The sequence below is a fragment of the Blennius ocellaris genome, assembly GCF_963422515.1.
Source record: "Blennius ocellaris genome assembly, chromosome: 23".
Classification (NCBI taxonomy): Eukaryota; Metazoa; Chordata; class Actinopteri; order Blenniiformes; family Blenniidae; genus Blennius; species Blennius ocellaris.
In genome coordinates this window covers 11,118,895-11,407,252 of record NC_137672.1, presented here as the reverse complement: position 1 = coordinate 11,407,252, position 288,358 = coordinate 11,118,895, and the positions used below count along the sequence as shown (strand labels likewise).

Genomic DNA, 288,358 nt, shown 5'->3' with positions numbered 1-288,358 from the left:
TTTGTGAGAAGTAGGGGATCAGTCTTGTCTGTGGGCACAGTTGTCTTCTAACACAAATATCAATGTGGAGTAACCTCTCTGCAATTACCTTAGTCATTTTCAGGGAAACTTAACTTTAATCATGGAAGTGGTTTTTGTCCAGTGTACCGACATTGGCCCTCGGGCTGCACGTAGGCGCAAGACAATATTAAAAGCCTAGAAGTTGTATTTATGTGGCATGGTGGAGTGGTAGTTTGTGCTGCCTTTGCACACAAAGAAAGATGCAGGTTTGAATTCAGATGGGTCCTTTGTCTGTGTAGACTTTTGTCTGGGTACTCCAGCTTCCTCTGACGTATGTTTGATTAATTGGGGACTTAAAATTGGCCGTAGGTGTGAATGTGTGCACTGATGGTTGTCTGTCTCTCAGTGTTAGCTCTGTGATGGACTGGCTGTCAAACACCCAAGAATAGGAGTCCGCTGCAGGACACAAACGGACGCTTCCAAAAGTTGCTTAATAATCAGACATGTGAAGTACAAACACAGGCAAAAAGCAGAACCTGTGATGGAAAAACAAGTGAAACTGGAAGACAGAGTGCATGGTCGTTGTTCCCAAATGTACACCAAACTAATAATCCTGATCAGATCATGCCTAAACTGAGGTGAAATCATTACACTGCACACTGCTAGCTGTTGGCCTTTGTCTTCTGGCTTTTAAATTTAGGGGAGATTTTGTACTTGAGTGGGAGGTTTTTCTATTTGTTTTATTAGTGTTGTTGGTTTTTGAAGAAATTCTGTTACAGTTTCCATTTGTGTTCTGTCTTGTTTATCAGTCTTGCTGGCTTTCATTATTGCTTCATGGCTTTCGTATTTGTATTTTGACTTTTACATTATTGGTGTTAGCTTTTGTATTTGCTCTGTTGGCTTCTGTATATTGTATTTATTTTTCATTTGTACTTGTGTTGTGGGCTTTTCTTATATTAGTGCTGTTTTGTGTTCAGCCTGGGTTGCACGGTGACACAGTGGGTCACACTCTTGCCTTTCAGTAAGAAAGCGTTTATGTGGAGTTTGCAAGTTCTCCCCATGTTTGCGTGAGTTTCCTGCCACAGTCACAATTCATACATGTGAGGTTAATTTATGACCCTAAATTGCCCAGAGGTGTGTTTGCCTCTCTGTGTGTGTGTTTGCCCTGTGACGGACTGGCGACCTGTTCAACACGTATCCTGCCCTCACCCATAGTTCGTTGGGATTGGCTCCAGCACCCCACAACCCTGAACAGGGTATAAGTGGTATAGAAGATTAAAGGATAGATGTGTTCAGCCTTTGACCCACGGTACTTTTACTTGACAAATGTAAGATCTTAATGTTTTATTATGCTCAAGCTCATCATAGTGGTTTCAGTTTAACTATATGGTTTTTGGGTTTTTTTGAGGTAATAATGAAATCAAGCGGCACTGCATGAGGCTGAGAGTGGTTTCTAGTGTTTTACACAAGCGTGTAATAGGGGCACACAAAAAAACTTGCATCTGATTATTTTTCATGTTAAGTACATTGATTGAGTGTCTCACTTTCAGCAGTTTGCCAGACTGCCAAAGGTACAGTACATTTAAAGCCTGACTAAAATTCCTCAATTTACAGCACATTTTTCTGTCGTGCATGAGCAGTAATAACACAAACTAACGGAGACAAATAGTGTCGAACTTCCTTAAACATGACCTAAAAATTGCATGATATCATCTACTTTACTTTAGTGTTCACCAAGCTGAACTAATTATGTAAATACTTAAGTGCTGTGGCTTCATCCAGTGGAGCGTCAGTAATACAATGTTGTGTCTAGACACAGCATTTAGGTTTTTTTCCCTTTATTTTTTTAGAGGGGGGTTTGGTGGGTTAGACGTTCAATAATTTATAGTTGTTTTTTTTATTCTGCCTATCTTGGTCTTGCTGGCAAACACGCTGTGCCAAAAGTCCTCTTTGCACATCTGTTTTCTCCAGGTTTTATTGTGCTACAAGGACTGTGTGAAAACACCTTGCAAATTAAAAGAAATCAAACAACACCAAAAAAAAAGACACATACACAGAAGCATGACTCACTGCCATGTTGTCCACACTGCTGAATTCAGGCTGTGAATCGATGCCTATGTCTGCCATAATGCTAATGGTGGAAATGCCCCACATGTACTCGGATTACTCATCTACTACTTTCTCTGTTTTTGACTTGGTAAAAGGTGTGCAGGGGGGGGGGGCAATTTTCTGGGAGGATAAGTGGGATGTACCGTGTTTCTAGTCTATGTATTCCTCCTTCTGCTCAGTTGTTGTGAAATTGGTCTCCCCTGCATAGTGATTGAAGCTATTCCACCAGCAGGGCAGATAAAACTTGTCAAATAAATATAGAGTAAAATCTAAGTGATGCAGAGCTGTGTACTCACATTGAAAGTGAGACTCACTCGATTACCTCTAAACTGAAAATAAAATATTGAATTCTCAACAACAATTCCACCAAAAGCTCTTCCATCCCCCTTCCAGGAGACAATCCACCACACTTTCAAAGCCACTGTCATAAAGTGATCAAGCCATGATGCGATTGTCATTCTTCTCTTTACACTTTCCCGGGTTCACTTTTTTCTTCTTCTTGTAAAACAGACTGTGTATCGATCATAAAGGAATCCTGCTTTTACATCATGGAACTCTGGATGTTTGTAGCCTTTAACCTTTAGAAAATGAAAACTTATTGTGTCAAACTTTAACTTACAAGTTTAGGATGGGAGAACTCCCATCCAGTGACTAGGATGGGTTACATACAAAATCAAGTATGTTTACTTGTAATACTTAATTTTTCACATTTACATTACGTCCAGTGCTAACGTTGCAAAATACATTTCACTTTTAAACTACTCTTACAAATCTCACTTAACATATGCATCCGAAGCATCCCCTCCCTGTCTGAATGGCAGCCTGAAGGTATAGCAGAAGAAATGCTTGTGGCCAACTTCTTCCTGCTGACCCGTCTTGACAGGAGGCCATTTTGTTTCTCTGGGTATGTGTCAAGTTCTTTTTTCGCACTTCACCGTTTCTCCGTGTGTTTGCGGTGACATGGCGGTCCTTGCATGTTCACTGGAGCATAGCACACTGTCGTTAGAGGCAGCAGGTCTTTGCTCCGGTACCCGGTGTTTGACAGCCTCTCACACTGTCTCTGCACTTGATGTCAGTGCTTTTCACGCCAGACGTTGATTTTTTTGGTCTTACACCCCGCATACAGATTCTGACTGTGCGCTTTTTGTGCCGGGACACCCCCACCCTTCCACCCACCTCTCCCAGGCAAACTGTCAAACATGGAGTTTTCTGAGGTGAGACTTACAAACTCCCACCATCACCAGGACTGTGTATATGTTGGTGTTGGCTCCATAGACACTCAGAGGAGGATTTGTGTTTGTGTGTGTGTCTCTCTCTCTCTCTCTCTCTCTCTCTCACTCTCTGTCTCTCTCTCTCTCTCTCTCGCTCTCACTCTCTTTCCACATCCACAGAAGCTTTTCTTTCCAACGTGAGGTAGCGATGCCTCCCTGAGCTTCAGCTGCACTTCCAATCCCCTCTTGATGCAACCTTGCTGGTGCGTCAGTGGGTCGGGGTTGGAGGAGGGTGGGATTCACCCACCAGCCTGTCATGCCACAGCTTCCAATTACGCGTTTTTCACCAGCCCAACCCTCCACTGCAGCTTTGTTTTACCTGCACCATGGCCTGAAACATAGCTGAGCTACACCAAATCTGTCAGTGGAAGGCTTTTATGAGAACCGCTTCACCCTTCTTCCCTCTCCTGTAACCCCCACCCCCCTCCACCTCACTCCCAGAATCCTCCCCTCTACCTGCACTGGCTGTGTGTCATCCTTCTGTTCTAATGAGAGGCAGGGATCGGCGAGGCAGACCCCTGGAGTTTGACAGAGCTACCTGTTGTGCCTCCATATTTCTTCCACCATAGATCGGCTTTCTCACTCGCTCTCCCCTCTCCCTTCACACTCTCCCCATCTCTCTCTCCCTAAACACCAGAGCTGTCGACTCCTGGCAGTTTGATTCTAAACTGTTCCCCCATGTCGGCAGTAGCTGCCATGACAGAGAATAAAACAAGTGAAATGTAGAGTTTGTAGTGAACAATGTGAGTATCGGCTGCCTCTCTGCTTGGTTTGAGAGGAAGGCCAGAGGATTCTGCTTTTTACGAAGTCTCGGAGGGATTCTGTGCGACTTTCTGCAAAATGTATTTTTTCAGTTGCCGAGGCAAACTCATGTATGTAGATTACTGCAAGAAAGAGTTCAGCATTCATCAGAAAAGTGACCCCACCCCACCCCACTCTTTTTGTTTCTGAAGGAAATATAAGTATGTACTTAATAAAGTGTATATGTTGTGCTCATTATGAGGAAATAAATAGTTGTGTTAATAGTAATGTTAACCCCTTTATTGGACAAGTGGCTATTTATTAACTTCTGAATTTTTTGTTGCGTGCTGATGATAATCAATGTTTTTATTCTTTTTGTGCCTATCAGTTCCCCTGACAGATCTCATTTGACTTCAAAATATAATAAACTATGAAAAAAGGATGCCTGAGCAAAGTCTACATATGCAAAATTGGTGCAAGTTTTCAAACACAATATCTAACGTGAAAGTCTTGCTCGATAACTGATCTTTTACTGGAATCCAGTAAAACATTTATTCAATTAACTGACTTTAAAAGCGAAGACCTGTGATTATGTGTGCTTTTGGTCCCTATCTTCCTTTTCATCATGTGCAAATGCCACATAAAATTATTTCACTCTGCCTTTAAAGTGATGAAATATCATTAGATAGCACTTGACATGTGGTATTTCAATTAGTGTCTTATCATGTTAAGATATAGTTAACATTCCACAGAAATGTAAATTTCTGCCTCTAAAAAATGTTTAAAAGCTTGACATTGAGTTATTCCAAAAACCCATGTTAAACTATGACAAACACATATTGCTACATCTCCAAATCTTTTTGTTTTGTTTCTCACATTCATACAAATTTGGGATTTTTAACTATTAGATTCTGATCTAATATAATAAACTGGACCTGCCATGACTCAGGACTTAAATAAGCTACTGAAAATGGATAAACAGACACATTTAAACAAGTCTTACATGTGTGATTGCATCTATTTCTCTTCATTTAAATAAAACACAACGTCGGAAATACAGGATTGCTAAACATTTCAATCATTTAAAATCTGGATTTTGTTGCCAATCTTCTGGTTCACACAAAACAAGCTTGAATACTCTAACAGTAAGAGCACATGGATTCTGAGGCATCGAAATATTTAACATTTACTCATTTTAAGTGATCATTGCTTCTTTTGCTCTTGAACCAATTGAATATCTCCATTATTTATTGTTGCTCATTCTCATTGCTAATATGTATGTAGGATTTACTTTCATTATATTGTGAACAGAGCATTTATTCTTCTTGTTGTTATTTTCAGTATATCCCGCCATTTCATGACTTTCCAGGTTTTGTTTTTCAAAATGCCCACAAACGTTGCACCTCACTGTCACAAAAATACTTGAGGATGCAGTGTGGCCTTACTGTGCGCAGCTCTCAGCAAAAAGTCACTGCTGTACAAAGGTCAGCCGCTGTTAAGCAAGAAATATCTCTTACGTACTTAGAAATTGTCACAATTTCAAATCTGTTTGTGTGCAGCTAGACCCACCAGGATTCAAGGGCAGCTAGTATTTCCATTGTCAACCTTCTCATTACTCTTACTGTAAAATCAGCTAAGCTGCCCCTTTCGTATGCAATATTGTGCTGTAGTTACGAAGTTGCATGAAGCTGCAGATAAAAATTCATAGATGCCACCACAGCAGGAAAAAATTACAAATTAGATGTAGGAGTTAATGAGTGCCTTTATTTCACTTATTTATTCACACATTACAGAGTCAGAGAAATTCCACTGCAAACTATTGTCATACTTGCACCATCAGGCTTTAAGTCCAAGAAAATCCCCCAACTTTGACCAATTTCTTCACATGTTCAGCTGAAATGTTTTTTAATAGGGCCTTTAGCCCAACCAGCAGTTACCATGGCAGCAACATAATGAGTGACAGCGAGAGCTTTTGAGCGGCTACCAGTGAGCGGCACTATTTCAGGCTGGATATTTCCACTATTAATGCAGGTCTTTTTGAGCTCAAGTTAGAGTTTCTTCATTCCTTGAACTGTAACTGAACGATGCCACAACACTCATCACAATATGAAACCTTTTATAGCAGAGATTGTCAGAAAGTAAGCAAAGGATTAATGGCAGCATAAGTACATTACATAATGTGATTTTGTTTCGCTTAGTTTGCTTTTAACTGATGTGTGAGTGATTCACTTCAATCATATTTACTCAGACACATCAAATTGATTCTAGAGAATTGTGAGAATTTGCCATACAGTCCAATTTGAGCTTCAATGAGCCAGTCCAGTAAAGAGATGCCATGATAACCTAAAAAATACACCTTTGAAATGTTTCTGTTGCGCAAAGAAGAATATTCACATTAAATGCACTTATTAGTAAAGCTATGAGGAGGTAAGTTTCTATTCAGCTGCTATTTTTCAGGAGTCACAACAGCAACTTACACAGTAGACTTGGTTAGTTTTCTTCGTGGATGATTTTCCTACTGCAACTGGTTTTCAAACTCAAAGTTAAACATCACCCCTTGTGCCACAAAAGTTGGACGTTTTCACCAATTCACCTTCACTGTATGTTGATGCTCATCTAGCAATATGGTGGATAACTTTCGATGCCGCAATCAAACAGAGCTGGCTTATTGCAAGTCTTATTTTTGCAGAAAATGCAGCCTTTGTTGTAATCTCTAAACTTATCTTACAGAGGGAAGTATGATTGAGTTTTGTTTTGTTTGGGAGACCTGGCCAAACGTCGCAGCATGTTCAAAGTTTCAATCATAAAACAAAGTCAGACCAAAAAACAGCTAAGCAAAACATAATACGACACAACAAGATATGGTTGAGATAAACACGTGAAACTCAAAAAAGTAACAATAGTCCGTCAGCAGACATCTAATGATAAGCTTGAATTTACAGACATGAGTCTTTCCAGTGATTTAAAATAGGCTGACACATCTAAGGCACCACGATACTAGTTTATTGGTAGTAAGTCAGGAGAAATGCACCCAAAACAAATATCTTATCTTATCGTCATCAGCATGCTTATTCTATGTTTTCGCTTCTGCTTCAGTGCAGCTGCATTCACACAAAGCATTTACATACTAAAGAGGAGAAATGCAGGAGAGACAGTGGGAAAGCCAAAGACCGACACTGACTTCTCAAGCTCTCACAGTTCAGCTCACCGCTGTCAAGTAGGTCAATACGACAGGCTTGACTGATTCCTCCTCTGTCCTGCTTTTGTTCCGGCTCTTGCTGAGTAGGTGCCACGGTGGATTCACCTGTTTGATAAAGGTTGCACAAATGCAAAGTGAACTGCACGTCTGATCATGCATGGAAATGAACTCTGCTGCTTTCCTTTGGTCAGAGCCATGGATTATGCATTGACCTAAACATGCATAGGAATCAAATCATACACACACAAAAAATAAACTTTAAAGTAATGAAGTTCATCTAAAGTTCATCAAATGCCACTGGACATGTGATGCTCTTTAAGCTTGGGTGCTTTTTTAGGGGTAGATAATCTCCATGGGGACCAGCTGAGCCATTCTCACTGAAGTCATCTTCCCTCACAATTGTACATTTAGCAAAATGTTGAGCATAATGACTTGCACCCTCCACTTCACGGGCGCTCTTCCTGCACACTCAGCTGCTTCAAAAGGACCACATCTGACTCATAATAGACCTCATTAGACTTGTATTGAATAAGCTCTGAGCCGGCGTAACTTCAACTCACTGTTAGATGCATTTTTTTTGCCTCTTCTGTGTGTATTCTCCATTAGAGAATTAAAGATTAATTGCTAAAATTCTCCTGTTTAAAACATTGATTAATTACAGCGAGAATTACTGGTGGATCCAAAAGATTAATGTCATGAGATTCGTCCCCCTTTTAGATAGCTATTGATTTTGATTTGCTCAAAAAAAAAAAAGTCTGTCACCTCCTCCCAGGAGGGCAGAGGCAGCGTGAAGCACAAGTAATGTGCCAGGCAGCTCTAAATTACATTTTGTGAGGCACAGCTTCAAATATGATCGTTGTGAATTAACATTCCCTTAATTGGGCAGCAAGTGGTTGTGGTGAAGAGGTTACCAATGGCAACAAAGAATTGAATACAGAAATACATAGAAATTGCCTATTCGAGTCAATTATGAGCAAGTTACAGAGAGATTGAAAGTAACTGCAGTTGTGGCGTTGCTGTCGAGGGACTCTTCCTGTTTTTTAAAAGAAATTGAGTGGATTTAGATGGTGCAAAACGTCTATTATAAGATCGCACTCCACTGTCCACTGTCTGGTTTACGTTTTGCTGTTTCCAGCATTACACAACATACACTTGCAAAGAGGAAGACAATTCAATTTTTTCTGGTTGTCACATTTGTACCATTCAATCTCCACCTCATTTGCAGCAAATCACAGTGACTGAAGCTCCTCCGTCTGTCAAAGGTTTCCTTATTATTTGTGTGCCACTGGGAGGTAGTCTCCCAAACACAGGATTATGCCCATTGTGATCTGCCTAAGCACACCATATTAGCGATATTCTCATGAAATCACATGAAAGCACTTTGAATTGCCGGATGCCTCTGATACGCCTGTGTCAGGGGAGCCACGCACCATATCGGGGAGCGCATGATCTCTGATTCAATTATGGCTCCATTTTAAATGAGATATCGTCGCTGTAAAAATCCCAGATTGGGATGCTTTGAAATGGAAAGGGAGTAATTCACAAGACCTATGTGTGATCTGCGAAAAAAAAAAAATGTATCAAAAGGATTTGAGATGCCTACTCTCTGTAGAGACTTCATTCTCTCTTTTTTTTTTATATGCAGTACAATCGCAGGTATATTTAACATTGCATGAGAATGGGGAATAGCTATGAGAGCATGCATGCCACTGTGTTCATAGAAAATTGCTAATAGACAGCTGCTCGGAGTGTAAAATGAGAGGAATAACTTGTATTTGGAGGCCTTGCCATTGGGATCAACATGAGTCAGCCTGCCTGGGTGGTGAAGATTCTCTCTTCTTTCATTCTTCCCTTTTTTTCATCACTTGAATAAAATTTGGCCATGGCAACAACTCTTGTCAAAGTCTTTTCACCATCTAACTCACCTGTATATTTCAAGTGGATATCTGCAAGGCTCACCTTCCCAAACCTGTTGAACTCAATCAATGGAGTTAAGATGGACCATTGGTTGCAGGTCACGTAAGCTATGTTGGGGGAATGTTTGTCTCCGTGATTGAACCGTCTCCCGGGTCTCCATTAATTGAGCTCCCTGTAATCACACGCAGGCCCCGTATGATCAGTGTCTGCAGGCTTGGAAAGGGGCGTTTGAGATTATCCTCTCACCTGGCTGTTCCATTTTGAGACTGTAATCGAAATAGATTTTTTTTCTCACACATTCTGACTGACATCCTGAATATCTCAGACCGACCACAGCTATTCTCAAACTTTACGATCAATCCCTGAAACTTTCTATTAATGTACAAATGCTTGCAGCAGCGGCTCTTAGAATACCTATTCTAGTTTATCCTACTGATGATCATGGAAACTGGAGCTGATCCCAGCTGACATAAGCAGGCTACACAAGCAACATTTAACTTCAAATGCACATTTTTGGACAGTTGGAGGAAACTGTAACACCCATACACATGGAGATTTGCAAGGTTCTGTCCATCATTCACCCTATCCAATGCTGAGAAACGTCTATATATTCCACTAGTCCTGCATTACTGGCGCTGGCGCCCTTGTTAGGATACAGCACACAATTCGGCCTCATCATCCATGGAAATGCTGCTCCATATCTCAATGAGCTGCTCACCCCACATTCCACAACAGATTCCCTCCATTCCAACAAGTCCTCTTATCTTCACATCCCAGGATCAAACTCAGCATCATGGGAAATGTTCAGGACGTTCGTGACAACTGGCTTCCATGGGGTTGTTTTTGTCATTTAAATTACTATTTATATAAACATAGTATTTTGAGATTGCATATAAAAAGTGAACTATATAAAATGTATTTTTTTAGTGTTGTTATCAATCAATCAATTTGCGTGAAAAGTATTGTTAAAGACTTTGTTTCCTTTTACCATCCAAAGACATGCATATTAGATTTATGTGCGCTTTTTATAATTGATGGATGGATCAATCGATCCATCAATAGTCATTTGTGGTTCTAAGTAGAAGAATCCACACAAAAGCTGGGGGTTTCTGTATTTTTTTTTCACCCTCATTGACTAAAGAATCAAAAGAACATTTTGCACTCAGGTTTCAATAAAACAGAAGTTTTAAGACTACTTCACTTTTTGAGAATCATATTTTTCACATCCTTCCATTTCTCTTCTCCAGAAGATGCTTCATAACAAGTGGATTGCATTCACCCTGCATGAGCACATCAGGAAAAAGAAAGTGATTCCCCGATGTTCCTGTATCCTTAAGCCACCTTTCACTCCAGTCAGGACATCCAGGGTTAATTTTTATAACTGCGTCCTCAGCAAATGCTTTGTTTTGATATTGTGCCCATTGCCAAACAATACCTTGGAATAGAAAAAGACAAAGAGTGTCAGTGTAATGAGTTGTTTACATCAAGTTCAAACTTTCCTGTCCAAACATGGAAACATTTGCAAATGATCTGGTTGTATTTTATTTTAATTTCCCTGCTTAAATGTCTTGTTTTAATTGGTTTTTCTTAAGTCATGGGGCTGGAGGGGTAAAAAGAAACAAAAAAGTTTTGTGATCAGTCTGCTTTATGAATCGTGGAAATCAGTTCAACATGAACATCTGGCTTGATTTTAATTTGTTTTGAACACAATCAAACATACACATCATCAGATTGGAACAGAAATAACATAAATAACAGTATCAATCTACAAGTGGTGAAAAGATAATCCAGTCTGGTCGTGTTTACAACATCAACAGTTTTCACTGGAAAAAAAAAAAAAAAAAAGAAAGAAAGGAAAGAAAAGAAAAGAAAAGAAAAGAATCCTTCAAAAGTAGCTAACCTTTCCGTATAAGTATCTCCTGTATGATGAACATGGTATTCCCTTTGAGGGTGGCTACAGCCGATTGTGATCCGCCTGCTTGACTTGGCACAAGTTTTATGTGAGCTATACGAACGGATCCCTCTGAACCCTCAGAGAGACTTTATACCCGACTTTCTTCTTTCTTTTTTTTTTATACCTGACTTTCCAGTCACAACCTCTCTGCTCTAACCATTAAGCCAAGCAGAGGCAACTTTGATCTCCACCACAAAGTTATCCTCAGTACCAGAGCACTAAACTTTGAGCAGGCATATCTAGGATTTATTAGAATTGAAGCAGCTAATTTATGAAAAAAAAAAAAAACTAATTGTATGTCTATAATTTGAATCATCATACATGCATAAATACAGCATTGTGGTAATTTGCAGTTAGTGCTTAAAATAACCATCAAACTACCATCACAAATACAATCTTATTAACTTTTGGAAATATTCTGTTGACATGCTCTTCATTTCTGTGAAAACAAAAAAATCCCAAAATATTTTCCTCTTGAGACAAAGTTAACTTTTTTGTTTGTTTTCAAAGAAAACAAAAAGATTGTATCTCAATGTCTTCTGTTGCTCTTTCATTTTCTTCAAGTTTAATGTCTATTACCTGCAATTCTCTACTCATTCTGAATGAATGGATGTACATATTGGTTCCTCTTAATAGGGCCCGGAATTAAAGTGGCACTGAATGAGTGAGCAAGTCCTCTTTGTCCTCTACGGATGTGTTTCCAATCACACCCCGATAAATCCCTTTGCAATAATGAATGAGATACATGCTCAATTCATCTTCCCTGTAAAGCTGGGCTGTCTAATTTGTACAAATATTTCTTTGGGCGGAAGCAATTAACTACAGTGATGCACTAAGGTGACACTGCAGCGCTGAATCATACCTCAGATGGTGAACCAAAATAGGATCCAACGTGTTTCTCTTCAGTTAAATTCATTAGGGCGGAGAAGCCATTATCTCAGCAAACTGCCATGGCTGAATAATTAATCATTCCATCACTTGTTTGTTTGACCTGAATGTATAACATTTATCCCTCTCTTTCCCCCATAATGAAATCTTCCTTTTAATTTAAGAAAAAAAAGTTGGCTATTCATGTTTCACCCTGCAAAATCCGGATGGTCTCTTGACTTGGCTAATGTAGAATATACTGCAATTACGTGGCACTTTTGAAACAGAAGGTCAGGAACTCCTTGAGGTTCATCTCAAGGCTATTTGGAATTCAAAAGTCATATTTAAGCACATATAAGACACTGTGGCTTTACTATTCAATAGTAAAGTCACCACTTGAGTAGTTGCATTCCTTAAGCTGACTGTCATTAGACTCAGTCAGCTAATGTGTTTGATTCAAAACCATTAAATACATTTCGTGCAAGATGGAGCAAAAAAGATAACTATTTGGAATTTCTGTGAGGTGATATAAAATGATTGACGCTTCAGCTACATTTTGAGTCAAACCATTGATACCCCGTTACCAGGGCAAGTTAGTTGAAATGTTTGCAAAGAAAGGTTTATTCAAGAAAAATGTTTTTATATGCGAGAAACCGTTGGTCCTGTCTCCACTGTCCCAATTCCCATTATGGAAAAAGCATCCATGCAGTGTAAGTGGGCTCGTCGTAAGAGGGCACTGGTTTGATGGAAGACATTTATCACATTTGAACCCAACATCAATTTCAGTTATTATATAAATAATGTAAATCTAGATGGATTTTAAGGTAGAAATGATCAAAGCCTGCAATTTGATTCAATAGGCTTAATTTACATCCATCTGTGTTAAATTACGACCTCCAATTCTCATCCATTGTTAAATAATGCAATACAATTTGTCTCTCTGGTGGAGAAAAGCACATCCATGCTATAAAGTTTAACAACAATTTTTATTTTTGCACATCCCAGGCATCATTTCATTTCCCTCATGGGGGACTGCGGTGGTAAAACAGCGCTGCTGGAGGCGGTGATAGTTTGTTATGGGGACACTTTAAACTGGGAAATGTGCCCTTTCTAACTGGTAATTATCCCACTTCCCAGTTATATGGACCCAACATCTTTCCCATATGTATACTATATAAGTGAGCTGCAGTTTAAAGCTGTGAGAAATGTGACAAATCTAATGCCATAATTTACTTAAGATAACTGCCAGAACGTTATTTGTATGCAGAATGGTTGGATTAAACATGCAGGATTATATATATATATATATATATATATATATATATATATATATATAGCCAACACTCAACCTATCATTTTTGTTCAATGTTCACAAATTGCTTCAAAGATCATGTAAGAAAATGTAACATTTTGAACTCTGTTCAGATTAGTGCATCTCTTTTAAGAGTCATGAAAAGAAGGGCATAAATCTAAACGTAGCTGAACATTCTACCTAAGTACAGTGCAAGAGAAAATGTACTGAGTTACTTGCCTCCACCATTTTTTTTTTCATTTATTTGTGACTTTTTACAGCATTAGAAAGACATTTTTGTTTGTTTGTTTGTTTCTGAAAAGCTGACATTTTGAAGCAGCCGTTCAAGGCTTTCATGTGGCAATGGTCAAAACAGCACAACAATAGCAGGCGAAGGTTAAAATAGATTTTGGCTGACAACAAGCACAGCTAATCATGTATGTGCCTGGAGTACAATGGGTTTATTTCATGCTTTTAAGTGCTAATAAAGTCAAAGTAAAACACCCTCTGTGCTCCGATGTGTGCCTCATATTCCCGGATTGATTTTTCTTATTGTCATTGATTAGTGGGTGAAATGATACAAGGACCAGCTGGGCGATATGCGGTGGGAGAAAACATGAGTTTCACGAACGCCGGCTGTAAATGGACCTGTGTTTTGTTCGCCAGGGTTGGCAGCTGCAAATAGATGGCCTTTTAAAGGATTGTGCTATTCATTAGGGTATTGACAAAGAATTGTCTAATGAGCTTAAAGAAAGGCACTAATCGCAAATGAATTAGTTCATGATTAACTTTGCATTTGTTAGAGTTTGACCCCCGTGACTTAAGTGTTGACTGCTCTATGATGCTCCTGATGAAGCTACACAACAAAGTGTCATCAATTAAGGCACAATGTGTTAAAGCGCTGCTGTTTTAATGAGAAAGCACGATGGAAAACCAAATAAATACAGGACACACCGAGACCAAAGCACTGCTAATCACAGACCCTATTTTCCGAGACGTCACTGTATTTCTTGTGTAAAGACTCGTACCAGCAGCTGAAGGCACAGACAATTGGCTTTCAATCAGACGAGAACTGAGAAACTCCATCTCCTCTTCAGACTTTTGGATTTTTTTTTTTTTTTTTTAAAGGGAGGCAAAGATCAAGTTGCACTTACGAGACAGTGTGAGCAGTCTGGAGTCACTGTTTAATGATGCCCTTTGTTTGTTGGGAAATTCACTTTCTAAGCTCCTGGACTCTGTGAATGCTTGCCAGAGAGCGGTGCCACATAAAACCCTCTTGATTTCTTATTTTATCTGCCGACAACCAAATCGATCCCCCCACCCCCTCCCGGTGCCTCCACAAAGAGATAGGCCCTGCACTGTCCATCCTACTCTCCAATCAGACTGTTTAGACCAGGCTATTTCAGGGGGAGAATGAGGCACCTGGTGGTCAAGCGCTCCTCAGTGTCTCCCTGAGACAAGTGCCTGTAAAAAAGCATTGAAATTTCCCAGGATCTTGACACATCTAATTGAGATTTCATGGCCTATTTTCTCCAAGATCCAAAGCCTTGCTCTTTTCTACCGCAAGCAGTATTTCCCCAAGGATCAAGATGAAAGAAATTGTTTTCAGGTTTTATTTGGTTTATGTTGCTTTAAGGGCACTTTTTTTTATCACTCCAGAGCAGCTTTTTCAATAAAAGTGTTGTTTTTTTGATGTTTTTTTTCTCCAGTAGACAAAGTGACTGCGGTTGATTTGGTTTGTATGAATGGTCTTGAGAAAAAAAATTAATTCCAATGTATTTTTTTTTCTATCAGAACAATTCATATAGCTGTGTGCATACATTTGTCATGATCAATACCCAAACGAAAAAAGTGTAATACTTTTCACAGCTGGATTTTTATTCATCTGACCACCACAGAGTGCCTTGACCTCTCAAATGCTTTTATTGTCAAATAAAAACATTTTTTCACATATAATCCACTGAAAATAGTCATCCTATGACTTCATCTGGTACATTGTCAAAATAGAGCTGGACTGAAACACTTAACCTTTAACAGGGCACTCATCGATATCCTTCACCTGAGAGATATTTTGATATTCAGTTGGTGAGTGTTTAAAAGTGATTCGTTGGGTTAATGTTGATGTGAGACACATTTCTCATTGGATTTCTGAAAAATTTTAAATTGTTCACAACCAAATATCTTAAAAAGATAAAGATACATACTATAAAAACAAACCACAATCAAGTACATCAAAATATGAATATAGTCTAATTGGATCGAAGTTTTGAATGACTATAACTGTTTTTATAACTTTTTTATTAATATTTTGACAGCGTGATAGTTAATGGTTCCAATATGTTATTGTTTTGCTTTTTTAATAATTGTTATTGATTTAAAGTACCTTTTGTTATCATTTGAAAACATTAAATTAATTCAGGCAATTCGTATTGGTAGACTACTAATTGTCAGTACTCCTCTATGTACTCTCTTCAGTTTTACAGCCAATACTTTATTTTGTGGCTGTTTTCCATTCAACATTGTTTGTTGGAGGAATAAAATGTGGATGTTGCCATATAAAGGGTTAAAGACTAAATAATTAAAAAAAAAATCCATATGCAATAAAGCTCATTTTTCCGACATCCAGCTCATATTATGTGTAATATATGCTATGAAGTCACTCTGCTGCTTTGGTCTCTGCGCTCTGGCAATGAGATCACCCAGTCTTACATTACAGCCCCCTAACAGTCGCCTTGGGAGGACCCACCCAAACAGGAAGGTCTACGATGGCTGACATCATGCACAGGCATCAACCCCCGGCACCTCTGAGAGCTAGATCAAAACTGGAAGTGATCTCAGACCCCCAAAGGCTTCTTGTTCCCATCATCATTTTTAAAAGCTTACATGATAGCAAGATATTAGCATCACACGCACAAAAGACATTAAGTGTTCTTCAGGCAGTGAATTTGCTCTTTCTATTATTATTTTTTTAATTCATATCAAATAGAAGGAAGTCACCTTGAGTAAAACACTATTGATATTCAAGAAAGATGAAGTACAGTGAGGTCAAATCAGAGAAGGAAACACATGAATACCGTAACACTTTGTGCTTCTACAGTTTGTGTTCTTTGATGATCCCAGATGGTTTATTCACGAGTGGACAGATGTGTTTTTTGGAGTGACTGCTCTCACTTTGAAACGTTGAAAATGTGCGTTTTTGAGAAATTGTAACGTTTTTCCTCAAGATTGCCCAAGCACTCAAAACATCAAAACAGGCAAGAAATTGGTACATGGTTCCTGTCTGCACAAAGATTTAATTGGTGGATCTTTTTACCTTGACCCAGATTGATGAGTGGGACTTTTGTTTCAGCTTCAGTTAAAGTAGGTCAAGGTCAGTAGAAAGTTTTTAAATATTTCCTGTCCGTGGTGTGAAAGTACAGGAGAAACGGAACATCTGGCAATAATAGCAACACTGTTAAAATGTTGAAAAGGCCTGATCCTGTGACTAATTACACATTAAATTGGAAGATTGTTTTCTTGGAAAGAATTCATATATCAGCCTGAAGCTGTGGGGTGTTTTAAGTTCTCCTTGAGTGTCTGTTTTGTACTGCTAGGATGCCTCCCCGAACTGTTGGTGCTCACAACTGTGAAACTTAAAATAAAATGCTGGATCCTTCAAATATGCGTGGAATATGACCTCGTTTGTCTGCTTTTTGTTTTGATTGCTTTTTATTAAACTGTCTTTGTTTTGGAGAATGATATCGGCAGCAGTATTTGTGTTAAGCCTTTTTATTAATTTTTTTTATTCAGTCATTGCACTTTTGAGTATATGTCCTTCCGGCCCTCGGGTTTTGGTCTGATTTCATGTGATGGCTACTAGTGCTGCAGATTTATGCACAACGGAACTTCCAACTTTGAAACCTACTCTTTAAAACCTTTTAAAAAAAACATTATTTTAACAAAAGACTGCTCTGATAAATGGGAATTTATCAGACCTTGTGCATGCTTTTTCTCTGGTACTGCTCCCACAGTGCAAAAACATGCACTTGAGGTTAGTTGGTGACTCTAAATTATATTGCTAATATGCATGAGAGTGTGTGGTTGTATCACTCTGTTTGCCCTGTGATTGACGGGTGACCCATTGAGGGTCACTCAGTTTTCCCCCATAGCCACCTGGGGATCTAGCCTAATTTGGATGATGGATGGATAACGTGCCATTAACAGATATTCAGCCACATGTATCTTGGATACTTCTCTCAGGGTGCAGGCCAGCATCAACGCATAACACATCTTGTCTAATCTCAGATTTTAAACTGCGGATTCTTGAATTCGTTGTGGTAATCCTGTTGTTACAGACTGAAGAGACGACAGTTTAGATGCAGTCAAATACACTCTGATGTTTAACAGTGTCTTTGGAATTTCAGCTCCATCCAGGTGTTCAGAAATGTTGATTTCAAAACAAATCCCATGATTATTTTCAGAAACTGAAAAATTAAAGAGCTGTTTGTGTAAAAACAAACAACACGTGAGTCGGAAATGGTGTCTGGCTTTTAATTAGCATACAAATAAACTGAGCAGTATTCAAAAGGCATGCGTTATCTTATGTGGAAAAATAACTGAGCAATGCTGAAGTTCCTCTCCCAGGAGAGCCCTTGCCAGTTCATAAAAATGTGTTCTATCTCATTTAACATTCTGCCTCTACATTTCCTTCTGATCACTGCAATCTTTGGGCTAAAAATGGAGTGGGGGGGGGACAAAGAGATCTTTTACAGCAGTTTTGCTTAATACCCTCTTTTGCAGCCTTTCAAGAAAGCTCATCTCCACGCATTTTTGTCCACTCCCAGCAGGGAGCATTAATAATCACCCCATGCAACACTGGGACCATTGTCGCACAAGAGGCTGCGACACAAGGACCGTTAATGTCTCAGAGGAACCACTATTGACATCTTGGTCCTATTGCAAGAAATAGTGGAGCGACAGAAAGCCTGCGCATGATAAAATGCTGGCCTGTCATCCTCCACAGGTTTGCCTGAGCGTGTGCAGGGAGCGCGCAGAGGTCAAGAGCATTCACCCTTGACATTTAATAGCAAGAGGTGGGGCCCACTGGATCAGTCATACAGATTATCAACGTACAGCCGGGAGATGAAATGATCCACATGGGATGAGGGCGGAAGGAGGAATGCTTTATGAGGAAGATACTTTGCCCATGAACATGTTTAATTTCTTTTCTAAAGGGTTGATAAATAATAGGATTCATCATTGTATTTCACTGTTGAATGAGGTGTAAAAACATTGGCTTAGTGTGCAAAAGGCTGCAAATAGTTATGCTTTGTATATTTTTTTAAGTTGTTATATGATCAAATTCTCATTATATTTGTATATATTATGGCATGTTTTGTTTGAAAAACTATGAGTGTGTTTTCTCAGAAAATAATTTCAACTATGTGAATCTATGTGAAGTGATTTTTGGTGCTGTGCCTCAACGTGTCTTTCCAAAATGGAGCAGAACAGTTTTCCACTCATATAAACACGTAGCTTCAGCTGTCAACAATGCTGCGCATGTTTGCGAGCGACACCCACCAAAACACAGATGAAACACATTGTTTTTGCACCGAAGGGAAGAAAAATATTTATTTGTGCTTCACGATCGTATTCAAATCAGATTCGGAAGATATAGTTTAGCTGACTGCAAGTGTATGTAAATTCTATGTTTTTAAGTTTTCATTTATAATTAAATGTAGTGTTTTTAGTTGCTTTATATCTGAATGGCATGCAGGTTGTTTGAACAGTCAGAAAATTCAAACTGACAGCGGACTTCTTTAAGCAATGTACCTTGTCTCTCAGACTCAAGCAGTAAGCTTCGACTTTGTTATTTACTAAAAAGAAAACATCCTTCTGCTATAGCCTACTGTTACATGTGAATGAAAGTATCTTTATTAAATGGTTGAAAATGTCTCACATATTTACATATTACTACATGTTTTCTTTTCCCCAACTTGTATATGAATAGACATGTGGTATTTGGAGGAGAAAATATAGGATATTTGCAAATTATTCTAATAAATGCTGTTAATTAATTTGAGTTCTCATGCATAACTTTACCTGCTGCTGGCTAATCGAGCCAGAAGCCACAAGGGTCACACGTGACAGATATCTATGAGTCACCCAGGTAGAAATGAGTGCCACCAACTGTAAGAAGTCTCTGCCTACTTATCAAAACACAATATGTGAGAAATAAAACGCTTCTCATTGCGTCAGTGCTGTCCAAATGCTTTTAGACATCACCACTCTTTATTAAAGATGAATTAGGATCGAGAACCAAACTCTTGAGAATTACTTCAAATATTAGTCTCTACCTTAAAATCAATTGGTTTCCCGCCCACTGTTGTCTACATTAAACCGTTAGTTTGCCTCTTTAGCAGAGGTTATATTCAGTACTGCACCTTTAAGGCCTCACCACACCCCCTGCATTCAGGAAATTGCTTTCCACACCAGCAGGGTTTTTTCTTTTCTTTTTTGGGGAACCAGGAAGTTCAACTGATGCAAATAACAGAGATGGCTTCAAGCATGCAAAACAAACAACCGCTGCTGCTGCAGGTAAGACAAGTGTGGAAAAATCTAGTACAAGCAGCACTTTTGCATTGAAGTTGATAGCTGAACTATCAGTTCAACAGGAAAATGAAGATGTTTGCTGGTTCAACACCTTGCTTTTCTTTCTTGAATCAAGAGGTACAACCACAGCTTTAATTCATTTTCCTTCTGATCACCTAGAGGGTGTTTGTAACTGGCCAACTCCAGTATGTCCACTCTCCCACACTGTGTTATATGACATTGTCTCCTTGCTGGAATGAAGATGACTGATTTCCTGCTGCTCCCTGGTTGTGAGGTGGTTGGTGGTTCGCTAGGGGCATGCTGCGAGGGCCTGACAGGAAGACAGTGCCGGACTAAAGCTGCAAGAGTGTGGTAAGATCTGCTAATAATTGTTGCCTTGGCTGCCATGCAGGGAATTCTCCCTGTATCATTCAATACACCAGTGTCCTGCAAGTATTTGGAATTGGTCAATCTGAAATCCCAAATTATTGACAGCAAGACTGTAAGGGTGTCTCTGGATATTTAATGAAGTTGCTCCGCCGCACCCAAAGTGAAAGACTTGATTTGTCCATCTGATCAAATGTCATGAAAAAAAATACTTCAGCAGCTTTTAAACAAGGTGTTAATTTGCTGCCTCAATATTTGAACCATCTGACTCTATTACTGGAAACAAGTCCCAGAAATAGTGACGGCCCCCAACTTTGCTGATTTATCCTCATCTATTGACCCCGCCTTGTATCTGATCTTTTTAATATAATCTACCTACAGCGTGAGTCGGCCTGACATTCTTTTGAGACACACTTTTGCAAATCACCATTAAAAATAAGGGCAATAGGTCCATGTTCTCTTTCATTTTAAGAATTCTTATATGCAATCTAAATGCTAATGATCTAATTGATATTTGTGAGCATGAATAACTTCCCCAAAGCCAGAAACCAAAAAAAAGGAAGACTTCAACATGTGCTGTCATCTAGATGTAAAATCAAGGAATACCTTTAAAGAAGATTGATTTTAATGATTTTCTTTTAAGCCTCAAAGTGTTTTAGCACAAAAAGATCTTCAAAATCAAAGTTTTTAATTGTACAACCAAACGTCACATATTAAGATTCTGAAAATTTGCGCAAGGTCAAACTATCTTAAGTTATTTTCAGCGACGACTCCTGACATCACGTCTCAGTCTCACACATCAAACTTGTATTTTGTTTTCCCTTCCATACATGGTTTCAGCTGTCATTAACATTGCACACACATGAAACACATTGTTTCGGCACAAACAGAACAGGAAATGATGTGTGGCATGCGCAGGTGGACCTCATTCATGTCGTGACTCCCTACACCTTTTCTCAAATGCGGCATAATCTGCTTTCCAAAACATTTATTTGTGTTCCTTCTTTTTCTTTTTTTTTCAGCTCAGTGCAGTCGCCAGAGCTGTCGAATCTTTAATCTATTCTCCAGCTGTGAGAAGCTCTTCCCAGGATGCTCCGCCAAAGGCAATTTCACTCGTTATTCACTGACTCTTTCACATACAGTATCATCCGGATTACTTGGATCCTTCCTCAATGATATTGATGAAATGGAAGTACCGTTTCAGAACCTTCGACTTTGTTTCTTGAATGGAACATGGGAGGGATAGGTTAGCACTTTTGTCTCACAGCAAGAAGGTGGTTTTGTTTTGAGTTTGCATGTTCTCCCTGTGTGAGTATTGGTTATCTCTGGGTGCTCACACAATTCATAAACATGAATTTGAGGTGAATGGATGAATTTATTATTCCCATTGGTGTGAGTGTGGGTGTGGGTGTGTCTCTCTGCATGTTTGCCCTGTGATTTGCTGACAGTCTCTGCACCCTGCCTTGCCTTCACCAGTGGTCAGCTGGGATTGATTCCAGAGCCCTGTGAGTTGGACAAAGCTGTATAGAAGCTGGATGAATCGATGGCTTACCGCCATTTGCATACATGTAATTTAAGCTGGTTTTCATTCACTTGTCAAGTTGACAGATTAAGAAAGGGAAATAAATAATTTGAAACCAGTTAATATGTCAAATCAAACTGAAGAGTTTTGTCTTTCTACCAACTTGCTTTAGTATCTTGTAACCCTAAGTTGGATAAGTCAAATGGAAGAATGAAAGTTTTCATGGTGGTGCTCAAGGGTATTTCAGGACTTATGTACAATTTAAAATTATTTCACAAATTATAGCTTTAAAATGATCACAATATGACAAAATAGTCTTTCACTTCTTCACTTTTGTTTGCCACAATGGTTTTATAACAATTTAAGACGCATTCTTGAATATGAACTACTGAATGCGTACAGTTTAATAATGACATAATGTTGCTTGTACTATTTTGTTTGGCCCATATGATCAAATATGGTATTACTGTATATTCATAGTGAGTGCACTGACAGGCAGTTTGACTGTTTGAAATTGTGAAGGAATGTTGTGCTTTGTCATCATTTCACTGATTCTACACTCGTACACAAACAACTTTTATCACCAATATTCTCCAACCTATTCACTCGTGTGCCGTGTAATTGCCATTAATTTAACGAGCTCTGAGAAAATGGGAAGGAATGTGGGAGTTAATGTAGTCGCTTGCTTAGTGAAGAGTTAAATTGCATGTTTTTGTATTCAGGGATTATCATTTGAATACAGATTATGTTTTAGTATCCTGATATTGTGTGTTCCATCAGCCACAGAAAGTAAGATCTGTTTTCCGTTACTTGTCAAGTTGTGCTGAATTGTTTTATTGAATTTGCAACTGAAAAACTTTGAAATTTGATTTTTAATTAAAGATGCTTGCTAGAAATACATTTGTACATGAGTTTTTTTTTTTTCTCGGATTACTGTTGCAGTACACGGAACACAAAGCACTTTTAGAATAACATTTAGAGGAAATCAAGTTGATTTAATATAGTCTCGACCATATCTACAAACATTTAGTTGTATAAAAGCATAAATTGACAACTCAAACCAATACACTTTTTCTTTCCGATGTTATGCAAATGGTATAGAGAGAGCTGACTTGTAGCTTTTCAAAAAGTTACTTCCATAAGGAAGAATTTTTTTTTGTTGAGCTGACTTGTAAAAATGATTGGGAGCTGCTAAAAGCCCAAATGGTGGGCTCTATTGGCTCACAAAGGTTTATGTTTGCTTTTTTGCTCATTTATTTTGGTTGGTGGAAAGGCTAACATTGCAAGTTTCCTCCATTATTCGTTATTTTATGATTTAACACAGTAATGTGGAACACTTGAATTATAGAAACCCAGAAGGGTATTTTATATGGAACATGGATTTATATTTTAGCCTCTAAGAATTCCTTTATCTGTAAATTGAGAGTACTCCAAGAGCAGACTATAGCACAATGTGTTTTTGTACCATTAAATGAAGTGTTGTTTTAACTATTGTCTGGAATTAGAAGGTGATTTAGAAGCTTTGACAAAAGTGTGCATCTGAATCTGCATGTGCATTGATTTATTAGGCATTAAATAAGACCTGCAGCCCTGACTGTTGGATTTTTAGGGGCAGTAAATGATCATATAGTGTGCTGTTGCTGCATAGCCTGGTATGTTTGAAACGCTCTCTCCAGCTGAGAGCATCGATCTCCCCTTCACTCGTATCGATGCAAGCCTAACTGTTGCTCCACCCTCTGCAAGTCGACAAAAAGATATGCATGGGATAACTCCTGAAGCTACAGCGTGCATGTGCTTTGCAGGCGTGCATCTTATTGTTCTGACTTGAATATGACAAGAAAAAAATAAAGAGTAAATGCAGTTTTCCTCGGTTATGTCGGGTTATCCGGATTCACGCCCACCTTTTGTTCGGCTGTGCGAGGCTGCAGGGTGGCTGCACGGCTGCGTTCACTGCCGCTGCTTCCCCGGAGAGGCACGCTGTCCGCGGTGCTGAAATCCCCGCAGCGTTCCGCAGCTTTCAGCACCGCGGACAGCGCCTCTCATCCTCATGCTGATGTGAGAGTGCGCAAATGTCGCACGTCGTGTATGATGTGGCAAAAAAAAAAAAAAGAAAAGTGGATTAAGTGACTCACAGGAGTGGTTTAATTGCCTTTGTTAAGCTTTCAAGCACAAAAAAAAAACACCGACCAAACCCAAACGAGGTGGACGAGGCTCATGACTACAATCCTAAAGTTTGATGATGCTGACAGTGTTTTTTGGATAAAACACGGGTTATACTACGCTGGCCCATGCCTGAGCAATGCGATGTTTGACTTGAAATGCCATATTTAGCCGAGGGAAAAAAGGCTCGGTCGTTTTGAGTGACTGGGGCGAGGACGAATGGCATCTTGTGATGTTGGAGGAGACGTGCGAGCCTGACGAGGAGCGCGTGAGAACCAATAGTATTGAAGAGCCTGCGTGTGCACGAGCGCAGGATGGGAGCTACTCGTGGTATACTTCCGCGTCCAATGCAACGCTAGTGTGTAGGTTGAATGGATGAAACGAGGAGTGCGGAGAGGTATAGGAGCGCTGTGATACGGCCGTATATAATCGCCGGCAGGACTATCTTCCTTTTAAAGACCACCTCCTCCTCGCGTTGGTTTTCACTCAGTGATGTCGCGTATTTGTGTGGCGCACCTGTAAAGAGCGAGACAGGCAGAAGCCGGCTTTTTTAATTATTTGATTCCTTTTGTTTCTTCTGTTCTTTTTTCCCTTTTGTTTCATGCATTTGCTGAAAGGAAATCATTTCTGTGTTTTGATTTAATAAATATTTCATTTCCTCATTTTATCTTGTTTGTGTTGGCTTTTTATGTTTCCAAGTTTGAACTAAGAGAGCGGAATTCATCATTTTACGAGCTATTGGCCAGGTGTTTCATTCAGAGATTGTTTGCCTAAGGACGTCCCTAACTTTCATTTGTAGAAACGGTAAGATCTTTTTTTCCACATTTGCTCCTTCACCTGAAACCTTTTTTGAATCGATATTTTCTGTTTGAGGACAGTGTGCAGATCATGCATCCATCTGTTATAGTCTCAGGCTGTCTTATTGCATGTAGACGGCGAGATGGAAAGTCGCCGTGATGCATTTCTATTTCCACTGACGGATGATTTTCGAAACCAGGGACCTGCAATAGGCTTTCTCCGCACATGTGCTCAATTTTTCCAGACGTGGACGGATTAATATTGCTCCGGTGTGTAGAAATATAGGCCTTGGTACAGTATTGAAACGTGGGATCCGCATAGTAGTGAGCGATATCCCTGCTTGTCAAGGGAATACATTGCAAATTAAAAAACAAAATGCATGGGTGATAAGTAGTTGTGAACTAATAGATGTATTACTCCTATTCTAAATCTCTGCTTTATTTACATTTTTTGAAACACTGCATTTTATGTAAAATTTTGAAAAATCGATTAAAGACCTGCAATTGAAAGGATAGTTTGTTTAAAGGTAATCTCTTGGAAAATAGCCCATGGGGCTGTGGATTCAGTGTAACACTAAAAGTAGTGCTATATAGGTTAAGTGCAGCCTGCATGTTGTGCTACTTGGAGTTGCTGGATGAAGTTCTGATATCACAGGCATATTTTTGGGGCATTTCAATGCAGATCTAACTTGTAAAATGTACTGAAGCTTTCTATTCTGACAAAAGACAATACAAAAAAGGAGTCTTGATTTAGATTTCAAGCTGTCTAACACCACAGGCATTTCTTCCAGTTTAGGTTTGGTCTTTTAAAGCCCACCTACAGATCCTTATGTCTGTCCTGTAGGCGTTATTAAAAAAAAGAAAAAAGAAAAAGAGCGGAGGTGGATTTTCAAATAGAATTTTCTTTTCATTTAATCCAATTAAAGTACTCCTGATTTGGTTTGGTTTCCCCTCTTTGGCAAACTGATTGCTGTGTGTTTCTGGGCGCAGCCCTCAAGTTGGTTACCTCCACGTGTGTCAAGTTAATTAGTCTAATTGTGTACTTCCGGTGTGGGGGGCGCGAGCCCTCCTCTGATTGGCTAAGACGCCGAGGATTTTATTTAGGGTGGCCGCAATTCCCGCCACCGCCCCTAAATCTTGTGGAAAGACCCGACCCAAAGTCCGACACCAGCAGCCTTAACACAACTTCATAACCGCGACACCTTAAGGTAAGACGCCAAAAAGGTGCAAAAAGCGTAAATGCAAGTTCCAAAAAATGTCCTCTGTCAGGAAAAGATGTTTTATTAAAAATTGCTAGTATTAGCTAGTTAGCAAAGCACAAATAGCCGAGGCGTGTTTAAATCACAAGTTAAACTAATGTTACTTGACTTAGTTTACTCATAGAGGTGTTCGTTTAGTTATAAGCTAAATTCAGGTGTTTAATATAAATCTGACTTCAGACTAGCTTCTTAAACCCACATTTCAGCGGTTTAGCTAAGCTCCATATTTGGGAGTTGCCCAAACCAAGGTCAAAGGAAACCTCCGCTCTGTAACCTGGTATACTTTAAAAAAAAAAATTATAATAAAAAAGTGTAAACACAAAATGCACAGTGTTTAAGTGCGACACAAACGTGCAGTTTAATTAAGCCTCTGCGCAGTTTGGCTGCAGTCCCAGGTGCGGCTGGTTAGCTAATTAAACATGGAGGCTCCTCCATCCGTTCCCATGTTGGAAATCTGAAGACAAATTATTCTCTGAACGTGTTTCAGGACCTAACTTTAGCTTCTTCTTTTTTTAAAACTCAGTCGAAGCAGTTTTAAACCATGTTTCTACAATAACCTCAAGGTTTTTACTATTACATTTGCTGTTCAGGCTATAAATCCGTCATATATGTGTTAACAGAACAGTACATTGTGATGATGGATTTGTTTCTTTTATTTAGTACAGTACAAAATAGATTGACATTTCAACATCAGCAAGGATATTTCTTTGTGATGGTAAGATTCAGTGCATATAAGCCAGATTTATTTCATGCTTAAAAGCTGTTAAAGTGCAATAAATCTTAAGATTTCATATCTTTTTGTGGTGGTTGTTGTTGAAGCATCTGGCTTTGAATATTTATTCAGTGATGGTCATCCCGGGTAATAGTTTGTAGTGGGTGATATACCTCTGTTGGGTTATGAAAAGGTTACAAATGATGGAAGGTTACAAATGATGGAAGAGGCAGCTGTGCACTAACCAGTTCATTTCTCTGGGGGTTGCCAAAATACATGAGGCTTCGATGGCTGCATGGGGTCAGGAAAGGTGGCTTGTATGTAGCTCTAAGTTCAAACAGGTCTTCCTGTACTACTATTAAAATAATTTCAGTGTTTTAGCATATAATGTGAAATAATATTTAAATATTGTGTTGCCATATATATGTCTGTATATATGTGCACTACAGTAGTGCTTTCTCTAATTCGTTTTAAAAGCTAATTTGGTTTTGCAGTTATAGTGCATGATTCACATATTTGAATTGAGTGATATTAGAAGCTCAGGAGCTATAAATTCAACGGAAGTGTCACTGTGGATCTAATCAAAAATATATTGTGGAGATCTGCTGCTTTTAGGCATTTTTTGCCTCCTCTGTTCATGCAGCGTCCACAATTTCAGCAACCTCGGTGCTGCTGAGTAGGACAAGAGATAAGAGCGGTTGTCTTGATATATTATTGAGCCTGCACGTTTGCCTTTCTAAATAAAGCCTGCTGACAGAGTGACTAAAATACAGGACAGTGAGTGAACTTCCAAAGGCCACACATCACTGTGCTCTGTACAGCAATGTGTGCCGCTGTCAGAACTGGGTTAGTGTACAGCGAGAGGCTTTAGCAAAAAGCAATTTTGCCTCCTTTGTCCTTCTTAAATGTCCATCCCATCCCCCTTTCTGGCTCTCACCACGCCATCCTCCACTACCCATACATCTCCACCCATGCAGCCGAGCTTGTTGAGGCTCTGTGGTTGTTCAACAGGACTGTTTTCATCCAGCTGCTGTTGCCTGTTGGCCACATGGTGGCCCTGCTTCTGCATCCCTTGGTCATTACGAGAGGCCTGCAATCCAATGCCCTTGAACCCCGTCACTGGATTACAACAGCTTTTATACACAGCCATATCTTTTATTCACTGAGGTTGTTTGTGTAGTTTGTGTATATCAAGGTGTGTAGGCCTGTGCTGATAGTAAACAGACTATAAATATGTCTTATGGTGTGTAAACATCAAATTGCTTTCTTATTTATAGATTAGACAACTTTTATGCGTCTGTTGGGTGGGGTCAAGTGTTTTAGTATTGAAGTAGTCAAATGGAGCAAAAGTTGGAGCCATGCAGACAAAATTTAAACCACCTAAATACATTTGAATAACTCTTCTTACTTTATTCTAACTTTGTCATTTGCAATGTTTTTATTTGCCATGTTGTTTTTTCCTGCCTATATCAGTTTTTTGTCACACTAATTTATTTGTAAACTAGTCCAGTCTATTTCTCCTTGTTTTTTAATCTTACTCTCTGAATTTAGGCGTGTTATTACTGCATGCATATTACAGTTTAACTCAATTCACTGTATAGTTTCAGCACTTGTCCCATTGAGCTTACTTATTTGTAACCAATATTGGATAAACGAAGAAACTTTCTCAACATGTATGTTTAAAAAAAAAAAAAAAAAAAAAAAAAAAAAATGAATTCAGTATATCTGGAGCAGTGACATGTGGGATTTTGTACATAGGCTCTGTTACAGCAGCGAGGCAGCAAGACTCAAAAGGCCTCTGGTCAACATTTCAGAATAAGTCAATATTGATGAACATGTGTTACAGCCTCTTGAGTATTATAAACTTCCCAACTGAATTTTGTTCAGGCAAACTCAAGTTTTTTTTTTTTTTTTTTGTTCACGCTAAGATTTTTTTCTCACAAGCATTGCTGGGATTTTTTTTTGGGGGGGGGAAATGTTGGTGAAAAATTGTGCACATCTACTTTGGAGGCAGTCTGCCAATTATAACTGTGAATTGCATCACTTTTCAGTATTCTGACGTGCTCTGGCTGGCATGGGAAAATTGCTGCATAACTACCTGTTCTCAACTCGATCTGCTCATCCATGAACATGGACTTATTTTTACTCATCCTTTTGAATGTCAATGTGCAGAAAAGCTGGTTAGGAACAGTAAATCTACAGTTGGGTTAGCTTGAGATATGGACTCATAAGAGATGGGTGTTTAAAGGCACAATGAGCATTTTGCATAAAGTTTTACGTTACTTTGAAAGATGTCAGTGGATCAGGTGCAATGTAACTGCAGTGAAAGTTTCCATGATTAAATACATGCATATCTCTGTAAAACAATCCCAACTACATGTTCGAGCTCAATCCCAGATGGATACCCAATAGTTGTTAGTTTGGAACTTTATTTACCAGTAGGCTGCTTTTAATGTAATTCATTTTATTCACCCAGGTACAAGCAGTTTTAACCTTTTTTTTTTTTTTTGGACCATTGTATGTTCTTTGCCTTTAACACTGTTGCTGTGTGGGTAGACTAGTCGCATCTGTTTTCAGCTGGGGTATTTTGAACCGTTACTTGTGGGCTTTTAGTTTTCAAGGACAGGTTGTGCATGTCAGTGTGTGCGCTCTGAAGTTCTTTACTCTGCAGCTTGTCACGCATACTTGGTCAATTTAATCCTCTGAGGAGCTCGTAGCAGAGATTCGTGCCTCCTCACTTAAAGTGCTCAGTGTCACATCAGTACATGCTGATCTCACTGCGGGTTTCAGGTTCAAGTTGAAGAAGTTTCATATTCAGTCAAATCTGAATATTGGGTAACATCAAAAATCTTTAATTCTGCTGCATTTCTTTCCTCCACACTAATGCGCAGTTTCTCACAGCAGATCCCATGACAAGTCTAGGATCTTGTTTTGCAAATGTTTTGGAAATGACTCATTAATTGGTGTTCTCCTCCAGCAAAGAGAGGACTTGTTAAATGTTAATGCTGGCACATGTGAAATTCATTGGTTTGCAATGTGGCAGTCATGTGGTGTCTTTCACGAGTGAGAATAGATTGCTTGATTAATGCAGGTGCTGTTTAAGTTCTGACACAGTTTTTATTTCAGACCTGGGAGACTGTCAACATTCTGGGTGTTGGTTACGTTTCTTATTAGCCATTTTCAGCAGTACTCCTTAAAAGGTGTATTTACGAAATAAATTGGTTGATTTCACCAGAACATGTTGTCAAAACTATAGTTTTTTTTTTGTTTTCTCCGTACAAAAGAAATGGCAATGGAAGAAGAAAAAGTTGTCGTAGAATAAGATGGGGGGTTTTTTTCAGACTTTTTCACTTGGTTATAACTTTTATCTTTTTAATTATAGAGAAAATGTGATCAGAAATGCTGCTGTCTGGCCAAAGGAAAGTACCAATTTATTTTAAGATATTTCAGGAATGTAGAAACTGGTTTTATATAATTTTACCATATTTGAAACAAAAGGATACATTTTAGAAATGCTTGTGATCTTACTTGGTCGGCTCCAACACTGAACTGGCCCTCCACAGCTGACATTGCCAACATTGTAAAAATACAGTAAATTCTGAAAATGTAACCTTTGCATTTCCTTTTTTAGGTCTAATCTATTGTACTGTTATTTAATTTGGCTTTGAATGGCTCCAGCACTGACTTGTACAGAATGCAGGTCTGCTACCTGGTTGCTACTGACTTCGTATAAGCTTTTGTTTTTGGCTGTACCTCCTTTCAGTTTGATCAGCTGTGAAATCTTGTTTCCAAACACCCACATAGTCACTTTTCCTTGTAATTAATTTGCACAATCGGTGAGTTGCTCCAACACAGCCAGCGCCACAAGCTTCAGAGGTTAAATGGTAATGCACGGGCACAGAACCGACATCAGAGGTGATCGCTTGCATATAAAACAAAGCTCTTAAGACTGTTACATGCTGTCACAATGACAGTATTAAAGTTAGAAGTGTTGACTGCGTTTGAATCGGGAATTGCTGTATTTTCCTCTGTGAAGCCTTTTCTCCCCCCTGAGAGAAGACAATGGGATGTGAAAGTACCAATAACTAAACACGCAGCACTTTAATGAGTCCTAAAAGGCAGCCTGCTCACTGGGGTAATATTGAGGAGGTGGATGGGTTTTTCTTAGCAGTGATAGGGAAACAAAAAAAGATCTTTGTGGTCTTTATCTGGGCCTGGTTTCTGATGCAAACTCTGAGGCAAAGCCTCTAGGGGAACAAGACGCTCTGCACTCAAATGCCTGCACTAAGAGGAGGCTGCTGGCTCGTTGCACACAGTGAAAGCCTTGACTGAAAATTTTTTGGGGAGAGGCGTCTTGCCAAGCCTCCTGTTCCAAGTGTTTATCTAATGAAATATTTCTTCCTTGTGGCACTATATCAAGTGGGACAAAAGCCAGGTTTGTGCTTTGTACGCATCATGAAAGGTGAAACGTATAAAATAGGAGTTGAAACAAGTCAATTGCACCAACAACAATATGTTCTCTGGTGACCTGCTTTTCTTCTCTTCACTTTTTAAAAAAATGTTTTTACTGCGCACATGGTTGAGGCTGTGTGTAAAAGAAGTAAGTGCTGACAATTGCAGTTTTTGAACAAATGAAAAACTTTGGCTGAATATCATTCATGTTTTTTAAATGTCTTTTTGCCTCGCCTGTGAACGCAATTGAGAGAAAGTTTTGCCATCTCCAACTGGGTTCACTTGGAGACAAATAACAGATGGAAATGGCAGTCGGAGGATGACGTTAGACCCATTAAGTTCATAGGCACAAATGGGAAGCTTCTGGTTGATGTGATGGCAATGCCGATTGTACTTGTCTCAACTATTAGTGCTATTTTTGTTTAATTTGGAAACAGGTGGCACATTTAACATCTACTGATGGCAATCTGCTTTCCTTGTCATGGTGTGTTGCAAAAATCAAATATTAACACTCATAGCATTTATAAAATTAGAATGATGAAACAATCTGTCACAATTATCACGTTCATCTGTTAAATATTGATGTCAACTTCAGTAAAGCTCTCTTTTAAAATAGCTTTATGGATCAAAATCAGTTTAGAGATGTGATGCATAGATAATCCAAACTTGAGCATAATAATTCATGTACAGAATGAGTTGAAACCTGCAAATCACACTGAGCTGAGACACAATTCTGAGGTTTCATACAACTCTGATGCTCTGACTATTCTGTGCTAAGCTAGTTATTTTAATAAATCAAAAGTTGGAGCTTGATTTGCTGCTGTGATTCACAGTCAGTTTCTTGTCAAAGGAGATGTTTTTGGACAAAATGCATTTGTCTGTGGTACATTTATCTGATGAAGTAAATATTAGAAATCAATTGAGAGCCTTCATCAAATAACGGGCTTGAATTTCTGTTTCTGTAACATCAGCAAATGATATCCTTAACAAATAAACATTAAATCATAATAGGGCTTAAAGTAATGAAATGCATTAGTCACACAATTCTTCTGCCTATGGATTTTCAACACTATCCATTATGTTTAATACACGCATAGCATGTTTATGTGCAAGTGTCATGATTGTTTATTGCCGTACTGCACCATAAGCTCTCCACTGCAGAGTTCATGGCTAAGACTGCAGCTCATTTTAGGATTAGAACCTTTGCATATAAAAAAATGAGGATAAGGTGCCAAAATTCAAATTTTAGTGAGTTCGTGAAAATTGATAAATGGCATTTTCTTTGCAGTTATAATGCTAATAATTACACTGGACTGGCTGACCTCCAAACGTTGCCATTGTCTCACTCATCTCCCATGTCAGTCAGGCACACTGTGCCGAGCTCTTTTTGTTTTTTTCCCCTCCACTGGGTGAAATGTATCTGTGGTAATAGGTCATGTGGGCAAGAGCCCCGTTTTGCTGGATGACTGTTTTCTATTTTTGCTTAGGTTATGTAGTCACTGGGCTTTGACCTTGATTTAGGGACATGCCAGGGAATCAAATGAGTCATGTCTTTGCACTTGTGCAATGCTGGAACTGCAGATTATGTGGACAACGCTTACCAGTGTGGTGAAATTAAGAAACTGGTGTTATTTCATAAAGTAAAGAAACTAAATATGACTGTACTCATTCTGTTTCTACCAAAACATTTAAATCAGATGCTGTTCAGATTCACAGCTCATGCGGTTGTCCAAAAATAGCTTTTTTTTTGTCAAGCCATCAGAAAATTAGCAGATTAAATTAACCATATGAAACATGAGAGAGCACGACAAAGTCTGTTATCTTTTGGCCTCCAGGCAGAGCGCGTCAGTCAGTAAGCTGTGAAGCGAGGCAGCTTCTCTGTGCTGCATTTTCATATGTGTAATCTGTGCATCACGCCATTTTACACATGGATTCTGATCTGCCAAATATCTGCAAACGGTGAGATGAGCATATTGTCTCTGACATGAGATGAATATGGATTCGGCTAAGAGCACTCTTGCACTGATTTTACAACTCAAACACTGATGACTCAACCAGAGTATTGGCTAAAATCCACTGTGATCCCGTCCCAGTTGACTCAAAAAACAAAAAGTGGTGTTTTCCTTTTCTTTATAGCTGGTTTTCTGCTGCAGGTGAGGACTGACATAAACTAATAATATGTTTGTCTTGGATGGATGGGGGATGGGGATGGTACCTTTTGCATATTTAGGATGCAAGGATCAGTGCTTTTTGCTTTTTTCTTCCACTGCGCACAATAGGTTGAGGTTCAGTCAACCACTTGATTACATGATGCATCTCAGTTTAGAGGCATATTGTAACTAAATTTATTCACTTGATTTACAGATGACTGTTCTGCCTGTTTCGTATTTGCAGATATCAAGTTGGCAACTGCATGTAGAAAAATCTCTATTCCGTGTGGTCAAACATCAGCTTGAAAGGAGGGGAAAAGGCCTTTTCTTTTGTGTTGCAATGACACATTGTGGTTGTACCGATGTGTCAAATTCATAATTTATCTCGTCTGCATTATGATGCTTATTGACACAGTAGTGTCCTCACTTCTAACAAATGAGCTTCGTTTTGTGCATGGGGATGTTTCTTGTTAACGGAATAAATTTCATTATTGTGAGAGGCAGTTATGTATACAGTCATTTTTAGTAAAGCAATCCCTCTAATCACCAGCAGTACACCTCCAGTTTTTCACACTTGCATAAGCTGAGGTCGTAATTATTTTCTAATTGAGTCCAGAGCCGTTGTACAGCTGTTTGATCTGACTGACATCGAGCTGTTTGCTGCAATTTGTCACTTAATGTGTATTTATGTATGCCTACATTATACTTTTTGCTGCAAAGAGGGATTTAATTGATGAATTTTGCCATATTCCAAAACTACAAAATAGATTTTTTAAAATTTGTGACAGATTTGAATGGATTTGAACATTGTTTTTACTGGATTGCATTTTCTGTGCAGCAGCTCAGTGAGTGAGTTGGGGCTGTAAATTCACGTCAATGACGAGCCGTTAACCTTCATATGGTTTGGTCACAATGCCTGTGTTTGCTCGAAATTATATAACGGCTGTCAAAATGAATGCGTTAATACAGATTAATTCATCCCCATGATTAATCTGATCTGAAGTTTTTACACAGTCAGCCCATCTGCAGCACTGAATGATTCACAATCCCTGAGAAGTCTCTGACAACTCCTTTCGGGGAGTTTCTCCAAATAGACATTGGTCCTCTCTCTGGCAAAATTTGAGTACAAAAATCCCCAAGACTGACAAAGTATTACACACACTCTGCAGGAAGGAGTTTTCTTTTAACCGAGGCACTTCCAGCTGCAAATCATATTTTAGTCTGGGATTCTGCTTACTGCTCTCGGTTGCAGCAACATTGTAAATATGAAGCGGTCAGCTCTTCTCTCGGACATTATCAACAAGTTACTCTTGTAACAGTAGCTGATTGAAAAAGGAATAACCGAGCCATATGAAGCTGAATTCATTCTTGTTTTGAAAGTGTTTAACGTGATCTTTTAAAGTTGTTTAATCTACTGTTTTTATATATATATATATATATATATATATATATCAAATCTCCTTTCTTGAGTGTTTGCTCATGCAAAATGAAATGTGATTAATATGGGTTAAAAATAATGGTATTTAATTGTGATTAATTGAAATTGATCAACAGAAACTATTAATCTGATTAAAAATAAATAAATCGTTTGATCCCACTAAATTATATTTAACTTGTATGTATTTTTTGAAAATGCTGCCCTTTTGTTAGTGATTCTGCTGGATCAAATCTCTTTACTTGTACAACTCTTGTTCAATAGCCTACACATTTTTGTGAGAATTTTGCTGCCTTTTGCTGCATAGAAAAACAATCGTGCATAATAAGACCAGTGAAATCAGCCCTAGAACTTTGGTTTCATTTGCATTTCATCAGATTCTTAAACGTGAGATATAGTGGTTTGAATTCTTTACCAGTTTGATCTCCAGCTGGACCAGAACAGTGAAATGAGGGTGTAATAATATACAGGACCCCAGCGCTATGTTGTTGCAGAAGTACATTGCATTCAATATCTATTCACAAAATGAAGCATATTTCAACATAATCCAGAAAGCCTTTGGTAAAATGAAATGTTTAGGATCATGTCCTCAATTCACACGTGTTCACTTTTGTTTTGCAACTATAAACACAGCAAATGAATCAATTGTCCTTAATTGGCTGTCCAAATCTGGAAACGCGTTCTGAATATGTTATGTAACCATTTCTCTCCACCTGAATGTTTTTAAGTCACTCTCTGCGTGCTGATGCAACTTGGACTGCTCAGCCAGCCATCCTGAGTAATTAAACCAGAAACCATGACTTTCAGTTAAACAATTAAGTTTTTCTTTGTTCTTTGGGTCGGTCATGAATTTTGGCCCACGGGCCATATATTTGACATAATCATTTAGCTTATATTAAACACTCCTGTGTCACAGCCTCGCATATCCAGAAGAAACCCGTCTTAACATTCATGTCAGTGTAGTGATTTGGTGCATATGATGCCCACATACGTGATGAGTGATTGAAACATGTTACACTGCATATGTGACTGCAATACTATATTTTGACACAGTGGAGGGACTGCATGCAGCCCGTTTCATTGTGTTGTGCACAAACTCTATGCATTCAAGGTTTTCACCTGGCTCTAATAATGGGATGTCAAAAACCAAATATTGTTTGTAGTTTGTTAAATGCCTTTGTCTTCATTCAACTGTTCTTTTAACAGGATGTGGACCTGCTCTGGCTCAACAAATCTTGGTTTAGTGTATTTTTTTGTGATTTTCTTTTAAATCAGTTGTCAATATTTGGTGTTTTTGCAGTTGTGCTTGTTTTTCCTACTTTTGCTCCACATCTCACCCTGATAAACTAGTTCTGAGCTGTTCAAAAGTTATTTCTTTGAGAAACTTGTAGATTAGCTCAATATGGATGTTTGGACCTTGAGTACTTTGTAAGTCTGTGGATAAGAAATGCTGGAACATGTTGAACTGAAGCTGCAGCTCTATTTGTTGTGCGATGCCTTTCCAGACTAATAGACTGGTAGTTTCCTGTTTCTGTGACAATATTTGTGCAGCTCTCCCATCCATTTCACTAATTTGCCATCCCTCATGCTTGTTCCTGTGGCCAGCTTCTTTCACGACTGAGCTGTTTTTTTCTGTCCTTACTCTTGATGACTAAATGAAACATTATCAATATGCATGGACAGCCAGTAAAAAAAAAAAGCCTCTTTTCTCCCCCTCCCACCAATGACATGTGATTGTCTGTTTTTGTTGTTAATCTAACATGAAGTACTTTTTGTGTCCACATTTTCAGACGGCAACTCCAAACTAACATGGCAGTCAGACTGTGCGATGTGGCTTCTCTGCTTAGAAGTGGTTCGTGGGCACCTGAGCCTTGGACTGGGGTCTGTGGCGCTTTTATTTAGTTTCATTAAAAAAAAAAATACATTTATTAAAATAAACAAAAGGGCCGGAAGGCCTATTTTTTGGCTCAGTGCTCAGGCCATACCAATGAAGCTCATTCTCAGTCATATGCATCACGTGTTCAACCTGGACTTGGGACTTTTTAATGGTTTGCTGAATGAAAAGCTCTTAAGTGATTTGACTGTATTGGTATGGTCTAGACCTGTCTGCCACTGTCGACTCAATGTTTATCTCAAACTGTGATCTGGTTATGGGTAGTTGTGTGATGACACCGATCTGCCTACTGCACATGATTAATTAAGGATGACTCTTCATACATTGACTTGTTGCTGGCTGCCTCCACTGATTATACTGTTCAGATCCCGCTGTTCGATGCTAGTGCACAGAAGGTTGATTTGGTGTTAATACAGGCTTGACATATCTGTTTTATCTTTCTGAATGTTTTATGCTGGTTGCCACATTGAAACTGGAAAATTTTAAACATTGCAATTTCCAACTTTAATATAAATTCTTGAGCCTGTGTTTAAGTAGACTGCTTCATTTATCCCAAAGATAAATACAGCAATCCCGAATACAAGAAAAGGATTTAATTTAGCCGGGTTTTTTTCTGCTCCATAAACCAGTTTCATGCTGCTTGCAGAAATGAAGCAAACTCTTTTCTTGTTTAACATCTATGCAAATGTCACACATTTTCATAATTTAAAACCTTCACACCAAGCTGTATTGACTGTTTTGAAGCTTCCTTTCATTTATTCTTTAAACTACATCTGTTGTAAGACATGTTGGCTTTACTCCACTGATGATGTGTTGTTGCAATAGTAACCCTAATGTTCTGCAATCAATAATGAAAGTGCCCTATCAAAATGAAAAGTAACCGCAAGACTCTCTTTGGCAGTGAACTACTTTTCTGTTCTCTTAAACTCTTGGACCATTTTGATGATTTATGTTGAGGAGATAAAACATTTGTGTTTAGTTTAGTGGAAAAAAAGTCACTATTGGCATTCTAAGAAAACAATGTTTCAAAGTATGAAGAGCATCCTTTTTCTCTTTGACTCTGTGTTGGTGTGTTTGTTTGATTTGTATGTGGTTTTGACTTTGTTTTTTCTTCTGTCTCTTTAGCAGGTAATTGCTGCCATGGAAACACAGTTGTCCAATGGGCCAACTTGCAACAACACGAGCAACGGTCCCTCGACAATCTCAAACAACTGCTCCTCACCAATAGAGTCAGGGAGCATAGAGGACAGTAAAACTAACTTGATAGTCAACTATTTGCCTCAGAACATGACCCAGGAAGAGCTCAAGAGTTTGTTTGGGAGCATCGGCGAAATTGAGTCCTGTAAACTAGTTCGAGACAAAATCACAGGTAAAGGGATTTTATTTGTTACGACTGGTTCTTGACGTGCTTTGTGCTGCAAGTCATTACATACGTCTGTATGTCATTGGTTTTCAAGTTGCACTTCAAATAGACTTGATAGATTCATGTCAACCAAATGTGATTCCTGGAATATTTGTGTAAATATTGAATTCAGGTGAGGCGTCAGTGCTCCTTGCAGCAGTATTTTTCATAACCTTTCCAGTTGTATGCACAGTAGCATTTACGTGATTTTCATTTTGGTTTGCGTTTGAAATCCATCATCAAATGGAGTTTTTATGGGCAGCGGATGCAGAGACCTTCATATTGGAAGCCAGCCAGAATCTCTACATCTCATTTAGGAGAGTAGCTGGCACTGAATTCAGTTTTCATTATGAGGCCGACCAAAACGCTGTATGCAGTCTGCTGTATAAAGCACTGAGATGCAAAATGCAGCTAGTGTGATTAGAGAAATTGGTTTTCCTGGAAAATGTCTCTGCATGTTATGTTTGGGTAGACAGATGACTTGCAGATGAATTCATTTTATGTTAATGGCAGAGAAGACCTGGTCTGTGAGACAGGAGCCAGGTCAGTGATGTAGTGCTGATGTATACTTCTGTGTTGACTGGACACATATGGCAGTCCATGGCCTTTTCCAGTCGCTGTGAGCAATGGCTACTGATTTTGTAGGAAGATTGGCAGTGACACAAACTTTAGCTTTGTGTGCAAACCAGCAGACTGTTTCGGCGAACTACAAGCGAGCTTCCTGCAGAGTGTCGTCCATGTTGTTTGAGATGTGGCACTGCTTCGATGCAGTACTGTAAATTAGGTTTCAGGCTGGTCTGTTCTTGCGAGTTGGGGTTTTGGTCAAGGTTACTGAAACCTTCCATCTGTTTCCTATAACACAGTTCAGTGGTGGAACATATGAGCACTTGAAACAATGCACATCCGTTTCTTTTGCATTTCCAGCTCTGAAACTCAGTGGTCCATGTTCGGTTAGCAGATCTGTTCGTTGTAATGAGCCTGAAGGACAGCTAGGTGTTACTTTGATTATGAATTGTCCTTTATTTTTCTGGTTCTTTTGTGTCACCTTCATCAAATTAATATGGAAAGATGTGCTCCGAGCCACATCATTGTTGTGAAATATTCATAATGTTAAATATTTCACAGTGCTCGCATATAACTGGCTATTTTTCACAACTCTCCTTGTGTTGCTACAATGCCCTTTGGTTCCCACTAACAACCTCAACTCAAAACATGCTGTAAAGTCCTCTAAGTGTGCCAGACTTAACTGTTTCTCTCCTTGCCTCTAACAACACAGTGCCTTTCTTTTTCTCAAATGTATACATACATTTTGAATTTAAATGTATTTTACCCGTGCCTTTTTAAAGATAGAATAAACTCATGGCCCAATTAAAGCAGCACAAAAAGTGTGCTATATACAGAATCAAAGCTTTCATTTTTAATATGGCTGGAAATAAATGGTTGTGCAGGGCAGACCACAAGCAAAGAGTGGTGTGCTTGTGGGGAAGGAAGGCTTGGGGGACTCATTATGTATTTACTGAATTTAGACGTTTTGCATGCAGTGATGATGAAAATTGTCAAGTGTTTAGTCTTGCATGGAATACGTGCCCTTGTGTTGCCATACATGCAAGAAATCCATCTGATTGTGAAATGGGTTGAGCCGAGTTGACAAGTGATCCTTGTTTAAAATCAGTGCAGCGCAAAGCCTGCCTGGGTGATTGAACATAAACAAGGCTTGATAGGTTGCATATTTAGTCAAGCAAGTGTGAATGTAGCTCTCAAAGTAATTTTGGAGCAAAGAATGGAATGAAATGAGTTGTTAAAAATCGGGCTGTCCTTGAATGAAAAATCATATGAGGGACTTGCGTCTTGATGCGGCTTCTTTCAAAGATAACAATTAAAAGCAGCTCCATTTTTATTTACCGGAATCAGATACTTGTTTCCAGGGCTGTAAAATTAAGTGCACTGAATCATCTGCATATATTACTTCTGTTTACTTCTTTTATGCTCAACTCAAACAAAGTTTAATTTCAATTGCAGCCTTCATTTTGGTCTTGAACTAAAAAAAACAATATGCCCTTTTTATACTGTCTGTGTACACAGTCAATTCTGAAATCCAGTTTTAAATGATTCAATTTATCACTGAGGTTTCAGCTCTTTATAGTTTGCATGTAAAAACATCTGACACAACAATGACTGTTTTAGGGCTGCTATCTGCTGTACAACATAAGTGAAATGGTAATTGTGTTGTGAGGTCGTGTACACCAACAAAAACTGGTATGCATCATGTAAGTAATAGAACAATGTTACACAGGTCCATTCTGGAGGTTGGATTGGTGGTTAATGGCAATAAGTTTAATTACAAAGTCTTGTGACAACTGAAGCTATTTAACTTGAACAATATTGTTGAAGTATAAATGAGTTCTTTGCTCTCGACTCTGCTGAAGATACTTGTGTAATAGGACATTTATGTGAGGTGAAGTTCTTCTTTGGAAAATGTTAAAATATGTATGAACAGCCCTGCCTTGAAAACCTTATCGATTCCCGCTGCTGTGCAGTAGTTCCTGTCAGTGAAAATATTCATAAGCTATCGATTTGATTATAGGCGCTGCAGAATGGATTGATAATAGATTTATGGCCAGTTTTGCCCACCAGCCGTCCCTAACCACCATGCGATTATAAATTTAGCCATTAAAGTTGTTTTTTTTTTCCTTTTTTTCCCCTATCCTTTGTAACAGAAAGTCTGGAGCTGGAGTGGGAAGAATTAGGTCCTTAATGTGATTCAAAGCCTCCAAGTCATTTCTCAGGGATGGTGCTCTGATTTCAGCTCAACATAAAATCATATCCCCTCAGCCTATGTTGCTTTTGTCTCTCCCTCGGCCCCGTGGCAATGGATTTAAGCCAGCCTACATCTGTGTACTGGTGCTACATCAGATGTTAAGTAATCACCAGAGACATGCGTGCTTCCTCTTTGCTTTAAATGTTGTCACAATGGCTGCTGCAGGAGCAGCTAAAGTCTTTGTGTCATTCTCCTCCCACTATGGGCAGCGCCAGTGTTGTACTGGAGGCTGGGTGGGTGCAACTCACCTGTTTCTTTTTCTAAAAAGACCCCCTGCAAGCGAGAGATATTTGTTACAAGACTCCTTAACAGTCAATGTGTTAGATCTTCCATAGGAAGGTGTATGTGGCTTGATGCGCTCATGAGTCGTAGAACATAGTACATCAGGCGTTTTGCCCTCCAGGCTTAAGAGCATTTCAGTAGCAGGATTCAAAGGCGCTCAATATTTCTCCTGGCTATAACAGTCCATACCATACGAGGTGAAATTAAGTTTATGAACTTTACTTGATCACATTAGAATAGCCCATGAGAGCTGTGACTCATGTTGTAATATAGATAAAGCCAGCATGGCTGTTTATGGGGCTTTTAGCTGCATCGTAAAGATAACTTGGTAGCAATGCTGCAAGCAACATTTGGTTATTGGGTGTCTTTTAATTTTTTAACTTTATGTACTTGGAGTACTAATGGTGCCCAAGATTCATGCTTAGCAAGGAAACTGAAAAAGATTTAGTACAGCGTATGATGCATTGGACTCTCACTGTGTTGCCTTTCCTGGACTCGACCCCACCCGGGGCTGCACAGACCTTCAGATCACTGTAGCCTTGAAGTACTGATGCCACTTGGGTCAATTTGAGGAACAAATGTAGTAAATGTCAGCCAAACCCCCCCCCCCCCAAATGTGGGATTTCACATCCTGCCTCAGAGGGAAAATACAAAGTCCTGTCTAGTGATGTGACCAAAATGCCACTTCAACATTTTTTCACAAGCTTACTGCTTGCGTCAAGGTTTCCACGTGCCTATCACAGTGTGTGGAGAGTTCTTCATGTCCACATTCAGGATTGGCATTGTCCAAGGTTTCCTAATTTATGTACAAGACGACTCAAGTGTTTCAGTTCTTACTGAAGGGGATTCATGCTCTTTAATAATCTCTTTTTGATCTGAGTTTTGCTACCGAAAAAATGCTTCAAGTCCAATCCCTGCTTCTCTTGTGGATATTCAGGCTGTCTGCTCCAAACACTCTGGATCTGCATTGGCATGCATTTTTAGCTCCATCACACCTCTGTTGGCTAGAAATGTATATAGTCTAAATGGTGATTTATTTTGGTTGTATATTTAATTATGCAGTAGAGCCTTTTTTCCCTTGTATTTTGTTAGAGAGATGAAACCTTGGACGAGAATCCCCTTTCAGAAAAACAAGTAATGTTGTTATACTGACGTAGTCGTGAAACAAATCAAAATACACATTAATGATGTTACTCAGCTTTGTCAGTGTTATGCTTGAACAGCATCACTGCCAGTTTATTAATTTTATTTAATCTGAAACGTTAAAATTGTGGTTGCTTATGTCTGTAATGTATTAATATGATGAAGCTGCTTGAGCTGGTGAACTTGACCGGCTGTGGAATTGCGGAGAAACCCAGCTGTGTGGGTGGAGGAAATTGAATTGCCTCTGTGCACATGAAGAGTGGGTGTCAATCTATTGTACATTTTAGAGATAAAATGCAGAGGGAGGGGAGCACATGGAGTCTCGGCTACTTCACTGTATCCCAGATGAGTTGGTGTGAAAGGAGAGCAATTGCTTGTCATTTTTGATTTAGAACATGTTTGTCAGAAAGCTTGCTGGAGAATTTACCATAGGTTGTAAGCCAAATGGTCAATTTCTTAAATGACAGAGCATGCAGGAAATCACAAATCCAATCTCAGAAACTATCTACCCCTAATCTGTACGTATTGGTTGTTAAACAGTGATACGTCTGTTTATACGAGAGCTTCTTAATTTTCTGCTCACCCAGTTTGGTAAATGTATTTTTTTTTTTTTTCATCTTCTGTTTGCAGGTCAGAGCCTAGGCTATGGATTTGTGAATTACGTGGACCCAAAAGATGCAGAAAAAGCCATTAACACCCTAAATGGCTTGAGACTTCAGACCAAAACCATCAAGGTAAGATGTGGTGGTTGCAAAAATTCTACGTATGCTGTTCATGTCTGGCTGTCGAGCTTGGAGTTGGAGCATAATGAGGATGGAGCAATGTGGGGTGGAAAGGGAGCCTATTGTTAATCTGGGCACAGGCAGCTTTGCTTGGGCCTCAACTAGAGCAGAACTGTTTCTATGGTTGCATGTGCTGTAGCACTGCTGTTATGCCTTTACAGGGAGGTGGCTGCCATTAGCATTCATCAGGCAATGTAGCACTCAATGTGCTGCTAGAAAAACTCATTTGCTTCATATAGTGCTGCAGGATTTATGGATGGTGGAGGCAGATTATTAGAGGTGATATTTTTTTCCACAGTGGTCTTACATGGAGCAACCCCTCTCGTATCGAGCAGGCGGGTATTATAGGAAATGTCTGCGGGCAAAAACACGATTTTTGATGGGAAGTTGTGAGCTGCACACTTGATTATTTCTCTATTAAACATTAAAATGTTTTGCAGATGTGGCATGTTAGGACAGTGATGGATATGGCGTGTTGTGAGTCATACCGCTTCATTCCAACAATCAAATTCAGCACATCTTTCAGTTACCTCAGAAAATGGAGCATGTTAACATTTCTTTATGTATCACACATCCAAAAGTCTGTAGCTGCTCTGTCAGAAGTGCAAAAAGGAAAAAAAAAATCCTACGCAGGTAGAGGAATACACTTTGCAAATATTAGCATCAAATGAAGTGTGAAGGTGAGATGAGTGAGGGGATGAAGATGAGCAGTGGTTGTTTCTTTGTGGGCAGATTTAACATTAATGGCCAGCTTTCAGGCTAAGTGCGACGTGCTTAGAGGTGTGGTTACTTTAGACGATGAGTTGCAATTAGATTTTTAACACAAAAGAGGGAGCCTTAAACCATTTCCTGCCGTTTCAAGTCACAAGCACTGGAAGCATCGCATGGAGGGACCGGCTAAAAACGGCAGACTCTGGATTCTCGTTTCTTTGTCTTTCTGAGATTCACCAACTTGTTCCTCTTCAAACAACTCTTGCATCAGCTCCGAACTTGAGGCTGTTCTGGTTCATGCATCTTATTGAATAAATGTCGACATGACTGAAAATGGGATGAGAGAAATGAATTTATGACTACTCAGGGGTGTAATGATGTATCGATCCACATGACCTGGTAGATGCATCTTTGGTCCCCTTCTGTTTTCTATTAGCCGCCTGCCCTTATGGATACATGTTTATTTATGCTGTGTGTTTGCCGAGCCTCACGCTGGAGCTTCTCCAAATAAATCTGGACATTAAAGAGGGCAATGGATGAGATTAGATTTAAGAGGCAGCCACTTTCAGTTGTTGTTTTTTCAGCCAAGAAGTTTATTTTTAAATTATGTCTAGACGAGCCTGATGCAGCAACTGTTTGTCTGGAGTCGAACGCAATTGAGTGGAAGTATTCCAGTTTATGCTCATATTAAAATTTACCCAAACCATTGTAGACCTCAAATGATTTAATTTCTACTATTTGATGGGTGAGGTTGGTTTCTATTTTTAAGATTCAGAAGAAGTGCATTTGAACTTTTCATTTCATTGAATTTAACGGCTGCAGTGTATTTTAGTAGTCTGTTTATTAGCAGCAAACAGCAGAGGCCTTTGCTGGGCGGGCACACTGTGTAACGTCTGCAACAACACTGACTGATCCAGATGCTTCCTGGGAAATCCAGTACCAGAGTTTTTTCAAAGCTCGGGCAAGAACTTGAACCAATATGACCAGTCGGGCTTTGTTTGTGTGTGTCGCATGGAGCAAATCGGCTTTTCAATCTTTATTCTTTACTGCAGAATGCATACACCCTTAGATGTGAATGTCTGTGTCCTTTATTTGAGACAAGCCCATAGAGGTATTATGCTAATGCTTTGAGTTGTAGAGAAATTATTTCTTTTCATGAGGGATGAAATGAGCGTAAAAATGAATGTCTCGCACATATGAGATAGTATGTATTTTGTATTTTACACAAATTGGCTTGTCCTCTTTGCAATGGCATAATCACAGTGTTCCCTCTGTAATAACATCCATGAGCAAGAAAAATGATTGAATGTAGGTTTTACAATGACTTTTAATTATAATGTCCTAATGGTCATGTGAATTTTTCCACCTGTAGGTTTCTTATGCCCGTCCAAGCTCCGCCTCCATCAGAGATGCAAATTTGTACGTCAGTGGCTTACCAAAAACCATGACTCAGAAGGAACTGGAGCAGCTCTTCTCACAGTACGGACGCATCATTACCTCACGTATCCTGGTGGACCAAGTGACTGGTGAGTGCAACATGACAGCTTTCTCACCTTGTCATGTTCCTCTTTGCTTTACCCTCCCTCCTCTTCTCTTTCCTTGTGGGTGCCTCACAAAATGACACAGCTGAGCCTGAGAAATGTATCAGAGGTGATGGTATGAGGTCCCCAAAAATGCAATTTTCCAGTAGTGGTGTTCATAAATATGCATAGATGGAATATGAAAATGGGTGTAAAGTAGCAGGACTCAATGCTTCGTAATTTCTTTCCCCTCCAATCTCCCGTCTGCCTGCACTTGCCTGCTCCTGCCCTCCTCCCCTTCCCACTTCTATCCCCAAGGTATGCATGCAATGCCTGTTTTATGGCGAGAAATGAAATGCATTTAGGGCAGTTATATTCTCGATTTCTCAACTGTCATGTCGACGCCAAACCCTTATGAAACACTAATAAACAGAATCGTTCACAGAGACATTTCCCAATGGTTCGGTCCCTGTGTGAGACTGAAACCCAATATTCCTTCAGGCATGCAGTGTGGGAATGGCTGTCTTTTATTTTTCCGCTTGCTCCTGATGAATTTGCTAGTTTTACTTTAGTATTAACAAAACCATTTGCAATCCATTTGTATTGATCCCAATCACCGAAGATAAAACGGGATTACTTTCCGCTATCGCTCACAAGCAGACAGTAAAATTTTTCAAGTTAGTCATGCTTTAAAGGGGCTTTTCTTAGTCCAGTGGTTCTCGAGGATGATATGCATGTGAGAATTGAAGCTCGAACATTGGATGAGCTCCAAATCAAACATATTGAGCTGCATAGAGAACGCACAAGCATGAGGAATAGGAGGAACTCTCACTTAATCCAACTTTTTGACCTCTATAAAAAGTGTCTGGAGGTGCACACAGTAAATCCTGAACCAAGTGTTTTTATGTCTGTCGGGGGATTCTCAGCATCTGGCTAATTGCAAGTTAATGTATTTTCCTCAGGCGTCTCAAGAGGAGTTGGCTTCATCCGTTTTGACCGGCGAGTTGAGGCCGAGGAAGCCATCAAGGGTCTGAACTGTCAGAAACCGCCTGGTGCCACTGAACCAATCACAGTCAAATTTGCGAATAACCCGAGTCAGAAGACCAGCCAGGCCCTGCTGTCCCAGCTGTACCAGTCACCCAATCGAAGGTACCCAGGACCCCTCGCACAGCAGGCACAACGCTTCAGGTAAAAGGGGCACATTAAAACCGAACACAAATCACAGCCAACTCTAGTTGATACTGCAAGTGAAGTTGATGTTGTTGACCCTCTGAGGCTTTTTTGAAATTAGCATTTAAATGGCTTCACAGCGGCATTGTTGAAAATATTCTGTGTTGAAAGTCATCAATACTCGGAGTGGAATAATTCATCTCCATATTGGATGGTGGAAAATGCATGTCAATAGAGACATAGTCTTAAAATCCACATGAGAAAAAGCACAGATTTGATCAGGATTATTACACGTCACGTCATCCTGTCAAAATGCTTCAGCCTCCTGAAATGGCTTTTTTTCTTTAAAAGTGTGTGTTGGTCTTTTCTTTTATTTCTCAAGGTTGGACAATCTGCTGAACATGGCCTATGGAGTGAAAAGGTAAATTAATTTTCCTTTTTAGATTTCATCGTCTGGTTTAATTGAGCCTGGGGGAAATTCAGATCTTCACCTAAGGGAGCTGATGGGATACTTTTTTAATTTTAATTTTTCCCTCTAAGAGCACTTGGCAGTGATGCGTAGGTAGTTAACGCTGCATAAGCTATTAATGATTCAAATTAATCTATGATAATAAGGGATTGAAGGAAATGTTTTTATCTACATGCACAATTACGTGTGAGTGGATCATGCAGTTTGTCCTGCTACAGTTTACATTCAGGGAATCTTGTAATTGGAAGAGGAAGAAGGTTCCACTTCCCCGAGGTCTCGCTCGATTATCAAATGCCTTAAATTTTCCCCCATAGCAAATATTCCCAAATATTTTCCAGCGATGGAACGAAAACGGTGCTCCACTTGATGTAGCATAGTGGAGGAAGACAACTTGGAGTCCTCTTTCGAAGTGGACTTTTTGCGGGCTCTACAGAGGACCACAGATTTCAGAAATTGTTTTAGGAGTCGGTTGTTTTGGATGTTGGACTGCTAAAAACCCGTTGAGAATGTCATTTAAAAGTTTAAAATCTTCCAATAAATATGTGCAGACACTGGCACATGTTGTGTTCTAATAGAATTAAATTAAAATTTTGAAACTTTCTAACTTTATAGCTCATTTATATCCAGCTCTTCTTAAACCTTTGACCATCCAACTAATAATAGACTATCAGAAAAATGTCTGTCTTTTTTTTGAGTGCTGGAGCTCGCTGTGCATTAGTGTTACTTAAATCGCAAATGCATGTGATGAGACTTGCCAGGGTTACTGCATTCTGTGTGTGCATGTTTCTGCACGTTAGATCAGTTCTTTAAACTTTATTTTGATTAATTATTGAATGTTCTGCTGTAAAATGACAAGTACCTTGATAAAATAGTGACTGAAACAGTGAAGGGCTTTAATCTAGACATGTTGTGACATTATGTCTAGATTAAAGCTCTGTCTGCGCTGCTTGTCTACATAACAAAGGACAGAATTTTACAATCTTACTCGCTATTGCACAAAATTGCACACTTGTATTTTGAGCTCCATGCTCTTACCTTGATCTATTATGGACAGCCCTGTCCTGTTTTAAACTTTGTTGCGTCAGAAGTCTTTCAGGATTCACTAGGATACCAGTTTGTCTAAGTAGGGTTTTATAAGAATGTCTTCCTCCAGGATGATTGAAGTCCAGTTCCCTGAGAGCTCAAAGGCCCATCGCCGGCTACAATAGACGAGTGATTTCTCTCCTGCCTTGCTCATTGGCTGACGTCTCTCTCTCTGGGTCCTTGATGCTGGCAGCACACCTGTCATAGTGGATGTTCCCTGAGAGGCCAACTGGAGCAGCTAATCTTATGTGACACCTGCTGCAATAATTCATAGGATTTCCATGCACTTTGAATTTTGTTTCTTAAAACTGCAAAACCACATTTACCAAAAGCCGGGGCTTTCTTCCGCCTTGCCGTTCTAATCTTGGCGCAAACTCTTAACGTTAATGTGGTATTTATTTCCCATTGTGATTCGTCACTTTTCGGGTTTGAGGTAAAGTGTTTTTGTGCCGCTATCTTTGGCGTGTAATAACCTTCTAAAAGCAGCTGCAGTTTCTTAGACACCTGAAAAGGTTGTTTTTTTATCTCCAGATGACTTGTATGAGATAACCGAATGCGTGTGTGCTGCTCTTGCTCTCACTGCATTGACAACACAAGGTTGCCTTTAACTTATTGTCCTCCTCAGAAAAACATATTGACTAATGGAAAGTGTGAATCTTGATCATGTGAACAAATAGTGTTAATGGTGTGGCTCAGTGAGTGCAGATCCCTGCAGATTGTCGGCGTGTTTCAGAGTGTTAGTCCTGTTGGCGTCGTGCCCCGTCTTCTAAAAAGGCCCATTCTGTGCTCACGCTGGCTCTCACCCTGAACCATGTTACTCTGTGTGTTTTACAGCAGGTTCTCGCCCATGGCCATTGACGGGGTGACCAGCTTGGCTGGCATCAACATCCCGGGGCACGCGGGCACTGGCTGGTGCATCTTCGTGTACAACCTGGCTCCTGATGCAGACGAGAGCATCCTCTGGCAGATGTTTGGGCCGTTTGGTGCCGTCACAAACGTCAAGGTTATTCGCGACTTCAACACAAACAAGTGCAAAGGATTTGGTTTTGTCACTATGACCAATTACGACGAGGCAGCGGTTGCCATCGCCAGCTTGAATGGATATCGCCTCGGGGACAGAGTTCTTCAAGTGTCATTCAAAACCAACAAAACACACAAAGCCTAATACCCACCGAGATTGTTTCTAGAAAACTCACCAGAAAACGGAAGCAGAAAATGGAAGCGTATTGACCGTAACTTTCTACATTAGTAAAAACAGCTTTGTAAGTCAGTGTTGCGAAGAAAAACAATATTTAGCGTCCAACAATGTGATTTTGTTTTTTTTGTTTTTTTGTTTTTTGTTGTTTTCATTGCTACGCTTTGAATCTTCTCGATATACTTTAAAAAACTAAAAAAAAGTTCAGGTTTTACACCTGTGAAGTTGAATTCTCTTGCTGTCTTTACAGATGGACCATCTAAAAATGTTACTATAGGTTTTTGTCATTTTGTTGCACATCTGCTTTGAAACAGTAAGTCTTGTAAGGTTATGTGTAGTGACTTTCTTTACATTTTTCTGTGTCCTGATTTGCCATAGGTGCGTTATGCCTTCAGTGGTTAGCAAGTACTTACTTTGACCTATTTGCGGTTTTTGTTGGATTTTGTAAGTATTCTGTTTATTGTAATATAAGTTGGTTCTTGGTTGGCTGCAAAATGTTGCTTATTGTAAACTTAAAGGAGAAAAAACAGAAAAAAGACAAAAAAAAAATTCTTAAAGCAGTACCTTGCCAAAGAGTGAATGACCTCTTTGATGTGGGTTTAAAAAGCATCTATTTTTATAAAAAGAAAAATTTGGAGAAACTTTTTACTGGACCTGGAACAAAATATTTTGACTTGGATACTTTGAGAAATATCTTCATATGACACCTTGTGAGCTTTTGAACTTTACAAGAAAGTTTGCAGTGGTTGAAATTTCTGGAGAGATTTATGATGTAAAAGATACCTTTTGAGATCTTTGTATTATCTTTAGATTCTAGAATCAGCCGCAGCGCTGGTTTCATTTGTAAAATCATCTGTGGGTCCCCCCGTCATCCTGGTCGTCACGACAAGCAACTTGCTTTCCGATTTGATTTGAGAACAAAACAAAAACTCTACAAAGGTTTATTTGCAAAAAAGTGCATGCAAAATTCTAACATGGTGATATCTTAAAAGGTAAACGGGGGATAAAAATCAGTTCTTCCTCTACGATTCCCTTCAGATGGAGCTCATGGTGTTTTGTGGTGTACCTACGATATCTCATTAGACTGATTTTTGTCTTGATATCCACCAGTCTGAGGAACGGAGCAGATTGCTGGAGCTTTGAGCTGTGTAAATAAGTCCTTTTTTATGTTTTGAGTATTTGGCAGACTTTTTGGTTCTCGTTTGGACTTCATTGAAAAGTGTGATATTATATATAGATATATATTGTTTTGGGTTTTTCCTTTCATGGAGTATGTAAGGTATTTTCTTTTTGAATATTTTCCTTTGAGGTTTTCTTGCGTTGAAATACTTGATTTGTTGTCCTTGGGACTAGCATTACAGTGCATCAGATTTGTTGGTTGTTTGGTCTGTAGATAGTCTTGCTTCGTAAAAAAAAAAAGAAAAGGTATTAAACTATAGACATTTGTTTTGTTTTTTATATATAAACATTATAGATATATATTTATGTGGTAAAGAATGGCTATAAACCACAGTTTTGAACTATTTGATTACCTTTTTCTTTTCCATACTCATATATATACGTAATGCATATAACCTGTCTTTAAAATCGTAAAAAAGGTGTATATTGCTTTGTCACTTTGGGGGAAGGACAGTGAAGCAGTTACATTTAGCGAAAACCAAAATTGGTTGCAAAAATTTGCGGAAGAACAAAACGGGGCCGCTGAGGCCTTTAGATGCACTGAATACTGCACCTGCATCCTGCTTGGTACTTCAACCAATTACTAGTCATGCTTCCCCTCAAATGAGCAGTGTGCTATGCATTCTAGAACTCTCTCTCTGCAACTGCTTTTTCTTGTTTATTCCTTCTTTGTGTTACATGTAAAAGTTAAACTTTAAGTCTAGATGAGTTGTGATATGCTGCCGTGTGGTAGAGATGACATTTTTCATGCCTGGCCTGTTGACGTCCAAAACAAACGTTCTTTTTTTTTTTTTCATTTTGTAATCTCATGATGATTTGGTCTGAGCAAGTTGTGCCGACGGTCCGGCATGAACAAATGTTCCCTCCCACCCCTCTTATCTCAATTCTTAATATAAGAATGATTATTTGAAGTTGTATAGTCTGACTTGGTTCACAGCATTTTTGGAATAGAATATCTTTTTTGTTAAGTATTTAAAAGGATGTACATGTTATTTACTTTGTGTTTGGATACTTTGGATTTTTTCCATGTTCAGTACATCAATAAATAAGTTGAAGGGCAATGCAGCTTTGTGAATGGATCCCATCATTCCTGTTTCCAGGTCTCAAATGAAGAAATGCCCCGGTGAACTGAAATGGATTTAATGTTCACACTGAAGTGCTGAACAAGTGTAATTGGTGATTATAGTGAGCTATTTACACACACTCACGAAAACTGCAAGTCATGTAGAAGTTTTCACTTCAGACACATTGAAATGAATCCCTATGAAGTCATGTTGAACACACCTGCTCATGAGGAAGTCTGAGGTCTGCAACATTTAGTTATTTTAACACTTTCTAATAAATAATAGTTTAATATAGGACTGTATGTCATCTCATGGGCTAAATCCCTTCAGTTGGAGCTTCAAACCTTCCCAGTTCTCCCATGAATACTGAATACTGTACTAGAACTGAATACTGTACTTTCACATGAAGATGTTGCCCTCGCCTGGGGGAGTGTTCCATGGTCGCACTTGTTGAATTTTAACACTTCGTCTACTTTTTCACGGCACAGGCATGTCGAGGTTAAATGTAAAAAGTATATACGTCTGAAACCGCCGAACATTAAATGTCTGAATGTGTTTTCAAGCTGCTCCGCAGATAATTGGGCAACAATCGAGGTGCTGACTTGAATGTACCGTCACAAAGAGCAACGGAAGGGTTGGAGGAAGAAGCCTGATATAGGCTATTGATTTTTCTCTCTTCCTTTTTTATTTTATTTTTTTTCTTTTTTTTTTTATCTCATGCTGCACTTGAAGCTGACGGAGTCACTGAAGATGAAATGGCCCGCTTTGAAGTGCGCCTCCCCGCTGCGCAGCCACCTCACGCTGCCCGACTGTCGTTTTAGGGGCATTGCAAGGACGCAGATGGAAGAAGCCACAATGGCTTTTTTTTTTTTTTTTGGTCGAGAAAGCCTTTCTAAAATATTTCTTGTTTGGTGGCAGCAGTGAAGGAGGGGGAAAAAAAAGTTCCAGCTTTTAATGAAAACAATATTTATGGTGTATTCAATCACGTAGTCGTTCGAGCTCGCCGTTTGGCTGCAGCAGATAAGGAGGCTACTCTGTGAGCTGCTTAAAAAGCTTTCAGTCGCTCTCCGATATTTACTGTTCCATTAGCCTGCGTGTTAGAACACAAGTAATCTTTCCTGAAAGCAGCGTCCACCCCCCCCCCCCCCCCCACCCCTCAATGAAAGGAGTAATTTTTGCGGTTTAAAAGCATCTGCGCGTCAATATTAAGATTGCTCAGCTCCAGTTTGTGGCGCTTTACTGGAAGCAGATAATGATGTGAGGAGCTTTGGCTGAGTGACAACATATGGGGCTCTTATCTGACATGTTAGAGGCTCTTCTCCCAGCTGAAACTGGTCTTATCATGGCTGACAAATTAGATGGCTGTGCTGTTTCCTCCCCCCCCCCCCTTTTCTCAGTCATATGGTGTGATTACATGCTGCTTTGAAAAATGGGATTAGGCCTCAGCGGTTAATGGCCATCGGAGATGAGTTGTGGGGAGTTGATGTCGCGTCCTTCGTTGTTTGACATGGAGAAAGACTTCCAGTGTGTTTGCTCCAGCTGTGCTTGGCTTTCAGACTGCAGATATGAAGATCATAGGATGACGTACAAGCTAGCAAACATTTCACATTAAGGAGGACATACTACACTGAGAGACGTCTTAAGGTCAAATAATATAAACTGAAGTCATTTCTTTGCTGCACATGTCTGTAATGTTTCAAAGAAGCTAAGAATATTGTTGGTAATTCGTACGAGTGAAATCCTCAAGTTTCACATTACTTTTGTGATCCGTTGCAGAGCTGCTGTGTGTTCTGCTCACTCAAATGCTTAAAATGTAGTTTTCAGGTTGAGCTATTGCAGTGAATCAAATATGTACCAAGTTCCAGGAGAATATGGACCGGGAGGCTATAAGACACTATAGGCAGCCATTGTTGGTGTTGTCCAGTTACTCGGGACATGTGCAGAACGATTTACTACAGTTGGAGTTGCACGTGTGCAGCAGCAGCTAATGTCAAAGCAATACAACTGTTCCCATTCCTTTCACCCAGTGGACACCGCCTCACTGTCGTCTGACGTCACTGTCCTGATGGCGCCGCATCTATGGCTCCCAACCCAGGGTCACATCTTGACATGAAACGTGCCAGTTCATGAATCCAGATCGTTTGCCGAGACTCTTTGGAAACCATAAAGCGGAGCGTCACTGCAATAAATAGGTTGATGTATTTAGAAAGAAGGTAAATCCCATTTGAATTGTAACCTTTAAATAAAATAAACAACGGGTCTGGACAAGCAATTTTTTTTCTTGTAGCAGGAGTTGAAGTGTTGACGTAAAATCTACAAAGATGTTAAGAGTTTACCCCTCGGCCTCTGAAGCTCTGCCCTGTTTAGCAGAAATAACTTCCAGCGGTCTCTTTGCATAATCGCCCAACAGTCTCTTTCCAGTCGGCATGCAGACATTTTTTTTTTAACCATTATTTCATGCAGAATTCCTCAGTTGTAAGATGTCGGAGGGTTTTTCCTGCATGTGCTGCCTGTTTCCAATCCCCTTACAACATTTCAATGGGATTCAAATCGGGGCATTGACGAGGCTGTTCCTGCCTTTTCACTCCCGTCTCGGTGGATTTGCCCGGGCCGCTGCGGACCATGATCCTGCTGAAGAGTCTGCTGCAGGTTTTACTCCACCACAGACGTCCTCGCATTATCTCCACAAGTTCTCATTTGACACCCTGCAGGATTTGCGGATGATTCGCTGACCGCAAACTGCCCCCTTGTGTACGAGGCACCTCTCCAGCACCGAGGCCTCAGCTTGAACTTTAACCTGCGTTCATCCTGACTCTCCTCCACGGAAACGTTTAGATTATTTGATTTCTTCGAGCCATTTTTTTTATGAATGGGAAGAATCTGCAAGTGGGTAAACTTGAAAGTAAACCCTCTTGTAGATACATTCCTGTTTTATTAAAAATAACATAGAAATTGGACATGTTTTTACATTTCTTGCCAGACTTTATTCCTGAGGCCTTGAAGAACTCTTCAGATCTTGGCGCTGTAACGTGACACACTCCAATAGCAAAAAAGAACATCAGTCTTTGATGGCGCTTTATCCAACTGAGGGTCACGGGAGGCCGGCGCTGACTCTGGGTGAAGGCAGGACACTCGGCCTTCACACATTCACATCTACATCCCAACTCGGGCGTCAAACCCCGCACTGGGAATAATTGGTCAAGAGAGGAATGTGCTTGATGCCGTCTGTGCTATTTTTTGATACAGCTTATTGGTTGAGGTATTAAAAAAAAAAAAAGAAGAAAAAAGTCCTTTACCCAGTTTGCCCTTGATGCAGAGCGGTAAAAGTGTTGCAGCTTTGACCTGCAGTTCCCACATGGCCGACGCATGAAGCTCCAGCAGCCTGTCCTCTGCACGTTCTTATTCCCCTCGGCTGCATTTCAGTGTGTAATGAAGAAAAGGGTCACGCTGATGTTCTGCGTTCCATCATGACACCCATTTGCCGCTCTCGCCCTTCTAACTACCCCCTCTTGCACTGGTGATGCGCGAACGTACTGTAGCACGCCATGTGATGGGACACACGATAAATAAAATATGCCCGTACACGTCGTCTTGGGCTGCTGATGTCAGCAAGGCGCGCCTAAACACATTTGCATGCGGACTGTCTGCCGATGTGATTTATGGCCCACCAGGTTTTCCGTTGCGCTCATTTATAATTTGCACCTCCCCTCCTGTTCATGTTCTCCAGCGTCACAGACACAAAAGCCTTTTCTCGCCGTCACGGATTCCTCATGTTGTGTTTGCGGAGAGGAGTTCATGTGGAGATAAGTGAGATAATACGAGCGTGTTAATGACAAAACATCCTGTATAACTACAGATCTCTTACAACACCGTAAACATTTCGATAATTCTGCAGTAATTGGAGGCACATTGGTTTTCAAACCATTTTATCGGCCAATCTCTTTGCTGATTGCAAATATACTTTATTTAGAAATGAATTATGGACAATCGAGACTCACTAATCAACCTGGAGTTTTTTGGTCTTTCGGAGAAATTCTGATTACTCAGAGGAAATGACAGTCCTGCGACTTTTCAACGTCTTCCTCCACCAACACACCTCGTTCTAATGATTGTCATTATGAAGCAGTGCGGAAAGACAACCAGTCATCCATTGCAATGAGGTGTGCTTACATATCCGATAATTATGATGAAGTACATCATAAGTTATCGTTCGGTCATTAACAGCTCATCTCCCTCTGTGACACTTGTCAAAAATCTGAGCACGTTTGAAAGTATCGTCATAAAAACAGAAGTCACTGGACAGAAAAAAAAGAGCCTGATGAGAACAATGGCAACATTTCTTCCATTGTTGCAGACAATTCATCTGTAAATTAAGTCTCATCACGATCCAACCTGAATAAAAATATACAAAGACTGCTGCTTTTCCTCCTGGAGTTTTTTTTGTCTGTGATCCAAATCTGTATAAAATATGAAATAAGTGTTGAATCAGTTTTATCAAAAAAAAAATGTTGATTATGCTCTATTGTTGCCTCCGATGACAAGTCGGTTCTCCCTGTGATTATTCGTGCTAGCCATTACACCAATAACACGGCACCATCAGCTGGAACAGGACTTTATGAATGCTCGTTTAAACCTCACACAGACCTTTTTTTTCCCCTCAATTGAGCCATTTTCCTTTTTCCGTCATGCATAAACAAGGACAAAAATGTAGGATTTGGGGTGGTTGACTGAGCTTACCGTCAAAATTGAGCCACTTTGTTGCCGTCCTTGACTTTACAAGCCGGCCATCTTTTTTTTGCGGCGGTTCGCTGGGTGTTTGTCATTGCCTTTGATCTGCGGATGAATCGCTCTTGAACATGTTAAATGAAAAGGCCTTTAAGCTGATTGGGGTGGAGTGGATGAACAGCAGTGCTTTATGTGGCCCGTATATGATCCCTTTAATGGAACGGTGTCACACATAATTACAAGTGCCTCTCCTGTGTGTGAGCTTCTTCCATTAACCACATCCCGAAATGTTCTTTTTAACGGGTGGTTAGAAAGGGCCAGACATGTTGCACCTGCCTATTTAAGAGGATAAGTGGTGATCACTGGTCCTTGTTGGTTGTACACGTTGCAATTGATGAATGGAGTTAAAGTACTATTTTTGACTTGCTGGAAATTAATTAAATGTCCAAGGTCAAAAGAAATCAGACCCTATTTTTTTCTTTTTTTCCCACTGCTCCACTCAGAAATGCCCCACTCGGCTGTCAGTGATAGAAGGGTTACACGGAATAATGCACGATGTTCGATGCTCAATACTTCTCGTTTGCATCATCTTTCCATTCGCCAGACATCAAAGACATGCAGCTCCGTATAGAAGCTTCCTCTGCTGTCTTCCTATTTCCTGCAGTCCACGCTCGAACATGTTCAGTGATTGGATTTAAGTTCTTACATCACAAATGGTTTGGAGCTCGGCTTTCTCGAGCTCTGTCAGATCAGCGCGGACTTCCATCAACACGGCATCTTCTATCTTCTCTAACGACTCTTAACAAGGCTCCACGTTCTTCTCCCTATGAGGCCTTGGCACCTCCGTTCCATAATGAGGCGGCAAAGAAAAGGGGTTGCAGATTAGAATAACAGCCTTAACTAATCCATAACAGGCCGATGAGGCGCCACGTTCGGGGAAACCGTGTCATTTCTCATTTTTTTTGCAGCACCGTGGAAAAATCTTCTCTCTCTCACTCTCTCTCTCTCTCTCTCTCCCTCTCATCCCCCACGCAAAAACAAGCCCCAAGAATAGCGGCTGTGGCAAGCCGCCGGCACGAGGACAGCAATCAACAAACCAGGGCTTCTTCTCTGGTATCTTTTTCCTCCTCCTCTCTCGTTCCGCTCCTCAGCCCTCGCCAGCAGTCTGAGGAGAACGGAGAAGAAATCCATGCCCCTGATTGTTGACTTTGTAAATCAGAGATACGATGCTGCTTGGTGGGAAACTGCTGAGGACACTCGGGGACAGAGACTCCTCTGCCAGTGATTACCATCGACGACTCCTTGCTCTGTAATGACCGACAAACCTGGGTTTATCAATTTTTTTTTTTTTTTTTTTACATTAGGCTTGTATTGTGAGGCCCCTGCTGGTCAAACAGATTTACAGCAGCGATGTTTATTACTGACTTTTTATGAGCCCATTACATTGGGTAGAGCTGCTGAAGTAACAGACCAGGCTGAGAATACTGTTGTGATCGGGTTAAAAAAAAATCAAGTTGAATTCAAAATCGGGAAGAGATGCTACAGATGCAGTTTAACATTGATGCTAAAATGACTATAATGTCTACAAGCATCTTGAGCAGACGATTTTGCTTTTTAGACTCATTAAATGACTCTTTACACCATCTTGTGGTAGTAAGTAGTATTACAAGACTAGCTAAAGATCTCAAGTGTTCATCATTGGATTGAATAGAAAGTCCTCTATATGTATTCAAAACTGTCAACTATTATGTCTACTATATGCCGAGGATAAAATATTTTTCCTGAGATGCAATTTCTATGTAAATGACAGGAAAAGCTTGCAGTATGGATTCAGTATAAAAATGAATTATCCAAAGAAAGAATCAGTCCAGCCAAGTTAAAGAAAATAAGTTTTTGATCAGAGACACATTGACTGCGAGATACAGACATGACAAATAGCTTCTGTTCCACGCGTCGGGTTCACAGTAGAAATGAAAGCTCACAGAGGCTGAATGGAAACTGTAGGCAGCCTGTGTCAGTCTGCAGCGTGAGGTGATGTATGCATGAGGCACTGATGAAAGCCGAGCGTCTGTCACGTTGCGCATCTGGATCCACTTTTGCGTGTTCGTGTCGCATCCATACGTCGACGCGCCGCTTTGTTTACATGCGTGTTGGGTGAAGGCTGAAGCGTCTCCCGCGTGTGCTCAGCCGTAATAAGTCCTGATTCGGGGTTGGCCAGAGCACACCAGGAATAGAGCCTCGTCCCTCATTTCCTCTGCAGCCAGTGGAGATGAGATCTCTTCACAATATTTACTCGGGGAATAATGATGTTTGATTTCACTCGCTTCTGGGTGTGTCTCTCTGTGAGGGCTATTTCCCCCCGCTGCTGCCACCGAGAGAGAAAACAGACAGAAGCTATGTCCTCAGAAAGAAAAGGGGGAAAAAAAAAGCGTCTCAGATCATTGTTTATGGATGATGCGAGGTCGGTGTATTTCTGTGCTTGGCCTTCAGAATGAGGAGCTGCAGTGATGCTCTGCTGGTAGCGTGACTCACTCGGAGCTTATTGCATTTCACTCAGATGCTTCTGACCAACTTGTGCCGGCTTCAGAGGATGCAAGTGAAAGAGGCGTACACAGAGAAACTCCATACCAACAACTCCTGTGGTAAACAAGAACCCAACATATAAAATGACCACTTGGATTGCAGCAAAGATCAGATTTAGTTTATGTAAAGCTTGTCTTATAGTTTGCGGTCCCATTGCACTTTTGTGGTTGTTTTGGGATGAGACACTCTGGATTTCTGTCTCATCATCAGAGCTGAAGTGTTTGTTGAGGTTTTTTCCTGCAGCAGGTTTCAGAAAATCCCAAATAAAGAGTCGTGTCTGGAGCCAGTTACAAATATGGGACAGTACACTGAGCTGGTACACTGAACCAGAAGCACACACAGGATCGGCCTCATGTCTTGCCCCCATTCCTACATTTTGCTGAATTCTGCAATTCTTGCGAAACATATCTGGCCACATATGTTTTTTGTTGTTGTTTTTTTCATTTACTTTTCATCCAAAGTTGTGTGGACATTGTGGGGTATTTTGTTTAGTCTGTGCAGTAACATCTGCTACTCTTTCTGTGGTCCTTCTGCACCATCTGCGGAGTAAACGAAGGGCTAAAGTGCAACACGGGAGTGTTTTCAAGGCTTTATTGAAACATTAATTTTGATCATGAAGTGTGGAACTTGTTTACATCTAGTTGAAGATGACCTGTGCATTTAAAAGTCAAAGGTAAAAATCCGATAGTTTTGAGTTTTGTTGTACAGTTGAAAAGTTGCCGACTTCCCGGCTACAGTGATGCGCCGCAGTATTTACCTCATTACAGTCTCTGAGGAGGCCCCCGTCATTTGCATGGCTGCTTGTCAAAGCATGTTAATATTGACAAAGATTTGCACCCATTTTAATCGCGCCACATAAAAGGTATACAAAGTTGTTTATGGGCGCGCCACTGCTGAGCAATAGGCACATTCCAGGCCGCTGTGCACATTAAAAGAGATTGCACTTTGTTCCGAGCAGCCATCGCAAATCACAGACATCAGAGAGGTAGCGGGGAAAAATAGATGACTGCGACGGCAGTCTGCGTCGAACCCAAACGCATTTGCATATTAAACCGCGTGGCAGCGCGCGGAGCCGGGCTCTGTTTGAATTGCACGCTCCAGCCTGCGAGGAGAAGCGGCGCCCTCGTCGCCGCGACTGCAGCACCGTAAATTTCAAGTTGTTTACGGATGCTGCCATCTTGGTGCGCTCCGGGAGGGGAAACTTGGAGCGGGGCCTATTACCGGCAGCTTGATGAGAGTGCAGTGAGGCGAGTTAATTAATACAACATCCCTGGGCCCACAGGCTGGGCTGCGAAGCTAACCCAGGAGGGAGGAAGAGCTGGAGAGAGGAAGACGGCGGGAAAGGGACAGAAGAAAGGACATTATACGGAGGATTTATCACTTCATATAAGATGGGGATAAAACTGTGCTGACAAAACACGACTGCAAGAAAGGAGACAGAGGCTGGAGTCCACCCCCGGGCTAAGATCAGACCGCGTGCTGGTTTGGTCTGTTCAAAGTGGACTCGGTGAGTGTTTCTTTCAGATGCTTCCCAGGTAAAGTACAATCGGAGGAAAACGCATCATTACATCCCTCAAAAGACAGTTTCAGTCACAAAGACTCTTCCAATAACAGATAAACACTCCAGGGACATTTTAAGACCACAAAATACACACAATCATTCGCACACAAGCACTGTTGCCTCTCAGCGCTGTGTGGTGAGATGTGATACTTTTCAATTGCCCCCCCACCCCCTGCACAGACATCAGAAACGGCGAAAGTTCGATTTGTGTTTTATTCTCACAAACAGCCGCCCTTCGTGTCGTCGTCTTCTGCACACACAATTCGAACACAGCCATTCAGATGGTGCCTTCAATGAGGGAACGTATGCGTTTGTCCTGCGCTACACAAGGACAACGACTGAAAGGGAAGTAGAAGACGTGCAACTCTGTGTGCTCGGGCACTGCCCCCTACAGTGAGCCAGAAACACTGGCCCGCCTCACTTCCTGCTTTTTCTTTGCGAATTTATGTCACTGAATGACTGACATGTCATTTTCTCTAGAAAGTAAGAATGTATATTGAAGTTGTCTACAAACTTGAGTGACGAGCACAAGAATCAACAAACGACTTTTTTTAGTCTTGCAATATAAGATGTGTGTACACCGCAGACACTCAACTGATTAAACGCAAGTCAAGTAATGGATGAGGTTTCAGCACTGACACCATTTGATTCATCCGACCTCAAGAGAAGATGGGGCAAATGTCGAATTTCACCTCAACAAAGCCAAAAGTGGAGAAACTGTCATCCTTTATCCATTTGTTTCAGCTGGAAAAACAAGTTTGAGACCCATTGTGTCAAACAAAACCTCTTTTTTTATTTTTTTATTTGTTCCCAGTCTGAAAAAGCATATAGAAATCTGCAGACTCAGCTTTCTAAAGAGTAATCTTCATTGTGAAAGTGTTTATGCGCAGTGGAATGAGTCTTAAAGAAGGTCTCGGGCTGGTTGTTGTTGTCCCGAGCCGCACGCTCAGATCATTTTTTAATGATGAAGCTTCCTCATTCATCTGGGAAGTTTATCACGATTGAAAATCAGCGTGATGACGGCAGCAAAAATACTGTAAATAGCTCGGCTGCCAGAAGACACAAAAGAGCCGGGCCGCTATAAATACCCTGAATGAATCCTCACTAATCAGGAGGCGAGAGAAGCCGTGAGTCGTGTTGATATGGGGAAACCGTGTGGCTCCGTCCCATTTTTAAATGCTTTCGCCAGCTTTTACTTTTGGTTAGTATTTAGAATTCACTCGATAATTACCATATTAAAATGCATGTAGGAGTCTGTGCAGTCGTGGTGGGGAAAGATAAGGCGGCGAGAGACGGGAGAAAAGGGAGAAGAGGGAAAAAAAAAAAAAAAAAGCCAACCGGAGGCCTATCAGTCAGCTCTGAATTGCTTTATAATTACTGAGATGCACAGACATAATTTCCTTCTAAAAATAATGCAAAGTTTCATTTCCTTCCCTTTCCTTAATACTGTTAAGCGTGTGCGTGTGTCTCTGCATTAAGTTAACCTCTTCCTGTCCCGGCGCCTGTGCTGCCATGTTAAGCGCAGCGTAGCCTAGTTTCTGCACAGCGTGAATGTTGCTGCTTCCTGTTTTGGGAACGGAGAGGAATCCAAATCCTGACACATTGGGGTTGTATTCATGAATATGACACACTGTCTCGCTAAAGTTCCCTTTTAACTCCATGTACTTTTATTTGCATACATTTCTCATAAGGTTTAATCTTTTGTGTGCACAGACACAGAGATTTAATTATTCATTCCCTGCACAGACGCTGCACATCCCCCCCCCCCCCCCCCACACACACACACACACACACAGACACACACAGTGGTCGGATGTGAACGTCTCAGTTAATGTTTGGCCTAAATCAGAGCGAACCTGCTGACAATATCACAATAAGCAGCCTTTTTATTTAGGCCAGACGGAGGCTGGGTGTCAGGTAAAGGTGTGTTCGCCGTGTTTATGGTTTAGAAGACGAATTCTGCCGCACAGAAAATGAGATTTGGTGGAAATGTTTCCAATGAAACTTTAACTATAGTATAGAATTACAAACTGAAATCACTACGATGCCACACAAAGTTTCTCAAGCGGTCCATAGTTTTCATAATTGAGTTTATTAGTTTATCTGGAAGCTTTTCAAATGCACGAACAAAGCTATTTTATGATTTTGGATCGGACTTTTGGATTGTTGACATCCAAAAATGGAGACAGAAAAATGCACAGTATTTAATTTAATAGTTTTTTTTGGACAGTGAATGAAACAAAAATTTTACATTTAATTGTAATTATTGGATGATCATCTTAATTGTGTTCAAGCTTGTGGCATCATTTTATGCAGAAAATCTTCTTTTTAGCATTTTATTTTCCTACTCTTAATGCATGCTATGTGTTCAATTTCAGTGAAGTGACTTGTGAAAGGGAAAAGTTGACAAAATGTGATGTATCATTATAATTTGTTAGTCTTCTTTTTGGTGCGGCTACATATTTTGCCGCAAAACGGATGAGACGGAGACTCTGTTGTTGGATATAAAATCAATTGTGGGCTAATGTTTGACATATGCAAGACTAATCACCATCAAGCCTGTCCTCCTGTTATACGAGAAGTTCCTTGAAATGATTTATAAGAAGAAAATGCTGAGGGACAAATATGTATGAAGACTTATTCGCAGTTTTGTTTGTTGTTGCACGACATGCTTACATTTTGCCTTTGGTCATGTCCACCCTGGTCAGAAACTTCCACTGGAAAACTTCACGGTTGATGCTATATTAGCATCCTGCGGCCTGATAAACACAGTGTGGAGATGTGGCTACTTCGAGAGAGGGTTGGGGGGAAAAAAAAAAAAAAAAAAATCATTGCTCACATGAGTGACAAACTGAGTCTCTGGTACGAGTATTGACACGGCGGCGATAACAGCTGTTCCGTTTGGTTTGTGCAGCTCGTGAAAAATTGCCTGCCGGAGTCTGTTAGGGCTCTTTAGTGGAAGAACAAAAAGTCACTGCAAGATTAACATGACTGCCAGTAATTACAGTGTATTGTCACAATAAACACTGCAATCTGAGAAAAATACGAGGCGCCGCGCAGCCAGCAGAAATAGCAGCGCGGAGGAGAATTGGAAGGGGGAAGGCTGCAGGAGAGGGGTGGATGTGCTGCGACCGGCAGGTTCTCCTATGATGAAATATTGATGGCACCGACTTTGATTCTGCAATAGGTACTTTTGATCCAGATCTGTCGTGGCAGAGGAGACACCCTCCCCCCCCTCCATTCTTCCTCAGGTGTACCGTTGGTCTCCACGCTTTCGAAAAATGCCATCCGCCCTCCACCACCTTTGATCAGATGTGTAGACTTTGAAGAAGAACTTATAGAGATCAATGATGTGTGTATACAGGCAGGCAGACACTGTCGGTCTAAAACTCAATATGTTGCAGCGGGTGCTGGATGAGCGCCAGCGACGGGGCTTTGCAGTTAGTCAGTTGTTGACTTTTATTTATCACGACTGCTGCTGCTGTAATTGATGACTGAATCAACACAGTCTGGAACAGCAACCGCTGACTTCTTTGCTTTTTCAGCTTGAACAGCAATTGTGTCTCTTTTCCCTCTCAGCACTCATCTGAAATTCAAATCCAATACCTCTAAAAGGGGCAGGAAAAAGGAAGACAAAAAAAAAGAAAGCTCCATTATTTAAAGGAACCAATTTCATTAACAAAAACGCAGATAAGTGTTCAGTGTAGAAATCCTTAGGCTGCACAGTGAAATTTAAGTGCTTTTTTTTTTTTCTTCTTCCCTTTTCCTGCTTTTATTGTGTGAAGTGGTGTTTTCGTCAGTGTGTGTGGAGAGGAGAAGGTGGTGTCCGGTGTGCAGTGCGTAATGGAGCGGAGAGCCATCTGTCCGTCTTGGCCAGCCATCCGTCTGCAGCCACAGATCCTATCGGTGCGTCTCACCTGCTAATGAGACGCGAGCGGCTTCTCTTCAAATGGGCGACTTCTGTGCTCGCTGGCCGCCGCCACGCTCGCGTGCTCCCTCTCGTCTTCATCCCCCCGCCGCTAAATCTTTCATTTTGTAAATGGAACGCCTCAAACTCACCATGTGGGCAAGTTTAAGATTCTTTTTTTTTCTTCCTTACTTATTTAATTTAAACTGTCTGCTCCTTGTTTTTACCCGCGACTCAGAAGAATGAACCCACGATACTCGGCCCGGCCCGGACACGCTATGCGATCCAAACAGCGAGCGGGCACAGATGTGGCTTCGTTAATAATTGCCATAATTGTATAAGTATGTGGAAACTGCTACACAAAATGGAGCAATAACTATTATCAGGTTGATAACCAATAATTACTTACAAACTGTGTGCTCATTAAGCAGCTCCTGTGGAGAAACTGAGCTCAATATAGCCCTCCAGAATCCCCTCCCCTCGCCCACCAGGATCCTGCTGCTCTCAGTCTCCCTCTCTCATCTCTTCCTCCAATGCAGACTCCCGCTTTTCATTCACGTTGCTCTGGTTCAATCGCCCGGGCCTTCTCTCGGCCCTCCGAGCGCTGATCACCTCCATTTCTCTCCCCTGCACACATTTGTTCCTGCAGTTTATGTATGTACAGGTCTCCTCCCCTCCGTTCTCTCCTCCTGAAAGATTAACCATCTTCCCTGCATTTCTTCTCATCTATCATCCTAATGGGGGCTACAAGAGTTGGGGGGAGGGGGGGGGTTTCAACTCAAAACAACAATTTGCAGAGGCAGAAGCACGAAGGCCGAGCAAAAGTGTCTGGATTGCCACAGTCGATCAAGTTCCAGTCCGTCACCGCTTTAATTCGGGCTGTTGGCGCGGGACCAGACCTCATCCTGACAGACGTGCGCCTTCCTGCACGCATGTACACAAACACTGCGACACCCCGTGACACCGCGCTCAGCCTGCCAGCAGCGACTCGTTCTCATCGGATCTCAGATCAGCCTCTTTGTAAACAGACCTCCGAAATCTGCACCGACGTCACACCACAAGTCTTGGGCTGCGCAAATCGCATCACGCGAAGGCCACGTTTTAGCTGCGTTTAACAAATCGAGTTGCTTCCCAATATTCAGAATAGCATATTCTCCATTTCAAATCTACAATCCATAGAAAATGAACTGAAATCTAAAACTTCAAAATGTTCTGGAGGAACATCAACATTTCAACCTTTGTTTTACAAAGGAGTATTTATAAACGATAACATCTGTTTCGAAGGGTGAAAGAGACCTAAAGTGCACTTAATTCAACTGAAACCTACTAAATATGAGTTCATCATTTGCAACAAAAGACCACAGTTTGACTTTCCAGTGCTCATAGATATGTTGTAGTAGTTGTCAAAAGCAAAAGAGCAAAACACAACAGTGTTTGTGTGATTATGAGAAGCCTAAAGCACAAGCTGTACACATTTTCAGACTTTCATTTATCCCCAACCAGTCTGCATTCATTTCAAGGTATAACAACTAACCATCGTGAGTGTGGAGGAAATGTGAAGAAATGTCATTAAAAAATAAAACATACAAACAACGAAAGTTCTCGTAGGTTCCCACAAATAAACGGTCGAATGTCAAAAAAATTTTTTTTTTTTAAATTGCTCGGTCACCACCCCTACCTGCTCCTGCAGGATTTATTGGGTATGTGAATTACAAAAAGGACTGGACTGGAAGGAGCTGCACTTAAGGAATTTGAATGCTAACTGGACCAGGAAGAAATGGACTTTATACAACATGGCAAATGTAAACATCTGAAGTGAAATGAAGGAAAACATCCAGAGATGACTTGTTTTATTGCTCTGACCGACATGAGATTAAATTGGACTCGAATTAAATCCACTGATTAGTCTTGGGAAAAACGTATTATTTATAAAAAAGTTATGTTTCTATAACAAATTTGACCGTTTGGTATAAATGTATTTCCATAGCACAAAAACAAAAACAAGGCCGTCATCTCAGAGAGAAGGGCTTGCCGTTTTGTGATGTCCTTTCACCGCGAGGATTCTGTGAGTGAGCATGGATGAGGGTGGAAAGGAAATCTCCTGTAGAGCCAGACTCAGAGGTGTCGACTCCCCTGTTGCAGTTATTGGACAGAAAGAGAGGAAAGGATAAACAATAGAACAAAAAAACCTTGAGCAGTTAGTAGTAACAGTCAAAAGTTTGAGGATCACTTCTGTTGGAAGACTTCTCCCTGGACGGACCTCTCTCCGATTCCGCCTCTGTTGAGTTCTGTTGTGATCGCAGGAAGTGCTGGAGTGCTGATAGCTCGCTGGAAACTCGTATTAACATGACTCACCTTTGGCAGCATTCACAAATATGCTTTTTTTTTTTTTTTTTTATAAAAAGAAAGAAAAAGTCCCCCGGTTATGTTTAGAGGATTTTTGTTTTGTTCAGACGTTGTGTGTTCCGCGGCTCCCCGAGCCGCCTCTCAGTCACCGTCGGTGGGAGAAGGCGACGGCGGGAGGCTCCTGGTAACCACATGCTATCACAGCTCGGCCTTCCAGCCTCCAACCGCGACACGCTTACACTCATCCACTCCACAGGGGAAGTGTTGAGCCTCGCCGGCTAATGTGAGAGCGCAAACAGAAACATTCACCCTGCGTTAGATAGGCAGCCTCCTCTGCTCCTCCCTCCACGGCTCCCTGCACACTCCGTTTGTCTCTCTCCTCCTCTGGAAGAAGAAGCCGTCTCCCCTCCAGCGTCGTATCGCTCTCCATCAATTTTGTTGCTGTTTATTCGTCTGACTGTCTTCCCCTTCCTCCCCCCTCCCCCCCCCGCTCACACCCGTCCTCTTGTCAATATTAGTCTTTGTTCGTCTGTATCTCTTCTTCCCTCGCTCCTCTTCATTTGCAGGGATGTGAGTAAAGTATTGCAGGATGCTGCAGCATACCGACTTGTGTCTTGACATATTACCGATTCGCGGCTTATCCCTCAGACTGCTGTTAAACTGTGTTCGCCACTGTTGAGGTATCGGCGTGTTTTTTTCTTCTTCTTTTTTTTTGGTAAGGCACAACAAAAATAGAAGCAGTCTGCGCAGAAGTCGCCCTTATAGCCCTAATTAAAACACAAAGGAGAAACTTTAAAGCTCCACCATTTCTCCTGTAAGCTGAATTTATGAGGAATAAACTCCACTCAGTACATTCCAGGCTCTCGACTATTTGATCTGGTGTGAACACAAGCTTACGCTGGCAAACATAGAAAACTTTACTGTAGTCTGAAGTCTTTTCTCTGCTGGTGCTGCTATTAATACAGGAAAACTCTGGGATTACTCTTAAGTTGAAAACAAACAATTTTGGGGCGTTTTCCCCACTGACGTACAGCAGGGTCTGGAATGGATGATACGCCTTAAGAAATCCTCAATTAACCTCCACATGTGCATGAAAACAGATATGAACTATGTAGACGTCACTGCCTTTGTACTTCGATGCATCTATTGTGTTTGGATCAGTCCACCAGAGGGCGCCAATCTGAATCAACATACATGGCAAACCCGTCACGTGAAACATAAACGGATTAATTTGGTGAAATATCTCAAAAAAAAAGGAGGAGGTGAATGTGGATGCGGTCATGGCTCGGAAATAGAAGCCAACTTGGGATGGACATTATGCAAAGTTCCAAATAACTACATTTTAGCATTTCCTAGCATTTTATCTTTACTGTTATGGTCAAACCCGCTTAAAAAATGCATTCGGTATGGATTTGGACCAGTTTAGTTGCCGTAGGTCACAGCAGCTCTCATGGTCGCCTCAAATATCTGAAACTCTATTTTATCGCCGGTTGTAATATCCACTTTGGTTTCACACAAAATTACATTTTTCTGCGTTTGTGAAGAGCAAGTTTGTTGATTGAATCCATAAAGTCTCTCCTCCCAGAAAGTGCCGGTTGGAATAATTGACTGAGGTTATTGATTGAGATATTTTAAGTTTTATGGTAACAAAAAACAACAACTATTAGAAATCTATCAGCAAAAAAAGAAAAAAGAAAAAAAAAAGAGTATATAAACTTTATCAGCACTTTAAATATTTTTAGAAACAGTATGAGCAATGCACACTGAATAACAAGTGTAGGCCTGAAGATGTGCGCTCATACTGTATGTACTGTATTCTCACAAACCAGACGCCTTCGAATGGTGTTGTTTGCAACAAAATATGTAGGCTAGAAAGCGGCCGAAGCGTCAGTATCGTGACTGAATAGGTCGGAGCAAGTGCGGACGCGAGAGAGCTGGATGCGACTGTCGCCAGGGCTGTTGCTTTTTTTTTCCCTTTCCGCCCCTCTCTCAGCCCCTAGGGTACAACTGGCCTCCCTTCAAAGGAGGAAGCTTAAACACAATCTCCGAAAGAGTGAAAGCGGCGCTGGGTTGTGGTGGGCGTCAGTCAACCAGTCAGTCAGTCAGTCGTCAGTCAGGCGAAGGCCCTGCTGTCTCCCACTCCAGAGAACAGGTACCTTGAACTAGTTTCTACAAAGCTGAGTCGGAGATTTAATGCAATATAAAGCCTCTGGGCCCTTTTAGCAATTTGGAGTCAACACACAAATACACCCACGCTCAACTGGAAAGACTTTCCATCCCGGCCCCTTCATGTGCAAATGTGCCGAATGGAGGTGTGTAAGTATGTGCTGGTGTCTGTGTGTGCTCAGCATGCGCTCGCTTTCCCTACTGAATCCTTCCCACTACTCCCTTCTTTCCCGTTTTTTGATCTGTAGCAGCACATCACTGGCCAGTCAGTTCAAAAAAGGAAAGAAAACGAAAAAGAAAAACTCAGCTGAGAAGCACACAGTGCCCGTTGCTGTTGTTGTTTTTTGTCCATCTTCACTGCAATCTTCCAATGTGCTTCCTGCCCACGCTGTGTGGGGTGAAGCACGCAAGTAATTTAACACATGATGATCATTCAGTAAAGTGAGGAGTTGTTAATACCCTGCAGATTGTCAAATCTGTTCCTTTGCGAGAGCAGGTTTCATCCAAGGAAAACTTTGTTATGAGACACCACCACAATGGCTGCCATATGGCAATGTTGCCATATAAAGTTTTTTTTTTTTTAGTTTTTTTTTTATTTTCCCCCTCTCCAGATGCCACTAATGTAATGCCGCTGCTGCACTGACACAGTGCTGCTCTCCACTCAGGGTGATTGGCAGCTTTTCCAGCTGTTGGAAGAGTTAGGAGCCTCACTGTTTCTCTGCTCACACCCGTTTTGGCATCTGTTGCACTTCCGAGGCGCCGCACGAGCGACAGATTAGAGCATCCAGAGAGATCGCTACCGCTTCCTTGAGATTATGATGACTGGAAATAGATTTACCTCCTGGAAAAAAAAAAAAAAAAACTTTTGTCTTGCCAATTCAGCTGATTGATCAAGGATTTTTTTTTTTTTTTTTTTTTTTGCCCTTGCAGGATGAATGTGCTAATTACAATATGAGCTGTCAGATTTCACCCTATTAACACATTGTGCATGCTCCACTCAGAATCTCAAGCCAAATGAGTTCATGTCAGATATTTATTCGGAGGTTTCGACTTTGTTTGTCGCCTTAAATGAAATTGATTGTCGTTCTGCAAATCGAAGGTGAAAGCAAACAGAGCGCGTGGACGAGGAGCCGGATAAATCAAATAAATAAAAAGCAGGAGTCCCTGGGCTACCAGGCCCGAGGCTATTGCATCGCTAGCAGGCAAACAGCCACCCAGCTGCCCCAGCAGGGAAGGAATACATCAGGCAGCCCATTGGCTACCTGACAGCTGATTTAGCTTCCCCTTAATGAGCAGTGGGATCTGCTGCAGAAACCCCACAATCTGTTACATAACAACATCATAGGCACGGTAAGAAGCAGACTGCTACGGCTGGCACGATCCCGCCACATCCAGAGACGTTCCATTCAGTCTCCCATCACTATCCGAAGTCGGTAAATACCGCCGAGGCAAACAACGAGTCAATATATATTACCGTGTTTAAATTAGCACTATAAAATATCTCGGACCTACGTCAGCACGTCTTAAAAACCCGAAGCACCTTTCACAACGTTGTCTTTCTGCTTGTTGAGCAAATAAAACATTTCAATCAAGGTAATAAGCAGTTGATTCATACAGCGGCTCCACTGCTCAAACTTATTTACGCCGGGATTGTGACTCCATCGTGAAGGTCATAAAGTGAAGACGTGAATCTGGTGTAAGTTGTCACAAATATACATTTATTTCATAAAAGATGTTGCATACTTTCCAAAAACAGCTGCACACTGAAGCTTATTTTAGAAAACTGAACATCTGCTGGTACTTAAATCTCAACCGTGGATCTACACACCTTTTGGTCAAATCTAGTTTGTTGTAGTGAAGCTGTAGCACGATGTGAATGGTATTAATAGCTTAGCACTGGATTATATGATGTCACAACGGCATCTCTTGTAGGTTTATTGCATCTTTCAAATATACTGTTTTCAGACTTCAAACCAACATACATACGTCAGAAAATGTTTTTTGTTTCCTGTTAAAGCCATTAAAAAGTTTCTTCCAGATCAAAACATACTGGAGTTTCGCTCATCGGGCGGCTAAAAACAATGTCACTCCAAACAAAAGGTAATATTGCTTTACGTCTCAATGTGTAAACTGACAACACTTATTGGTTTCCTGCCAACTGTCTGAGCGCGGTATTAAAAGAAAAGCAAGAGAAGCTAAAAGTCTTAAGTGGAAGCATTTGCTGCAAGCTTTCAACAATCTTAGATATCGACAGAAACGCCAGTATAGATGTGCTTTATAGAGAAAATAAATATCTAGGAGTGGTTATAATTGTTTTCTTTTGATATTATGCTTTGGGTTTGACTTGTGTTACAGGTGACATAGATAGAACGAATGAACGTAATCGCCAAACAACCTGCCGTCAATCGTCGGACAGGACCAGATGGAGTTGAAGGAGCCGCCACTAAAGTTTATTCTAGTCCTACTGGGGCTCACTGATGTGTTGATAAACAAAGCGCCATGCTAAACTAAATCACAATTTTGCAAAACATGCAGTTCTTACCAGTAATGTTATGGTATTTGCTCACAATACCAGCAAAGCTATAACTACCACTGTGCTGAAGTGGAAGAAATAAGCACTTACAGCTTTTACATTGGTGAGAAACGTCACCAGACCCTACAACCGGTCTAGTTTCACTTCAGTCATTCAACTATACACAGTCTTAAGTGTCATAGGTACGTCTAAGGAATATGTTGATAATACTTGTGCTCACTGGAGAGATGCTCTTTTGATACATTTAGAGAAATGAAGCAGCACTGTAACAATCGACGGGAAGTCCGGGAGCGACGTCAGCCAGGCTCAGTTCTAACCTTAGCCAGACTCACTTGGAAGTATATATGTTCTGACAACACAGATGTCAGAGCGGACCCTCAGGACCCCGACCTGTCACCGCGGGCTCGCCGAGGGAAGGGTGGGGTTCAAGTTATTCTAGGCTGCCGGGGTTACAGTTCGCTGTGTATACCCCGCTGCTTTAGCACCGGCTGACAGGCCACGGGAGTCTGGAAGTCCATGATGTACTGGCATTTGCTGGGCTCCTTCACCGATCGCAAGGCTGTCTCCGTTCCGCATGTCAGAGTGACCTAGAAATGCACAGGAAAGAAAAGTTGAGGTGGAGAAGAGACACCGTTAGCCTGAGTTAAGAGTTTTGTCTCGCGAGGGGCGCTGGCGGAAGCTGTCCGCCCTCTTTTCGGAGAGATTTCCCCAAACAGTTCAGAACTTTCAGGTTACAACCTACAAATGACAAAATTATGCAGAAGACATGGAGCGAGTTTCTACCTCTGGCATGTATTCAGGTCCTTTCTGAAATAAACTGCAAAAGTTTTCCTGTAATACAACCAGGATGTGTACAAAGTGTTGCCGTGACGATGGGACAGGGTGGAATAATGGGACGTCGCCGCTGTCATGAACAGGACAGGCGGGGATGTGATTACCGCTGTCACGACTTTAATAGGTGACTTTGACGCCCCCCCCCCCCCCCCCACACACACCTGCAGGAGAGTGGATGGGAAAACAACTTATTTTACTTCGAGGTGGTTTCCATAGCAACCGAGCACATCATACAGCACCCTGAAGCAGACGATCCCGCCGGCGAACAAAAGCACCTGGAGAGGCGACGGGGCAGGGGGGGGGGGCTGACAGGTATTATTGTGCTCGAGTTTCGGGCAGCACAACTGGTGATTTGGTTTTGTCCCGATTTTCGGATTAAAAATAGACGCTTTTGTTATGTCACTTAGTGTCTTATTGCGCCGAGATATTAGGTGGGTGTGTGTGCGGCGCGGCGAGACAATGTTGTTTTACTGCTTGTGCTTGTCTGTGGTCTGGCAGTCCTCTTTTTGAGCGGCCTGAAAACTGTGAGTAAACTACACTTGTGGGGCTCAAAATTGAAGCCAACCACTAAAATAAAACTATTCCCTCGCCTCAGTTAACCCAAGCTATTGGCTTATCGTACAGGGTACACAGACAAGCAGTAACTGATCCTCTAACAATACTCACATAGAATAAAACACTAAGTACTTTGCCTTTAAGAATAATAAATATGTGTGATCTTCACGGTCTCTTCTGTTGCTTATGATGGTATCTGTAGTTTATGTGTAAAAATTGGATCATGTTTTAGCAGACACGATGCTACTATTATGGTAAGAATGTCAAACAGAAGCAAACCGACACTAAAACGATAACAGTTTCCACCAAATCATGTAAAGAGGATCGTTTCAACAACTCGCCGATTTGTAAACGTATGAGATAGCGAAAAATCCATAAAAACCATTATGATATAAAACCTTAAATAACTTCAAAGACTGCAATGTGAACATCCTCTCCCATCTAATAACAGTGTTTACAATCTTGCAGGGGGGTCACTGTTTTGTATCTCAAGAAGAAAGCAGCTGAAAAGGAGAGGAAAATGCCAGAATCTTGCCTGTGAGTTTCTCTCAAGGTGGCCTTGAACCTGATCACTCCACAATGTTTAAACATGGAAGCAGCTCACAGTTCCCGCCAGTTTTTGGCCAGAAGAGCTCATCTCATGGCTTAAACATGATCATGTGCCAATATATAGAATAGCACTCATTCTGTCAATTGCACTCAAGACAACACATTCAGAGCAACTTTAGCTTTCGTGTTAAGCTCATTCCGTTAAAGGAAGATTTGGCCACCAACTTTTCAAAAGGGGCAAAAACATGATCACACAGGCTGTAAACAAACCACTTCATTGGGAAGTGAGTGCACAGGAAAACTGCAGCAGATTTAGTGGGTCAACACCCAGTTTAAGTACTAAATACTTAAACCAGTGTCTTTGATTTGTCATCCAACTTTTGCACACTAACTTTTGATCATCTGGCATCGAATTTCTTACCCCATGTAGGAGCCTTTTAGCAATGGTACTTCATTCCCAGACAGAATAAACGGGACTACACTGCTAATATAGACCAAAAGAAAAGATGGACGGCATCCATGAAGAGCTGAATAAGATTGTTGAACTTAACTGCGGCTGTTTTCTTCAGGTCCTCTGAATAAAGACTGATTTACAAAGAATCTGCAACCTCTCTGTGTCCTCCTCTATGTTTTGCAGGTGATAAAGTTAGAAAAACACACTTAACTGCATCACGTTCAAACAGGAGCAATCAAATGATGGTGAACTACCTGATGGAGACAGTATCAGAGTGCAGAAAAGACACATCTGCAAGAACTAAGAATTATTATGTTTTCTTGTTGGTTGCTTGAATTCAATCTGGATTGATGAGACCCCACAAAAAGAAGAATGGCAGTAAGGAGTTGGACATGTTGGATACAGATCTCACACACACACAAAGTCAAAGTTGTGGGAAGAATAATAGCAACAAAAGAGAATCAGCAAAGATTATTTGCATAAACTCCGTTTTGTGGGATCTTGACCTCATGAAGGAATACTTGCTGAATTGATCATTTATATGGATTTGAAGCCATATAAACCATGTTTTTTTTGTATAGGAAAGTTATGGCTACAGCATCAATACGTCATATTCAGCAGTTTCATTTTGAACAAAACTATCAGTAAGGCTCAACTTAGCTTTTTAGACCTACGGTTATCTGAATATCAAAATCCACATAAAAGTAGCTCAGGATATCATCTTCAAATTCAGAAAGCCCAGGTGTGACTTTATCCTTGGCTAAAAAAAGAAAAACACGGCACATGAAGAACAGCGGCGGTCCGGCTATTTAATCAATAAGTGAAACAGTTGAGTTCTTCCTTCCCCATTGGCTCGTGAGAAAAACTGCACCCTGCTTGAATTTAGAGCACCACAATATCCAACAGTAAAACACTACATCCCGGGTTCCTCTACTCAAGAGTGCTTCACTTCAGAATGAAAGAGCGCAACCCAAAGCTGAGGTTCAACATTTCAAATATAATGAGCGTCGACTTCTGACGAGACTTCATTTATGCCGTCTGCACACGGTTAGGGGGTCGTATCAAAGGAATTCAATTTAATCTTTTCAAAGGGGGCCCCTGGATGGCATGAATACATACATTTGTGAAGGACTTTTATTGGGCTCTGATTTGAAGAGGGGGCCAGGCAAAGAAAATCAGATGATTAAATGTGCTACATTTTTAATTGAGCAAATTCACACACAAAAATGTAAATGGGTCTCATAAAAGTGAGTGAAAGACGGGGCTGTGCTGGCAGGCTGCAGCGGAGCAGGGGGAAGCGGAAGCAAAGGAAAGCAAAGTGAGCAATGTTTTAGGCAACGCGGACTGACAAAAGACTGGAGAAGCAAGTCGGTTTCAGTCGTTTAGTTTTGGACAAACTGAGGACGTAAAGTCTTTAACTGATTAACTGAGTTCTCTTTGCAGGGAAAAGCATTCACAGAGTCGTACAGCCTCCTCTGTGTGATTAATGTGGAGAGAGAAGCCCAGTTTTCTTCAGGTTCCCCCCCCCCAGTCAACATTCTCCATGTACATTTAGAGGCATTTATTTCTAATTTCCTCTGTACCCTTGTTAACACAAAACCTCAAGTTTGCCTTTTGTCTTAATAAACCCAGCATATCATCCATTTTCATTATACTAATTGCATCTGTTAACCATGAATCATGTTGGGGGTTTTGTTTTTCACCTCCTTAAGTCTCAAGAAATGAAACTCAGCACTTTTTCCTGAATGTTCACATTAAAAGTTTTGCAGTAGTTTGGAATGAGTCGGAACGGGGGGGAAAAAAGAATTGGGACTATTCTTGTTAAGAGAGAAAAACAGAAAATTGGTCTGGACTGAATCAGATATAGTGGTGGACAAAATTATAAACAAACAAACCAAAAAAACAACAAACAAACATTTTGGGACACAGTTAAAATCTTAGACGATGTCAAATATCAGCATGACATATTTGTGGAAAAATGGATGTGTGGCAGAGGACATTATTTTGTTGAAACATCCATTTTTTGACAGTGTGCATGCAGAAGGGAGCACGTGGGTTTTGACAATGGCACAATGCCGTGTCATCACAGACAGTGAGATGGCCAACAGCACCAGCCCAAAACCACGATACTGCCTCCACCATGCTTGACGGGAAGGACTGTACATGCTGGAGATCCAGCTGCCGAAGGACTGCATCTGCACTTCCTGGCTATCTGGAGGCAGCTGTACCCTTCCTGGCTGAGAATCTGTAACTTCAGACATGTTTCCTGCATCAGCTTCCTTGTTTTATCCATTTTTTGTCTTTGAAGAACTTTCAAATGTGTTGGCTTTACTAACAAAACTATTATTTTAATAAAAAGCATGGCCTCCATAAGTGGCTCACTGGTACCAAAATGGCTCAATACTCAAAATTTGAATGAAGCCAATCATGTTTAAGTTTTTAATAGCTTTAATTTAGGATTTCTTTAATATTTTGCAAATTGCCTGAAGGCCTCGTAGTCATTCTAAAATGTGTGTCTGAAAATATTTTTTTCCACCAATGTACAGAAATGAGTGTTTAAGTTTAAAAGTGTATTATAGTCTGGTGCAGCAGGCTGCTTTTTGACTGACACTTTGAAGTCCAAGGTCAGATTCCCGCCCACTGCGTCAAGTCTGAAAAAACCAGCGGGTGGGACGGTTGTGGGGGGTGGAGCGGAGGGGGGGGGGGGGTAAACGGCCTTGGAGGTGGACAGGAGGGGGTTTTGCAGATGCACACTCAAGGCCGGGGATAGGGGGAGGTGATGATGTCGATCTGTCCAGAAACAGTGGAGATCATGTGAGCGTTACGAGGCTCGGCCACGTTCACCCCACCAAAGGCCAATTTTAAAATGAATTTGGAGCCCGTGTGTGTTACGACACTTGCTGGTCATTTCACTGACAACTCTTTAAATGTCGAACAGCCCTTAAGTATTGCACATACATTTTCCCCATCGTTACAACAACAAGCAACTAAACCAGTCTTAAGAAGATATTGATCAAAGCTAATTAAAAGAATTGGCAAGGGTACACAATGTCGTTTCTGCTGTCACATCATACATACTGAATGTGTTTACTGTATATGTTTGTTCAATACTCACTGTAGTACTGCGCGAACCTCCTTGCCAGCAGGGTTCTCCATTTTCATACACCATCTGATTGTACTGGTTCTTTGGCGTTCCGGCCCACATCCCCCACAGCCTAAAAATAAAGCATTAAATAAGCAAAGTCTTTGATCACTTGCCTGTGGAAACAAACTTCCATCTATTGGCCAACGTGGACTTTTAAGAAGAGTTGGGCCACGCTGAGCACAAACGCATGTCATTTCTTTCTTTTCTTTTTTTTTTTTTAAAAACACCACTCAGTTGGCTTATTGAAAAACACTTTCTCCCTGTAAAAATAAAAAGCTGGCAAGATGGCCAGCCTGGCAGTGTCCTTCTTTGGTTCTTGGCACCGGCGCACTCACGTCCCCTCTCCTGTTCAACAATGGAGGGGAAATATTAATTACCATTTTGTCAGAGTTAATGCTGTGTGCAGTAACACACAGGGGAAGGAGGAGAGGGAAAGAAAAAAAAACAAAAAAAAAAACAAAACAAAAACAGTGAAGCATGCCTCAAATGAGGTTGTGGCTGCCCAGTGCTAGCTAATTACATTCTCACCAAACATTTCAAGGGGAGTTAGGAAAACCAAAGCAAACCGGGATGCCAGTGGCCGCCGTCCAACTCCGCACCAACAGATGCCATTTCATTATGCTTTCATTGGCTAACTTCCTCTGATCTGTTGAGGTGGCGTCAACCGCAGCCGTGCTGCAGCTACGTATTGATTTTTGTGCGACGTCGTAATCCTGTTAGGAGGAGGGGAAAAAAAAAAAATCTTTTCTGCATCTGGTACACAAGATTTTACTGAAATGTGTCAGGCTCTGGTCTCTCGCCCAACATCGGCAAGCAACTATTTTCTGTCATGACTGAGCGTAAATAATGAAATCAATCTTTTCACTGACTACAGTAATGGAAAAAAGAAACCTGGAGGCCTTTATTTTAATCGGCTTGCCAGTCCTCTATTAATCATCCTGGATAAAGAGCTATAAAAAGCCATAAATTGAAAGTATTGTTCTTTTAATTTGCCTAAGTGCCTAAGTGGCAATCCTGTCACAAGTAAGTAACACTTGAGCAATGCGCTTACATTGACCTTTCCACGTGGGATTAAAGAGGCAGGACCTGCTCTGTTGTAGAGTACTTCTTCAGTATTCGCAACTCGTCTTGCTTTTTATTGGTGGTTTAATTATTATTATTATTTTAGATCTCAATAGGATTTGACATTGATGACCTGATATTGAGTCAAAGTGATTCAGGAGCAACAATAAGCCACATTGCAGTGCTTTTAGTAATGTCAGGCAGAGGTCTTAGGCAGGACACACAACGGAGGAATAAAAAAAAAAAAAAATGAATTAGCGGACTGAAAATATTAAGTTGTGTCCAGAATTTCTTTCCACAATTCTTTAAACAGCTTCTTTTGACCTTGGTGAGGGTAAACATGGACTCTTCTTTGATTTCAAAAAGCACTCTCCGGCTCTTACAGACACATGGCTGTCTTCAGGCCCCCCGAGTGGGACTTTTCTGCTGTTCACGATGCGCATGGCTTATTTAAGATGCCTGAGCGGGTCAGTCAGAGGTGAATTGCTCACACAAGTGGAAGCCGGCTGGGCCCGGGCGTCTCGCCTTTTTCCTCCGAGCCATTTTGATTGGGTTTTAGCACTCTGTTAGCACCAGGAGGCCCTCAAATGGATTGCTGTCAGGGCCGGCGGGCACGGCGAGCCGAGAAAGTGACAGTGCTTCGGCTCTTGCAGCTAGTTGACCAGGGATCCCTTGCGCATCGCCTCTCTGTCTCCTCATCCATCGCAAGCCCCCCCTCCCCCACCCCCAAAACATCCCTCCGAGCACACGTGCGCACCTCATTCCCTCACCTCACCTTCGTTCACTTCCTTCCTTAATCTCCATTCTCGCTCTGTCAGCCCGCTCGTGCCCCAGGAGGCGGCGTGGGTCCTGTCAATTAGGCAGGAGTTATCGCTGAGAGGTGGCCAACACACTCAAGTCATTTGGACTCACAGGAGTCACGAGATGGAATCCTATTGACAGATCATTCCCAGTAATAATACCTACTTGCACTTGGTATTGGCAGGTCATTTTCTCCAATCATTCCACAGTTTTCACCACGCTAGCGCACACGTGTGACAAAAGCCATCGCGCTGCGCCTTCCTTCTTAATTTCTTGGCACCACGATGCATACATATCGCTATACGTCGGTCGGACTCTTTGACAGACAATGTGGCTCAACCCAAAAGTGCAAAATGGACCCCTGTGGCTCAGTGACAACTTCATTTTCGCATCCAATTTGTCACAGTTTAGCTTTAAGCTGCAGCCATGACACAAATCATGCTCGCTGGCACTTGTAGCAGCAGGGTCAGTCTCCTTAAATTATCTGGGTTAGCGTTTGGATTTTCTTGTCGGCTGATCTGCCGCAGCCCTCTTTGCCTGTCGAGCAAAACATTACCATTCAAATCACCAACAGGGAAAATAAAACAGACACTTTCTGTTTTTAGAGAAAATAAATACGCAGAATGAACATGAACGCAAGTATGAAATTAGGCAGTAAATCCATTTTCAACCAGATGGGGGAGAGGAGGGGGGGGGGGGCAAAATGCAGACTTCCTGTTAATGATTAATGATGGGAGCTTTTCAAGACACGCTCCTTTAAGGCTTTAAAATGCAGAGAATCGTATTTACAGATATCTGGGTTATGCTTCTTTCTTTGTCTGGCCTTGTTTAAGGCCATAAAACGTGCTTTCCATCAAAGATAAACCTGTAATAGCAGCATATCCAGCCAGCTAAACCTATTACCCATACATTTAGTTTGCATTGTGTGTGAGAGAGCGGGCCCTGGAGAACTCCAGTCTTGCCTCTAGCTGCACCCATTAGGGAGCTGATCTCATTTAATTCTCTACCTGAATTACTCAGGTGTGATTTCTCCCGACAAGATGGAGTTGTGATTTAATTACAGCCAGTACTCAAAAATACCATTAAAATCAGTGTTTTGACTCTTCAAGGCAAAAAAAAGAAGTTATTTATCATATATCCAAACAGACATCGCTGGGATAAAGAAATAAACCTTCTTTTTTATTATTTTATCTGTCCAAGACCAGATATTACTTGACAGACTTTTTTTGTAATCTAATCCTCATAAAGAGTAATTAGCTTTAAAAAAAAAAAAAAGAAAAAAAAAAGCTGATTAACTTTCTTTTTTCTTCTTCTGATAATGGCTTGAGCTGATATAAGCTCCTCTTATTTCTTTAAAATGATGTGGTCGCCAGTGATTCTGTTCTCGACTTCATCGTCGTGCTAATCCTCACGCCTCGAGTGATAAATCCCGAAGATCCACGGCTAATCTCACTCTACACTGAGAGGACAGTTCCCCCCTCTGATACAGCCACAAATCAACCTTTCAGAAGCAATTATCATTTGGACCACTCCACACTGGTGTTCAAACACCCCGCAGATAGCGAGTGAGTGAGGAGGAAAAATCTGGGCCAAAAGTGGAGTTGTGCGTGTCTACATGTGTGCATGTTGTGTCTGTGTGTGTTTGGAGACCCCGGGCCTCCAGTGGAGAGAGAGTGGATGAACAAAAACCACAGGGGAGGGGGTTGAAGCGAATGGTGGACAAGTTTGGTATGTCTGCCGTTTCCTCAAGTAAACCAAATGCAAATGACCACACACTGCATGTTCACTTAACATCAGCCCCGATACAGTGTTTGGCTTTCCTTCATTCATATGAGGCAAAGTTCTGTGTGGATTTGGAGTTCATGTGTTCACTACCACTGCGTGGCTAAAGAAGTGACCTGATCGTTCTCCAATTCATCTGCTTTTTGGTTACCTTGTTTTGGTTTTTTGGTGTGAAGCTTCTCTTTAATAAAATTCTGATGACTCACAAGTTTATAAAGGGCCATCTACATGTGCCAGGGGTCGAATATGCAGCCATTTTTAATAAATAATATAGCAAAAGAGGTGACGTGCAGACCAGAGTCGGTGAAAGTTGCATGCAAACTTACTTATGATGCTATGTATTCAGTAAAAAAATCTGCATTATGGAACAATATCTTACTAAGAAGGTTAAACATTTGCCATAGCATTGACTACTCAATGACTACTCTACTAATTAAAGCAGCAAGATGCAGCAAGTATCATTTTAGTACCAAGTCACTGAGTATGAAGTGTGGAAAAAAACAACAGCATTAAAGCCCAAAATCACATCTTAAAGTGCAGGTTTCGGCCATTCGAGCAAGAAAAATCATCAGGTAAACAGCCCAAATATGCTATTCCACCTTCAAAGCAATCCACCAGTAATGGGCATTTGCTCACATTTTAGCTTCTTGTGCGACTTTCTGAAATGACCTTGCAGCAAAAATTGAGCCACATTCAACATGTGTCCCCTGAGCGCAGCTCTGCTGCACCGACACCGGGGGTCTCATTTAGAGGTTTTCAAAGTGGGAGCCAGGCCTCTCCAGAGAGCTCCAAACACTTTGAGTAAATACTCAGTGAGTGAAAGAGGAAAATATTACATCAGTTAATAAATTAGTCGGCAGAAAGAGTTCGTTCGTCTGATTTTTTTTTTTTTTTTTTGTGCGATGGGAGTTTTTCAGTTTACAGCAGTTTTCCAGCATGAAAAAGCCTAATAAAACTCAGGACAGACAGCTTTCTTGATAATTGCCGTGTTCTGCAGTTAAGTCAAATATTAGGCTATTATGAGTCTGTTACTGAGTATCTATGCTTCCTCTTTGAAAATTCCCTCCACATCTGGCTTTAAAAGCAATTAAAATGAACAAAGCCATGTTTTCCTCAAGGTGCTAGTCTTTGCATCACAATTAAAGTCAAAGCTTTACTGTCTTTTACTCCAATTCCTACTTCAATGCATCATTTTTGCATGTGGGCACTGGATTCTCCAGTTTGTTATTTATGCCACATTGGCTCCTCAATGGTGCAGTTATTTTGTTTCTCCCCATGAGCCATCATTGGAAAAAGTACCTGGTCTACCGGCTGAGGAGAAACATACAACGCAGTTAATAGAGTAATCAGGCCTGTCGAAGGAGCTCGTGTATTTACAAGACTCTAGGAGTCTGGAGATGACAGGCCAGCAGCAGGACGCCCTTTGGGCACACACACAACATTATTTACCTGTGTGAGAAAATAAATAAATACTTGCAATTGATAAGTCAACAAATTGACAGGCGTATGATTTTAAGTGGAAACAGTTTTAGTATTATAGTGTAATAATTCTCTCACCCATTATAAAGTTCTTTCTGGTCTGTATTTTCTGTTTACTGGAAAATACAGGTGAAGGAAAGTGGACAAGCTAAAACTACATATATGATCACACTAAGCTAACCTAAGCTAAAACGAAGGTGAGCTAAAATGTGAATAAATTAAGGTAAGATATGATAAAACTAAGAAACAATAAGACAAAATAAACCGAGCTAAGTTAAGAGAAACACAAGGCCATACAATAGGCTCTGCAAAAAGGTAATATTGCTAATACTGCGAGTAAAATGTAAATTTCATACTTTAAAAAAAAGATTTGCAGAGTTGACGCCGGGGTAACAAGGGTTCACATGAGATCAGCAAAGCATTTTGCAGCAATCTGAGTACATTTAGAAGTGCATCTCCAAGTTGCCAGAATTCTAACTGATTGCTGGCTTCATCTGCTGTCACATTCTGTTATAGAGACATCAAGCTTTACCAGGCCAGAAACTTCAGATACACTCAATTCCTCCTCGGCTGTAAAGAGCGAGGATCTGTCAGTTCAAATGTGCCAACTCAGCATCACATGACGGATAAATACTTCTCTAACAACCCGCGCCTCATCGCGACTCCTCACCTTGTGCAATACTAATGAAATACAGAACCTGTGTTAAGATGGTGTAAAGTCTGTGCTTATTACTGTCACCTTCCCAGTGTAGCATCCACTCATTAGCTGCCACTGCAATGAATTATACCTCACAGCCATGCTTTTCCCTGCTTTAACAAGGGGTCTGGAGCAGTAAGTTAGTCCCCTCACTATGCTGTTAATGCGCTAATCATTTACAGCGTGAGACGCGGCAATGCACTGGCAGGTAGAGGGAGTAATTTTGGGAGCTGCTGGTTAATTTGGATTCAGAGAAGCAGCCCTACAAAAACTGTAAAAAAAAAAAGGAGAAAAAAAAAAAAGAAAAAGAAAAACCCGCTCTCATAGCCACGCATTTCTAACCTCTGCCACTTGTGTCGGGTCGCCAATCAGAGAGCGGCGTTCTGCGATGAGCCCAGGCGCCGTCATTACTGTGCCAGTCGCGGATGCTCCTCTCACCCCTGTAGCAAACCATTGTGCCCAGCACCTTAATAAATTATTCATACGCAGAGGAACATGTGAAGGGCACATGCTCAGTCAGGGATTTGCTTTCACTTCATTTCATATGAGTGATACACAGAGAGGGCATTTACGCCTGCTTTTTCTTCGCCAGTAGGCATTTCTGAATCGTAGCGTACAGAGCGGGATTCAAATACATCATTATACATATGGTGTGTGAAGAAATCCATCTTCATGTTTCTGCTATTTACATTCCAGGACTGCAGCTAGCAAGCCCAATGTTTTGTTTTGTTTTTTCGTTTTTGCTTTATGCAACCATTTGTGTTAATGTATAGTGTGTTGACCCATGTAATTACCCGGAAATCGTGATTAACATACTTTTTTTTTTTTTCATTCCCTGCATAAACGACCGAGGCAGTCTTTTTTTTGTTGTTGTTTTGAATGTGTGGCTATAAAACAAACTCAGGGTGCATATTTCATCAACACCTTCCTGACAGATATGAATCAGGGCTGATGTCAAACCCAAATCAGTATTCAGTTAACAGCTCACTTGTGCCTCATTAACGACTGGGCTAGATGTTGCCATGGCGACCCAGCAGAAAGGCCATCAGGGGTTCACAGTGTCAGCTCCTCCCGCTCTCCACTCCCCACCACTTTAACCCTCTCTGCAGACGCACAAGAGTCATTACCCCTCTGCGTCGATCGCCAGATCAACGCGGGCCCTTCGGTGCTGTATCGTAAACACATTAGGAGCGAGGACATCACACACTTCTTACTTCAGTGAGACGAATTTATGAAATAAATATCTGCGTCTGCATCGGGGTGCACTAGTGTACCATGGCATGCTCCTCTTGAGCACTGGGCATTAAGCAGCTGCCATATTCCCAGGTAAGGAGGGCCTCTCTCTTCACTAATGGCACTCCAGAAAATGACCTTGACAGCCTGAAAATGAGCACATTAAGTACAACACTTAAATGTATAATTATGCACTTGTTCCAGCGGAACTGTCACTGCTCTGTAGGTTAAATCATCGCGGCTTGGATGAGATGAGGAAAAAAGTTGAATAATAAAAGAAAAAAATATGCCTATCACAACAATTAAGGGCTTGACTTTGATATGAACACATGAAAGGGAGCGTCAATGCGCTCATTAAGCAAGCAGAGTAAAAAAAAAGCCGTGAAGAGTGGAGCCACAAACAGTCATTAGTCATTTCAGAGGAATTCTTTCCATAAAGAGCTCCATACTTATTATATTTCATAAAGAAATATGAGCAATTTCACTTTTGTTGTATAAAAAAAAAAAAAAATGTTTTCAATAATTATGTAAAACCACAACACGAACAAGTATTGAGTACAATTTCATGTATGCAGTTCCAAAGTTGTCCACTAGGCGTTGCACTGTTTCGGTGAGTAAAAACTGGAGGACTGAAGACGACACGTTCATAACAACGCTTGTAACTTTGGAAATATGTTGCAGCTGGGAAAAGTATATGGCCAGGGAAGGAGCATTAGCATGAAACTCGAAAACAAGGTTTCAGAAATCCCGACTTTTGAGGAGCAACAAACTTCTTCCGACATCAGTGTGAGGAGAAATCCGGCGGGAGGTAAGATTCAGATTGCACTTTATTTTTTTTTGGCACACAAAAAAAAAAAAATCAGGTTTGTGTTTTGTAAAAACTGTGAAGACTTTTCACTCTGCGCTATTTTTTTGTGTGTGAAACTTGTGAAATCAGCAGCATAACAGCTCACAGCTACTGGTACATATTAAAATAAAACAGCTTCAAACTTCACATTCTGAACTTTTTTATGTTTTATGTGCGTCATTAACAACTATGTTTACACCCCTTACGAGATGTATAATGAGGGTTTCGGAGATGTTTAAAATAATAATTGTTCTTGTTTTGAGCTATAAGCTGCTAATGCTAAGCTAAAGTCAGCATTGAAACTTTTCTGTATAGTTTACGGTTTCACATTAAATACTCCCTGGAGTAAACTTCCTTGCAGCCTGTTGGAGTTATTTAGGGTGTGTTTAGGATTGAGCCCTTCACAGATAAAGTATTTACAATTATTTTCAAATGATTATCTTCTTTTTATAACCTCAAAAACAAACAATATGATTTGGTTGTTTTAAAATTGCTTTTTAATCCAACTTTCTTTGCTGAGTCACATAGTACAAAGTAATCATCAAGACAAATAAAAGGAAATATATTTATTGTCAAAATGAAAAAACAAACAAACATAAAAAACAAAAAACCCTCATATTTTATTCTATAACTGCTGGCTGCTCTAAGTGAGGCCATTTTGTCAAGAGACGTTGAAGTGTGTCATTACCTGATTCCGGTCTCAGGTCGATGTTCACTTGCTTTGAGCTCATTTGTAGCCTGCCAGTGTTTGAGCAGTTCTACAGTAATAATCTTACGGCTCCCTCGCGATTGCTGTGCAACAAAATGGCCACCTATCGAGATAATTAGCTGCGGCACTTTTCTCCTGTTTATACGCGTGCAGCCGCCGTCGCAGAAAACTGCGAGCGAACGGTAATTAATCTCAAAATGGAGAGAGACTTGATGTATTTTCCATCAGACCTTTTTATTCCTTTTCATACTCTTAAAAAGATGCCGGGCTTTGCGGCTCTCAGGAGAAATTGACTGTTATTGATCAAATGAGCATATTTCCATACTACCATGGCCACTGAGTCTCTTCTTTCTTGGGTCTGTGCCAATAAATGTGGCGGTCTGGATCATTCAGACCGAGGCCCCCTCGGAGGAGCCTGGCAGCCTGGAGGCATCCAACACCGCTGATACTCTTTCCCCTCAGCGCCTGGGAATTTTCTCTGTTTCATTCCGGAAATCTTTTATTTAAGACCCCATGAAAACAGGGAACAACGGAAAACAATACAGGGTCACTCGCGCTGCTGTTAACGTGAGGAATGACAGTCGGTGTAAAGAAAACGACGTTATTCAATTTGTAACTCGGGAGAGGGGAGGGGGGTAGGACGCCTGTAGACAGCGTACGTATGTCTGCCGCATACCGCCGCAAACAGCCGCCGTATTTGTATTTGTCACGGTGGCCAGCACATCCCACTCTCTCTGGGGTTGCTCTGCGCTGTCATTTCAGCTGCCTGGCTCCTTCGCAGTGGGCACACGCAGTCATTCACCGTGGCTTCAATGTTGCTAGGCTACCTCACTTCTCCACTGTTTTCTGTTTGAAAATCTACTGTTCAATAAAGCAGTTCAAGGGAGACCTGTGGGTTTGAATACTGAGCGATATGAACCTGCAGGAGTAACTGACAACACTAATAGCCTTTTTTTTTTTCCCCTACGCGTTTCACAATGCTTTTTTTTTTTTTGCCTTCCCCAGGACTGCGCAGCAGCCATGTCTGCGCCTCTCTTCCTCTACGGCCGATGCGTCTCCTATCACGATATTCCTCCATCGCAACATTAATAACCTGTTTTCAAAGTGTACACTCTGAGTCATAGGAGTGGAGAAAATCTTCCCTCTGTAGTCTTCCTCTGATCTTTCATGGTGTGTGTACTCATATCCGCCCAGCAGAGTCTGGGAGTTATTATTATTCCTGTTTAGTCTATCCTGTCTTCAGCTCTGGATGCTGGGCGTACCCAAGCCTGGACTGTCAAACGCTGCATGTTTTCAAGGGTGAAAGGTGAATCTCAGCAGTGCCTCTTGGCCCTCTCTCCTCGTGCGCTCTCAGCGATGACGAGAGCTGCCGTTTGACCCCGACACAATGGAAGGCCGCGATCTTTGAACTCTGCCGGGCGACACACGCCGACCCCCCGCCGCGACCCCGAGTGCGTGGCCACCTGATTTCCCTGGAGTCCCAAAACATAAACCCACTCAACTGATCTCCTCCTCTTCCATGCGAAGCAAAGCCACGGCATTTCTTCCCTATGTTTTCTCGTTTCGTCTTGCGCGTCGGCTGACTTTGGTATCTGGAACGAAGGTTTCTGAGTTCAGATGTCTCGCTCTGTATCATTGCAGCCGGAGCTATTTCCATGTGCTTATCCTGGGCTAACTTTGAAAGGCTCTACATTAATATTTCAAATGCACTTCTGCTCATGGTGAAAGGTTATTATGGCCCGGCGCTACTGTGGTGGCACACTCTAAAGACTTGTTTTTTTGTAGTTATTGTGGTTGTTAGCAGGAAATGGATTGAACACTAAGCTAATTACTGGATGTTGACAAAGTACCTTCTGGGAGGGACTTTAAAGCTTAAAAGGATCCGACTGTATTTGAGTGCTGGCACTGCATGCATGTATTACTGAGAAGATAACATAAAATAAAGTTTTTATCAGGTTATAAGTTTGCCTGTATCGCGTGCATTTTGTGGAGCTGGTGGCACATTATTTCAGTCAAAACTTTGTTCTGTTTTGTGTCGGTTTTCACAACAACAGTGTAAAATCACAGCATCCAGTTACCTTCCTGTTTTAACAAATTAGTGTGATTCACCTTTTTTTGCCTTCACATTTTTATCTGCCGAGCAGTCATCTGTTTTCCTACAATTCGGTTATCTTCTTCTTCTTCTTTTTTTGATAAACTAACTATATTTTCCCTTTAGTTTCATTTCTTCACTTATGACAAAATATATTTTGAAAAATAGCAGCCTTCAGAATAAGCCTATTTAAGCATTTTATGAAGAACTTTTAAGATAAAAACATATTTTAATTAAAAAAAAGGTTATATTTGGACCAGGTCTGGCTTTATAAACCTATAGGATAATAGATAGGCTACTAATAGCTACGTTTAGCACTCAATAGAAGCAACTCTGGTGTGAAAAAACCCTATGACACATTTATACATTTCTTTTAGTTAGAGTATTACGTGCTGATAATTTCAAAACCAAGCAAACTTTGACAGTACATAGTCATCAAATCAGCTTCACCCCTTGGAACATGATTTAAATAAACTGAAAATAAATACGCAAGGTTCAGTTAACATCTGGAGAGCTGCAGCACAATCACTTTGATGAAATGTTGGCATGATATTATTCTGGCAACCCTGTTCCAAGAGTCCCAGTAGAGGCCATAGTCATGAAGGAAACAAAGAAATGATCCAAATAAAGAAATGAACCACAGAAAAGTAATTATGAGTGGCTTCATCCAGGAGAACTGAAATTATATCACAATAGGAATACATCAAGTAACCAAAGTTGCTTTATTTCCTTTCATCCAATAATCTATTTGCTGTCCTTCAACTGAGTCTTTTTGATGGGTAAAATTAAAAATGATGAGATTTTAATCCTGAACCACATCCTAACATCTACGATGGATACATTTCTAAAGCTGACGCCCAACACAAATAATTCAGTAAATGTATTCAGTAAATGTTCTGAATACATGGTCATGATACGTAAAATGCTAGCAAAGTGCCCCGTACTTGAGCAGCAATGAAAATCTAATATAGTCATTTGAGATTTTTCTCTTGAGTCTTCAATGGACTGTCAATGCACACAATATATTTCAAGGACTATGTTCACAATAATAATATAGCGTATTTCATTTGTGGTGCAATTTAAACCATAAATGTCAAACTACTACAACAAAATGTCAATACATGCAATTTCTTTTTCACTATGATCTGTAGAAATTAGCAAAGAAATCAATAATAAATTCATGAACTTTACAACAGGAAGAGTATATCAACCTCTTCCTTTGCAGGGAAAATCAGTTTTAGCATCATGAGGAACTCAAATCTACCTCCGAGCAGGTTTGGAACTAGAAATTGTGAAACGGTTTGACTGTTTTCTGAGTATTTTGCTTTTTTTTTTAAGCACCAGGAACATCCATAATGACAATGATGGTTTTTCATGTATCACACTTCTGATGTCGATGTTGGTTCAGTATGGGACTATGGAGGAGGATCACAGAGAAGAAATCCTAATCATCTTCACACATCAGATTGCTAGTGGAAAAGGGTCGAGTAAACTGACGGGTAGAAAATGCAGCATTATATATGAAGGAGGCCAAAAGAGTCCAAAGGTCACACATGGCGGGAGAATTGTGATTCATCTCTGGGTCTGATCAGTAAGTCACTGTCGAGGGGAAATTGTACCATTACATTTAAGTTATCTGGTTGAATAATGTCACGATCTTCCACCTTGTCAATTAAGATCTCAATAAAACACAGTCCTGTGGGAAACTGATGCCGAAAGGAATCGATGCTCGACATCAATGATCAGCGTTTGTTTGTCCGTGCGTGTGCGCGTGCACATTGTTATGTACCCGCTTGCATTCATATAGCAAACCCTGCATCTGCTGCTCCGTCATTGTACCTAGCATGTCTGCCTCTCGGAGGCGGAGGGCGGGGGAGCTGGTGGGCACGGCGAGGGACATTATGAAGATGGACGACGCTGTCACAGCGGGATGGTGTTTGTCGCAATGCAAGCATTTTCTTCTACTCTATTATCATTATCATGGCTGATGTTATTGTTACAACAGCCATTTCAGGAAGTGGTTGAGCTGCTGCGGCCGAAAGGCAGAAAAGCTAAATGGAAAACAGAGATATTGGAATTCGAGAGGTGAATGTGTGTTGTATAATATCTACATTTACAGATAATTGGGAGCATACAGTATGACTTGCCGAGCCTTATGAAATCTTTATGCTTACGTGTGTGGCCACAATATAAGAGCCAGAAGCTACAAAAGGAAGTGTTCTCATGTTGATTTATCGTTCCTTAAGAACATTTGTATGGTTAATGGTCTGGCGCCAACTATGCTGCAAAACCAAGCATGAAGGAGGGTTGAAGCTCAGGGAACAATTTTAACTTTTATGAGCCTTGACACACTTCACAAACCATGCTGGCCATGAGCCGTAATCAAAATTCAGCAGTAGCGGTGGCGTCCATTTAATACGGCAGGAATCTAACATAACTAATCCAAATTAGACAAAGTGGTACAAGCAAGTATTAGCGATGTCATCACTGCGACAGCCGCAGTCGCACTGACAGGACACACATGTTAATGCCGCTCCTCCGTCTCCTCCCCCGACCTCTCCCCTCCTCCCCGCACGCTTGTCCTTTAGGATGCTGGAGCAGGTGTGATAAATGCTGCCGTTTAAATCAAAGCCCCCCCCCCACCCCCTCTCCCTCTCTCCTCGCCCCCCTCTGGGGAGAAAGAGGATGCCTCCATGCAGATTGATATCAGGAGGCCCCACCATACCCTGCAAGGCCTGACTGATGGTCTGTCTGGATAAAAAATGAACTTTATACCCACCAAGCGAGCTATGATTCATGTGACCCCCCTCCCCCACCTCACCCTCCTCGGTTGAATCCACTCCACACATACCTTTACTACACGCTTTCTGGAAACAGTATAGTACATCATACGGTGCCGCGCCGCCAAACGCCGGTGACGTGTTCAAACATTCAGACGTGTTTTCAAGGGAAGTAAATAATCGGAGGTTATTCTCGCTTTTCTTGCTGTAATCAGTCAAGTAAAAATATGCGTAAGACATCTTCTCCCTCCCGTGCGGTTTGGCAGCGATTTCCCCCCCTCCAAGTTGAGTCAAAGACGTGTCTGACCACTGGTTCTGTTTGGTTCCTTCTGGCCTTCCATACCATCGTGAGTGACAGGCAGACAGAAGCGCCGGGTCACATTACTCACAGTTAGCATTCTGTTCTTGCTCTCTCCTGCGCTAAATAAGCACAGTGAAGCATTGCACTTTCCGCTCCAAAAGTGAGTAGGTAGTGTGGGAGGTGGTGGTGCAAAGAGGAAAAAAAAAAAAAAAAAAAAAAAACACAGCTCGGCTTTAGATTCCAATTAATTTACCATCTGAAAGCAAAACTATATTTGCACAGAAGGATAATTGCAAATAAATTAGCTGTAACGTCTCACTTCAGCCGCAGAAGGTGGGGACGAGTGGAGCCTAATGGCCCTCGCATCTCGGAGGGCGCAAAATGTTTTGACACTCCGTCACAAATTCTCCACGGTCATTTTGACCTCTGTGTTGTCTGCTCACCAAACAAAGTCTGCGCGTCTGAAAAGAGGGGGCAGCGGCCGCGGCCTCCTCTTTGGGGAGGAGCCGCGGCGAATTATAAAGGCTCTTTTTCGGAGAGGTGTCAATGTCGACGGAGGAGCGTTCCCATAATTGCACCCTATAAAAGTGTCGAGTGACTGACGGTTAAGGCTAATGAGAGAGTGGGAAAGGACAGTGAGGTGACATCCCATAATTATCACCTCAAATCTAAATTCTGAAAAAAGGAAGAAGTGTGTGTGTGTGTGGGGGGGGCAAGGAAAACATCCGTATGCTATATATACATTTTTTTTTTCTTTAACTGTTTGACAGGGATGTTACAATGGGGAGGGAAGTGGTGTGATGTGATTATAGGAGCAAAACTCAGGAGCTAAATGGCACTCATTGTTTCAAACCCAGACGGCAGTGAGGAGAAAAAAAAAAAAAAAAAGAACGAGAAAGTTACTTTGAGAAATGGCACTTGGAGAACAAAGAATCATGCATCTTTCATCACACGTGGGCACAGAACATGTCCAAAGTGTGACAGTTGTCCCACCCGGAGGGTCAGTAAAAGACCAGGTCGACAAAACTTAAACCCTCGGAGGCCCAGGAAATGCAACCACGGCAGTCTCGGAAACTTGTCCCATTTGTCATTGATCAAACTGTATCAAAACTATAATAAAGATTTGTTGATCACTGATTAAAGGTCATATGAATCTAGCGGACATTGACTAAGAATAAAAATCAATATCGCAAATATTGGTCTGAGTGACTTCAAATGAGCACTTTAACAATGATTAAAGAGCTTTCACTATGTTGTCACTAGATTAATCTAGTTAGTATAAATGAGGAACAATTACTGTTTCAGGCTTGTTTGAATGAAGAAAGAGGAAAACAAAATGCACGTGGAGCCGTGCCACGTTTTTATGGACTCACACGAGTACGTTCTAAATGTCACGGCGCACAATGCTGTCAAGTCCCCTGAAAAGAGTGCGTCTCCGTCCTCCACTGTGCTGGACATACCCAGGTCAGTCAATGATTGGGAGTTTAAGCGTGTGGACAAAAGAGGCGCTGATTGAGGTACTTACCCTAATGAAACCTCTGTTCCTGCGGTGCTCTTCTGTGTGACTTGATTGAACGGGCACAAGGTATAAGTGTACCTGCGGAGGGAGAAGAACACACACACAATGATGCACACACTTTCATCTACAGGAGCTTCGCATGTCCTCAGGATGTGTGTTTTTGTGTAAAGTTGTGCTTTGCTTCTTTCTAAGCCTCAAGAGGCAATGAACAATCTGACAAGATTGCAGATTTGAGGGTTTTTTTGGAGACATAGATGGATAATTTTCCGTCTAGTAAAAAGGTTATTTACAAAACATTTCTATTCACACACACACACACACACACACACACACACACACACACACACACACACACACACACACACACACACACACACACACACACACACACACACACACACACACACACACACACACACACACACACACACACACACACACACACACACACACACACACACAACTTCACCTGATGAGCTTCATATTAAAAGCCATCTTTATTTTAATGTGACAGCCCGTTTGACTTGCTTCGCTACGATAAAGCTACGCTACGCTAATAGATCACACTCCAGAAAGAAAAATTCGGTTAATAGCAGCTCAACAAGACAAAAAAAAAAATCAATACTGTGAGTAATTCCTCATAAGAAATATGCCCAATTGACATAAGGTTAACAAGGGTTCACATAAGATCTACAAAGCATTCAAACTACTTAGAGTATATCAGAAAATCCATAGTGTTATTGTATTATATCCTGACATTTATATTGTAAGCATAGATTTATATTGCACATACCTGCTTTAAATTAACAATGAAGAAAAATAACAACAAACATTAAATGACCTCATCTAAAGATAAACGTGGTTGCTATAACATAAACTTACATCAATGATAAATTAATTGCAGTCCCTTTCAACTTTACAACACTTATAATCCTCTTTTGGTTGATCATTTTGGCTTTAAAACAGATGATAGTTTTAGTTATGGGTTATTATGCGTGTGTCTAATCAGGAGATACAGAAACACTTTTAATCACCACAACATCTCAAAAAATGTGAATTCATTCATGATATGAATTTGTACAAATGTTGCTGGATACATCTAAAATAACAGTTTTGGATGCAGCTTTCACACTTATTCTAGCTCCACTTGCATCACTCTGTTCGTTTGTCTCTGTTAAGCTTTACACTAGATGATCAGCACAGGCAGCTTGATTCTGGGAAAATAAGAATTTAAAACAGGAAAACAATTACAGTATGTCGTGTGTGTAGATCATGCCATCAACACCAAAACAATAAAAATAATGCTTGAAATGAAAACACCGCTGACGGATCAACACAGCAAAAGTTGAGGTTTAAAAAAAAAGGGGGGGGGGAGGGGGGACTATTTATGTTTTAGCAGGGAAAATTATTGAGCAGAACAGGATGGCTTTAAATCTCTCCAGCAACCTGCTGGGACAAAAGACTGACAAGGAGCCACCACCCACAGCCCTCTTACGAAAGCAAAAATAAGTCAAGAGGAACTGCAAGAAGAGACCGTCACTGATGTACTTGGTGGCGACGGCGCTGAAGAGTCGAGGCATGATCACTGGCTCCAGCAACAAACTGATCAAAGACCCTAATGGTGAAACTGACAGAGGGACAGACAGCTGGGCTCTTTTCCTTGACATCTGAACCATTACACTGACTGTTGTGAAAAGAGCAGGGGATGCTGTGAGAGAGAGAGAGAGCGAGAGAGAGAGAGAGAGAGAGAGAGAGAGAGAGAGAGAGAGAGAGAACTCGGGTCTAAGTATCTAAGTAGACGGTGGCCAGGACGTGCAAAGGGGATCAAAAGCTGTACAAGAGAAAAGCAAGATGAAAGAAAATAAAATAATGAAGATCAGAGATAGCAGAAGTAGGGGCTTGGTCGCAGAGTTCTTTTGCGCTTGTTTGCGGACTATATTAAATGCTTCTCATCTTGGAGACTTTCATTTTTGTCCATTTATCCTTTCATGTCTACTGTACACTTCAATGAGGAAGCCCCTTCCCCCATCCACAGGAGTGAAGCTTTTTACAGCACATGAGGACTACAGCCCAGACTGAAGATAAATAATGGATGACTGGTATTGATTTCGATGAATGCTGGGTTGATTTTTGTAGGGCTACCATGGAGGTTTTTATGTCATCTACTTCTGAAAATTACTCTTGATTTTATTGCCGTTTCATTTCATACATTAATGGAGCTCAAAAGAATTTAACTAACTCCACTGATCCAGTAATCTGTTGTCGGTTGCTGTTTGCTTTCATTCAGCTAGAGATATATCGAAAGATATCCATAATAAAATGATCAAAGTATTATATGGGGTGGTTTGGCCATAATATCACACCATCTTTTAATTTCCTGCAGCAGAATTCAAAAGGATTAAAAAAAAAAAATCTGAATACTCTGTTCTGACCTCTCGAACAATGGTGATTTTAAGAGACAAACTGAAATATAACTCCAGTTCTATAGGTCTATGGACACTGCACTTCCTGCTGCTAGCGTCAGTGGCTTACGCAGCTCCACCGGAGTTTGTAATCTGTGAAAATTGTGGTTATTAGGTGACATCGGTTACTGCGGTGGGGGGAGAGGGGGGCAATTACGTCATCTTTTTTCCATAGATGATCATCTTTGCCGTGCACAGCCTGGGGTGTTGAATGGCATGAGCCAGGGTTTTAGAATTTTCCCACTCTATGACCTGTGTTAAAAAAAAAAAAAAACATTTTCACGCTTTAAAAACACGACCATGTGGATGTCAGGCCAAAAACAGCACGTTTATGCTAACCGGAAGGCTCGTGTGGACGGCCCCACAGTGGTCAAACACCGACAAACAGCTAACAGCTGGATGTAACACAGCTTGAGGTCCTCAAAACCTTTTAGCAAAACCCTTGCATGTAAAGAAAATTGTAGCTTGCACCCTTGAAATATCACAAATACTCCCCATTGAATTAATGGTAGATGAACTTTAATAATATAGCATGTTTCACCCATTGACACTGTTGATCACATCTCAAAAATCAATGGTTTCTCTTGAATATTATTAGTGAGCAAGATAGGGGATCGAACCAACAACCCGGGATTGAAGGACAAGCCGAGCTCCAGCCGGCCCAGTCCTGGCTTGATTTGGCCGGAGTACATTGATGTTTTAGAAACGTCCAGGCTGGATGAGGAAAAAGACAAGTGCACTGGGTTGAAACGAACAAAGACGCACAGTGTGGCTCCATCCCAGGTACAGGGTAGGGCTCATTATCCTCTTTCTCGTTTCAGGATAAAAGTGCTCGTACAGGGGCTTATTTTTCACAGCTGATCTCGAGTCTATTAAGGACACTCGACCCCCTCGTGGAGCTTCCAACTTCATAAAACAAGTTGGCAGGACACCCGCACTTAAAAGACCTTTTGAAAATGCTCCGATGGAAGTGGAAACACATGTCAGTTCAACTCTTCCAACATGTACAGCCATTTCTCATCCGGAACCGTTAAAAAAAAAAAAAAAATTACAACAGATAAAACAATATGTGAAGTCCCTTCCACACCAAATAAATGAATAATAAAATTAATAAATTCAAATTCCCTCTTGACACTGGCTTTATTGTTCCATATACGAGCCACCAGATTCATTAAGTTTGTGAAGCAGGTGTTTCTGGAACTACAAACATCCTCATTTGAGCCCACAAACAGATGGCACCTGATAGGCAGCGGCACACCGAGGAGAGGAAGGGAGGGGGAGGGAAAAAAGGGGTAACACAATGAAAAAGCTATCAAATGAGTCCCACAAGGGAGTACCCCGGTATGTCTGTACCTCACTTCCCTCTCTCCATCACCCTCTCCCTTACCCTCAAGGCAAAACCATCCATCCCTGCCCACTTTTGCTGACACGCCATCACAGCGCACACACAAATTGCGAGGCTATTTGTGTGTGGGGGCACTGCGATCTGACCTTGAACGCTCGTCTCCATGTGGCAGTGTAAGAAGAAGAAGAGAAAGAAAAAAAAAAAAAAAACCCAAAGCTGGAAGAAAACAGAACTGTGGAGTTGGCAAAAAAAAAAAAAAATAGAAAAAGTTTGACGAGATTAGAAATGGCCAACATGCAAGACTGAGCTGCAGGTTGATTAGCTGTCTGTCTGTGAGACGGACACTTCATCTTCTGCCATCTGCGTTAGATAAGCGCGACATAGCAGAAAGGTTAAACGAGCTAATTTACACAAACTGTCCCCGGCTATCCTTAGCAATCCAACACAGTGTTGCACGGAAGAGCAAATCTCTGCAGAAGATGGACGAGCGTTGACGAAGGGCTTTCGTGAGAGGAGGCCGACATGTCATGGAAATGTGACACCACGAGGAAACCGGGGGAACAAAGACGAAAACAGAAGAGAGGGCAAGACCGGGGGATAAAAAGAAATAAAAATGAGTGGGAGGGAATCGAAGAGAGCTGGTGGTGACGCCGTGCATATGAATCACCGACTGGAGAGGCCCAATATGACAGACGATGACGTGCGACCAGGGGGACCACTGGGTCGAGGGTACAAAGGATGAGGAAAAAGACAAGAAGATAAAACATGCTGGGTCACTGATTAAGCCTTTGATAATAACAAGAGGCAGCAGATCAGAAATGACAACAGTGATCATCCCATTCAGGCCCTAAACTCCACACTGCGTCTTTTTCCGTCCCTCCCCACGTTCGATCTGTCACCATCTGACGACGCGGCTCTGACACGAGCCATAATAAGTTGGTACCACTGTGTCAACCTTTGGCAGGTGTTCTCGGGCCTGAAGGTACACAGTTCGAGAATAAATATCTTAGATGCAACCTCTTAGGCCCTGAGGTAGTATTTTATGCCTCACTGGATTGGATAGCAGACTCAGTTCCCTCATAAATCGACTGATTTCTGGAGCCAAAACAATGTTTGGTGTGGAATTCTTTCTGAGTGTAAGCTGATAAAACTGAAGTACAACAAAACTTACAAGTCTTGATATTTGTTCAACATAAGTTCGCTTCCAACTCCATCCATTTATAATCATTGCGTTAAACTTTAATAACCCCAGAACCCACAACAGGTATGTTGCTAAAGCTGTGATCAATTGATAACACTGTGCAACAATTCCAGTATTTACAGTCACATTTACAGAGTTGTCATACATGTGAGCTGGAATTGCTCACATACAGAAATGTACATCATGGATATTCTAATATTGCAGCGCTTCACTGCACTTCTCTGTCATATTGTTATTGTTGCAGATGTTTCACAATAATAGTACAGTTTAGCTTCATACAAAAGATGAAGAATTGGGTCAGAGGTAGAGGGGTTGAGTGGTTAACACTCTCCCCTCACAACTATATGACAATTGACATTTGGCTAAGCCCCACAACACCCAATGTTAACTCTATATTGTTTGTTTTTTTCTTTTTCCTTGATTTGGGTTGAGTGCATTGCGTGGTATTAATGGGCGACAGTGGGTGCTGAAGCCAGACCAGCTGAGAAGTGCAGGTTTAGAGGTAAAGCGTAATTTGAAAGCACAAACAAGCTCTGGAAGTTAGAGGCTTTTTTTGTTTGTTTGTTTGTTGTTGTGGCAAATATGCCTCATGAATGTAATGTTGTACGTTTTGCCTTCCTTTACTTGTTACCAGGTCAGGTAAGTTTGTATTTAGCTGCACTGTACAAATTGTATGTGTGGACCCAAATGCAACCAACGACAAAAAATAAAATTCTACACACGCAAGTCTTTTGTTTGTTTTTTCTTGGACATTTTTAAAAAGTACAAATAATTCAAATGTAATTTAGCATATTTATTCCTTAATCCACTGAGATCCAGTCGAGACAGAGAGAGAGAGAGAGAGAGAGAGAGAGAGAAACAGCAATTAAGCACTTCTCCTAGTAGACTGCTATGTGACGGCGTGGGTGGAGTTCACCGGAGGTGACACTGCAAACTGCAGCAGCATCAACACGAGCTGCAGGTATCGGCGTGTTACGCTCAGCTGCCACACCAGGAGTCAAAGGTGACCCGGCAACATAAAGTGACACGGTTAATTGTTTATTAGCAAACTTTGAAGCAAACCAACACTATTTATCTGGATATCATACAGTAAAACCTTAGGTCACACATTTAGTAAATAGAATGTGTTTCATAACAGCGTTGACGTTGCATAACGGGTTACACTCCGGAACGCTTCATGTACTTGAGTCATGTTTGTGTTGCTGATCAAATTTAAGATTTCTTTTCTTTTCTTATGAAATAAATAAATCCACTAATAAGATATAGTGCTATTTAGGCTTAAAATAGATTTGGAAAGCAACAGACATGTAGTACTGTATATGAAAAGGCTCTTTTGTTTGTTAATTTAGCTAATATTTGAAATGGTACATTTTCAAAAAAAATAAGTGCACTTCTCCTGTGGAGCATTGAGAAAAAAAAATACAATAATTGGAAAATTAATTGCTTTAGCACCTTTTCAGGGGACGCACAATTACAACTACTGACAGTCACAGTAAACTATTACAATAATAGCAAATATATGCTCTACAACACTCCTGATCTGAATGGAAAATACTTAAATATACGGTTCATTTCAAAAGAAAAGTGTCTGTAATTAATTTTTCGGTTACCTTGTGTTATTGGCTTTCCAACTAATATATATGGACAACAGAGGCACAGTACCACAGGTTCTACTGTCACAATTATATATGAAAGTAAAATTAGCTAAATTCAGCACAAACTGTCTGATAGGTTTTTGTTGTTGCTATTGACACGACAGATGTGATTTAACCATGTACAACTGAAACCTGGTGTTTGTGTGGATCTCAAGTGTACGCACCAAATCTGACTAATATCGTTTGTTCAGGTGAAGCGATTCTTGTGTCCGATTTAGGAGGAACAACAGTCTTTTTTTGAGCATAGAGTATATTTCTCATTGGTGTGCCTCCATCACAAGAATCAATGTACAAAACATTCTGAAAGACCATGTTTCCGTTTGTTTTTCAGACACTGTGACATTATCTATCGCACAACAAGACAATGGTATAATAGTGAGCAACAATATTCCCGGTTTGAGTCTGGTTGGGGGCTTATTGTGCAGTTTTCATATTCTCCCTGTACCTGCATGAGTTTTGTCCAGGTACTTCTGTCTAAAACTCTGTTTGAGGTTAAACTAAAGTAGTGATTTTCACAGTCATAACATTTGCATTGAAACGTTCAGAGGATTTTTTATATATATATATATATATATATATATATATATATATATATATATATATATATATATATATATATGCCAAGTGATATTTACTTTGACTTTGTTTAAAAAAATTAGGGAGGTTCCTTTCGTATTATGTTAATAAATGCACATATACATGCTGTGGTCTGACGTGATCTGTCAGATTAAGTCCCAATTGACATATGACACACACTTATGGGATTCATGAAAAGTGTCCAGAAGGTGAAATGGGGATTGAACCACCCACCTTGGGATTGGAAGATGGAAAAACTCTACAAGCGAGGCTTTCCCATATAGGAGACTCAAGCAGGTGCGCAGCTGGAAAAGAGCACAATAATATCCAGTGCTGTGCATGCATTGGAAAGACGACTGCGTTTACACCTCTGTTAAATATGTGTTTCAGCGCAGTGCTGTGTTCACCTGAGCGGCTGATTGTAGACACCTGAGGCGCCAGGAAATCAAAACATCAGCATGCAAACATCCTGCACACGGCCACCTCCCATATGATCTCAAACTTTGAAAAGAACCTGTTTGTAGGTGTTTGTGTTTCTGCTTCGTTAGTCATTTTTCCCTGGGAAAAAAAAAAAAGGTGTTTGGGTGTGATTTTTAGAACTTAATCACAGTGAATACATTTGATTAAATCACTGATTTCTATGAGGTATTTTCGTGGCCTCTTGGGAAAGATGGGTGAGTTCATGTTGCCTTGGCACTCCTCAGACAGAGGAGCAACCCCATGAGAACCCGATTTCAACTCAACCATTGCAATCGAATCACTTCAAACTTTGTGTTCCCAGCTTTAGTCTCATTCAGTCCTTTAAAAGGCTGCCTATTTTATTGATTTTGGCTCAAAAATGATACAGCCAAAATAAAAGATGATTTATCTGCAACCACAAGGTCTATTTGGATTTTAATACCAAAATAAAGGGAACATTTGTGCTCAATTTGGATATTTGGTAGTCTATTGTGTCGGAGTTGTGTTTGGAACATTTTAAAATAGCTTTAATTCCTATTAATCTGCACATCCCTGTTCCTAAGGGGTGAAGCTACACGAGAAGCCAGGAGACGTTTAGCACAGAGGAGCCCAGAGACTCGAGGTGGAGCAGTTAGCCTGGCCTGAAGGTCTCCGCTGGTGGCCTCTGAGCCTCAAAGACAAAGGCACAACAGTGCAGGAAGTCAGTGCACCCAGCAGAGCCGTAGCCCTGCACACCTCCCCTGATGATACTACAGCACAATCTGCCATTTTTTACACTCCGGCTACTCGTTTTCTCCCTTGTTCCGCTACGTGTGCTCAGCTGAACTAACAAGGTGGTATCGATCCTCTTCATCAGACTCCAAACACAAAAGGTCTGTTCCCCAAAATGTTGAGCTATTCCTTCAGGGTAATTTGGAGCAGCTGCAAAACTAATTGTTGAAGTCACATTCATGTTGCCGAATGTTAGAGAGAATTAGAGATTTTGTTTGGTGGAGACACCTGATCTGTCTCTGTCTCTGTCTCTCTCTCTCTCTCTGCAGTCCGAATCAATAGTGAATCATCTGACCTGCTTGTCAGGTTGTCTAGTGCCTATCTGTCCTTTAATCAGCAGCTCCAGCTTTAAGCCCCTGTGTCAACAAGCAGACACCTCGCTGGAGTGTTTTTGGGTGCAGGTTACTGCTGCACCTTTGTCACTCAGCTTGACTAAAATACCAATCCTCTATGTGACTGCAATGCTTAACTGGAGCGCCAAGACCACACTGAAGCGCCACGAAGAAATCCATCAGTGGACGGTGCAGCAAAAAAGACCTGCACTGCACACGCTGTACTGAGTGGATAAGAATAAAACAGGCACCTGGAAGAGGGCATTCCCTGGACTAAACTCGGATAACTGCTGATGAGGATTTTCTTTCTGTTTAAAGTATAACTCACAGAAATGCAGAGTTCGTATTGCTCCAACATATTTTATTGTGCGTGTTTCTTTTAATTCTGCTCGGTTAGAAAGTCCCCGGTCTGTTGTGGTGTACAGTAAATAGCTATGACCTGAAATAAGAAGGGTATGCGGCAATACAAATGACACAAAGCTGCATATTTTGACATTAGAAATCAATTAACTGTAAAAAAAAAATAATTTTTAAATCATATTTCCCATTGCACAGATTTATCCATTTAACAACTGACTTTAATGAAGCTTGTATAATACCATAGAATTGGGACTTATAACCAGACGATCAGATTCAGTAACTGCTACCAAGTACTGTGTTGTTATAACTGTTTTCATTACATAATAAGTGGTAGCATACTGTATACTTAGGAGGAGCAATTTCCTTGTCTTACTACAGCGCTTATTTTTTTATTTATTTTTTTTCCCCAGGACAGCATCTAATATAAGAGCACCAACTGTAGGAGAGGAAGGAGGTGGGAGGGAGGCCATTTGATTTATGTCTCGATGGTGAAAAAGTTCTGCAATGTCTCGGTCCTTTTTCTTTTCCTCGCCTCAGTAAAAGTTTTAAAGTGCAGCCATGATCTGAGTTTTATTTTTGGTGCTCCTTCACAGTTTTGAGCGGTCATCTCATTAGGTCTCAAGAGCAATTATGGAATCAAATCCCAGCGATGTCGCTAAATTTAGGATCACTATTTAAAATTCCATTTCCCGGACTCGTATCATTTCTAGAAGAGCATTATGATCATTGTGTGGGTGGCTCTGTGAATTTTCTTTATGGAGCTCATATAAAAAAAAAGAAGTCCTTTGTGATTATGAAGCAACTCTAAACGTTATATAAACAGTAGATGTGCTTATACGCGGTGTATCTTACATTTGGGATTTTAATAAGACAAAGTCACAGATTTTCCACCTGATGCAGAGCCCATTGTACAGAACGTGATCAATGCAAAAGCTAATACATTATAATACTGTAAAAAACACCAAACCCTGTGTGAACATGAATTGCATAAATAGGATGAAAATTGTGAAAAATACAGAACAAAATAAAACAAAAACAGTAATATAACTGCACCTTAAATACACAACAGTCTGATTTTAGTCAAGGACCTGGAAGAAACACATAATAATAATATGTTAAATCACATTTTTGATAGGTAAATACATAAATGTACCTTTTTGTATCTATTAATCTTCCATTAAAGTTCAAGGGCATCTATACCACATTTGAGAGTTAGTTTTATTTTTCCCGTCTTCGGACCTATTTACTGTTAAAATAAACAAATATCTCATGAGTCACAGGATGAGCGTGTATCTAAAATCTGTTCCTGGACAAAACTATCCAAATTAGAAGTGAAAGCACAGAGCTCTCAAATGCTGCCTAATTTTAAACAGGTTGACGTTTTTGTAGTTCTTTTCTATCAATAGGAAATAAAAGAAGCAAACAGCATCTACAGATCTTTTTGAGAATATTATTACTGTTGTTATTTTCCTATTTTTGTGAAAATTACATTTAATGGTCATTTAACAGTTATAAAATCACACGCATGTAAAGTGTATGAAGATTATATTGTAATGACTATAATCATAAAATTGCGTTGAATTGTCATGTGATTTATTCATAAAGAAGCAAAATAAACATTTAAAGGTGCATTTTTTTGTTTTCCCCAAGTAATCCTATGTAAATCAGATATATGTGTGTAAATCTGATAACATATACAAAATGGTAAACATTTTAATGACGTGTGGAGCAAATTGGTTGAAAATAGTACAGCATAACTATTTCACTTTTCTCCCTCAAAGGTGATAGAAAAATGATTCCTAACACATTCTAGTGTTAGGAAATCTACTTCAACATAACTTTAGGTGATAATTAAAGTTCCCACATTAAAAAGTGGGAAGAAGAAAAAAAAAATCGCAAGCCAATAATCAGAGGCTTAGAGAGCAGCTGCAAAACATCTGTTCTCACAATTCAGTTCAACTTCAACTCCAGTCTGCTTCTATAGCACAATAAGGTCTATGTTTAAAAAATGTGCTAAGAAAAAGGAGGGAGGGATTTCACAGCTTAAAGGTACAGTGTGGATTTTGAAGTGGGGTTGTATGCGATACTATGTTTAGAGCCATGTGCTACTTTATCATATTTCACATCAACTGTGGCTTTTACACCAAAGAATTGTAGTTTACTTTTGCTTCAAATCAAGTTAATGTTAACTCCCCAGTACATGCAAACACTAATATCTTCGTTTACTTAGTTGTAATATGGTTGTTATTACGTCTATTGAGACGTAATAACTTCCTCTCGTGAAGGAAACCACACGCTGACATTGCTTGTGACCTCACTGCAAGTTGTAGGAGAAGAGAAAAAGAGAAAGCTTCACGAACTTCCTCTTATACAAGAAGAGGGTTGGATACCACTTCCTCCTTTTGTCTCTCAGCCTCCATCTCGTTTGATTGAGGAAATTATTCTATTTGCCTTTGATGCAAGGTCAATGCCACTTTTGCTTGTTAATGAAGGTATATCTACATAAATGTCTTTCATCATATTTGCATATGTTTTTGTTCTTGCACTATACATTAAACAAGTTAAGTTTTTAAATTATTGTTTTTTTTAAAATGAAGACTATATTTGCTTTGTTTAGAACTGTGGTATCCTAAATCACCTGTTGAGATTATTAAAATGACTAATAAGCAACAATTAAATTCACAACGAAGCTCCCTGGTGATTTATGGTTCCAGTTAAATGCCCTGCACCCATCAGAACAGTTTAAAATATTAAGTTTCCAATCATATATCTTCTATCTCGTTCTATCCACTTTCAACTAAGTCATACAACAAACTGAATGCCCAGTAAACAACTGTTTAAGATCAACACAAAATCCAAGACCGATTTGCTCGATAAAGATTTGGCGACTCTGTATGTTTGCATAATGCTTTCTGTTAAAGGTGACAGTCACACCACAATGACTCTTACTTACATTACTAAATATACCTCTGCTCTGTATAACACTGTTATATCATCTGACATTTGAAAGGGAACAATTTTCGAGGGGAAATTGACTTCCTATTAGACTTGTTTTCTGCTTCTCTGTGTGGAACATTTAAACAACACATCATGCCTCTCTCAGGGTGACAAGTTTAGTCCTCTGGTTGTTAAATATCACTCTCAATTACAGGTGTTTTGGTTGCGGTGATTCAATGGGAGTAATCCCTTCCAATTTACACCACTCCAATGCCCCTCCTCGATACACATATTAAAGGGGTCAAATGTTTGACCGGGTAAAATGTTGTGGGTAACAAGGGTGCTGGATCTATCACAGCTAATGCCGCCACAGACGTGTCATTAAATGCAGACTTAAATGGCTCACGGTGTGACGCTTTCATAACTGACAGATGTTTCCTGGAAAGAGCTGCAGTTTTTGCATCCTGTTTTAAATCCTCTTCATCACAGATGCATAGCTTCTCGCAATTATTATAATTTTTTTTATGTTAAAAAAAAAAAAAGAACAAAATGCACAGTGTTTCTATGCTTCAGCGTGTAATTTAAGCTCCCGTACTCTTCCAGACAAAAATAAATCAATAACTTTATGCCTTTGCTTTGGAAGATTATGAAACTTTGTTTCCAATCTCTGGATTGGAAAATCTGGAAAAATCCTGAAAAAAAATACAAATAATAATAATAATATTACATAAACATGGGCTGTTTCATCATACCCTTCAATGTGTATTGGAAAAAAGAAATAGTGCAACTAATATTGTGGACCTGCAGGATGAATCCCTGCTGAAAACACTCCACCAACATCAGCCAATAATACAATAATTTTGGCCATTTCAAGTGTAACACAGCCAATAATGTGATGTCATAATAAGAGTTTGATCATAGTTTAATAAAATACATGCTTGGCTGGTTTTTGCATTATTAAAGAAGCATTAAAATAATCCTTGAAAATTAAAAATCGCAGCCAATAAAGTAATAAATCACAAAGTAGAACTGCCTGTTTTGAATTTTGTAGTTAAGCTCCTTGTTAGAGGCCAGAAACATTGAACAATTCGTTGTGTGTATTCAAAACAGGTCACATTAAGTTAACCTGTAAAAGCGTTTTTAGGTCCGTCCTGAAATTGTACATTTACCACTTTATGACCTTCTCTTGACTAAACAACATTCTAACATATAACATATCAATTAAAAGAATGTTTCGGTCTGTAATTACCAATCCAAGCATGTCTTCCTGTCCCTGTTGCTTTAATTTAAGAATCTTTTCGGCCTTAACTAATAAACACCCATTTAAGGTCATTCATGTGACAGATGAGGCAGTGATTTCAACAGAATGTGATGTTTGAAGGTCTTTAGACATGGAGGACATAGTATTGGCATTTGCACAAGCCAAGGCCTGCAAGCAACGGATTTTTAATTAATCTAAATGTTTTAAGCAAAGTTGCTTAGAAGCAAAGCTGCTTATGTTTCTATTCATCTTTAAATACACTGTCAAATTAAACGGTGTGTGTTGAATCCTTATTATGAGAACTAGTTACTGTTTCAGCCTGTATATATATGCGTGTGTGAGTCGGTCGCCATGATGCCTCTTGCTCAGAGCCTCCAGGGTCTAGAAATGCTCCGGTGAGCACCTGGAAACATCTTTCACTGGAAACTGATCCAAAGTGAATCCTGTGCAGACTGTGGAGCTGCTTGTTTAATGTATATATATATATATATATATATATATATATATATGAGGTTTATGCTATATTGCCATGGCGTTTTACAAAGGCACAGTACAAAGTAGTTAAGCTGAAAGTTGCCAGGATGATACAAAATCTCAAAGGAAAATATTGATGTTGGATGGAAATTACACTTTCACTGAAGTTCCTACAGTTGCCGAAATAGATCATATTAGATTTGATTAGATGAGATAAAGTCGGTCGATCTCGCCAGGAGGCTCAGGTTGCCTCAGCAGGAACTGTAAATGAGACACAGCAGGAATATAAGATAAACGCTGGTTATCAGAGGAATCACAATTTTTAATCAGCAAAGCTTTTTCTTCAGTCTCTTTTGGGTTTTAACTACATGTTGGATTCTCTCCTGGGACTCTTTGTTAAACCTAAAAAATTCAATTGTTAATTTTTGTTCAACACCTATCGCTACTGAAATGGCCTTTTTTTTCTTAAACCAACTTAGTGGCCTGAATGGATAAATACAGAAATGAATAAAATGTGTAATTTGCATTACTTAGTACTTACTTACCCTGTATTTAAAGTTAAAGGAAAAAGAAATGGCGAAATTAAACCTTTTTTGCACAATTCCAGACTACAGTAGTATATATATAAAGTATTCACAACTCCTAGTTCTGAGTATTCCTCACAGAACATTTTGAAATCACTCATTTTTACCAACCAACTCATCTCAAATTGTGGGTTTTCTCCTCATTCTGTACAAACTTTACTTCCAGAATTATAATCCAGTCCCTGAAACAGCAAAAGGAGCCACACATCATGATATTTCCTCCACCGTACCATCAGTAGAAATATTCTCACGTAAGCATGTAGTTTCCTTTTGACTCCATGTCTCAGCATCTCATACTCATACTGTTAACTCACTCTCATACTGCATTGTCGTCTTTGGAGTCACCTTAAAGCATACTTCTTGGAAGTGTAGCCACATTACTAAGTTGTCCTAATTTGAGGATATTTTGTTGAACTAATCTCAACTTCTTTTGGAGATTATTCCTTAAATGTTCCAGTCTGAATCAAATCAACAATTTAGATTTCGTCGTCAAAACCTGAACAGTTTTGTTATTCTATGAGTCAGTAGCTCATCATCACTTTAATCTTTTTTTTTTTTTGGTAGCACTTACAGTTTGGTGATTTTTAATGTTCTCTTTTTTTGGCTCCTCATCTTTTCTGTGGCACTCCAAATGTTTGATGACTCTATTAAAACAATTCATAAGACATTAAAGTTTAAAGTTTTCACGAGAAACTAATGAAACATTTTAGGTTTCTGTGATATTCAAGGCTGTTTCGAGGTTTCATTTTTTTTTTTAGTTATTCTTTATTGTAATCAAAAGTTAGTTGTGGTGTAAATGAAACATTAACTTTACTCACATAGCACATTTTCACTGAATCATCAGTCTCAAAATACTTTAATATAGATATGCACTGTTTATTATTAATATTTGACTGTCTCAAACTTAATATACTTAGCATACACGTTGACATATCATTCATTGTGGTTTAGACTCTGAGGTGAGAAAGTTAAACAGGTTCCAAGACATCCAATGCGTCGACCGTATGACGTCAGACAGCCTGGGATGATTTCATGAGCACTGCTTCACGACCCCACACACGATGACTGCTGCTACGATTCACAGCTACTGACAACCAATAGAAAATATTGTACTGTGCATAACGATTGTTGGATTGAGGAGAAATTCTGGACTGGTGAAATGTTCCATTTCCATACCAAACTACTTTTCCTGCACGTAGGATAAGATTTTCATTCTTCTGCTATGAGCCTAACAGTAGGATAATGGCTGCCATATAAGGCCCCAAACCCCTATTGCAAACAATATGAAGCTCAGTATGTTAAAGTGGACATGGCAAGATGGATTGAAAAACTAAATGAGTGACGGCCATCCCAAGCAGTAACACGTTTTCGCATGAACCATGAGGGAAGAATCCTTACAGTTCATGTTCCGTGTTCTCAAACTTTTCCAACTTCAACCTAAAATGTAATTAATTTGCAATTTAGTTGCTGCTTGTTTCACACAGCAGCCCTCCAAATTAAAGGAGAGCGGTATCTACCTGGCGAACAGCTGCACATCGACAGGGATGCAACACATGGGAACAACGGGATCCTTACAAGTCTTTCACACTCGTCATTGGATATTTTGTCAGCAGTTGCCTGAATTTCAGAACTCCGCAGTTACAAATCTACTGTCGGTTTGTCATTTCCTCCATGCTGAGGAAATTAAGTGTCATAGCGGCTCATGATTTGGAGGTGAGCTTTGGTGTTTTGGATAGCTCTGTACTAAAATGCACTGCAAGCACAGTCTGTATTGAGCCTAATAATTAAGACGGCAAACGATGACAATAACGTTGATTAACTTGGACGTAAATCAACTTTGTTTCACTGAGAAAGAGGAAGTCCTGGTGAGCGGTGATAAAATAGCAGAAAACTTGACTGCTTCGAAAGCAATCGGCTCAAAGACACTCGACCTACTTCTCCTCGGCTGTAAAGTTGGCAGGAAGCAGAGACTGATGAGACATGGTGATTTTTATGACCCCACCAGATACACTAGGTACTCGTTGCCAGCTCACAGGTCTGCTGGACAAACGGAAAACTCTCACTACTTCAGATAGAAACCCCCGCTGTGGACTGGGCAGAATCTCCATTTGTGTTCAGTTGTTTACAGGAAGAGACCAGCATCATGACAGCCAAGGGCTTTGTTGAATCACAATTGAGCGAGGGAGGCAGTGATTCAACAGGAAAATAAACCGACTCTGATCCTCAGCATGGCTTCGAGGAAACATTAGCAGAACTGAGCTGCCTCCAAACTCACAGTAAATCTACCATCACCAATGTTTCATTTGAATATGGATTTGTGTCCATCTGATTAAAACTAAATCTACAATGCTGATTACTTTTAGTATTTTTGGTGGTTTGTTTGGTCTCTGATGAGTCATGCCAGATACATTTTCTTCAATATCCACTGAAAGGTCCACTGTGCTGTATATGTCTTTCTGCTCTTTAGAGTTGGATAAAGTGCTATAAACTCACTTTGGGGTAATTTTCCCATCAAAATAGTACTAACTTTATAAATAATTTTCTTTGTACTACGGTAACTGTTATATTAACAACATGGCCTGCAGGGGACTTGTGAAGGCCGTCCTGGTTACCAGGTGTCCTCTGCCACCACATTGGCTATGCCTGTCCTACTGATTATAGTGAGTGAATGCAGATGTTGCAAACCACATTCAGCTTGTTAACAAAGTGTAACAATTCCACATCCTTCCATTTAGGTAGTTTTGGGGCAAAATGTCTCATCACATGTAATCAAAGACAAAATCAACTCGAATTTTAGTCAAATAAAGAGATTTGTTTTCACAATCTGAATTTGAAAAGCCCGAGACTAATTGATCTATTCAGAGATGATGTCTTGGTACAAACTATATGAGGAAGTCAGATTATATCCTAGCACGCATTCAGTGTGATATGAGCAGGTGTGAAGGAAAACCCCCCAAAAAACCTCAATACATCTGCCTGTCTATGGCTCAGTATATCACACTCACACATCTTCCTCATATTGTTCAAGTCTATGGTGAATACAAACCATTAACTATAGCCACTTAGAGGACCTGAAATAAATAATGTGAACTAATTGAATTTGACGACGGCAATAGAGACGGTATCGTGACTGACACTATATGTTGCATATCTTAAGCAGGTGAGTGCCATCGCTCTGCCTCTCCTCATATTGACAACTGAGCAACCGTGACCTTTTGAAGTTAATTGCGTGAGCAGCTCACTAAGAGTAATGTTAAATTACATGCTTTAATTTAACAACAGCCACATCAATCATAATGTGAACGCTCTGGGTGTGACAAAGTCCGCGCAATCTCAGACATGGACCTGCATAAGCAGCTGCAGCGCAACCACTTATTTCAACATTTCAATTAAGCTGAAATGGGTCTTCTGCCTATATGACTCCCTCGTAAACTGGAGGAAACAAGGTCGGCATCCCACTTGTGCACACACAAGACTGCGTGTGGAGCTCCAGCCCTTTTCGTTTCTTCATTGCGTCGGTACTCGGTGGCGACGGGTCTTTATGCTTCATGCAAATGACGAATCTCACAAGTGAATGTGTAAATTCCAATATTATTGAAGGATATGGTCTTCCTTCAATTATTAATACTCATATCTTGGAAAACTGAAGTGCTCCTAAGAGTTTTAATTGCATAAAAATGCATACATAAAATGTCTCCATTTCGAACAAATACTTTACCTCCGCAGGCAGCTTACTGTCTAAAGAGCCCAACGGTCCTGTCATACTCTATTTGCAGCCTTTGTGCCAGTGTTACGAAATCTACAACATAAATCTATATGGCGCTTCATTTCCATGTTACTCTCGACAGACACATCGAGGACTCCACGCCACCCGTCTTGCCATGGTTTAGATCCAATTTGAAACAGCTCCCTCTAGGCGATCCTGACGGAGTCTCTTTCTTCCCTCGAAGAAGCCGGTGCACTGTTAAGGCCATGTGATGTTCTACAGACAGTCGGAAGTGTCACTTGTGCTGCGTTATCCTTCTCTCTTCTCTGTCAAAGCTGAACCACAGTGGCAGGCATGACTCACTGAAGTGCTGTACTTTCTAATGACATGAGAGCGGAGGCTGAGTCAATATGACCTGACAGTCTTGCATAAATCACGGCCCTTCGATTTAAGTTGCTTTGAGGAGTGTCAACAAATCCACAGGAGGAATATTAGACTCTGCTGTAGGTAGGGACTCCGCCTTTGAGAACTCATTATGGGGTGTCTCCCTTCATGCTGTGCCCGGCTGTGTTGACTGAATTGCCAAGCTTATTTCTGATTCACTGTCAGAAGCCTGCGTTTTAAATTCCCGGCTGGTGGAAAGCACACACCGTCACCCTCAAAGTCCATCTCAGGTGAAATACATGGATTTGATTGGGAAGGTTTTGAGAGGTGAGCCTCAATCCCTTGATTATTAAGTAATATTAAAATAAAAATAACTTAGGCTTTGGGAAAGGTGTTTGGGAGCAGAGCAATAAAGGTGGTTAAAATATTAATAGTCTCAGATGGCCCCGTCACAGTTTGAAGAGCGTTTCGTAGACCACCGTCTCTACTACGTGTTGAATCGGCAAAAACAGTGTTCTGTTTATTCTTGTGAGACCACAGGGGAAGAACAGAAGGTTTTCCAAATATAAACAACCTTGCCGGTTACCTAAAACACTCTTGTTAACTAATAGCATGCTGCATGAGCAATAGCTCATACCAGGAGTGTAAACATTCAGTTTTTATGTTCCCTTATGTTATGCTTATGTTCATTTAATCCCAACAAAGAATAACACGGTTCCTGATAATTGTCCTTAAAATGCTGAATCATGCATTCCTTGATACTTTGAAAAGAGACTATTTCCACCCACCCAAAGACTGACGTGTCAATAAAAACCCTTGCTTGTACTCTTACAGTAAAGTTCAGTAAATTAGCATGAATATTGTTTTATTTAGACGCTTCAGACTCAGGCTGCCTCATGAAGGACATAAAATAATTGCCAAAGAGTCAAAAATCAAACCGAAACTCCAGCTTGTAACCATGAGACTATAATGTTTTTAAAGCTGTTACATCAATAGTATTACCCGCCATTTCAACGTTGAATTTCAGAAAGCGCCTTACGAGAGTTGTACAATAAAGTACATTTGCCCCACTGCTGACCCTCAATGAGCAATGGATTGATTCTGACACTTCTCAGTTAAATCGAGCAAGAGTTGCAGACGTGCCTGTTTCACATGTGTCAAACAGCAGAGCATGCGAGAGGGGAACATCCCGGGATGAACAAGAATTCTGGAACAAACAACAGAACATATTGAGGTAATTTTCTAGATCATAAAACCACAATACAGGTCAATATACCAAGAAAAACACAAGTACCGTTATGGAATGATACTCATTTGTGAATCCTCAGTGCGTGTTTTTTTAAATAATGTATTTGATGATGATCATTTAAAGTAGCGGTGTTAAACTTACGGCCCGCAGGCTAGAGTCGCGCCGGGAGAGAGTCCAAATCGGGTCTTCAAGATGACATTTGAGGAAATATCAATTTAATTGTAATATATGTATTTGACAACCAGGGGCATTGAGACGTATAACCGAGTCAGTCCAGGTCATCAGGATTACTATACAGCCATAGGAATGTGTCAACATGAAAGATGATTTCTAGATTTTGACCAGTTATTCTGATCATAACATTATGTGGCCTACCAGATTTTTTGTGGCCAAATGTTTTGTGCATTTGAAGATGTAATTAGTACAATATATATCCATTGTGATCTGTAAATTGAAATGCATCTTTATACATGGTCAACTGGATGAATATTGGCAGAATATTGTTGAAATTGCAATTTTAAGTCAAATTTCAGGTGTGTCAAGTGTTGTACAAAAGATCATTAAAGGTAAACTTGATAAAATAATATTACTTTGTTTTACAAAACAAAGACAGATTTAGAGTTACAGTTATTTCTAGATTATAATGCTATGTATTTGCGATTATTTTAGTATTTAGTTTATACCTGTTGTATTACTCCTTTATGTAATTTGTCACCTTTAAACTTGTAATAAATCTAGTTCAAAATGCGTTTTAATGAGATAATTGTTTTACCCTATACTTAGATCTTATTTCAATTATGATTTCTCACAAATTTTGAAAAGACAAAACGAACAAAACAGATTTTTCCTGAAGCTCTTTGGTGTCCCACAGTGAAGACCCACCCCACATTGAATACCAGACCTCGAAGAATAAGCTCTTCCTGTCAGAGAAACTGATGAGAACGCCACGTGAGGAGTGCCACTGCGCAACACTTCGCTTCTAATCTTGTCGTTAATCATTCCACTTGAAACCGTTTTTCCCAACAACAAAAGGCCTGTTTTTCTCCAGCTCCGAAATCAAAGTAATTATATATTTTACGCCGGACAAACAGGCGAGGACTTCAAGCCCCGGTTTACAGAAGTGTTTCACACCATCATGAGGCAATGCAGAGGAAATAACTTAGCAAGAGACAATCAGAGAACATTGTCTTTCTCCAAAGAGTAAGAAAAAAAAAAACAACAACAACTGAAATCTCCGCTGACACCCTCAGGTAGACACAAAACATTTTTAACAAGCAGTGTATAAGAGGAAACATGAACAAACAGTTCTGACCATTTTCTAGATTTCCTGGGATTGTGTATTACACGGAGCTGGTGCACACACTGAATGTTGTTCCTGCCACTCCCCCCCCTCACAGGCACCAGTTGAATTCATTCATTTGAATAATGCAGAGCTATTAGCTATATTAAAGATAGGCCGGGCTACGGAACAGCTAACTTTTATGGCTTCGGGCACTTATCTGCAGTATTGGCTGCAGCTCATGGAAGAACAGAGAGAACAATTTAATCATATGTGAAAGATCTAAACACCAGTGAAGACGTATGTAAGATGGTTGCAAGTGATGATCGAGAAGCTGGAAGAAGAACGGCGCGATTCTGTTTCATTATTGGAAAAATAACAGGGGCTGTGTTACTACGATACTGGGGGCAATGGAGGGGGGGGGGGGGGTAGCAAGCCGTTGGTTTATGTGTCTGTCAATGTCACGTCTTCTCAGGATCACGGTTCAAGGCGAACAGCAAGGATAAAGGGAGGCATGGAGGGGAACTGGTACATTGCTGAGAGGGTGCTGGTAGGTCAAAAGACCTTCAGCTGAGTTGACGCTGGTGGATATTGTGCTCTTCAGTGATTTGAAGGATATAAAATAACATGTAGTGTGTGATGCCAATAGGCCAGGGAACGCAACGCAACAGAGCGCAGTATGGGTTTCTGTGCAAAAGGCTGAAGGGTTGATGTTGAAAGAAGGAGGTTAACTTGACATATATTGTCAAAGCTGTGCTTGCGCTATAGTTTTTGACAATCGCTTGTTTTTGCGCCGGGTTTTGACTGTAAACAGTCTGTTTATTAAATGTATTGGAATTTCTGACACTTTATTTGGCTTGGGCTTCTACATTTCCCAAACATCAAGAGACAATCCTCCAACGAGTGGGAAAAAATACTGCAATGACTGTTATATTGTACATTACTGTACTGATGTGGCCAGTACTCAAACAACCAAGTTAGTAAATTGTATACTATAGATGGAATCAATTCTTGATTAGCAAAAAATGCTAATATTTGTCGAGGAACAGTTTGTGTTGATCCTTTTTTCACAGTTTGCCTTTTTAGTGGGAAAACAAACACATGACATTAGCTCAGCCTGTTTAGGCTATTTGTATTGATATTCATATATAATAGCTGCTATTCTTTTACATTTCTCGAACCAATATTGTCGACAGAGACAAGCTCCCCATCCAAACATCATTATATTTAACTGTCTCGCTGGCAATGTGCACTAATGTTATCTAATATTATCAACAGTGAGGTAGATTTTTTTCTGGCTTATGTGCGAGAATTGCTTTTCCGTCTTTGCCTCCGAAATGGCAAACTAAGCAAACAAATCACACTGGTGTATAAGGGCATGGGAAAACCACCGATTCCAAGGATGTCTGAAAAATGTATTTGCAGTGCAGCTCTCATAGTGTAGATCTCAGATAATTTTCTTTCAAAACTGCAACCACCCACAGGCTTCTAAAGCTCCAGCTGGCAAGCAATCCTGAGGAGAACAGATTCTACCCCAGCAGGGGCCATAGGGATGCAGCAGGAGAGAGTAAAAGAAGCTCATTCTGTTGATTAAATTTAGTTGATTTAGCTGTTTGGCTTCTCCAGGGTGACATGGAGCTCACAAAATACCAACCTTAAATGGTGGATTTGAACCAAAAAGGATCACATTTGATATAGACAGTATTTGTCTGAGAACAGTAGTTTGTGGGGGGAGGGGGGCAATAGATTCTATCCCAGAGTTAACATCATGTTTCCAAGATAGTTCTTAAAACTGTTCCATTTGTCTATTCAGTAATGTTCATGCCTACCTGCAGAGTACAGTAATGCAGAAGTAATTGCTTTTCATGATTTCCATTGTTCAGAGTAGACGTAACTATAAAAAGCTTTGATATTTTATAAGAAGGCTGTCACAACCATGGAAATGTAGGTCTCTGTCAGTGTGTTTCTCATCAGACATTATTACATTGGAAAGCACAATCTTGTATGCAAGCACACATTTCAGGCTTAGGTTCCATATTCATGTTAGACAAAATAGACAGAGTTGCAAAGACAGGGAGAAAAGAAAGCTCTCGAAATTCTATCTGTACTTACTCGTAGACTTTCAGTTTGTAACATTGGCTGTTTAAAAACAGAAACTCCCAGTCGGTTCCATAGTCTATGGCCAGCTTCTTCCGCAGATCACTGAGAAAACCAGAATACATAATAGATCAGAAGCTTATTTTCAGCAGGTTTTTGAAAAAGCTACTCACATAAATCAACATTTTAGGAGATTGTAGCTACTTAAACTTTCTAAAGTATACATTTTTACACTTGCTTCAGTCAAGTTAAGGCTCGAGGGGGCTGAGGCCTGGCCCAACTAACATTGGAGAGCCAATCAGCCACACATGCAGAAAACGTTAATCTGCATCCAATCGAGTGACTACGTCTTCAGATAGTGGGTCTCAACCCAGCATGTCAAGTAAATTCCCATCCCGGCACAAAAAGAACATGCAAACTCCACCCAGAGAGGCCCTGGACCGAAATCTAACTGAGCTCTCCTGACATCTGGTCATTTTACTGTTGTGTTCAAATGTGAAATATAGTTCACACAAATTAAATTATACGCATAGAGAAGATTAAATAAAAATAGTTGATCAAACTCAATTGTCAGCTACACTTTTGCCACCTGATTGGATTCTGTTTTGTTTTTTTTAAAGGCTCCAAAATGGCCAACTCTGTGCAATGTGGATTTCATAAGCTTGTGCACAACAGTAAGACTGACCCCACAATGTTAACTTCTAGAAAATTGAAAAATGACGGCCACATCAATATGCAAGCATAACAATGTCATGCAAGCGCTCTGCCCATGCCGTCAGGAGACAAATTAATGACGCTAACCCAAAATATTTGATTGTAATAACACTTTCTGCTGCATTTTTATTGAATGTAAGTAGCTGTATCTCATAGCAGCGACTGCACTGCGCAATAATAATAACAACAATAATAATAACAAGCGTTTTATTTGTGGGTCCCTTTAAGGAATCGCTACACAATAAAATAATACAAAAATTGGAAAAACAATAAAATAGGAAGTACAAAGTAGGAAGAACAGAAGAAATAAAAGCGCCTGGTGAGATGATACAACACTCACGGGGAAAGATTGAACAATGAGGGAGTGAATCAGTGTTGGGAGGTCAAGGAGGAGTGAGGTCCAGAGTTGAAGGAGCAAAGCAACAGAATGATGATCAGATCAGTGACTACCTCAGGCTACCTTTGCCCTAAGAAAGACCCCGATACAACTTGTGTCCCTGTGTGACATTTGAGCACCGACTTTAGGACACAAGAAGAGACGTCGTCACATAATGTTCCACTTCTATTGCTTGACAGGCCAAACCTGCACGGTTCACACCTGCCTTAAGCCGCTTAAATGCCCTTACTTGATTTGTATCATATTCTTAAGTTGAAACGCCTATTGTTAGTGAAGTTATCCGATTATGTCATCCCAAAATCCTGACACAGTTGCCCTTTAACATGCGAGAGAAGTAAGCGCAGAGAAAGTTTTGCTCTGGATATGGCCCATTTGACAAGCTGCCTTTGTAACTTTTGAATGACTCACGACTGTGCTGACAGCGTCGCTTTATTTTCCTCCCTCCTCTCAGTGGCTGACTTCTTGGATAGTGTGTTGATGAGGTGGCCCCTTTAAAGCCCATTTCTATGCAGTGTCTCCAATTATCTGAGCCGGTGAGGGCTGCTCTTATTCACTAATCGCAAATAAGGCTAGTGAGCCCTATCTCTAACAGAGCACAGCCTCTCATTTCCATATTCATAACCCAGAATTGCTAATGGGGTTAACAAATGTTTAGGGAGGGTGATTGTTCCGCTTGAGGTTGATAAGGTAGGGTGGTGTAGGGGGAGGGTTCGGGGTCACAGAGGCGCTGCAGGTTGCGTAACCACGCGTGCGTGTGCTTCTCAGTGGGGCAGGGGTCACAACATTCATGCAGAGTTAATTTTTTGTGGAAATTGCTCTTTACTGCATACAATGTATTGCCTAATAAGGAGGAGACTGTAATTTCTCTCAACCTCCAAAAGGTATAAGGACAAAAATGCTTTGCGAATATTTACATACTGATAAAGGACATGGCCTGAAGATAGCATGCGGGAGAAAATCCATATGCGGGGCTTCAAGACAGATGATAGTGAGTAATTTCACCAGAAGCAATTAAAGTAAGGTGGATAATGGAGAAATAGAGCAAGTGAAGTCACGGCAGCTCCATTCTCCTCGTTCTCCTCACATGCAGGCATTTGTTTAGGGGGTAAAAGAAAATATCTTGACCTTTTGGTAACTGCCATTTCCGAAGTTGGCACTCCTTTCTCCTGACTGTAACGAACAGTTTGCAGGCCTACGGGCCACCGAGGCTACTTATCAGTGATTGCTGGCTGGCTTAAAGCTCTGGGAAACATCCAAGAGAGAGTAAAAGCGTGTCACCAGAATTAAAATCCAAACCTACTCATGCATTTTTTTTTTTTTTTTTACTCTTTCAGGTGATAAAATAATTAGATGTGGGAGAGTAGGCTTGAACACCAATCAACTGTCTTTCATGTTTACAAAAAAAACATCTCATTAGTTTCTGTCGATTAAAGCTCACATGTTTTCTAAATGGCACAATACTTTTGGGCTATTTCAAACCCATTGTGATATTTCCCTGATCAAAGTTAGAAGAGGCCTACCCAGCAGAGCACAGTGGGCAACTGATGGCATTTGTTTTTCTTCATTAAAATTAGCCTTAGGTAGCACACAGTGGTTATACACTACTGTGCAGCTTTCCCTGCTTCGTTAGCACAGAAGGATGGAGTCTATTTTAAGGCCTGCTTGGATGCCACGCTGCCCTGCTGAAACTGAAAAACGTGACAAGCGCACACATATATACACAGTGCAAAATTCTGAGGGTTCATCCCCGAACAAAGAAAAGCCAACCTGTGCCTCGGTGCTTCATTTTTCCTCTTACCTAATCTCCATGTTGAGGGTCTCATAGGCTTCTTCTACCTTCTTCAGATTGGTAGCCTCCCACTCCGCAGCTAGACAAAACAAAAGGTCAGACAAATTAACAATGCAGAGTTGTTGCATCTCAGCAGCTGTGTGTTGCCAAACAGTGGGCTCCTAATATAGGCTGGTAAATCTGGGACTGTGAGAGGAGCAAAGCTGCATGCAAACAGAAAAACAACACTGTATTTTCCAGGTGTGGCGAGTGCCAAAAGGCAGGCTTATTATTCTTCTTCACACTGACAACTGTGTTAACTGAAACTGAGAGAGAAAAGGAAAGAAGTCGGAGGGAGCGTGAGAACAGCAGAGGTGGGCACGGCGTCTGTGTTTGTTTCTCCTTGTCACACTTGTGTGCTCCAAGTATGACAAGAGCCTCGTGGAAAGCCGGAGAACCTCAACCTCCTTTCGTACGACTGTGACATATACACAGAGCTAGAAACTGAAAGCGGCAGTATGCAATGTGCGGACAGCCCTTGTTGCTTGTATCGGCTGACAATGCCACGATGCCTTCAAATCGGCAGCAGCCAACAGACGCATGGCAGCATGTCAATTAACACATGTAATCACGTTGCTAATCAGTGCATGGCAGTCGGAGCCATTTTCACTCTCCTCTTAGCTCTGTTGTAGTTTCTCACAGAGAAACATCTTTATTTTTTTTAATCAGCAAATGGTTACAGTATCATCCGTGCCTGTATTTAGTTGTGTTTTAAGTGTCCAAGGACTTCAACCGCAAACAGCAACTGAGTAATAAATACTAAGGCAAGACAAATCTTGTTTATACACAAATAATAAAAGAAAGGATTCCTAAAATTAAAGTGACATATTTTGAGACAAAACACTCAAAGTACATAATCTGTAAGAACTGTAAAAAAAAAAATAAAATAAATTCTGAACTGTAAGGATCTTGTAAGATTGCGAAGTGGAAAAATAATGCAATAATTTATGCTAAAGAATGACTAACCATTGCAAATATTTAGCAAGTTGAGATCTCCACACAGACACTGTACTGAAAAGATAGAGAGTCAAGATTTGTAGTGACACATGACTAGCTATTGATAATTTGTGGATCAAATGGCATGGTTTAGTCCCAACTACACAACCTCCACATTTGAGAAATATTCAACATCTATTGGAATGAGGAGAAAGCGGAGTTGAAAGGAGACTTATAGGAATGTATTTTGGTTGTGACACTGACAGGCATACAGGTGTGTTAGTGTTTTCAGTAACTGAGCTGGTCCATCTCTGATGATAAACAAACCTTTGAAAAGCTGCTCCAACCAAAACCTGAGTGCGTAAGGTAAGAACCACGTTGGAATCGGTGGCAGTGCCGGCCTGTCTACTAACTAGCATGTTCAATGCACGTGGCCTCAGCTGGTTGCCCATAAAGAAACCCCACTTCCCTCTACACACACTTCCAATCCCCCATTGCCTATTTCTTGCCGTATCTAGTACAGATTGTCGAAGAGGCAAGCTGTGATTTCTTTCTTTTCTTATTTTTTTTCATGCTGCACTGGCTATTTTTTTTACAGCACCAAGAAGTGGGGCTCAGATCTCTCTAACCCCTGATGCACTCAAAACCTTGCACACAACGACAGTCCCTCCAGTCCTCTCAGATTCCCTTTTTTTTTCCCCTTTCTTTCTTTTCCGCTCTCTCACACACGCACACGCACGCACACACACACACACACACACCCACACACACACACATACACAAATCATCAGACTCAGCAATGACAATAGGAGACGCAAAACCCCAAGTGGGTGACATTTGACCTGCCGCTGCAGCCGAGCTGTACATGGAGAGAGGTGATGGTGAGGGGGGGAGGGAAAAAAAAGAAAAAAGACTGGGAGAGCAGCCAGGCGTACAGATGTACTCCAAACACGCTGTGAGTAAATCCTCTTGAATGGTCTCTGCACTAGTCAGGCCCAACACAACCTGAAGTGCGCGTACAATGCAGGACTCCATGCTTACAGTCTGATGATCACAAGAATTAGATTAAAGGTCATATGGTCTTTGTATGTCACAGCATGACAATCACATTGTGAGGACAACCACACAATAACTGATTTGGCCGACTTGGTCTTTGTTCCTGTATAATAATCATAATAATGATTAGTGCAAAGGCATGAATGTGGTTTAAGAGATTGAAAATGTGGGTCATTTGATTTTGAAAGTCACATGACATTCCCTTTGTCTGAATAGCCTATTGTACTTGACTCGAAGCAGGAGGCTTGTTAAATCACAGAGGCCAAATATAAAAATAGTAGAGGAGGAATACACTGTGTAGTATAAGCCATTTTCCATCAGAAACCTCCTGAGTGTTCATACCTTGAGCCATAGACCGTGGTTGCTTTGTTTACATGGGAGTGGATCAATAGGCAAAGCAATTCTTTCGCAGGTCTAAGAAAAGCAGCCGGAGAGTCGGTGCAATGCGCGCCGCGGCCATGCTTAACCAAACAAAGGCTACGCAGAGAGGCCACCCTTCAACGCTTCACTCACACATGCAGCAGACACCTTCATGTCGGCAAACGGGCGCATGTAGGAGTTCGTTTTGTTGTCTGTAAAAGTCTGCTCTTTAGAATAAAGACGGGCAGCATGCTCAAGATTTCACGATGATTCTTCTTCAGTTTCCTTCATCACCCCCATTACTCACCACCATCTATCATCCCCATTTTTGTTTGGGGTTTTTTTCTCCCACATTTGGTTTTGACTTCAACATTCTCCTCGCCCTCAATATTCATCAGCATGAGCTCCTCTGAGCCTTCCCGTCACCCTCACCTCCCTCTCTCCAGCTCCATTGTCTCAGTTTCTCCCCTCAGCTGACGAACTTGTTCCGACTGCAGAGTTGGGACGACTAAAATACAGGGTGAGGATTCCTGTAATGAAATGTTCATGGCAGGTTGGAACAATGAACAAGAGGTCTTACAGATGCTGTCTTGGCTGGCGATAGCATTAACAGCCCCCTGCTGGCATCAAACAGGACTGCCCAAAGGTGCAAATTACTCTTCCCTTTTGATGAAAATAGGCAACGTTATGAAAACCCTTTTAACAAAGCTTAGGACTGTTTGCATTCTAATCTTGTCGAGAAAGTGTTGAAAACACAGACATATGCATTGCATTGAGATGGAGCCTTTCGTTTCTTTTTAAATCTTAGATACAGCAAACTGAAATGCCAAACGTTTAATTGGGAGCCAGGGTAAGACTTCCATTTTCTTCCGTTTCTCTCTTTATCTGTCAAAAATCTCACAAATGATTTTGAAACTGTAGCACAGGCTGCTGGGAGTTGAGGAGAGGTCAATCTCGCCCCCTGCATAATCGTTGTGTTGGAGTGTCTGATTGTATTAAGGTTGAGTGAATAACAGTAGCTGGCAGAAATAGCATCATATTTTTGAACTATCAGTGCAATTCATAGCCTTGTGACTGACTCAGTTTGTATTCATTCTCCCACACTCTCCTGCAACTCTTTTTTTTCCTCCCTCCACAGTGGTTGAAGGACACGCGCAGCAGCACCACAAGCATGTAAGGAAATTAAGAATGGCTCCATTCACTACACAACTGTCATTATATCAAATTATATAAGCCATAGCTGTAGACGGTGGACATCAGTGACCACACATAATGTGATTTAATGATCAGAGTAAAGTCAGATGGCTTAACTGCAAAGCTTTTCAATGCTTAGAAAAGAAATTCCACATTATCCAACATACATACTGTATACAGGCTCTCGCTGGTATTGACCCCAGAAGATCAATCCGTGAGGCCTTAAAGCTTACGTGTACCAATAAACAGCACGCATGGGTGCGAGAATTAGTGCTGAAACAATTACACAAGCTGATTAATGGTCTGACAAGGAAATTAATCATTCAAACATAAAAAAGCGATTTGTCAAGAACAATCTGCAAAACTGCCTGATTGCTTTGACTGCGGCGTTGCTCTTATTTCATAAGCCTGAAAATAGACAATAGCACATTTCCAAGCTCATTCAGTATCAGCACAGAACAAAATATGCTGCCTAAAAATATCATTGCAACATCAGACAGAGTTTTCTTTGCAATAAATCAGAACTATATGAATGAAACATTGCCCTTTTTGGGGTGTTGCAAATTCTGCAACCATGAGGAACTTTTACAGCCACGTTATATATCACTTTCACATCTTTAACAGTCTTCACCAGATCAGTCCCACTGACACACTAACACAACAGTGATGACAGCCAGCATGCAAGATGCTCACAGACCATCAAGGTCTACGGTGGGCTCAGAGTCTTGTGTTACTCCAACACAAGACCAGGGCAAGATGGAGAATCCAAGCTGCCGACCCTGATATTGGTATACGACTTGCTCTACCAACTGAGCCACAGACATCTCAAGGTGAACACCGGTCCTCGGCATCAGAATAAAATATTGCTCCTCATAAATGTCGTATCAAACTACCAGCGAGAATTGCTGGAGGCCACATTCTCAGGCTGCATCGCTGCTGTACTCGCTGCTGTACTCGCATTAATCACTCCAACCGGGGGCACGATACAAGAATCAGAGTAAAAAGAATAATAATTTATCAGTGATTACAATAAAAACACTGACAGGAAAAAAAAGGATTTCATTTTATTGCTACAACTGACCTGTTAGGGGGTAGGATACAGTGTTGGCGCCAACTGTGGTGCCATCAGTTGAGTTTTAATTGCATTTCCCTAAGAAGTACATAAAATAGATGATCAACAGTAAAGACGTAGCAGGATAATCTATCCTCACTGCACACTAGCATCTCTGACTCATTTTGTGATTGCAGACGCCCAGGTGAAAATGGAACGAACAAGCAAAGATGCATGTGTTGGCCTCACAAAGGTTTTCTGCCTGTGCTTAAAGCAGAGGGTAAAGCACTTTGTGACCAACTGTCACTATAAATTTAAAGTATCAAGAGTACTGGCTCAATAAGATTAGAATCAAATAACATTCGATCATTTTTTTCCATTAAAATGTTTTACTTCTGTTAATTAAAAAACTAAATAAAAACAAAAAAAGGACAATAAAGCTTGCAGACATTCTGTATTGTGTTGTTCACTAGAAGGAAATCTCCAATTAACGGAGGGGTTGACTGGCTACAACTTCCCACGTTGCTATAGTTGCAAATGTGAGAGCACATACACAAACATACACTGCAAACTGCACAAAGTGTGAAAGACACAACGTTGAGAATCTCATGGTTGTATCAACTTCTGAAATAATGCAGAACTAATTGACAAGGTGTTGTGGTTAGCATAGCAAGAAGATCCCAGTTTCAAGACTGAGTTGGGGGGGGGGGGGGGGTCTTTGTCCAGATGGATGGATGGATGGATGGATGGATGGATGGATGGGTGGGTGGATGGATGGATGGCTGGACAAATGATCTCCATAGCAAAACACTGAACACTTAACCACCAAAGCACCCTGTTAAATGTTGTGAAAATATAACTTGTAATCTCTTACGTACATTTGTTTGATGAAAAACACTGTGGATAAAAATATGTACCTTTTTTCATGTCACGCACTCTTAATTTCAAAACAAAACAAACATATCAAGCCAAGACGGCCTAATAAAGAGGCAGTGATAAGAACAAAGTGCATGTGAACGCAGTTGTCAGGTCTGGTGCTTATAGTACGGCCGTGATAGGTAATTACTATGTAGCATTTAGATTTAGACGGAGGAGGGGGCCCAATGAGCAGAATAAACAGTCTGCGTGGAGTGAGTTCACTCTGCAACAACTGGGTGCTGTTTATGAATATGTATGATGTAACAAACGCCTAGAAGCTGACCTACTTCTGTGTCTCCTCTGCTCATGACTTGGTCCCCTTCCGGGGTAACTGTCATCTTGCAACATACTGTAATAGCAGGAAGCATGCGACTCTCGTGTACAAATCAACATGCTCCCGTTTGATGGTTTTGCAAGTGATAATCACCTCCTGCTGAGGGAAGGAGCTCAATAGGAGGTTTGTGCAGCAGTGGGAATATTCCGGGCACTGTGACGGGAGGTGACTCACCCAGCGAGAACATGACATGAGCTTTTGCTTACCTAAGTGTGGATGTACAGATCAAACCCATCAATTTCTAGCCCGCCAGGGGAGTCGTGTTTAGGAAAATAAATGACTGAGATGGGAATGCTTACTCACGTAGTCATGCGATATGAATCTAAATGGATGCAGGAAATAGAATAAATGTGTGATGGACAAGTATGTGCCGACAAAAAACAGCTCTCGACATAACTGGGGCTGCACACTGGAGAGTACTCGTCTGCACCAGCTCATAAAATATCTTTATCTGGGATCATCTTGGTACGGTGCCAAACACGGTTAGCTTCAGGAGCCGGCAAAGAAAAAAAATCTATTTCAGACAACATAAGAGACAGAAAGCTGGCAGCCGCTCAAATCAGACTTCCAACATTTGATAAGTGAAAATGGGCTAATTTGGTGTATCCCTCGAATGGTTGCAATCCAATACATTCCTCCCGTGGCTATCAAAACACACGAACAAGGGTGAGTGAGGGTGAAAAGCAAATCGTTTCAACCTCTCAACTGCTTAATGGAAGAGGAGAGAAAATGCACTGGTAAGTCATTGTATAGCAGGAGGGCGCACACTACACTTTTTCACCCTGCTCTTCTCTCCGCTTTCTCTCCTGTCGATCCGGCACTCAAGGTGAGCACAATTATGTTTCAAGGACGGGCCGCCCTCGGCCAGGGTCAGAGGCCTCGTCGAGCACCACATTAATGACAAACCCCTCCTGTTTAACATTTCACATCTAATTTAGAAAGTACTGAACAGAGCCTTTAATTAACATCAGCCCTCGCTGAGGTTTGTAACCTGCCAGAGCGCCAGTCCCCCCGTGCTCCCTTACACACCGAGGTGCCACAGCCTCACATGCCGATTCGTTTGCTGAGTGCTGAGACGCCTTGGCTTAGGAAAAGCTCCCTGGTCACCCCGTTGTGGACCAAGGGACTCAGTGAAGCATCTACATGTGGGAGACAGAGGTGTAGGAGTGCAGTTTATGTGGAGAGCCGCGATGCCCGAATGTCTGAGGCAAGATGCTTATCAAATAACTTGCTAAGTTCAGCAGCAGAGTTCTAATAGGGAGCATTTAATAAAACAAATCCTGCTGATTTCATGAGATGTGTAGCCTAAACATGTTCATATCTGCTCTGTCACACTTGTATGGAGTCGCATCTCCCGTCAGGTGCATATATTTAAATGCAAACCCACAGGAGAAGCTCAGACTGAGCAACACACAGCGGCATTATTGAAATAACCAACATGACAAACACAACAGCATCGATTGAACAGCTGTAAATATGCTTGCCCAATTGACAACAAAATTATCCCCCCCTTTGTAAACAGGGAACAGCATGGAGATGGCCCTTGCGGAAGACTGTCAGTGGTGACACCAGCTGTGTTGTTTGATTTAGAGCTGGTGGCTCTGACAAAAAGACAGGAGGCTGAACCGGAGGTGGCAGACCTGAGGATGTGGAGGTTTTTACTTGGAGTGAGCAGATTGGACAGAATTAACCCTTTACAGAGCACTAGAACAAGTTGAAATTATACATTTTGAGTTTGAAATGTAACCCCACAGTGTTTAAATGTGAACTTTAAACTAAGGATACATTGGCATATATTCCAGTGATAGAATCACATCCAAGCAAAGTAATATAATTGACCAAAATCACAAATTCTTCACCATTTCTGGTTCAGAAATGGTCTAAATGATCATTAGAGTCCAACAATACAATGGTGTTTACACAACAGCACAGTAAATATGAGTTTTTATGAAGATAAATGCATAAATGAGGTGCAGTAACTAGGGATCTGAGATACTGTGCTAAAGCAAAGGGGCCAAACACTGTAGTTTACATGAAATTAGAAGAAATACTGGAGAAATAACACTGACCTAATGAATTCAACAGCTATTTGTTGCATTCTTTATATTATTTCCTTTTTTAGAAACAAACGTCACTAAATATTGTAACCGAGGTTTGTTCATGTATGTAGGAGAGATGGAAGCCTTCTCGCCACGTGATGCAAGAGGAGAAGAGGGAGGCGATGTGTTGTGATAAGGGTCGGATACAGGAGACAGCTGGTGTTAGAGGAAGGTGATCTGAAGTGGCAACTCCTTGGACGAAAACGCCGGAAGTAGAAGGAAAAAAGAGAAAGAAGAAAGAACTTGTAAATATTGAGTGGATAGGCAGGTGGTCAAGCAGTAAGCAAGACCTTGATATTCCCCTGCCTCTACAGCAGGTGCAAGACAGCACTGCGAACAATGTAACAGTGGATCAAAGGGCTGCGAGCGTGTGGGTGACCATGTTACACCTAAAGTGTAAGGTGGTTGGCCCCTGAGAGACGAACTATATCGTACATCTTTCAGGAAGATGTGCACTCACTCCAAAACAAAACCGTTTATTTGGATTTGCGGAGGAACGGTAAAGAAGAAATTGTTGCGTTTGTGACTCGAGCAAACCAGAAACTTCTCCAAGAGGACACAGGCCAATATATCTTTATAGATTTTTTTTGCATTATACACCAATGCCGATTCATTGACATTTAGATGCACAATAACAGTGACTAATATATGACTCTAAATGCTAAAGATCAAGAAGCAAATGTGGAATTTCACATTTTAGTCATTCTATACAAGGTTGTCTGAGTTTCAGCTCACCTCGCAGCGAATAGATGCCTGAATATCACTTCAACCAGTTAAAGTGTGTTTTCTAGAACATTCTTGGCAATGTCTTGATCCTAATAATCCAAGGGCTCACTCCGGTGGCTTGACTTACCTCCAGAACTTATATGTGTCTAAATATCAATGATGCGTTTTCACTCCATGATAATATTGTTTTTCTCTCGGCACTGAAAAACACAAATAATCCCCTGCTCAGTATCTCGACAGTGCTTCGGTGTCATTTATCATAGCGAGTATCACATTAGCTAGTCATCAGCAGGAGGAAGGTTCTGGATGTCTTAACAGCCCAGTGCAAAATAAATATATGTACTAATATGCTTTAGCTTGTAGATAAATTCCCACATAATTCTTCTCCTTGCTCTGCTGAATTTCTTTTAATTTTTTGTGTGTATCAGACTACTTTCCTTTGAAAGTGTGGGAAACTTTTCTTCAGATTCACATTGCTTACAAAACAAAAATAAAGAAAGTGAATTAAAACTCTCAGCAGCTGAAATCAAATCAACAGATGTAATTCAAGAAAGTTGAACCAAAAAAAACAAACATGTTACCTAAAATAAAATATGAACGCTTTGTTCACACACACACACACACACACACACACACACACACACACACACACACACACACACACACACACACACACACACACACACACACACACACACACACACACACACACACACACACACACACACACACACACACACACACACACACACACACACACACACACACACACACACACACACACACAAAAGAGCGTAGGATATTGCACGGGAAAAAAATGTTCAAAACAAATATACAATAATTAAACATGCAGGTAAAACATTGAAATATTTATAGAGACAATTACAAATAAACATGATTAAACAAAAATCTGAGAAAATCTAATTAATATATGAATATATGTGTACGAGATTTGTAAATATAATACTTTTCCACTAAAAAAAGATGAGCTTCAAATTTGAACACACGCACACAGGCACACACAGTAAATGTGCTTCTGTGACACACAATAAAGTACAGTGTAAATAAAGTGAAGTAGTGGTGTGCACTGCGTGCCCCAGGCCTGCTCAGACCACACAGGAGGGTACGATTCAAAGCGAAGGCAAGCAGAACTGCGGTGTACTGTTCCACTCCCTGTGACACTCCCCCTACTGAAGCGCACGGTGAGTTAAAACACTGAACAGAAAGAAATCCTCACTGCACCTCAGGATAATAGCAGAACACCTGCACAGAGATTGGGCCCATGAGCTCGAGCAATGACAAATCTGCTTCCTGATACCCATTTAACTGGCAGTAGATCAGCTGGGTAAAAAAGAAAAAAAAAAAAAAAAAGAAGTTGCTCCTGAGGTTTCAGAGAATGGATCCAGAGTGGCAGTTAGTGGCTTATAATCTGTGGCAGGCATTGGCTCTGTTTGCAGTAAGTGGTTACTGGGAGGCTAAAACTGCATCATGACCGAAAGCGGCAGTGTTAGCACTGCAGATCTGCGAGGAACAGATGAGGAAGCACAAAGGACAGAGCCGACAAAGTGAACACAGTCAGCCGTAACTCAGCAAGGACCCAAATGAAATAGGAGCAGGGATGAGAGCCCCGCAGACAGCACCAGTTTGCGCCTTGTAAGTCAGCACCATGGAGAGCTCATGCTGAGCAGGCACCGTGGAAAACAGACCGCACAGAAAAGGCTGGGCTGGTTAGTCACTGTGCTGCAACAACACTAACGCCAACAACATAAAGCCACTGCAGCCACAGATTTACTATCCTTTTCCACTCCTGAAATACGCACCATCTGACTAGAGGACCTTGGGATTTAGAGTGTTTGGTAGGTTACTAGACGTGGCAGTGATTGTTGAGGCCTTTCAAAGGACGATGTGAAAATACCCCACAGAACTCAATCCTGTCTGTTTCTGTGCAGGAAGTAAATTTCTGTAGACACAACTGCACTCTGAGCGCTGCTATGCTAATGTCTCCCCAAATGGGGGCCTTTTCAGGACATGTCAGACAAATCAGGGAACCAGAAGGCAAGAGAAAAGGGAGCATGCACGCACACACACAGACACGCTGACACACATGACTGCGCGTGGAAACAAAAACAAAGAAAGCCTGTGAGTGTGACAGAGGTAGCCTGTAGAACAACTGTGAGTAAGGGAGAAAGGGGTGGCTTTGTGTGTGTGTGTGTGTGTGTGTAGGTGTGTGTGTGTGTGTGCGTCCCTGTGTGTTGAGGGAAACATTAAGAAGCCCGGGAGATGTTTTTCTGGAAAGTGGCTGGATTGGAGAGGCAGCAGCTGTTGTTGGACTAAACTGAGCATCGGTGACTGTCTAATCGAAGCAACGCTGCACTCGGCACAACGAGGGCGCTGCCGAGCAGACGTGAACCCCACCAGCTTTAATGTCCCCCAGGGAGGAGGAGGGAGGTTGGTGGAGAAAAGCCTGGTGACCTATGGTCTTCCCAGAGGCACCAAGCTCCCTGCGTATACATTCCCTCTCTATATATGTGCCTTGACATATATACTGTATTTCCACACAGCATCAGTCTAATCGGGGGGAAAGAGGATGAGGGAAGAACGACAAGTGTGAGTCAAGTCGTCACGCAACGGCTGGCGATACACTCCGGGATAGCTCGCACTGGCCCCGGAGCGCAGCTCTTTATAGCAGCAAGCTCGATTCTGACACACTCTCACAAATGCACACAATGAGAGGATGATGGCACTGCACCTGCTTTTTGACCAACCGACACATGGGGGGGAAAAAAGCAAGAAGAGATATTTTGCGCAATGCACAGGCTGCTGAATAATACATGACTTATCAAGTTCCCGTCAGGTGCCACATGAGCGATGCAGAACTTTGAGTTATTGATTTATTGTGAAAAGAACCAAATGGTAGTTTTATGCAGACCAGCAGTATCAGATAATGACTGTCCCTTTTTATTTATTTATTTATTAATTAATTTGACTGTAGCTGTGCTTGTTTCCCATTTCAAAATTACACGAGTGCTTTAGCTTAACTATCCTTCCTTGATTCCTCAAAGGAGCTTTTTCATTTTTTTTTCCAGGACAGACCCATCTGCCTCATTTACTTTTACAACCATCCCCTATCCCCACTGGGATGGAGCGTGTTGCCTCCTTCTCTCCTGGCAGTGTCACAGTTATGATCAAAAGCTGCCTGTATGTGCTCACATATGTGCGCTTGTGTATGTCACGGACAAGTGTGGACAAAACAAACGGTGAAGCCAACACCAAACCCTCATGTGTCAGTTAATTATTTGCAGTGCTCCAGATGCTGTCACTGACTGAATACACAGCTTAGGACTTTGCTGAGGGCACTGCATTCTGAAGGCGTGCCGGCCCTTTAAATAATACTACAACTAAAGGCAACGCGCGGGGCAACACTGATACAGCAGCCGCAGCCTGATGGCAATTATTTAGACGTCCACTTGCTAATTATAATAGAGGATGACAGGTGCCTAAAACAATTTGAGCGCAAACTGCCTGTGAGCTTCTGCGTGTGGTTGTCTCTGCCTGTGATTCCAGATAAAGATAGCCGGGCCAACGTCTCGTCAGACAATCGTCCGCTTCACTATCGGCTCGCCTGCGTCGCTACTGATTCTTTCCGATGAGCACGTTGTGACTGAGATGGCGTGTGTTGGTGGTCTCACCATTTAGCCTAAACTAACGAACAGTCGTGAGGAGGGGGGGGGTTGAGAGGAACAATAAAATGTTAGATTTTTAGTATAAAAACACTTTTTTTTGAAGAGAATCATTTAGGCTTTGGGTCCTTTGGGGGTCAGACAAGATCATAAGTGAAATGTATAATGCAAGATTATTCGCCGTCATGTCATCTTTCACTCATTGTGATCATGATTAAATCATCATGGATTCACCATAATCTGGCTCAAATAGGTTGGGACAGATTATGCCTTCAATTTAGATCTGACTGAATCACAGTAGCAGAATTATGAACGTTTATACATGAAAGAGTCATGTTTCTCCTTCCTTTCAGCAATTTCAGTACAAAAAAATGTACTTGTTAAGTTTTTATTTCCCTTTTTAGGTTTTTTAACAATTAAATCCATGACTCCATGTCGATTGCATTGTTTTAAGCATGAATAAACAAAAACAGCTTGAGACTTTGGACAATGCTATGATATTTCAAGAAACAAAACAGTAGCATGTAATGAATAAACTTTGAAACGTTGCATCTGTGCTAAAGCCCACAAATCCATTTTGGCTCCTACATGCTTCTCTCAAAAGAAAAATATCCCTAATATTGTGGGAATGTTGATAGTGGGAGGGGTAAAACGACATGGAAGATCAGGCACAAACTAGTAAGGGTATGTTAGGAACAGATTCCTCATAAAGTCCATGTGTAAAATATATGAAGCCAGTGTGACGTACTGCATGGAGACGCAAAGAAAAAAGGCCTTCATAAACATTCAACTTTCATATTTCTGTCTCTTGTCATCCAGTCAGTAATACAGTTCAGAAGTAGACGGTGTGAAACAGTTTGGAAACTTTCTAATAAGCTTTTTTTTCAGCCTCTCTTTTCCTTTTCTTTCCTGATCAAATCTGTTCAATCTCCACATGCTTTCTACTTGTATCCCAAAAAGTCGTGTTTCTGCTACACCCATACCACCGTTTAACATACATAACAGACACACTGTAACATATCCAGGCTGCAATGTGAGGAAAGACGTTGAGCCTTCCCATGGGACTGAGGAGAGTAGAGGGAGGAGCAGTGGGTGGTAGAGGGTATATCCAATCACTGAAATCAAGGCAGTTGACTGGTGAATAATGAATATAAATTGAATGCTCTTCACTCGCCGCGCACAGTGAGTGGGAGACGAAGCCGATGCGCATCTATTGACGTTATGGGGTGATTGTGGGGTGTGTGTATACGCGCTTAAGATAGGACGGTATTACCGTCTTGTCATTTGGTCTGCTTCTCGCCTTCATAGCTCCGGTGTATGTGTGGCAGTGTGTGTGTGTGCGTAAGCTCCTCTCTCTGTCTGTGAATGAGGCCTATTGACATCCTCTGCTGTGACCTTCTGACTCCTGACAACTCCAATCAGTGGGATGAGTGGGAGGCGATGCGAGTCCGCGGCAAACCGCTATGATGAGGGTGTGTGTCTATGCGAGAGGACCGTGCATGCGGGAAGCAAATACACACGAGTTCTGAACGCAAATGGGCGCTATCTTGGTACAAAAGTTCACAAGGCAGAAGAAAGCGGCCTTTTCATGTGCTGCATTCTTTTGTGTCCTTTCAGTACAATGTAAATGAAGATGGCATGCTGGTGTCGCTGTGTTTTAGAAGAAGGGGCAGTTCTACTTTTATTATAAGACACTGAAAAACAAGCCAGACGCATCTGTGAGCCTCAATTGTGACAAAATAATAATGATTATCTGCTCAAATTATGTAATTCCAAAATGCTGATGAAGGCCAGGCAGCCAGAAGCTGTTTTTTTTTTGGGTTTTTTTTGGTAAATGATCCAAGGCCTCCACCTGCAAAAGGCAGAAACAACAACAAAAGAAAGCTTTCTATTTGGAGACTGTCAGTGGCTCCAAATGCAACAACATACAACATGTCACCTCCTATTATGCTGGCAATTATCTATTAGCACCATTGCCTGCACTGGGGTTTGCGAGAGTCACATGCCAAACAGTGTGACCTGCCATTTTCTATCAACAAGGTCCAGATTTAGATTCCACATTAGTCCCTGCATGATGCCAGGCGCCTGTGTGAATGAGAGAGAGGAAAACCGTTGCACTTTGCATAACACAAACACAATCCCAGATGGTTTTTCTTCTCCGCTCAAGAGGAGAGCGAACCCGACGCCGTTCTCACACACGTACGTGTGATATTTAACACACACCCCAAAAGGGAAAAAAAAAAAAGAGTACACTGTCATTCTCCATCCAGTTAAACCACTTAGACAAATCGGGTTCTGATTGTTGTTATTTGGGCTAAGATCTGTGTAAACGGTTAACGTGGGATGAGAGACCTGTGAATATTCCCTTTATTTTAACCTCTTTGCCAAAATGTGTCGCTCAGACATTTCCGTAAAAGGAAAACTGAACGTGGTGTTCCCTTGTTGTGAAGCCGCAGTGCTAGCATGGCTGAAAATCATCATAATGTATTACGAGGAAGGCTTCTAAACAAGGTAACCTTTTATTCAGCTTGCAGTCGCCTATCAGAGCCCATTTACTCCAAATATGTACAAACTGGTGCGCGACTGAGCATGCAACTCATTTTAAATGTTATCTGAAATCTTGCAATCCATATTGGTTGAGAAAATGAGTTTTCAAACAACAATGAAGAAAGTGTAACGGAATCCAGGCTGGCGGTGAAGCAACATGGTGAAATCCATCCGAGCTGAACGTTATTCCTCAAGAAAAGGCTGTAATATATTTACTGGGAAATGTATGTTTGCTGTACAATAAAAATAGATATATGTATATCATGAATGACTGATTATGACTTGTGTTTGCGGCAGCCATTTTTACTGTTTTGTTGTTTTCTCCTTTTTATTGTTTGTTTCCATCGTCTGCACTCATGCTAATTTTTAAAACTGTGCCGCCACTTTTCTGCCTTGAATAAAAGCCAACTTGTTGAGCATTATTTATCATCGGAAAAAAACAAGTCAGTATAATTGGTTTTTCTGAACCTTGTGCACGCACAAACTGAATCACGCAGACACCAAGCTGAATGGTATCCATATGAAGAGTTCCAAGCTTGCACAATTTAAAGGCCAATCGAAAGAATTCACATTGTTTCATCTACTCCTTTTTCACCTGCAGTGTACATGAAATAAATGAGTTAGTATGCTCGCTGAGCACACAAAAGCCAGGTAACCAATCTGAGTGCAGATTGAAAGGGCAAAAGAAGGAGGAATGTGATTTATGCCTAACCTGGGAACTGTGTTTCATAAGGGTGTAACTTCACTTTCATTTCAGAGAGTAGTCCGTTAGCCACAGTGAGCCCTGTTTAAAAAAAAAAAAAAAAAAAAGACCCGCTTCATTCAATGATATAAGTATGTGGTACTCGTGGTGCGCCATAGTTTGCAGGTGGACCTGCTTCGCATTTCTATAGCAGTGAAATTAAGGTGTGTTCCCTTCCAGAGGTCCTTCACCAGCAGTTTAATATGTATTTCAGCTGCATGACATATCAGCCAATAATAGGCTCTCCGTTGTTTACAACCAAACATGAATTTTTCCCTTTTTTCCTGCCAGCAGTCTCAGGCTTTCGGGCACTCTTTCATAGGCATGTAAAAAGCGTCACATTATAAATCCCCCAGTCTATTATTACCTTTGCTGTAATGACACATCCCACACAGCCAGTGCCAAAGAGCTCCGCTTGGGAATAGGCCCAAGGTGCTGTGTTATGCCGGTTACACCTCAGTAACTGCATTGTGGTGATTGAAATCTGAAAACTGAGTCCAAGACCTCATTTTTCATGATGCCACACTCTCGTCTTTCTGTTTCTGTTAAGTCATTCTGTTTAAAAAAAGTTCAAAAGCCTCTTTGGGGTTTTTGGCTTCAAGAGCCTGCTACATACTGTAAATTGCAAACTCAACAATGCCATTCTCAAACACGCCATTATCATGAGGTACCTTGAGAAACCCACAGAAATGTCGATGAAAAAAATGAATTCTTGAGCTTACAAAGGAAAGGTAATCCTAGACTGCACAATTAGCAGATTACAGTCATTGCATCTGCTGGTTCTACAGCAACATTGGTAAAATGCTATAACAGTATGTTGCAATGTTTGCTATTCCCCTACCTGTGCTACAACATCGCGTACACCCAGCGTTCAATCCTCATCCATATGTATGCATAATCATGTTTTGAAATATAATATCGGAATGGCAACGCGTCCCCATGGCACAAGTGCAGACAGCCATAGTAAAAAAGTGAAGTAATCAAGCAGCTTTGTGCATGAGAGAATATCTCACTCCTCAATCCTCAGATAGACAATAGCAGAAAGTAGCCCGATATGATTGACTTGCCTAATTCAATTACATTAAGGAACCGTTGTTCATTTAAGATGTACATTAAGCTCCAATTTGAGGAATATTTTCGGATTCGCAGGAGGCAACAAACAGACTAATTGTTGTGTCTAGTGGTTTGAGCGGCATAGCATGATTCATGCACTGTCAATCAAGTCCGACTCCTGGATGCAGGGCTGCGCTGTTCCCGTCACGCGGTGCAACCCCAACACACAAACCGCATGAAAACACACCCATCACGTAGCCTGTGCACGATGCCCATACCAGTATAGTGCGCTTGCTTACATTTGTTTATCCATAGTTGTATTTAACAGCCTTGACATTTACAAAAATTGATTTCTTTCACAGCCTTGCATTTGCTTGAACATACAACGGCGATGACTCTGTAATCCCATTTTAATTAGAAAGATGTAGCAAGCATGCTAAGCTCACGCGCTCTATTCCCTGCAGCGATGCCACACTGGCGAGGAATCAATCACCAAGGCACCGGTTGCCAGGGCAACGAACAGGGGGCTTCTTCACTACTGTCTAAGTGGTAAATGATTGCCAGTGTAGCTCATTGGCGGATGTGAGGAGTTTTTATCTGTCTGTCTGCCCCCCCTCCTCTCGTCGCATATCCAGAGAGTTAATTAAAAGCAGCCGACATGAAATACGTTTAAATATGAGAAGAAATGAAACATACAGTACAAATTGAATTCCCACGTCAAGGGGTTTGAGGTTGGGCGGATAGGTGGGGGGTGGGGGGGATAGCAGGAAAGCAATAGTAGTGAAAAATGAATATGCAGTGCGAGTGTGGTGTGAAATGAGAAAAAAACATACACATGCCTGAAGAGACTGGTGAATGGATAAAACGGAAAGATGGAGCATGAAGAAGCAGGTAAATCAAAAACAGCTCGGTTCTCATATTGTAGATCGTAACTTGTATTCTCAATTCTTGTACTGCCAGCCATTGCTGCCAAAAAAAAAAAAAAAATTACCTGTAGCTCCAAACAACTAACCTCCATATCCTGGGGATTTTTGTTTGACTCCAAAGCTCATGTGAGACTGGTAGAGGAGTAATCAGGTCACTTTTTATACCATCTGACTGATGTATTCATAGATTGAAAACATTTCTACCAGTGCAGGTATTTCACATTAGCTCAGGCAACAATATCATGCTATTTGGCATACTTTTTGCATGCGTTTTAAAATTGGTGTTTTCTTTTCCCAATACAAAATTTCAAACCAGTACGACCTTTTAACTCGCCTATTGCAATGTTAGTTAAATAATGTGCACGGCACTCTACGTGTGTCCACCTCCCAAACAAATTCTTTGCATTGACGCCTACTGCACGGCGAAGGTAAAATCACTTCACTTGGACCATTACATTCACCATTTCATGCACACACCCGTACAATGATGATAACATTTACCATGGATGGTGTGTGGCCTCCATTGGAGGAAAGTCGGGGTTCAGCATATATACAGATCAGGATGGGGAATTGAACCAACATTAAGATTGGAAGACAACCTGCAGCACCAACTGAGCCACAGACAGCCCAAAGACAAAGACAAAACAAATACGACAAATACCTGCTCATGGTACTTTTTCCTTCTGATGTTCTATCTCCACTCCTTTCCCCTTCATCCAGGTGGCACTAGCATAATTTAGCCTGGTACACAGCACGCCACTAGTTGGTAAGTGAGTGAAAAGACCATATATGGACAGATGGATTATTCCTGGCACTGTCACTAAAAGCCAGTGAGGCCACTGTGGATCCAGATGGAGCAGCGTGCAGCGGTGGTGCGTCTGCTCACTGTGGAGCACTTTACTTCAAACAGACTCAATTGTTGCATCTCGCAAAAACTCAGCGAGCCTAGTAAATATTATTTATGAATGTTTCTACTTTCATGCATGATTAACCATTGCACTACAGGTCTTTGCGTATTGTTTGGCTTTCATAATCCTATGATCGTCACATGGATGTGCGAGTGAAAGGTCCCTTCAGAGGAACACGGGGTAAACAAAATATTTCGATGTTTAAATGCTGACCTGAAATTGGTACCAATGTGTATTTCATAATACTTTTCAACATTTGCGACGATTAAAACTACAGAATTAAACCTTCATAAAAACTGTTTACTCCCCCCTGAACATCTGGACATTGCACTATTAAACAAGTTCTCCTCGGATTGAGACACAGAACAACACCCAGCTGAGGTGACAGTTAGCATTCAGAGCACCGGGGATGTTGAATGCCAAGCAGTATTCATTATATTTACGCAACTCTATTGAAATATTGGTGGGCAAGGCAGCTGGGAAAGTTGATACGATACACCTCTACACAACGCAGCGGCCCTGCAGTGTCACTTCACCATGTTGGCTTTTGTAGGCGCTCACACATACCCGACTCTACATTGTCACAGACTGAAAGACAGCCACTGCTGCACAACTGCTTGTTTAGATTCTGGTTCACAATGAGCAGAAGCTTGCAAAAAAAAAAAATACAAAATATGCCTGCGAGTACCAACAAACCAACAGCAGCACACCTCTACCAAAAGCTCACTCTGGCTCTGATACATGAGTAACAATAATATCACTGCGAACCCTTTTGAGACTGAATGCATGTATACGCATACATGTTCATCACTGGCGTTGCCATACTCTTCCTGTTAATATTGCTGGATCATCTTAAACTGACCTGCTGACATGCACAGTGTAGAGGTAAAGATCTAATGTAAGCGTTTAGGATGAATTAATATGGCAAAACTGGGAAGAGGCCCAGCACTACTAAATGGCATTCTAAGAGCTTATTTATTCCCTGTGGAGAATTGTAGAATGGGCTATGAGTGTGTGGATCAGAGCCAAACTAGATACCAGACCTGCAGAATTTCAGGGTATATGCTTATTGGGGTATTTTTTCCAAGGATGAGGTGAGACGATGAATGCAGTTTAATTTATGTTGAGTTCATTAGTCTGCTTCTGTAGAATGACAGCAAATAGACTTTTGCATAATATTGGACTTTCCATTTTTTTGGGGACGGATTATGCATATCGCATAAGCTCGGAGCTAAGACAGCAGAATGGTATAGAATAATCAAATAATTCCCAGTCATTTAATGAAAATCAAGATTTGTTTGAAACTCTATTAAATCACTTGGTAATCGCTTAATAGTTCAAAAGCCGAAGAGGCTTTAAGATGGATCTTCAAGCTTAAAGAGCATGTAAAAGAGTGCAGTAGAGAGATATGACTGACACGAATACACAAATGAACAATTACAGCTCTTGAAAAAAGAACTATACTATATGGAGTGTCACTGACTATCTCTGGGACTGTTTATTTTTTTTCATCCCCAGCACTATAAGATGCCCAAAACTTTTTCCGAGTAAATTGATGCTCCTGTCCAGCTCTGTCCAGTGAAAATAGCAGCATTTTGCAGCACTTGACATGTCTTGGGCTGAACCACGACTCTCCATCAAGCTCTTTGTGAAACACAACACACATTGCTTTGGCCCGCGAATGAAACGGTGAGCACACCGGCAAACTCAGGTTGTCCATCTGGCAGCAGGCACTGGCTGTCTATCCACTGGGATCATTCCTTCCTACTCTTCTGCCTCCCACTACTGTCTCTCCAATTAAAAGTTACACATCAGCCTCAAGTCTGAGCCAGACTTCCAGATGGTTGGAATGATAGAGCAAGCTTTTCTTCTGTTGCATTGTCAGTGGAGAAATCAGTTACCTGTGTGTCTATTTTCCAAAAGTGCTGTGCAGTTGGGTGGTTGGCGGATGCTTTGGGAATTGAGCCGAGTTCTCGCGCTTAGTTAAATCCCCAAACTCGGCTCTGTACTTTTAGACAGAGGCTTGAAACTGAGCAAGGAACTGCACATTTCAAATGCTAATACTGAGCCACATTTCATTCCTGGTTAGGTCAGATGAGGCTGCTCATTTTCCCTTTGCTTTCACACTATAGAAAAGACATTATAAAAAGCTATGCCCAGAGCTTTACTGAAATGTGGAAAAAGTGTCAATTAAAGCTCTGCACATTGGCAAGGCATTATAATTTCACTTGCACTCCCAACATACTGTAAGCCAGTCAAGTATGAGGTACATCAATGTAGCAAGTATTTCACAAATGCACCATACCTTACATACGAAATACTTGTAGTGACGTGAAAAAAAATTTTTTTTCGAAGAGAATCCATCCAACCACCTATTAACGCGAGTTTATTTTCTGCCCAGCACTCGTGCAGTGACATACATGAAGCCGTCAGTGACTGGAGATCACACGGAAGGCGTGTCAGCCTTTATTTTACCATCACAGCGTCTGGCGCATGTTATCCAACACGCTTAAGTGCAGTTGACAGGTAAATCCCGTGGCTGAGCATTTCTGCTGCTCTCACGCTTCCGAGCAAAAATATTTCTGTGTATGAACGACCATCACATCTCCAGAGACCACAAGACTGCAGGCCTGGCAAAATATACAAGCCGACTTGAAACAAGGGAGGCAGCCTTCGCAAAAGCACAGGTCAAGCAGAGACAGCACAAAGAAGAGGGCATTTTCTCTCTGCGGTTAACGTCTTCTCAATGCACCCGAGCCAAGGTGGTGGAAAAGCGTCTCCAATGTGGGAGACGACTTATGGTTTCTGGGTATCATTACAAGGCTGGCAAACCACCTGTCTCTATGATGTGCTAAGCTTGGATTCTTTACTTCTCCAGCAAATGTGAGTTTTGTTCCAATAAATTCTGACAGGCACATCTAATGACAAACCTTTCTGCCAACAGCTCCATTTTTCAAAGCAACATGGGACTCGAGCAGAATTTCATCCAAAGCTTTCTTGAACTACGTTGCAGGCAGCCGGCGCCAGGATATGCTGTAGCAGAACTTGAAAGTCTCTGATGGTCAAGCTGAATATCACTGATGTGGATCACAAGAAAGCCGAGAGAAGATGTCCATGCACTTACGAAGACATGATTTATCTAAAGTAGAGGAAATACATTTCATCAAGGTCTGAATACAGTAATCACTTCCAGCTACTTTTTGAAGCAAACATTGTGACCAATTTATCTCAGTTATATTGTTAATCCCATTGAGTAAATGACAATGTAACATGATTTATCAATTTAATTCTCAGCAGAAAAAAATGTGCCAAAAAACTTGAGACTTTATTCCAAAGAAAGTGATCTGCTGCTTTTTAAAAAAATTTTTATTGGCAATCAAATTTTAAGATTTTCATTTAATAAAATGCCTTTTCCAAAAAGGCCAAAAAAAGCTACAAGCTGAAAAAAGACAAGGTCAAATCCTCATGTAACTATCGAAAGGGGGCCTATTATGATGCAAATCGTATGTAGTTGCTCATAGGTCTGTGTATGAAGTAATGGTGATTAGTTGATACTTTACCTGTATAGCTCATTTCACCGCTTGAGCAGTCTCAATATGCTTTTCATCATCTGACACACTCATCCATTTGCAAAGAGCCTCGTCCAAGGACACTTTGACACATGGATCTTTCATTAGACACATCTCTCAGAATATGACAAATTGTGAGATTGCTGCTATTGCATCACATCTACAAGTTCCTTGCAATTCTATTTCTTGCTAAGGGAGCCTGAGCGACCGTAAAAGAAATCATAGATCACACAGCGCTGTCGAATCCTCGAGGGCTACCAGGAAATGGGGGAGAATTAGTATTTAATTAGGGTAACGCTGATCTTTTTACCTCGGCGACTATTTTAGATTCCCAAATCAATACACACTGCCACGCTGGCATTCACGTGGGTCAGCCCTCACTGATCTGTAGATGGAAAATGTGTCCATCGCAGTCTCCTCCGTCAAGCTTATTACCTGCCAAATGCGGGCTGAAGGTGAACTGTGTGGGTGAGCCTCAAGTATGTGTCCCTAATAAGTGCTAAAGCCGCATGGTGGGCAGTGGGGGTGAATACATGGTGATAATTGAGAGCATAATGGTCACTTACAGCATGTACACCCTTTGTGTTAAATATAGCCATGCAGGCACATCCAGGAGTGAGCAGCATATCACATAACTTGGTTTCACAACACACTCCATGAAGTTAGTATATCAAAAGGGTGATTGTGATCTTGCATTGAGTAGTACATATTTACACTTGCAGCCTGAAAATCTGTTTCTATTTTTCTCAAATAACTCATCTTTAATGAAAGAAAATGCTTAAAGCTCCAAAAAGATTTTGTGCGTCATAAAGGACACTATGTTTTATATTTGACGGTGATCAGAATAAAAACAGTGCTTTTTTTTTTTATGTTCCTGGTTGGATGGAAGAACATTAATTGATGGTTTCAGCTGCTGCTTGAGGCAGATTTCACTTTGAAGCTTGTATTAATTTAAAAATGAAGCAGTGGTGGGTCGTTTAGGTTTCATAAATACACAAATCATCCTGCCAAAACTCTTTATTAGATATGCGGCAAATAACCATCAATCTAGGATCTCACTGCCTCTTTTATCATTACCGCAATCAAAAAACATGATTATGTGAATGCTTTTTTAAAAAAAATCACAATGTAATTTCCAATGTTTTTGTGGGCAAAAAATTGTGTACAGGGGGAAACAATTGCGACTACTTTGAAACCGCTGCCTCCTAAAAATGAGTCATGTAAACACTTACTATGATAATAAGCATAATACACCCTATAAAAACTGTTTTGAATGTTTCCATTATTTTTGTTTTGTTTTATTTGATTAGCTGCAAAACATGAGCTCCATGAATGCTGCAAAAAAAAAACATGATTATTTTAGCTCTCAACCAAGGCCATGTGCCCGCAAAGAAAATGTCTAAACTTATGTAAATGTGACCAAATATCTCTTTTGTCATTTTTTTTTTTTATTCAAGCTGAGGCCACTATCTGTTGCTTCTGGTGTAAATATGTTGTTTATGTTTAAAAAGCCAAAATGTGTATCTAGAAACTATTCTAGTAAACACTTTGGGGACTAATCGCAGAGTAATGCCAAGCAGTAGTCAACAAGACAGTTGAAGTTCATGAATAAGTCAAGTTTAAATGTGTTGTACACAATTGTATGTGCTGTCAGATTCCACTTTATGCAGCTTCATGGTGAAGGTATGATGGCTTGTAATGGTGTTACTGCTGCCTCGAGTTTTAATACTTTATAAATGCTGATATACTTACTGCAAAAACTACAACTAGAAACATATCGTGAAACAGAAACTTCTCATATTGATGGCATATGTTTTTTTTCTGTGATATACATTAACATCACATGTTCATTCTCACAAAAAAAAAGTGGGAATACATCTCTTACATGAGCTGTACATCTGTTTAATTGTGATAATGAAATACATCGGTCTGAAACCAGTAAAGGCGCATGCCATGCACCTTGCAGTGTTTGACACCACAGTTTGAGGTAGAGGTCTAAATGTGTCAGGATATGTAGGCGAATGGCGTCAACACTGCACGCTCCATGAACCTGAAACACTGAAGTATCATTTTCACCTTTAAGAAATTGAGCATTTTACATGCAGTAAAGCTATTCAAACATATAACAATGTTATCAACAGTGAAAAACGTCACACATCCCAAGTACTTGGTTCAACATGTACAGTATGGTCTACTTCTGTTATCTAAAGGCAGAATGAATCGAACCTGCCACGTGTCTGCTGGAGGTCAAGGCGCGTGCATACACAACGGACAGGAAACGGAAGGAACAGAAAGTTCAATAGGAGTCCAAGAAGGGGTCGATTTTACCCTGGGGCATCTTCTTCAGGTTATTCTGGCCTTGGTGATCCCTCCAAATGCCACATCATCCTCACTCGCCACTGGAGCCACCTCGGTAGTAGCACAAAGACTTCCAACACATTTCGAAACACAAAATGACCAACGAGCTACTTTAGTCATTAAAAATGTCTTGCTATTTTGCATGGCAGCTTCAGAGTATATGTTTGAGAAAACTCTTCATAAAGCTGGACCAAGCTTTAATAAAAAAAAACTGATTGTATTCCAAGCATATGTGCTATTACAGAGCGTAATTATTACCATACATTGCCTTGGAATGAGGGAACAATTGTTCCATTATGTTCTGTAACAATGTCGCCTTCTAAGAGAATTTAAATACATACTACTACAAAGTCTTCATCTAACTGTTTTTATTATGCAGCGACGGCGCCAGTGAAATTATTATGTTCGTGGAAATGAAAGGTGGAAATGGTACTAAACTTATATGAAGCTGACAATGAAGGAGAATCAAAGTTTTTAAGAAACAATACTGAATAGCTCTCCGGCGACACGCTGGAACCCACCTGCACATTTGTTTTCATTAGCACTGTATTGTAACCATCATTCTAATCAATTAAACCTTGTATTACCAGTTACATTTTCAGAAGTGCCAACACATGTTTGAACAGCTCCTGTGTCACGCTGAGCAAAAACGCTGACAGCTGGGATGAGGGAGAAGAAGAAAAAAAGAAAAAGAAAAAAAAAAGAAGAAAAAGTTATGAATACTAAATGATGTTATGATGTCGTATAAACCTCCAACACAAAAGGCCCAGGGATCTGATCTCAACTGAATAATCAACAGCCTTATTAATATATGACATATTGCACACTGGGAACTCAGAAAGGTTTGGAGGGAAAACAGATCAAAGTGAAGGGAACAACAGGGGGTTCATAAAAGTTTGCGTGCACAGCAATGTCTTAATTACAATGACATATTGAATGTTTCTTTTCCTAAACAACTTTCTCAACCCTCTTATGACTAGATTTGATTTATTTCAATCTTAAAGCTGTAATAACATTGCTGATTTATATGGTAATTATTCGCTCCTGTTAAATAGGTGACAGGCTGGTGAATCTTGCCTGTGAGTGGACAGTCTAACTACAAAAAATGTATAGAGACCAACAGAATAATTAGGGGTGGAAATCACCAGCTTTATCTCTGGACAACGATACAATATGATTTGGATTAGATTCGGGGGCCTGCGATCGATATGAGACAATATAGCATCTGCTCATTTAACAATATCAGGTACATTTATAACATAAAGCTGCCTTTGACACTTTTATTCCTGAGCTCTCCATACATTGAAATGAAACAACTTTAGAAACAAAGTAGACCTGTGGACTATAAAATGCCACATTTCTTGTTAACCTAACTGTTGATCCGTTAACTTAAAGTGTCATTGTACTAATGTGCAAGCATCTCTCATGCTACTGTTAGCATTAGCGTCAGCGTCAATGCTGCGTTTAATTTTTAGGTGCCGGCCCGATTCTTCATGTTCCCCCAAGTATTTTGACTCGTAACGGAATCTCAACACCGTGTTTCCTCTGAAAACCAACACGCTTCCACGTGGCCGATTTATTACCGGGAGAAGAGACACATGTCTTCGGAACGGAGTGGAAAAGACAGCGTCTTCACCACTCTGTTCATCGCTCTCCAGCCATAGGGGAAGCAGATTCGCATGTGCAGAAATGATGATGCAAACGTGCAATTCGTATTTCAAAATAAAAGTGTACATGCAAGATGATGATGTTTCTCAATGTTTTCACTTTGCATCGATGATATCTGATCGTCGATCATTAAATCAATACACTCATCCTTATCGGTGGATCGTTACACCTCTAAAGCTTCTATTTCTAAGCTTTCGGGCAGATTATCATCATGGTAACCAGAAGTATGTATGTCAGGGGCGACTAGACAGGGAGAACTGAAGTAGTGTTTTAATGATCTAAATAATAACATTCACACTAAAAAAAGCTATATATTGACTAAAGGAAACTCCTGTTTGTTTGTCTGCATTGAAGTAAACTACCTCCTGTAGGCACTTACAGTTCCGTTCTGAAGTAGTCGCTAAATGAACAGAATAGCAGTGTTGTTAATTCCATGCGATTCTTGTTTTCTTTGTTCAGTGCTGCTCTGCTTCGCGTGCAAGTCAGATACTTTAAAGACACAAAGAAGCACACCTTCTCTTCAAGCTTACAGTAGCAAACAAAAAAAAAAAGTGCCACCTTGGACGAGCCACTATAACCAAATCCAATCATTTCACAGCTCAAACAGTGAGCTGCTGCTTTTTAAATTACAGATATTTACAACGCTTGTCTCCGAGAATAGCACAATCTCTTTGTTGTGCCAGCAAGTGAGGGAGGTCAAAGCAAAGTCATTTATCTCCGTTGAGTTGGAAATTAACTTCTGCCTCCAAGCAATTCGACCCAGTAAGAGCCCTGCTGTGCTGCTGACCTCTCAGGCAACATGTGTGTGGCGAAAAATAGCATGGCGGAGGGTGTACAACTCCGGCGAGATGAACATCACAATGTTGATATAAGACACATTACATGATAGGAACAGCGAGAACATCTTCTTGCCACTGTGGCCGTGGGATGAAGATGGGATTGGACAAGGATTTAGCTGAGAAACAGAGCATAATGTGAAAATGTGGATGAATGTGTAGATACGGGGAAGAAAACTCTAACACTAACCCTAATGATCTCTGACAACAGTAGATAATAAGGCTAAAAACAGACTCATGATCAGAGATATTTTTGCAATTACCTTTGACAATGTGACTAAATGTAACAAGGTCCTATTAAACATTTCACCTTCTACATAGTACAAGTAGCATGTTCTGTAGGGGTTTCAATTCAATCAGAATATATGGCATTTTTAGTATTATGAAAATCCTTTAAAACAAACCTAAATGTTGCATTCAGGATTTTTTTTAGGAATATTTGCTGTATTGAACCTCTGCAGTCGTACATTTCGAGATTTTTAGAGACTTGACCCCTATACACATAGCTCTAAATTGTTGTACACTGGGGTCAGAGCTATTCTAAAAAGATCATATGACCAACACTTTGAAATGTCCTTGAATGCCACTCGAGTAGATGTACACCAGATAAAGCACTCACAGCTACTAGCAGGTCCCTCGTGCTGACACCACAGCAACAGCAATTTTGATGGACGTAAACGGAGATGGGGCCGTTTTGACGCCAACTGTTTTTCTGGAGAAACTAAATAAATAAATTGCCGTCTAAAGAAACACCAGTATAAACATATCAGCAAACAAAGTGAGGACTTTTAAAATGATGTGCTCTGAGGCAAATCAAAGATCAGAGAGTGTTTATCCTCAGTAACAAAAGTTATGCCTGAAACAGACCAACAACAAACTCTGAAAGCTCACGCCAGCTGTGAATCACGGTGGTGAAAATTAATAGTTTGCAGCTGTTTTGCCTTCAGGGTCTGCGCTGCTTGCAGTCAGTTATGAAGTCTGCACTGAATGAAAAACACATAGTTAAAAAGAGGTTTCTGAATTGGAGGGTGGACCTTTCAACAGGCTAATGATCTTAAGCACATTGGCAAATCCATTAAAAACTGTTTAAAAAGAGCAAACAGTGGCTTGTTGAGTGGCTTCATGAACGCTCAGGCCTCAATCCCATTTCAAATGTTTATTCTCTTCACTTGACACCACATCAACCTCGAAACAGCACAAGGTCAGTGTGTTTAAAATGGTGTGAATGAGGCCCATGCGATCCGACAACTGCGTGCGCACGCATGCACACACATTACATAAAATGTGTATTTATACAGTCGTACATTACATAAGGCGTATAGTGTGCATATAAGAGAAAAGTGCTGCTTCTAAAGATATCCCAAGAAAGCCTAGACAGCATTTCCTGGTGAAAGAAAATCAATAAACAAAGTATGTCTGTAGTTTACTGTTGAGGATTGAATAAAAACTTACACAAAATAAAAAAATATATATACAAAAATGCACAGTGGGACTGCATACATTTCAGTTTCCAAAGAACTTACACAAACATTTCAGCCCATAAAAGGAGGATAAATCAGTGCAGCTTTGTTACACATGTGCTGAAAAAGCAAAAGAATACCTGAAGACATCTACCGAAGCCTTTGTCACCCATCTGTTTCAGGCAATTTCATTTATTATCTTTTTTTTTCTTCCATTTATTATTGTTGTTACTATGACTACAAGTGCTTGAAAGCGACAATCTAGTTCATGACCACTGCCACAGTAAATGGTACAGCCCTAAAAAAAGCACCAAACTGTTCATTTCACTTCTTATTCTTACAAGAATATGAACATGATCACCAAGACTGGAGTGGTACAATAAGTTGTTCACAAGGCAGGCCTTATTTCTCAATGCTACAGCTACTATTATATATATATATAATTATTTTTATTTTTATTTTTTTAATAACTACAGGGTTTTACCGTGAAAAGTTACATACTGGAGCTGAGAGTCGGTGTGGCGTTTTGTCTGCTCCTCCATACAACAGCTCACAAGCCTGAAGAGATCAATTTTCTGAGCTCTGCTCTCTTTTGTGTGGCCTCAGAGATTCGGTTAGAGGGGATAATTGTTGCCTACCATACACTCGCGCTAGCTGTAGGGACTCACCTGGAAAAGCACATGCGATGCAGTCCACAGAAATCAATACGAGCGCACTAATTGGGCTCTCAGCAGGGAGTCGGGAAATAGCTGAAACATACACCCATTTCTATAACCCAAAGATGATGAAGAGCAAAAATTGAATGTGACATACAGGAGTATGTGCCTCTTGGTTACCAATAAAAAAAAACATTTTTAAAAAGCCAGTCAGCACAGTGAGGTTTAACAGCTTCACGTTTCGCTTCAAATCAAACTCAACACTGTCCAATTAAAAGTCGGATTGGTTTACAAGCTAATTTCATAGTGCATGAACACTTGGTTTTTATTAAAACATGTATACTGATTCTATAATCAGTATTGTATCCAAGCTCTTTTTTTTTAAAGAGAACAAACTTTTACTCATGCTGACAAACATCTCAGTAATAGTGTCTTATGTAAGCCGCCTTAAGATCTCCATTTACATACACCTCAAACAATTACAAGATTTCCTTGTAGCATATCATAATCTCAAAGCACACATTTCAGACAGCATCTCCACAAATTATGTAAAACCACTGACGTCCTGCAAAGGAACACCGTGAAACAAGCGAATCCCCGCTAAGTCCAGAAAATTAGACAGATAAATACTTGGAAGTGTTGGGGAGACGTGGGAACTTGTAAGAGTATGATGAAAATAACGGCGGAGCAAGGCTGCAGCTAATGTACGACCCTAATTAAGGTGTTAAGTAGCTTGGGAAAATAAATCTAAATGGCAAGTACAATTACTCACACACCTGACAGGTAGAAACACACTGGAAGGACGCTAGTTCACAACAGCCAGATGGATCTGTATATACACATGAACTCTGCTCATTTTCACACTGCATGTAAATCAAGAGGAAGAAGAATGTTTCATGCCAATATTGTCTCAAGTCACAACTAAAAAAGGTTATTTATGTATTCAAAAGTCAGGCTATTAAAGACATTTAAAGCCAAAAAATATGTATAAATCAACTTCATTTCAATGTAAACACTTTAAAGACAGCCATAGCTGAACCAAAGTGCTGTATATAAATATACATAAACATCTAAAAACATGATTTGCAATCACCAAAAAAACCCCAATAAAATCCAATTTAAAAAAACTCAATAAAAGAAATACAATAAAATGACAACAAATTGGGTTAAAAAGACAAAATGGACATAATGAAATATAATTGTACATCAAAATGTCAAGTGCAAGATCATGAAATTGATCATAAATAATATGTTTGAGCAAAGTTCTCAAGATGGCTAGAAATATAACTGCAGGAAAATGTCCCATCTCCACAATAAAAACCTCAATTCTTAGTTACACATATTTTAAAAATTGCTGTAAATGTTAAGGTGCAGGTCGATTAATGAAAATACTTCGACGTTGCAATGACTAATAGCTTTAGCTCACATTTACCATATTTGTTTTAGCATTGACAGTAAATGAACATGCAATTAATATAATATTGCATATATACACACATTTCAAATATTGTTTGTCGACTTATGAACAACATCCATGTTTATGTGAGAGATTAAAATGATGAATAGAATTTGAAACAGAGTTAATTTCAGTAAGCTTTATTGGAAATTCATGCAGCTGAAGGAAATGTCTGTTATGCAAATAGTTTATAGGTATGACAGTAAGAAGATAGATGACAGACTGCTGTTGTCAATGATCCAGCCTTACTACAATAAATCTGAAAGTTTTAGCAGCGATGAAACAAGCACGAAATTACCCGACATCCTTCATTTCCTCAATCTAAAGAAGACCAGCAAAATTAGTTGCTGTTGGCTGCCTTGGTGAAAGCACTGTATGCTGGCTTCTATGGTCGGGATTGTTTCTCTGCCTCTCTCTCTCTCTCCCCCTCTTTCAGACTCTGAATCAGCAGGTCCCTTCGGTAAACAAGGCAGAGTGATTGTTGGATTTGCATATTCCTGAATAAATTATATTGCATTTCTGCGATAAGCAGTGCACTACTGTTTGCTAGCTTTTCCTCCTCCTTTTTCGGCCTCCTCCCGTCTTTCCGACACCATTCACGCGTGCTGCCACGAATTAACCCTGATCATGAGGGACCCCGGCGAGTGAGAAAGTGCTGCTCAAAATTCATGTTTTCAGTGGTAGGAAAAAACCGTGCCATTGGCCCCTGGTGGGGGCCAAGACTGCCAACTACGTGGATGGTTAATCAGGACTGATAATGATGCATGCCAATGTCCGCCACCAAGGACAAGGATGGCAGCCACGCTCAATGGTGAGAGATGGGGGTAGAAAGCCTGGGAGGACAGGAGGTGGAGATTAAAGAGACTTGAGCCACAGAGAATGGAGACGGCGAGAGATGGGGGTGGAGAGGAGAAATGGAAGATGAGTAGTGGAGAGGAGGGGACTCCCAAAGACGAGTCTATGAAGGATTGCAATAAGAGAAAGTCTGAGGCGATTTAATGTGGGTGCAAAATTGCTATTTTGTGTGTGTGTGTGTGTGTGTGTGTGTGTGTGTGTGTGTGTGTGTGTGTGTGTGTGTGTGTGTGTGTGTGTGTGTGTGTGTGTGTGTGTGTGTGTGTGTGTGTGTGTGTGTGTGTGTGTGTGTGTGTGTGTGTGTGTGTGTGTGTGTGTGCAGTCAGAGAGGCATATGGATATGTGTGCATATCCACATCAGTGTGTTTAACAGGGGGCTGGGGAACGTTGTTCTTAATATGAGCACATCTACAGACTGTAACCCCTTTTTAATTACAGCCTTGGCATGCTAAAGAAGCAACCACAAGAAGAAGAAAAAAAATCCTCCATTAAAACCGCATGTAGGCCTCAGCCCTTTTCCCCCATCAGTTCAGCTGATGACTGCTTTTTCTACTCCTCAGCAAACCCCCCCCCCCCTCCCCGCCTTGATTCCCCCTCACTTCCTTAGGAGAATTGGGCTGGTGGTATTTTGGCTGCGAAAAGGAAACCATCGGACGGCAGGGGCATGAATATTCCAAATGACTAATGTTGCACATGCTTATTTTTGACATATCTGGCTTCCGCAGGGAAATAAAACACTTCTAATGCAGGGGGACCATCTGTTATCTGTTGCTGGTGTTTCAGAGCAGGCGGATTCGGTGCGCACGCTCACACACGCGCGCACGCACAAAGACACACACGGGCGCACAGACACACACACGCGCAGGCAGGCAGACAGATCGACACATTCTCACACAGCGGGAGGCGTACGTAGACAGTGAGACACATGCGCACACACATGTACCAACAGCAGAATCCTTCGGGAGCATGCACAACAGACAGGCTCTAAACTCCTATACAAATTGAACGCTGCTTTTTTTTTTTTTATTTATTTACTGTGTTTGTCAAATGCTGTAAATCTTAGGTTGTAGGTGACAGGGAATGCACACACTTTTTTTTTTATGCTGGCCATAAATACCTGGGCCTGTCTCCTCGTGGCAGCTGGAGCGGGATAATATGCTGGTGGCGAGAAGAGGGAGGGGGGAATAAACCAGCTGCATCACAACAAAACATGAGACGCGGTAAAAACAGCCTTCTGCACCGGCCTCGAAATCTGCATTAAGTGCGTTCTCACTCCGATTTGTCTGAAACTATGGCCAAAGGAATAGGTGAATGAGGTATGGTAAACAAAGCTCTCTCATGCGCAGATAATCTGTTTGTTATTTTCAGACAATTGCCAAGCTTCTGGGTACACTATAATACTTCTATCGAAGCAATAAAATGTTTTGGATAGCTAAATTTGTGACTGAATTTCCTGTTAAGGCTTCTGCCTGTAGAATTGCATCTTAAAATGCATGTCTTAAAAAAAGGTTCCCGGCTTTATCAGGCATCTCAGAAATGATATGCAGTATATAATCTTTGGCTGCATCTACAAAAAGTCACTGCGCCTAAGGTCCACTTATATGTACCATGTAGCAAAAAGCTAAATCTTACTAAACTATGCTAAACTACTACCATCACGGTATACAATGTCTTAACCTGAGAAAAGTTAGGTTTTTACATGTATTTCTTTTCAAATGTCCCAGACTATGCACATTTCACTTTATAATGGTTTTATAACCGTGTGTGACCTCATATACTGTGTATGAGGTCGCAAATGGGAAGAAAGTATGTCATAGCCCTCACTTGCTTGCTCCACTATTTAGCAAATGTGTGCTTATACTGGCGAATGAGAGACTTTCTCTTCATGACATCATGCGGGGAGATAGCCACCCACTTTGGAAGTAGATATGCACTTTGACCCCCCCAACAGGAAGACAAAAAAATCACAAAGATCCCCGATACACTGAATAAATTCAGTATAATATGAAAAAACATAATAGTTGGCAGGTGATAGCGTTCGCTACTTGGAAGTAACTGTTTGGTCGTGCATGTTACAAATATATCTTGACACAACTGCACGAACTAAGCAAATCTAAAAGGTAACACAAACGACTCTCCAAGAAGCCCAATAGGGCGGACATCCGCTCAATGTGTCAACACTGATCTTCTCCCCAAGAGCAGCGTGGAGTAGCAGTGGACAGACACAGCTCATTGTACACACACAGAAACTCGAGGGACTTTTAGACTGGCAGAAATTCAAAACCAATGCTGGATTTGGGGCAAGACACTTTGAATACAATGTTGCTAGACCTACAACCCCTGTATGAAATTGTTGAAAAAAAAAACTGTATAACATGGGACCTATAAACCATTCAAACTGAAATGTCCAACTATCCAGTGCTTTAGTTTGTAGAACTATTTGAGATAGTGGTTAGCGCCTCCCTTATTTCTTCTCAGTTGTAAAGGAAGGTTGCAAACCCCTCACCAAGTCATGTTTCAAACCTTTACAGTGAAGTCCAATGCCAGTAGACAACCCACTTAAAAAACAAAACAAAAGGAGACCCTCAAGAGCAAAACCAAACCCTTGAGACCGCTCCTTGAGATCTCTTGCCCCGGCCAGGACTGTTCTGGACCCTGATGTTGGAAACCACTCCTGATGGGCAAAATAAGAGGAAGTAGTAGACGAGACGCTGAATTAAATAAAGTTTCCAAGTTTTCAAACTTGCTCGAGTGTCTAGGATGGGTGACAAAATGCAGAAAAACACCTCAACAACTCTACTGACTGTATGAGTGGAATATGGGTCAACTAAAATACACGGTGCAAGTTCAAAACCCAAGAAATCCACAGATGGATTTCATTGCTTAAGTGTTCCTCTAGACTGAGGAACCTTTTTTTCCCCCCAATTTACATGTTCCGCAACAATTCAAAACCACCATTTCGTTGACGTAATCAGGGTTAATATATCGTCCCTGTTGCACTCTGGAAAACTACTCGTGGTCAAAAACACTGCCAAGTACTGAAATAGCTCGGAGAAAATAAACGCATAAATTAACACAGTTTGAGTTGTTGGCAACCAAAGATAACTGACTTATTTATCTATCCAACTACTGGTACTTCTGATAATTAAGTAAGTAATTAGTTAGTTAAAACCGTCCTGATACACTTTATGTATTTTTGACTCCACAAGAGTAAAAATAGCAGGGACTGCTAATCACTCCACCAACCCCTCACAGTCAAAAAAATATGTACATTCTTCGCCTTTCAGGCAAGCGTCCATCACAGAGAGCGTTTCAAAAGCTTAGTGTGTTACTTTGCCTTCACAGTATTATCTCACTTTCAAATAGAGCAAGGACAAAGGCAAACTGAAGTAGTTTTACTGCAATAACTAATTATTTGTAAGCAGTCCTGTTGTCCTAAAAAGGTAAGAGGATGGTGTTGGCAGCCCGTCTGTGCTACTTGATTATCCTCTCCTAGGTGAGCTATTTTTTGCCAAGAACAGACATTTTGTGTTTCATCCTCGCACTTTAATTTCAGGGAAGCAGCACAAATTCTCTAAACACAGTGCAATTACGCACACTGTAGCCGATCCATTGTGGATACCCTGGTAAACTCGTATGGCTCTGGCATCGGGCGGAAAAAGCTCACGAGCCTATCCACTCCGGTGTGCAGGGTATAAACAAAGTTGCGACACAATAAAAACCCTCATTTAACTCCAGAATTGAACTCACTTGTGTGTGCAGTGTAATAATCAAACTTGGAGCGAGTAGATGTTGTTGGCACAGCAGCGGGATCAAGAAAAGAGGGGAGTTTTACATGGAGTTGGCCACAAGATGAGGGCATGCGGAAAAGAAGGGCGGCCGGGTTTAATAACTTACCGCTGTCAGCTGCCTTTAAGTGCGGATCTTCACCCACAAGACTGCCTGCTGCACTCAGTGCATCTTTGATCTATGAGCACATAATGGAAGCAGAGAGGGAGGAAGAAACTCGGTCAAAGATCTATACACTTGGAAGACCTTGGGTATCACCTGCATTAATGTATAAAGAGGCAGCAAAGGCCTACCTGTGTATATGCGCACTACACAAAAAGCGATTTTGAAAGATCATTTCAAGCTCAAGCCCATGACTCTAATATGCATCTCCCAGCAGACACTGACGACACTTGATGTTTGGAAACACGAGGTTCCTTTCTGTGTTCTCGGAGGCTCCCAGGAGCCTCTGAAAGACAGTTTAATGATGAAAGACAACATGCCTGGATGCTACTGTTCTGTTTTAGGTCACAGGGGAAAAGCAGGCGAAGCCAAAACAATTTTGGGTCTTTAATTTTCTCGTGGAGACGCCACGTTCATTTAAAGGGATTCAGCTCAGTCTGGATGCTCACCTTCAGGAAGGTTTTAGGGGGGAGATAATCACCAAATCCCTGCTAGAGTAAACATTCTTGACTGTTAAGCTGCGGCTGTAAAATACTGATAGAGCAAATATCAAAATATTGATGTTTATCTGGTGCCGGGATTCTACCTGAGGATAGAAAAATGTGTTATTTCAGTTGTGCTATATTCCACTGTTGATGCTCGTAGGCATTCTGTGTTAAAGAGAACAATAAAACATTGTGCAGAAACACACATTCTTTCTGTAGCTGAGGAAGACTAAATATGACAAGATTCCCACATATGGGACAAAGGAAGCATGGGTCTGATTTGATGACTTGTCGCATGCTGCATGCTGTCACTGGAAACCAGACTGTAAACTCAACTGTGCGAGTGAGAGGCGTCGCCAAATGCAATGTGACTCACCACCTCTGAGGAGAACAAAAAAACCTTGCTGAAGATCGCGGTGACATCTCATGCAGTATTTGCGGTTCGGGATTATTTTTGACAGATTGGACTGAGCACAAATGTGAGAATTGTCACGCCAAAAAGAAGTTAAAAAAAACAAAACAACAACAACTCAACACCACAACCCTTAAAAGAATACCGAGTTTACAGAGTTTGACAAGCGTTTTAAAGAAGAACAAATTATTGGCATGCAGTGTTGGTGAGCTCAGGCGAGAGTGTTTTTGCCTGCTTTGAAAAGACAACTACAATAGCAATGCATCCCTTTATGAGGAATTGGGACCCAAACTAAATTATAAAAAGGCTTTAAAACTGTTAAAACAACTTAAATGTAAAAAATGGCTGCAAAGAAATGCTGAAAAAGATGCATGAAACCGCTAAACTCAGGTACGAAAACAGGTCAAACGTAATGAAAGGTTTACCATCCTGAATTGCAATCGAAACTTCATGAATGCAACATAAGATACAGCTTTTGAATGTCTTTAAAAACTACATATGGAACTTTATAAGATGCGGATAAGCTTCATTTTAATGTTTAAGCATGTATTGAGTCTCCTGTTAAACTTGAACTTGGTGGAAACTCACAAAAATGGCTCTTTTGGTTAAAAAGTTTGCAGATCCCTGGTTTATTTGTTAGAAACAGTACCAGCAGCAGTGTTCAACATATTCATGTTTTAAAATCTCACACCTCTACCTCTTCACCCACCAATACCAAACCAATTACAAGAGTTTAGACTTGAGTGGGTCTACCACGAACATCAATATAAAAGCAGAAATAAATTCAATCAACTCAAGGAAGCAGAAAAAATAAATCTAAATCAACTGTTTCCAGACTTCCCAAGAGGTGGTACCAAATCCATCGCTATCAACAGACTGTATGTGCCACTCTCCAAATGCATTATTCAACATATTCTTTATAGATTCATTGAAAACATCTCCTGGAAGTTGCTCAAAATGTGTTTGCTGTTGTTATTCAGTTGAATGAAAACATTATTTCTAGGTGGCAGTGTTTAAAACCATACCTACTTCTGCTGTATAACTGTTGTTTGAGGTCAGATAACTTCCCCAAAAAACATATTAGTATGACAACGTTGCAATTAAAACACATATTACAATCATACAAATAAGGAAATAGCCCCTGCTGCAAATATAAATAGTTGTTTCTTATCAATCCATTAGATATGTGGTGATAAGGTCACCTCTACCTACAATAATGTAAGTTATGAATATCGCTCCTGTCTTGTATTTAATTACCAATAGAAACTTACTTAAGTTTGGAAAACTAGCAAACTGTTTCGTCTGTGAACCCGTGGTGCCACATATGGCTCTTCAGCACCTCTGTAGTGGCATCGTGAAGCCTTCACAAAGCTGTGTGCACAGCAGACAATTTTTCAAAGGGACTCAAGCCGACAAAATGTGACACTTAATTAGATAGTTGGATCGTTCAACTGTTGAAATCCGCATCATTTGCCTGCCGTCTTTTGTTGCAGGTGATGAAAGTTACATTTCCAACAGCACCTTATAATGCTCACCCTGAATAAAAGGCAGTAATATGATTTTTTTTTAAAAGGGCTAAAACTCACTTAAACAGCAAAAAATAAAAGGTTTATGCGTCACTGACCCACAGCATCATGTAAAAATATAATGAAAAATGTCCCATACGTGGAACTTGCACTTAACCGTAATGGACTTCTGAGTTTTAACACTAGGTGAAGCCTAAAGAATTTAGCATCTCAACAAGGTTAACGATAAAAACAAATGTGGTTTCTGGTGAACAAAAATGTCGTGCGTAGACATACAAGGGAAAGGGTTTGCATAGGTTCCAGCGTATCGCTCATTTAAACATGTTTTAACCTGATTTCATTCATTTAAGGTTGACCTGTTTTTGTGAATTGGCTTTAGGTGTGATTGTGTGTCGAGGTTTGTCTCAGGGTTTACCCTGTGTGACCTCCTCCGGTGAACCCCGCATCAGCTGCGAACAGATGAAAGGATCAAACTGGTATAAAAGATAAATGAATGAAAGATTGTTCATACATGATATATATTGTAGGATAAGATTCATGCATTCCTGTTTAGGGGAGGAAAGGCATAATGGAAGGTAAGGAAACACCCAGCAATAGATCCGAGTATCCTCGATTGTTGTTCTGCACCAGCTATGTAATAGTGTCCAATTTTGGTCGACTACATTACAGGAGTGTTACAAATAGCTGAAGTCAATGTGACACTAGTCAATGCACCCCCGGCCACGATGGCCTCCACAAAACACGCCTCCTGCATGCATTGTGACACTCGGGAGAGGCAGAAATAATGGAGGCATCACTTCAAGCGAAGTCTTCTCCGTCTACCTATCTTTTCATGTGCACATCATCCTCCAGTTCTTGTTTGTGTCTGAGAACGAGACACTGGCAGAGTAAAGCCTTCAAGCAGCCAAATACGCCGCTCTCAGAAATCAGCCGGCACAAGAAAACAGAGGCTCACTCTTGAAAACTGTCTGCCTTTGAAGGATCTTTATTCGACATTCCCCGGCTGCCGGAGACGCGTGTTACCGCTTAGACATACAATGGGAGCACCGCGGGTATTTGTCCACCGAGAGCCAGGCCCGGTAAATGAAAAGGGGGGGGGCACACGTACCCAGGAAGTGACTAATTAATTGACAAGCAGATATTGCTGAATTTATAATCATCAAACAGACTTCATTTTGTTCCCCCACTACCATTCACGCCAGCCCATCTTCCCAGGCGACTTACTTAAGAGACTTATCTTATAAATACAGCCCTAATCAAAATAAATGACTAAAAGCTCTAAGGGAGTTGAAGGCTATACACATTTACATCAGAGGAACTGATGCAATTTAAACAGCCGCCTGTGCACCGCTGACTTAAGGTTCAAATCTGAGAGAATCCTACCTTATGTAATACTTCCAGTGCTTTTTGTGTTGTTGTCGAGTTTGGCAGACCTATATTCATGACAGCCAAGTAGGAGAGACACTGCCTCCTTCTCGGATGGTGTTATGTTGAATTCCCACAGCTGCATGCTCCGTTGGAGATGGTGTCACTTTTACAGGATTTTTCTTCATATTTAACGTGTCACATGGTTTTTGTCTGTTTGAGCGCACAGTGCGTGTGTGTTCATTGCCTCCGTGTATATCTGTGTGGTAAACCCATCTTGCCGCATTTGTTTACTGCTTAATATTCCTGCTCCTGTATTGCAGTGGGTAGATATTGTGAATAAAATGTACCAGTGACTGGTTTTAACTGCTAGAGGCTTATGGGGGTTCTGTTATAGCCGGTCAGTGATGTCTAGCTAAGAAGAAGGGAAGCGCGGTGATGGATGGATCGTCAAATTATATTTTACCGCCACAAAGCCCAATTCAACAGACTGCACTGACTGTGAAGCCGCAGCACGCAGTGTATAAAACCCCAACAGCTCTGCGTTAATTTAAGGAAAGCCGTTAGAGAAACTCAATAGACGAGCTTTAGCTGTACCCGAGTCAAATTCAGGCTTTATGTGGAGACTGCAGGGTTTATGGCACAACTCCTGTCTCTGCAGAGGGATCGAGTTTAATGGTAAATGTGGCAGCAGCAGTGTTTGCTGAGCCCTGCCTCGTGACACTGTTGCTAATGCAAACTGAACTCGACTGCGACATTTCTGGGAAGCCTCTGCTGAGTTTCACTTTTGCGCAGGAGTGCAGAGTGGAGGGTCGATACGGACCCTGCACAGACTGTCTGAGGAGTTCAGCATTCAGCTGACCCAAGGCTTCATACCTTCAAGGTAAAGAGAGGATGCTGTCTGATGCCTTCCAAAGCAAGTCCCTACAACTATTATCAAGAATGACAAAGAATTTCAAGAAGGAAACAAAATCGCCAAAACACTTGCTGTTGCAATGTAGACGCAACGCTGTTGTGAAGTGATCATTCTAAAACGGTGCGTTTTGCCTCGAAACGCTGTCGCATATATGGGGTCTAATAAACCTTCAAAACACTGAAAGCCAAACTGAAAGCAGGCTGGATGTTAAAGCAAAGCACAAACCAAAAAATATGCTATTGTTGAAATGTTGGAATAAATAAATAAAGGTAAACCAAATGGATTCAGTGCAGAAGTTGGTACAAAATACAACAATTCAGAGAGCCTTGCTTCACTTCTAAGAACAGTCAGTTTGGGGAAACACTCTTTTAATCAATGTTTTGAACAAAAGAAAAGTGAAACCACTTCAATCATCTGAAGGGGAACTTTTCCGTCCGGATTCCTGAGGTGTTCTCACATTCTTTTAACAAAAATATGGGTGAGCTACTGTTAAGATGTAAACATGGTGAATGCTTGTGAACACTGTTTCTGATATGTGTGTTGTTTCTACATTCTATCTTAAAAGCTGGTGAATGCAAACAAAATTCAACTAATAAACTTTCAAAACATTGTGACAAACAGTGTAAAGTGTTTTAAACAATTAAAAAAAAAAAAAAAAAGCCAAATAAGTGAAGCCAATTTTCCATTTAGATTAGAAACAATAAGTGTGGAGAAAAACAGTGATGATAAACTGTAGAGTGCTTTCCCATTGGATTTGTTTAACTTGGCCATGTCTGAGGATGTGATGCTGGCAGCATTTTAAGAGTAGATCAAGACAGCAGAGACAGTGTGCGGTGGTGTAAAGTGTGCATATGTGCGCCTGGGAGACGGCGTGTGTCCTCTGCGAGAGGTAAAATAATGACAGGCGAGAACGGATGGCTGGTGACGCGGTGACGAGGAAAGCTTCACATATTTAGGGCCTCAGGCTGGGCAGCTGTGCGAAAACTTCTTTACCCCCCCCCCCAATCCTTTTTCCCCTGGTTTCCTCCTCCATCTCCTCCCCCTCCCCAGCACCCCCCGCAACACTGTTCAAACAGAGGACAAAGAAGCCCTGAGTGGTTTTCTTTTTTCCGATCCCATACGTGGCTGCTGGCACTTTCCTCTTCTGAATCTGAAGCTGGCAACGAGAAGAGTGACTGAGTGAGTCATGGTGGTTTTAACGAGTCAATCTTTTGATTAATTTTAATGGCACTTCCTAACAAAATCCTCCACTAGGAGAAGATGTCCCTGTCTGATAATACATGTTATCATGTTTTATTTCTCGGGATGAGCTGAAATTATGTTTGATACAGAGAGAGATTACAATTGCAACTCCAGTGGCACATTTCAAACCTTTTTACTGCGTGAGTCACGTCTTCTGGAAAACCAGGTTTAGACTTTAAATGGCATAATAGGGTCAAAACGATGCATTTGTTGGTTTCTGAGAGAATCTCTGTGTTAGAGAGAGCAGCAGCAGCAGCAGCAGCAGCAGCAGCAGCAGCAGCAGCAGCTTGTTTTAACAGTACTTGACTTTGAAAATGGTAAGCAGTATTTTTCATGGACATATGGTATATTCATATTTCAGTTTGTTTGATGAAAACACACGCATTCTACAAAAAGGGAAAAGAACACACACAAGCACAATTATTTTTTCATACATCAATGGCACCCTTTGCTACATTCTGGGACCCCAGTTCAGACAAGAGATGGAGCCAATTAAGGTGTCTTCATTTAGATAAAAAAAGCGGCACTCCGCCACGTGTGTGTGTGTGCGCGCGCGCCTATTTGGGTGGCTATCAGCTGTGAGAAAAATGGCAGCTTGCGTGACGCCGTAACACTTTCAGGTCATGCCAGTTGGCTTCAGACGACGTGCCACAGCGGTGGGATCCAGACCGAGCAGGAGCAAGAAAGTAGAGGAGCGGAAGAGGAGAGCATGGCAGGCAAAGGACGACCACTTCAACATCAAACGAACGTTGTCACAACAGAGCAAGAGAGCCACCCCTTGCAACTCTGACACCACTCAGCTGCTTGTCACACTGAGCAACGCAAGGCGGAAACCTACTCTAAGTCAAGCAAGCGCCATGTTTATTAAATAGGAGACAGAGAGAGAGAGAGAGAGAGAGAGAAAGAGAGAGAGAAAGAGAAAGAGAGCGAGAGAGGCGGCTACAAAGTGAGCATACTGTAGGGTTGTCAAATCTACGTAAATGGCATGGAAAAGCAGCATTTTCTCATCTATCCATGAAATTGAATGTTGGGGAGGGAAATGAAGTGTGTCCTCCACTGACAGTAAAGGCATCCATTGAAGCTTGCTCTTGAGAGATTTCACGCTGAGAGGTTGGCACAAGAGTTTGAGCAGCACTGAAAGGATCAACACAAGTGATTATTTGCTCGCATTATTGCAAAATGTATGGTTTCAATTCCCACACCGGTGTTGTGCATGAGTGAAAGGGGTGCCTGAGGTCAAGTTAAAAAAAGGCAAATCTTTTCAAGGAGACAATTTATCCACCTTCTGAAACCTTTTCATCTAAATTAATGTTGCAGGCAGCTGATTTAGGGACACTCTGGACAGCTCGCCAGTCTACAATAACCATACACACAAACATTCACAAGACTTTTCCTCAATAATCTTGTATTATTATTGAGAGTAAAAAACTTTCTTTGAAAAGTTTTTCAATTTATGTAAACATCAAAGTTGGCAAAACGGCAAGAAGTAAAGTTTCTGTATGCTCTTTAAAGTGGGTAATCACATCATTTAGTGCTATAAATGCTGCAGTCTGTGAAAAAGCAGATTTGCACCCATATGTTGGCATTTTAACTAACAGTATCAGATGGATCAGCAGAAGTTCTGCAGTCGTACTAAAATTTAAAGAAGCAGCGGATTGATCAGCAGCCAGACTCTCGGGCCGGAGGAGCTGTTGTCTGTGACAGAAGGAAAACGGGAGGGGAAAAGGAGTAGGAGTGTCAGGAGGACAGACCAAAAAGAAAGGCTGTCTCCAAGCAGACGGCGTCGGCGTGTGGGCCTGTCAGTCGTCATCGCGTGCCACTCTGCCTGCGCGGCACACTGAAAGTGAGGCAATATACCCCATGAAATATTCACTAAAGTTGTCGTTGCCTAAAAAGGGAGAGGGGGAGGAGAAAAAATGTGCTGCGATAGATAAATGAAGAGTCCCCCGAATGCTCTTGATGTCGGGTTTGCTTCGGCCTTTTTACAAGAGGGTGCGACAGGGAAACCAGCATTCATTAAATGTTCACACAAATGTACCCCTTAGAGCGCATCAGGCTCCACCACCAGAGCCCCCATTCCCAAAAATACCCCTCTAATTCTGCTGCACTCTGAAGCACGCTTTTTGGCTACTGCCGATTCCCAATTTTGCGAAAACGCTTCTCTAGTTTCATTGTCGATTTTCAATGGGAATGTAGCTTAGTGTCAAAACACTTAGTTAGTTGCTGTTATTGTGGGGTAAATTACAGACCGCGCATTCAAGGCTTTCAACCGGGGTTGCACTTTAACATTTAAACTCAACAACTGGGTATTTACTGCCATTGTAACCAAAGAAATCTATTTGCAAATATCACCAACCTTTGACAAAGCATGCGACAATCTTTCAGCACTTTCTCCCGACGTGAAAACAAAACGCAGAAATGTGGCTCATGGGAAAGTTCAAAGCAGAGAAAAGTTGACGTGTGAGGTTTGGGTGAGACGCATAAACACGTATATGATCACATGTGTCCAGTAACTAAGGCCAGCAGCAGCAGCAATCTGGCAACCCGTCTGACGAGGCAAGGAAGGGCAGGTTCAACTCATAATAAAATTAGGGGGGAAAAAGGACAGAATAATTAGCTCCTAATTGGGTGGCATAAGTGATTCGGTGATTCATTAGCCACGTTTGCTTTCGACACGGAAATCGCTGTCATGGCCACTGTATTCGTGACGGCTATGGTTGCCAGGATATGCATTATGTGGAGGACGAAAACACGGTGTGGAGTGTGGAATGAAAACACGCCATTAAGCTGCTACAGCCACTGCGCAAGGCTCCAGCGTAACACAATTACACCCAGTCCCTTTGTGTCTGCATGAAAAGGTCACCTCTGTCACCAGCCTCATCGTAGCACATTCTCTCACGCACTGATCAGGACTTCTGATTGAGGAATAGAAAAGAATCAATGGTGCTGCATATAATTGAGCAGAATGTATGCCTTCAAGATCTGACAAAGATATTTGATTAGACACTACAGAGCGAGAAACCAAAAGGTATGGAAAATCAAAAGCTCAGTTCACAACCTTTTGACATGTCATACTGGTGAAATGCAAAGCTTCAACAAGCTTGTCTCTAATTTTATTTGTATATTATGATGAATGTATCAACTTAAAAACCTAAGAGACCAGCAAAGCTTGCATGGGTATAATGACAGAAGAAAACAGCAACATGTGGCTAATACAGTAATGGGAATGTTTCTTTCTGTGTCCATGACACATTCATAATGCATCTTGACAAATTCTTGGGTAAAATGCGGAAAAAAAATATTTGTGGTCACTCACAAACTCAGGAGGGAGCATGACAATTCTGTATCGGTACAATGACAGTTTGAAGGATGTACTCAATGCTTTCAGTACTTATTTGCGCCATGTCCATAAATAAATAACATAATAACCACAACAGGACTAAAACTCTATCTTCTCAGCCCTTTGTTCAGTTAAAAGAAACACTTGTCACTTGTAATCTCTCGAGGTTCAGTGAAAATTAACACCTGCAAACCCTCAAGGGTAATTATGGGACACTTGTGTTGACCAACGCCTGAAAACCAAGATGAAGTTAAATAAAAAGAAAATTCAATGCATTTCAAAGGCAAAACACCTTTGTTTTGTTTTGTTTCTTCTATTTCACTCCTGTCCCTTTTATTTTATTTTATTTCTGGCGTGTTAAGCCTTTTCTTGTTATTCCAATATTGTGGGATTTCAAACTGCAGTGTGTTTTTTGGACGGAGAAAAGACAAGCGCCCACTTTTGTGAGAGCTAATGGACGATCCAAATAAGGACTGAAGGAAAATAAAGGCTCAAAGCTGCCTTACCGCAAGTCTTCAAGGGCAATCACACGTTGTGCAAATATTTCCAAGCAATTTAGATTGCCTGGTACTTCTACAACGCAAAACTGATCTCTGTTTCATCCAACATATCAATCACAAGCAAGGCTCACGCCGAACTGAACTAAGAAAATATAGAGAGACGGATGCTTTGTCAGATTTTTTATGGGGTTGTTTATTGAGTGAGCAGCAGAATCTATCTGCAGTACAACTGCTTCCGCGGGATGGTAATTTAAAAGTCAGTCTTGGCAATTCTGATGGACATCAAATATCAGACCAGTGCTATGACTGCCGACAATGACGGTGCAGATGAAAGCGCTCCATTTGGAGTTCATATGTATTTCATTGGTGTTTTCGTGAAAAGACGCGGAGGGAGACAGGACTTTGCCTTATAATTCACATTCTATGATGGAGCAACACCGAGATAAGCCAGGCGGATGGTGAAATCTAATCTGAACCCCAATGTTTTTTGTCTATGGAAATGACTAGCTTCTTATCGGCAGAGTGGGTTATTCGAGCAGATTCTCGCTGTGGCTTAGTGAAGGGACTCAATCACTGCTGCCCAGCGATAGGCCTCACTTTCGTCCTCCCCCCCCGCTCTCATCTTTTTATCTGGAGGAGCGGAAATGAAAGGATGGTATCGGGTGCTCTCCACATCCTCAGTTCAGGAGATGGACGGGCGCGGACATTTTCTTTTAGGCCGTGGCTGTCAGATGAAAACGTGCAGTTCATAAAGCGGGCGCTCGGAGAAATACGCCAGCAATTTAGCGACCCGAGCGAACACGGACTGGCGAAAAGACGAAAACAGCTAAAGTATCATGAAGTAATTTGTGTGGTGACGGCGACATTTACAACTGTGAAGTAATCAAGCCTTTGCACACTCCAGTTAAAGGAACACAGTTTTTCTTCATTTTCAGCTTATCTCGGTTTTCTCTTGTCTCGACATTGTTCCTGGAGGATAGCACACGGAGTTAGTGGAGATACCAATTACTAGTATGGAATCCTCTGCAGCTTTTGTTCAGTATTTTGTATAGACACGTTAAATGCAGGGGTGTCAACTAAAGTTTTGTTCAGAAGCCACATGCTGCCCAATTTCATCATGAGAGGACCGGACCAGTAAAATAGTACCATAGTCACCTTATATTTAAACTTTAAACTTTTTCGTTGTTGTGGCGCAGACTATACATGATGAAAATGTCTATATTTTCATACTTTGTTTGACACCCCCCGGTTTATTGTATGAAATGAAAGGAATGTGGCACAGATGGGAAGGTTTATTCAATCTTACAGTGAAAATATTTTTGAGAAAAGCAATTCAATTAATTAAAGGGTTTTGAGCTATTAAATGTTGCAAATGTCAGTGATTTACTCCATGATGTTAAAATGTGAAATTCGAAGATAACATTACAATCTAACGATATAATGCCACAGAAAGACAGAAATTCACTGAGTGACAGACATAAGTACTGATATCATCTCAAAGACATTTTTGGATTTTCTGCTCATGCAGCGACCAAAGTCAGCTGATTATCCAACACCTCAGTCAGTTCAGTCTCGCATACATGTTCACACCACAAGGTGGCACACCGAGTTACTTGAATAGGCAGCAGAGGAATAGTAAACAACTAAACAATAGCCCCCACTCGTGACTCAACATAAAAACTACATTTTATTTTTAGCATTTCTGTTGTTGCAGAGTACAGACAGCTATTTCAAAACATTTCATGTAAACACAATAACAAAAAACTAAATTATGCATTTTCGCTTGAAACATCCTGTAAAAAGGGTTTTATAGGTATAGAGTGTTCTCCATTGACAAAAAAAAAAAGACACTTTTTAATCAGAACCATCAATAACGTCTGCAGCAACAATGTTTCTTCTGTTGGATCAGACGACATGAAACAGCCTCAGTGCGCCAAGACACTGTAACTAGCGCACAGTTTTTTGTTTTTTTGTTTTATTCTGGACCACTTTTGATAAATACTGCACATCGCAGATGTTGAGCATCCGACGAGAGCTGCCATTTTGGACTGTTCTGACCCAATCATCGAAGGATCCCCATTTGATGATGATTAAACTCAGATTCTTGGGCTTTTAGGATAAAATGTTCACTTCTACTTCGATATCCCACCCGCTAACAGGTAGAATGATAAAGACATAATCAGTCTTCAAACTATAGCTGATGGTGTAGCTATGGCTCATGTTAAAGTAGAAATAATCAATCAAACATTGAATAGCAGATGGAAAGGAAGACTAGACAACATATAAATGGAACAAAGAAAAACAAGAAAACCTGGTGGGCGGTGGAATAAAGAATGATGTAGCTCACCTTGACGCTGTCTCCTCTCGTCAGGATGTCCCAGAGTGTGTGTCGAAACTTGGTGAGATCCATTTGATGGCCTTCGCCCAACAAACCCTGGGGGTAAGAGGAGGGTCATTAAAGCAAACCTTTCATCGAAGAGTGGCGGAATCAACTCAAACCATGAATTGGTTTAACTGTGAAACAGAAGACAAAGACATTGAATGTGTACATCTAGAAAATTAATCAAATATGTACTCAAAAATAGCCGCCTTCTTTTCTTCACAGGCACTCGCCATATGCGACTTTTCCTTTTATTGTAAATTCTTAATACGACCTAATACATAGAGAGTACCACAAATGTGCACATCTCCTCAAAAGCATGTATACATCCTGACACATATCTTAGGAGGCACACAAGCTTGTAATCTTACATCTCGTGCAGAGTGCCTGCCGGCCCCACAGGTATGGGCTTATAGAAAGTGCATTACATAACTGATAATAAACTGCACATCATCCATCCCCCATTCAGCTCACCTCCCAATAATCTCCGCTGCCATATCTGCTTATCTATTCAAGTCACCCCCTCATTAAATCAGCTTTTACAGGCAAATGGAAGAAGTTTACTGCCTATAGAAGTCAAATACCATTCATCATGAGGAAGGCTGTGGTTAAACAGATATATGCTGCATGTTTTAATTCACTCTGGGACAAAACGCATCACTCCTCCTATCTCAATAAACATAGGCTCCTGCAGAAAAAAATCTTTTAAAATGAAAGCGGAAAAAATTGACAAGCGAATTAATCTGCTGCCTTTTCGCCAGCTGAAATGGAAGTCAGTGAGGCGGTGCGTACCGGTGGATGCCCATCAGTCACAGGACCTTGTGCAAGGCCCGAAAAAGCCGAGTGTGATGCTGCTGCACGTTGGGAGGTAAAGGATGGTGACAGAGGGGTGGAAGTTGGTTCAGCTTTCAGTGTTTATTCATCTGAAACAGTGTCCCCTGGAAGCCATTTTGGCAGCGATGTATCACAGCAGGCGCTGACCTTTAGATACCATGCACAATTAAGCTAAGCTAATAAACACAACTGTGGATCTGGACACGGGGACCGGAAGGCAGGTGCTGTGAATCACCGCCGACGTGAATGGCACAAAGTTCTTTTGTGCTCAGGCAGCCTTTTCAAAGCAAAACTGCAAAGTGTTTGCGGAAAAGTAAATGAGCTGCGTGTGAGTTTTGTCGAGGTTGAAGTTCACAGCTTGTTTTGGAGGACTCTGTCTACTTTTTGACACTGATGATGCACACACACACACACACACACACACACACACACACACACACACACACACACACACACACACACACACACACACACACACACACACACACACACACACACACACACACACACACACACACACACACACACACACACACACAGTTTCTTAAAGCTACATCACAGGACTTTTGCATACACCTCACCATCCTTCGCATCCAAGCGAAATGACTTGACGCTAATTCAACCTACAATGGCCAGATAAAAGTCAGAATTCTTACTAACCATTCAGATCAGGTTTAATGCTGACTTGAGCTACTTCACCAGAGTTTCAATGTTTAAAACTAATTATTTACCCTTTTATAATCACTTCAGAGGCGCTTATAGCAGAGTGCCACACTGTTTTGATAAATATGCCTAATCATGGAGAGAGCTATGCACTGCTGGTTTAGAGTAATAAGATGTAATTATAATAAATGTCATTTAGGTCAGTGACTATCACTAAATGAGGTAACAATATGGTAACTGAGCCTGTGGCTCCCTGATGAGATGAGCATTTTATAATATTACAACCTTATCTAATGACAGCCATATGTTTATTGCCCATCTCTAGATCACAATATTGGTAATTTTTTGATTTATTATGCAGGCCAACCAGGCAAGGACAAGAAGAACATGCAAACTCTCACACATGAAGGGAAAAAAATAAACACGTTCCGGGATTAACCCAAATGTATTCTCACTATGAGGAAAGAGTGACATTCACTACACCACCAAATTTTTAAGTTAATCCGTTAAAAAAAAGCCTTTAAAGAATGTATTTTTATTCGGTCCAGAAAACAAGTGATGACAAATAAACGGATGTCAACATACAGTACTAAAAAAGTAGCTGATGTTCCTCCTTTTACTACTTCAGTCTGAAGCCCCGAGTGAAAACGCATCGTTTCTGCATTTTCGCTTCAGAAAGGTTTTGCGTTTACACGGCAATGTTTTGAACCATGTAGTTAGCATACCAGGCCACAAGCAGGCACTGTTGGTTGCACTATTACAGAGAACAATATGCTATGAACATTAACGGTGAGGACACAGACATTCCTATGAACAGAAGAGAAAGTTGGATTGCTATTACCCGAGACTCTCACGTCTAAAACTACCAAGTCCCAGAAGAATATGGACTGGGAGTCATGACACTCAACTCTCGCGTGCACAGAAGAAATATTTATGACAAACCGAGGTGCGTATGTGCAGCAGCAGCATTTTCAAAAAGTTTCGCGTTCCACCACTGAGACAGTCGGACCGCTTTCCCACGTTTCCAAGGTGACAGCACTTTCATCACCAAAACCTGAAAAACTAAAACTAAAACTAAAAAAAATTCCCCATTAAAAATGAGATGAAGGAGTGGAAAATGACATTGGATAGTCAAGCCAACTTTCATCTCTTTTTTTTTTTTTTTTTTTTTTTTTTTAAAAGGACGATAAATAAAAAAAAAAAAATATCCCTCTTATGAGGATGAATCAACCATCTGTCTTCAGAGCATTAATTCCTCCCATCACACCAACATCTGGCACCATCATCAGCAGTAGGTTCCCACAGTCACAGTTAGTTTCCATGCATATGCTTACAATATAATTACAGTAGCAGAGTTAGCTCACAGAAACGCTGCTGAATCAAAGTATAACCATCTAAGAAAACTGCCCATAAAAATATTGGTGGTTCAATCATGGCTGATTAAAGATACTTGACATTTGAGAAGCTACACTTTAACATGAATAGACAGCAACATCATTACGTAAACCCTTTAATAACTTTGACACGTACAGATCTTTACAATAAATTAAACATGGCTTGATAGTTAGAACACATGTATATGTTGTGCCTTACAAGCCCATTAGGTAACAACGGTAAGTATACCTTTAAGTAGAAGAACCAGTATTACACATTTTCAAGTATATTTTATATATATGCTCAACAAGAACCCAACCTGATTGAACACTTGTGATGCATTTAGCATTAGCACTGTTAGATGAAGTAATCTAAGATATGAAAATGACAATAATTTGTGTGAACAATGATTTTTATAGAAACTTGCAGACAGCGTTGTGCTTACAGCTCAAACAGAAATGCATTGCTGTTGCTGTGTGACTCATCGTTTCATCAACTCTCTACAGGTGAAGGTTACAAAATTAGCATGATAAGCCACGATAGCCACATTACTGAGAAACAGAGCACAATGAAATAAACAAAAAGCCTTCTTGAAAGACTTTCCTTTTTATTCTCCCCCACAGAAGTCATGTCATGAAATTTGTCATCTGGCAGACCTGCTATGTTTACCTGGCAAACTATTTCTGAACTGTAATTTGTTTCCCACATATTCACCTCGTTATGTGAAAATTCACCAACCGTTCCGAGCGCCACACTTTATGTAGTCAAAGTAACCCAAGGGCTGTTTAAACAGTATGCAAAGATATAACCTTTCAAGACAGAAAATATCAAATAACATGGTTACATACTGTGCTATGTTATTTGATCGATCCAGCGAGTCCCAGAGGCACGGTTCTACAAATACCACTTATATCTACCTGGCAAGAGAATATTGGGTTTCTAGTCAGAGTTATGAAATGTATCACCTTGCAAATATGTGGAAACAGCACAAACAAAAAGATGAGACATCTATTACCATGAGCCCACACAACTGAAAATATTACGACTCCCACACAATATTAGCACATCAGGCATGTGTGTGCATACTGGATGTACCACACATGCAGTCGCGCATGTGATATGGCTGCAGCCGCCGATGCCGGTTCACTTCATCGGAGTGTCTCCGTCACTTAATTTGGCCTCTTATCCTCTGGCTTTTATCGGAGTAAGCAGTGGCAAACACAGAGGTACGGCATGTTGTTCAGATAGAAAAGTACCCGCTACGGATCTCCTTTCAGGCCCTTTGACAGAGGAGGACAGAAACATCGACCAACATAATAGAAGTCAGAGGTAGATTTCCCAAGGTATCAAGAACACTGGTCATCTCAGCTGATACTGAAGGGTAACGGTACATACATTCCCCCCCCAGAGTCCCCTGGTCCAATTCCAAGCTCAGGCTGGTATTTTCAGCTATGACCATAATGGAACAAGCCAGGCTGGAAGCTCAAGTTTAATTTGGTGATCAGAGATTATTCAGGCAAACCTTGAGTGATTGCCTGGCGCCGCTCTGTGAAATTACGGTATTATTCTACCCCAGTAGAGGAGATTTCAAATCGAGGCTGTAGAGAAAGTTATTGCATCACCTTCTGAGAAATAGCCAGAGTTACGAGGGGGGGTAAGGCAAAATGTGCCACAAATATGAATAGAGAAATGTTACTGTATGATTCTCTCTCCTCAAGAAAGACAAGGGACAAAAGAGTGAATGACAAGAGAAAGAAAAATCAACAACTTATTAAAGATGTATCTAGAGCAAGGGAGCTTTTACAAACTAAATGCATGTTTACAGTAATTGTGACTTAAGCATCAATTGATACAGCTGAAGATGATAAGCCATATAATAATCGTGCAATGTACCAGGCTGATTAGCCCACCTGAGGCAAGGCAATTATGCAAAGGATAATCAAACTTAATACCCTAATGATTTTTTTTTTTTTTAACCCAACATAACTTGGATCTGCTGAGCCGTAACCTTTATATAGAAATACTGAGAAGGAAATAGAGTTTTTTTTCCATTACTCATTCACTCCAGGAGTGCCAAACATAAGGCCCGTGGGCCAAAACCGGCCCCCCAAGAGGATCCAATGTGGCCCACCAAACGTAGTAAATTGTGATCACATTTTTTAAACAAATGTCTTTAGAGGACACAACTCAACACAGACTATTGCAAGCAAGCTCGCATTAGCCTCAAAGCCATGCTGTCAGAGTGAGTTTATAAAAACATATACAACGCAACAGTTTTGGGGATATTTCACTTTCTTTTGCACCAGACGCTATCATTAAAATTGGCATCATGTTGACATTGTTGAGATAATTTGTGGAATGAGCGGGTCAATATGTGGATTGCACACATTAAAAAAAGATACAATTATGTATGCGAGGACTATATCATGTGTGGACTTAAGTTATATAGAATTGGATAATCAGCTTTTTTTAGCGAGCAAACTATGAATTCACAGGTATTAAAGTCCAACTATCTTGCTGCAATAGTAAAAAAAAAATTAATAAATCATTAAGGAATACCATTTTCTAGTGTGGATGCACAAGTGCCTTCAGGTAACGAGATGTCAAATTTGCTTCAGATATGTTCCATTTTCCCAGTGAAATTGCTGCTTTCTTGTTGACTTGAGGATTGAAATTCCAATTGTAAAATAATGTCATTTCCTAGGAAAATAATGACATTTGAGCTTTCAGTTGAAGTCAAGAAAATAGTAATGAAAAGTTCTTCCCGTGCTATCGGTTTCTGAGAACCAACATTACGCCACATTTTTACATTTTAGTCAAAAGAACAGCTCGGCTGCAGACACACAGGCAACAGTGTCACAGACCTAAACTTAGAAATCATTGAAATGGGAGAAAAACATCCATGTGCTGAGAAAAAAAAAAAAGAAGCATGCACACAGACATCATTACAAGAAACCGCGGTTTTATCGAGGCTGACCCGAGTTGCCCTTCATCCAAAATGAGGCAAGTCTTTAATTACTTCCGCAATTCAAAATCAGAACAGAATCCCATAGTATTAGAAAACTGGAAAGCAGCAAAAGTTTACATACTTTCCTCTGACCCTCAGGTTAGAACTTCCAAAGTTCTCGTGAACGCACCATTAGTATTCAACACAGACTCTTAAGAAAATAAATGTTCAAACTTAAAGGCTACAGGAAAGTATGTTCCATAAATCACCGTGGTCCCTCTAGGTGATGGCATTTATTCACTTGTTCTCAGATCACCTGTGTCCAGAATCAACAGTAGGCACATTTTAAGTAAAGCTGGATCTGAAGCTTTAATGATGTAAAAATGAGAGGAACATCAGGTGTTGTTACTTGTTTTTGTTGTTTTTTTTTAATATCGCTAATGAACGCAGCCGCTTTACTTAAGATAAAAAGCAAGAAGACAGGCAGATGGATCGATATATAGCATCACATCAGTCTATATTTTCCTCTGTATCTGGGCCCGGGGAACATTTCATAAAGGCCATAGGGTCGGCTTATCACGGAGCTAAATGCCAATGTAATTATTAGTGTCTGGAGATAGTGGAAAGGGAAGCACATCCTGCGGCAGTACACCATATTTAATTAATAAATGTCACTCTGTAGAGGGACTGAGGGGAGAGTGTAGGGGGGAAATAAGAAAGCAGCAGAGAAGAAGGGAGTCAGAGTGACAACAATACTGTTCCTGACTTAAGTGCACAGGAACATAGCCACCTCCGGTACATGCAGAAATGCACTCTATGGCAAAAACACCGGAGACTGAGATTATACAAGCATGAGAACATGAGTCTGGGCTGGTTCTTTGTTTAACCCTTTGTTAAATGTAAAAAAAAAAAAAAAAAAAAAAAAAAAGAATGTACAATGGGCACAAGGAAAAACTGAATATATATATTGGCGGAGAGCCTGATTTGAAAAGTTTTAAGCGTCACGCATATAATGTGATGTTCTAAAGTTAAGGAAAAATTATAAAGCTACACAAGACTGAAATAAGAACAGAAATATAAAAAGGTTTTCAGCAATATATATTGATGTACAAAATAATTATAGGACTTACAACCAGATATTTATCTGGCTGCTTGGGGAGCAGGTTTTCAAATAAAGTGGAAAATTCCCACTACAGTTAAAGAGCACAATAAAGAACATTGTTGACTTAGGACTACTAATTTCTTGACACTCTTGGGACAAGATATTGCCAAGTCACAGCAACAAACCAGCGTAATATCGAGTTAGCCAGCAATGCTGTGCCATGTTCTTATTAAGACGCGAGATATGATTCTTGTTAACATGTTCACATGGATTATATGTCGAATTCAGTCAAAGATCCGGATGAATTATTGTTGGTTTTTTTTTATTTAGTTATTTATTTAATGTGACAGTGATATCTACAGAAAAGTTAAACTCATCTTGATATTCAATTATTAATGACAATTTTGAAAGATAGTTTAAATGCGAATACAGATTGGATAATACTCCACACTTGTTCTATGTGCAAGCCAATAGCTTGAATTAATATTCAACCAACGTTAATGTCTTTTAGCATACCGGTGTGTCCTTGTTGGCTAAACCTAACCATGAGAGTCAAACCTTCCTTTTGCTCTGCTTTTTGAAAGCCACCACAACCTCCTCCCATCGCTTAACACATATATATGTAAATGTCCTACTGTGAAAGAAGTTGTTGCCAGGGAACATAATTCAGGCAGCGGTTACTTTTTCTCACCACATTGTCACTTGGAAAAGGTATTATTAGTATTTCTAGGAGACAGGGCTGAATTAGTTATTATCTACACTTAATTCTCAGGAGAAAAAGAGAGAAATTTTTTCCAATTATGGAATTCTGCTCGTCGCTCACTGTCGCGCGCACGCCGAGATTGACAGTTTCATTAATTAGCTAGTTGGACTTAAAAGAATAGTGATGGGCTGTGTGTGGAATGCTACGGGAGTATGCTGCCATTTAGCTTTGTTTTCATCGGGAGAACAGAAATAAAAGGTGCATTTATATGCAGCGCACATTTCAGCCGAGCTTTAAAAACAACCGACTTTAGTAAACAAGAAGTCGTACAGGAATGCGTTTGTGTAATATCGCCCACTGTAAATCCCACACCATTATAGCCATGTTTAGAGATACATTGGCAAGATTTATGCATTTATATTTGACTTAACTTGAGCATTTTATCAGATGAAAAAGGTGACACGTCTATATTGTGTGCTGACATTTATCCCCGAGTGCAGATTACTGCTGGCCTCAGCTCCAGTGCTGCTTAGAGGTATCCCATAATCAATCTGGTTGATCTGCAACCCCAAACTGCTTGCCATCTCATCACTGCAATAGGAAGTCAACTAATAAACATGATTGTTTGTTGTAAGCTAAATCCGATTCACAGGTGACCGAGTCTAACGCTCGCGTGGCTGAGGTTTTGCTCACTTTCTGAGTTATGGATCCTTCAACCTCTTGTGAGACAAGCAAAGCTCGATGAAGGCTTTCAAATTGCAATACCAAAATTTTAAAAACGCTAATTTTCTCAAAGATGCGCGCGAGTGTGATTAATTCCTCTTTTTTTTTTTTTCATTTGCTCAACCACGACTAAACACTTTGAGCGATTTTGCTAGTTTAAAGTTAGTTCGAACTTAAGAGTCGCACTTTGTGACCCTCAGATTGAAATGCGGATTCACTTTACTTCCCACTGATGTCTCGCGGTCTGTCAGCACAACTTTGCTGAAAGAGAAAAGAAAGGAGCACACTCGTGCCACTACTGTTCAGCACCAGAAATGTGAGTCCTGTCTTTACTTTGGTGAAGGTCGCTGGGGTCAGGTGTCCTGTCTCTTTGCTTCGCATGCTGTCAGGGAATATGCACACAACAGGCAGGTTGTCACACAGGACACAAGCTCCCACGATGCCCCTGTACTTCTGTTTCGCTCCTTGCCCCCCTCAATCACAACCCCATCCCACCCCCTACCCCCCCTCCCCATCCTATCTTGGAGTGCTACTTGAGTCGTGGCTACACCTGGGACCCTCTAGCCTCGCTGTCATTGGATCAGCTGCAGACTCCAACCCCATATCCCCTTGTCTTTTGTTCTCTGCCCACATATTAACGCTGAACTGCCTGGAGAACAAAACTGGGAGTTGAGACAGATCTGAAAAAGAAAATAGATCAAGGTCCTGAAAAGCTGCAAAAAAAAAAAAACCTCTAAATGTTTCTTATGCAACAATTTCTATCCCTCTCACACATTTCTCATGAAGGCGACACTCCTCGGCACACAGAAGTGGGTATTCTTGTTTGGAAACAATAGCAGGCGTGCTTCTGAGGCAACTGTTAAGCTATTGCAAAGCAGATGCTTTTTTCTCTCGCCAATCAATTTAACACCTACACCTCCCCTCTCCTCCTTCATGCCGGCTTTGGCTCATCAGTTTTAAATGGCACAAGGCAGTCTCACATTGTTCTTTTGACTTACTCAGAGGACAAAAAACGTCTCTGCTGCTGGAACAGGCCGATCAAGACTTAATCACCGATAGGTTAGGTCAGCACGGATGAGAATATAAAACACTGCAAGGCAACATATTGTACAAAAAAATAAAAAGAAATGTGCAGCGCATCCACACTGCTTGGTTTCTCATACTTCTGTAGAGGCAATTATATTTCTGAGAGTCTGTAAAAACAGGATGAAGATTTGGAAACAATTTTTTTTTCCCCCCTGCCTTTCTGAATCTTGTGCGAGACAGAATTGCAAAGGAAAAAGCCATCTGTGTCTGACTCTTATCCCTGGCTTCTCCAGAGCCTGGATGAGCCTGAGCCAGCAAATGTCAGTCGGATAAAGACCAAGCCTGACAGACAGACACAGGAGTTTTGTCATTCCGTGTGTCATCCCTTTGCTAGCAAGCCCAATCTTTGCCGGTCTCAAAAGCCCCGAGATGATGGGGAAAAGCAGCATTCTCAGGGTGAACGTCAGGTTGTGTAACTCCTCCAAGTGCCACAATAGCTGAAACGTTGGAGGACGCGCACTGTTCTGGTGCCCCCGCGGCCTTTGAGAGCTTTCATTATGGTCTCATGTGCTGTGCAGCAGGGTCACCATGGAAACACAAAACACATCAACAATTTCCCCACAAAGGATATGAGGTTGTTGAGGAGGATGTTCTTCCAGGAGCCGGTGGTCTGTCAAGGGTCAGGGGATATTTGATGTGACTTGATGCTTAAGAAAAAAAAAAAAAACACTGACTTGTGCACCAATGCACTTTATGTTTTATCATAAGATTTGTGATCTGAGGGACAACAGGACATTAACATGAGCCTGGTAAGTGACTCGGAGTTTGAAGAGGAACTACAATGCATTCGGAAATTCTGTTAAACAAGTTAATGGATCCAAACTAAATGTAATCAAAACTTCAAATAAGAAGAGGGGCGAGTTTAGAAAAATGAACAGATCTTGCTGGATTAAACTTCTGTTACTTCTGATTAGTTTATACGGATGTGGATTTCCTATAAATGTGCATAATTTGTTACGTTCAATACGCAGCTTTTAAGCTTTATCGAATTTGGTGCTCGGAGACAATTGTTTAAAATGATTTATGTGAAAGTTAAGTTTATTAAGATTTGCCTTGGCTGCTGCAGAACAGTTTGCCAAAGTCGCACTGCCAGACGCTCTGCAGCCTGAATCCTGAAGTCCAGCAGGCACAGCAACCAAAGTTTGAACAATAAGTACTTGAATTAATGTAAAATTCTACTTGAAGTGATACAGGTTATATTTTATCAAATGAAATAATGACAATACAATAGATTAACCCTTGAAACATGTACATTAAATTACTTTTATTGCAAAGCTGACATTTATTCCACAATAATAAGAGGTTGAAAGTCTAGTCTGAGTGATCTGGGACTGATTTAAGAATCTGTCTGTATGTTGGATGTGTCCACCAGTGTTTGGCTTAATTGTAATATTTTTGTAATTCAGTCATCCAAAGCCTTGAAAGATAATAATAAAAAAAATATTAGGGGTCAGAAAAAAGATTGCGAACCTCTAAACGCTGTTGTTAGTTAATCTGACCACTGACTGCGATTGAGCGCCAATCATTCATCCACAAGTTTGTGCTGTGGGAACCAACAAACCAAACAAAAGCCTTGGAGAGAAAAGAGTCTCATCACATGTTTCACCGACCTGCAGTAGTAGCTATTATCTGCTGTGTCCATGGAAAAAGGTTTCAAAGGCGTGAAATCTTAACACGTTCCAGCCTCTCAAAGCCATTTCTTAGCACGTTTCTCGCATCTTGCAAAGTACATTTTCACAATACACACCATCTTTATATTAATAATGACGTTGTGATACCAGGCTTCATCAGGTTATATTAGATCCCTTGCTTCTTCTTTTCAGGCTCCGTGCTCGTTTCCAGTTTAATTTTGTCTACAGATTCCCCCTCATGCGCCTTGGCCGCCACATCCTCGTGTTCACCTGGTGTGTTGATTGAAGCGCCCGGCCCTCATTATTTAAATCTGCGTGTTTTTATTCACCTTGCTTTACAGATTTAAATGACATGTTGCGTAGCGCCGGGTCTCCAGCCTTCCAGCTACTCTTCATGCCTGTAGTCTGTTTTCAGCTGTTTTAATGGCTCCTTTTCTTTCGCTCTTTGCCAGAGGATTCCCAGTTGCGTCTCAATGGGATTTTTGGAATAAAAACTTTTTTTAAACTGGCTTGTTACTGAAAAAAGTCCCTCTAAATAAGATCTATCTGCAGTTTATCGACCCCATAACATCCAACCCAGCTATATTACAGAAAGAACCGTGGATGCTAAATAAGCTGAATTCAACGGAACTGAAAAAAAAAAAAAATACAGTTTAAAATGTTTCTTAAAAGTTACAGGGATACTAAGGCGCCTTTATGCTTGGGCGACAAGTTAAAAGATCACTGATCAATGCGTTCACCTGGGAAAGCGCGCCCCCGAGGGAACAGATGTCTATTCTCCGAGGACGTTGCTCATCACGCCGCGCTCGCCCCGTTCTCAGGAGCTGCAGTTACACAGTTGCAACATCAATAGTATTTGTCAAGGGGTTAAGGCTGATAAGAATACAAATGATTGCCTTGAGCTTGCTTTAAGGCTGTTTTGTCAGTGTAGCTTGTAAGACAGATTTTTCAACGACGGAGTCAAAGTGTTACAAAAACACACTCTGGTTTTTAATGTTTTTGTGTAGATGCCACGTTCGTTTTGTGGTTCATTGTTTGTTTTTGTTTTTTTCCTCATTTGGTGGCAAAAACTTGCTCCAAATAGGAGGCTGAAACAAATCTGGAGGATAAACAGATGGACATAGGTGTACGGATAATAACATCTCTTGATACGTATAAGACACATCTGTCAAGACTTGTTGGAGCGGCGCAAAATGATGCCTCTTCACGTTGCTGCTTCTCTCGCGCGCCTTTGACCTCCCACTGGTTCCATTACCTGTACCACCTGCGCGACCTTGAGCGCATCCAATCTTGGCGGTTACATAACAAAAGACGAGTGAGGGGAAGATTAGAAGTGCAGAGGAAGAGGGCAAGGCAAAAGATTGAGACGTGTCAGGTGTGCAAGCTGAAACGACCCACAAAAAAAAAAAAAAAAAAAAGCCATCTCTTCCAAATCCTTTCCCCTCCCTGCTCCAAAAGCCCCCTCGCTGTCCTCCTATCTCGAAAGAACATGACACATTACAGCGTTGTTTTAGTGGGCAACTTTTCTCTACCTCAGCTCTACAAACCACACATCACTCCACCTCTGGTTTCAGCCTGTCATTTCGCATTATATAACTTGAAAGCACTCCAGCTGGGAAGCAGAAACGTGACGCGTGTGATGGGAGGTGATGAACGGTACTGAGGGGAGGGGAGGAAGGGGCACACCAGCCCCATTTTCCACCCGCCGAGCTATAGCTTCATATACCCAGCAGGCTTTTAACACAAGACTATAATCTTGTCGGAATACAGGAAGCGAAAACACTAAATCTGCCTGTGATTGCCAGTGTTTACTAGGATGAGCTCAGTCCTGGTTCCACCATCTAAGTTGCCGAGCTCCCAGCGCAAGCCGTGTATGCTTTACCTTAACTACTGTATCATCCCCCAGCAAACACAGTGTGGATTGGTAAGCTTGAGCATGCACTGTAAAGCAAAATCATGGCCTACATTTCTACAGTCAGTCACTGGAATCCAAAGTACAGCTTAGGTCTGCAGATATTAAACTTCTAGGTCATTCTTAGTGACGCAAGAGCATACATTGCTGTAAAAAAACAAGGTAGTTTTGCAAGTTAAATAGACAGAGTAAAGAAGAAAAATGCTCCTTTAGTCCCTTCTAGACTCAAAAATCTCCTCAGAACACACACATTTAATCGAAGAATCACTGCAAGCTTATGAAACCGCCGTTCAAATGTATGAAAGAGAAAATTCTTGGAGGCAGATGAGAATTTCTGAACAAGAGGAGCGCTCTCTTTCCGAGGGAGGGAAAAAAAACAGCACCAGAGGCCCAGCCCATGACAAAACAAAGAGATTAAATGACCTGTGAATGTGACTTTCCATTTTCCATTAGCTCATACTCAACTTAGAGACCTGCTGCCCCCTTCTGGAGGCTGCGGAGACTCCACCCAGCAGGACGCGCCATCATCCTTGCTCTCCTCAATGTGTCTGTATGCATTTCCTATTTATCATACAGATGCAAGAAGACTCTGGATGTAAAGACCCGTTGACAGGCAGCTTTGTATGACAGGACACAAGTAGTTACACTTTCAAAGCCTGTGAACTGAACGTGTGTCTCTCACTTTACAAACGTATTCCATATTCACTCGGTAGAGATGAATGGATGTGTCCCCTCGAAATGAAATCTAAGAGAAATTCATCCTCTTGACAACACAATACAAAGCAGAATGCCGACATGATGGGCCCCCTCTGAAGTGAGATATCAGTGTTGGCCGGGGCCAAATGTCAACCAGCTCAAACAGATGGTGTGAAGAGGCCGACCTTGGTCTGCAGTGACTTGGGGTGGGAGGGCGGCGCGAGACGCCCGGTGTGTGTTTTTGCGTGTACAAGCTGTTGTGAACATCAAGAGTGCCGAGTGCCGTTGCCAAGACGAGAAGGTAAAGTGCAAGTCAGGCCGGCTCGCTTTTGCAGGTGCTGTTGGTGCACAGAGGGAAGCTGTCAAGCTGCCACGACGACAGAGAAATGTCAGAATCGGCACAACGGGGTTGGATAGCAATTTGATAAACAGGACTGTGCTAACAGTTATAGACACAGTTCATGAAATTTCATTACATTTCAGTCATTAGATGAATAATAAATGTGAAGTTTTTAGACTAAGCACTTAGGGAGAGGATAGATTATTTTTACAACTATGGAGTTTTCGTTCGCAAATCTAATCCAGCTAATCCATCTTATCGCTGTCAAATTCTTACCTATGGTATTTTAAATAATAGTTTCGTCAATGATGTTTCAGACAGCAGTTTCAAACACAAATGTAATAATAATGAACTTAATGTAAAATAGAGAAAACAAGCAAAAGAGAACTGGAAACTTGCCATCATGTACAATGAGTGTTATATTGTTTGAAGTGTACTAAACAAGAAAAAAGTAATAGCGTTTTTATCTATCAAAGCACATTTCTCAAACAATTAGAACATTAAAATGACATTATTTTCATTTGCTGATATCCAAAGATATCAGCAAATGAAACCACTCATATTGATTATCCAATTTAAATAGACAATGTGACTGTGCCGGCAACACAAAAACCAATGTGAACTATAAAATTTGTATTTGTTGCAAAAGTGTACAACCATAATAGACATCTAACTCATCTGAAAAAGAATCAATCTTGTTTTTTTTCCCCTGTTCTCTCATGCCTGGAAAAATGTAGCGTACAGTCAACTCGTGGTTCACCATACGGGACTTACTGGGTTCATTATAATGATCTTTAAGGTTCTGTTCCTGTTTGTCCACGCACCACTTCTTCCCTACTACACTGTTGTCATCTCGGCCTTGTTACCAGCTAATGTTAAGCTCTTTGACTGTATATAGGGATTCCTTAGGGTATGGTCACTATTATTAAAGTGTAACAAGCAATATTTCCATATCCTCTTGCAGGCAGTTATACAGAGATCACAACCTTTGAATCTGTAATAAAAGTGGCTTGTTTTTAAAAAGTGAAACTCACACAATTTTTTGATTTCTTATCATCAATCAGAGGCACATGAATAGCAAAGGTTGATATTTTTCCCCTTTTTCCTTTCCTTTTTTTTTTTAATCATGGGATTTCTTTAGTTTCTCTTGTTCCAAAGAAGAAAGAAAAATGTTATATTGTTTTGGCTTTCTCCTTTTATGGTAGACTGAGTACGGGGCTTTAAAGGGAGGCGAGTGGGTAGTAGATGGATAAGTGAAATTCACCTCTGCACAAATGTCTATTGCTCGAGAGAAGGCAATTTCCTGTAGCTCTGTTCACAAGCACACTGCTGCAGTCCGGGCTTGGTCACACATGGGTGCTCCTGAGAATGTATTGTCCTACGGTTAATGCTCAAAGAAAGGCTGCTCCTCACTTTTTTTTGGAAAGGTTGCACAGAGCTAATTTCGTGCAACAGTTTATATTTGCGCACCGACACTGAATCTTTTCAGGTGTCGACGTGTCGACTCCACGCAACGGCCGCTATTTGTTTATTTCTTTATTTAAATTTTGACAAGACATCCTTCTTCGATACCTACCGTACCTTTTAAATGCGAGGAGAGGTACATTAACAGGGGTTTCCACAGGGATGGAGGGCTATAACATAATGATGGAATACTGAAGGAGAGCCACTTCAGAATATCCCTTTTCCCTCCCGAGTACAGTGGCTCCTTTGATCATCAAATTGTTCTCCTGAAAATCCTCTCTGTTCTTGAATTATCTGGCCCGCTGAAGTGGAAACTGAATTTTCTGTGGAGGCCAAAGCTTCTTAAGAGAAAGGAAAAAGAAGCAGGGAAACTAATAAAAGATGTGAAAATGACATAAATTGAATAAGTGTGCAAAAAAAAAAAAAAAAAAATCTATATGGCCCCATTCCTGAGTTTGACAGGAAGGAACTTATCAAGGTCTTCAATGTTCAGCTGTAACATCTGAGCACTGATGAGGAGAAGGGATGCTCTCTTTTCCCTTCAGTTTACATACACAATACAGCATGTCCACCGAATGTTATCCTCCTGTTTCAATGACTTTAGTTTTTAGTCAAACACTTGAAAAGATTTATACAAATTCACGCCGTCTGTAACAGCAGCGTGACTGCAGTGATAAAGTCACCAGGAAATTAATTTTTAACCTTTAGTAAGGTAAACATTTCAACACCAAGATCTTTTCAACAGTTTTATTACTTTTACCTTTTTTAACATCCGTGAAAATATAAACGATCAAATCTGTTGTAATGTGAAAAAACCAAACATATTCCACCACTCATAGCTAAAAAAAAAATCAATAAAAAAAATCACTCAAAATGGGATAAATCTTTGCTTGAATTTCAATAAAAGACTTTACTATTGTGTTCCCACATCCTACAAATCTTAACTTCTGGAAGTTTTGTTTGATTTTAAAATGGGGACACTATTCGGCCCCTGAGAGCAGACTTTATGTTAGACATGTCTATTCTTTGAACACTATCATCCCTTCCAGTTGTTCAGTTTCATTTTTTGCAAGTTAAAAATACTTATATTTGGCCCCAGATGTTACCATCCACAATGGAGGAGGGAAATTACAGATAGATTTCCCTCTACTTCCTCTTGTGCATAACATTGCTCAGATTAATCAACGTGAAAGATGGAAAACAGATTTTTTTAACAGATGATGAACTATTTTGGTAGATATTGCTTTAACCAGGAGCTAGCAAATGGGCTTAGTTGTTATCAATTCCTGCTTAAAATAATGTCCACCTTTGTTTGTGATCTAGTGTCTATTAGGTGGTAGAGTTTCGATTAACTGAATTGTAAAAAAAAAAAAAGAAGAAAGAAAAAAAGGTACTGAATAAGAATGTGTATGCCAATAAAAAGAAAATTAAAACACAATAATGTTAAAAACCAAAATGCAGACACAATCACTATCATGGTAGGTTAATATTTATGTCTTTCCCCAGTTCATTTTCGGCACATGCATTGGTTTAGTTCGTCATTAGATTTATGTGCACATATTATGTGCTGATATTTAACAATAGCGTTACCATTTTTCAGGTGAGCAATAACAGTGTCAATAAAAGGCACCGAATGAGAAAGAGAAATGTTTTCCAAAATGAAAAGACCAAAACAGTAATACACACAGAAGTTAGCAAATATAGTCACCTGAATAATAAAGGGTTAAAATGACAAACACCTTTTCCGATGCACAGAATTATCTTCTTTCATGGTACGACGGCCCCTGGACCCTGATTAAGGGGCTAACACGAGGCCGCCTGTCAGTTCTAATGTAAATTGCCTGTTAACGACTGTCGATGGCACCCTGTTTAATTTGCCCAGCTTGATCACCGTTTGTTGTGGTGTGCAGTTAAGTACACATTTTCATATTCATGCATATTCATACTGATTCATCCTCTTCAGTTGCAGCTGAATTCATTAGGAACGAGTCTCCCGTTAGCCAGCAGAAATAACAAATGAGCGCTGATTTTCCCCCCATCTGGAAGTCTTTTCATGTTGGTTCCAGCTTTGGAGCGGCTTCCTGCTACATAACCAAAGCCACCATCTCCAAAGATGTTCTTGACTTAAGACGTTTTACAGCAGCTAAAATTAGCAAGCCAGTGCAAAATACACAGTCACCCCCTCAAACACGGAAGAAGGCATCTCTACTCAAATGGTAAATACAAACTTAATATGCAAAGAATTCAAAACGTCTCTATAAAAGCATTTTCGGCTAAGTGACGACCTACTCACAAGCTGAACTTTTACCACCCTGCAGTGGGAGAACCCAGCGGACATGGGTGTGTGTGTGTGCCTGTCTGTGTAAAACCCAACCACCATTTACGGAAAAGGAAAGGAAAAAGAGGAGGAGGGCAACAGAAATTGAGCTCGAGCCATTTTGTTTACAGCCAGAGATTTTGATATCTGCCGCCTGGTAAGAAGGAGGCTCAACGAGTTTAAAGTGAAACAGACAGCCGCATTCTCACACGCAGCAGCTTGAGGGGAAAATCACTGTTCGGGAAACTGAGATCGTCTTGTTCGGAATTCAAATAAATGTGGAAGGAACCTGCTTGTACCAGTGGAGAAAAACGCTGAACCCATGCAGACAGACAGACAGACGGTCGGCCGAAGAGACCAAAATCACACCGAGGCATGTGTGGCTGTCAAAAGCGCCGTTTACATTTGTTTGTGAGACAAGCAGGCATTGTGTTGTATCCAGAAGCATGGCGCGCATACATGAATGTCTGTGGTCGTATGCAACAGACAGCTTGTGATTTTGAGTCATTCGTAAACCAAGCCGATGCCATAAATAGACACCAAATGTGCATTAACACAGTAATCCGTCACAAACAAATACAAACAAGCTGGTTTACCCTTAAAAAGAGAGTCTCCATCGGCAAAGCAATCAATGCATTACGTGCAAAATATTGACTTTTAATTGTTTAATTGCTTTGAGATTTTTGAAAAGGAAACTAAGTAGGGACAAGAACTGTGCCCAAGATTTGGTGATTCCTTTGTTTTCGCAGTTGGATTCAAAAAATCTCATTGCTGTTATACAAATTTACTATAAGTTGCTCACAGTACAAGACAGATTAAGTGCGCGGGGGGTCAGTGATGCGTCGATGAAGCACCCAGTCTGCCCAAGTGGTCATCACAGTTATTGCTCCATCAAATGCTGGAGACGCCCCTCGCCACCTTGTTGTTAAGAAGTAATACGAAGAGACTGGGTAAGCTTCACTCGCTTGTTAACTTATTTCAAGGAGAGACTCCTCCATCTATAAGACACGATTGATGAGTTCCACCACATCCCGTGGATTGTTTCAGCTTATGCTTGCACTTCATGGATTATTGAGGTATTTCACTATAAAAAAATGTTTGCCGAAGTGCTGACGACGACTAATGCTAAAGGCTGGAGATTCACTCGCTCATTTATAGTTTTTATAAAAAAGTTATTTTCACACCATGTTTCTAATCAAATTTATGTGACTTCCATTGGAGCCAATCAATACAAGTGTGTGTACAGCAATCAATATCACAGGAGGCAGGTAGGAACAGGTTTGGCGGTGAATGGAGGAGTAAAAGTGTAATAACTGATAAAATCCTCAGTCTTCTCTTGCAGAGTGTTGTGTTAAAATGTCAGCGTGTTTTCGCTCCTCTCAAAGTGTTGAGCTCACACTTCTGCAGCGATCTACTGGTGTGGCAACGTCACCACTTTATTTGGACTCTTTGACCTACAGCGAACAGAAAACGGCAGCCGCAAATAAGCATTTAATTTGTATTTTTTTTAAGTTTTAAGTTTAAATCTCACACCTTCATTCAGTCTTTAAGTCATTGGAGAGGCACCAAGACTTAAGAGGAGGGTCACGAATTGTCATCTGATGATGATTCAGTCCTGATCGAGTCTCTGACTCTTTAAGTCTTGTGGTAACGTTGAACAACCGAAAGCTCCTCTAAGCAACTGTGAAGCTAATTGATGCAAAGCAGAGGGAGGCTATAAAAAGATATCAAAGGGCTTCCAGCTTGCAATTTCCAGTGTCTGCAATGTCATTAAAATGGAAACTGTGCAAGTCAAGTCAAGTCAAGTCAAGACGTGGAGGACTGAGAAACTTTCAGATAAAGCAGCACATTTGTTTGCGTAAAGGTTAAATACAGCCCGAGGCATGTGTGCCGTTCTATTTAGGTAGGTTGATGGACAACCACGGGGAAGGAAAAAAAAAATTTTAATCACCAGGAGAAACTCTTGCCTGTAGAAGCGCAGCAAAACTTCTATGAATAAACTTACAAGTGCTTCATCCTCGGAGAGGAGCCGCTCCTCATCATGGACGAGCACCACTTTAGACCTGACTTCATCGACTGTTAACCTGTGGGAGGTAAAACATTTCACTTAGTATAATACAGTTTTCTTTCCTAGTTTGATTAGTTAATTTCATCGTGGTTCACTGCTGAGAGTAACCTCAACAACACATTCCGGGGGTTTGTGTGCCAGAGCACCTGAAGGCCAACCAGCAATTCACATTTCAACCTCACTCGTTTTCATGAGAAACACTGCAGATAAGGAGAGAGAAAAAAAAAAAAAAAAAAAGCTCTACTTTTTGACCAAATCTTGAGGCAATTTTGGGATTTTAAGGAACTCCAGCCTGTGGCTCTAACTGACTGCATATTAAACTACAAATAAATGCCTCTTGGGGCTCAGCTGGCACAAACCTGGGTTGACCTTGGTTTTTTAATTCTTAGTTGTTTTAGCCAAATTTCACTCGGAGACAAATACACACACATTAAAAAAAGAGTCACACAGAGTAAAATCAAAATAACTCCACATCAGCTATAATACAACATTCAGATCGTTTCTTCAGCCGCTGTTTCCTGCTGGTGTCTTCCTTGTAGAAGTTTCTCCTAAACCACCACGACTGAGCTGCGATAATGACTGCATTGCCGGGATCAATCCCACGGGTCCATCAAAAGCGGAAATGCAGGCAAACATACAAAGCGAATAGCTTGTTCCACTACAGAGGATCAATGGACGTGGTAAGTGCTGAAGAAAAACAATGGCTCTCGCCATTGTGAAGCAGTACAGAGGCAGAACGGCAGCGCCGTTTATCGAGTGAGAAGAAAACTGGCTCTGGCCACAGCAGTCATTTAGGCCATTTATGAACATATACCGCATTATATTAGCAAGTGGATTGCAATGCGCCTAGTGGGCTTCTCTGAGGAGGACAGTAATAAATATTAGGGAACTCACACGGACTTTACAGAGATAAATCCTGACAGAGGGGAGGGGATAAAAAGCACAACCTGTTCGTGGGCCTTTGGGAGGCTCCATCATGGTTCATTTCCTGAAGCAGTTGGTCGACTCTATTTATAGGCCAGCATACTGGTACCAGTTAATCCTGCACTGGGCTGCCAACTGCCTGCCTGCTGGCACAGTAGGCTGCACTTGTGTGTTGTGCTGGGGAAGGTTTGTGATGAAATAATGCTGAGGAGGACCAGAATCTACCTTAATGGCCACCGTGTGGGAGAACCCCACCCCCCCCCCCCCCCCCCCCCCGCATAAAGCGAACTTATAAAAACTGTGCAAAAAAGGAAGCACGGCCTCAAAACAACATGTAGGATTATCATACATTTGATTCTTTATCCCTATTGAAACACACACTTCAAAAAACTTCGAGGTGCTGGTGATTCGTATATTAAGAGTGTGACGGGAGGAGCTTGTCGTGTTTAGACCTCTGACATTTAGGCTCCGTCTGCGATTGAATTGTGCGCCATCTTCGTGCCAAGATCTAAAGAGCTCTCCGAGGCCTTCTCAAGAAAGGTTGCGAATGCCCTCGAGCCTGGCGAGGGATTTAAACAGATCTCTTTATCATTTAACAGAAATTATTCCCTCGTGAGGAAAACAAACTGCAAGTAGTTCAGCTTTCCAACGACTGACCGCTACAGCAAATTGAGCCAAAGAGCATCTGACGTCGGTTTTTAGCTAAAAATGTTACTAAAACCCAACAGTGTATTTACATATTCATTTACAGTCTACTGGGTGATAAAATGCTGCACTATTAGCTGAAATACACAATAGTTTGAGTTAATCATTATCCTGTTACTATTTGCACGATAATGAGCATCATCTTGCTTCTGACCTCTTCCTTTATGCGTTTCAGAATGGATTCAAAACCTTACAGAAGAAAAATAAAATGCTGTCATTTTTCTTGTGCAGCAATTATTGGCGACTAAATGGACACAAAACTGAGATTAGCTCGCCGTATAAATGGGAGAACAATTATCTGTGAATCTGCATTAAAGATAATTAGCAATTCCAATCAAGTGGATTAAGAATGGGGTAACGTTTTGCTAAGTGTCATTAGGGACAAAGCCAAGAGCTTTTTTTTTTTTTCTTCTTCTTCTACAAGATAAAGACTCTGCAGTGCGCATGCTAATCCGGGTCGAAGTCAGCAAATTGCCTGGCAATGTGCAAGCATCAGGTATACGGGTGACTTTCGACTTTCCATTTATCATAACGCCGGCTAAATCAAGCTTGACACTTGGGCACAGGAGCTGTCGAGTCTTTACTGGGGTGGGGGGTAAAAAAAAAAAAATGGTGATGTTGCATACGCACGTACACAAAGCCTTCACCCACACACCGGCTTTATTCAAATGGGCATCAATACATGTCCTGCATCGAGATAGCCAGCTCACCAATTCCATTGACTGACGGACTGAGACAATGGCCGGGTAGAAATAAGCGGCACTTGCAGATATTTCAGCTTAGTAATGTGTTTGTTTAAGCGCGGCCCACAGAGAGACGCGGCTTTGGGCGGAGGAGATATAGTGGATGGATGGATGGATGGGGGCAGAGCTGAGGCTGGGGGGAATTGAATGGGGCGGGGGGGGGGGGGGGGCAGAAGGGCTGAATAATGGTACACATCCAATCGCAGGAATGCATAAGTGGGCATACAGCGCTGCCGTGGAAAATCGCTGCACAAGCACTTCATCCCCGATGCAGCCATATGTTTTATAGCGCTTTCAGTTTACTATGCCCAGCCCAGGCTGCTTCCTTTCCGGGGGAATATGCCCTGTTAGCTTGAGCAGTATTGATTTTTTTTTTTTTCCCCTTCTTTTTTTTTGGGGGGCAAGCATGTTGTGGGAAAATGGGAAATGTGAGGGTAGGGACCGCTAAAGACAAAAAGCATGAAGGGGACAGAGTCTCTGTTTTTCTGCAAGCCACCAGCAAATTTACATATCTGCGCGACAAAGTAAAATGGATGCCCTTCCCTTTAAAGCTGAGCAATGTTAAACACAGATTATGATGGCGCAGTAGCGCGCTTAGGTGGCTGTGGAGGAAGCCGGGAGAATTTAGGGGGACGCGAGCAACAAGTGAGCCTGCTGAGGTTTGAAGATTGAATAATGCAAATAAGGCAATGATTTTTTTTTTTTTCTTCCTCTCAGCTTGCTGGAGAATAAATGATTGCAGGAGGATCGGGGAATGAGAAATGTGCATTCAATTTAGACTGGTTGAGACTTCACTGCATCAGAAATTAAGGTGGAACTGGTAACCATTTGTTTTATAGCACAAGCAATATGAAACCGGAAAAACATTGTTGTTTAAAATAGTTGTTTAATACAAGTTATTATTGATTTTCTCCATATTTCTTGCATTCTTATGTTTCTTTTAATGCACTGTCCTGGTTTAGCATAACTCATATTGAGAACTTGGGGAATTACGAGTGAACATGAGATTTGAGTTTGGAGCCTTACTAACATGTTTTATTTACACCGAGTGTTCTAATGCACAGTTTTCTAGTTAATGTATAAAGTATTGAGAAATTTGAGTTAACATAAGTATGTAAACACACATTGCGATACTAAACTAGCCTCGCAATACAACCTTTCATCATAAGGTGGTGTATTGAGGTGGTGTTTTTTTATTGTATGTTATGTTCCTCTATTTTTATGTTTGCTGATTTTGTAATGTGATGTGACTTTTAGTGCCTTGAAAAGCACTATACAAATACAATGTATTCTCATTATTATTATTATTATTATTAGTAGTAGTAGTAGTAGTAGTATTGTGAAACAATAGAAAAAAGAAAGCATGAGCTGAAACCCAGTTAATATGACAAGTACTGTAGAAGTTGTCAAAAAATAAGTTGTTTAGAACTTCAGCAAAGATTCTAATACCTAGCATACCTGCTCCTGCAAAAACAAATAAAAAAATAACCTCATCAAGCTTTTTAGTCGTACAAACAGGAGTTAATCATCATTTTACCATAGTTGCTGCTCAGCAAAAAGAATGTTTAATGCTAAACTGTTTATTTTGCTTATTCAGTCCGATTATGCTAGCAGAGCTGGCCTCCTGACATACTGAACGATCCTGACAAATCTGTTATCCTGCACCTTTATTGATGCATGTGTCAGAGCTGTTGCAGTAAGTTGTTAGTTATTCAGCTGGCATACATTGCATCAGGTAAATTAAAAAAAAATGTAAATGCCATACAGCAAACACAAAACTGGTCTTATTAAATGGTTCATACAGATTAAGTGCAAATTACATTTTATTCTACTACTGTTGTTGAGGTTAAATCTCAGATAATCAAGCTAAAAATGCCAGCAATGGAGTAATATCCATAAAAGGATTCTTGAATAGTGATAATGTCTTTAATGAACTGTCAGCTGTAAAGTTAAGTAGCTGCTATATGATGAGGCAAGAGAAAATCACTTAATTGATCCATGTAGCTTTGTTCTTTTGACTTTACAACCATCAGTTATTAGAAGAAGTGCTTCAATGACTCAACGCCGGTTACATAAACGTAACATCCACTGGTCTTGCAGCTACATTAAGCTTATTCCACCCCGTGTACAGTAAATTACTCAGACTTTTCGGAGTAAGTTGAAAAACTTGGTCAGAACAATGTTCAGAAGCAGGAAAGAAAGGTATCCCTAAAGCATCGTTAACCTCAATTCTCTTCTCATTCCTCACAGTATCTCTGTGGCACAATTTTTTTAAATGGCATGATTAGAAAAGAAGAGCACCAACTGGAAGCAAATAAGCTTTGAGACTTTCTTTAATATTGGACTTTATATCTATCTGAATAATGTGACATAAGCCTTTTCACACCGTCAAGAGTCGAAGCCTTAAGGGAGAACCACTCAGTATATAAATATCACCAGTGGCCTTCAAGAAACTGAATCAGTGAATTCCTTTTATATCAAGACCTTTGCCAACATTAGAATATCTTACCGTTTTTGTATTGAATTGCTAAAAATAAACCCAACACATCAGGGATATGCCATAAAAAGAGTGAGCACAGGGCAGAATAACATCCAGGATAGACAAAAATAATCAGTATGTTATTTACCTGCCATCTTTATTGCTGTCCAGTAACTGGAAAATGCTGGTAACTGAATTGTTCTGGGGTCTGACACCTAAAAAGAAAAGTAATAACGGGGTTATTGCAAACTTTTTAAGAGGAAGGTAAAGCAAGGAGTCATGACAAAAAGAGGCATTTATTTATTATTATTTACTTTGAAACTCTGGAGGACTTGATCTTTAATCATCAAATCATTTAGACAAAACACAAAATCTATTGAAAGATGCGGGAAGAGCGAAACGGACGGAGCTGGAGCTGGATTTTAAAACACGGGGAGCTATGGGGAGGGAGAGCTGGAGGGCAATCAGGCAATGAGTCAGTCACGCTGTGCAAGAACATTTGGTTTCCCTGTAGGGACGGGGGGGGGAAAAGCATGTCAGAGTCCAGAATGCAATCAGGAGGCTTTGTGCTGTAACGGCTGCTATGACAGTGATTTCCCTCTTCTCCATTCACATTCACGGGCAGATGAAAAGGAGACGCAAAAACTTCCTAACCCACACCCCCCCCTTTTTTTTTCCCTTCCCCGCAAACACGTGACCCCAGCTGATTCATTTTGTGAATCGCATTCATTGGGGTGGGAGGGGATAGGAAGTTCTCTTATGTTCGCTGCCAAGCATCTCCCATATCATCAGCAGAATGGCAAACGTAAAGGGGCAACGTGATTGGCCCCAAAGTCTAGGGAGAAGCACTTTACATAATGCTAATTGCACATCCGCCGCAATTACCTTTCCTTACTAATTACAGAAAAGCTAATTGTGAAATTAGCATTTTTATTTTTTTTTAACCAGTGTACAGTAAAGCGTCTGAGTTAAGTGTGAGCTGCAGGGTTGTGAAAGAGAGGAGAGAAAAAAAAAAACATGCCCTTTCAGGATCATTTAAATGAATCCTGAAGCCATATTAATAAAGAAACTCTTATTTTGACTTCCATAAAGCAGAAAATTGCACAGCACTTCTCAAATCAGAAAAGCCAGATTACTCACTACCCTAAAGTTGACTTCACTCAACCACGAAGGCAGGAAAAACACACACACACACACACACACACACACACAAGTTTTGCTAATATTCGCCTGCGATACACACAGCATCTGTCATATTAGCAGCCTATTCTTTTTGTTTGAGCAGCACTCTATTCCCAACCTAATGCTTGACATTCTCAACTCGTCCTCTGGTTGCTCTGTCTCGCAAAAATGAGTGCAAGAAGGAGGAAGAGAAATGGTCTCATCCCTCCCTCCACTGCAGAGCTGTAGCTATGAAAAACAACCATAAGGAGGATAGATAGAGAAGGGAGGAGAGGAAGGCAGGCGAAGGAGGGGGGTGGGGGGGGGTGGAGTGAGTGCTGGGAGTGGTGGTAAAAGGTAAAAAACCAGGAGTAGGGAGGAATGAGGGGAAAATAAAAGGAGGAGAGAGGGTGGGAAAAAAAAGAGGGGTGGGAGGTTTAAGACATTGGCTCTTTCAGCCGATGGCACATATAGGGGGCTATGTTTACTAATGGACACCATCAGTCATCCACCCATGTTGCCCTGGCGATATCACCACATACTCGTAAAATAAGAGAGGCACAAAGAGAAGAGAAAAAAATGGAACATATCAGCAGGAGACTGCGGATCTATGCCCAGCCTACAGACCACGTTATCCACACGAAGCTTCCTTTGTTATTGTAGGATCGGCACTCCAACGCTGAAAAAAAAAACCTCACTATTTGCTGCCTTTTACACACTATAAGCAATATTTCCAGGAAGGAAATTACAGTTTTCTGTGGTGGAGAAGAAGAAAAAATGAAATGGAAACGAATCAAAAGACTGCAGGTGCTGCAACAGAACTTTTGCTTTCCCGAGAGCAGGAGATGGTGTAAATACTGAGATTGAAACCGGCAAATAAGGTATTGCAACCTAAATGGGGGCATTTGATGGTGTGGGCTAACGGCAACCAGAATGAGTCAGACAGTGCATCATATTCAGACAACACTGCAGCACAACTGGAGCGTTGCAGCTCAGGAAAATCAATAACTGACTAATTTCAGTCGGCTCATAAATTCATCAAGGTTGTGATCACGGTTACTGAGCCAATTGCCTGATTCCCAGAACTCGTCTCTCAAGGTCCCCGCGTGGCTGGAAGTGATTTTCTAGGACATTTGTTAAAAACCCGCAGCTGACATGACAAACAGGTGCGGCAGGGAGTTCTGAGTGGAGAATCTGAAACAGCAAGCTACCGAATGAAGTTGCAGCCCCAAAATAACTCACGAGAAGAGAAAATCTTGTCTTGTGCCTCGACGGCCTGGGAGGAAATTCACCAACTCATAAGGACTGTGGTTAAGCTTCATCTTCCCAGGTCCATTTTTAGACTCAAACCAAGGTTTTTGTCTGGTATTATCGACTTTTATAGGTTTTTTTGATGATGGAAAACCTTTGATTTTTGATGATGGATATTAACGTGAACTGTCGAACTGGACATTTATAATTCATTCACGCCTCACAGATACTGGACATTTCCACCAACATTCATAAACGATGCATGCACACTCACTGCATAATGCAGCTATACATTTGCCGCCACACATTCGGTAAATACTCCTTTTCCCACTCCCTGTGTATTTGGGATTCTCTCATTCTGTTGTAAATAACTTGTAACAATTTGTACTATTGTGCCAACAAGCTGTTGCAACAAAAAAACATTCCCAGACTGGGAGTAATAGTGTATTTATGTATCTATTTGATACGTTTTTTCTATTATCCATATTATTAGACTCCGTGTGTTTTCCCTGTATAGTGAGAAGAAACATCCACCCCCACCGTTTGATTTTGGACCTTGGGTGAAGCGCCCCTCAGGAACTTCAGCTTCTTCTCACAGTCCAAAAACGTCCTTGTTACTTTAGTTAATGAATCCAAAATTGCCTGTTGGTTCACATGTATGTGTGCGATTGTTTTCATCTCGGTGTCAACCACTGTGACGAACTGGAAACCTATCAAAAGTGTACGGTCGGCTGGGATCGGCTCAGGCACTTCGACAGAGTTACATTAAACGACAAGATGAAGGGAAGGACGTACAGACGAATGGATCATCAACAAGAGCAAGCAAGATGCACATTTTAGTGGCATAAGTATAAACATTGATTTCACTTTGTTACTCATAAAATAACAATAACTAAAGGACTGCAAAGTACTCTGTAAAGCATAAAAGCAGCATAAAAGTAAAAATAAGCCCTTTAAAGGACTGCTTGTTGAGTGATCTTTTTCTATCACTACAACCTGCAAGAGACATCACATTCAAAATATTCCTTATTCGTCTATTCCATAATTAACATCCTATCCAAAGATTACATCTTACCATGTCAGTCATGCATGAATCTACCGACAAGTGGAACATCTGTACAATTATGCAACATCTCATATATTTGGGCTGTAAACTGTGTTAAGAAGCACTTGATACAAGCAAACCATAAATAATGGGTTTTGAATGCAAACTGTAATTGAAAGAAAACATATGACAGATATGTGTGCATCGATATGTATAAATACAGTGCAGATACTGAAACCTGAAAGTGCTACAAAGCACGGTAATAAAAGTACAAAAGGATTGTATGATAAACATGAATCAATCTAAAATGGCACAAAATATCTGCTTGAGTCATGGTTTAAATGTGAAACGCAATAAAAATGGTTACATTATTGCACATGGGAGATGACCATTTTGCAGTACGATGCAAATAAAAAGAAACATTTTCTTACTACTGTGACATCATTCATCTCTCCCCATTTATATCACACTATTGGCCGACTATAGCTGCACACGAGTATAAGGGAGGTGATTTAAAGGACGGTCCGACAGCAAAATCAGGTCAACCAGAGGATTACCAATGAACTTGAGGAAATCCTCTCAAACTGTGGGTGAACTCTGAGACGGCTAGGCTTTGCATATTGGGATGTACCATTAAACGAGAGACTCAGACATAAAACGAGGTGCGCTTTTTATATGGCAGAGTTAAAAATCAAGCAAACAAACATCATTAAAGGAGGAAAAGACCTCTGTGTGAACCCGGAGCTTATCGTGGATGGCTTTAAGAGGAAAGACACACGCGTGATCATTTTTCTGTCTCATTAGCTTTGAACAACAAAGACTTTGCTATTCATTGAGGATTTACTCCTGATTTTGTAACGTCTTTTTCAAAATGTGAAAAAAAAGACAATCCAGTCTTTGGCTAAAAGATGAAGCTAGTGTGGTTATATTACATACATCTATGGAGTCATGTGATGAACTTGTATTCTTATCATAAAGATTGTTTTATGCGATTGGATTGCACAATATACAAAGGAAGTGAAAAACAGTTGGTTTGGAAATGCGTAACTGCATATGCACAAAAGTACATATATGCGCACACACACATATTTTCTAGATACACGCATGCTGCTCTGTCACATCAGATATCAAACCATCCCCCACATCTCTTGTTTTCCTCTACTGTATGGGACACATTGTGCCACAAGAAACTCATTTTCTTCCAGGGTACAAATAACCCAGGCCCTTTAAAACTTCTCAATAGCTGTGCATGAAGCCCCGGAGACACGTCTGAGTGACAGCCGCTGTAAAGGGAGAGACTGTTAAGTTCTATTTTGCGAGCTCAGCTGCTTGTTCTTTCGACTTTTCATTCCCATTTTGACACAGGCCATTGACAGGTGAAGAAGGGAAAGGCGAGACATACGTGGGGGAATAAGATTATCTCTCTGTTGTGCTCTTCTTATATGTAATCGAGTTAATTCGAGGCTTATCCTCCTGAGCTTCTTTTCCGTTTGGTCTTTGATTGCTACACTGCAACCAAAATGTTCCATTAATTGCAGGTTTTCTGACACTCACCATGAAGACAATATAATATTATAGGAGTTACTTATGACAACTGCGTGGAAGGTTTTTGACCATGTACTTGACGGCATGTTGTGAATTCATTGTATCACAAGTGAGTGTAAAAATTACACCCGCAGCAACAACTGATTAAAGCATATTCAGAAAATATCTTTACAGGTCCATAGCCATTATGAGACAAAGCACATCAGTGGAAACAAAAAAAAAGAAAAAACTGTAAATTCATGGCTTCAAGCACAAAACCATAAATATACCTAATTAATAAAAGAAAAAACAAACGCAAGATGCAGTTTGAATTAATACTGCCTTGATGATTGTTACTTGTGCATCATGTGCACTTGAATGAGCAGTTCATATTCAGTCCACAAGAGGACACCACTCACAACATGCTTGGAAAATACCAGTAAAAACGGAAAAATGTTTTAGGCAAAAAGAAAGAAAAAAGTCAGCAATGACTAACATGATGACAGCAGGGTGTAGCATTGATACCCCTTCTCTGGCATTTGCTTCCAATCTCAACACTGCCCCCCTGACTTTGGGTGGCACAGCAATCAGTCTTGACTCTGCCTCATTCCAAACTTTAGGGGTGAAATGAAAACTTGCACTGTGTCAACTTTCTGTCCTAAATAATAACAGCGGGGCCCATCTGGATGGCGTAAAGTGCTTGCTGATTATACAGTCGGCAGATAAAGGCCAAGCAAAGCAACCTTTAAGTCAATAAAACATCCTTTTCGGTGTGTATGCAGCCACACGCACGCAGTGTCATTAGAAGTGCATAATAAAGCCCAAGATGGACAGCCAACATGGACGATGCATGCCAAAGTGTCGGCGGAAATGAAAATTGATGGTTGTTACACCCTGAAGATGAGCAGTAAAGGAAGTAAAGAATGACAGGCTTGGGAGTGTGTGTATGTGTGTGTGGGGGGGGGGCCGTGATGACTGGCAAAGGTCAGCTGGCACAGCGAGAAGCGTGACGGATGCTCACTCACAAGAAGGCACTGAAGTCAAATGACCTTTACAGCGATCAAAACTTTTACTTGAGGGCTGCTTTGACACTACACAATCGATGTCCAACATCACACCACATCACAGAGGCCTTTGAAAAACCCGACAATAAATTATAATATCAGACAAACCACGTCGTTATGAAAAGGTGAACCTAAAAAGGAGTTGATGAGATTTTGAAGGAGGGTCGAAAAAAAAAAATCCCTTAGAAAATGTCAGAATACAGAGATCTTGCGATGCATCTTCCATGTCACCAGAGTGGGTTATTTCAAATGATGATGTTTAAATATTTATTCTGCTACAATTCCCAAACTTTGAGCTAATTTCATCCGGCCTGCCTTCCTCGCGCACACACTTTAATGATTCTAAATCCTTGTGGGCTCCAGCGCTAAAGAAAATGATTGAGCCCATTTCCTACCAAACCTCACAACTTTCTGTACATTTCACATCCGCAGGCCTGAACGTCACTTAAATGCCGAGCCAGCTTGTGCTTGGAGCGATAAGGGAATTTTCCGGTGAGTCATAAGCGACGTCTCTCCGAAGGTTTGAGGAACGTGAAAGCAGAACGAGGGGAGGCAATATGCTGCTGCCCAGCAATCCGCTCCCACTCCATTTATTTCAACGCCGCCGACGTCTGTATTTAACCCTTCCAGCTCTTTATGGCATTCCACCATTTGTCATCCTGACCATCTGACCTGAGGTTCTGAGGCCAATTTACTTTGGTTCAGTGTAAGGCACAGCTGCAATGAATTGGAAGGTGCCCCGTAGCTGCAACAAAGGCCTCGCTATAACTGCAAACTGAGGCAATTCTACCAAAAAGCACAAAATGGCTTTCAATGAACCCCAAACCGAATCACGGCAGGTTGAAAAAGGCGCGACCCTTACCGCTGTCCCCTGCTTCCAGTGCCTTTAGTGTTTGCTCTTTGAGTCGCTCCGCCTCGTGCTTCTTCCTCCTGTGTTCTTCTAATTTGATCTGTAGATCTTCGGCGGCCTGCTGAAGCTCTCTGAGCTGAGCCTGAAGACAGAAGAGACAAAAACACTCGGAGTGAAAGCTTTCCCTCTGTCGCGTCACATCAGACACGCTCCAATGCAGCATGATCTGATTTGCATGTCCTTGATACCATAACAGTTATTGGTCAGTTTAGATGGATTTTTAAGGTTTTGAACTGGAAAGATGCTGGAAAAGATACAAGCAGAAGAAAAGACTGAGCCTTATAGGTGGAACTACATTAGACAACAACAGGTACAGAGCATAATTAGCACTACACTAACTGGGCAATAATTGCTTTTACTTTTTTATGCTTTGGCAGCATCGCTGCAGAGAAAGAGAAGTTGATTGTCCAGTCCATCAGTTTGATCCATATTGAAACATCTCATCATCCCCAAACATGATTGACATTTTTCTCGAGCTCACATCTGTGGTGTCCTGACATTGACTCCTCCTGAATGGACAATTACTGATCTTTCCTCCGGCACTTCAAAAGTTCAATGTCAGTTCAAAGAGTTCAGGAGTTCAAAACTAGTTTTATCCCAACATACACCGTCTGCTATTTATAAGAAATGTTGTGTATTAGGGCCAAACACATTGATGCAGTTGTTTATGGGTTGCAATTCAGAATTCCTATTTGAATGAAATGGTACTTCAGATATTATAACTGCACATTCCATGATGGCTGCTAACCCACACATTTCAACTTGATCCTTGAAATTTTGAATTCACTTATATCACACCGTTTCACTGCTTGCAGTCTCAAAAACGCTTTGAACTGGAATGACATTCTCATCAATGGCTATAGCAGCTATGAAAGGGGCTCGACCTCCATTTAGAACATTCTGGAGTTCAGCGGAAAAGCGAGACTGGTGATCGAACCGTCAACATTCGAATCACAGTGGCCTCACAGGCTTCATGTTTTGTTTTGTTTGCCTTACCGAGTTGATATCTAGATATTTTCAACTATTATTGTCCTTATCTATATTTTTACAATTATCTCTTAAATCTGTAGTGAAAAACGACAATGATTATCACTGTTTAGAGTAAATCTGAAGACGTGACAAACAATGCCTTCACTCCCTATTGCTGCTTTATTGACTTCTTAAGTTTTAAAGAAATGATGCTGAAACAACTTAGATTTAAACATTTTAAAAGACCAGCGCGATATCAGGTGAACAGACAATATGAGATAACTTTGATCAGTATTGTGAAAATGAGTTATTCCAACTATTTGTGACTTATTCATGATTAATTATTAATGAACACAGTTTTCTTCCATGTTTAGAATGCAGTTATTTTGAATTTATAAAGCATGACTACCCAGTAAATGGAAAAGTCATTAGTTGCCATTGAGTCAGTCTGTTGCAATATGAATGTTGCACATTGATATTGCAATAGTGATAAATTGGCCGTAAACTGTGCAGTTCGAGCCTCAAGTGCCTTTTTCCTCCCAGATGAGCAGAACAATGGCTTGTTTCAATGTCCTACAGCTGTACTCCAAAGTCCCAAGACCCAAAGACATGCTTGTTACGTTCATTGACGACTCGAAGTTGCCTTGAAGTAGGAGTGTGTGTAGGTGAAAAACTTTAACTTGGATCAAGCAAGGATGGACAATAATGGATATTTTCAACTGTAGTCTCTCCAAATATCGACATTAGTCCAAACTATTCAGGGAAAAAAACACATTTATTACTGAATCATAAATGTTATTTGAGTTTAGAGCTGATAAGATAGATCCAGCTTCATACAGCATAGGCATTGTATTGCACTGTACTATCTACAACGCCGTGATCATATATTTCATAATGAAGAAATGTGACTTTGAAATGAGTCTCAAAAGAACAAAAGAAGTGACCACATGTTTCATGTCCTCTATCTCTCTGCCTCCTGAACAGAACCAGCCAGAACGCTCACAAAAACTTGCCCAACAGCAGCAGGGGCCGCACAATGGACTATTTAAATCACTTGCATCGGGAGGTGTTGCTGTCACACCGAATAAATGACAGATTTTGACAACCAAGCCTAACCTATCATCACTCTCTGTAATGGACCAATTAATATGAAAGAACAGCAGCTCCTTGTTTGGATGTACTGTATGTCTGTGTGCCTGCGTCTGTCCTGCCGTCCAATCCCTCCTCAGAGACTCTTGTAATGCAGTGATGGATTCTGCGTGGTTCAGCTAAGGATGACTTCCTTTCTAGGCCAGCCTGCTTTATAAGCTACCTTCAGTTTGCAGTGATTAATGGGCTCCATTATGAATGTACAAGAACATATTTACTAGAGAATAACACCCACAATATGTGAAAAGTTTGAATAAAGTCTGAAAACACCAAAAACTAATGAGCTCTGGCTGTGAACCCAAGTTGAGATTTGTATGAGGTTTTGTTTGTGATTAAGAGCTCGTTTGTATTTTAGACCAATGTGAACTGTTTGATAGCATTTTACAGAAACAAGAAGCAGAGAAAGGCTTTTTGTTTTTAAACACTCCCTGCTCGAGGATGTACTCCTAAAAGTGGACCAATAAACAGAAAGACAATCACAAACCTTCTGCAAAAGGATTTCATTTAATACCAATTTGTATTCAATTAAGAGCATTATTCCCATTACTGTTGGCTGTGGGGCTCGAAGCATCCATTGCACCGCTCAGCATTCGTTGTGCAAAAAGGCCTCTAATTTGATTTAAAAGTTTTGTAGTGAGCGGTTTTTTTCCCCTTAACAGCAGATTCTTCTTTAACCATTGAACCGCAGGAAGAGTTCATTTTTGAGTCATTGTGTAAGGTTTCCAATACGCGGCCCCCCGAGGTAACCCTGCCATATCAACAGAAAGACAGTGAGAGAAAAGGATCACAAAGAGCGGCGGGGCGAGGAGGGCTGGGTGACACTTCAGCCTCGATCTGCCAATCAGTCGCCAAAGAAAAGAACATGGGGGGGGGGGGGGGGGGACGACCAAACAGAAAAGGAAAGTGCATGGCAAAGAAACGCAGGGACCATCAGCTGGCAAATCAGATGTGTGAGCGTGCATGTTTGTGACAAAAAGTGGCCTTCAGTCAAATCTCTGTTGTCAGATAAGTGGCATCTTTTTAACTGTGTATTTCATTAAAAGTAGAGTATGTTTTAAACAAGCCTGGCAGTCTCAAGAATTCCTTTTTAGTCTAACAAAGTCAGAACGTGCTTAAAAAAACCTTGAAATTAAGTGATTTCTCACATAATAAATAACTAAATACTCAAGGATTGAGGGCAGCCCTGAGAAAGTCAGAACTGTAAAAAGTGCTCAAACAAGTCCTTCACACAACAAACAGCACAGTTCAAAACGAGCGCCGCAACAGTGAATTTTGAACAATGCAACGGCCTCACACTTCAGCTTCGTACAGTTGATCGCAGAAACACAAGATCTTGCAACATCCATCAAGTTAGCCACACTTGTCTATAACATATATACATAAATTCAACAAAGAAACAATGAAAACCTCAAGAGATCACCTCGCGGATTTTATTTCACACCAAACCAGCTCCCACTTGCTAATGCATCTCAAAATGTATTCAACTTGAGTAGTTCCCACTCATCTGGAAGCTCGACGAAGGAACAGATTAGTCAAAATTAACTGGATTGAGATGATTACTTATGCAAGAGGCAAATGAAGGGTGTTGCTCACACCTGAATAACCTTTTGGAGGTGTAGTTTTCTGTGTGTGTGTCTACCTGTGTTATATCATTAAAAGATAGGCATCGCTGCACAACCATTATTGCAACAGGGGCAACACTGTACTGACTATACTAACTCACTACAAATGTGGAAACTGAAATTGATAAAAGATCCACCATTACATACCAATTACACCATCAAATCTCAAAGTGGCAAACAACTGACCAAAAGTATGCACATTTCCCCATATTTTCTTCCTTGTTGCCTTCACATTACAGAGTACTATTTTCTTACATATATAATGTGTTATTTACAAATGAAGAAATGCAGTAAACGTGTCTTACTAGACTTAACGGGTGTATGTTCATAAATAGATTTCAGCATGTTGTGAAAGGTGTATATGCTCTGTTTACAGTTTTCCTCATGTTAAGATGAATGCACCACTCAAATAATCAAAAGCACCTGAAATACTGTAAGAAAAACTACAATACAACATCTGTGCATGCGTGAAAGAAAATGCATTTTAACTGGCAGGAAAACAGCATGATGAGGGAGAATTAGAGCTCGATTTGTGTTACTAACTGTCATAAACTATATTTGTATGTCTGGTTTGTTAAAAAAAAAAAAGAAGAGAAAAAGAAGATAGTCACTGGAAATGACATACAAAAACAAAGTGTTTCCAGGGGGATAATGGATGAGAACAATGTTTTTAGGAGCCGTGGAGGCAGTGAAGGTCTCACTCTGACAAAAGCAAGGGCTACCTGCACAGCAGGCTCAGGGTCGGTGTTGGAAACGGGAGCGGGAAAACACAGCAGACGCCTGCAGCAGCAGGTGCCGCAGACATGTATGATCAAAACAGTATCACGGAGCACAAGCTGCTCACTCAGAATAGGAATCCTCGGCGCGCGGCGCACATAAAAGCAAATTAACCCCGACGTCCCAATCCATCAAGTGTGCTAGCCAGATAGGCAGGTAATAACACCATAGTTACAGTGAGCCGGTGCAAGTAGGCAAAGTGACAAGTTAATTAAATGTGTGGAGCATGAGGGGAAACAGTATCTAAACAGAATTGCATCAGCCTGGGATCACACTGATCATTTGAGGGGGATTCTTCTGCCTGTGTATACCGACAAGAAGAAATGAGAGAGAGAAAAAAGGGAATCGAATGTTTCAGTATCTACAATGAAGTGCCACTAAAATAAATAAAAGGCGAGAGCAGCTCCCTGCCAGTGTTTCCTAGACTTGAGTGATCCTCTGGATGAGCCTCCAGTGCCACCCTGAGGCATGTGATCAAAGTGTTCGCCAACTGATGCTGGTTCTCGCTTAACATTAGCGCGTTAGCGTGGTCACTGTGCACACGTGTCATCCATTATTCATCCAGGATTCTGTTCCGAGCACAAATGTGGCCGAAGCTTTTTCTTTTGAGTCAGTGTGGTGAAAATATCTCCATCTGATGTTATGAGAATCTCATTCAAAACTTTGCTTCAGGGGTGTGCATCAGTGTGTATCAGACTTTAACAAAAAAACTGGAGAAAGTATAATTAAATCCTGTTGTGTACCTCCTGAACCGAAGGTTTCTAATTGGTGTGATTAACTACAACTTGGCTCGCTGAACAGTGGAGTCGTGGTTTGCATCTCACAGCGGGGATAAAAAACAAAAAACCAAGGTTCAAATCGAGGCTCAGGAGCCTTTTTTTGTGGAGTTTACATGTTGTCACTGCACATGTGTGGATTTCCTCCGGGTTCTCTGGGATTCCTCACACAGACTCCAAAATGCTCACAGCTGTGAATGTGAGTGTGTGTGTGGTGGTCTGGTCCGGCCTGCATCCTGCCTTTGCCGATCATCAGATAGCCCCTCCGGAAGTCAGATTAAAATAGAATAGAAGATTGTTGGGCATTTAGGCTGTTGCTGTTCTCTTTGCTACTGGATTGTTGGGTGCCGCCATGGCAGAATCTAAAGGACTCTCTCGGGCCTTTAGCCGACATGTGAGAATACCATACAGCAATTTCGCAACCATTTTCTTTGGAGTGTATTTACTCTTACATGACAGTTTCAGCAATTTTAGGACTTTATAGACCCTTTCGTGTTTTCAGTGTACCTCTTAATAATGCAAAAGTTTGAACAGCAGATGAAACGGGAGCTAAAACTATGTACTTCAGAGAAAAAAATCCAGATAAATGTCTCCCGTTACAACTGTGTTACTTAGCTGGAAAATGCTTCAACGAAAGAGAATGTACCTGTTTTTCCCTCCAGAGCAGCACTCCCTCCTCAATCAGCTGCTGCTTGAGCCGCAAACCCTCGTCCAGAGTCCTCATCTGGCCCTCCACGTACGCTCTCTCTCTCTGTCCCAGATTCCTGGAGGAAGGGCAAGAGAGAGGAGGATGCACAGCCCGATCATTACCGAGAAAACATCGGCCGCCCCTGCTATGGTCACCGAGATGGCGCAATCCAATTTTTAAGGGCCTGCGATGCAGCAGGAATCCAAATGGGAAAATAGAAGAGTAAATAAGACGGGGGCTGATGCTCTGCGGCTGAACTAAATTGTTTTTGAAGTCTGGCAAACACAATATGAGTGTGGACCTTGTGAAAACATAATGAGATACACTCAGCTTGTATGTGGTTTGGAGGCGAATAGCAGAGGATGAAATAATAGAGGACTGTCAACAAAAGAAGTGGGTTAGCATATTAGAAGCTGCATTTACACAGCGGGTTATGCCTCTGCATCACCATATGGTCAATCTTTGCCGGGAAAATGATAAATATGGCCTAGCAGGAGAATGAGTTCTTATAAATATTTGTGCTCAAGGATGTGCCACCTATGGTGCATGTAAATCATATCTCATAAAAAACAAAATTATCTGCAGGGAAACTTCCTGAGTTGGAGCCAACAATGAGGGATTGAAAAAGTGTAGAGAAATCGGACTTTATGTACTTGTCAACACAATACCGTGACGCACGGATGTCAGATGAGAAAACTCTGAACTGTATCTGGTTTTTAATCATAGTGGCACCATGCCCCCTGGTGGCACAAGGATCGAGTCACCATTGTGGTGGAGCTGAGAGGAATACTATCGCTATCTGCAGCATTCCTGCAGGAGCAACGTCAATGACAAAGTGCACTTTCTTTCACCACATTCACACTTCGAATGGTGAATATGTTTTTTTTTCATATTACAACTTGAATCTTGAATGTTTCATGACTCATTCAGAAATACTGAATCTTTGATAAACTGACCAGCAAGTGTTCTGGCAGTGAGCGTGGCTGTTGTATTCATCCGAAGCGTCGCAGCAATCTGGTGGGCGACACAGGAGAAACCAATCCAACACAGAAAAGAGAAGAGAAGAACATATGACACATCAGTGGGAAGAACAATACGTTCTGTCAAAGGTAAAGCGTGTCATCTACACATAACTGCGCAGCATGACAGAATATAACAGAAACGCATTCACATGGCAGCTTTTGACTCCACAATGCTTTGCATGACAACATACAACACAAATAGAATATTTAACAGTAAAATGTTCACCTGTCCAAGCTGCTTAAATGTTAAGAACTGCAGTTTCACACTGTCATATGGTAAATTGATAATACTAGGAGACTGCAGTGGTTTCTAGGTGGAGTTTGCATGTTCGAAGGTTCTCCAGTTCTCTCTCTTAGTTTAAATATCCCAGAGATGAGAGTGTATATGTCTTTCCGTCTGTCCTGTCATGATCTGGTGACCTGTCCACGGTGGGATCCGTTCCATCCGACAATGCTTTGGATGAAGCAGCTTTAGAAGATTTGATCAGCAGTGCCTCTTCACATGTCCCGCATGTAGTTTTCACAGTGAAAAACTGCTGAGAGTCATGTGATCTTATAAGCACGTTAACATTTTAAACAGCAGCAGGGCGCCAACATAATGACCCATCCATCCTCAAATGAACAGCAAAATAATGCACCGTTGCCTCAAGACCCAGTAAGCACTTCTTTTGCTCAGAATATCAATGATCTACTAATCAGTAATAAACTATGCACAAAAAGTAAGTAAACTTGTGTTGGATGCATATTTTCATCATTGTAACAATGTTGATTAAAAATAAATCTTATGACACTGGGTAACCTGACACATTTAAAAGTATCTCTGGATCAGGATGCCAAGCATCATTAATTTTACATGAATATAGGACAGTAAAATATAAATTAGCTGTGGATTAAGCTCATAAATCCACAGTATGAGGATTTTTCATTGGTTTATGTTTGCACCATTTGACATTTTACATTAAGTCCTTAATATGAAATCTTGCAAACTTTGACACAGACATATTAAAAAAAGCTATGCACGCTTTTATTGTTAGTAAATAAAACAGACTTATATGCTTTCCTGGCAGTCTTAAAATCCTCCTCTCACCTCTCGCCCACCTTAAAGTCAATGTAATCAAACATGCTGGCATTGGTAACAATTAGAAAAGGCACACAAGTCAGTGTAAACAGACGGGTCCAAAAGTAGAAGGACTGCAGGCAAAGAAAAACAAACACACACGTAAGCAGTGTGTCGTTGACTCAGTCATCCTGCACACAGAGTGCTAGAGGAGCGACCTCAGCTCACTATTAAAACAATCAAAATGAGGAAAGGAAGCCGAGCTCAGTCAAACAACACCAAAGCACAAATTATATGGTACTGTAATGTTATCGAACACATATTAAGACCAATCTGCAACTAATTTATTTCTTAAAATATCTTAATCTTTTTTTTCGAGCAATCCACTTTAAATAACATTTTAAAGTCACAGGGTGTCAAAGTTAGATTTGTCCATGTCAAAGAGAATCCTAATAAGATACTTGCTACAAGCAGAGCTGGAAATGTGCCTTCACTTCATGGCTTCCGTTTTTTCTTTTGCAAAAATTTGCCAGTACTGATCAACCTCACCTATTAAGCTGCAGATCCACACCATTTATATGAATTGTGTGACTGATGAAGCTGATAAGAGCAAATTCATATTAGTGCAGATATACAGTCACTAGTCATCCTGAACGATGAGGGTTATATCTTTGTTTCTGTGCGATGTGTCTCTCTTTGGTTTAGAGAGGCTCTCTGGAGATCAACCACTTATAACATCTACTGCACGGCGTTTTCTAAGTGCTCAGATCTGGCTTTTGCTCAGATGTTTCACCCACGAGAGCAGGCACAGTGTGAAACTCCTCAATTATCTAGAACCCCATTGGTGACCAGCGAAATGCGAGCATCACAGCCCAAAAAGGGACGCCAATAAAAATCTTTCAACAGCCAGTCGAAGAGCAAAAAGCTGCAATGTGCTAGCTATTAAGTGGCTCCATTCAAGGCAGGGAAGGTATAAGAAGACAAGTGGGAGTAGGAAGAAGGAGAAAGGCTTTGGGAAATATTCCCCCTACTGCTCTTTCATTTCTCATTCCGGCGTGTTTTTTTTTCTCCCTTTGCTTGCGATGGTTGCACGCCCCCTAATGCTGCGGCTCCTTAAAGCACGAATGACAGAGGAGATGTCGACAGCACAATGTATTGAACAAAACTGAAGCAGAGCGCTACCGAAGAAGGAAAACGGAGGAGAGAGGGGGCTAAAAAAAAAAAAAAAAAAAAAAAAAAAAAAAAACCCTGATGAGGCATAGCATGTGGCAGATTTTAAAATAAAGATTGGAGGGAGGCATTGAGGGGGGGAAAAGAGAAGATGTTTTTCCAAGGAAAGATGTGTGTGTGTATGCGTGCGTGCGTGTCTGTTAGGCAGCCGCCTCTTGTTTGCCATGTCTACATCATCTGTTTGTTTGTACTACAAAAAGAAGCGACAGTGTGTACATCAAGTTGTCAGGTTCTTCGCATCAACTAAACTGTGAATTTCTGTCCACGTCTGCAGAACACACAAAGGGGGAACGCAAACAGTACAACTTTTCACCAATCGAAACAAGAAGCTCACAACTAAATCTGAACGTTATTTCCAGGAGTGAATCTAAACACTTGCGAAAGCGCATTTTTTATGTGTCAGCTCTGATGGGTAGTAAAAAAAAAAAAAAAAAACATGAGCATGCACAACATATGTAAACCTAAAGGACTTATTCTCGGCTGACAGCTGCAGAAAAACTATTAACTTTTTGTGTTGTGTGGTAACTTTAACATAGCGGATACTATGATGCACACTTCTCAAGTAAAGCAATCACCACAAGTGCAAAATATCACGGAACACAATCTTACCACAGATGCCGTCGTTGACTCGTGACGACGGGATGTAGTGAGGGCGAAAGCCCAGGTTGGTGCAGTAGAAGCGGCCACGAGGACAAGCCGAGGTGCCTTACGAAGGGCCAGAAGAAAAGGTGAGTACTGAATTATGGAGACGCTTTTACAGTTAATCTAGACAATTTATTAAAACATGCACACACACACAACCTACTGCTACAACCAGATGGTGAGCAAAATGCAGTGCACAAGCTTTTTAGTTGTGATGTGAAGAACAGGTGACAGCACCTTGTGAAACATGCACAATTTTTCAGTATTAACCCCTCACTTGCTGATATTAAGGAAATTGTATCTGTGATTAGTTATAATGTCAGTGTTTCCAGGTTGTGTATGTTTCAGAAGCTTGTGAATGAGAATGATGTTTTTATGACATTTTAATATATAATACTTCAATTTGAGTTTCAGTCATAAAACATTGAATTTGCCTCTACATTACTATTACGCAACACAACTTAACAAGGACTCTACTGGAAAATTCATGAACTTTTTTCAGTTCCACAGTAAGAGTTCTTAATTCAAGGAGTATTTCATATCAGCAAAGAAAAAAGCTACACTTATCAGCCCCTCCATTCAGTACACTTTGACTTTCCAGTATTGGTCCTTTATTGAAGTTAAAAATGTTCAGTTCTGCAATAGATCACCGGCAGTTTCTTTTCACCAAATGCCTATTATCAGATTTGACAAAAATCCTGTAAATAGAATGTAGTATCCTGTATATTCCAACAAAATGTTGGATATTTCCTTCTATTTCAAGCATATCTGTACATTGTTTAATTCAGAAATGTACAATTTAGGACAAAGCTCAACTGTCATATCTGTAAAATCCAGTTATAGAGGTCAGTCAGTGGCTGTAAACAGTTTTGTAACAAATTAACTGCAAGAGAGAGAAAAGTTTGCCTGGTTTGAGAGACTTTATGCCAATTCAAGGTCATCCTATTCAGGTTATCCATTATGGAACATCTGATTTGTGCAGTTACAATATATGTGCAATGATCCAGCCAGTTGGGAATGTGCATGGGGTTTAGGGGTCAGCAGTTTCATCTCACAATAAAGACATTCAAGTTCAGTTATACGCCTCGTAGTTTTTTGGGGGGTGTTTTTATCATGTTAGCCTGTATGTGCTTTCTTTCAAAGACAAGGTACTTATAGCTTCCACCCATGATCCAAACGATCCAAACATGAATGTCACCAGTCTGAGAGTTTGTGTAGATAATTGATGTGATATTGTGAAAGTAGGGATTCAGGGGCAAAAGGGCAAGCTGGGGTGAGTTTTAAGGTGTAGATTAATGTGCAGAGAGGTCTAGTGATAATCTCATGATAATCTGAGTTTAAGTGGAGTGCTTCATTCTAGCATTTAAGTATTAAATCAAGTCAAATGCTCAAATGTTAAAAGTACCTAAGAATGACCGTGTTGTATTTCAAAATGGTTTTTTTAATTAAAAGAAAAAAAAAGGTTTTGAACTAAAAAAAAACAATGTGCAGAGAGAGAGAGAGAGAGAGAGCCCAGCAGTCAATCACTCATAGGTAAACTCTTTACCTGGTTCATCGGAGCCATCTTCACAGTCACAGTAGTCATCATTCACCAACTCGAAGGGGATTATTTTCGACCCATCAATGCACAGAAAGGACTTCCTCTCCCTGTAGAACCTTTTATCTGCACCACATAAAACGTATAGCCATAACATGGCATTAGATGTTAACAGGTGATGGTTTTATTGAAGGGGTTTTCAAACATGTAAGGTGTTTTCTTTCTGCACACGTCTTAGTATCGTATGGGTCGGCATGGACGACAGTAATGTAAACTGCCCAGACACGCTGTGCGTGTTGATGCTGCAACAGCTGGTGTCCCGCAGTGTTTTCAACTAACATGAATGCAGCGACTTAGCTTCGAGCTACAAGGACATTGGACTTACAGGACGAAGAGATCCCTCTGACTTTCCGCGAGTCCACAGAGCCAGCCCACACGACAGCTGCGATAACGAGGTGGAAACGCATGTCAGTGGCCACACTGATCACGTCCCTGCCTGATGCCTCACAGAAATCCCGCTGAAGGATGTTTCAAACTCCCGAAGCACTTCCAGCATTCAAACCTGGCCATGTTTTCACTTCCTGAAACACGCGGGTTCGTGACGCTCCAGAGCCTTTCCATTGGTTCGCAGCCACCTCCCACGTGATGCACAGGACCAATCAGAAGTGCGCATGGCAGCTTCGTGCCGCGCGTTTTTATTTGCAAATCACGTCCCTTTTTTTAAACGCAGTTTTGATAGTATCAAAGAATTTAAAGCTATTTCAAGGACATAAATGTCCCTTTATTATACAAAAACTTTTTAAGTGTCTGACCTAATACGGATCTATAGTGTCTGCATGCATACTGACACAATTTTAATTAAATGTGTGATAATTGAATTATATTCTATACTTTTTTCGTTTTGATACTTTACACAACTTAAATCACTACATATAATAGAATAGAATAGAATGAAATAGAATAGAATAGAACAGAATAGAATAGAATAGTTAATTCATCCCAGGCTTTTACTTCTTTTTTTTACTGCTTTAACATATTTTACATTACTCCCCCTATATTTATTTAGAACCCAATGCTACTGTAATCCTGGTCCTTCAGAGCCCATGCCCTGCATGTGTCAAACCTAACCTGCTGAATCCTACCTGATTGCAATGGAGGGTTACTTATGAGGTTTTATTTGAGCTTGTTGATGACATGTTACAGGTGTGATGGAGCAGGGATACATCTAAAAATTGCGAGACAAAGGCTCTCCAGGGCTAGACACCACTAACAGGCAAATAGGCATATGTCTTCTTGACAACTTTTGCATATAATACAACAACAAAATAGCTTTATTAATAAAAACCAAACTTTACAAAATATAGTGTACTCAACAAGTGATATTCAAACCTTTTATAAGCACATTAATTTTTTTGGGAGGCACTTGAAAAGCGATTTCAATTTCACAAAAGTATTTAAAAGACAATCACGAGTGTAAATGTGTCATTTCTCATTGTTCAGTCGTGCGTAAAGACCTGCATTGCACAGGGACTCTTTGGTCTGGAGGTAACTGAGGTCTCGGATCATGCCCGGGAAGGAATATGAGTCCAAAGGGGGACGCAGAGGAAACACTGGCATCAGTCCTGATGTCATGTATGGTGACATAAAACTTGCCACGGCGCCGTTTGCAGAGGAATAGGCGAGCCGTAAGGGGCTGACGCCAAGGCGAGGAGCCAGTCCGTACAGGCCGTCTCCCCCGGCAGAGGCAGCAGCAGCCGGGGGTAAGTGCAGAGGGGAGAAGGCGGATTTGTTCCACGGGCCACCGAGCGCGCCGGGCAGTGCCACAGAGGGCCTGAGAGCACCCGGGGGACTCGACTGAGAAGCATTATCAGAGTCACTTTTATTCTCTTTGGAGCTCAGCACAAGCTCGATAGATTTGACAATGTCACCTCTGCACGTCCTCACCATAGACTCCAGAGTGTCCCGTTTCTGATGGGGGAAGATCTTGCTCATGATGTCGGTGGGGTCACGGTCCATGCTCGGGTAGTCTTTGGGTTTCTCAAACTCACTTCCAGACTCTGGATCTGAGGAGGAAACCGACCTGTGTGGACTCTCTGTGGGGTCTGAGCGCTGATCAGACACCGGTGAAGGACTTCCACTGTCTCCGGTGATGTCCTTGTCACTTGGGGAGGGCAGCCGTGCAGGGTGGGATGCGAAGAAGGGACGACCCACTAAGTCATTATAAAAGCTGTGTTTGCTTAATTTTTCATCTGAAATATTAAAGAGAAGAAATGGCAATTAATACTCAAGTGTAATGCTTTGTACAGGCTTCAACGGCCTGTGCGTAATGGCACGAAACGGTCCGATTTAGTAGTGACGAAAATAACGCGAATAAGGGTATTTTGGTGGATTAAAAAACACATGCATTTCTGAGGAGATCAGGTAATTATTTTTATTTGAACTCACCATATTTTTGGTTTTCTGTTCCAAAGACATCAAAACAGGGAGCAGTTGGCGCATTAGGAGTGCTCGGCGAGGCAGGTACCGTGGTGCCCAGGGTGGATCCCTGAGGGATGCCTGCGTCCCCGCCGAGCCCTGCACCGGGGTACAGGAGCCGCAGCTCCCGGGCCTCGCTCTCCTCCTGCGCCTGCTGCCTCCTCAGCGCCACCTGCGCCGCCATCACGCGCTGCCTCTCGGCGATCAGCGTGCACTTTGCGCACACGCAGTCTCTCCAGCGGCAAAAGCGCTTGTGGCCCTTCAGCGCGGAGACCACGCCGTGGTTCCTGCATCTGGCGCACTTCGGGGTCCGGGGGTATCCTCTCTCCAGCGACGGGTTACAGGCACGGAGGAACAGCGGCGGAGGGCGCAAGAGGGACGCGGGCATCTGCAAGCTGCCCAGCGGGTTAGAAACGTGCCCGCTTAGGCCAAGAGGTCTGATCCTACTCTCCATCGCTGGAGGGAAATTGCAGTGGTTCGAGAGTGGCCCTCTCTGAGTGACTGACGTCTCTGCACTGCGCTGGAACCCTGAACCAGCGCGCCTTAAGTGCCTCCTCACCAGGTGGTTTGACATGAAATACAACACCTTCGTCACACCCCTTTCCGCTCAAGCCTCTTAATACCCTATCGTGTTTATTTGCGTTCTATATGAATGGTCTAATCTGATGAAACTGAGCCTATATGCAGCTGCAGTTGAAGAAAAAAATTAAGACCTGCCAAGGTGCTGGTATACCATGTCAGAAATTACTTTCATGTTCTGGAATATTAATTAGTTTGATGTACACTGTCAGTAGGTTAAGTGAGTTAAGCATTTAAATAAGAATAAAAACCTGTTGCCTTGAGTCACCCTCCTACAATTACCCCCTTTGGTTGCCCTGCTGAGCAACAAGTCTTTACTGTTGGGGTGTTTCTAACACAACAATGGTCACAAAAGTAACAGGCAATTATCTACCTGGTTATTCTGTTGAACAAATTACCTTGACAAAAGACCCATCTGTCAACAAACAGCCAGAGAGATTTGAGGATAACTAATCATACCTTGTCACTTGTTTCATTCATTTCTCCCCATTCAAACGGGATCCAGTTACACGCTCCAGATTGCTTTACCGTTACATGGGAGACAATTTGAGCATAATGTGACAAACATGGTGTCAGTCACCAAGGGATACGCAACCAAGGCATTATTTGCCATGCAACTGCTTTTGCGCCCACCTCCTTTATCTACATTGTGTAAGCGTGCAAATCATATTATTACTTTTTTATTTTTGTGTGTTTCAATAGCCTTGAAATAAATTCAATGTCAGTTGCTATGTGCTCGACAGGCAACGGGCGACTTGCAGGTCACTTGCACTACTGTACCAACAAGCCAGTCTGCTAGGTAATGACATGCTATAGCATCGGTTTCACATGTTATGATGTAAAATTATAACCATGTTTCAGCTTGATACACATTATTACATTACTGAGTAAAAACTTTTCAAATTGTGTGAAATGTAATTGTACATGTTTTCCAACTACAGAATTTGTGGTCCTTATATTTACCAGATTCCCCCCATATCTGCTCCAAACAATCAGAAAAATCACAAAAACTATAACAAGAATTTATAATTTTTCACAGTCATGATCCAAACCAAGAGAATTACATTATTTGACTATGATGCATTCCATCAGGAGTGTCAAGCCAGAGGATACATTATGGTCTGCAAAATGATCTTGCATAATATTTTTAACTAAAGTCTCTGCTGTTTTCAATTTATTCTCTGCAGATCACACTGAGTGACACAGAGCTGAAGGATCAGTGCAGCAGTGAAAGCTGGCTTCCTTATTACTGGCAGGAGCATGAGCATACAAGACATTCAAAAGGGGACAGAAATCTTGGAGCCTTGGATGTGACAGGCTATAGCCAACATCAGCCTGGAGAAACGCACTATGGCAGAGAGGATTTTATATCTCTCAGAAAATAAAGCGCAGACTTGGTGCATTATGTTGATATTTCAAATTCCTTTGATTGAAAATAAAATCCACTTATGTGCTGTTTACTAGTCCGGCCTTCAAGAGTGAATTGTGTTGTACGAGAATGACGTGAATGGTCTAAATAACTACTCAGGTCATGTGAGACATTCTTACAGAGTCACCAGAATCAAAACTAACCAAGATGAAGCAGCTTTTAGGTTCTCTGCTGTCTTCCTGTGGAAAAAACTTCCAGAACACGTGTAAACGGCACTGCTGAAACTTGTTCCCTGCAGCTTACCAACAAAGTACATCACCATCTATATGTCTGCTGTTGCATTTCTTTGGGCTTTTTTATACAAGTTGCTACTGTTTTTTACTTTGCTTATAGTGATCTGAAATGACCTTTTAAAATTTGTTAAATTTTCAGATTTATTTCAAAGCAGATTGGATTACCTTGTAGATGAATGGTGCTATATACATGCTGCCACTTCTATGTTTTGGATGTCACATGTTATTTTGAAAAGTAGCAGGTCCAAAAATAGTGAATGCAATGTTACTAATGATGCTGCTATCAGATATCTCCTGATCATCTGCAGAAGTCAGGGAGACATCAGTAGCAGCAGATCCCTGTATCCCCTCTGTCGTTCAGGCTCCGCACGACTCCCTCTGAATAATGGATGTGGATTAAAGGAGATGTGGACTGAAGCTCTCAGTCCTCTTGTGGCATTGTATTGAGATAATGATTCCCCGAAGGGCATCGTTACAAAAGATCTGCTTCTGCACAGGCAAAAGGAAATCACTTGTGATTTGATGTTAATGTTGCTGCACTTGTAGATTCGTGGGTGTTTCAGCTTATAGAAAAAGGGAAGATAACTGGTTGCGAAACTAAAAGCTTTTGAGCAGCTTTTGGTCATTTTTGCAGCTCTTCTTTGCATTGATGTCCTCCCTTAAAGTGTTGGATCTTATCAGTAGCCCACCTCGCTGTTTCGCAGTACGCTGATAAGACACCTGCATTCATTGAATCACATGTGCCAACACATCGTGCAAAAATACTGAGTATTGTACACAGGCATTTGTTATAAGAAAAAAATAATAATAAAGCATCCTTTGGTACAGAAGAGGCTTTGAGGAGCAAATCTGCTATTTGCAGAAAGATGTACGACTAGCAATGGGCTTTGATAGGGGTAGGTACATGTTCTCTCCAGATGTGCACTGGAGGAAGATAATCTGAAATGCATCCATCAACACTGAGTGCAAACCCTGGAAAACATAAATAAATGCTGGTGATGCAGATGCTGTGTGGACGCACATGGAGTTAGTTTTTTTTTTTTTTTTTTTATCATTTCATCCACTGTGAAGTGGAATTCCATGTTTGGATTTGTGGCTGGCAAGTTTATCCAGACACATTAAGCAGCTCCCATCTAGTTTTTATTTTTTTTTCTAAACCACTTAGGTCAGGAAGCTCTAACTTATTTTAGCCACTGCAGAGCCAATCTATCTTGAGTGACCCAAATCAGTGAAATGATGGCACAACTTTTAAGTATTAATTTTTGTTCAACCAAAAATGTATTTAATAGCATATCGCAATACTTGAACCGATTTAAATTGACAAACTAAAATAAGAACAATTTCAGCACTACAACATCTGGAACACTGTCAAAACAATATTATCTGAACATGAATCTTTACTGAAATGGGAAAAGGATATTGATCGCAGAAGATCTTATGTGAACTGGCCCCTAAACAGAGACATCTAATACCAGCAGCCAATATATTCTTTGTCATTTGTAACACTATAGAGTCATCATTTGGGGCGGCTTGGACCCTCTGGCAAGTGAATTACAAATTTTTTTTCTAACATGGCTGAATCATGAAAGCAGCAATGTACCAGGCCTGCGTATATGTTTGTTTCATGATACTGGAGCCTTTGGAAAGACTCCAGATGGGTTTTACTTTGTTATTACCCAGAGGAGGAAAGGGGGACAGAATCAGTTGGAAAAGCCCCCACATAGTGGATTAGGGATAAAAAGCTGAAGCGTTATATTTACTCATTTACTGCCTCTTCTGTTTGTCATTGGATCAAAGGATTACTAAACAACGCCAAGTCAGGCTGGTTATTTAAAGTGCCTTCAAACAAGAACACATTCAAAGTGAGTTTTCTCCTCCAACTCGTTTCTCTCAGTTGCCCATTTGATCACAATCTCACATACAAGAAAGTGTGTGATCTGTAGCTCATAGAAAACCTTTAGTCCACTTCCACGTTCACACTCACAATGTTGTTTGAGTCAGAACTTTTCCAACCTCATCACCGACACAGAAGGGAGAGATCAGCGAGGATAAGTGCAGCTAGAGTAGATGTGGCCAGACAGTGTCTTAATTGTGTTCTTAACTGATCTGTTCATGTCAGATATGGTGTTTCATCACAGCCATGTGCCTCTGAGGACAGGCTTTATCGGTGCAGCTTCTTATCTCAGGCAGAGGTGGCTGCTAATCTACTCGCAAATCTCACAAAACCTGATTATTGTCTCGTACTGTCAGGAAGATACGAGGGAAGAAATAAGAAAGTAAAACTGAAGACAAAAAAAAAAGGGAATCATCATTGAGGAGCAAATCTTATATCTGGGCACATTTATTTCTTTGAATAATGTCCTATGAAATTAAATAATAATCTGTTTATTTGTACTGTTTGTATAATGTGTTGAAACTGGCAGTTTTTCAGCATGAGGGAGGAAAATCAGATCATGTCATTGTCTCTAAATCACAGGCTAAAGCAACATTTGAGCTCCTTGAGTTTCAAGGCATCAGCATTGTTTCTGACACTCAGGTTACAACAAATTCCCCTCTCAATCAGCACCGTAAAGGTCTCCACCTTTAGCTATTTGTTTTCTCATCTGTCACTTCACACCCTTGTCATTAAAGTGCCACACAGCAGCTTCCACTTCACTGCCTTCGGCTGAATGACCACCAAAGATGGTCAGATTGTTGTGTGTTGCACTTTCAATAAAAGATCATTTCTTGTATGAATGGAACTTTCTTCCCCGCTGTCGTCCCTCGTGTCAGCGACGCTTTGTCGCGTTCAAGCAGCGACTTGTGTGACGTGTGTGGCCTCGGCAGGGTTCAGACAGAAACTTTGCTTTTAGTGGAGCTTTCAAGACTGTTTTCTCTGTGTTTTTTTTTTTTTTTTTTTTGCGCCTGGGGATGTTGACTGTTGCTGTGCTGTTGGACTTGGTGTCTCTGTTTACAACGCCTGGGGCACAAGTTACGCCTTTGCCAGTTCGGCATCCTACAGAAACGCTCTGACACAACTCTCTCCAGAGATCAGACTAATGCTTACTTCAAGGTGCAAAAAAAATAAAAAAAATCGACACAGAAATATGTAAATGCAAAGATTTGTTCCCGAATAATTCTTTGTGACATACATGAAAAAAATATACACTTTGTGCCTGATTAAAAGCCGGATAAAATGACACCTGAAATGTTAGCACACAAGCTTTGATATATTTTTGTATTCCATTTAGTATATTTATTTATACATCTACATATTGTTATATTTGACAGTGAAAATTAGTGAAGTAACTAATCATAATTTATTAATTCCCCTGGGGAAATTCCCTTTTCTGCATTTTTATATTTCACATTTATCCATCCTATTTCCAGGATGCAGAGGCGCAGCCACATCCAGTCGCTCCGGGGAGCTGATGGAGGTCAAGGGTCTTGCTCCAAGAGTATCAGTGGTAACTTGTACTATGTGGGATTTTAAATTGTGAACTTCAGTTCCCAAGTCTGATTCTATAGCCCCTCGGCCACCACTGGCCCCAAATATCAATGTTGTAATTGTATTGGCAATCAATTGATGTATTGGGTCCTTGAAATCATTTTAACAGACAATGTATTATGACACTTTTTTTTGTTACTGGGAAAGAGATAATTGTCACTAGTGCTTAGGTCTATTGTGTGTTATTCATTGATCCGTACCAAGTCTACGGGATCTGCAAAGACCCGCGTGAGTTTTGTCCCCTCTATAGCGGCCTCTTGAAGCTTTCAGAATAATATAAATACTTAGCTTATGTAATTTTTTTAAATTATTTGTATACCAAAATGGCTATAAAGGTATAAGGGCCAAAAGGGCCAAAAATGTAAAAAATAAATAGTTCTTTTAGAATTAGTATTTTTTATTTATGTGGCTCATAGAGAAAACTGAGGAAATATAAACTGAGCTCACACCTGTGTTGCACATTGAATCCACACAATTTGGATTTTCTGCCTTGTAAAGATAACCGGCATCCAATTTCCCCAACATACGCATAGAAAAGGAGCATCCACCTGCCACTCATGCACACACCTGTGCATTTGAATACACCAGATAATAGATTATTTTTTCTCCTATTCCCTGCCTGTCACTGAGCTCCACATCCTGCTATCTCATGCCATCTTCCAGTCCCCTATTCAATATTCCTCCATTTACGCCGCATCTCCTCTTCTCACACCTTTATTGGTGGTCCGAGCCTGGTGGGTATCCATCAGGGGCCCTCACTTAGCCCAGGAATGCCTCAGTGCCAACGAACAATGGAGGGCCAAGGACAGTCAAGTTTGCTCATGAGTGTGTGTGTGTGTGTGTATGTGTGTGTTAGTGGGTGGGTGGGTGGTTTGTGTGTGTGCCTATGTCTGTGGTTTTAATCATGCATATTACATCTGCGTCAACACTGAGCATCTATAAGGAAATGCAGGTTCAGTTTTACACAGCGGGCACCTGTATGAACATTTAAGTGCAGCATCTGCCAACGTGTGTGTGTGTGTGTGTGTGTGTGTGTGTGTGTGTGTGTGTGTGTGTGTGTGTGTGTGTGTGTGTGTGTGTGTGTGTGTGTGTGTGTGTGTGTGTGTGTGTGTGTGTGTTGTGGATTGTTCGGAAACATTAGTACCTTGAAAGGTTCTGGTCAAGTGCCAATGAATGCAACCTTCACTGTGTAAACAAGTTAGGATTGAACCCTGAGAGTTCCTTGTTCAGTGCTTGCTCTGGCTTACCTTCCCTATTTGTTTCTTGCCAATGAGTCTTCCTCGTCCAATGATACACTTACAATGAGAGCTTTGCAGCTCAACAATGCATAACTCTGTGGCAGATGAGCTCAGCCCTCTGAGAAGGATTTAGAGAATCGAGTTTCTAAGTGTGTTTATTCAGACAAATGTGACACGTTGAAAAGGACATCAACAATGAAATACACAGGCAAATGATACGTGGGAATGAACACTTTATCAATCTAATGCAATTTCTAATCTCTCAGTAGGGTTCAGGTAACAAACTTTTACACAGCGTGCCAACAAGTTTAACAGCTTTATTGTTTTTTGGGGTTTTTTTTGTAACCCTGAGCTTAGAAGTCAGACCTGGGCAGCTTTAAATCAGACCTCCAAAAAGCTGTTTACCACATCTCGAGTGAAAGGATCTGTCGGCAACTGAATAGTGAAGGCCTCTGGTTAATTTCTGTTTGAGCAACAGATTTTCTCCAGCTATAAAAGTCTTTAGAATGAGAGTAGGAGGTTGTAAAAATCCTCTGAGTGCACTAAATCTGATATTAGCCCTTTGGAAATTAGAAAATAGGATCTAGAACTGACCTAAAGGCTTCTGAAACACTCCATTGCAGTGAATTGTGTTATCTACAGAAGCAAAAGGTAATCTGGTTTACAATTACCACTGATTGTAACACCTGTAAAAACAAAGTAACGTTAAAATATATGGGACTCAGACTGTTCTGATTGTTGGCCCACACCTTCTCCAGATCTGTGAAGTGTTGCAATGTTACCAGGTCGCACTGAAACAATCTTAAACATGCCCAGATTGCAGTAACCGTATTATGGGTGCAGGAGACCGTTGAGAACAAAACGGCAAACAAGGAAAAGGGGGAGGTGAAGCATAAAGTAAAAAGGTGAGTGTGCTATCAGATGAACGTGGAGTACAGGGAGAGACATCAGTGCTGTGCATCTCGGACCGGGTGTTATGGGAAAATATTCCAGCCTTTCAGCAACAGATAATAACAGCTTAGCAATTGTTAAACATTGTCTCTGATAGCAACTAGCATCTGCAAACAGATCAGACCAGAGCTGCTGGCTGAGATTAATGGAAACCGCCAAAGAAGAGGGCGGATTTAAAAGTTAGTTGTGACAGACATGCTACATACATAATGTCCTGTATGCATGCTTCCTTATCCTGCTGCTCTATTAGTCTACGCTCAAGTGTAAATTCTTAAAAAGTACAAGACATTTCAGGAGGCAACGTAACATAGACTTACCTTGAAGCTCATTGCACAGATTTTCAAATAGCAACCAAAAAGTGAACGTGCCATTTTGCCTCCAGCATACCTGAATGTGTGTTTCAAGTAAATTCTATTAATTTCTAACAGTGCAAACCAATGGAGCATGACAAAGACGTCACAGAAGAACAGGACAATTCTTCACAATTGATCTTATTTTTAGCTGCGTTTGTTGTGCAGTGCTTTCATTCCCATAGTACATGACCTTACTAGGCAATAGCTGAAAGACAAGCACACATGTAGGCATCCAGACTGTTAGTCGGTGCTGTGGTTCAGTTATACTGGTTTTCAGTTGCACAGTCACATGTTCGATCGCCCATCTCATTGTGTCTATATGTCACCGTGTCTTTGAGCCAGACCGTGAACCCTCCTCATTCGCTCCCAATGGAGTTTAAGTGAGTTGCAAGATTGTCAACTTCTACAAGCACACACACACACACACACACACACACACACACACACATACAAGGATGACTTGCAAAGTCCACAAAAAGAGGCCCCCAAACTAAACCAGACCAGTATGAACAGTGTGAACTAAGAAGTGTTGGGGATATTGACATGTGACAACCTATACTATACATAATAATAATATGAAATCCAACTGGTAACTTGAAAAGTGAGCCAAGATTGTGTTGCAGCAAATCAATAAAAATGAATCGTCATGTTCATCTAAAGAACTGAGATTCATATGTGTAATAATTTAAGGTGAACGTTTCTATTTGAAGTGAGACTGGCTGCTTCACATTCAGTTTATTTTGCACACAAACCATAGCAACTTGCATCTGCATGGACTGGCACCTGGTTCTGGTTCAAAGCCACAGGCAGTCAGGTACAGAGACAGAGGAACAGATAACAATACACACTGCAGTCTATTCAGAACTATAGAGTGAAAAATGCTGGCTGCATGCAGATTAAACTCTGATAAAGCAAAAAAAAAACAAAAAATACAAAATAAAGCGCTGACCACAGGTGTGAACAAAGCACCATTTTCAAAACATTTCCAAATGGGGGACGACTTGGATCTGTGAGGAACTTTTGAAGATTGCACTCCTTCCACATCTACAAAAACTAAAGATAAATGGAACCTTTTATCAGTTTGGATGTATAATTGTACAACTGGGGTCCTAACATCAATGCGGGCTTCATAGTTTAAGAACTGCAACCATAAGTTCACAGACTTAAGAGAATTTATCTGATCGTGTCTCCTCGAATCGCAAACACAGCTTATCATTGTCATCGTTCACATTTTGGTTAAGATCCCCTTCACGAGGCTTCAGAGGGTGTGAGAAAGTACCCCACCTTATTTGAAGTTATGAAAGTGTTTGCACCCTTTGGCAATGATAAAAGCCACTTTTGTAGATCACAAAGTCTATGATGTCCGTCTTGGGAAACCCAGCAAGATATAACAGATTACAATTACATGAATTAAATTACAAGTCCTGCAAAACTGAGAACTGGTACTTTTTTGTAACCATTGTTGGTATGTGGTTGGTGAGACTGAGTGTCTACCAGGAAGGATTAACACATGAGGTATTTCACAGTCTCCAGTGTTTTCTTTCAAATGAGCTTCTGGTATGTTGCCTTGTATGACGACTACAACATCACTTACATTTATTTAGTGGGAAATGCTTTAAGTCAAGAATCACTTGAGGAACGTTGAATCAAAAAAATGTGTATTGATCGATCAGCTATTATAGCATAATATAACAAGGTGTCATCAACAAATGTAAAAAAGAAATTGTACAGAATTGCATGGCTGCTTATCTATAGTTTAAGACTTCCTTACAAAGGTCAAAGAGATGTTGCAGGTGCACAGGCACCAGGAAGCTATTATGTTTCCTTCAAAATGCATTTGGCAAAACAATCTGACGGAATAGAAACACGAGTTTGTGTACTTGTCACCAGCAACATGCTCGAGTCGTTTTCCTTGACACGGGGTCACATGACGGTCAGATATGGTGTGCGGCAGAGCTTTCTAATTTTGGGATCAAGGCTTAATGAGAGGACGAAAAAAACAACCTGCTGGTGAGAACGGGGGTGGTGGTGGTGATGGAGGGAGTGGGGGGGGGGGGGGGGTTCCGGGGGCCGAGGTGTTTGAGGAGAAGACACAAAGAACGGCTTAGCCGGCCTCTGATGTCACCCCAACACCATCAGAGAGGCTCATTGAAACTAAAGCACCTCCGCTATGCCGCTTTTGTCTGCTCCTTGTCAGGTCTGCACCCCTTCTTCCTATAATAATGAGCTCCTTGACAAGTGATTACTTTCATAGTGGCCTGTATGTGTTTTTCTTCAAAAGCGCTTGTTTTAATAGGAGGCCTCCGTCCATAATTATGGAATGTTTTTCTACAACAACTTTGAAGTCCGCATCGATAAAAGATGAACATATTATATAAGTTGAGACTTAGAAGTTCTCCTTGTACAGTATTTTACAGACAAACTTCTGAACTGGACTGGATCTTTCACTTGTTCTTCTCCAAGAACAATCATCCAACTTGTCACATTTATATTACACCAAAAACATTGTTACGCTGACCTTACTGTTACGTGTTAGCTCAATCTATTCAGTCAATCTTTTTATGCATATAAAGAGAATTGTGGCTAGAATAGGATGAGATGTTCTTCACATCACACACCCGAAGAGAAATCTGCAAATCACCAAAAAGTTGAACTTCATGTAAAAAAGTAAACGATAAATAATGTTGATCTTTGAGTTGCTAACTCTGATTGCAACAATTAATCTATAACCCTCTTGTTCATACACACCAAGACATTGGTCTAATTAGACGGTTTAGTAGAACTACAGTTGTAACTTAACTACTCTGCGCATGTAAACATATCGACATCAGCTTAATACAGTGGACTGATTTCATATATGGCAAAAGCAAAACAAAATATGAAAGAAGAATCCAATGTGTGAGGTGATCTGCTCATCATGCCTGGAAGATATGATGAAAGCCTTAGAAAAAAAAATGTTAACCTGCAGCAGAGTTGATTTCATCATTTTATATAATTTAGCATGAACAGATTTAATGGCTAAATACCAATGAAGGTAATATTAGCAGGAAGAATAATTGTAATTAGGATTTAAGCTAATCAGCGAACAATTGTTTCCTTTCCATGTCTGAAAAGAAGGATTACGTTCTCTTCCTGAAATCTGACAATTTTGTGTCCCTTTCCCTCCAGACATGGGTTTGATCCTCTCAGGTAGGCAGGGGGTACAAGAGTCCCCAAAAGGCTTGACGGCCCCCCGGTGAGAGAATTGTTTTTACACCAGCTGTGATTTGCTTGTTCTGCAACATCTATTTCCAAATGCTATTTTGTCAAATCAATGCCTGGACTTTGCCTTATTAAGGTCCGCTCGGCCTCCTATAGCAAGCGGGGTGCTTTAACCCCCCAGTGAGGATAACAAGCCGAGGCTGCCCCCCTCACAGCAAATCAACGCCCCACTCCACAGCAGCGGGACACTTCTTTCAGCAGCAAATGAGATGAAAGCCTCAAACCATGAAAATAGTGGTTCGAAAGGCTCCTGAAGCCCCGCTGTCCTGCTCGCGCAGAATAAAGATGGGCCGTCCAGCTATGACAAAAGCCAAACACAACAGGACACATATCAAAGTGCAAATTTGACAGGGGAAAAGACAGTTATTGGATGGAGGGGCATGCCCACTGAGAAAAACACAGGTGCATTTTTAGGTAATAGCACGGTGCTGTTTAAGAGCTCCACTTTTGCTATTCTAACTTTGAAATCAGCCTGTGAGATCTTTCATTAGATCATTTAACCTACAATCAGCTATCATTACATTTGCAACACAACAGACGTATTCTCAGGCTCCGACAGAGTCTGTAAAGCGCACGTTGTGTTTCAATTTGAATGTCATTTTGTTCTAGAAAGCTCTATGCAACAGAATAATATTGATGATAATGATAATAATTCAAAGACTTGTTTTCCAACTAAACTGCTGGACTGACTTATCATTGCAACATATTTCTCTCACACCACGCATCATTACAGATGCTTTTCCAACTAAACAGTAGCAGTACATACATGTTTTTCATCTTTCTTTTGCCAGGCTAATATTTTGAATGTGAAGTTGAACGTTGCTTGTTACTCCAGGACAACTGGGTCAACGTGAATGATGATAGAGTATGACGTGTCATAGTTTGTAGGCGTGTGCTCATAAATAACATTGTCACTTTTGAACAGTAAAGAATCAACATTGTTTTTACTCACGTCAAACAGAAGAAGCTAACATGGAGTAACGAGATGGAGAAAAGTCATTTAAAGGAGCCATGTGTAAAGTTTGAGTCATTGCTTCATTTATTCACGGGGTGGCAAAATCTGTTTTAGCCAGTCTTAAGGGTTGGACTGAGGACGGATTAGATTCTGGATTCACAGAACTGGACATGCTGGGGTTGAACTGGGCAGCCTGCTAACTTCAGTATCACTACCTTCCTCACAACTACAAGCAACTAGAAATTGTATGTGTGCCTGGTGTCTGTTGCCAATAACTATCCTCTCCATTTTGTGTTTGTCAAATCATTAACAAGTCAAAGCACGCTATTGTTTTTGTGTGCTTTTTGTGTATATGCTCTTATTTCCACTCATTGTTTTTTTTATTGCAATGCTTTGCATTTTTCTTTACATATTTTGTGCGATTTTTACAGAAACAATTTGCCGAAATGGGAACGAGTCGTAACGCATTATTCCCACATTTACATTTTGATATGCTTTTTGGTTACGTGCTCTCATTTTCACCACAATGCCATTTGCTTTGATTGGCATAATTTTTTTCGGAAAAAAATCAGGCGCCTGTGGTAGTAACCTTCGCACCTCGCTGTGTTTGACCTGGAGTTTTGCACTTGTATAAACAAATGTGTTCTTGCTGCTCTACTGACGTGGTGCACTGACAATGGAGCCTGGCAGACGTGCAAAATAACACACACTAACCATTTAGCTTGTTTGCCTTCATGAATATGAGATACAGGGCGTGTCTTCATGACCCCACAGAAATTCTAGGAGTTTCTCTGAATCTCTGAAAACACTCACGACTCAAAACAAGTGACCAGACAAGCAGCATTAATAAAAACGAGTTAGTTTTTGGTGAGCAATGGAATGAGAATGAATCGTGAAATTTACGAGTTGTAAATGGTCAATTAATATTCGATTCTCAGGAATCGAATAGTAATTGTTCTCTTGCAAGATATTTGTGTGAAAAAAGGCGACATCCAAGCTGAGGTAGAAAAAGAGAAATATTGAAGCATTGCAAAATGTCATTTTCATGTGTGGAATTCCACACATTTAACTCTAATCAGATTTTGCTATGCACACGACTGTTTATGAAATGAGCTGCAATGAGGTGTGAGAGAGGGCAAGCACATTCCCCAGTGTAAGCAGTGTATGCCAGTGTCAACACGGGCTTGAGATAACAACAATAAAACAATACTAATCCCATTTAGAAAGGCACATTCACTTAAACATTCAATCTTGGGTGCTATTGCTCACAGTGCAGCACACATAATAAATATTGTGCGCAGATGAATAGAGAATTAAAGCACGGGGCTCCGAGCGTTGGTGCACTCAGGCTCCTCAATCATCCTCTGAATAAATTCTGCTCTACGCTGATGAACAATAATTGCCATCCATCTCAATGTGTGCGATGTCATGACTTGGCAGTAAGTGTACAAATGCGATTTTGAGTTTGCAAGCGACACATGCTCAAGAGATCCCGATCACATGAATAATTCAATGCAAGAATAATGATGGCAGATAAAACTTTGGCGGAGTAATTGCACAAGTAGACTCATCAGCATTAAGAGGGGTGTGTGCATGCGTGTGCGTGTGCGGAGTAAATCTGATCATTTTCTCTTTCAGAAAGTGGTGAAATTATTTACAATGGGAACAATGACGAGCGAATCACTCGACTGCACAGCCCGGCAACAAGTGACTCATGCCAGTTTGACAGCCATTGTGAGAAGCTCTTGAAACGTGAGAAAGGTTGTTCCACATATTTTCTCCCTTTAAACACACGGGTGAGTTTTAATTTACACCCTCAACTCCCAGCATGCCTGTATTCCTTCCACCTGGCTGTGCTCTTTGGTCGGCCCTCCGAGTGATCGTGTATTGGTCTGCGCGCCCATTCAGGGGCTCTATTTTCTAGGTGGTTGACTCTGAAGAACTAACATCGTAATCCCCAAATGTTTCCCCCGTGTTTGAGGAGTGGCTGGCATTGTTAAGGCCCGGGGAGTCCCGCTCTGTTGTATGCATCTCCTGCTGTGCATTTTGAGTGGTGGGAGGAGCAGGATTTTTAACAGGTGGAGAGATACCTTCAGAGCAGAGCTGAGCAGGCCTCCTGTCACTCAGCTAAAACATGGATTTCACTCTTCAACCTCAAATTATTTAATATATAGTCATTCACACAACGCTTAGACGACAACAAACAGGCTGATAGAAGTCAACACTGGCTAGAGAATATAGGGGAAATATTTTGCTTTGGGATGTATTTATCAATGAAAATATATAGGGATGTAAACGGTTGTTGTTGTTTTTTTAACAAAAATAGACAATAATTTCGCGAGCATGTATTTTCCTTGTGTATTTGGAGAAGAAATCATGATGACAAGGGAATAATTGGACAGTGAAACTAGTAGAGTCATTTTAAAAACAAACATTTTTAGAAGTTAATGTCATGTAAAAAAAATAGCCCTTTGTATGACACGTAATAGAAAATTTCAACTCAGTCTGATGTTAACGAAAATTTCGAAACTAACTTTTCACATTTATCCATTTTAATCTTAAAAAACTATAAAAAGTTGATAACGTACTATAAATCTATTGGAAATTGTACAGGTGATCCAAATTACGTTGTATTTCAAAACATACAATTGAATTAAATGGAAAATCATGAGAATTTACATTGGATAGCTTCCAAAAAGATTTCACAATCCAGCTGTGTCATCCTGATCACCAAATGGTCACAGTGTTCAGAAACGGCCCTCCCCCATCCTCCCAAGTTAACAACAATCTGAGTGCAGCTCGTGCTAAATGAGTAAAAGACCAAATTAAGTATAATTTGGCATCTCAGCACTGAATAGTGCGCCATTGTCATGTCCATGCTGGAGAGCTCACATGTAGGATCATTGCAGAGGTACAGTTGTGTGAATAACTTACATAAAATCACGCTGGAGTCAAAACACTGCGAGGTATTCTTTATTTGTATTGTTTGGACAGGACAAAATCAATAAAAAAAAGACCTGCTGCAAGGAGACTGTAGATCAGTCCGCTCTTTTTTGGGGTCATTGTGGCATTTTGATCTTGTTAAGTACATAATACAGCTTAGATGACATCATCCACAAATGTACACTGACAGAACCACACCAAAACTAAAAAGGGCCAGTCATGGAAAAAACCCTTTGTTTTGGCAATAAAAGTAACTGTAGTTCCAAGAGTGTCCACTGGGGTAACACTGTCTCAGTGCCTTATAACGCAAAGGCTGTAGAGACTACAATGAGACCCACAATTGTGCTCAAGATCACGATGACAGGAACGTTATTAGCTGAAAGATCACAGAGCGTCACAATTGTTGGAAAAGTAGCGCCAAAGCTATGCCAAACATGTGCTCTGGGAACATTTCGGCCTTTTCAAAGTAGATTTCGTAAAGGGTGATCATATGATCAGGATGGATCAGAAAATGATGTAAAGGTGGGGAAGAATGACACTCGAGCCAAAAACAATAATTCTTCATGTCTTTAAAAGAATCCAACAGCTATTTTTAAGAGGACAAATTTTCATTAACATTTAAAACACTTGTCAATCTTCTTGGGATAAATGACAACACCGAAATGAGCTTTAATCATATGATCAAACTTTGTAAACATTTTTAAAAACTAGTAACTTTTTTGAAACCCACTAAATGCGTTGGCTGGTGAGTAAATATGTTAAAGTTGAGCCATTGCTGGTTAGCACAACTCTCTCCATGTGGATACCATGTGATGATATGATGAGTAATTCTCTGTTCACCGCCACTGTCAACATCATTTCAAAACAATCCATCAACTGACTGACAGAACGATTACCGTCCATAAAGTCACATCCCAGCACGGCTAAAAATGGAACATAAAAACCCATTTCCCGGCTATAGCTATCTTTTAGAATCTGAACTTGCCCGACAATCAGAATCAGACTGATGGAGGAATTTACAGGCCATTACTCACCGCTACATCTGTACTGTCAACAAACCTATGGTGACGGATGATTGCTGCGCTTTTCCAAACAAAACAATTTGTCTCCATCAGTCACGATTTCGGCTAATCTTCATGATTTTATTGGTCCGACGATAAAGTCGGACCCGCGCAGGTTTAACCGAGACGTATCTTTTTCAAAAAGTGTCTGATGTGAAAAAAAGAAGTAATTCTCAAACACTATTCGTCAGAGATTAAACATTTAACTGCATGCGGCTAATATGTCTTTCTATTCGTCGAATGAATTCATCTCATTAACGCGCTTCCTTCCCTTCATCAGCTGAGAAGAAATGAGCAGCGCCAACAGCAATGGCAGCCACTCCATCATGCTTCAGTGGGAGAGTTTGGAGATAAGGACCACCACCCACATTAGCAGGCAGGTAATTATTTGGATTTCTGCAAGCAGGTGGCGATGGAAGCAGGAGAGTCCGTGATCAGATTCCAGAGTGTCTCCAGATAAATATCGCCAACCCCTGCAACACTCCCCGGGAGCCCCCATGTCCTGCCAAACATGCAGTTATTACACGTAACGTATCCTACTGAATGAAAGGAGCTGATGTAAATATGATGCTTTCGCCACCAGTGGAATAATGTAGTTTATTTTGAAATAGGAAGAGTTACTAAAGGACATTAGTAAAGCTAAATAATCAGTCTGGTTTCTATTGACATACAGGGTTTTTTTGGCCAATTTGTTTAGAGTTGGGTTCAATATATAGGAAAGGTTTTTATTCTCACTCTTTACAACACACAGCATGCTAATATGGTTGAAATAAAGTCAATAGCCACATAGCTTACCTATAACTAGCTCAAAATGATTTTGTAGCAACTCATAATGTAATAAAAATAATATTTGTCTGACATTGTAATAAAATCCAATAGCAGCTAATGTTCACATGGCTCATACTGCGAGAAAAGTGTTGCCTTGCCACAATTTTTCCACTTAAATAACTGTGCAAGCAAAGTACAAGACATTGGTTTTAGTGCATTATTGCACATATTTATTAAAACCAGGTTTGATTTGATGGCATTTGTTTTTCATTACATTTTCTTGCACCGCTACAGGAATGTCAGAGGTAATGACTATTTAACACTTTTCCCACAATATAATAATAATATACTAAGTTATGACATTATGAGGCGCTACAAGCTTTAAGATAAGTATATTTTAGCGCAGGGCTACTTTTTTAGCTTCTCCTCGGAACTATGCAGGAATTAGTGAGTATAAACTACTTCTTAAAATAGTATGAACTATTCATTAATTTGGATTTAAATTTGGAAGCAGAACTACTCAATGTTTCTGTTGTTTATCAGGATTAGGGTATACACTTCCCTTGGTAAGTCATTGAACTGACCGAAAGCTCTTATATTTCCCCATTTCGGTCAAGAAAAGAATCTCTACGATGGTTCATAAAATGTCACAATATTGAGCTCCACTGTTGAACCGGATAATACATTATATGCAAAAAAGAACCACTTTTATTGCTACATAATTTAATTTAAAATTATAAGTAGAAGGTGCTCTCACTGGTAGGAAGGGATGATTACCAGCAGGACACATCTCAGTGTTTACCAGGAATATATATGAATGTACACATATTCATATAGTCCTCAAATGCCATCAATTTACAACGAAAAGTTGGGAATAAATGTGAAAGTAACCAAATATGTTGACTTTCCCAGTAAAGGGTGAAACACACGCATGAGGCTGCACATTATAAATGTTTGTGATCAGACCCTCAGAGAACGAAAAAACTATTCTTGTGGCTTGTTGCCAGCTGTAAATACATGACGAAATCCATCTGTACTTTAATCATCAAATCTCTCCCTCGCTCTCTCTCTCTCTTTCTCTCTCTCTCTTTCCCTGGCTGTTGCTGTATTTGTATGGAGGTTTCAAATAATCACAGATAAGACGCATTTTCACACTGTTAATCAGATAGTGCGGACGATCTGCTCCCCTGAAACATGCCGGGTGTTTCGCATGGTGTTTTCCTGTGAGACATTCACCTCAGATCTAATCCCCTTAAGCTCTCCACTCCACGTTTTCGGGATGTGGCGGGACGTAGCGGGCAGCTCGGGGATGAGTTACAACAGAAAGATTATGACTGGATGATGCAGTAAACAAAACAAAAAAAGTTGGAGTCAAAGAAAGCTTACAGATAAAGTGTCTGGTGATTCATATTCATTACTTGGACTTGGTGTGCAACTTGAGTTTGGGCGACAACAACATCACATTAACTCAACAGATGTCAAAAAATTATGTCATGACACCAGAAAACCTGCAGCTTATGAGTAAAACATGAATTCAGCTTTTCAGACAATAGAAAAAAAAATAGTAGAGTGAAAAAAGAAGAGTTTCAATGACTCATTGATGTGTGAAAATGTCTCCTTCAGGGCTGCCGTCCTCCATCTTGCCTGCAGTCATTAATTAGATCTAATCAACGCCGCAGGGAAAAGTTACTGTCAAGACTAATTAGCTAAAATGGAGCTTCTGTAATGGGAAACAAATGAACAACAACAGTTAACAGTAGCAGCCCGCTCCGTGCAGAATGACTCATTCGGTCTCAGCGGGAGAGATTTCCAGAGTCGCTGCGTGCAGAATTTTATCAGCACCTGATTACTGTTTTCAGGAAATGTCTGAACGTTAACTGCTCTGATTCCAAGCGACACAATAAAACTGGTAGGCTTTGTCTGTGAAGCGCTCCACGTCCAGCTTTGCTGCAGCGCATGTTGTTCATTTTCCTCCCCGCTGTGCGCCGCTGATAAAACCGGGGGTGGCGATTTGTTAGCGCTGCGCCGGCTTCCACTTCAACCTCAGGCCTGAGAGGTCATGAGAAATGTTGACTTAATCCTTTCTGCATCCCCACACTACTTCTGAGAGTCAAGGCAGGGAGGGGAAGGGGGGGAAAAAAAGAGAGGAAAAAAAAAAAGGGAACCTTTGTTTTCTCCTGAACAAAAGGGGCTGGGATTGAGAAAAGCGTACACACACACAACCACCTGCAATTAAGAGCTTAGAGTTCGTCCTCACGGCACAAAAAAACCCTCAGCGACTGAGGAGAGGAGAGGAAGTGTCAAGATTAGGTGGGAAGTACTGCCAGGGCGTTATAAAAACTGGTGAGAATGAAGACATTTGTCACAGAATATGACTTACACAATGTGGGGGGATAGTCACCTTATACCCCGCCGAAGAGTAATTGTGGAGGATTTGCTAAACAAGCGGCTATTGATGACAATTGAGTACTTAAACGAGGCGGGTTGAAGGTTTGCAGTCGCACACATTACAACAAGCCCCGGTTTGTTTGCCCAGATGCTTGGATGGAGTAATTCATTCATGTGCAAGGGACAGAGGAGGTGTTAAGTTGTTCCGAGACTCACAAAAGCAGCGTTGACATTTGGAGCGTTTTGAACAATGACACACGACAGTGAACACACCGCGAAGTTGTCTCCCCGCCGAAAACAGTTCGGGCTTCTGAACTTTACTGAAAATGCCAACTTCATTAAAAGGAAATTGGGTCAAATGCACCGAGTGCAAATTAAAATCAGCCAAAGGAGATGAGATGATTGTAATTAACATCTCTTCAATCAGGCAGGAGTGTGAGAATCGTGGCTCCATGTTTTACATTTGCCGCTGAACTCCAGGGACCTTCTCTGGGTACTACAATATGACTTGTGCCATTTTAAAGGAGCATTTGCATAGAGGAACGCAGCTTCGAAAAATGAACAAAAAAAAAAAAAAAACCTCAACAATTTTGTGCAAACTTCGTAATCAGGACACACCAGCCAGCAAAAGATCCATTTTAATTTGTAGCAAGTCTCATTAAAAATCATTTCTGTGAGGAGTCAGTCAACCGCTAAAAGAAAAAAAAAAAACATACAGGAAATGACACATTTAGTAGTTTGTGCAGCTGGAGATGGTGCATTAATCTTCAGCTAAGTCACAGAGCAGCTCCCCCTCTCTATTCGGCATTACATTTACAGCCGCACTGCCTCCAATCTCACAGCCATACATTTCACAGCTTCATTACTGGAGATAATAGCACAACTCACCACTGCATCTTATATGATAAGGTCAGTAGCTTCTCCCCTACTGAGAAAGCCAATAAGCAGTGGTATTTACTGCATTTATGTATCCGCAGATGGAAAATGGTAATCTCGTTTCTAATTTTTTGCTGCCCGGCTCTCACTCTGCCGGCCTGCGTTGGCCTCGCTGCAATAATTAGCCGCTGTTTCAGGGATCCTGCACCAGAATTACTGTAGAGAGATTATCTGTAAAGCTACCAAAAAAACTTCAAGACAATCCTCAGTAATGACCACGAGCCTCCTGGTGAGCCTGATTATTAGCTATTCTGTCTGCTTCCCTGTTGCGCTGTTTGATGCTTCCGTCGGTGTACTGTGAATAAATTGGTCGATTCCAAGAAAACTTTGATATTGAAATTTCATTTCAAATCGGCAACTTTCTGAAAAGTGTTCGATTTCATCCTCTTTCTCTGTGGAGATGTTGGAGTGACTCAGACAGAGCTTTGATTTCCGGCAGTAAAGTAAAACAAAGAAACAATCCGAAATTAGTTCAGATTACTCGAGTGAACACTGTCAACTTTAAGCTTGTTAAAATGCTAAAGTGGTATGAAAACATGGCATGTTTGATACACAAGGTTCATAATGTGTTCGTTCTTAGGGTATACCTACATAAATATGATTTTTAGAAGAAGTGTCAATGAAATAAGTAACTCACTGTCACCCCCAGTGCTGAAAAGCAGTAATACCCTTTTTGACATACAATACTGTTATAAACAATGGGACAGTGGTGGTCCTGTGCAGATTCATATTCATCAGTTTCATCTACAGTAGTGGCTCCCTCAAGCTTTCACAAAATGATCTGTAAATGAACGTATTCATCTTGTTTTTTATTTTGCACACCTGGTAATTTCAATGTGACAAAAGAGACAATTAAATGAAAGAACTGTTTAATTGATAAAAGATGGGTTTCTCTCAGTAAATGAACCATGATTAAACACAAAGAAATAAAGGTCTCAGAGGAAAATACAGAGTTTTATTCAACCTGAACAGGCTCATTTGATTTCACTGCCATGGATGCTGATTTATCCATATGTTTGCTTTGTGGAGAGGAACAAGTAAAACAATATGTGGAAACCTCTAAAGCAGCTAAAACTATAAGAAATGGCTGGAGAAGGGTTTGAGTAAAACCATTCAAATGAAAGCAGCTGACAGATAAAATGATTAAAACAATAACTAAAAAGGAAAGAGATGAGCTTTATGAAAGGAAAAAGTGGCCAAAAGGGCTATAATTGCAAAAAAACAGCAAATTAACCTTTTACACAATGTTTTCTAGTGAAAACATTAAAAAAAAGTTGTGTTTTGGGTCTCTTGTTTAGATGACAACGGTGATGGGTGACACTGAAAATGCAACTTTTTGAAAACAGCTCCCAATGTGGAACGACTCCTTCCCCATGTAAATGTTGGAAAACACAACCAGCATGACTCCCAGTTCATATTCCCCTGGAACTTTAATTTCATGGAAAAAAATAACAGCACCCACTAGTGGCCAACTTGAAAGCTACATTGTTTTTAGCGTTTCCACCAAAACTGTCATTGTTTTTTAAAAACGCATGTAAACATGAAACTTTTCAGAAAACATAAAAATGGTACATTTTTACTTGAAACGTCAGGCCAAAAGTCAACATTTCCGACTTGTAGTTAGGAATATTCATAAATACAGACCCTCATTTTAACAGTTAAATGTGTTTTGTGGCTCCTGACACATTTTATTTGGTGAAACTTGCCTGAAGTTGCTCTCATGATCTGGATCAGAGAAACAAGCTGGTGAATCAAAGGTCAAAGGTTTGAATTTGGGGTTGCATCAAGAAGGGAATTAGATATAAACTCTTGAATCAGGACCAAAAAGAAGCAGCCAAACCATCACCATCATCATCATCATCATCACCACCTTTATAACGATACCTTTCTTACAGTCTGTCAATCGAGTTGAAAGATGTGAGGCCTCTATGGAGTGAGAGCAATTGCGCTCAAATCCGCTGATTCTCCCTTCAGCACTGACAACAGGTCAAATGTTCAACTTGTAGACGTTGAACCTGTTGACCTGTGTCCTGCACGGCAGCATGCTGGTCTTAATGCAGCTTCCACTCATGTTCAGACAGAAAACCAGCATCTGCACATCCTCCACACACTGTAGAACAATGTTGCAGCTCAGTTGCGGTTACTGTATACAGGCCTGCCCCGGGGAAGGGGGGGTGTGGGGGGGGGGTTTGAGGGGTTTTCTTGAGGGGTGGCACAGCATGGCGCCTAGTCCTGGATCATTTGCGAGCCCACAGCCTCGCCATGCTGGTAGCCCCCGCCGCCCCGGGGTGCTGCAGAGGTTGGTGTAGTGGGTGGCAGCGGCAGTGTCTGCAGAAGCTGTAGGATGTAGGCCAAGCCAGGCGTGTAATCCCCCACTCAGAGCTGGAACGCACCGTCAACGCAGGAAAATAAATATGGAAGGGTGAACCACTGAATAGGGGAGATAGGGGAGAAGCTATTACCGAGAAGACAGCCAACAATTAAGATTACAATTTATGATTTTGTGGGAGCCTGGAATTTAGCAGTGATTTGTATTCAGAATGCTGTAAAACATTACAAGTACTGCGAGGGGACACAAATTAAAGTTTTCAAAAAGCAGCTGCTGCCGAATATCAGTAATTCTGTTCATGGCATCAGGTCAGTGTGTTACATTTAAACAGGCAGGGCGCTGAGTTCCTACCTTGTTGGAGGTGCTGCATTAACACTACTCACATTCTGCTTCACACTGATTCTCACAAAGTGCTCTCGGTCACTCTTTCCTAATTTGGATCAATTATCCCATTTCCCCTCACAAGAAACAGTGTTTCTCTTTCAGCATAATGTCCGGACTATTTGTCAGTGCTGCGTCAGGGCCACGCGTCCTCATCATCCGTGTAGCCTCTTGTCTGGGTGACTGAATGCTTTCTTTCTCCACTGTCTGAGACTCATCTGAAATTCAAATATTGCCTCATTGCTGAGCCTCGATAATATTGACTTTCACTTAAGTCTCCAGAGTCACCGGGCTATATTTAGGCCAGGATTGTTTTTTCTTATATTCTTACAGTGTGTATGTATGCATGTGAAGGGTATTTCACAGCAGACTGCGGTAACGTTTGTCTGGCTGGGGGAAAAGGAAAAAGTGGATCTTACTTGGGGGGGGGGAAAAAATGCAAAACTTGATTGAATGTTAAAATGTACCTTTTTTGTATGTTTAAAAGATAAACCTTTTCTTGTGGGATTGCTTTGAAATATATGCAAATAGTTCAGTCTGTTGCATTTTTTAACTGAGCCAAGAGTCCCAAAAGTACAACTCCTGAAAGGTCTAACCCAAATCTTCATTCAGCAGATACATGAAGGGCCCACTAGATGGAGCTAAATAGTCACAAGATACAACCATATTATGTCTATGGAACAGTGAGTGCTGGAGCTTAAGCTGTGTTCAAAACGAATTCCAATCGGAAAAAGAAAAAGTCCAATTATGTGTACATTTAATAAAAGGTGTAGAATTCCATAGCGATCAAGTTTCGTTGATGGATGTTTAATGCTCTTATATTTTACATACATCTAGTCAAATCATATCATTATACTTTTACGCACAATACTTGACATTCTTCTATGTCTTTATAGATAAAGAAGAATATTCAATAAATCTGTGTTCTACACTGCTTTGTGCAACTTATGGTCACACAGAAATCCACACACTGATAGCAAGTTAGGATACGTTGTCATGGAGACAGACAGTCTCACTCAGTGTCACTGGCAATTTAGTGACACAAATAAAATTGAATCATGGCTTCTGGATCATGTGACGAATACAGAATTCTTGAAGGAAACCGATGTATGCCCAGGGAGAACATGCAAACTCATCTCAGTGTATTAGCTGAGTAACTCGGCTCTTCGGCTGTGTGCATTCACTTACTATGACATCTGAAATAAAACTTTAAATTGTGGCCACAAATTAATATTTTGTGGCCAAATAATACTATCTTGTGGACTCAAAATAGTAATTTGGGGCCACAAAATAGTCATGTTAGACCACCAAAGAGTAAATTGAGGCCATGAAATTGCAATTTGATGCCACAAAATAGTAATAGTAGCCATTTGTGACCATAAAATAGACATTTGTGGACATTACCGGCAAATAGTAATGTCTGGACACAATTTAAAGTTATATGCCCGAGGTTATGTAGGTCTCTGTATGTAACTGATTAAACAGCAGGTTTTCTTTTAAGACTTGTTTTATGACTAATCACCATAATCAGCAGTGGAAAAACGCTCATGGATCATTATATGAATATAAAGGGAGTGATATCAGTGTGTGCTATCAATGTATGAAATATAACCCGTGATTTAGTCGGAGATATCGATGTTCACAACACAATAATCATGAACAACTGGCAAACAGGGAGTGCTTTTGCTATCAACAAAAAAAAATTATATAAAAGTGTTATCACATCTGTACTGATCACAACTTTCACCTGCAGTACACTCGATCTGCTGAACCCAATAAAAAAAAAGTCAAAAGTACTATGTGGGTTTGATAACAGCAGTAAAAACAAAAGGGATTACAACTGTAATAAACACCTATAATATCCTGTTAGGTTATATAACTAGATAGTTATCTTAGATTAGTTTACCAGTAAAACACAACGACAACTGTTTCTATTTAAACTCTAAAATATTCATATTTATATAAACAGAATATTGCTGCTCAGTCACATATGATGTGTGAGACATGACAGTATGTTGATATGACAATGGGGATTTGTTTTCCATTTCGAAAGTTTGAAAAAGAGAGAAGTTGGGAACTTCATATAAAAAAAAACAACTTCTAAAAACAAACAAACAAAAGAAAAAAAAACAATCACTATTTCTCTGTTTGATTGGTGAACGGGTCTCTCAAGATCATGATTTAAAGGGATTTTGTGTAGAAAACACAAAAACCTGTAAGCGCCCCACAATTTACTGGAGACGTTTCCTTTTTCTCTCTGTTGTACTTACGCCATCATGTGGCGGGAAACTGGTATTAAACGATTTTGCAGCCTGAGACTTGCCAATTTCTCTACTAAATACTCATTTCATGTTAAAACAACTGTGGTGTGAAAGGAATTTACATAAACTGATTTCAGGACGGATATGAATTATGACTTTTGTTTTATCGTAGTCATATTAATCACATTATCAAACTTTATTTGGTTTAAATTAAACACACAATGTAAGAATGCCATATGAGTAAAAACCACTTACTATTAAACTATATTCAAAAATGCATGTGTTACTTTGCTGGAAACATAATTTAAAAAAACTTGCAGCTGGTTTTAAATATCCGTTGGATGAAGTTGTGCTTGCAGAGTGACATAATTAAATTCACAGGAGTGGGTGGAGCAGGGGGGTTCAGCATGGGAGGAGAAGCCCCCCCACATAGAGTTTATACTGCATTGCACAACCCCCCAACTCTCACGCTCCACATTTTTTCTCTCACGCCAAGCAATGTGTCGTTTCCAGACTTTCTATTGTTTTTATACTGTCAGCAGCAGAGACATGTAGACAATGCAGAGAGCAAATCTTCTTGTACCAGTTTCAATGCTTCCATTCAAAATACCTGACATGTCTTTATAAATCTGTCATTACTGTTGCAATTATAGTTTTCCTGTCATAATTTAACTTAGTCTCTATTACACTCAATAAAAACACTCTTTAATAAGATAACAATTTCAGCCTAACACTTTTTTCATCACGATTCTTTCAAAACATTTCACAGGAGAAAAATAAATCATGATTCATCTGACGTCCTCCAGAGGAAGTCCTTCAACACTGAGAAAACCCCTGTGCAACAGTGATATAATCCTATCAAGTGTAAATATACTGATGATCCTCATTTAAACTTAGATGAATCAGATAGTTTTCATGCTAAGCTGACCAAAGTGCTTTATCTCTATCTAAAAGCAGACAAATCGCTCTGTTCACTGATGAAAACAGATTAGTAGTCAAGAGCAAAATAATAGAAAATTAACTGTAGTGAAGTGTTAAACTTCAAGTTACTTCACCTGGAACTAAAATGTAACCATAAATTTTAATCAGAGGAACCTGATCAAGGAGAGACATGTAACTTTATTGTTTGATGGAGCAATACAATACAGGAACTATCTTTCTCAAGTGAGTTCCTCCTCTGCCAGGAATGATAAATCCTACAAATCAGATCTCACTCAAAGCGACGACAACTTCACAAACACATCCAGTCACTTTCGACAAAGTATTTTTTATACTTTTGGGTCTGCTTCTGCGCCAAGAATGCCAGCTCAGGTTGTCACTGTCACACAGCGAGTCGTTCTCATGCCAAGCACAACCAAAGTGACAAAGGAAAGATTGAGCAACATTGAGAGGGGCTCGGTGGAGCGACTGCCATGGGCAACCATACAAACAGCTCCCGCTTTGTGTTTTGTCCCTTTCTCCCACAGAACAGTGCCACAGTGTTCAGGCGTGCCAGATCGGCAGAGGGGAGTTGCCCTGCAGCTATTTATCAGCGTGACCTCGAGGTCGTGCAGCAATCGCCCTACATTTGACACAGTTTTTTTTTTTTTTTTTTTTTTTTTTTAATGGCCACATCAGCAGACAGATAATCAGTGAGATAAAGAAGGGCATCTCCCGTGCCAGCTCGGAGTGGGGATGGAGAGGGTGGGGGTGATAGTGAGAGGGGAGGGGAGGGGGTGGGTATAAAAGGGAGGCCAGTGGGCATTTTGCAATCCCACGCTCTGCTAGTGCTTCATCACCGCCCTGCCTTCAGCCCAGACTAGCCTCGCAGCCATGGCGTTTAATGGAACCTGGAAGGTCGACCGCAGTGAGAACTACGACAAGTTCATGGAGCAAATGGGTGAGTCTGTGACGAGTGAGCCCTCTGTTAATGGGTGACTTAAATCTTGCTCTGTTACTGAGGTGCCATGAGTCTTCATATGGTCAGGCATGGCTGGAAGGCGTTCATAACTTTTACTTTATCTCTACCAACAGCCTCTGCCAGTGTACTTGGTCATGGTATATGACACTTAAAGTGTGAATGCAGGACTTTCCCATCAAGGTTGAATTGTTACTTTAAAAGCAGCAAGCCTGCTACAATATTCTACTTCTCCATCCCAACAGGCATTAATGTCATGAAACGCAAGCTGGCAGAACACGACAACCTCAAGATCACCATCGAGCAAACTGGGGACAAGTTCCACATCAAGGAGTCCAGCACTTTCCGCACCAAGGACATCGACTTCACGCTGGGTGTCTGCTTCGACTACACCCTGGCTGATGGCACTGAAGTCTCGGTGAGTGGACCTCAAGTTGCAGAAATAGTGCGAAAGTCAGAGTTTGGCTGCTGTTATGTGATTGCAATGGGAGATGCTGCAGCAGGAGTCACGGAAGGGGATAATGTTTCCAGGCAAGATTTTGACAAGAAATCATGATTTTAGAAAAAATAAGTGCAGGGTTTAATTTAAATCACTCTCTCTCCTTAGTAGTTCAGTTCAAACTGGCACATTTTTAGTCAATACTTATTGTCCCCCATGGGAGGGCGATAAATTTGAGAGGCAAAGAAAAACCAGAACATATGTACATGAGACGACAGATAAACTAAATCACTCTCCAGGGACGAATGAGTCTTTTTTGTTGTTGTTGTTGTTGCCTGAAGCCCAGAAGCCAGCTGGATGTGGGTTTCAGGTATGTGCATCCAGGGGGCGTAGGGGGTCTGCAGGCTCAGCCTGGCCTCTTCAGGTCAGCGAGGACATTGAAGGCTTTGCCAACATGTGTGTGTGTGTGTGTGTGTGTGTGTGTGTGTGTGTGTGTGTGTGTGTGTGTGTGTGTGTGTGTGTGTGTGTGTGTGTGTGTGTGTGAGTGTGTGTGTGCGTGCACATTTTGGCAACGCTCAACAGCCTGCTCATTATTCCCACAAGACAAAAGTCCAAACCAGCAGATGCAGTTAAAAGTTAATAAAAGTTTAATCCGTGGAGCATTTAAGAAAAGTACATCCGCTGATGAGCCTCCGTGCAAAGCAAGTCGGTTTCAAAGGTGAGCTTGTTGTCAAGAATCATTCCAAGGTATTTATATTAATTCACAATTTCCACATCTTATGTGGTTCACGTCCCTATATACACTATTTCTGCTCCACATATAGACGGACGGACCAAATCAAAACGACTCAACAAGAATCTAAAGCAATGAAACACCTTAACAGAGTTAAACAGACTCTACTGTAAGAAGAATTCTTCATACCAACTGTGTATGTCCCCTCAGGGTACGTGGGAGATGGAGGGCGACATGATGAAAGGCAAATTCACCAGGAAAGACAACAGCAACGTCCTGACCACCACCAGATCCTTGGTGGGCGGAGAGCTGGTGCAGGTCAGTGGGTTCAAATGCTCTTCATCCGTCTCAACTTGGCACCGACGTAACTTGCTAATCACTGGAGCTTCGTCTCAATAAATGCCTTCTTAAACAAACCGTGCCTTTGTGTTTTCCCCCTGCAGACTTACAACTACGAAGGGGTGGACGCCAAGAGGGTTTTCAAGAAGCAGTAACCTCGACCCTGGAGTTTATATTTTATATTTTTATAGGTGGCACAGTATTGTTGGTTTTTTTTTTTTGATTTTTTTTTTTTTTTTTTGTAACAATAGAGCATTGCCAAGTTGAGCATTTTCTCAAGATGAGATATAAGAAATACCTCAAAATGTTGGCATTTTAAATAGTTGGTAGATGAATTCTCACCACAGTGCTGTATCTACGACTCTTAAGACTGATGAGTAAAGGAAGTTTAAAAGAAAAAAACAGTCTTCTTAATACATTCAAGTGGACTGATGACTAACTGAATGTGTGGTTGTGTGTGCAGGAGAAGAAAATCAGAGCTGAAAAGTTCATCTACTACATGATATGACTGTTCACTCAGATTACAACAGAGATATTTTGTCATTTGTCTCAAATGAGATTTGAGATATGTTATATCTACTCATACAACGGATTTGACTGAAGATGTATATGTTTCTTATTGCCTTGAAGGATGCTGCATAAAACATTCACAGTCAAAGGGATGACACAAATTCCTGATTGATTAAACTAGAAATGTCATGTTTAGAAAAACCATGTGATTCAAGTGAAGCGGCCTGTTCGGTGTCTCAGAGGTCAGAACTTGACATCACCCTCCTGTTTACACCCTCAAAACTCCTTCAGTCCCACGTTGAAGCTGCACAATAATAAACCCCAACAATATGAACCATAACAGATAGGTGTCTTTAAAAACCTGTATATGTTGATTTGCACTAATGATTTCTGTACATCATTTTACAATAAAGCAACTTTCATGTGCAACTCCAGGCTAATGTTGGTGTTATTTCATATATCGGGAATCTGAATGAAACTCGTAAATAAAGCAGTGAGAGTTGATAAAGCTGCTGCTCTGTGATGAAGCAAAGATCACATCTGAGCTCTTAAACACTTAAACAGCATCCTGAGCTCATAATGGTGCTTTTTAAAGGCAAGGCCTATTTGATCCCCTTTTACGCACACACACACACACACACACACACACACACACACACACACACACACACACACACACACACACACACACACACACACACACACACACACACACACACACACACACACACACACACACACACACGCACTTGCACACACATACGCACTTGCACACACATACGCACTTGCACACATACAGGACAAGGCTGCAGTGTGATCACATGGAGACAGTCTTCTGTGGTCACGTGCTGGCCTTTGGGTGCTATCTTGAGGACTCGGGAGAACTGGTGGTTCATCACATGATGGGTTTGCAAAAAAAAAGTAATGAAAGTATTCAGAGTGCATGCAGTGAGTCCTATTAACCACAAGACGGCAGTCTCTGACCACTTCTGTTACACTTCTTCACAGCAGTGGAAGTCAAGGCAGCTTCAAATATGCCAACTGGTGCAATATACAGCAAAAATATCTACACACACACACAAACATTTTTTCCATGTGCAGCTTTGGATTACTTGGAATTTTAAGTTCCAAATCTGCAAATAGATCATGAATCATTTTCTCCAGTGAGAAGTTTTACAAATGATTGACGCTTCTCAGAAGGCATTTATTTCTCAAAGTCCCTTACAATTTGGCTTTTGATATTCAGTCCACTTCAGAGATGGGAAGATAGCTGTGAGTTGTTGAAATGAAATGAAGAAAATATTACTTAGTTTGAATGTCATGAATGCAGGTTGTACACTGCTGCATCACTGATGTTTTGGCTCAGGTCTCTGTAATTTTGTATGGATGATAGATAAATGACAGACAGTTGTGTCTTAATTTTATATTCTGTTAGGTCATCATGGGGACCAGGAAGGACCATTCAAGGGTCCCCTCACCATTAAATTCAGGGAGATACTTCTGAAGTCGACTGTTTCAGCAGCTGAACAATCTGATGTGAAGTGGCTCCCGATGCTCTGATTCCAGCTTTTGTCCACTCTATAAATCTTCCCCAACTTCTGAAATGGGATCTGCATTAAGTCTTGTACATCTTGTCCAACCACATTAACTTTCTATGAATCTGCTTTGATGCAGCATTCTGAAAAACAGCAGAGCTCGCCCTCCACAATTAGGGTGTTCTGGACAACTGCAAAGTCTGCAAGTCCTCCCTATGATTTCCCTCATGTTGACAGAACAGAACCAAACAAATGCTATTTACACTGTATAAACAGTAATTTATTAGATGTTGGTATAACATATTGTAACATTTTGTCATGTCTTTTTTCTGAGCTTAAAACATTTCAGTGGAAACACATCTCTAAAAAAAAAAATGCAAACTTAAATAATGATTGAAGGCTAACTAATAAACTGTAAATCTAGTATTATTCGTCTTCACTCATCCAAATCCGGACTTTGTGAGATGATGTCTGACATCGATCTGTTGCAGCCTCCAGCTCTTCCCTGAGCAGCACCATCTTTCGCGGAGGTAAACGCCCCACCACGCACGAGGCTAATCTGGCAGAGACTAGGCTGCTTTGAACGCCTGTTTTTCCCCCGCTGTGGGGAGGAAAATCCCCTGAGAGGCCTCAGACGCTGGAAGGCTGAACAGCTTTCAGAGCAGAGGGAAAGTGGGCCGTATGCCTCCTTTTCCTTTGTGCTTGGATATGTATTTGTGTGTTACAGGCATTCTATAGCTTATATATAAACATAATAATAGTATACAAATGATGTGGATTATAAATTATAGACTATAGTAGACTGAAGGCTCAGTTTGGATGAAATTAGTGGAGTTTTGATCAAAGTAGAAATATATAGAGACACTGAAAAACAAAAACTTCTCTATAGATTTCTTATACTTTAAATGGAGCACATCTCGCCTGTTACTGCGATTGTGCCATAGAAAAGGACCAATACAGTTGAACGTTAAGCACGAGGTCAGTACCAAGTGTTGTCAGTGAATGCTGTAATATCCTATCATCGCCACTGGAAAGCGCTGTGGAGCTCTTTGTGTTTTAAGGAGAACAGAAAAAAGGCCTCACTTGCTGTATGATGTCATCTTTAGTGGAGTTATCATATGACACACACACACACACACACACACACACACACACACACACACACACACACACACACACACACACACACACACACACACACACACACACACACACACACACACACACAAAGAGAACTCTAAATATTGCAATAATAACTCTCTGTACTTATCTGGAATCTAGCAGCATGAAGTCAGTGAGGGAGACAGGAAAAGTCGTGGGAGAGTTAGCCTTCAGTGTTTTGATTGCTGTGAGAGTGAGGGCGCTGGGGCCCACCCAAGGGAGGTGAAGCCGTGGAGGAGTAAGGAGGAGGAAAATAAAAGGAGGTGGACAGAGGAAAAGACAGAGTGAGGACAAGAGGAGGAGAAGGAGGCCACTCCTCGCCCTCTTCCTCACCTCCCCCTGCTGTAAAATCTAATCCACTGACTCACTCTGATCAGGTTATCTGTCGAGTGACGACCACACTGACACCAACACGACGGGGAGCGTCAGGCCTTTTAAGTTTCCAAGAAGGTACGGCCAAATTCTGGCCAACCGCTGCTCAGACAGTGACTGTGCAGACACAGGCTGCAGAATGATGAGTCAGTGGTTAGTCAGGGCCGAAACCTGCTCAATGCATACTCTGTCAAACAAATACACTGTGGATTTTGCATTGGGAATACCTGACAGCTTATAATAAGACATCGAGGAAAACTAGTAACACATAATTTTAGTTTCTTCACCTGGAAAAACATTTTTGAACCGTCACTGTGCAGTTTGCAGGCCAGGCCACTAGTAGTTATATGTTTTGTAATGCAACTGCGTGTGTATGCACTCAACAATGTCAAAATACAAGGTTCTCTGAGTCGCATTTCTTTAAGCTTCGTTGAAATGGTGCCATTAAATTTACTGCAACTGTAGTGCACTGTACGCTACAGAAAAGTAGCATTTTCACAGTTTACGTGGTGACGGCAACGTTGTTGTCGTGTAAACCAACATGCTAAAACGAGTAAAAGTTTGATGTTTTCATTTGAAACTGTTCACGTGGAAATAGGGCATCAGTTTGTTTGGCAACAAACAGCTTGCCGTTGCCATAGATGAACGGGTGGGTGTCACTCGCTGCTGCACCACAGCAGGTATTTAATGAGAGAGTCTTGATCATGAGGGGAAAAAAAGTTCAACTCTGTGATACAACATAAACTTGCAAGGACTACCTATCAGTGCTAAAATGATGACCCTGAACATGGAAGGCAGACTCAAAGAAGAGCCGCTACATTACGTGGACTAAGAAGATGGATGACTGGACAATGTTGATCAACATTGTGTTAAGATTGGCTTGGAGGAAGACTCAAGATGCCACACACTGCCGTCAGTGGAACAGATGCTCAGCTTATTCCCAACAAGGAAAAGCAAAAGTACAAATATCCAAAATAAAGTCCACAGACTACTGAAGTACCAAACAGAGACACAGAGGAGCAAAGAACCGGAACACACAGGAGACGCCCAATATAAACCACAACCACCAGGTGAAGACAATCACACACTCAGACACAGGTGAAACACATCAGGGTAGCAATCAGACATGAGGAGGGGAAGTGATGGAGTCTGAAATGAGAGACAGTCAGAATCTCACAAAGAACAAACACCACAAAACATGAACCATGAAACATGACACAAATGTCTTTTTTTTTTTTAATCTCATGTATTCCTACCTACATAACTGCTGTCACGACTAGTCCAACCACCAGGTCATTATAAATATTATCATTTTGCTGGAATAATGCGGGCGGATACCAAAAACGATATTCAACTGGTTAGACAATATCTAAATCGATAGTAATATTATACCATAAAATTCACTCTTCCTTCCATAATAGTTCAAACATCCTGAGCAGTAGATTGGGCAAATTACAAGCTTCAAAACAAACTGTAGTCCAACATTTCTACTTGATGCATGTGCCATTGTATTATTAGAAATACTGGCAACAAAATATCACTTTGTGAATGTTATCTAGGCTGGGATTAAACACTAGTGAAGTGTCGCGTTAAAAAACACAGAGAACACTCTGAATACCGACTCTATGAAAGAGCCCGTTTGTAATGTTTGGTCAATGTTTCACTGAGCTGAAGCGTCACGGAGAAGAATAGAACGGCTGGCTCAGAGGAAAAGAGCAGAAGAGTTTTTAATTAGCTTTTTGTCTCCACTGTTCATTTCGTGTAAAAAAAAAAAAAAAAACACACAAACTCCTCAGTCAAGATATCTGTTTGAATGAAGAAAAAAAAAACAGAAACACCTCTTTAATGGACTTGTCAAAGAGAGTAACACCATTACAAAGTGTTGCCAGTCGGGTGTATGCATGCATGCATGCACCCAGACGAACACCGACCCACTCTCCTCCACTCTGACACCCTGCAGCACCCAGAGGCACCGGCGAGTGTGTGTCATGTGAGAAGCTGCCGTGTGCCACCTGGTGTGACCGTGCAGACGGAGGAGAAACTAAATTGGCTGCGGCCTCTGTCTCAGGAGTGGCCAGCCCCTGGGTTTGGCTATTCTTATAGAGTGCAGGAAGAGGTCTGCAGCTCCCCTGGCGCACAAACCACTTTATAGGCTCCCACGTCATGTTTTGATGGACTCATGGGATTGTGGGGGAGGTGTTATCCAATGACAAGTGTGAGAGAGGAACAGCAAAGGGAGCAGTGTGCAGGTGCATCCCTCCATGTGGGTAAAAGGTGACTTCTGAGCAAATAGCTCAGTTTCCTTTCAGCATGGAGGACCTCAGCAGGGTTCACTCTCGTCTTAATAAGAAGTCGCTGAAAGATGTTCAACGTACTGAAGTGAAACTAGACTTTTTATTTTGGGTCTTTTTTTTTTTTTTTTTTACAAACTACTGTTGTTAGGTTTATACAAAAAGTGTAAAGAAAAAAGTATATACGTGTTATCTTCCAGGTCCTATGGCTCATGATGATGAGAAACCGTTGGTATTTGTAGGCTCAATTCTACATTTCTTCTAATTGTGCTGACTAGTTTACTCCTCGCAATGTCCCTGCTTATTATAAACTATGGGGATAGGATTATTTATTCCATTAAGGTGAATTTCATTGCACAAATGATGTGTTTTTCCACATGAGTCCAGGCTTCCGCTGAAAGTCCAACTGGCTAATATGGTTTGGTGACACACTAATGCTGGTTAATGTTCCTTTAATGTGTGGATCAAGTGTGTGGCTGTTGAATCCTGAGAGGTCAAGGCCTGGACTGGTCACTTTACCCCCTTGCTGGTTCTTCTAACCCTGAAACCGCATTAGCTCTGCTGTTAACCGCATTACCTCAATATTGAACAAACTGGAGCCTTCCAAGAAAAGTCATGAGAGTAACAACGTTGGGAAGCGTGTACTTTGAGGAAAGTGCTTTAATTTGTGACGTACCACTGACCATAAATCTGAAGAATATCAATTACAGTTTGGCTCACAATCAGTGTTACTTACTTTAAGATACAGCACAACTATGAATCTGTTTTAAATTCCTTGTTATGTGATGTTTTGATTATTTTAATTTGAAGTATGGACTTCAAATTATTAGTAGAACTCAGTTTCTCATTGAAGTTATCTTACTAGGTACTACTTTTGTAGATTACACATTTTATGCTGTGATAATATCAATATCATGTATTTAATCTTTTACAGAAATCCACAGAACTTTTTCCAATTTGAGATTTTTGGTGTGACTTTGGTCGATCATAAATGTCATTTTAAGTAGTAGTTTGATAAATGCAACCCATCACCTTGAGGAGAGTATTGCAATAAATGGAAGCTTATCACACATCCAACTGTTTTGAGATACCTACTATATATAAGTAATTCTGTCACGTTCAGTCCCTATATTTCTTGTAAGCATTATCTGATCGATCATATTTAAGGAAGATGTAGCGAATAGCTCTCACGTCAAAGTGAGAATAGGGTGGAATGGGTTCAAATCTGGGATGGATCATAGGGGCCTTTTCACATGGAGTTTGCATGTTCTGCCAGATGTCAGCTCCCAATGTCCAGAAAAATGCTCTTAGGGTTAATTGGAGACTAAAATTAAGTGTGTCAGCATCTGCCATGTGATCATCTGAGATCGATCCTAAGTGAGATGTCACAGAATATAAAAATGGATCAATAAAGACATCAAGACAGCAGGGATATTGTCAATCTTTAATGGCAGATGGCCTGAAATGTCTTCATATTACATTTTTCATAAAAACTTCTCATTTTGTTCACCCTTTTTTTTTTCTTCCTCCAAACAAACAAACCTCTGCAATTCACCGAAATACAGTTTCTCCTTACAGCGGCTAAAGTACATAAATATCAACAGTACTCTACGCGTTAAGAAAAAAAGAACAGAGGGGCACACACACATGCCGTGAACATGCACAGAAACACACAGCTACACACACGGTATACTAAAACAAGTAAAGGAATAGTTGTTCTCTCGACAGAAAAAAAAAAAGGAGGGATCATCAAATTCACTTCCAGGAAACCGGTGTACCGTACTGCTGGCGAAACACACGAACCATCCATTCATTCATTCGAAGAGCTTTTGATTTTCTCTGGATTTCACAGTGAATTATGCAGGTAAAACAGTATTCACATATCACGTACAGTATGCTCCGATCAGACAGACACAAACCAAATTAAGAAGCTCTAGAAAACAAAAAACAATTACCAAATGAATATACAATTAAACTTACAATAATACTTACACTGAATTATATGCAGGGCATCCTCTATGAACTTTAAAAAGACATTACCCTTAAAAACACACACGCACGCTCATACACATTTTATAAATACTTGTTCTAATAAATTTGGTGCCACACTCGGCTTAAAAAAATGTCTGTAAAAGCAAAAACCTGCTTCATAAAATCAGTCGATATGCTAAATATGATGCATATTATCATTATTCATTACAAACACTACTGTATATGATTCAACCAGTCCAATATGATTGTACACACCTGGGCTAAACATCACAGGGAAGGAACAATGTGTTGTTTGTTTTCTTACAGTGTTTTTGATTGTCACATCACTATGAAATGTGACTTGGCCTCATCAGAAGGAAAAGTACAAGAATCACTGATTACGTTTTTTTGTTTTTTTTTGTACAAACGCGACACGAATGCGAAGTTTGGCGTCAAAATGTCACAAAAATATGATCAGTCGATGATATGTCGTACAGCAGAGACGTTATTGCAGGCCCAGAAAGACACAAGATTACAAAAGATTTTTTTTTTTTTTGCTTGTCTCCTTACACTCCCATCATTACTATGTAAATTCAAACTTTTACAAAAGCAGGTTGAATCACGTTGGCGCCCTAAAAATAGACAAAAGAGACAAATTGCTTAAAGTGAATATCCTTTCAGACGCAGAGTGGCTCTTTGGAGTGACACAGAAAGGGACATGCAGCAAAAATAATGTCATACTTCATAAGAAATCAGACTGAGGACTACAAAGCAGTCAAAAATGGAATAATTCCACTAGTCTAGATAGCTCTCCAGTGTAAAAAAAAAAACAAAAAAGAACGAAATGCCTTTGGTCTTTTGTTTCTCTATAGTGTGTTGCTGTCCTCCTGCAGATTCCTAATTATAGCAGGGCTCAGTTTGCCATGTGCCGCCGTCTCTCGGGGGGTCACTCTGCCTTCACCAGCGATGGCTTACTCCTGTCAATGCCTCTTTTAACACATCTGATTACCTCAAGACTGCAGACTTAAGAGCTGAATCAGGTTGGGCTTTGTTACCGGACGTCACGGCGCTTCACCCGCCGGACGAATGGACTCGCCGCGCCACACACACACACGCGCGCGCGCGTGCGCACAAGCAAACCAGAATGGACACAGCGTGTCGAGAAGACAAGGACTGCTTTGGTATAAGCAGGGCGACGTCTTTATCAATGGCACAAAACACAAAGGGCAAAACAAAAATATAAAGATTAATAATGAATGTATGAAAGTTCCTCACACATTTCAGCACAACATGAACCAATCAAAACGAAAACCATTTCAAACATTGTCTTGATTACAAAAATACATTTTTGTATTTCTTTAAAATATCTAAAAATGTACAGCATTGGGTTTTTTTTTCCTCTTTTTTTTTTGCAAAGTCATGCTTCAACATGTATTTATTAATCATAATAACATTAATATGAATGATATACAGAATAGTAATAATTATAGTCATATAATAACACTACTCAGTAGCACTTTAGCCACACTTCCGCATGTTTGGCCTTGCAAAGCGGCTGCATAAAATGCATTTCGCCCCCCCACAACCTTTGACGGTCTCGCTGGACGGACGGCGTGGTCAGTCAGGAAATCAAGGGGGCGCCGTTGTCGGTACCTTTCGGTGGAGGTGTCGGAGGAGGTGTAGCCAAAGCGCTGCCTGTAAATCTGGAGTATGTAACAGTATAAAAAGAAGGAGTTGGAGGAAGTTTGGGAGGGGGGAGGAGGAGGGGCTCGATGTGTGATGGAGGCTGGGGTCTAGTATGTCCTGAGGCCCATGAGGCTGCTGCTGCCTGAGAGAGACGGGAGACAGAGAGAGAAAAGGCGAGATCGCCATGGTCACCGCACGTGAACCTTGTACACTGGGGAATCATGGGGGAGTGTTGCACGACACACACGTTCTCACACCGAATAAGGTAGAAGCACACACAGACACACACACACACACAGACACTAATACGTGTTTCTTGCTTTCTCCTCAATTTCTCACACTTGCCGCCCCAAGACCACACACACTTTTCATCCCACAAATACGTAATCTGCGATTCTGTTTTCAAAACATTTTTTTTTTCTGCTGAGCAAAATGTTCAAACGCACACAGATAAAAGCTGACACGGTGTCAATACGGCTCGTCGTGGTTGTGTTCATGGCAGGTGACGCGATACAGTCCCCCCCCCCCCCCAAAAAAGATAAAAACCAACAAAACAAATTTTCACTCATTTTCTACAATTCTACACTTTCAAGTCAGACGCGGCGCCACAGGGGAGAGCGGCGAGGTGAGACCTTCCACCTTTTGTCCTCGCCTGCTGGGATCGGCGGCCGTGAAGCACGGGAGCCTTAAACTCACCGACGGTTGCGCTGCTCCGAGAGCTGGACTCAGGTCAGTCCTCCTGGTTTCTAATAAGACACGAGAGGCAATCAGCAACGCCCGTCACAGCCGGCCACGGCCACCATCACACATCAGGAACCTGTGGACGGGCAGGAGACAGTTTTAGTGGACCGAACCAAACCCGCCGGCCGGAGGAGCGTTATTGTCGAGGCTGCCTAAGAGAGGAGCTTATTCAACTTTATGGCTGTCGACATTTTAGCCGTGTGGCACTGGCGAGCACGGCGGGTCTGTTATTGCAACTGACCACTGTATAGTCCTGGTTTTTGAGTGTTGTGTGGAATTATTTTTAACCTGAAGAAGACACAACCTTTGTTTTTTTCCCCTTTCAGTTCAAAACTGTGAGAAGAAGTCATGATTTAATCTTCGCAGTATACTCTGACCTGCTACTACTGAGCTCACACTCCAACAACATAGTGTCCAAAGCTGGAAGCCTGAACAGACACAGACATCTTAATTTGATCCAGAACATAGTCGGTTTGTACAGGCTGCTTTCTGAGTGTCGTTTCCGAATGGCAGCGTCGCCATTTTAAACTGTGCTTCTGTTTGTCCCAAATGCACTGCAGCACCTTTTTAAGCACTTTGTTTACTGCTTTTTATTAACGTACATCATATCAAAACCCAAACCAACTACAAAAAAAAACGGGAAAAAGATAACACTCGTGAGATTTGTACACCTGCACGTTCATGTTCACACTGTGGATGAGCTCAAATACATATCGAGTATAATATATAGAGAGTAGGAGAACCTATGATATGGTTTCATGTAGTATGAGTGGCATAATACGTTTAATCAGCCACCCATATCTATGGAGTCATCCCATATGTGGAGAGGTTATTGTGTTAGTATATACATAAAATTAAACATCTTGTGTTGACAACACATGATATTTCAATTCATTAATGCGCCGCGTTGATGTACCTGGTGATGCCAACAGGCCAGAAGTCAGAGAGAAAAATAATAAAGTCAACATCTATTAGGATTGTGACAGACAGCTGGTTTGAACTACAGAACAAAACACATCGAGCCACAGCCACGTCTGGTGTAGATTATCCCACGTTATACTTCAATTACCATTTACATGCTCACACAATCAGATTCAGGGCAAAATCGTCTTACTCTACAGCCAAAGTGACAAACATTTGTTAAACCAGTATCCAGGTAGCATTTTTAGTCCAAACAAAGCATCAGCAGATTACATTTTCTTCTACAAACTAAAAGAATGATCGTCTTAAGCTAAAGTACTCCACTGTTGCAACTGTATTTACAGTCATGCTTTTTTTTTTTATGTCTCCCACTGCAAACCTTTCCTTCTTCAGAGGTCATGCTAACGGCAAACAGCTTTGCGCTGTTTAAGGGCAACACTAATCCACATTGTTATTAAAACACACACAGGTCTGACAATATAAAAACCAATATGAAAATGGAAGCGGTTGGTCACCCGCTTGGCCTACTAATACATTCGTCATCCCCACAGGAAACAGGTTTCAAAAACACCAAGACCAACTAAATGGCACTTTGCTGAAACAGAGGATGTAAGTACTTCTGTGAAGCTTCTCTTTATCAACCACGTCTCCCTGCGCCACCAGCAGACCCAGGAGAAAGGTCAGCCCTCCAACGCTCCACACCAGATGTATCGCTGAGAATAGACACCTCATGGAGGCCGCGGTAACTGGTTCAAAGGGAAGGGGGGGTAGTGTGTGGAATAATAAACAATTACTAAATCAAACATGACCTAAATAGAAAGTAATGGATACAGGAACTGTTGCAGACAAAGGAGAGGGGCTGCACGGGGACTCTTCCTTGTTCAAAGAAACTGTGCATTTTTGAAGGGGCACGGCTGGCCTACCTAATGCCCCATTGCGTGTTCAATCAGGGATGAGGCAATCGATGTGTTGCACAGCCCGCTTGGCTAAACTGATGCGACGCATACTTCCAGATCTCCCAATTTGTTCTGGCTGAGACACCAAGGTTAGAGATTGGGTTGATCATTGAACATGTCTGTGCGGATTAGGGGGAAGGTTTAGTGATTTGCGGGCTTAATGTGTTACATCCAATAACTCAACCCAGGCACATAATGTGAGATAGGTAAACAAGCAGTGCTTGAGAATGTGGGAGGTGACTGGGTTTTCTCATGAATGTGTGGGTTGTTTCACTCTTTTTTTTGCTCCTCTAACATTGTTTCATGGAGCAAATACTTTTGTTTATCACTGAGCATTGATCTCATGCAGTAAATGAAGAAGACTTTCAGGTATTCAAGGAACACATTTCAGGTTAAAAAGACATATCATTGTTTTTCTAAGTAGTTCTAATATTAAAGTAAACATACAATTTGAATTCCAATGTTTAATGTTAGAGACCATATGTATACTGTGGTATACATATACGGAAAATATGTAACTTCATAAAGTCTCTACAAAGAAGTCAGACCGTATTTCTAGCAAAGTATTTCCACAGATAATACATAAAGAACTTTGATTGTAAATAAACTTTAATTACTCCATTATCTAGTTTAAAATGGAAGGTTTTAGAGAAGGCTTAGATTATGTGGACACAGTATTCTGATTAAAGTTGTATCATGGAAACACTTCCATCTTATTAGATAGAATCACGATCCAATTGAAACTATGATCACATTGGCAGAAGTGGTATTACAATATTAATGAGTCATTTAAGAAATCCATCTTCAGTGCAGGTGGACAACGCAAAGCATCATGGGATTGATCCACTGACTGAATCAGATGGTATTCGTGATTTATAACAACCTGCATAAACCTTCTCTTAGTTGTTTTTTACATAACAAGTGGTGGTGCTTTGTCACTTATTGGTAAAAAAAAAAATAAATATATAAAAAAAATCAGACACTTTTACCTTTTTCAAGTGAGAGGAATCTGCCTTTTTTATCTTTGCATACTACCACTGAATTCAGCAAAGTCTGCTCATACTATCAACTGTAGTCTTTTAAGAGTCTAAATTATTATCAAAGAAAACTTTTTATTTTTTTTAAAGTTCCGGTTTAAAAATAAAACATTGAGTGAAAATGTAGCGGGCTGCAGTTATGAAGCTCAAACTTGCAAACAAATGCGAACCGCCCTTTAAGATTTCTACCTGTGCAAACGTGGCCATGAAAGAGATCTCGGTCTGAAGCCTCTTTAATCTGGGGAAAAGCCTTTAGGCTCTGGCTCTGTTTCTCACATACCAGCAATAGCTGCTGGAGCTGGGTGGTGATGAATGCAGCTGCTAACATGTATCTAACCCTTGAGAGGCAGTGCCACAACACCGCCTTACTGTATACGCCTGAGCGTCTGCATGTGTCTGTGTGTCAGCAGGGGGCGGAGGAATAAAGTCCCACTTCCTTATTAGAAAGGGCCACAGCTGGCCCTCAGCTCTCCTCCTGTGGGAGTTCGTCCAACATTGCACAGGAACCATTGGTTTTGTCAGGCTATTGGCCAAAGAGCTCCTCGGGGGAAGGCAGCCAGACTGCACACGCACACGCACACGCGCGCGCACACACATCTTTCTCAGGGTCACACACAAGCATGCATGATAGGGGTTTACACCCACTACACTCCCCCGCTATGTCTTGTCAGATGGAAAATCCGGATTACCTTTGCCTCGAGTTCACTTGGCATTAATGTCCACTATTAGGTTGTCTTTGGCTGTCGCTCGGTGCCAGAGCATGAATGTCAGCAACAATTCAGCTTCACAAACAGATGAGTGACTCGGCCAATCCTCCTGAGGTAGTGCAAGAACACAAACTTACACCAGAAGATGTTTGGGGAAAGTGGGTTGCTGTTTGTTTGAAGTCGTGCTGAAAGAGAACAGCTGCAGACAACGTTTTTCAAATGGTCCTCCACTAAGGGGGCCGGATGCCAGGTGATTAGAACAACCCATTACCAGTCATGCCTAAAGACCCTGAACACTACCTCACTTTCAGCTGTTCGCACATCCACATTCAAGCCTCCCACAGTTACACTTCCTAAGGCGAGCCGCATACTCTGGCCGTGAGCGTTTGGTGTTCGTCAGATGCCAAGACAACTAGCGACAGACCGCAGGCCTCTCCGGACCACGGAGCTGGACGCGTCTCCGAATGCCCATTGTGAAGTTTCACTGTCACCCATCACCCTTCAACACCACTGACAACTCACGCACAAACACACACGCTGCCTATTTTCTGTTCTGAACACATGCGATCCATCAGCGGCAGACAGATTATACAACAGTGGTGCAACACGGACGTCTTCCCCTTTCAAGTTTACTCTTGTTGTCTTGCAGTTTAAAGATTTTGCACAAGACACCGAGTGACTTGTTGACGTGACTGCATCCATTTTGACAGACCAGGAGACGCACAGGCTGGTAAACACGAGGGGCTCGTTTGAAAAGCTGCAAAATGTCCGAGCCAAACGACGCAGTAAGGTAAAGTCAACAATGACATTACTGGTGGTTCCAAGGAAGATAGTGTGAAACATGAGAGTCATTCAATTTTACTGTGGCTACATGAGGACACATGTTTGTCTGTGTGATTAGGAGTTAGGCACGTTCTCTTAAAGGGACGGCTGTAGACAGTGTGGTATGTTCTACAGTTAGTGAGATGATTGGAGACACTGAAAGACTGCACTCAACAAAAAAAAAAAAAAATGTTCACTGATACACATCGAACCTGGATAAAGTTGATAAATCTATCAGTGCCGTATGATCAAACAACTGAAACAACATTGATTATATATTTGATATCAATGAAAGCACTGAGGGCTGCACGGCGGTGTACTGGTTAGCACTGTCACCTTACGGCAAAAACAGCCCCATTTCCAGATGTTTGCATGTTCTTCCTGGGAGTTCTGTTCAGTTTACTCAATTTTTTTCCATCCAATAACACACATTAACCGGTTTTATGTTTCTCTGTATTTGGCTTGCTGAACTGCTTCACCCCAAGAGTTTTAGATGGATGATATTTTCCTGTTGCTTGAGAGTCAATCAGATCTACTGCAGATGGTAAGTTGAACCATTGATAACAAAGCGAGAAGCGATAAATTAGTGTTGAGACACAAAGAACAAAGATAACAGGACACTGACAAAAGGATAACAGTGCAAATTTTCCCAACTTCTCACATTCCCTTGTTATGTATACTGGTGTGTATACAGTCTCCAGTGTCCTCCACATGTTCCTCACACAGACCCACTGATTTCACTCCCATGCTTCAGTTCACCTGCCCTTCACATAGTTCATCATCAATACATTATTGCAGCATTTCAAAGCCATTGAACAGCTTGTTAACAACAACGTCCAGCGCCTCGAGTGGACTTCTCATCCCCGGCACTATCAGTAAGTCACATCCAGCATGTTTTTCTTGTTTCTGCCTCCTTTCTGCGTAACACCGGGGGCAGAATATTAGCCCCCCTAATAAAAAACAACCCAACTTTTTCTACGTTCAGGAAAAAAAAACAACAAGGCAGTCTTAATTTTAGGCCAATGTGGTTTTATTTCCAATGACTTGTTCTGTATTTTGCTCTTGCATCACTCGCAGTATTGAGCTTTCCTTCAACTCTCAGCCATCCATCTGAGATTAAAGCTTCCACATCAACATAACTGATTTAGTTTGAACCATTCTAAGCATTCAGCAGCAGTGTTGTTGTTGTGGTGGATAATCCAGAGATCTCACTGTGAACACTTTCTGGGGTGTAAATCTGTTACTGAGAAAAAAAACCCAAACCTTTAAAGTGAGGTCTGTAAAAAGAGAAACTGTTTGGAAAGACACAAAGCTGCTTATTTAGGTGTAATTTGTCGGCATTTTGAGCACCATTTTCAAAATGTGTCTTTCCTCTATTATACTGGAGTGGCAGCACTAATATCAGAGGCAGAGATCTCAAAACTAGGGTAACGAGAATAGGTGAGGTGAGAAATATTTCTCTTGTGGTTTGAATCAACCAAACTTTTTGTTTGACCGTGTGCTGGTTTATCCGAGACCTTACGTTTGGGGCCTGCTGCCTTAATTTCAGAGCGCGTCTGCTTGTTTCTGCTGCATTTCCCTGTAATTATCACAATATTCTGACTGAAGTCTCAGCTTCACTCTTCACTGCGAGGCAGATGTAGGGATTGTTGTTGTTTCACTGACAGGCCAATATCCACTGGGGCAGCCTGGCTGGCCAAATGACTTCCTCCTGGTTTGATAGAGGAGTAATTATTTCCTCAAAAGCCCCTCCCATCCTCTTTACCCCACCCACCCACCGAGACAGAGATGAAATCCCCAAAATATCAAATTACCCAAACAGCTCTTTATTCCTTCTGCATCTCATCTTCATCTGAAATCTCCAAAAGCAGGCGAGCTATGATGCAGGGGTCCGATGGAGACAGGAGAGGGCTAACACCAATCAACAGCTTGATGAATGTTCGCCTGCATGTTACTGCCACCACCCGTACGCTTGCCACTTACCCCCCGAGGGGCGGGGAGAACATGTCTCTTCCTGTCCAGGGACACTGGAGGGAGGGGTAACGGTGACAGTGTGACTGCTTGCCGTGTGCGCGCACACGGTCGGCCAGCACAGATACGCAGACTAGCAGGGGATTTGTTGTGCTTTGTGGTTTTGTTTTTCCGGCGAGCACAACGGCGTTCAGTTCACTTGAACCCGAGAGCCGTGCACACGTGCTGGGTAGCTCATGCGTGGATACAGCTGACTCATGCACTTATCAAAGCACTTATTAGAAGCCAACTGCTCCACATGCTGTCCGTAGCCTCGCCGGAATTAATTCATTGGAAATGTATTTTAAACAAAGCCCTGTGCTAATCACTTTTTAATAAAGATTCATAAAAACAGCCCTTCCGGCAGTATTCAGGTACATCAGCAGTTCACGGTGCATATGTCGCGTTTATGACCTTTTGGATCTCCGCCTCTATCTCGGTCTCATCTTTCTTTCTTTATAATTCTCCACTGTGTACTTCGTCAGAAGTGGAAATGCCAAAAAGTGGGTTTTAATTAAAAATGTATTTCATCCTGCCAGGGTTTGACAAAATGACAAACAGGCCCTAATATGAGCTGTAAGGGACCCACAGTATCAGAGAACAATATTCAATGTTTATTATGGCGATGTGAGAGCGTGCACTGCACACAATAATAAACTTTCCCCTCACGTACAAAAAACAATAAATATGAGGCTTCCTTCGCATAGGCAGGCCTGTGCAGCCAATAATTTCCTCTAATGTTCCATAAAACAAACTACTCATGATGTCAGTGATCAAACACTACTGCTATTCACATGATTCTGAATTGAAAACATAAACAATCTGAATCAATTTGCTTGGCCAATCAATAACTTCCCAGGAACAAAGGATGAATCGACTGTGTGCGTGAACGTGAAAGGGGCTGATGAACGACAGAGGTTTAAATGTAATATTAATATTATTTGCTCATTGTTTTATTTTCCATGCATCATTTGCTCAAATTAGTAACTTGTAATTAGCAACCCTGCTGAAGCTGGCTGAAAATGTCCAAAGACAAAGATGCATGAATACCGAAATGTCCCGATGAGTAACATTAAAGTTACAACAATTCCTTTAATTAATATCATAAAGAAATTTTGAGTACATTTCAAGTATTACTGAAGTACCTTAATGCCGGGTCATGTGTCCTCTTTTTTGGAAATTAAAATCTGGTCACCCTAAACTAATGAATCGTAGAAAAAATTCAAACAGTGTATTGCAATAAAATCCAAACCAGTAGGTTGATATCACAGCCACAGGTATATCTAATTAATGTCGATAATGAGAAAAGTCACTCACCAATTTTGTTTAATTTCACAGAACGCAGACAGAAATACCCAAGAGTCTCAACCTCATGTCTCTCAGCATGGGCTATATCAATGTAAAAGCTGTTATTAGCATTTTACTCATGTTTTCTGAGCACATGTCGGTCTGCTTTATTAAAACGTCGGCATTGGCACTCATTGCGTATTCCGTTTGACTCGCTGCTTTTGATGCCCGAGATCAACCGTAACATCAATGGGAGAAGTCGACACTCTGTAGCCCGTGACCTGAGCCGGGGAAAATAATGGAGTTCCCCCTTTAGGTCGCGCCTTTCATCTCTTTATGTTGATGCGTGAGGACTGGCTGTGGATTCATTGACCCACCAGGCTTCACAACCGCCCCCATTTACTTCTAACAGGCCTAATGCGCTGCTTTAGCAGCATATGTGTACAGTACTCACTTGAAGCTCACCAGCTCAAATGAGGCTAATTAGCTGGTGAGTTTGGCCGCTCGCTGGATGGAGGTTTCAGGGCGAAAAAAAAGGGTGCTAAATTGATGCACGTGCACGGACTAAGGAACACCTCGTGATATTCCCAGTAGATGTTGAGGAATATCTCAAACTTGTTTACACAAAGTGTCATAACATTTGCTGAAGTATGTCGACGTCACAACACAATTTACACTTCCTCTGCAGAGCAAGGCTGAGGGTGTGCATGTGTGTGTGTGTGTGTGTGTGTGTGTGTGTGTGTGTGTGCGTGTGTGTATATATGTAGTTACTCACACATACTTCAGCAGAACTGCCTGGACTTCCATCCCTGAGGAGTTCCATCTGCAGGTGGGAGCCAGCGAATCTAAACACAAAAAGTCACACATTCATTTAAATTCACTGCATGGTCTTATTTGAGGAATATGTGGCTGCCAAGTGAGAGATGCCACTGTATCCGTACAGGAAATATGAAATCAGGAGTGTCCCATGATGTGATTTTTGATGAAACTCAAACAATCATCTTATTTCATTTAAATTCAATCCACAAGTAATCATGGGGCTTCCGAAAGAAGGGATTTTTTTCTGAGCTGCACAACTTCCCATGGACTCGGTAGGATGTACAACCAGAGCTGTGTCAACATAAATAAGATTTGACCCTTTTAGTCTTGCTTTGTGCTGCAAACTGTGTTTATAGAGACATTTGCATGCCTCACATTAGCATCTTCTGTAGGTCAGAAGAAGCAAAAACGTCACCCACAACCCCCTGCTGAAATCAGAAAGGCAGGTTCTGTTTGTGCATGCGTGTGCGCACATATCCCATGCATGTGGAAAAATGCCAGCCAGGCAGATTCGGCTTGCACTCATTTGGTATTCTGACATCATCCCTGCTTCAGATAGTGCCTTCGCTCGGGGATATTTCTACCTAACTCACTGTCACATCTGTAGTACATGAGGGAGGATACTTAATACACTCTCTAGGAGAGATGGTTGACATCACATGAGTAGATATGAGGACATTTTGTGCCTTTAGGAGTGCAAAGTAGCATGTGATCAATTCCGGCTCGCAAGCATTCAGGAAATCTAATTGCGAGATGGTAGGAGGGTCAGCTCGCACCAAACAGGCTTCATGAGAAGAATTTCAAGAGATCAATAATGAACTCTCATGTGAACTCACAGTGGGGCTGTGCAGATTAGAGGCCCTCGATAAACTGGATCATGGTTGGTTGTAAAAAAAAAAAAAAAAAGACTTTATTAATGAGGGAGAGGATGGAGAGATGATGATGTACATCTTTTAAACAGCTGGAGCTTTCAATCGATTCAAAAAAGATGGAAACTGTAACCCGAGATCTTCCACCATAATGATCGTTCACAAACAGGTCTTTTTTCAATCTTGATTTCTCCATTTTTGTAAAAACATAAAATCAGTTGGGTGTTTTTGCTCCGTTTCCATAGGACCTTTGACATTCTTGGACTTTTCATCTGCTTCGAGTCCTCAATCAAACCTGTGGACGCTTCTCATATGTCTTCACATGCAGTTCATGGGGACGGTTAAGTAAGTTTAGTTCGATTCCTGGAAGTCCATGAGATCGGGTAGCAGCTCCTCTCCAGAGAAGGGTAAAAAAACCTTGCACAGCTGCAAAAATGGTCGATAATTAAATATTTATAAAGTCCCTAATTTCTCTTTCAATGACAAATTAAATTATCTCAAAGCAGCCTGGTTTCTCTAATGCAAATCTAGAGCACCACAAGAAGATTAAGGTTTATAACGTTCCGAGAATTGCAGAGAATTCAAACTATTGTAGAACAAAGAGATGGATGTAGAAGAATTACAAATTCATACATATGACTGAATGACGCTGGTCAAAAGCCTGCCTGCAAGAAAAACAAAGCAAAAGATTCCCCAAAACAGAATTTTCCTCCATGATTTCGAAAGAGTTCAATCACTAGACATTTGATTTAACTGCAGTTGTGCTTTGCAGCCAGAGAGTACGTCTGCAGTGCCGCGTGCTCTGAGGTGCATCTGTGGGATGGAGCAGAAAGTGATTTGAGGGCTGACGACAGCAGCTGTTTTGGCAAGTGGGCCCAGGAGGAGGTGAAGTGGGGGTGGGGGGGGTGGGGGGGCGGGGAGGTGGGGGCTTGCAGGTTTACCTGAGCGTGGAGCGAGGAGGGGTAGGTGAAAGCGGGTGGAAGGGCCGGCGACAGCTCCGCCGGGTACAGCGGGTATGACGCCCACACGTCTGGGCTGCTGGGATATAGAGCAGGCACTGTGAGCTCATCTGTGGAAAGAAGAAGAGGAGGAGTGGAGTGAGGAGGGTGGCAAGTGGATGGGTGGGGTGGCTAAGTAGCGAGAGAGAGAGAGAAAGAGAGAGAGAGAGAGAGAGAGAGAGGGTGGAGGTGGAGGTGGCAGTGACGGTGGTGATCGAGGAGGTGCGCAACAGGGGTGTATCAATTATCTGAAATGCCTCCTCACGCGTCGTTTCCAGCTGACCGCTCACTAAAACCCAGAATTCTACTCAGAGTCTGGCAGCTGCAACTAAACACAGCAGGTCTTCAAAACTGCATAAAGTGAAGTTGTGAAGCTGCAGCAGTTCAGCGGATCTCGACAGACACCGTGAACTGATCATTTTACCTTTATTAGATTCAATGAACCCATGGTTCACGGCTTTGAAGCCAACAGGATATCTTTGCTTCTCACTATTCCAAGGGTTGTTCTTGAGGTTTTTATAACTTTAAGCCAAAATTAGCCGCATCTTGAAGTTTCTGCTCGAGCCCAAATACTTCCAAAAGCTTTGCATTTACAAAAAAAAAAAAAAACCCACTCAATGTCATACAATTTAACAGTATTATCATTTTATTTTTGTTGGGTGTGTGACTCACCAATAAATAGAATAGAATAGAACTATATTTGTATAGCACCATTCACAGACATGAGTCTGCAACACTAAAAGCAGAAAAACAGAAATAAGATCATTAAAAATATAGAAGCAAGAAAAACATACATGAAAAAAGTTTAATTGAAAAGGTCAAATTGAGCAGCCACAGGTAAAATCACCATAATAATATGATAAATAGCTCTTGTTATTAATTCCTGATGAAACGGCTGTCATAAATTGTGTTTTGTTATATCAAATATAAAATACTGAGTTTAGAATATCTGAATGATTGATTATAACCACACTCAAGGAAAAAACCCAAGAGTATTAAAATCTAACTTTAGCATAATCTATCTAGTATATGCTGTGTATCATTTGTCTGAATTAAGTACGTTTGAAAATGATGCTTTTAATCAACTCCTCTTACTTGACTGTACTATATTTAGATTTATCCAAAACAGCTGTCAGATCAAAAAGCAAAACTGATGTCTGCAAGCTCACGTTTGTCAGATTTGATCTATTTTAGAGGGCTTGTTTCTTCACAAACTGATACCTTGTGAGAACTGAAAAGCTACACAGGCAGGCTCATAGTCCCATCTCACAGTTTAGGAAAAAAACAAAATTGAGGAAATCATCTCAGACGGGATGATTTACTTGCTCAGTGCAAAGTGACTGTGACAAAAAGAGCAGAGTCGAGGCAGCACAAAGGAGTGAACGAACATTTAGAATCTGTAGAATCGAACCAAAAAAAAAAACATCTCAGCAACTCATGGGAAAGCCTTCAGATAGCTTTGCAGTTAAGGAGCATTTTCCTGCGTTAACCGCCGACCAAACCATGATCACAAAAAAGCCTGGTTTCAAGAGTTCTTATCAGGAAATGACAGCAATTTCTCTCCTAGTGATTACGTCACTCTTTCATTAATTGTTTCCTTCCATTTTCCCCTGGGGCTGCAAGTACACACCCTTTCTCTGGCAAAAAAAATCCAAGATAAGAGCAATTTGGTCATTTAACAAGAATGCATGACCACAGCTGGCCTATGTTTAACTATCAATGGCTGATTCCTGTAAAATCTTAGAAAAATATTTAACTAAATGGAGAAACGTAGTGAGCTGCATTAGCAAATTCCATACACACCTGGAACATGGAGGACAAAGTCCACATTTTTTTTGCATGAGGGTTGACAACGAGCATGAACCGTTCGCAAATCATTAATCTAACAGAGGGCATGTTTTGTTTAAGGGGGTGAACACCACACAAGCTAGCCCAGGCTGGACAATCAAACAGGGACCAGGATTCACTTTTGGCAACACATCACAAAGAGGAACAGCATTAAAGTGATTCCAAGAAAAGAAATTGTTTCAACAAGGAACAAACAAGAAACCATTAAAATGAGAAACGTCAACTGCTACTATTAGGAAGAAAGATAATCTCCATTGTTTTTATGTGGAGTCCCAACTGGAGCACAAAAAAAGCCTCTTTATGACAAAAAAACAAAAGCCTAAAAGGAAACAGCTGTTCGGTCCAGCTCGCCGAGAGGAAGCAGCGTCGCAGACAGACAAAACAAGAGTAGGAGGAGATCGGGGACAGCCGGACAAGCGGTCGGAGCACTCACATGGATCTCTGCTGATGAACTGTGGCCCGGGGCTCTGCTGGGATGGAAGGGGGTTGGGGGTGCCAACCAGCTTGTTTTTGGCCATCTTGGTGTTGGCCTTGGCGAACTCCAGCCGCAGAGTTTGGGGAATCTCCGGATCAAAACGGACACCCTGAGATCAACCAGAGACAAGTGTGTTAATAAAAACATTTGTTTGAGTCGGACCAGTGGGAAAAGTCTCAATAATTAATACTTATTTGCAAAGTTTGATGTCAAACAGACTCACATTCTTGGTAGCGAGAGAAGATTTCATCATTCAATGATTAAGTGTTTAACACAATCTATGTTAGACTGTATTTTAATGTCTGCGTAAGTCATCTGATAAACAGTTTGTTCACATGAAGCCAGAGTTTTTTTGGAGAGCAAAACTCCAAATGTTTGAAACTGGCCTCCGTAACAGAGACGCGGTAACCATGCCAACCAACAACAACACTGAAAGATTACAAGTTTGTGTTCATGCAACAGAAGCTACTGAGCTGGTAATAACTTTTACTCCAACTACACTCCAATGTGAACCGATGCAGTTCTACGCCATCATCAGTCAACACAATCAATTCTATTCTCGCTTCCATTATTGACATTTTATGTTTTCTGTCATTCAAGCATATGTTTCATATCTCTGATGTATTTATGTACTGGCAGTACAGAGCTACTGCAGTACTGATGCAAAAACTACAGCATCTTTTTAAAGCATTTTCAGGTGGACTTTTTGTAAATAGGAACTTTTTTTTTTCTCCTATGTGTGCACATGAACTCAGGTTGTGAGGACACACATTTACACCCATGAGGCTACCTCCTAATGTTCATGGTTTTTGTAATGTGGATAGAAATTGTAGCTCTTGGAAGAACAAAAAAAAACAAAAAATGCACACTTGAGAATACTGAAACTGTGCATAAAAAGCTTGGGACATTCACGGTGTACTTAAGTTTTTCTAAAAATACCCCCTTTGTATTTCCCATGTGGGTGGTACCATGCCATGGCACTTTAAGTCTTAGCTGAGGTTTTTGCAGCACAGTAAACAGCTGCGGTATATAGAAAACACCTTGTTCTTAACAATTTTGTTCCTTTGAAACTTGGATCCCAAAGTCCAATAATTGTTTGAGAAATTCTCCACAAAGAATCTTTCTTGTACATGTTCAGATTTTTACTATTTTACTAGTTAGGGGCCCTCATTTATATATATTTTTTTACAAGTATGACTGTATCTGTGTCCGGCAATCATCGGGCCTTGAAGGAGGTTTAAATATCAATGAGCTGGGTATTCCTCTGCTTTTTAAGTGTGCCAGTAAATTTAAAAATGATTTCAAATGCTTTTAAATTTCACTTCAGTTATACACTGTTATTTATTTCATGTGTGTGCGTCATTTGTTGTGGGTCAACAAATCAATTGGTTCTAGAAAGAAATGTGCACTCATCGTATTGACATTTCTTTCATCTGTGGATGTTCCTGTTTCAGGATTCCAGTGTATTTTCAATGCTCCGTGTGCTGTAGACAAAGCATGATGAATGTTTCTAAAGCTCTCCTCTGCCCTTTGTTTTGGTTGAAGGTGCTTCAAAGTCAGCAGGAGTCTGAGCGAGTCGAGGGTTGGCCACATGATGACTCTTAACAACGCTAAATATTAGACCCGCGTTACTTGGCTTTGGCAAGCGTGACTGAAACAGCCTGAGAAAATAAATAGTTCCTCTCACCAGTGAAGTGAATGTGTTATAAATAATAGACAGGGACTGATAGACTTTGTGCCTTGAAGTACTGATGAAGCAGACTAATTTAGATCTCAGCAACGTCGTATCACAGACATCTTCCACTGCAGCAGCTCGCTTTCTTGTTGTGTGTTGTTCACATGTCCGGTGGGACCTGGCTGGTGTCTGGAATTGTCACTTTGTATACTTTTCATCTTTCAGAGTTTCACAATGGGATTTACTGCAGGAATCTTGGCGGTGGGAGGAACTTTTCACGTGCTTGGACTCTGAAGACGGTTGTAAGCCGCTCACTGCAGATCACAGTGTTATTCTGGGTTGACGAGCGACATGCAGTTGGAAATCAGACCCTGATGACACAAACCTGGCGAGCTGCATGATTTCATTTACACAAAGCCACAATAACCTCGTTATGCTCCAAGCTGAAAATCTGTAACTGTAATTCAATGCCCCACATCAAATCCCCGGTTCATAAGTAATGTACGACTCCGATCCATGCTTCACGTAAGCCAAAAAATTTGGGTGAAATTCTTGAGATGCCAGGGCGAGGAGGCCTCTGAAATATGATTTCTCATGGCAAGCTGAATGAAAAGGTTATTTTTCCTCTCAGATCGATATCAAATAACTCCACAAGTGCAGTAGTTGTTACCAATTTTTCTCAGAAATTCTTCAGCCTGAAGAAAAATGAGGAATGCAGCATAAACAAAGTTCTTCATGTCGAAAACAAAGCTTTTAGTCCTTTACTTTACTTGAAAGCAAGGACTTCTTTTTTCCAACTGTAAACACCTTTTAATTAACCTCATCCGATTATATGTTGAAGATAACATGAAAGCGCGAAGGTCATATCAGCAGAGGGGGGGGAGGAAAGCATTCGAGAGCGGAAAAGTTCTCTGCAGCAAAGCGGCGAAGGATGGGCTTTTTCTACTCGTCCCTGCAGGCTCGGGCAAGGCTGAGGCGAAACAAGCAGGGGATGACTCTTCTCATGAAGGGGGGGAATTAACTAGGATTGCCTTGGCTCACTGCACTCGCGGCTGCTGCCAGTAGAGGCTGCAGAGGTATAACTAGGTACATGGATATAATGAGGCCTGAGCATACCTCCATTTGAATTGTGTTGATGCTCTACCTTTTTTTTTTTTTTTTTTTTTTTACAAAGTTGCGAATCAAGTGCTCTTTTAGAGGTTATATCTGATCGTAGCTCAGAAGAACCATAATGGAGCTACAAGGGTGGGAAACAAATCCCCTTCTTCACTCAGCTTTCACTGTGTTTCTCACATTTCAATATGCAGATACATGTTTGCAAAATCTGGCTTATCTACATACGACCCCCGGGACGCAACTCTCTCCAAAAAAAAAAAACAAGAGCACTGCTCGACTCACAGCCCGACTGAGCGATTCTATGGAAACAGTCTCACTGTTGTTGGCTCATAATAAGATGATAATTTGTATCCTTTCTTCAACTCTCTGCTCTGCCTTTGATGTGCACCAATTTCTCGACATCTGAAAGTTGACAGAGTCTGATTGTTGTTGTCACCGTCCCTCTTTAAGAGGGTGATAAAAGTGATCTCTTCCTGGGACAAAAAGATGAACAAGAATCGAAGATGCAGCAGAACAAACACACACTCAGACAACAAAACAAACTGTGGGAAAAACAAAGGTGTGTGTGTGAGAGCCGGAGTTCATTACTGTCTATGCTTTGTTTCAAGAGAACTGAATAAAACCCTGAGAGGATGGGTTCTCTTTTATATTTGAGTCTCCTTCATCAAGGCTTTCTGTTGAGCTACATACTGAAATAAGTGAGATTAAAATTAAACCCTAGATCAATATCTTCTATTTATATGTGGAAAAAGAGCTAATTTCCTCCTGACCTTGCAGGGTGTCTGACAAAGCTACAAGAAAGAAAAAGGCTTTATTTACTCAAACAGAAGCATTTAGATCTGTGGTATAAATGTAAGTTTTATGGGCCGAGAAAATGTAGGAAGGTCTGGATTCTGCTGCATTGAAGGCAGAAACATGGGATCTGGACTCATCACAAGATATACGAGCGCTGAGCCGCTGCCCGAGAGGAGCACGAAGAGGGCATGACACTTACGTTCAAGGCATTCTTAGCAGCCTCCGCCTCTGATCGACTGTCAAAGCTGACAAACCCCACTGGCTGGGGAGACAAGAAGACAGAACAAAAGAAAGAAACATGGTTTAAGGCAGAAAACTGAGTCGGCATTTCTGTCTGAGTGACAAAGACATGTTTTCTTTTAATATTTATATATTTCTTTTTACTTCTTATCGTACCCAACCCCCTCTTTTTCTCCCTCCCTCCGTCTCTCTCTCTCTCTCTCTTTTTCTGCTTTGTTTATAAATTGTGGCAACAGAGAGAGAGAGAGAGAGAGAGAGAGAGAGAGAGAGAGAGAGAGAGAGAGAGAGAGAGAGAGAGAGAGAGAGAGAGAGGAGATGAGAAATGGAGGCTGGACGCTTACATTTTACAAAGAGAGTTCATCATTCAGCTCCCCTTTGCCCAAATACGGGCAACATGAGAGCAAGAAAGTCGTGTGAGAGGCAGAGACGGGAGAAAAAGCTGAAAAAGGAGAACTTATAGAATGGGTGGGGGGGATTAAGGGGTTAAAGGTGTGGATCAGAATGAAAGAAAGTGAGATGAGGTTCAGCCTTTCTGAAACAGACATGTTCCTGTATTTGTTTTCCGACAACACTTTAGGGCCAGAACACACAATAGTAAAGGTGATAGCGAAAAGACACTACGAGTTTGCAGGTGTGGCTGTCGTCTTTTGTTTTTTTTGTAACCGACTCGTGTATATATGAAGAGGGAATACAGATTTTTGGAGCGCTTGCATGTGTGGAGTGGGACGATGGGAGAAGATGGGGGTGAGCAGAAAAATCTCTAAACATGTTGCTCCCGTGGGGTCACACTGCTGCGTGTGATCTGTAAAAGCTGTCGAGGGTTATGGGAATTTTGTATAAGTAGACGAGGAAGAGGTGGAGGAGGAAGAAGAGGGGGGAAAGCACATACACAAAAAAAAGAAAGAAAGAAGGACTATGTGAAGACGTCAGGAGGAGGAAGTGCAGCAGGAATATAAATAGAAAGGGTCTGAGATCTGGCTGTTGCTATATATGGAGATGGCTGCGAGTTCTGTGGAACTGGAAGGGGAGAGACGGCAGATCGATTGATTTACGACAACACTGCCATTGCTATTACTTGGGTTGGGAGTCAAAACAAAAGGCAGAGGAATGCTGGACAGCGCGAACCTGACGGAACATAAGCACAGGTTGACATTTCTCATGATGGAGACGAAGATTACGGAGGAGGAGGAGGAGGAGGAGGAGGAGGCGCAGTGACGCAGACCTGGAAAGTTCCTGAGAGTCTGAACTGTTTATTATAAACAGGCCCCAAACAAAAAAGAAAGTTAAATCTGCACAGACCACATTTCTAGGTTAAGTAAATTCCTTTTGACTTCAAGACAAACCCCAACTTTTATCCCTTTGATATCTGTTCCACTGGCGAAGTGTAATATTTGGTGATCCGGTAAAGTACATCACTTTTGTACAAACATTGATACAATTCAATCGTTGTGCTCAGGAACTTCTGACCTGCATGTTCCAGACATTTCCCTGCTCCTCCAACACACCTGAGTCAAATGAATGAACCGTTATCAAATGTATGCTGACCTCATATATCAGACAACTGCACTCTTATGTATTACTCAGATAGTCTGTACTCTAGGTATGTCAAAGGTTTTGCAAAGGCAAAATCATTTGAATTGAATTAAAAAGAAGAGTCTGATATATTTTTAGATATCAGTCCATCCAATGACATGACACCACTTTGAAGGACATGACGTGAATCTCAAAAGCCTCCAGCCTGTCTGAGTCTGATGAGAGAAGAAGTTGCTGAACAGACCTGACCTCAAATGATTTGTTGGACTTTCTACAGTTTTGTTTTGTTTTTTTTACATTGTAAGAGATTATTGCCAGTGGCTGTGGGAATCTATAGGCGAAGACTGTACCAATGGTAGTGGGTGTGTTTTTAAATTTTAAAAACTGCAGATTTTTCCTGCTGCTGCATCCCTCTGGAAGCTCTCTGGAGCCCCGTAGGGGAAGGGAGAGAAATCTTGGGGTCAAGGGAAGGCCGCTCAGTGCTCCACATGGTGAAGGCTTCGATATTCACAGATTTCACCATTTCTAAAATGTTGTTCATTAAATGCTTGAAAAAATAATCATCTACAACCAAAAAAAAAAAAAAAAAAAATTTAAGTGAACAAAACCATGGAAAAAAGTAGATAAACTGAAGGTAGCTACATTACAGGAATTTTCCAATAGTTAATAATTCACTACTGAATGCATCTGACAATATTCAACCATGTCAGAGGAGAAAAAGTAGAAATCCTGGATTGTGCAATGGAGCCTCACTTGTTCTGAAGAGACTTCACTCCAGAAAAAAAAGACTTTCCTTTGTTCTTGGTTTTAAAGGTATTATACTCAGCACATTTGGACTAAATCGCCCTAAACCCTCCTAATGAGCATGTCATGTCTTTATGGGAAACACTGTAATGTGGTAATAAGTACACTGACATGAAGCTAAATTGCTTAACTCTGCGATGTGGACACCTGCCAGCTGAGCTCATTTTCAGTCCCCGCGCCCCCCGAGGCGAAACACAACTATCAGTACTGCTCTTGTCAAAAACGCTCGCTTTGACACTTCGAAATTCTTTCCCCGCCTCTCTTCCCATCCCCGCGTATCCCACCAGAGTCGACTGTCTGCGAGTACAAGCGTCGCATCCCACTGCCAAAGGCAAGTTAGTGCAACACTTCTTCCCATCCGCCGCCTTCACTCCCCTCTTTTCTGTTAAAGGTGCTTCCTCACAAAGGGTGCTAATCCGTCATAGTCAACAAGCCGGTAACACCAGCAGCGAGAGAAGTGGGACGGAAAAGAGGAAAAAGAGAGGAAAAAAAGAAAGAAAATTACAGGTGTTAATAAGCAAGAGGTTGCATAATGTGAAGAGTGCAGCATGGTGAGAGACTGACTGCAGTGCTTCTCCAAAGGAAGACACTATCGGATGAAGCCAGTGTGTCGTTTAGCATACCTGTTTTGAAGTGAGCTTTATCAAAGATCCTTCGTAGCCCTGGAAGAAAGAAAAATAACATTTGTGAAAAACAAAGATTTCAAGAAACCCTTAAAAAGCTATGGCTTTGTGCATTATATATATATATATTTTTTTTTTTTTTCTTCTAAATTCTCAGTTGTGGTGGTTCTTTGTGGAGTCTGCATGTTATCACTATAGTACTATAGTTTCCTTCCACAGTCCAAAAACATCAATTAACTGGCGACTGTAAATTGACTCGCTGTATCTCGAAAGGTGTTGAATGGTAATTTTGTCTTCCTGTGGCAAGTTCCGTTTAATATTTTCCTTCGATTTCCAGGTAGGAAAATTACTAAGTTACACTGTTTTCCAGTGGTTTGCAGAACTCAAAATGTCCAACTTGGAATGATTTCTTTGGAAAAAGAGACTCGTACTGTTCCAGTTTATTGCAGCATTGCAAGTCAGACTCCAGAATGGACGTGACAAAGAAAACGGTTGCTGAGTTAATCCTTTTTAGAGGTCTATGAATATATACTGTAATTCATTCACAACAACACCATATCTTCATGCGGTCTGTAGAGGAGCTGTATATAACAGTCATTGAAGCAATCATAAAACTTCTGTGTGTTGTAACACAACAATGAAACACTCTTTTATTGTGGGCCATGTTGAAGCCAAAACCTGACCTAATGCAGCTCAAATAGAGTACTTTCAAAATATTTTGTGTAGTACATTACATCGAGAGGCTGCATGGCTGCAGTTGGAACTCGTCTCATTGTGAGAATATCCCTGGTTCAAGTCCAGATTGGACATGTTCTCGTGCCTTTGAAGCCAACTGGTTATTCTGTATTGCCCCCGGGTGTGAATGCGACTGGCGAGCCGTCCAGGTTTTACCCCGCATCCGGCCATCCTCAACTTGGATCGGCTCTAACGCCTCACAAGCCTCAGTTGAATAAAGCAGCAAAGATGGATTATTACCTGGATGGATTAGGTGAAGGAACAGAGGCATCGAAATACACGACGGATGTCATTACCGCTGACGTCTCCAGCTTTGAACAAAACCCGGTGAACATCCATCTTTGAAAGTCACCAAATTACAAGGAAAATCGTACATGTCGAGGACATTTCTCTAATTGGAAGAGCACACAGACCACTGCATGCACCGTATGCACAACACAGTGGTCTTCTTTACAGTGGCGGACCACAGTCATGAGGTGCTGTTTGGCATGATGTCTTGCTTTTTTTGTTGTTATTTTTTAAGAAAAGAATTAAAATTTCAGTTTTAAAAACCAAGCAGACTAAGCCTTTAGCTAAAAATTAAAGTAACAAAAAAAAAAGTGCGCTACTTAGGAAAACATAAACAAAATATACATGTTACGTCCATTTTTGCCTGATACGGTCCAAAAAATGTCAAAGCAAAGTTAATTCATGTGTCTTAGAGCCTCTAAAGACCGTAAAAAGACCTATGGACTGGACTGTTGTGTCTTACTTGATTAATCAAGTATTGCTTTCAACGCTCATGATACAACCCATTCACTCAGAGCACATACCAAGAGCGGCGTCTAAAGTGAGGGATTAAATGCATCGCAATTGTGCTATTATTCACTTAAACAGTACAGCAAACACGAAATCCATTACAGAGCATTATTCTCGGGCAGTGGTCCAAAGATCCCACAGCTTCCACGCTCGTTTATGTTGTTTCTAAACGCTGGGACTTTCTTTGCTTTGTGACAACATACTGAGGTGAAGTAAATGGCTTTGTTGTTGTATTGCGGGCATCAGGCCATTTTTCCATGAGACACCCACATAGGCTTCCCGCGGATCAAGATGTGACTGAAGCTCGGCTTTAGGAACACAGACACTTGAACCTCACGGGAGAGTTTCCATTGCCGTTTATTTCATCACCATTAATGGAGGTCCCATTGACTGCTGGAAAGAAGGCGGCTAAGAATAGACGCGGCCGGTCCATTTAAAATATACAAACATACCTTAAATGGTCTGAAGAGGAGATAGAGCTCTCGAGGTTTGATATCCAGCGGTAGGCCACTGACAAATAGTGTTCGGACCTGAGGAAGACAAGAGAGAGTTCATGTATTTTTCATTAACCTTCACCGGTTATAAATAGCCGCACTGGCTTTCTGACGGTAACTGATGAGGTTATGAGGAAAAGGACAACGAACAAGAGTTAAATGGTTACCTGGTTTTTACTTTACACGTTAAGATAGACTTTTCAAACACAGATCTTTCAGCTCGACAAACACACACCCCTGCCTACTGTACGTGTATTGTGTTCTCCAGTGCAATCTACAACCTGCTGTGTTTTATGGTAACCCTCCCTCGCAGCTCTACCCTCTGTTTTACATTTGAACTTTTCAACTTGCAACTTGAGCTGGCATAGCCGAGGAATTATAATGTATATGTTAGCCACGACAGACTAAAGAGGGATTTAACTGTTTGAGTCCAAACAGAGTGGGAGAAGATACAAAATATAAATAAAAATCACACAGGGAGCTACATCAGAGTGATTCCAAAAGTGCTTTCAGGAAAGGAAGTTGCTCTTTTGTTTAGTTTATGTTGTGCACTGAGTGAATGCAGGATCACTGCTGGTGTACTGCAGGTATAAGAAAAGGAAAGGAAAAACACTTTTCATAACACTTGTTGACTGGATATTGTGTTTCACTGTCAGATTGCGTATTTCAAGGACACGAAGTGCACAAATTCCTTCAATGCTTAAAGTAAGAAAGAATAAAAACCAGGTAGATGTCAGAGGAGAGTGGGTGGATAGAGTAAAGTCTCCTCCTGTAATTTGGCACTGAGGCCAGGAGAGGCAATAAACTCAAAGCATTGGTTTGCTAACTGAGGGGAGATCACAGTTACATTTATTATGCACCAATGTGAAGACTGAAGATGAGTTTGATTAACACTTTAAATCCCAGAGTGGAACAAGATGATTGTGACAATTCTCAAACCAGTGATAGAGGAGTAATGATAATAAAAATGTCATATTGGAATTATAACCAAATCTATTGTGATCATTATTAACTTTGAAAACAGACATCATTTCCACAACATTTATATTGAAAACCAATTTCAAAAGAGCACATATGTAAAACATTTATTACAGTTATTCTGATTTTAGAAGGTGCTGTGCTTAGCTGTTCCTCCTTGAACAGTTAATAGTCATGAATGTTCTATTATGTATACTTAAGGATGATGTTTATTTTTTTGTTATTGCAGCTTCCTGGTATTTTATCAAAGTTGTAGCTTATCTTTGTTTATTTAGTATCAAAATACAAGACAGAAAAAAATTACCATATAGCTAGTGTAAGATCAAATTACATATATAATACATAAAATGGTCAATACCTGGTGTTTTACTCTGTTTCTTTCGACCTCTTGTTATATGATATGAGAGATTACTATGAGAGATAAGACAGAATTTTCACATACATAATTATGCACACAGGGCTCTGAACGTTTCTCAAACTCAGAAGTGGGACCCTAAGAGCTATCCATTAACACCTTTTGAAGACATGGACGTCTGGCAGCTAGAAGGGTGAAGAGCGGGAACACCTCGGAGCGGATACTCAGCAGCTTGTAGCACTCACTGCTCATCTGCTAAAAGGCAGCTCCAGCTTCCATGGCATCAAAATTGATGGGAATTTCTGTTTGTGGTGTGGAAAAACACGTGATGGAGAGAAATCCTTAATTTTATCCAAATAACCATGTGACGTCAATAAACAATAACTGCCTGTGTTGTTAGTAATAGTAAGTCGGTGGTAGCTATTATCTTTGCAATATCGAAACATTGAAATATGACAAGAGCAAGTCTCACTGTCTCAATAGGCAAACAATGAAATCCAAAGCTCTATGCGCTATATCCAGAGTGGGAAATTGATAAAATAATTGTACTAAAGTTGATTGTTCAGGTATTCGTCCCTTTTCTTATGGACTTATTTTACTGAAGACTTTTGCTCCCTACATTTGAACACAAATATAAATATACTCTCCAGACCTTTTACCTCAACTTCTTTTGCTTTCCTCTACAGTGATTCAGTTACAGTGAGAGGATGAAAATAAATGACAGCTGCAATCATCCAATCAAGATACATCAATAATGGCTGAATGCCAAGACTTCCTGTTTCTGTTTCAAAAATAAACCTCCATCCAAGTTATTATCTTCCCAAATAAGAACTTTTACTTGGTGAATCCATGACTTTATATCTAGAAAATAGTTAAGTTTCAGTTTAAATACTGATACAAGTTGAATCAAGATCTGTGTCATGAGATTATGATTAAGCTGCTACCGACGTGTATGTTCTGCAGAATCTGTCCTTTCTTTTACTCTGATTCAAGTAGTTTTACAGTTAGTTTTGCTTCTACAAGTCTTTTTTTTTACACACACATGTGTCCAATATTCCTTATGTAAAGTGGTTTTCTCGAGTTATAAGTACAAAGAGACATTTGCAAACAGACACAATAGAGCTTTGCGAGTGGTTCTCTTCATCTAACAAAATAGGTTAGTCACAATTTCCTAAAACTATATTCACATTTTTGTGAGAGTCATAAATGGAAAAGAAACCTATTTTTTAGAAGCAAACAGCAACTTGGTTTTCATGATCAAAATGAATCATGGCTAAAGGATAAGCTTTAAGGCACATAGTGTTTGGCTCAGTAAATTGGCCAAAACTGTCAATGTGGTCACTTTTCTCACACTAATAGCATCAGTCCTTAACATTGGTAACCCAGGTGAAATGTCCAAACAAGCTGGCATGAACAGCAGTTGTTCTGTCAGCATATGGCGACACATTAGCACCGAGGCCAACATTTAGCAATCGCAGGCAAAGCAGCACAACACAAACGTGTCACTGCTCATGAATCCAGGCCTGGTTACATTTTGAGGAAGCATTAAAATAAGGAAAAACATATGTATGTGTATGAGAGATGTGTTAGTCCTTAATGAAGGGTCATGGTGGTAAACACATGTATTCTAACTTCACTGATGACAACACATCACATCAATTAACTCATCAGACATAAAATAAACAACATAAGTAGGCGTCAACCACATCTTCTACCTGAAGTTTTCACCTAATTAGAGTTGGCTTTGTATGGAAAACTAATTTTTCCACAGCACAAAAGACATCAGAATCAAACAACAGACCATGCAAATCTCATTTTCAAAAATCCCTCCTGTGTCTCACACAATAATAGTGTGATTATGTTATTATTTATTTAATGATCCACATCTATTGAAGGCTGAATTCTGAATAAAACCGTAGGTATGCAATTACATAGAGTGGATTCAGCGCTCCCAGATTCATTAGATAGTGGATTCACAACTCTGGGGACAAAGGAACTGCTGAACTAACACTACACCTCATTCCCACATGTAACCTGATACGCACCACTGAAGCCAAAGGCAGAGCAACACACAAACAAAGGAGCTTAGCAACTGAGGGAGGGGGGGGCCAATAGCTGGCGAGCGCCAAACCGTCCATCCAACCCCGAAAAAAAAAAATCTCACCTCTGCGACTTTCTCACCCTCGGTCTTATCTTATCTGAGCGGCGCTGAACCCTGCAGGGCCGTCACTACACACTGTCTCTGGCAGATCGGTTTGAATACCCCTATTGAGAGTGCCCTTATATGGAGTTACACGGGAACAAAGAGTCAGAACAGGATGGTATCAATCAGGCTCCAGCAAGGACAGTCACTGACAGCTGTTGAGGCTGATAAAAAAAATGTGGCGGCAGAAAAGTGCTTTAAAAATAGAAGGAAATAAAAAAAAAAAAAATGGCTCTGAGAGGTAGACGGGACGGTCACGGCAATGACACCAAAGCTTTAGTTCTGAGATCAAAACCAGACTTGGTCTCGATGTTTCAGTGATCATAATGCTTGATGAAGCTGCACGTGACCACAACAAGATGCCAAAATCATCAGAAGCACAGAATGTGATATCACATGTTGCGCTCACGCACTCTTTAGATGACTGATTCACATGTCAGACTTACAAAAATACTTTTACGACAGTGACCCAAACTGAAATTGCACCTGAAATAAGTTAAGAAAAGCTTTAGTCATTGAACCCTTCCCTGCCGAGGGGTATTTTTTCAACTGATCTTTTATTAAACGCCAATCTCCGTGAGGCTAATACGACATTTGAGAGGCGGATATGCTGCGCCTAGTTAAGACAAACACACACAACAATGAGTCCTCTACACACTTGGAACAATGGGACATTCTTGGCCGTCTCAGACCTCATTCCTGAGACTTCCTGACGTCAGCTGTTGTGATATACGATCGTTCTCCCTGTCTGCTGAGGAGCTGAGCGCACACGCCTCATGATTCACAGTCAAATGTGACAACAGCTCCGCTCTGCATGCGTCTCGCCGTTGACTAGAGCGCCACAGGGACTGGTGGTTAGAAACGCTCTGCCAACCAGGTGAAGTGGGGGCGTCACAGTTTCATGGTGTAGTCAAGTGAAGTGAAGGTCATTCCAGGAGGTTGAGCATATTCAGCTGATTTGTAAAAAAAAAAAAAAAAAAAGAATCAAAGACAAAAGCTTCTGCCACCGTTTTATTGGGTTGGTTTTATTGGTTTCAAGTGACTCACATACCTGCATTTCCATAGTGCTGAGTGGTCTGCGTTGAGACGTTCAATGATTGACCATTTATGGCATGCTTACACACACACACACACACACACACACACACACACACACACACACACACACACACACACACACACACACACACACACACACACACACACACACACACACACACACACACACACACACACACACACACACACACACACACACACACACACACACACACACACCACCACCACCATGCAGGCAGGCTTCGATCAAAAACAGCAAGTCCCTACCTACCACAAGCCAGCTGAGTACTTCACAGCCGGCGTACCAGTGCAGTTCCCTGGCAACGCCTTAGCGGAGCACAGCAGCGCTCGCAGCCCCGGGCCAAAAACATCAGATCCTATTAAGGCCACTTCTGCAGCCAGTCCCAGGAGATCTGTGCACCTCTAATCAGAGATCCTTGACTCCACAAGCACCGGATGAGGTCATCACCCTATTGATACTCTTATCATTACACCTTGCTGGTTTTCATGTGCCACTCTGGGTGAGGAGGAAGAGGAGGAGGAGGAGGAGGAGGAGGAGGAGGAGGAAGTGGATGGGGAGGAGGGGTGAGGAGTCTGCACTCACAATAACATTTAACAACCCAGTTGAGGTGCTATGTTGTGCAACAATAATTCCAATTTATTACAACTTGGGTGCTGTTTTCAGAAGTTATTATTTTAATATTGTAGAAGAACTACAATCTGGGAATTTGGACTACTACTGATGTTTATTTTTATTCCATCTTTGTTATCACCCAGATCAATTTTCCCATTCTATAAAAACACTACAAAACTTAACAAAACCACCAGTTAATGGATTATTGTTCAAATCTTCATCTTCCCTTTTTATCTGGCTTATAGTCTTAGATAGAGACAGATGAAATGTTTGATGCATCTGTGTTTGTTCAGGATGGTCCAAAAGTCTGATGCAATTCTTAGTCAATATAGGATACAATGGCTGAGGCTTCAGATTCATTCAAAATGCATTTTGCAGCAGGAAATGACCCCAAACCGATAAGAAGGCATTAACCCCCAACGCCTCCGTTGTGGTTTGCACAAATAAACATATAAGCTTACATTGCCTGACATGATTTTTTTACAATATCTCTTATTCTCTACAAAGAAATGTTATTTACTTCCTCTGGAATGTGAATATCGTGACAGTAACAAGAGGAGCAAAGAGTCCTCTCACACAGAATATGACCTCCACAGCACAAGTGTATCTTCACTCATAGAACAACTGTGACAAGTTCGCCAAGATACTTCGAATAACATCCACTGCTGGAATTTTGAAAGAAATCTTTGTGCACACCTAGATGAACTGTGACCTTTTAACTGAAGATAAATGACATGTAAAAACCGCTTTTAGCACACAACTCAAGCTCTATGCTATACATCCATGAATCATCTGCTCGTGTGACGAATGAAAGCACACAACAATCACAATGGGAAAGCTGGAAGCAGAAAATGGATGGTGCCGTGGCTTGAAAATTACTGGAATAATTAACTGACCTTTTAATTGAAGTTTTCTGTCAGTTTGCTCAGTGAGTAATCTATCATTTCTGAACCTACTGAAAAAACCGAACCATTACTTTAACAAATTAAGTGAGAAACTTTGGTTACGCCATTTTGAAGTGAATCTTAACGTGAACAAATGCTCATCTGATTGTGTGTTCCAATGTGCATTGTTGCCACCTATTTTTTACAATACTCTCCAGAAATTAACACAGGTTTTAATTACGACAAATGAAAGTGGCCAATTTGTTTAATAGCAGGAACCATAATTGGCTTCACCGCGACTCAAAACTCATATCAAACTATTTGAAGAAGGGCAACGCATTAAATGACCCTGCAACTTATTCATGTGTCATTTCTATTCAGCTTGCATTGTGGACTTTGTGGAATTTGTTAAAGCTATTGCCCTGAAATGCTTCATAATAATCTGCCGCACTGTGGAGGCCCTCTCTCACGTTTGCTCTGACTTTAATTGAGTGTGTTTTTGACCGTTCATTCCGGCTGAAATGAGCGACACGACCTTGGCGCAATGTGAGAAGATTAGTATGTGTTCCTTTCTCCCTCCCAATGCGTGTGCATGAATGTGTGTGTGCTCGAAATACAAGCTCATAGACAGAGGTCCTTCAAACCAGATGTGGCCGGACACAGTACAGTAGCTATACGTGGAACATCACTCGCACATGAAATCTACTAAAGCTCAGAAGAAATCCTCCTCTGCAGCTACTTTCAAATCTGCACAGGCACTCGCTCCCTGTGACCGGGCTAGAATCAAAGCTTTCCCATAAGCCAACGTGGGCTCGAGGTGAGTTGAGTTTTCTTGCGTCAGTTGAGCGCTGCGTTATTAAAAACAGTCTGGCAGGCTCGTCCATGACTTGTCACCGCTGCATGTTGACGCCACTCTTCATCATCCTCCCGCACATCAGAGGACATGCCGAGTGAGAGACCGCAGGCCCCGGAAAGTGTCCGACAACCATAAATGGACGACTCGGTTTGTCTGTTAATCGACGGGGTTCAGCGGGTCAGGTTTCACATCGGGGGTGAGAGGTGAAAGGTTAGGCCTGGGTTATTGTGCGGGTCGGAGGGGGTCAACTGTGAGACTGAGCACACTCCGAACGTCACGAGTGAATTGAGAGGAGGTACTCTTTGTTTTTCCCTCTCTCTCTCTCTCTCTCCCACAAGTGCTTTGGTCGAACAATTACAGCTCAGTGAGGGTCTGTAAATGTTCCAACAGGTTAACCTTTAAAAGACATTTAACAAATGACCTAGGAAAAGCGAGTAGGCGCCCGAACACCGCTTTTCCTCCGCTTGCTCTTTTCTTCCCGTCTCCATAACAGTTTCCCCTTTATTTAAATTCAATACAGAGAAGGATAATCTGCTCTCTTAATGACACATATGTACTCTTTCTTTCTCATTAGTCGTTTTTGACCTCGGTAAGAAGTCCTCGAGGTGTCATTGGGATGACGTGTGGACAAGAAGGAGCGTCTCATTCACGGCCTGTCAGCTGCACCTCACGTTGACTCCTTGGCTGTCGGCTTAGAGTTCATCAAAATCTTTCACACTAAGCTCCGGCTCTTCTTCTTTCTGTTATCTGATGAGCTCTGAAGAATGGACTTAAAATTCCACAGCGCTCATTAATGTGAACTAATCTCCGCTTCAGCCTTTTGCTGGTCTTCCTTTGTTGCCGCTTGCCCAAGTGGACACCTTAAAACTGTCTGGTGCAGTGGCTGGGTGGGCAGAGGGTTAACGTGTCTGGAGTGTGAGTGGAGAGAAAGAAAAACACTACAGCAGACACAACAGTCATCCTCTGTCTCACCGTTAAGAAATCTTCGCCTGCTGCCAACATGTTGTTTCATTTATGTGACACAGCTGTTTCTTTGGATAAAAGTGCTAAGAGAAACACGTTTTCCTTTTCCAAAGTAATAACTGTTTTTGCATCACTTAATCGACAGAGCCTTTCTTTTTAAATGTATCATTTTCTTCAAAGCATTGATAAACCAAACAAATAAAAGGAGCTGCTGTGCGATAACCTAATTTATGGTCGCTGCCATGATTATTCTATGTCACATTCAGCCCACTTCACCAACTGTTTTACTGAAAACTAAAAACATAGAACAAAAAAGTGGTTATTGTGCTAATTTCACAATATATGTATTGTCATTCCATAAGTTACTGACCTGATTAATTATTTTATAGAGATCCCTGGTGCAGAGCATATCTTGGAAATAATCAAGTTGTGTCTTGTCCGCACTTACACACTTCAGATTAGGAAAGATAATCTGATGTAGAAAAGCCGAAAACCTTTGGAAAATCTCCAAAGTGCTTCCTTCTCCCTTGTTTTTAGTGACCCAAAACGCATGTGTTGCACACTGAAGTCTGGACCCTGTTTCAAGTCTGCTAAATGCTAAACAACCATGTTTTTGTTTTTGTTTTTAAATCCATTAATAATGTAAAATTTTAATCAGTGTTCTAATCAAAGCAAGCGCTAACTTGAATGTATTCAAGTGAAAGGTGCAAATTCGAACGCATCAAGTCCGACTTTGCAGCACATTCACAATAACAACACAGCTACAAATCATCCCTAATTACTTAAACTATCCAGGCCTATCTTTCCCAGACATTCCCGGCTTCGGGTTTGCTCCTTTTTCAAGCTAATCTTGAGAGAGTTGCCCTTGGATGGCCAACTCTCGCCACCCAGCCCAAAGGCTGCTGGCACACAGCTGAACAGTCAGACCGACAGGTTCCTCCCGGTCACTGTTCTGCCTGGGCAGCCCCAGTTTTTAAAAGCTCTTCCCATGACCATAAACGGCCCCCATGTTCAGAGATCCTCGGGGTCATGCGCTCAACTTATGGGGCCGATACGGGATAAAAAGTCTGTCTCCTGGGACTCAATTGGGTGCAAAACAAAAGAAAAAGAAGAAGAAGAAGCAGAGAGGAAGAGGCAGGAGAGGAGGAGAAGAGAGGGGGAATTATAAACAGGAGCAGAATGGAGGGAGGGATAGGAAATGGCTCAAGAGCACGATAAAGACAGAGCGAGGCAAAAAGAAGGGTGGGACATGGGTTAAGGAAGGAGGGAAGGAAACAAAGGGGAAGGGAGATAAAAGTGGAGGGAGGGAGCGAGGGGAGGGAGACGAGGATGGATGATAGGTGCGGCAAAAAGAAATTAGACGAATTGGAGAATTAGAGGCCGTGCAAGCATGCAGAACATGAAAGGGCGCGAGAAGGCAGGTGGAAGGAGAGACAGTGATACTGTATGCTGGAAGGCAGATAATTATAGCTTGTGAGTAAGCAATATTTAAAGCAGGTGACAGAATAAGTACACAAACACGAGGGTGACAAAGCAAGACAAAATGGCTGACGCTGTCGAGGAAAACGCTCGCGCTTCCTTCATTTATTTTTAAAATTACGTTGAAGTTGACAGTGAAGGTCTTTCAAAAAGGAGATCAGCCCCTGTGACAGCCTCCTCTCCTCCTCCTTCTTGTACATATATTTACATACACTGTACATGCAACACAACTATTTATCTGGGACTTTGGTTCCTCTCACATTAGTTTAGCCGGCTCGTTTGCCAGCCGTTCCTGACGCTAAGCCTCGTTGTTGTCTTTTCAAATACCTCTTGTCGCACAGCTGACAAATGGCTAAGATAAGATGACAATTCCCCTGGCACTTTATAAATAAACTCCAACCTATTAGACGGGTAGATGGAGCAGGGTTTTACTGTTTGTCTGAGCCTCTACGATTGGGGATTGGGGGGTGGGGGGGTGGGGGGTAATTGTGTAAAGTATTGTATATCTCTGTGTAGCCTCAAATGACAGTAAACCTTGGCGAGTACGTCAGACTCCTTGTATGTTTTCCCTTTCTGCCCGATCATGGCCACATTAGCCTCTGCGCTCCCCTCCGGTAACGTTTCATGTCGCAGGGAGTTAATACATCTGCGTGCCCTTTTCATAGATACGTGCACACGTATGGACCACACACGCGCGCCCACGCCGCCGAGCTGCCGACCGCCACTGGCGTCCTCCCTTCGCCTCGCCGTCGCTTCTCCAGCGGCGCAGCTTCCCCACCTACATCTCCTCATGGAAAAGGTCACTCTGGCCACATGACCCGTTATTTGAAGAAGACCTGGTGGATACCCCAGGCAGGCCAAGCACAATCCAATTACACCCCAGGGAGACACGCCACATTTGCTGAACTCTACTTGAGTGATATTCTGTTTCTGTTCGGGTGCTCGTAAAGATCCACTTACACGTTTATGGTAAACGACAAACTTGAATCAACAGATGTCTGACAAGGTTTCAACTCCCGCTGTGTGAGATTGTTACAACCAGGAAAAGACAGTTTAGTTTTCCTCCACATAAAGAACAATTACAACCTGGGGGAGAGCCAGTAAAAGAGGAGGCACTGCGCTCAGTCGCTTGGCCAAAATGAAAAACACAGATTTTCTCGAGGAGAACTGACAGCAAAGAGGTGAAAGGTCGACTCAAGCTGAGCGATAGGTTAGCTTCGATGCATTCCACATACTCAAAGCCTGTCTAACTTACCTCCCATCGTCTCTTCATTGAAGAAATGATCATTGTAATGTAATGATTAGGAACTTTTAGATGTCAAAATGAGGATCATTGTTGCACATTAACTGTAAATATAAGAAGTCGTCTATTTTTTTTATTGGTATTTTACTGTTTAAACTTCAGTTTGAATTAAAGTAATACATTCATTCATTCAAAAAACATACATTGTAAACATGGTAGTCAATCCCCTGGATAGCAGAGTGGTGTCAAAACAAACACTAATAAATTCAGGCATATTCAAATTAAAATGAGATGAAACATCAGATTTGAAAAGAAGCAGAGTTTATCATTGTTAAATTCAGGTTAATACCTAACAAAGATGATGGGTTCAAACTGATAGAAATGACTATCACCACACTTCAAAAACATAAAAATTTATGTTTTGGAGGTAATATTTTACTCACTGATGGTTCTTGACCGAATTCATTGCTTCTCAATAGGCTAATCGGTGAAGAGACATAGTAGTAAAGAAAATAAATGAAATAAGACATCAAGACTATATTCTCATGAAAAAGAAATTTCACTTAAACGAGGATTAAATAGAGGAACTCAAAGTGCATAGAAGATTTAAACAAACCATTAAAAAAATACCGACGTGCTGGACTGTTGTTCTGTTCCTTCACTGCCTGCACTCGGTCTTTCTCAGTCACTTCAATGGTAACAAGCATGTCGGGAATCATTCACTCCACTTTAGTGTTTGTGCCCGCTCACCACGTCACTGCTTCCTCGGTTAACAATAAATAAAACATTTGTACAAACACATGTAAATGTTCTGTTGAAGCCATGTTCAAATTTAAGATGCGTTGACGTCCGCTCCAGAAGTTTTGTCCATACAAGGTCTGGAAAGTTGACCTTGTTGAAACCTATATTTGACATTCACCAAGCAAAGCGGCGGTATGTCGCCGCCACTGCATCAGTGGGCCGGCGAGTTCCCCGATACGTGAAAGCATCCAGAACACCTGATAATGAGGCTTATCAAAGCAGTTTCGGGAGATTAGATGCCGCCAGAGGCTGAAACCTGCATACCTTGCCTGCAGCAGGACCATGTTTGGTGAGCACTGGTCCACACAAGATAAACAGTAAGCATCGTCAAGCTTTCCGCCGCGCACCGATGATGGTTTGTGAGGTTGAGCAATGAAGCAGGCATGAGGAGCCGAGCTCGTTACGGTGCTTTACTGGTGCGAATCAGTGATCCATTGAGTCGCATACTACACTGTGCAACAGACAGAAGAAAAAAAAAAAAAAAGAAGGGGGGGTGGGTTGCCAGTGTTGATCAGCATGTGAGAGTCACACCAGTGAGGCTGTTAAACTTTAGCTCTCATAAGATCTTGGGTCATACTATAGCTACTTTGGCCTTGTTACTGCTTATTTTACAAGAAGTGCTTTGGTGGACTTTGTGACAGGAATTTTGATGAGAGGCCTAAATGTGGCCAGAGAACTTTTGTGTCTATAAATCATCAGAGAAAACAAAAAGTGCAAGTCATGCTCAGAAATAAGAGGCATTACTCTTGATCTCATGTGTGTTCCTGTGCAAATATCCAGATAAATGTTAGTGTGTGTGTGTGTGTGTGTGTGTGTGTGTGTGTGTGTGTGTGTGTGTGTTGTAGGGGAGGCTGATACAGTGTCCTCGAACCTTTGCTGCTCCTCTGCATACAACACACGGCATTATGCCAAAGATAAAATGGTGCTGTCTAACCTCATGTTAATTCACCCCAAGTAAATTTCAGTCCCTGCCGGGCTGGACGGCTTCCAGACATTTCCACAACCATTAGATTCCTCCGGCCATTAGTCTCCTTGTCTCACTGTCTGACTTTTACACGATGCTACAGACAAACACTTGTCTGGTCCTTCAGCTTGTGAGTGGTACAGAATTTCAAACACACGACGCCGAGGAGCAAGTTCAGAGACACATTTATGGAATAAAACTGAACTGCAGGAAACAACCATACTTGCTTTGTTCACTTGATGGCATGAAACTCAGCAAGAAGTGAAATACAACAATCCACACGAAGCATTTTCATCTGCTTGTTTGCTCTAAAATATTCCGCCGTGATTGAAACAACTTCAACTTGGAGGAACAAAGACAAAGAAAAGCTGCAGATATTCCCACAATAGAAACTAGAATGGTTTAATATGAGCATCTCCACTCAAAAGTAATTTGAGTTGTCCCCAAGGCAAGGCTAATGAGACATACTATAATGAATAATGCAATGATAATCTTTTGTCTGCTTTGGCTAAAATTCCAGGTGAACTGAAGGTGGAGCAGAAGTGATTCCTTAAATAATCCACAACTTTTAATTGGTTCGGTCAATTATTAAACAAGAGTGTATAAACTTCAGTGATGTTTAATCCAACATTTAAGCTTTTTTTTTTTTTTTTTTTTTTGCACTTTCACGAAAGGACAGGGGGACATTTAAAAGTTGTCTGCTTTGTCTTTGACCACTTCTGCGAATGTGTGAATGGAGCAGCTCAATTCACTGCGAAAAAGTAATCAATCGATGACTCGCTGACAGTAATCATTGCTCACAGCTCCAGAGTCTTGACTTTGAAACTGCACTACATGCAGGGAAAGATTGATGGAAGCTTGAAACTGGAACTCTCAACTTCCAAGATGTCCCTTCTTCTTTACTTTATTTGCCTCTTCTGCGTGGTGCTACAGCGGCTCCATGCATCCATAGTAACCTCAGCAGTGGACCAAATATGGTGTTACATCAGGCTGGGTATGTTTGGCTATTCAGTTACGAAGTGAGGAACGGCACACTGAGCTCTAATCCAATTGCACCAAGAGAAATATCTGATATAACTCGATATACCTTTCATACATCACTCGGCTGCGGATGTGCGGAGCTCTGAAATAACAAGTCTGTCATTTGAATAGAGATACACACCGTGCCAAGGAAAACCACCCAACCAAGCCTGCACTATCAACTTATGTGCAGAGAAAGAAAAAAAAAGTTGATATTGTTTAACCTAATTGTGAAATATTTACAGAGGAGAGGAGGAAGAAACTGGGCTGTTATCCAGCCAGATAGAGAGGAAATTACATTCTCAACACAAGTTAAATTAATTACCTCACTATGTTTGGTTTTTCCCTCTTTTTCAAACAAAAAAAAAAATATTATTGTGAGGTGTTCTGCTTAATTGCGGAGAAAAAGCTCTGGTTGTAATGGAGAGAAGGGTCTGGGTTACAACGAGTTATTGCCTACATGTTGCAGCAGCAGTTGTTTGAACTCCAATTGCTCCCTCAGCTTCAGTGAAAACTAATTCGCCCTGGCTCTGGATTCCCTTTACTACTGTGTGTGTGAAGTCTGGCTTTATTGTACGCTAATCTGTAACTGTAGCTGGGTGTGTGTGTTAAAACAAGGATGTGCAGTCACATGGCGTTATTAGCGATCCATCGCCCAGATCTCACTGAGATGTTAAGTGTTAATTAAAGTGTGACACAACTCGGGGAATAATAATATTCTACATGCAAAGGTGCATTCAGGAGGAATCCAAACTTTTTTTTTTTATGAGAAACATTATAGCGCAGGAAAAACACGTAACGCTCACAGTCAACATGTTAACATATAGTGACCGCAGAGGTTTGCGTACGGAATTCTTCGGAGTGCGAAAAAAACAAAAAAACAAAAACAAAAACCCAGTCGCAATTAATTGCGTTAATTATGATGCGCTCGCGGGTCAGCGAGCGCGTCGGACACGTACCTCCTCTTCGTGGTTGGTGAATTCACTCTGCTCGTTTTCCTTCTCGGGTTTGTTGTTATTCATTCTGAGTCGGACTCTGTTGTCACTTTCACTAGGACGGTCTTCTTCGTCTTCTTCTCCTCGTCTCCTCTTGTTGTCTCGCTTCTTCTCCAGGACCCACACTTTATGGTGTTTTTCAGAGGAAAATGTCCAACTCCGCTGTCCTACTGACCCGAGCGTCGCACTTAGTTTGGCCGCATCAATGATGCGTAAATCTTTTTTCAATTTGTTTTTTTTTTTTGTTTTGTTTTTCTTTTTAAATGTTTGTTTTCTAACGCAAAAAAATAAAAAGAAATGAGAGAGAAATCTCGGCTGTGAGCGGTAGTTTCTGGCGCTGTTAGATATTCCTCATTCCCCTGAAAGCTTCTCCGGAGGCTTCTTGTAGCTGTTCCCCAAATGAAATACAGTAAATGTTGTGTGGACCGCGCCGCAGGCAAACTTCTCTCCCCATCTCCGCGTGCGGGAGGTGGGAGGTGGGAGGAGGGAGGAGGAGGAGGAGGAGGAGGAAGACCAGGAGGAGGAGGAGGGAGGGAGGGGTTTAGGGTGGGGTACAGGGTGGGATGCACCGTCTGCTCCGCTTTATCAACATTTATCAAGTGCTGTAAAGAGCAATCACCTTTAGTACCAGCTGAGTGTTATTTTGGTCTCAGCCGCATTCCTGTAATATTCCTCTTATGTGGCGGCTTACAGTTTATTTATACCAACTGCCTTATTATTTTCCTCCTTTAATGAAACTGCACTTATAACGTGCAGGCATGTGAGGCGCCTGATTTCTATTTTTAGCTTTCAGATCTATAGATTTTCTCCAGTTAATGTTCTGGCCGCCAGGGCCGTAGCAGAGGAGTCCCCTCAGGGGGGCCCGAGTCCCGTCCCACCCCATGCGGGACAATGTACAAACTTAAATTTCCAAGCAAACCTAGTTGAATCTAAATGTACTTTCTGATATAGAACATTTCCAAAACACAAAAGTCTTTTATTAAACAATTTTCTGGAGCCTTTCTTAGCCCAGGCCTGGTCGGCGGTCTGTCTTGGCTTGAAGGTTTCCCACAAAGAGGAACTGGAAATTGAAGCAGACTTTTCAAAGGATAGCAGTAAGATAATTTCGGGACAATGATACTGGACAAACTTCAGAAAGACGTTCTTTACATCTTCAAAAGCCTGATTTGGAGATTTTCTAATGCTGTCTTATTCTTTTCTTTTTAAAACAAAAGCCAAATTGCAACAAGCAGCAAATCCATGTAAGTTGCCAATGGAGGAAAACAATGCATGACATTGAAGCATAACACCCTTTTTTATGAAATTGACCAGTTAGTCTCCTGTCTATAGTTTTCCTGATATATAGACTGAAAAGCTTGTGGACCAATACACTAATCTGCTTCTAAAGGAACATATGTTCCATTTATACACATAAATTGTTATGTGTGTTTCATACTGCTTGCATCCACCCAGCGAAAAGTAGCATATTCATTTTAAGTGCCTTTTTAGCTGTCATTGTATGGACCGACTTAGTATTTGGCAAAGGCAAAGGCACAAAAACTCTGAAATATTCCATTATTATTGAGTTATTTGCACATATGCAGAAGAAACTTTGCCTCAAACGGCATGTTTTTGGACTGTAGGAAAAAGCCAACTCATGCACACAACAGAGAAAACATGCAACTCTGCATCTCTTGTCATTTTTAGCTTTCAGACATATACAGGTATTTTGCACTAAACAAAGACCTAGCCATACCTGTTCGGTCTGTGACAAGGACCGGGACTGTCGGAGAAAGCAGAGCACCTG

At 41.0% G+C, this 288,358-nt stretch overlaps 5 protein-coding genes across 10 annotated transcripts; 2 read left to right on the top strand and 3 right to left on the bottom strand.

The window, feature by feature from the left end:
• Positions 1 to 36,587: 36,587 nt before the first annotated feature.
• Positions 36,588 to 49,232, top strand: elavl2 (ELAV like neuron-specific RNA binding protein 2; the record flags this gene model as incomplete). 6 transcript variants are annotated; one of them, XM_080519078.1, is made up of 7 exons in its annotated part: positions 36,588 to 36,674; positions 37,813 to 38,056; positions 42,963 to 43,066; positions 45,198 to 45,351; positions 46,308 to 46,533; positions 46,898 to 46,936; positions 48,902 to 49,232. In XM_080519078.1, 7 exons carry the CDS (start codon positions 36,603 to 36,605, stop codon positions 49,230 to 49,232), a joined length of 1,170 nt encoding a protein of 389 aa, XP_080375204.1. The 6 variants fall into 6 exon arrangements, with proteins under 6 accessions (XP_080375204.1, XP_080375201.1, XP_080375200.1 ...); XM_080519075.1 differs by having other exon boundaries at positions 36,603 to 36,674; positions 37,816 to 38,056; positions 48,905 to 49,232; XM_080519074.1 differs by having other exon boundaries at positions 36,603 to 36,674; positions 37,816 to 38,056.
• Positions 49,233 to 70,577: 21,345 nt separating this feature from the next.
• Positions 70,578 to 209,429, bottom strand: LOC308147342 (glucosidase 2 subunit beta-like). Its single transcript, XM_080519452.1, has 15 exons — positions 209,259 to 209,429; positions 208,883 to 208,999; positions 207,304 to 207,399; positions 204,342 to 204,399; positions 203,344 to 203,461; positions 197,357 to 197,486; positions 190,598 to 190,664; positions 185,536 to 185,614; positions 165,706 to 165,792; positions 153,519 to 153,588; positions 118,207 to 118,276; positions 115,313 to 115,402; positions 92,172 to 92,243; positions 76,834 to 76,933; positions 70,578 to 71,913 (listed from the first exon to the last, which is right to left on the bottom strand). Exons 1-15 carry the CDS (start codon positions 209,338 to 209,340, stop codon positions 71,776 to 71,778), a joined length of 1,374 nt encoding a protein of 457 aa, XP_080375578.1. The 5' UTR covers positions 209,341 to 209,429; the 3' UTR covers positions 70,578 to 71,775.
• Positions 209,430 to 210,355: 926 nt separating this feature from the next.
• Positions 210,356 to 211,802, bottom strand: LOC308147175 (doublesex- and mab-3-related transcription factor A1-like; the record flags this gene model as incomplete). The annotated part of the gene is made up of 2 exons (XM_080519274.1): positions 210,356 to 211,122; positions 211,319 to 211,802. The coding sequence occupies 2 exons, from the start codon at positions 211,800 to 211,802 to the stop codon at positions 210,356 to 210,358; spliced, it is 1,251 nt and encodes a 416-aa protein (XP_080375400.1).
• A 26,904-nt stretch (positions 211,803 to 238,706) lies between these two features.
• Positions 238,707 to 241,226, top strand: LOC308146885 (fatty acid-binding protein, intestinal-like). Its single transcript, XM_080518852.1, has 4 exons — positions 238,707 to 238,780; positions 239,044 to 239,216; positions 240,181 to 240,288; positions 240,414 to 241,226. Exons 1-4 carry the CDS (start codon positions 238,714 to 238,716, stop codon positions 240,462 to 240,464), a joined length of 399 nt encoding a protein of 132 aa, XP_080374978.1. The 5' UTR covers positions 238,707 to 238,713; the 3' UTR covers positions 240,465 to 241,226.
• Positions 241,227 to 249,813: 8,587 nt separating this feature from the next.
• rbpms (RNA binding protein, mRNA processing factor) lies at positions 249,814 to 286,956 on the bottom strand. The gene is made up of 9 exons (XM_080518971.1): positions 286,537 to 286,956; positions 272,097 to 272,174; positions 270,112 to 270,150; positions 267,111 to 267,173; positions 263,284 to 263,434; positions 260,946 to 261,073; positions 259,092 to 259,161; positions 250,532 to 250,652; positions 249,814 to 249,977 (listed from the first exon to the last, which is right to left on the bottom strand). The coding sequence occupies exons 1-7, from the start codon at positions 286,597 to 286,599 to the stop codon at positions 259,099 to 259,101; spliced, it is 585 nt and encodes a 194-aa protein (XP_080375097.1). The 5' UTR covers positions 286,600 to 286,956; the 3' UTR covers positions 249,814 to 249,977; positions 250,532 to 250,652; positions 259,092 to 259,098.
• Between the last annotated feature and the right edge of the window lie 1,402 nt (positions 286,957 to 288,358).

Excerpts from the sequence above, each read along its gene's own strand:
- LOC308147342 (XM_080519452.1), bottom strand. The coding sequence starts at position 209,340 with ATGCGTTTCCACCTCGTTATCGCAGCTGTCGTGTGGGCTGGCTCTGTG. Across the intron at positions 165,793-185,535 it reads TCTCCGAGGATGAAGCACTT|GGTTTGTTGGGCGAAGGCCA; the intron begins GTAAGTTTATTC and ends TCTTACCCCCAG. Across the intron at positions 76,934-92,171 it reads GGAACAGAGGTTTCATTAGG|GCTGTGGGGGATGTGGGCCG; the intron begins GTAAGTACCTCA and ends CTTTATTTTTAG.
- LOC308146885 (XM_080518852.1), top strand. The coding sequence starts at position 238,714 with ATGGCGTTTAATGGAACCTGGAAGGTCGACCGCAGTGAGAACTACGAC. Across the intron at positions 238,781-239,043 it reads CAAGTTCATGGAGCAAATGG|GCATTAATGTCATGAAACGC; the intron begins GTGAGTCTGTGA and ends CCATCCCAACAG. Across the intron at positions 240,289-240,413 it reads TGGGCGGAGAGCTGGTGCAG|ACTTACAACTACGAAGGGGT; the intron begins GTCAGTGGGTTC and ends TTCCCCCTGCAG.
- rbpms (XM_080518971.1), bottom strand. The coding sequence starts at position 286,599 with ATGAATAACAACAAACCCGAGAAGGAAAACGAGCAGAGTGAATTCACC. Across the intron at positions 272,175-286,536 it reads TCACCAACCACGAAGAGGAG|GTCCGAACACTATTTGTCAG; the intron begins GTACGTGTCCGA and ends TGTCTTCCTCAG. Across the intron at positions 261,074-263,283 it reads GTTCATCAGCAGAGATCCAT|ATGAGCTCACAGTGCCTGCT; the intron begins GTGAGTGCTCCG and ends TTCTTTCCACAG.